General features: G+C 47.4%; 4 protein-coding genes and 1 pseudogene across 7 annotated transcripts; 4 read left to right on the top strand and 1 right to left on the bottom strand.

Moving 5' to 3' along the window:
- The first annotated feature begins 4639 nt into the window (after window positions 1-4639).
- CACNG5 (calcium voltage-gated channel auxiliary subunit gamma 5) lies at window positions 4640-10693 on the top strand. The gene is made up of 5 exons (XM_040989396.1): window positions 4640-4838; window positions 5190-5276; window positions 6237-6377; window positions 10013-10158; window positions 10406-10693. Exons 1-5 carry the CDS (start codon window positions 4643-4645, stop codon window positions 10661-10663), a joined length of 828 nt encoding a protein of 275 aa, XP_040845330.1. The 5' UTR covers window positions 4640-4642; the 3' UTR covers window positions 10664-10693.
- A 51828-nt stretch (window positions 10694-62521) lies between these two features.
- On the top strand, window positions 62522-98483 carry CACNG4 (calcium voltage-gated channel auxiliary subunit gamma 4). Its single transcript, XM_040989395.1, has 4 exons — window positions 62522-62754; window positions 93617-93700; window positions 95737-95877; window positions 97906-98483. Exons 1-4 carry the CDS (start codon window positions 62535-62537, stop codon window positions 98442-98444), a joined length of 984 nt encoding a protein of 327 aa, XP_040845329.1. The 5' UTR covers window positions 62522-62534; the 3' UTR covers window positions 98445-98483.
- Window positions 98484-109868: 11385 nt separating this feature from the next.
- CACNG1 (calcium voltage-gated channel auxiliary subunit gamma 1) lies at window positions 109869-119507 on the top strand. Its single transcript, XM_040989394.1, has 4 exons — window positions 109869-110131; window positions 118092-118166; window positions 118745-118882; window positions 119271-119507. The coding sequence occupies exons 1-4, from the start codon at window positions 109903-109905 to the stop codon at window positions 119495-119497; spliced, it is 669 nt and encodes a 222-aa protein (XP_040845328.1). The 5' UTR covers window positions 109869-109902; the 3' UTR covers window positions 119498-119507.
- Window positions 119508-126876: 7369 nt separating this feature from the next.
- On the bottom strand, window positions 126877-273893 carry HELZ (helicase with zinc finger). 4 transcript variants are annotated; one of them, XM_040989538.1, is made up of 33 exons: window positions 273838-273893; window positions 272467-272519; window positions 266589-266645; window positions 253756-253983; window positions 251726-251762; window positions 241945-242069; window positions 240004-240060; window positions 234555-234606; window positions 233248-233323; window positions 231021-231219; window positions 230465-230572; window positions 229183-229480; window positions 222649-222916; window positions 213027-213360; window positions 212073-212203; window positions 205779-205958; window positions 205201-205305; window positions 197365-197543; window positions 193782-193900; window positions 192864-193009; window positions 191577-191724; window positions 187337-187520; window positions 185060-185288; window positions 176018-176222; window positions 169134-169185; window positions 168244-168434; window positions 166314-166521; window positions 161800-161879; window positions 157573-158143; window positions 156693-156927; window positions 155449-155965; window positions 137278-137527; window positions 126877-133904 (listed from the first exon to the last, which is right to left on the bottom strand). In XM_040989538.1, exons 4-33 carry the CDS (start codon window positions 253963-253965, stop codon window positions 133549-133551), a joined length of 5850 nt encoding a protein of 1949 aa, XP_040845472.1. In that variant the 5' UTR covers window positions 253966-253983; window positions 266589-266645; window positions 272467-272519; window positions 273838-273893; the 3' UTR covers window positions 126877-133548. The 4 variants fall into 4 exon arrangements, with proteins under 4 accessions (XP_040845472.1, XP_040845474.1, XP_040845475.1 ...); XM_040989540.1 differs by having other exon boundaries at window positions 205201-205302; XM_040989541.1 differs by lacking the exon at window positions 241945-242069.
- LOC121162505 lies at window positions 221412-221783 on the top strand (annotated as a pseudogene).
- Window positions 273894-288358: the final 14465 nt, after the last annotated feature.

Below are 288358 nucleotides of genomic sequence, written 5' to 3'. Positions count from 1 at the left end.
AGATCAAAAATGTGTTCGTCCTGGCATACATAAATTCAAGAAAATGCATTCAGTGGCTACCCAAGAGTGTAGGAAAGATTGATGGGGTTAGATGAAGTGAGACCAGGCTACAGTGTGTGTGTGTGTGTGTGTGTGAACATTGCAGTCTCATTTTTGAAGCAGAGAAAATTCCATGAAGACCACACTCAGAATTGCCCTGGTAAGTGCCACCTGGTTGTGCTCTCCCACTGGGCCTGGTCGCCATGGCCAGGTCTTTGGGAATGTTCCATGGGTACCTGACAGGTGCTTGCTGGACCTTCAGGAAAGCTGTACTTACCTCCTCTCCCCCCGGACTTCTGACAACAAGGACAGGGACCCCAAGCAGATGTTGTAGTCCGTTGCTCTGAGGGACACTGCAGGCTGTGACTTCCCAGGGTCTTCCCCACTCATCGGGGCAGTTCAGTCTCAGGCAGCCAAATCTGGAAAGTTCCTTTCTGCTGCTGGAGGAAGTCACAGCATCACACGGGGCATCATGTGACAAGACAGCATCTGAGCTCAGATCCCACCAGCACTTCTCACAAAGACTCATGGGATGAGTGTCCCACCCCTACGCCCCATTCAACTGTGGCCACCTCCCAGAGGTGCTACCTACAAATGACTTTAGGTACCCACCCTCTGAAGTCCCTGTCAGGGAGGTAAACTGGCAACATGAGCCTTGGCAGGGGGAACATTTAAACCACAGGTGGCACGCAATGGGTCTTAATCACTGTGAAAGGCATAGCATCCCATCAAATTGAGAGTCAGAGGGGTCATTGTGGACACTGACATTCCTAGGAGACCTGGGGACACGGTGTGACAGGATAGGACACAGCCCTATGAACTTGGGCGTGGCAGAAAGCCTGCATGGCCATGGCGTTCCCAGGGTTGGGCTCCGGGTGGCGCCATCCTCCTGCATGCTAGCCTAGATGATGCTCAGGGGCCCACACCTGTGACAGGAGCAACTCCTCTGACAACTTGTGTGCCCAAACCCTTCACCACTGCAGGGGTTCACCTGGATCAGCAAGAATCTGGATGATATCTGGGGGTCTGCCCTGGCACTGTCCTTTGCTCCAGCTAAACCCCATCCGTCTTCCCCAGCACTTCCACACCTGGACTTGCCCTTGCACCTGTAACCTCATCCAGCTCCCAGCCATGGGGCACTTTGCCATAAGACATTTTGGTTTTGGCTTGGGCAGAGAAATGTACCATTAGTGATTTAGTCTCCACCAGACATCTCTCCCTGATTGCTAGTCATGGATGATAATTAGCAACTATTAATTCCTGATCATTAACAAGCTAATACTTAGTGGTAATGGCAACGGGCTAATGATCTTCGTAAGCCCAAAGCTAAAGCTCCTGGGTGCTGGGCCCCAGGTTGGTGTTGCTTGTTGGCATCCGTAGCCCAGGAATCAGGTGGAGCTGCCTTTTTACTTATCCAAAAGCAGTGAGGGGATAGTTGACAGCTCTCATCTTCAGATTAGTTTTCTTCTTTGGTCATGGAAATGGTGCATGGGGATAAAATATGCATAATCTTATTACCCGGAAGCATCTACCATTGCCTGTTTCGGTTCATTTCTTCCCAGGCTGTGGATTTTAGACACAGTTGTTGATGCTAAACATGTGACTTTGCATTTGGCTTTGTTCATTTCATATTAGCGCTTAATCGTCTCTCTCCTGGCAGGCGCTTAAAGAACAGACAAACAACTGGACCGTGTGACTGTGATATAAGCAGGTCGCGGGGTGCAGACGCAGCCAGGGGCAAGGGGGACTTGAACAACTTCCCCAGTGACGTGAGAACCTGGGGTCCATGGCAGACTGAGTCCTGCCTATGACGTTGGGCAGGAGGGTTGTACACCCTCGTGCACAGCGGTGCACAGGAAGACTGTAAATAGAAATGTTTGTAACAGCGCTGTCTTCAGAATTCAGACATCCAGGCAGGCACTTCTCAGTCGCCCTGTGAGGATTCGCTGTGACGTGCCCAGGAGGATCCAGGAGTGGATCCCATTAAGAATGTTTCCTGCGCACACCCTCTAAGCAACCGCCTGGGTGATCTCAGTGCTTCTTCCCTCTGAACTTGACTCTCAGTTGGTGGTGGTGGTGATGCAGGGAGGTGGTCATCAGGTCAGCTGCCCCTTCTGACCTAGGCCGAGTCATAGTGCATCTCTCCCCACACCCAACACACACCAGAAACTGGAAGATGGGCCCTCTAGGGAGCCCAGTAATACCAAGCAATGGCTGTCAGGCAGAAGTTGGGCGTGTACAGGGAACATTCTCCGAATGCTGTGTCTCCTGAATCTCTGGATGCTCTACGTGACCTTCTAGGGCCCTTGCTGCCTCACTGCAGCAATTGAGCCCATGAATGTCTTCACTAGGGAGCTACTGTAGTCCAAACAAAGGCTTCAGAACGAGATCTGAGTTTAAATCCACAGTCAGTCTGCCATCCACCCATGAGGTCCTGCGAGCTACCCAGCAGGACTGCTTGCCCATCTGAGACATGGGGCTAAAGCTGCCTGTTAACTGGCTTGCTGAGAGGCCCTAATGAGAGGCATCTGTCAAGCGCTTTGCCTACCTCCTGATAGCTAATTGTAACTCGAGTGATGATATTTGGTTATGAGCTAGTGCCTCTATAACAGAAATGTGGGCATAGTTTTGTAATGAGTGAGATGATTGTGCTTCATCCCATGCAGTGTTCCATAAAGGTCTGGCACAGTCCAGAAATGGAGAGGACTTGATAGTTTTCCTAAGCCCTCACCTAGCTTAAGGGCCCAAAGTCACTGAGTTTGGCAATCAGGGTCACTTTCAGCCTTTTGTTTTGGGTCTTGTGTTTGTAGATTCTGATCCCTCCTGTCTCCACTTTCATGTTTCCAAATCAGTATGATATGAATGTTTTTCATCTCTCTGCTTAAATGTTCACATTGTTTACTCCGCTTCTGCTGAGCTCGGGCCTGTCAGCTCAGCGGGCAACAAGGACTTAACCATCGACGCTTAATCGTTACCCCTCAGAGCCAGCTTCTGGCCAGAGGCCTCAGAGGCCAGCTAGTTCTGAGTCACCCGCACAGTTCACCAGAGTGGACAGAGCAAGTCTTTTATCCCTCCAAGAGGCAGAGGAGGCCTTGGCTGTCAAAGTGGACTTCATGCAATGTGATGCCATTTTGTGGTCCAGGGAGATTGGGAAACACTGGAATAAACAAAGCTGGAAGGGCTTTTCTGACCTTCAACTCTGTGTGCAGTGCAATTTGTTGGGAGTTAGATACACAGCTCCCTGAACTTTTTTCTCACCAAAGAGCCCCCTTCTTCTAGTATGTTCCATGGGACTGTTGCCCTGTGGAATTTAATTTGGAAAGCATTTGCATTGCTTTTGCAAGGAGGAGTTTGGGAATGAGACAGAGCAAGGCACACCCCCTCACCCCACCCGCGCTAGCTGAGAGATCTTGTGATGCCTCTTAACCTCACCAGTCCGCAGCTTGCTCACCTGCCAATGGGGATGCTAATGGAGTTGTGAGCATGACCACCGGAAGTCAAGTGCTTGCACGATGCCCAACAGTAGTGAGTATTCTCCTGGATTATCTGGGAGGAAATGGACCTTGCAGAGTTATGTTTCTGTGTGACACAGACTTTCAGGGGCAGAGCTGAGTATATAACCCAGGCCTCCTGCCTCCCAGCCCTCTGCACAGTGTAGGGCTATCACCATCCTTGGGGCTCCAACTCCCTTTCCTTGGGTAGGTATGGGGTTGGGAGCCTCAAATGTAAGTGGCAGTGCTCAGCAAATAGCTCTAAAGGTGTCAGTCATCATGCCCCAGGCAACTGCCACTTCCCACCCACCTGTGCCCAGCCTTTCTCTGGGGCTCTGCGTAGAACCTGCCTTCTCCAGGCAGACTGCCCTATCACATCTTACCCACCCCACCACTGCAGATCGTGGCCCTGCCTGACCAGAGTCATGCTGCGATGCTGTTCTTTTCAGCTTGTGAATTCTGCAAGCAACTGGACCTCTGATTCCATTGCCTCTTCTGCAACAGCAAGCACAGAATTGTGCTCATAGCAGGTGCTTTATTCAATCCTCATGCTTGATCTGCACTGCCCTCTCCTGCCTCTGGACATGTTATGTGAGGAATGACCTGGCCTGATGGATGGGGAGCATGTGGGGGTTGCCTTTTGCTCTTTCCATCTTCCCAAAGCCAATGCAAGGGGGATTGTTGAGGCTCAAAGTCCTGCGTTCTCCTGCCTCACAGCATGATCATGTGCTTCATGCACTTCCTGTTTCAACTGAGTTTTGAGGTATAGGTGGGTGGATGGGTAGTTGAGTGGATGGATGGGTTGGTGGGCATGTGGATTGGTAGGCGGCCATATAAATAAAGGAAGGAATAAAAGAAGGAAGGAAGGACCAACCCACCAAGTGGGACTCCCAGAAAGAGCAAGCAAGTGGCAGGGGAAGAGGTGGTCCCTCTACCAGTGGCTTGGGCCCAGGGAGTTGCCCAGTGGTTTTTATTGTCCATTGACTTTAATCACTGCCTCAAGGCCCTTCATCTTGGCCTTCTCTCATCCATGGCCTCTACCATCTATTCCCCAAATCTTGCTGTTCCACAGCCTGCTCTGTGCTAGAGCCACCCAACAGATATCCGGAAAGATGAGCACATGTGGAAGGAAGGCCCTGACCCTGCTGAGCAGCGTCTTCGCCGTCTGTGGCCTGGGGCTCCTGGGCATTGCTGTCAGCACGGACTACTGGCTGTATCTGGAAGAGGGCGTGGTCCTGCCCCAGAACCAGAGCACCGAGGTCAAGATGTCACTGCACTCGGGCCTCTGGCGGGTCTGCTTTCTTGCAGGTGAGGGCGTCTGGGAGCTGGGACAGCCCTGAGCCTGGGAAAATCTGCCCCAGAGGCTCCTCCTTGCTGAGAGATGACCAAGAAATGCAGGGAAATTTACCTTGGCCATGCACAGTCCTCATCCTTGCCCCTCTCAGTGCTAGGCACCATCCTCCCAGAGGAGCTTCTCCAGGTAGAAAATGATGTCAGGACATGCCCTTACCCCCTCACCCCCTCTGCCATGGAGATGTAGCCAGAGACTGGATCCAACCCAGGTGCAAAGGGTACTGGCTCTGCGGGACCATGTGAAGGCACTCACATCAGATCTGCTGGAGAAACACCTGGAAACTCAGATGACTCTTATACCTACAGGTGAGGAGCGGGGACGCTGCTTCACCATAGAATATGTGATGCCCATGAACACACAGCTGACGTCCGAGTCCACAGTCAACGTTCTAAGTAGGTGCCTGCAGCTCCCCAGCCTGGGCTATTGGTTGGTCAGAAAGAAGCAGGACAGAGGGGAGATGCAGGGCGCCTAGCTTGTTTCTAAGATGATGCCCTTAGACCCAACTACTTGTGCTAGCCTGAGCTTGCTGGAGCTTGTCCTACAGATTAATCTCCCAGTGCCAGAGGTGGGTCACTGGCCTCACCAAGTCTGGCGACTCAGGTGAATGAGAAGGCAGTGAAAGCAAACCCTCTGGACCCTAAGTGGGCCAACTTGGCGGCTTTGGCTTCTCGAGAATTGGTTCTGACTCCCAGAGTGAACTTGGAGCGCTGCAGCACAACTCTAATAGTGATTACCTAGAGTCAGGTTCACAGTCTCTAGCAAAACAACTCATTCGTGTGCCAGCCACCAGTTCACAGCTCTCCACCTATACTTCCATCCAGTTGGTTCCAATTGTGTGGCTACCCGTGGCCCTCTCGGGACCAGTGACTTGCTAGAATGATTCATGGAGCATGGGGAAGTACTTTGTTTTCCCTTGTAGAAAGACTCTAAAACCTGGCAAATAAACACAGCACTGGGCCTGGTAGTGTCCCAAATCTTGCTCCCGTGGAATCAAGACATCTCACCATCCTGACACATCAAGGCTTTCAGCAAGCAGGAAGTTTGGCTGAACTTTGGAGTCCAGGGTTTTGATTAAGATGGTGGAGTAGTCAGGCCCTACACAGCTGCCTATTGGCAGGCAGTGTAGGCTGCCAGGAGAGAAGTAGCTGATGATGCCCTGAGTAGAAAAGAGGGGCCACGAATGTGTTGGGATGTGAACTTCACAGCACTGCCCGGGGGAGGGAGCTGGAGTCCCGGGAACTCACCCAGGAGTGGGAGCTTGGAGATCCTGTTGGGAGCTGCTGCCTGAGGGAGGGTGAGCTGCAGGCAATGCCATTGGAGGCCAACAGGCTATCCTTTGTGTGACCACTCAGAAATGATCCGCTCAGCCACCCCGTTCCCTCTGGTCAGCCTCTTCTTCATGTTCATTGGGTTCATCCTGAGCAACATCGGTCACATCCGTCCCCACCGGACCATACTGGCCTTCGTCTCTGGCATCTTCTTTATCCTCTCAGGTAAGTTCTAATGCATTCTTGTCCTGCACTCTGGACTTGTGTAATCTCACTCCACAAGAGCTCTGCTTGGGGCTGTTCTGGTCACAGATGTGGAACGTCCCTCCCCATCCCCCCGTTACCCTCCCCATCCCATGCCTGCACTGAAAATGGGACAAACTGAGTCAGGAATTGAGTCACAGCTGGGAGGAGATCATCCATGAACCTGGGCCTGGCAGGGGTGACCCAACAGGCTCTCCCAGAGCAGAGCTGGGATTGGGATCCAGGGCTCTTCCTAGTGCTACACATTGGTCCCACTTCCTGTTCAGTCCCCATTGATACTGAGTGTTCCTCCCCTAGGAGCGGGCATGTCTTCATGTTTTTCCATGAAAATGAATACAATCTGCCCTTGGAATAAAGGCCTCTTTACCTCCCGATCCTCAGCTGTGCTCAGGTGCTACTATTGTCCTTTTCACTCAGTAGTCACTTCCCAAGCCCTGGGCCTTGTAAGGCTCTTGCAGGTTGTTCTTCATTCATTCACTAATTCATTTCATTTATTCATCATGTCTCCCAGGGTGGTGGCTGCATACAGGAAAAAATGTAATGGGAAATCCAGGCAAATAGGCAGGAAACGGGAACCCAGTTGTCCCAACTGGAGAGCTCACGGCAGGACTGCTGCAGGGACCATGAGCAGTGGCTGGAACTCAGACCAAGGCTGGTCAGGGAAAGCCACCAGGAGAAGGCAAGCTAAAGGATGAGTCAGAAATGAGTGAAGAGAATGTGGAGGAGAGAAAGCATGAAGTACTTAACCACTACGTACTGTGGAAGGGGAGGAGCAAAACTGGGGAAGGCATCCATGGTCGTCTCATGGGTTTAGAACTTTACAGAAAGCCTCTGAAGAATTTTGAGCCATCAGATGATGTGATCAGATTTGGATGTTAGAAGTGGAGAGAGAGAAGCAGGAGAGGATTATGAGACCAGGGAAGAGATTTCAACAGCACAGGGTGATGCTGGAGCCAACCAAGATGCTGGTATTGAGAAATGAGAGAAGTCAAGTGATGACTGAAAGGTAGACACATCAACGTTAGACATCCAAGGGACGAGTCAGGGTAGGTGCCAGTTCCTTGCTTGGGCACTGGGTAAGTGGTACAGCGTGTCACTGGTTGCGGAATTGCAGGAGAACGACAAGTTGGGACAAAGGTCGTGAGTTTAGTGTGGCATATGCTGAGTTTGAGGTGCCCAGAGGCTGCTAGAGGTCAGGGTCTGGGCTTCCTAGGAGTGATTGGGATCAATGAGAGAGATCTGGGAGCTATCACTCTGGGGGATAGGAGGAGAAGGAGCCACAGACAGGGATGAAGCTGCTCACTGGGAGTAGAGTAAGGAAGGAGGAGAACATGGTAAGGCAAGAGAGGCCCTTTCCCTGACCAAGGTGGCCTGTGCATTTTTTATGGAGGAATTTTTCTTTGGAGACAATGATTTGAAGGTAAAGAAGTGACTCTCAGACTATGTAGTCTGATTGGTTGGTTAGGGATGTGAGGGACTGGGGAAAGATGGCTTGGATGAAAGATGTGTGGATGAATGGATGGATGGGTGGATGGATGGATGAGTGGACAGTGGACAGATGGAAGGATGGGTTGATGGATGGATAAGTGCATGGATGGTTAAGTAGATGGATTAAGGAGTGCATGGATGGATGGATGAATGGTTGAGTGGATGGATGGACAGATGGAAGGAAACAGCTGTTGGACATGAGGCATTCTAATTGCCACTTGACTCCCAAGTCACTTTATGATCCTCTCCCAACATATTCTTGTCTGAATAGCTTAGGAGTCAAGTGACAATTAGAATACATGATGCCTAAGCATTCCCTCCTTCCTTTTCCTTCCATTTATCCACCCATCCATATGCACACACCCATTTTTTCCATTCATCTAATTTTCAGTCTTCCCACTCATCTTCCATTGTTCCAATCATCAGTACAACACATACATACTGAGCACCTGCTGTGTCGTCAGTTTAGCCTAACAGTGATGCTTCCATCCAGTCAAAAAGTACAAATCCAAGGTGAAGTCATTTTTACTTCCTTCCTATGAACTTCATAATAGCTAAACCTACACAGAAGCTGTAAGATGTGTAAGATTTTTAGGAATTTGGCTACAGGATCTGAAATCTAGGAATGAAGGGTGGACATCCCACATCGAGCACTTGGGTTCAAATGCCAGCTTTACTCCTCATTCCAGCTTCCTGCTAATATATACCTGGGAGGCAGCCATGATGGCTTAAGTAATTGAATCCCTACCACATAACATGTGAAGCCTTGATCGGGTTCCCAGCTCCAACCCAGAGGCAGTTGTGGGCATTAAGGGAATAACTAGTGCATGAGAGATCTCTCCCCCTCGCTCCTCTCTCTGTCTCTCTCTCTCTCTCTCTCTCTCTGTGTCAGATAAATGCATGTTTAAACATTGTTTAAAGAAATCCAGGATGGAGCTGGGCCATGTGAAGCCATTTTGATGATAACAAAGTGGCTTTTGCACCATCAGTGACCCCAGCATGAGCGAAGTACCCAGGAAGGTTTGAATGGCACCTGCTTTCCCTTCACACTCATCCTTCAAAGCAGCCCCAGTTTCATAACAGAGTGTGAATGGGATTGAACCTGAAAAGCTTGACACAGAGTAATTAATTATGTCCTGATTCAATTACAGTGATTAATTGGTGGGACTAATGCCTGTGGCAGTCATCGGTACAATGCAGTAGGAGCTTGGGGACCCACTGGCATTGTGACTTAATGCTTGTCAGATCTGGATCAACTCTTGTTACCTTTATGTCACAAGATCTTGGATGGACCCCTCACTCTGGTCTGATGGGCTGCACAGACCACCAGCCAGGGTGCATCACTTGCTACTGAAGACAGGGATTGGAGGTCCCGGTAACCCATGAAGGGGGCCCGACTGGTCCCTCAGTTTAGCAAAGGCCACTTGAGGGCTCAGTGGTTTGCAGCTCTGGATTGTATTGATGCTACCTAAATGTTTTTAAGAATATATGATGGAGCCAGTGAATGCTGTGAATGGTTAAACCACCTTCTGTGACACCAGCATGCCATTTGAGCTCCAGTTGAAGTTTCTACTGCTCCACTTCTCATCCAGCTCCCTTCTAATGTGCCTAGGAAAATAGCAGAACACTGGGACTGTCACTCACATGGGAGACCTGGGTAGAATTCCAGGCTCCTGGCTTCAGCCTGGCCCAGCCTCAGCTCTGGCGGTCATTTGAGGAGTGAACTGGCAGATGGAAGATTCTCTTCTCCCTCATCTCCCCACCCCTCCCTCTCTCTCTCTGTAATTCTGCATTGCTAATTAATTAATTAAAAAAGAAGAAGAAATGAGCATACAGTGCCAGGGCTGTCATAGGCCAGGGCTGGGGCTCAAGCAGGTAAGTCTGAGGGGAGTTGACAGCTGGGGTCAGTGCAGTTGGGCTCAGCAGGTGACTGGGCAGGGAGCTTGCCTGCCTGCACTGCTGTCTTGAAGCTGCTACTCTTGACAGGGTCCCCAGCAGGCAAGCTCCTGCCTTCCGTTGTACTTGCATAGCTAGGCATGGAGGCCACACCAGCAAATCCCCCAGCACCTGTGCTGAGCTGGTCTCCTCCCCTCCCTGCCCTGCCCCAGGCCTCTCACTCGTGGTGGGCCTGGTACTCTACATCTCCAGCATCAACGACGAGATGCTCAACAGGACCAAGGACGCCGACTCCTATTTCAACTACAAATATGGGTGGTCCTTTGCCTTTGCCGCCATCTCCTTCCTTCTGACGGAGGTAACCCCATCCTTCCCACCCTCCCCCAAGCCAGGGCTGGGTGCTGCTCTGGGCCAGGGACACCAGGACATCTGGGCTTGCCCACCCGTGTCCCTCGCTCATCCCAGGTCTCCTCCACTGAGGCAGAGTCCTCAGGGCCCTGCCCCTAGCCCCCCATCCATGTCCCACCTGCACCAGTCCTCTACCACAGTCGTAGTCTATGCTGACCCCCCCAACTTTGAGCTCTCCTCTCCTCCTCTCCTCCTAGAGTGCGGGGGTGATGTCCGTGTACTTGTTCATGAAGAGGTATACCGCTGAGGACCTGTACCGGCCTCATCATGGCTTCTACCGCCCACGCCTGAGCAACTGCTCCGATTACTCGGGCCAGTTTCTGCACCCGGATGCCTGGGTGCGTGGCCGCAGCCCTTCCGACATCTCCAGCGACGCCTCCCTGCAGATGAGCAGCAACTACCCAGCCTTGCTCAAATGCCCCGACTATGACCAGATGTCCTCATCTCCCTGCTGAGCATAGGTCACCTGCCTCGCTGCACGGTGGACAGTGGACTGCCCTTCCTGCTCCCAGTCCCCACCCCTCACCCTGAGCCCTAAGACCATGGTTCACAGACCCAAGCCGACCCCCAGCTTAGCTCTTGTTCCTTGGCCTGAGTCCTCTCCCTCCTTCTCCCAGAGTAGCTCTCACTGCCTGGTGTCAGGACTCTGGAGCCAGCCACCCCCACCTCTCAAGTAGTCCATCACAACCTAGTCCACAGGAAGCCAGCAGCTTCTTTTGCATGGTCGAAAGAGGCCACTGTTGGCAGGTATGCTTCTCCCTGAGCTCCCCATTCCATGGCCAAGGCCTAATCCAAGTCATTGTATAGACGCAGTGGGACTCCAGGGCTTGCCCGCTGACCAGGTGGTGCTCACCTGCACTGGCTGAACTGTGGAGCCACAGGATGACTGATGTGAGGTCTGGCTGGCTCAGAAGTCAGGCAGGCTTGACTCCTACTAAAACCCTTCATTTTGGTTCCCCTGGTCCCACACACAGCACACCTGATTGTTCTGTCCCTCCTCCCTCCCTTTCCTCCTTTCCCTGCACCAGAACTCAGCTGGGAGGAGGGTCGGAGACCCCTCTGATGGCCAAGGAAGTCACACAGGAGGTATTCATGGTCAAAGTTGTGTTCATACCTATGGCCCTTTGGTCTCCTATTGAACTGGGGCCATTCCATGCCTTAACCCAAAGCTGGGACTATGACTCTGATGATTGGAGAGTTTGGCTTGGCTGAGTTCATACTCCCTTGGGCACTGTGTCCAGCCCTGAGGATCCTGACCCTACTTGTAAGGAACAGGACTTGCACTGCAAAGCCCTCCACTGGGATTATGTAGACAGGTGCCTCTACCACCAAAGTAGAAAACAGCTTTCCAAGAGGCCACCTTGGGCATGGGAATGGAGCAGGTGACACCTGGTGCAATTTGATTCTAAGAGAGTCAAACCAGAGGTGCCCCTCTGCCTTGCTGAGGAATCCCACGGACACATGGGAGTCGCCAAGTTCATCCTATTTTTCTTAGAGGGGAGCCTCTAGCTTCCTGGGTAAGAAATATCTATAGGCAAAGCAGGTGCCATCCAAAGAGGAGACAGGGTGACACCATTTTCCTCCTGGGAACTCTGAACTGGGAAACTGGAAGCAAATTCCTGGGTATTGTGGGTGAGGAATTCAATGCAAGGAATCTTGGAAAGATGGAATTTAGTGAGGAATAGGCAGATGTTTGGGCAGCTGGACTTTGTCATTCATCTCTCAGCTTGTAGAGGGAAAAGACAAGAGAAGGCAATGGCGATCCCGGCTCAGCTACAAACCCACTGGGAATCCTCAGGTGACCCCTCTCCATGTCCCCCAGATGTGAATTGTTTTCAAGCCCAGCCCACTCCCCTGCACCACCACCCCAACTCCTGTGACCCCATCTCCTGCAGAAATCTCTGTGTGGCTCTTGTTTGAGACTTTTCAACCCTCACCTCTGAACAAATAGCAACCGCCAACCCCCGGCAACCCTCCACATTAGCACCTTACAATGGTTGTGGCCCTTTAGTTACCGTTTACAGAACATTCCAGAAACCAAGGAATTAGCTCGTGTGCTCCAAGGCCCCTCAGTAGCATCTCTAGCCCTCCCATGTTTGTCGATGTCATTAGCTACTCAGATGTTTCTTTCTTATAAACTCTTCTGTGTCATTGTGCCAGCGTTGTTTTTCTGCACACAGGAAAAATAGAATGCACTTCTCGGATCTAGCTAATGGTTACCTAGCATCAGTGGGCTGGGCCCCAAGAGGTCAGGATACCCAGCGGGGGCGTGCAGGAGCTCTCACCCTGGGCTTGTGTGGGTCACACTGAACCTGGGAATAGATTCTGGGACTTAGACTTTATCAATAATTAAGCTACCATGGCAGTTTTCTGTCTTGAAATTTATCTCAGAATCAGGGCTTGTTTGCCACCTCTGGAGCCCCCAAACTATGTTTGTCAAACATTACAGAGCATGCCACTCAATTCGGAAATCACAGATTGTTCTTCCATGCGTTTGTGGATATTTTGTTTCTTCACGAGCTATAGAAACAGTATTTGGGGCTGGGTAGTACCCACAGTAGTTAAGGTACCTGTGTGCCATATTGGAATGCCTGGGTGTGAGTCCTGCCCTTCAATTCCAGCTCCTTGATAATGCAGACCCTGAGGACCGTGAACTGAAGGCTGGGGAGTTGGATTCCTTTCACTCACATGAGAGACTAGGAGGAGTTCCTTCCCTTGCAGGCATTTGGGAAAAGAATGAGTGAATAGCTTGCTCTCTCACTCTTAAATTTTAAAAAAGTTTAATTCCATGGAAAAATAAAGCTTCAATATACAATTATTTGTATGCAAAAACATTTGGATGTGTTTTTATTTTTTTCCACCCTTACAAAATTAATGATATAGACAAACAGCAAAATATCATCCATAATGGAATAAAGTGACACAGGGATGCCAGCTACCAAAAGCAAAGAATCCTGAAATTAGTTCCCTCCCTTCTGGATCTCACAACCTCCTTCCTGTCCCATGAGTAACACTCCCTACCCCCAGCCTCACCAGGTGTGCTCCGGAAAAATCGCCTGTCGCCAGTACCATGCACAGAGTTGAGGAAGCCACCTACAACAACCCCTCTGTGACCCCAGCACCATGCTGCTCTGTCTTCCTCCTCCTCTCCCCAGTCTGTCACCTTGCCCATGGCCCACCCTCTCCTCCACAGCAGGAGAAGTTGGAGGGAAGCGGGCAATGACTGACACTGGCCTCCATTCCACCTTGGCACACCTACTGGCTTGCATACCAATAAGTGCGATGCTTTCAACAGCTAGTTGAGTATTTGACTCCAACTGCTTTAAACTATGGAAGTATTTTATTTTCACATCAGGATGGTTAAGAGCAGGTGTGGGCTTTAGCAGATTCATCCAGTGGCCCTAGGCATTAAGGGCCAAGCCTTGGCCATCTCTTGGTTGCTCTGTCCAGGAGATGGACTTTATCCTCGAGTTAGTAGCAAGATTATGACAGCAATTCCAAGTATGACACATCAGAAATTGGGCACTGCTTCCCAGACGTCAAGTCCACGGCCAGTTCCGAGTCTCCCTGCTCCCACACTATTTTCCTGGTGTGCCAGGAAGAGCCTGTCCCGGAGGATGAGGATGATGGCCTTCAGCATTTTGGAGCCGTGATGCTGTCAGCGTCAGGACCCAGGCCAGGCAGGACTCAGAAACAGCCTGACCATCTCAGAGCTCCAACCAGAGTCCCGGCCATTCCTCACCATGGGACATTGAATAACTTGTCTTGGACTCAGCGATCATCAAAAGGGCAGGGCTCAAGGTCATCGGAGGTTTCAGGTCAGGCACTGAAACAACTCTGTTTCACTTTATTCTCAGCAGACTGAACTTGGCTTAACTTTTAAGTCCACCCACACTCACCTACTCTGCTAGATGTAATCCAATCAGTGTGAAAACCTTCTGGGGTCTGGTTAAAAACACTATACATTATATAAACTGTAAAGTTCTCTCCGAATTAAGTTATTTTTATTACAAAATAGTGAAGAGCGCACATTAAATAAATCCCACAAGAGTTTCCAGCAGTTTTCTGTGTATGTGTCCTACAAGGTCAGCCACCAACTTGAACTCTCCATCTGGAGTCCAGACTCCATTTCTCATGAAAGTCAGTAGATGCTCCCATTTCAGTTCCATCTTCAGCAGACTCCGTCGCCACCAACACAGGTGCAAGCCCCCATCAGTGTTGTTTGGATAGAGAAGGTGACTTGCAAGCATTGGATGAATAACCTTGTTTATCTTATTCACAGACAGACCCTGCAACCTCAAGTGATCCAGAGACTGGGTCATGGCCACCCAATATTTGCAGGACTGTGCAAAACCTGGTGTAAGTGCACCCCAAATCTTGACACCTATAGTTCTAAATGCACCCACTCCCTTAATCAGAGAAACAGCCCAGATTCCCACCCAAAAGAAAAGTGGGAAGGATGCATCTCAGCAAGTGGAGAGAACAGTGATGTGTTGTTCCCCCAACAGCATTTTCACGTTCACTCTGGCCCTTCATCTCCTGTCACTGCTCATGATGTTTTCCAGCTTTGGGTGTGGCTGCAGACGCCTGAGGCTGGGCTGTGATGGAACCTCACTGCATTGTTCCTTGCCAGCCACTGGAGGAAGACTGCAGACCTGTGTACCAGCTGATTCATAAGCATGTGGCCAGGCATACCCCAAGTGCAAGCCAAGTGCTGGAGGAGTCAGCTCAGACCCTGGTGAGCCTCGGTGGCACAGTCCAGCCTCTGGACTCCAGCATCCCAGTTGGAGGTACCAAGTCCTGATCAGGGTGGCAAGACTCCGGCAAGCTGAAGCCCACCAGTTAGAGAAGAGGAAGAACTGTTTCTTAGCCATTCGTTATTCCAGTGACATCCTCGAGAGAAACCACTTATGAAGGGAAGAGATTCGGTTTAGCGTAAGTTTGGAGGTTCACCGTCTAAGACTGGGTACCCCCCAACCTGGCTCCACTATATGATAAAGGTGGCAGGAAGAGTGGCTGAGCCTAACTTGGGCTTTATATCCAGCCCTGTCCAGGCACGCTGGTGGCTGGCTCTCATGGTCCTGCTCCCATGGGCCTTGGGACCTCCCATCAGGTCCACCCTCTAAACAACGTCACTGTCAAACTCCCATCCTCAGAACCAATCACATATGACCTTAGAATATATATTTTTGGAGGAGGGAAGAGGTGATAGCTTTAATCTTTTAATGCTCATTACAAATATAGGGGGTTGCAGACCCATGTAAGTTACTGGTAGGAATGCGGAGGAGAGGGCAGGATGGCAAGAGAGAAATGTGTCCACAGCAGGGGAGGGTGCATCACATCTTGGTTGTCAGACTACATTAATACCAGAGGATGGAGATGGCCTCTTGGTGCCACCTCAGGGGCCTCAGTGGGCAAAAGATTGTCCTAGGGGGTGTTACTTGAGTAGTGCATGGGTAAGACTGACATAAAGTCGGGGAGATGCAACCTCCTAGCCTAGCCCTAAGCTTGCTGAGCAGTTGACCTGAGTCTGACCCTCAGTCAATGAATCCTTATCGCTGGCCAAAGGCTTTCTCTTCAGTGGCTATGACTGTGTCCCCTCAGTCTTCATGATTGCTCAAAGATGTTGTCTTCAATGTATGAGCAGTGACATATTCCATATGTCCTCTCAGGCACTCTTCCTTTTCTCTCTGGATACCTTCTAAGGCCTGATGGTTGTTGTCCATGTCCATCTCAGCACATCCACAGACCTAGGAGCTTTCCTCAGAACTTGGCCTGAAGCCTTGTGTCCCTTGCTCTTCTTTCCATCCTTTGCAGAGATACTGGAGGTTTTCTGATGGATCAGAGGAGCTGATGGTCTTGCCTTTCATATGCCTCCATGTAGTTTCTTCTTCCTTTCTCTAGAGTCGGCAGCAGAGGTGGCTCAGACTTGCAACATGTGCTTTACAGTCAGACCTTGGGCCACACATCTATGGGAGGTTCCCCAAGATCAGGGATCCTGCTGGCCTAAGGAATGAATGCAACTCAAGAAGCCCACTCCTGATCATCCCCAGTCCCAGTGTTTGCACTCCTCGGGGCGTGTTGTAGCCTGCCCTGTCTCCCAATCATATCTTCAGGTGTGTTGACCTGCTTGTGGGACGGCTCCAGAACTCCCACAAGACAGCCCCCTGGTTCCTGAGTGCACCAGTGGGTTCAGTGGTCTGACCTGGCCCGTGCCCAGACACTGCCCACTACACACCCTAGTCTGTGTGCGGTGAGTACTGCGGCATGCCCTGGCCTGCCACCAATATGGGATCGTTATTTATTTAAGAGGCAGAGACACAGACAGACAGAATTCCCCTCACCTGTGCCTGATTCACTTTCCAAATGTACGCCAAACAGCCAAGACTGGGCTGGTCTGAAACCAGGAGCTGGGAACTTAATCCAGTTCTCCTTTAGTGTTAACAGGGATCCAATACTTGAGTCAAATCTGCATCAACAGGATGCTGGAGTCAAGAGCTAGAGCAGTGTGTCACAGCCAAGCAGGTCAGCAGGGGACATGGACACCTTAACTGGCGTCCCAGCCACTAGGTCAGACAAACAGCTGCCCCAACGTTGGGTTGAAATGTCAGGCTGAGCTCAGAGCCAGCTCCTAATCACACTGTAGCAGAATATGTCCTTTGTTTAGCAGACTATGTCCTGAAGTTCTGTACGTGTGAGCACTCATGCTGCTGGTTTCGTGGGATGCCAAGAAAAGCAAGTAGAGTGAGAATTAATTTTCCTCCATCACACTTGGGCATGAAAGTGTCACCTTGTTTGGCAAAATCAGTTGAAATCTAACTTGGAGCCCTCGCTTACCTGGCTGGTAGAAAATGCAATGTTCCCAACAGTTGCACAGGAACCAGATGGAGACAGGATGGTGGTATGTGCTAGGTGGCTGCATGTCCACAGTCCAGCACAGTGCAGGTGCCAGGGTCCTCGCGGGAACCTGCTGCCCAGCATCCTTGGGCACATGTGCTTCACCCTCTGGGGCCTGCCACTCTAGAACCCACCTGTTAGGATCCCTCACTCTTTCCCAGGCATGGGGACCATCCTCTTCCCAGGGATAGGGCTGCCTTTCCTGTCCAGGCTCAGGATTCCTTCCAGCTCCCCTCTGGGAGGTTAATCCACAGAAGCTGTGGGAGCAGGGAATAGGGGATCCCTAGAATCGCGACGGGGACTTTGTTTCCAGGACTAGTGGAGAGAGGAAGGATGGGGAAAACAGTCTAAGTGTTTGTAGTAATTCACCCAGTCCCCTTATTCGCAACAGCTGAATTAGTTCTTCCCCGTCATTTTGGTGTTACTGCCAACGATTCAGCGCCTATTCTGTACCGGTTCTGCTCTGGGCTATCTATTCTACATGGTCCTATGGTATCTGCAGGTTCTGGATTCCCAGGCAGAATCTCTGGTGCATGGTGCGTGCCCATTCCTGGTCCACACCAGGACCTGCTCCGGTGTGTGTGGCCATTCCTGGTCCACACCAGGACCTGCTCCGGTGTGTGTGGCCATTCCTGGTCCACACCAGGACCTGCTCTGGCTTGTCATCCATTCCTTTTTCTCTTTCCTGCCTCCACCCATGCACAGCCATTTGAACATCATTAGTAGTTTTCTTGGCATGAACTCATGCGTGTTCCCTACAATGTGTGTTGTTCCATTGTGTACATATTTTTAGTTGAATACATGGGCACTGCAGTGTCTATGTGGCCCCTTGCTGGGTTCTATAAGGACACACACTGCACTGTTTGCCACTGGTCGAGACTCAGCCAGGTGTGTTCACTGCTTTGTACCTGAGTCCCAGGGAGCGACATTGGGAAAGTGGAGTGCAGAGGCCAAAATCCAGGTGAATGTATCTCCAAACCCTGAGCCTGATTTGTCCAGCACTCCACTTGGGCCAAGTTGTTCTCACCAACAGTTCCCAAAGCTGTTGGATCCCTCCAGTTGCCCTAGCAGACCTGGTGACCTTTCTTTGGGCTAGCCCAAGGTAGAACAGTAACGCCCGTCAGGCTGTGCATGCACTTGGCCTAGCAAACCTCCTGTCCACTCCTAGAACAGACAATGCAGCTTACATTCCTACAAGCACAGAGGTGAATGCCCCACATGCCAGCGTTCCTCAGCCTCCACACTACTGATATCTAGGCTGGAAAATTCATCTTTGAAAGGAAGAAGACAAAGACAATATGAGAGCAGAGAGAGGGAGATGGAGAGAGAGAAAACACACTATACATTCCCCTCTGCTGCTTCACTCCCCGAATGCCTACAACGGCCAAGAATGGGGGGACCAAAGCCAGAGCCAGCAACACAGCCAGACTCTCCCACCTGGGTGGGAGGGACCAGTCACTTGGCCATCACCACTGCTTCCCAGAACCGGCCTTAAGAGACCGCTAGCCTCAGTGGCTGGAGCCAGAGAAGGACTCCAGGCACCTGCTATGGGATGCAGGCATCTTAAGTGGGGGGAAGCTTCTTTGAGATGGGCAGCAGTATGCACGTGACAGGGTGTCCAGCAAGACCCAGGCCTCTGCCCACTACAGTCCATCTTCCCTGTGGCAACCAAGACTCCCACAGACTGAGACTCTTTCCACCTCCTTTTGGTCAGTCTTATGGGCTCCGTGTTTTACCCCAGCAGGAGAGTGTTACTGTACCTAGCTTACAGTGGAGGAAACTCAAGCGATGTAACGGGTTTGTCTCAGCTTCCAAAGAGTGATGGGGACCCCCAGGCCTCCAGGGAGCTCATGGTTTATCATGAAAGATGTGTCACCCATGCCGGCAGCTCGAACTACTGAACACAGCATCCATGGATCTGGGGTGTCAGAAGGGAGGAAAGGAGAGCAGCGCAGGAGAACAGGAGGGGTGTCCTTCAGCTGGCCCTCAGGGCATGAGGTCATCCCGGGTCTGACACCAAGATCCAGGGCCCTGGACTCCCCCCAGCACATTCATTCTAGAAAGTTCAGGGCATAAAAACAATAGGCAGAAGGGAAAACATCACGCATGGCCTCGCTTTTCAAACAAATCCGCTCTTCTGAAAACCACTAGTAATCAAACTTTGAAGTAACCAAACTTACTCCAGAGTATGATGGCGAACTGCCCTGCCCCCACCACTCAGTTTTAGCGAGGGCCAGCTCGTGCCTGACCTTGAGCTATGGACAAGTCTTGGGAAATGGGATGGCTCCCTATAGAACTGCCATAAAGAAGGATGCTTCTAAAACCACAAGGTGGTCACACCCTCAGACGACTCACGGTGGCTCCTGGCCTCAAGCAGCCCCCAGAGTTGACATGTTTTTGTTTTCCCCAGCTGAACACACCCACATGCCTGTGGGGCTGTGGTTTCTCCCAATGTCCGCCAAGCAGCCATGCACAGTGGTGGCTGTAAGGCCTTCCACATAGCCTCATCTGCACATTTCTCCCCCTCCTCCTCTTCCCAGCCCCACATCAGTAGACTCACAGAATGCCCCCCAAGTCGCTATTTCATTGGACCGTGGCCCCATGGCATGGAGAAATTGTGATGTTTGTCTTAACTGTTTCCAGTGAGTTGGTGCAGCCAGGGGCTCCAGCATGACCTGTTACCTAGGGCTCTGCTGGAGGCAGTGTGAGTGATTGGTGATGAAATGTCAGGGCCACGTGCCATCTGCGTGTCTGCCTTGGGTGAGGTTGGCAATGTTGGGTGTCAGGACCCAGAGCCACTGCTGTGCCAGAGGTTACTAAATGAGGACGCTGTGATGCTCTTCTTCCTCCATGTACCAGCTGTGCAGAGAACCACCCCTGAGCCTGCTCTCCGACTTCCATGCCTTGGTCCTCGTGCAATTCGGTAGCAGTTTATGCCCTGCCGGATGGACTGTCCTGGTCCCCTCTGGGTGGTCCCTGGGGTCGTGTCAGCAACAGCATCCACTACTCACATCCCAGAGCTGCTCGCTCAGTTCACATGCATGTTCAACCACGCCAGCCTCAGCCCAAGATGGCATTGCCGGGAGCGGATGCCCCTGGCCCCCTCCACCCCCACACAGGCAGAGGGGTCTTTCCGGGAGCCCTGAGTCACCAGCTCCCCTGTCCCAAACCCCACGGGGAAAATGCAAATGGGGTCTAGAGCAGAGGGGGCTGACGCCACCCCTGTGTGGGAGAGGATGTTATAATATCAGGCTGTCGCCAAATTAACAGTACCAAACAAATGTGCAGAAATAGCAGCTGCAATTATTCCCAAGCAGCAGCTCAATCGGGAGCCTTCAGTGCGTGCTTGCTCTCCCCGAAACACAGGGCTGCCACCACTCCAGAGCCCCCCTCCTCCTCTCGGCCCAAGACACTGCAGAGGCACGAGGCCCCACGCACACTCCTGGATTTTCTTTGTCTCCCAGGCAAAGAACAAAATCAAAGTGCCGAGATTTCCTCGATGCTTGCCTTTCTCAAAATAATCCAGCTAAGGAAGTGCTGTGAGTCCCATTGGACAGATTAGCAGACTGACTCCGAGAGTCCGAGACACCAAGTCCAGAGAGCCACGGGCTTGGCCAACCTGTGTGCCCTCTTCCCTTTCCCTGCGGCCTTGCTGCCCACTTCGTCCACCTCTATACATTCCCCTGCAGACCAAGCACCTGCCCACTGCACCCTCTTCTACAGGCTGTTCTGTTCTGGGGGATTCCAGGTCTCCCTGCCCATCATGGCCCGTCTCCAGGGCCACACACTGAGCAGGTGCAATCAAGGAGCCAAGGACTGCCTTCCTGGGAGGTTAGCCCTGGTCAGGGCTCGCAGGGACACAGGAGACCCCGGCCTGGGGTGGCCAAGTCCAGGTCCGATCAACAGTTCAGCTGGGGCACCTGGGCTGCAGCAAGTGGCTCTGTACCTGTAGGAGTGGCAGGCTGGTACCTCAGTCCACCACTCTATAGAGCCTGCTTATGTGACAACTGCTACAGAGGATGTGGCCACTGGCTGGGCACGCAGCCAGGAAGGGCTTCCCAGGATAAGGAGCAGGCAGGATCTTCCCCCTTTCAACCATCCAGAAACTCACAGCCAAACTCGGGAGCAGCGATGAGGGTGTTTGTGACTCCACGCAGGTGGAGTGGTGGAGCGGATGCTGGTCCCCCACCCCACCGCCCTGCCCAGTGACTCAACCCTCCAGCTCCCCCTGGAGGGTGAACCTGCAGAGTGGCAGGGAAAGGGCTGGCTCCCTCGCGGCTCAGTGGCTCTGCTGCCCATCTCTCCTTGGGACTCACGCACGCCTGCGCTTCTGAACACAGAAGCGTTGTAATGCGACCACAGCGGTCACCCCGGGAGCCCAGCTCCTCCACCCGGGCCCTCCAGCCACAAGGCTTGGCCCTCGTGGCTGACCTGGAAAGAGGGGCAGGGACTGGCAGGGGCAAGCCACAGAGGGGCTCCCTGTCCTACGGAACGCACAACCAAGCAGCGTCCAGAACTCAGAAGCTCTCCTGTGATCCTGACGCTCCAAGGCACCCTCGGGGCTTCAGTGAGTTCTCACAGGAGGTCAGCTCGCAGGGTTCCACTCAGCACCCAGAACCACAGCTCAGGGGAAGCTCTGACATCAGGCGCCCCTGTGCACCAGCTCTCCCCAACCTCCTCCATACAGAGGAGCAGGAGGGTAACAGCATCGCTTTCCTGGGCTGGCCAGCGACTGAATGCAGGCTCCCGTCTGAGGTTTCTGGCAGTTGCCTGGTGCCAAAGGGAGAGAGACAGGGTCCTCATACTTCTCGAAGGATCTGCAATCAAACTAAGAGGCTGCTTTCATGAGAGACCAAGCCAGGGACTCGCAATTTGTGTGATCAAAAAATTTTTAGAATAAGAGATATTGCTGGTCCAGAGAATTCTGAATGGAGGCGGGCTGGGGCGGTAGGGCAGTGGACAAGATGGACTCCCAGGCTATAGGACTTCCCAGGAGTAAAGAAGGAAAAAATGTTCCAGAAGAGAGGTGGTGCTGTTTCCTGTGCAGTGGTCAACAGAAGCTTTGTGGGGAAGCAGGGCGGAGTTGGGATGACAATGGAGATGCTATGTGTATGTTGGAGGAGGACTGGGCAGATGATGTGCACGGAGCCAGGACAGGTTCCTGAGCTGGCTGGAAGGTGCACAGGATGAAGGGAGAGGACAGGGTGGGCGTTTGTCACTGGCGATGCCCTCCCACCTTCCTGGAATGCCTACATTCAGCTCTCTGCTTCCAAAGCACAGCCTCCTGCAGACAGCAGGTGAAGGCCCAAGTCCTTGGGTCACTGCTGCCCCCTGGTGGTAGGGGGAGACTGAGCCGGGGCCAGGGGCTTTGAGTTGCTGGCTTAGAGGCAGGATTTGAGGAGGGCTCTAGCTCTCTAATTGTCTCTCTGCCTTTCACCTGATTTTTTTTTTTTTTAGTTAAAGGGTTTTGTTTGTTTGTTTGTTTGTTTGTTTTTCGGGAAAGAAGGGCACCCAGCACAATAGCCTCTTGGTTAAAGTCTTCGCCTTGCACGCACCAGGATCCCACTTGGGCACTAGTTCAGGTCCTGGTTGCTCTACTTCCTGCTTGTGAGGAAGCAGTAGAGGATGCCCCAGAGCCGTGGGACCCTGCACCCACACTGAGAGACCCAGAGGAAAGTCCTAGCTTCCGGCTTTGGATTGGCTCAACTGTAGCCATTAAAGCTCCTTGGGGAGTGAACCAGCGGAAGGAAGATCTTTCTGAATCTCCTTTTCTTTGTATGTCTGCCATTTTAATTTAAAAAAAAAATCAAATATTTTTTTTTAAAAACAGAAAAGGGACAGCCAGAGTGGAGTAGCTGGCTCCACCTGCTGGGAGCACAGAAGCCTCCCGTTCACCCACGCCACCCCTGGTGTCCTTGGGAGACAGAGAAAGTACCTCGGCCCAACCCAGCTGACCCTGGAGAGTCTCCAAGTAGACACTCCCTCCCCTAGAACAGTCAGGACACAGCTGGCAGGGGGAACGGGACGGGTGGAGGTCTGCCAGGCTCTGTGAAGGAAGGAGCTCCCTCGGGGTCGCCTGTGTCCCCTCCCCAAATCCCCGTGTCCAGACCCCCTACCCCCAGCATGAGGCCATTAGGAGAGGATTGGGTGCTGGCTGTTGCCAAACCTTCATGAATGGGATTCAGGACCTTGTTAAAGGCCACCCAGGAAGGACCCGCCTTCTCATAGCAGGGGGCACAAGGAACAGGTGGCAGTCCCCAGAGCTCAGCCACGCGGCTCCCCAGGCACAACTTCCTGCTCCAGAGCTCTGAGAAGCAACTTAGCACACGCTCAAGATGACTGAAGCTGTGAAAAGACACAGCAAATCCCCACCAGCTCAACTCATCTGCTCGAACAGACAAAACTTTTACAGCCACCAAAATTAATAATCGGATTCAGGCGCAGCCAGGCTCCTGGGACAGAGCAGGCGCAGGTCCCTGGGGAGGATGCAGCCAACCATCTGCCGGGTGGTGACACTGCAGATGGGCACACAGGCCCCTCCTCAGCCAAGGCTGCTCCAGAGAAGGAAATGCAGGGTCTACCTGCTGCGTGCAGGGACCGTCCCGAAGAATAAAACAGGAGGTGTGGGGTCTACCAGTTGCCTGCAGAAGCTGTCCCTAAGAACACAGAAGGGCAGGGGAGAGTGGAGCATTGAGAAGGGGCTTGAGCCTGGCTGTTGCAGGTGGCGGGGAGCCGAGTAAGAGCCAAGAGGGTGCTGCCAGCTCTCCTGTTCCAGGGCTCTTAGCCCCAGATCTGGGGGTGTGCCCCTTCCTGGCCTGGTTTTCTGTCTTTTTGACAATGAACTTCCAACCGGTCAAGACCCAACTCCACGACTTGACGAGCCGTGACTTTTACAGGGAACCCTCTTTTTCTGCCAAGAGCTGTCTGCATAGTTCTTAACGATATTCACAGGCCATGCAACACGATCACCTGCAACACGAGCCAGCTCTGGACCTCTGGACTTACTGAGTTCTGAAGCCCTTCTCATGCCAGGTTGCCCTGGCACCTGATGATGTCACAGGCCCTATGTGGCTGGTGGGCCAAACATTCCTCACCCCTGCTTTGGAGCAAGCACCTAAGTTAGCAGAGCTGATGCGTCTGCAAGTGTCTCGGGGACTCCTTAAGGGAGCAAGTGTCCCTCACCTGGGCCCCGCTGGTTGGCATGGAAACGCTCAGGGCATGGATGCTGTTCTGGCAGGTTCCAGAAGATTCCAGGCTCAGCCCTCTCGCTGGTGTGGATACTCTGACTGTGGTTAACTTCCAACCTGCTTCCGTCTTCATCAGTGACTGATGGGAAAGAGAGGCCCTGCATGGGGGCGCCCGCAGGGGACATTTTCCTAAGGAAGTGGCATTGAAGCCCAGAGCCATGGGTGGCAGTTCCCCCGGGGCAGGGAGTCTGTTTCTGCTTGTTCCACAGTATTCTTCCGAGGAGAAAGAGCAGCAGAGACCATCCCGCACACCTACCTTGTACATCTGTGCCCACAGAGTCCTGAGGGATCCAGATAAGCCCCCCGGAGCCTCCTGGGCCTGAGTAAAGCAGGGGTCCGGCTCAGAGATCCAACCTTTCCCACCTCACACCTGTGTTCCTTGCAGAGTCGCCTGGTGCCTTCGCTGGGATTTCCAGCCAGTGGTGACTGAACTGGTGGATACTTACTGAGTGCCCACTGCAAGTGGAGGCCCACTGCAAGTGGAGGCCCACTTGCACGAGGGCAGAGGGGAGAAAGAGGAGGGAGAGGCCGTGGATACAGAGTAATAACCATACTGAAGGCAGGTTATGGTGCAGGGACTAAAGTCAGGTTGGAACAGGTGCGAGACAGGGGAGGAAGAGGACCGAGTGGCAGGCAGCGTTTTTGGAATAGACCATCTCGGGTTGATTTCTCATTTAATTGATGAAGGTTTTGGTGATGCTCTAACTCTTGCAGCTGGAAACGGGGCCAGGCCTTGGTCAAAGCCGCGGGGCTCAGACTGAAAGGGAGACGCCCCATCTAGTGGTTAGATCTGGTAATTACATATATCCGTGTCCACACAGGCAAGGAGCCATCATGACTTCATAAGCCCAAGAAATAAATACTCCCTACGCGAGGAAATGAAAAGTTTCCCAACTTCACAGCCGGTCATCGTGGGTGTCTGTATCCACGCGTGGCACTTGCTTCGTCCGTGGACAGGCTCCCTCCTCCACGTGGGCTTTGAGCACTGGCTCCCTCCTCCACGTGGGCTTTGAGCACTGCCCCTTCCACCTCGGAGCCAGCCACGTGCTCTGGACCAGCACCTGGGGCAGGCCACTCGGGGTGGCAGAGACACCTCCTGAGAAGCCTGCGTCTTGGAGAGCCTGGGCTCGGGGTTCTGACTTGGCTCCTGCCACCCCCCTGGGAGGCCTGGGTGGACTTCCCAGGTCCCGGCTTCAGCCTAGCACAGCTCTGGCTGTTGTGAGCATTTGGGGAGCATGGAAGACCTTCCTCTCTCTGTGACTCTGCCTTTGAAATCAAATCAAAGCTCTCAGATCAGGCGGCTGCTTTGAATTCTGGGGCCTTTAGGGGCCTGGTGGGAGCAGGAGCTGCAGGTTGGGCTGTGCACTGAGCAATGGGGTGTTTGCCAGAACTCTGCCTTGCAATCCTATAAGAATTTCTGATCTGGGAATTGAAGTGGATTCTGATTCTGTGTCCTTTTATTCTTTAAAAAAAAAGTGACCCTTATTTTGCAAAATAATGTTTGATTGTCAACTGCATGTTCCAGAGGGTGTCAGGTATGCAGGTCAGACAAGTTCTGTGTTCCTGCACACACTCAACTCTTTTCAAGGGCAAATCTTAGTCAAGTGTGACTTCTCCGGAGCTGTTAACTTTTTGATCCTAACTTTTTGAGCCCTAACAAAGAGTTCCCTTCACAATTCTGGGTGCAGGCAGAGTCATGACTGGGAGAAAAACTACAGCATGTTTACCTTGCCAGTAGCACTCACACACTTCATGTGCTGTGGGCACATTTGTTATTTCTTCAAATGGGGATTTAATATTAAATCTCCCAAAATTAAATATTCAAAACTACTATAGAAGCAAAAGATGGAAATGGCAAGGTTAAATGCAAACTTAAAAAAAAAAAAGAAATTTTTTTTTTTGAAAGGCAAAGTGCAGAGAGAAAGAGATCTTCCAGTTGTTGGTTCTTTCCTCCAGTGGCCACAATGCCTCGGGCTGGGCCAGACAGACCAAAGCCAGGAGCCAGAAGCTCCATCTGGGTCTCCCTCATAGGTGCCAGGGACCCAAGCACCTGGGCCCCTTCCACTGCCTTCCCAAGGATATTAGCAGGGAGCTGAAAAACAGCCGGCACTTGAAACCAACACTCCGAGGTGGGAAGTTGGAGTCACAGGTGGCTTAACCCTCTAAGAAGGTCCAAATACCAGTCTGTTCAATGTTGTCCCAACATTGTTGACACTGCTGCACAACCGTTATGCATGGGGCCCTCTGCTGGTGCTGCAGTAGACGGGGTGCCTCCTGGATTCCCACCCCCGGGAATCTAAGAGGCTTGGTCCTACACTGGCACCAGTCGGAGGACATGGAGGGGACTCTAACTGCCATGTGCACTTCCTGCCTGTGGCCAGAGTCCTGCAGGGCTGCTGGAACCGACCCCCCCCCCCCGGGAGTGCAACCTGGGTCCAGCTGGGAGGGGAGGGTGAGTCTGCACTTCCTCAGGGTCTGAGTTGCTCACTGCTTGGGTTTCTTCTCTAGGAGCTTCCCGGCATCCTGCGCGGCCCTAGAGAGGGAGCCTCGAGCCCCATGAGCCCCACAGAGGGAGGGCATCGCCCAGGAGGACACACTTCCGCCCCTTCCTGTTCTGGGGGATGCTCTCTGGCCTCCGTGACAGAGCCCACTGCGCTCAGTCTGCAGCCACACTGGTGCACATAGGCTGGGGTGTTCACTGCAGCGCCACCCCTATGCTTCCTCTCCCACCTGCTTTTCTCTCTCTCTCTCTCTCTCTCTCTCTCTCTCTCTCTCTCTCTCTCTCTCTCTCTCTCTCTCTCTCTCTCACACACACACACACACACACACACACTATACACCACCCCTTCTCTCAGTGTACTTCAGATCTGGCACTGACATGGTAAAGGTCCCTCCCCTAGCCGACCGTGCACACTGGCAGCCCCACTCTCGAAGTTCAGTTAGGAGCCTCGCCTTGGTCCTCCCAGCCTCAGGTCCCCACACCACAGTGAGGCAGCTCCCCAGGGCATCCCAGGAGCAACGGCTCATATCTGCAGGTGTGCCAAAGTCACGGTCGCACAGGTGCAGAAGCAAGGACAAGTGGAGGGAAGACTTAAAAGAATGAGCCAGGGGAGACTCGAGAAGGACCGGGCCCTGGGGAGGTCTAACAGGAGACTGGGAGACAGAGACGTGGCCCTCTGTCCCCACTGCTATTACCATGACTGATGCTGTTGTTATACTGGGCAGGAGGGCTCAGAGAGTGAAAGTCCAGAGTCTCACTGGCCTCAAGCCCTGGGCCGCCCTTCCCCAGTCATCACTGGACTGAGATCTATACAGAGGCCTCTGTGGTGGACAGGACCGAGGCTAGAGGCCTCTTTGTCACCAGAGCAGTCAATCCCTGAAGCCGGACTGCAGCCCCTCCCTTAAAGGCCGCCTGTCCCTCCCCCTCCCCACTGCCCTGGTCTGACAGCTCTTGCCCCATCTTTTGCCTTCCTGCCCTCCCCCACACCCACTCATGTCTGATTTTATTACTGTTCTTGGCAGCTGACTTGCTTTTCATTTATCGGAAAGATTCAGAGAGAGAGAGAGCGCGCAGCAACAAAAGATGTTGTCTGTCTGCTGATTCACCCCCCGCCCCCCAGCTGCCCCCAGAGCCTGGGCTGGACAGGCTGAAGCCAGGAACCCAGAACTCCGTCTGTGTCTCCAGCATAAGTGGTGGAGACCCAAGTTCCTGGGGTGTCACCTGCTACCTCCTAGAGTGGCCGACACGCAGGAGAAGCGCTACGTGCAGGAGGGCATCGGGGTGGGGTGTAGTAGCAAGCCAGATCAGCAGCAGAGGCAGGACTCGAACCCATGCAACCTGAAATGGGACATAAACATCTTAACTGTTGCACCACAGTCCTCACCCCACTGGCTCCCTTTGAAGTGGTCCTTTATTCCTTGCTTCAAAACCTTGTTACAGCTCCAGTTCCTTGAACCCAGGGCCAGTCCAGGGCTCAGGGTCCAACATGGAAAGGGGTCAGGAGAGACCCAGTGGCCCTCAGGAGCCAATCATTGGGGAGCAGACAGGACTTGCAAGAAGGTAGTCCCTTTCCGTTTCGTTTTAAACGGTCAAGAATGACCCAAAGCCTTGGGACCCTGCACCTACATGGGAGACCCAGAAGCATCTCCTGACTCCTGGGTTCAGATCAGTTCAGCTCTGCTTTCTGTGGCCACTTGGGGAGTGAACCAGCAGACAGAAGATCTTTCTTTATCTCCTTCTCTCTGTAAATCTAACTTTCCAGTAAAAATAAATAAATAAATAAATCTTTAAGACCATATGCCTGCTCCTGTAAGCCGCCAAAGCATGGCTCAGTCGCCTGGTTGGGCGGAAGGGGTCCGAAGGGTAGGGCAGCACAGAGCTGAGAGAGCCTGAGCTTGTGGGCAGGGTTAGAAGAGACACGGTGGAGTGGCCACCAGGAGCCCAGGAGCCCAGCAGGAACCTGCCTGGTGGAAAGCCACTCCTCCAGCTCCATCCACGAGCTACAGGAAAGAGAGGCACCAGCAGAGGGCAGCAGTGTTCAGGGCTAGAGACCAAGTGGCCGTGGGTCTCCCAGCGTCCGGGGTGAACTCTCCATCTCTTCCGACAAATCAGATAAAGTCCTTTCTGGCTGAAGCCTGACTGAGTGCATCTGTCACTTACAACCAACAGAATTCTGCCTCAAATCCAGTCGCCTGCGTGACACACTCCCCATGGGTGTCCCCGGTTATCCGCCCGGCTGCCCCTTCTCTTTGCAGAAAGCACACTGGAACACGGATGAGTGCATGCAAGGCCATGCAGGGACAGGTGTCAACCCTCGCCAGCTCACCACCGTGGCAGCCTCTGCTGGCTCACCAAGGGCGAGCAGCAGGGACCCGACTCTGGGCACGGAGCAGGGCAGGGGACCTGAGAACAAAGCAGGTGGCGTGACTGACGGATGTGTCTCAGTCCTCAGCCCGAGCTGTTAACTCCACCTTGTTAGCAGCTGTAGTGTGTGCATGCCGCCTTTGTGGTTAAAAACGCCGCTCCTGGATTGTCTCCTTTGAGTCCCAACACGAGCCATTTCAAGAAATAAAGATATTTGACTGTCGATGGTCTTCGCAGAGAGAAGACGCATCTACTTCCACTTTTTGGAAGCAGGGAGAGATGAGAGTTCTGGGGGCATGCCCTGGAGCTTGCACCCCATAAGTAATCATGTGACAAGGGAGCCCCACCAACCCCACCCCCAAAGATTTCAAGACACAAGAAAAGGGTGGGAGGTGGGTTGTGGCTCCGGGGGTTAAGCTGCAGATTGTAGCACTGTCTTCCACGTTGGAGGAGGCATACCCTGTGGACACTGGTTCAAGTCTCAGCTGCTGCACTTCCAGGCCGGCCCCCCTGCTCATGGCTCTGGGGAGACAGCAGAGGGGAACCCCAAGTTTCAGGCTTCTGATTTAGCCTGCCCAGCTACAGTCACTGCTGCCATTTGGAGAGCAAACCAGTGGATGGAAGATATGTCTCTCTCTCTCATCAGTATTTGTCAAGTAAGTGGTTCCTTGGGCTTACTCTGGGGTGGATCACAGAATGCGTCTTGACACTTTGCAGCTCTGCCTATCACAGGGGACATCTGGACTGGTCTGCCTGGCCTGGGCCAGTGGAATGCAAGAAATGTGGCATGTAGCCTCCAAGCTTAAGCCTCAAGAGGCCTGGCTGCCCAGAACCCTGCACTGGCGTGTGAAAAGGTGCTGACCAGTTTGCTGCGGCATGCTGACCCTGTCACCCCAGCCAGCTGCCAGCTGGCGTCTAGCACCACCCAGCTAGTCGGTGTCCGAGTGCAGACAATGTGGATAAGTGCATTCGGCTGAGGCAGGGCCAGAGCAGAAGAACCACTCAGATGAACCCAGCCCAGAATGCCAACTCACAAAATTAGGAGCTACAGATTCAGACAAGTCTACCTCCCACCCTACAAGGTCTCCCCCGGTAACTGGAAGAGTAAGCGTCTTGTTGAAAATACAAAGTTGAAGTTAATTCGGCTCATCAAGCTGACAACTTCAATCTAGGAACGACTCGGCTGCCTGAGTTGGCTGTCCCACAAACCTGAGTTTGGTTATAAGTTTTGTATTTTTCTTACAAGGTAAATGGATACATTGAGTAAGGGTGAAATCTTTATTTGTATTTCCAATCACATTGAAAAATCAAACAGTATCATACTGAAAGATAGCTTTGATAGTGGGTAACAATTGATTATTGATTACTGATGAAGCAGGCATATTTTCCTTTCCTTAATGCCTCCCAAACAGGACATAGGGAGAAAGCTCAGTCATCCTTAAGCGACAGGGGCTGTTTCTTTTCCCATGATGGTTGAGAATCTGTTGGCCTCAGCTGAAGTTCATTGAAAAGTCCTGTTACCTAGAAACCAACCACAGGTGTCTGGAACCCCCACAGCATCACAGCCAACTCAGGCCTCTGTGGCCACTTCAGCTGAGCCCCGTGTAGAAGGTTGTCACCCCTACTTACTACTGATGGGCGATAAACTAGAGTTCCTGCACACCTTCCTTGGTGTTAATGGTTTTTCTAGAACAGTTCACAGAATCCAGGGCTCTAGTCAACATTCACTATTCTCGGGGCTCCTGCTGAGGACACAGATCAAAACAGGACAAGATGGAAGAGGTGCGTGGAACAAGTAGGAGGACTCCCTCGGTCCAGGAACACCCACATGCCCAGGCCAGTGGCCTTCGGGGGGCACCATTACACAGGCTTAGTGGGCCGCCTCTTGGCCATTCGCTATGAGTTTAACCCTCAGCCCTCTCCCTTCCCAGAAGCCAGGGCTGGGCAGGAAGTCTCCAGTCTCCTCCCTTGGTCTTTCTGGTGATCATTTTGAAGCTAGCCAGGGTCCCAGCCACAAGGGACCTCATGATTATATGCAGATCTCTGGTCTCTGAGGATCCCAAGGGTTTGGGGGGCTCTTTTCGAGAAGCTGGAGACAAAGCCCAGTATGATTCCCAAAGTCCCACAGACACTCGTGCAGGGGAGGAGTAACAACCCTCAGTAGGTTGTTAGCTGGAGGGGTCTCTGTTACAAAATAAATAGATTCATAAGAGACAAACCCAAGTTGATGAACTCCTCTGAGGGTACGCATGGAAAACGTAAGTGAGAAAACTGCATGAATTTCACAACTTGTTGGCACCAACATACATTTTAAAACTATCCAGATTTATTTTTTACTTATTTAAAAGGCAGAGAGGCAGACACAAATCTTCCATCCACTGGTGTATCTGCAAATGACCTTAACAGCCTGGGCTGGATGCCTGGCCAAAGCCAGGAGCTCAAAACACAACCCAGGTATCCCACGTGAGTGGCAGGAACCTCAATTCCCGAGCCCTCATCTGCAGCCTTCCGGGAAACTGGACTGTGGAGCAGAGCTGGGACTCGAACCCAGGCCCTCTCATCTGACACGCAGCCTTCCCAGACATCCCCTTAACTGCACTGCCAGACACCAGCCTCTCTGCGCTGTTATTTATCAAATGGGTATGATCTAGTACGATGCTGTGATTTATTGCATAGATATCTACATTGTTCTGATATTTGATTGTATCAGCTAATATTGTGGTGAACTTCCCCCAGCAGGACCCACTGCTACATCTCTATTTCCTGTTAGTTTAAAATGGAAAGGCTGGAGTCAAGCTTGGCTCCGCTCCCGCCACTGGACCGCACCGTCCGTCGGCTCCATACAGGCACTTTTCTTCCAATCCAGTATCATGCCATGTATTCCAGAGCCTGCAGAGACTGAGAAAAACACCACATCCCAGAATTAGTTTTGCATCTCCTGAACACTCTCAAAGAGCATCAGGATGCTTAGGGACCCATGGAACATCCTCTTTTTCATCGACAAGTTGTTAAGCACAAGTAGAGACTCTGGTGGTCTTTCTTAAAATACACATCTACTGAGACATAAACGATAGGGTGTAAAGTCCACCCACCTGAAGTGTACAAATCCTTGCTGTTTTAAGGTCCTGTGTCTCCTGGTGGCTTGTTACTCAGCCAAAGCTAACTGATACAAACGCCCCGGAAGCCCTGACAGCAGAGGAGGAAAAACACTTACTACTACAGGAAACAAACAGCACCTGTGCACCTGTGCGGTGAAGACAGCTTAATGAATAGCCTGCATTATGAGTGCTGTTGCTACAAATGTAGCCATCAAGTATTTATTGACTTCCTGCCCTAAGCAGTTAGTACCTGCTATCTCAAGGAAGTGTGGCTCAATAACCACACTGGGGAGAAGTTTCCTTAGCCCAGTCTGCCCCCCCGCAGAGTTCGGGAAATGATTGTCCCCCAAAGAAGTGCTGAGAGGAATCCCAACCCACACCTAGAGGTCGGCAAAAGCCCAAGGGACATTGTCCCCATGCGTCCTTCCACCACCAAGCCATCTGGTTGAGCCCTCAGTCTGCACCTAGATTCTGTGCTGGCCTCTGAGGGTGGGTCCCCGATCTGCTCCTACAGCCGGGGCTCATGGAGGGCTGGGCTCCATCCTTAGCGGTGTCTTAAGTGCTGGTTGCGTGACACGGCACAGATTCCAAGATAGCAAACAAGGAAGGAGGGAAGTCATGGCCACTTCAACGTAGGAGGTGGGAGAAGGGTAGTGTGTTGGGGAGCACAGAGGGGCAAAGGCATGCTGGGGGCTCAGGGGGCTCAGACTGCCAGGAATGGTGAGGCTGGCTGGGTAATCCAGGGACTAAGCATTTCCTGGAGTCAGGCTAACATCGGCACTAAGGTATTACACCTGCTCCAAACAGACGTCATTCATCAACTATCTCTGGACAAACCTGGGTCTTTTCAACCACAAAGCTCTAGGCAGCCTCCACAGAGCAGAGTTTGCACACGGGATGAATAAAATATTCAAGAACATTCAACTGGCTGCAGATACAGTGAACCACAACATGAGACGAACATGAGACAGAACCACCACCACCCCGTACCTTACCCCAAGGTTGGCTCCTAGGTTTTCCATGTGCCACCTACAGGACCTCATGTTTGATCTCTGCTTCTCGTTCTCCACGTCTGAAAAATAAGAATAGGCAGAATGACTTGGAGGTTTACATGTGACCGCTCACCGGCAACACAACAGGCCCCTTGCTCTGTGCCCACAACCAGCCTCTAACAGTCAAGATGAGGAAATTGATGAGCACAGGTGAATGTCACAGCTTGGCTGGCTCCCACACAGGGCCTGTGACTGAGTAAGGGAGCAGTCAGCACCAGTCGTGTGGACCCCTAGCGGCATCCCCCAGGCTGTGCCCAGCAGCCCTGGGGCTTCTTAGCTTCTGGCTCAGGGCCATGACAGTGCTGGACTCTTCCTTAAGGATGTTTAGCAACCCCCATGCTGGTTATTCCACCTACCATTAACAAACAAACAAACAAAATCACCTGCCATGAAGAGCTGGGAAGCCAGAGTCCTCCACAGGAGCTGCAGGGAATCTGGGGACAAGCTCCCTGGTGTTCATGTTGGGGAGAAGGCAGCCCACCAGGGGGATTTGCAAAAATTCATGGAAAATGGAAGTCACAGTTGGGTTTATTTTGATGCCAAGATTTTTTTTTTTCATAACATGCATTTTCCTTGAATTTAATGAAGCCGTCCCCTCCCCCCGCCCCCCGCCTTGGAAAAAACCAGCAGAATGCTCAGCAAAGGTTACGATCTGAGAACTCACAGGAAAACAAATGGCTTTTAAATCTATGGAAAGGGCCCCATGCTGTGGCACGGTGGCATGGTCATCCCATCATGGAGCAACAGTCCAGTGCCAGCTGCTCTGCCTCTCACCCAGCTCCCTGCTGCTGTACCTGGGAAGACAACAGGATGGGTGAGGGGCATGGACCCCTACAGCCACTGGAGGAATGAACCAGTGGGTAGAAGACCTCTTCTTTTCTGTATTTGTCCATCTCTCTCTCTGTTACTCTGCTTTTCAAATAGAAATAAATCTTCAATAGAGAGGCTCAAACCCTCTCATAAGATGAGAAAAACTGTCTTGAGATAGACATTCTGCCTTTGAGATAGGCAAAGAAACACACGTTTGATGATGTCCAGTGTTAGAACATGGGCAAGAAAACAGGTGTCTTCATATATCAATGACAGAGGCATCAAAGGTAGGACCTTATATCCATCAATTTGATTAGTGCTATCAAAATTACAAAAGCGTTTGATCTTTACCAGAAATACCAGAACCGTACGTGTGTGAAGTAACACAGTATGAGATTATTATTGTTGCATCATTTGTGGCAGATGAAGAACCTACAGAATGGGAAATGACAGAGCCACAAAGAGGAGGAGAGAAAGATCTTCTAAACAGAATAGAATCAGCTCCAAAAGCTAGCGATAAGTCTTTATGAAAGTGAGAGGAAGAGCAACTTTTGTGGAATGCTGATTTAAAAGGAGGAAGAGAAGAAACAGACTGTATCAGCTAGCTTCTAGAGGCTCATGGGGGAAGGACATGGAGAGGGAGGGATGCCCTCCCTGGGGCCAGGGCGTGGGGAAGAAGGATGCTTAAACCTTTGGGATCCTCTGTCATGGGAAGGTGTTCATCAGCTGAGAAATAAACAAGACTACCTGAGCAAGAGGAACAGGCTTCTCATTTTCTTTCTTGTTCTCCCTTTCTGTTCAGAGTCACAGTGTGGTAAGATGCTGGGATTTTTTCCTTCGCTGCTTTATAAAATGCGTTTGGGTTCTCCCCCCGCCACACACACAACTCTCCCCCCACCCCACACACACACACTTTGCTGAGCGCAGGGGAGAACATGGATTGTTCCATGCAGGACTAAGGGCTCCAAAAGATCCTTGAGTTTTCCTCTTTGCATGGAGTCCTGTTAAACCTCTTCCCTGAAACACTGTGATAAAGTCTACGTGTTCTCCTGCAGGATACAGGGGAGCTGAGAAAATGAGCAAGACACAAGTGTGAACATTGCCCCGAAGAAGCCTGCCTCTCCCAAGTGACACTCTGGCATGCACCCCCACCCTGACCCTGGGGTTGCCTTCGGCTTGCCCGTGGAAGGCAGTGGGTGTGACCCTCCACCCTCATGCAAGGCCTGTTTGCCCCCTCATGTCCTAAGCAGCCCCGTAGAGAGACATCCTGGGAAGAGAGAGGCCCAGAATTCAGAAGGGGAAGCGGAGAGAGAGAAGAGGGCAGAGCCAGCAAGCCAGGTCCCAGCAAGTCCTCCGGAGGCCCTCTTGGATTCACAGTCCAGCAACATCACACAAAGCCCAGCTGAGCCAGGCCCTGTCCAGTTGCTGATCTTGGAGCCAAAAAGATTCTTCCACGAAGTTCTGGAATGACTTCTATACGAGAATAGAAAATGAGCCATATAAACGTTCCTTCTTATAATCCTCGCAACAATGACAAAATCAGGTATGGCTGTCTTGAGTTCGCAAATAAGGAATCTCAAATCACGGAGCTTTGAAGCCACGGCCACAGCCACACAGCTTGTGTGTGCTCAGAACTGGAGCTTGGAGTCTGCGTGCACAGTGAGGTTTTGGGGAGGCAGGGCTTGCCAGTCTCCAGTCCTATCCAACCTGAAATCCACCTTACGGCAGTCCACCTGGCACTGGTCCTGGCACCCGGGACACTTTTCTCCAAGTCATGATTTGCCAAGGGGAGGTCTCTCCAAACCACAGCTTTCTGTGCTTTTGAAAATGACCAGGAGCTTTGTGATAGTGGGTAATGAGTTGGCGAAGAGAGCTGCAAATCAATGCACTGGAGTATTCTCTATCTCCATTTAAAAGCCTTGTCAGGTGCTATTTAGAGAGATGGAATCTGTGAGTCGGAAAGTGTATCCGTCACGGCTCTTTGGTACACCACTCTAGCTGGCTTCAGCCAAACAGAATTTTTTTTTAAAGGACTGCTCTGCCAATCATAGTTCAGGGAGCCAGGCATGGAGGGGCAAGCACGTTCCACCTGTGGTTCCCAGGACACTGCTCCTGCCACCAACACAGGCAGCCCAGCTCCCACCCTAAGCGTCCCCTGCAGGGCTGCTACCCCTGTCGTCCCAGAGTTTGATCCTATCCTCTGCTTGATAACCTAGAGGCTGGGCCTCTGTTTTGCCCAACACTGCCCTGACACTGGGAGGTGCATGCTGGTGTAACTGACAGAGGAGTTCCCCAAGTCACAGGGCAGTGACTTAGATGCAAGGGAGGCTGGGAAAGTGAGTTCTGATTTCTATCTGGGCATTGAGAGAGAGGACTGGTGAGATGGAAGCTCTCCAGACACAGCAAGAGCGGTTTTGAACATGACCAAGGGAATGATTCCTAGAGACACACTTAAGCTGAGAGTGCAATCAACATCGCTGAGGCAGGAGGGTCGCCACCGACACCTTTCCCTTACTGCACAATTACCCTGAGATATTGTCATGTATTATTTCATCCGGTATTTCAGGGAGGCCTGGGCTAGGTCTCTGAGTCTCACATGTGACTTTACTCTTACCTCCAGAGAAAGTCTAGCTGGTTAAGGCAAACAGGAGGTCAATGAGCCAGCAGGTGCAGGATGCTAAGTGACACACACCCCCTGCCTCTGCCCTGACACCCAGCCCCAAGCCCCTTCCTCCAGGGAGCCCCAGCTTTCTAGAATTCAACCAGAGTCTGCCATGGTATGGAGGCCTCAAATGTCAAATGCCAGGGGCTGACCGTGATGTCCAGAACTCCCGCTTCCTGCCACTGGCCCATCCTGGATATGGGCTCCCCGATACTACAGTGCTTCCCTGTGAGCCACGGAGGGGGCGGGGATCCTCTGAACCCTGCAGACAGAGGCATTCATTCTCTCTCTTGCTCCTTCTCCCATAAAACATGTCAGTGCATTTCCACAGCCCCAGTTGTTCTTCGGTGAAAATAAATAGATAAATTAAAAAAAAATTTTTTTCACAAAACTAATTAGCAAAGAGGAAGATGCTAATGTGTTTTGCCAACTGTATCTCCCTCCCAGCCTGCTCACAGCCAACCTGCTGCTGAGGAGGGGCTCCGGTGGTTTAGCGCCGGCACAGCCTGTCAGAGCCCACAGCGCTGAGCCCAGCACCCCTGAGTGGCTTCTCTCCCACAGTTGGTTACTGTGCACCTGCTAGACAAGTGGACCACACTTGACAAACAGCTGCTCCCGGTACTTTTACAGTGTCTGCTGACTGCAGCCCCAGGAGCCTTCTCAGCCTGGATTTTCTCATCTGCAAGCTGGGACCACTGAAATCACCAATCTCATGCAATGGTTGCCACCACAATTCAACGCGTGACAGCACAGAGGGGATCCCTGGGCCGTGGCCTGGGGCTCTGTCTTACAGAGAAGGGCCCTGGGGAATCACAAGGGTACAATAATCAGCTCAAGGTCACTTGAAAAAGACCAGAATGTCCCCTGAAACAGCCTTGCATCTTGGGTCCTAGGACAGAGAAACCAGACAAAGCCATGTTCTCTGGCTCCCTTCCAGGCCAACTTAAGTGTCCCACACTGATGGCTGGGCGGATGTGGGGGATATCGGCACAGTTGATCAGCCTGTTAGAGAGCTGCCTCTCTTGTGTCCCTGCTGATTTTGATGCTGCCTGGGTGGGAAGCCTGCAGTGTGGGGAGGTAGGCTCTTACAAGCCTCGCTGCATCCCTCCAGAAGCCTGAACCAGAAAGGCCCCCAGGGGCTGGCACTGTGGCTCAGCATGTTAAGCCACCTCCTGCAATAGCAGCATCTCAGATGGGCACCAGCTCGAGTCCCAGCTGCTCCGCTTCTAATCCAGCACCCTGCTAATGAACCTGGGAAATCAATGGAAGGTGGCCTGAGGCCTTGGGCTCCAGCACCCCCGTGGGAGACCCAGAAGTTGCAAGCTCCTGGCTTCATACCGGCACAGCTCCAACCATTGCAGCCATTTGGGGAGTGAACCAGCAGAGGGGAGATCTCTCTGCTGGCTTTCCAATGAAAATAAATGTCAAAGAAGAAGAAAAGGATGAGGAGAAGGAGGCTTCTGTGTGTGGCATTGGGAGGATTTGTAAACCGTTAGTGAACAAAGACCAGAATAGCGTATGAATGTGCTGCTTTTCTACCAAAGCCAGAGGAAAACCGACATCTCTATTTGCATCTCCCGGTACAGGCAAAGACGAGCTTTAGGGAGATAGAAAAGCAATTGCAGCCTTTTCCCACTGCACTGGCAGCAGCCGTGGAGTAGGGCTGTGCCAGGAGCAAGATGGGAGAGACCAGGAAGTCTTCCCACATACTTCCCTCACAATCTTTCCTTTTCGTTGGAAATAATGACTGACTGCCAAGAAGCTGTGCCAATGGCCGCACATTCTCAACACCAAGAAGTCGCAAGTTTTCTTCTCCCCCGATCTCTTGATTACACTTGATTTTTTTTTCCTCTAAAGTGTGTTAAAGCACACACAATGCAGCGTTTAGTGACTTAGCTGTTGTTTTGGGCACCGTGGGTGGCTCTCATTCAGAACATTCCTTCTACTGTGTGGCCTCCACCACCCTCCACCTGCAGACCGTGTCCTCTTGTATGACTGCAACCCCATGGTCGTCAGCCACTCTCACGTCCTATATGTCCACTCTCATCCCTTTGTATGGGACTTTGATGGTCTCTTACACTTGTCCCTGGAAGGATGGCCCTGAGTGTGCCTTGCCCCACCTCTGCCCAGCACAAGGCCATCGTGGCTCAGCCATGTGTAGCGAGTACCACTCTCTCACACCTTCTCTCTATGTTTTTTTAAAGTGCTAATTTCTTTGAGCAGCAGAGACACAAATAGAGAAAGGAACAGGTCAGCAGGGAGGGCTCCGGTGCACTGGTTCACTCCCTAAGGGATGCGCCAGGTTGGAGCTGAGCAGCAGAGTTGATGTTGGTGTCCTACCTTGGTGCAGGGACCCAAGTACTTAAGCATCATTGCTGCCTCCCTGGCTCTGCACCATTTGCAAGCTGGATCTGGAATCAAGTCCAGATACTGTGCTGCAGGACCTGGTGCCTCAACTGGCACCTTAGCCACTGGGCCAAAAGTCTGACCATGCCTTGCTAAGGCAGAATAACATGCTACAGTCTTGATATGCCAGAGTCTATTTATCCGTTCCTTCATGGGTAGATCTTGGTGCTTCCACCTGCTGGCTGTTGTGACTAATTCTCTTGCGATGCGGCGGCAGCTCTGTGTTTGCCCTTTGAGGCGCTGCACATTGTTTTACAGCCTGGCTGAACTGGTCTACATCCATACTGGCCATGCACGAGGGCTCCAGATCTTTCATGTCTGTTTACTGCACCTTCTGCTGCTTCCTTCATGGGCAGGAGAGGGCATCTCCTTGTGACTTCTATCATTTCCCAGTCAAGCCATCCCCATGGCAAGGACCAAGGACATCCCTGAGAGGTGTCCAGCTTAGCTGCCAGCTGTGGCCTTGTGCTCCCAGGCAAGCCAAGGCTTCCAGAAGGAGCATTGGAGGGGTGATGGAGAGCACTGCTGAGAGCTCAGGACCGTGAACAGGGCACTAGGATCCTGACTTATATCACCCAAAGCAACTAGGGGATCCCAAGAGAGGATTAGCTGCCCCCCCATCCCTAGAAAGCAGCATTTAATTAAACATGTCTCCTCTCCTTCTGCCACCTGTTGATTCTACCTCCAAAATAGCATGTGAATCCACCTGCTGCCTTTCATCTCCCCATCACCACCTCCATGCCTCCTCGGAGCTGTGATCGCAGCCTCCCTGCCTCCAGCCTGGCCCCAGCAAGTCCAGCTCCAAGCAGGACCCAGAGCCTTTCCCCTCTGCTGAGAATGGCCCCTGCTACTCCTCTGCTTCAAAGGTGTGGACAGGTATATGGTGTAGCAGTTAAATGTTGCTTGCGTCGCCCCATTCTGCATCCAGGCACCTGGGTTTGAGGCAGGACTTGGCCTTCTGATTCCAGCTTCCTGCTCAGGCACAGCCTGGTGGGCAGCAAATGATGGTCCACGTACTTGGGTCTATGCCACACCTCTAGAAGGCTGGAATGGAGCCCCTGGCTGCTGGCGTGCTCCTGGCCCAGCTCCAGCCGCTGTAAGCATTTTGAGGCATGAACCAGTGAATAGGACTTCTCGCTTGCTCTCTCTTTCAAATAAATTAGAATTTGTTAAAGATGCAAATTGTTTCTGTTGCTCTCAGCATCCAATAGGAATCCCTCCACCTGACCAGCAAGCCTTCTCTCTCAACACCTAGGACAGTCACTGCTGGCCTCCTGCACCTCTGGGCTACCCTTGGTTAATCTCAGATCAAAAATATTTGGAGGAAAAAATGGCTTCCCTATCAAGCATGTATAGAGGTTCATTTCTTGTAATTCCCTCCACTGTGTGTACTAAAACTATTTACATAGCATTTACATCGCATTCGTTATTAGAAGGAATCTGGAGATGATTTAGAGTACCTAGGAGGACAGGCCTTGAACACCTGAGGATTTTGCTATCTGTGGGGAATCCTGGCACCGATGCCCTGTGCATAGAGAGCAGTGATGGTTGATGCTCCCGGCCCCTGCTTTGCAGGTGCCAATCTTGACCATTCATCATTGACCTGTGCTCCATTAGGGTTTCTCTCTGTCCGCTCCGCCTCCCACCACCTTGACTTGCTCAACCACACAAATCCCCCCTGACCTCAGAGGCCAGGTTCAAAGTCCCCTGTCCAGGGGTGCTTGCCCTGGTGTCCAGCTCCTTGCCGTTATTTTCTGCGCAGGGAACATCTTCCCTGTTGGTCTCCCTGCATCTGTTAGACTCAGTGCCCTGGGAGTTGAGACCTGCCTTGTGTATTACACTTCCTGTTGCCATCTCCCCCAAAATATCAGGTGGTGGATGGCCATGTGGGGAAATGAATAGGAAATCCTCCCACTGCCCAGAGACAGGACCACCAGGAGAATAAGCTGCCCAGCTCTGCTACTCTGCCTGGGAAGGTGCAACTGGGCCACGTGCCCTGTAGTCCTAGGGCTTACCCCTCAGCAGTCCTGCTCCCAAGGGGGTCATGCTCTTCTGCTGTCCCTGAGAGGGACTCTGGCTCCCTGGGCTGAGGGATGGCTCCACTAGCCACAATGGGGAGGAAACCTGGCCCTGATGTGCGGACCCTCCCCTCAGCAGAACATAGGCAGAACTGTGTGGTTCCTGTACCTGCACAGCCCAGCCACCTCCATACTGGCCCACGGCACCTGTCCCCAGGGCATGGCGGCACAGATGGGGACCCTGGTGGGGCTGTCCAGGCCGTGTCATTGACCAAGGATCTGTGATCAACTTGCCAGAGCTCTGGGACACACACCGTCTGCATTCCATCCCTTTTGGGTGCCCGCCCTCTCTGCTGATAGACAAGACCCCTTGACTGTGGTGACAGAGGGGCCCTTGTGACTGGCTCTGGATGCCTGAACTGCCTGCATGCCCAGCAGGTCTTCAGGCACAGCTCTCGGGTGGCAGGTAGGGGAGCAGGCAGGTGGTTCCACTCACTATGTAGATGCTAACATCCTGTACCCCAGGGTCTGGGTTTGATTCCCAGCTCTGCTCCCCATCCCAGATCCATGCCACACTCCTGGGGATGCAGCAGCTGCCAAATGGTTGGATCCTGGCCACCTGCCCATGGGGGATCTGTGTGATCTCCTTCTCTTGGCTTTGGCCCCAAGTAGGGGCCACAGCAAGCATTTGGGGAGTAAGTCAGCTTGCTCTTTCCCTCTCAGATTAAAAACAAAAGACAACAGCAAGGGCCTGTTCAACTCACAGAAAGAAGGTAGGGGGAGTGGAGAGGGAGGAAGCATAGATATCTACTATGGCCTCAGGGGCTACACAGTCCACGGCAGCACTGGTCACAGGCTGTGCAGGATCCCAGCGCCCCAGGACCAGTCTTCTCATCTACATCAGGGATGTTTCAAAACGTTTCTTAAAAATGCAATGGAAAGATATGTTTTTATTTTAGTGCCAAAAAGAGAGAGAGAGAGAACTCATGCTCACCTTTTTCAGCCAACGCATTTCCATGAACTTTATGAAAACGCACATCTTCAGAAAAGCAAGAAGTGGAGATGGGGTCAGGAAGGCTCCAGGACCAGCTTCCTTCATGCACGTATTCAGAGCCTGTGTGAGGCCGAGGAAGTGGCTCCCCACTCACTGGTGTGCCCCAGCTTCCTGTCCCTCCCAGAGGAAGGCGAGCCGGATGCTGGGTTGTTGAGTGCTGGGGGCTGCTCAGCAAATGGCTGACTCATAGCAAGCACTCTGCCTCCTGCCACTCAGGGCCCCTCTCCAGGCTGCTGCTTTCAGCTGCAGGATGAAAGGGCTGGCACCGATGGTCTCCAAGTCACCCTCCCACTCTGAAATTAGCAGCCCTGCTTCCTCCCATTGGGTTATTAAGGCTGCACAGTGAAGGCCTGCCCACCTGCATTGCAGGAAATTCATGGGCTAGAGGCGCTCACATAACCACAGAACTCAGACACAGACGTGGTATAGGAAGCAGAAGGTAGGCAGAGCACCTGCCTCCCCACCCCACCCCCCCACCCCCAGCACATCTGCCTCAGCACACAGTGCCAGGAGGGAACTATAGCTTCTGGTCAACTTCAGAGTCCCCTGCTGCCTGGCCAGCAGAGGACAAGGCTCCTGGATCCACAGCCAGCCCCCTGGGAGTGGGGAGATGGGCAGCTGTCACATGCAGAAGTGACACAACTACTACAGGGGCCAGACCAGCAGAAACCCACATTGCCCTGGGGGATTGATGCACCGGAAGTGCAGCAGCACTGGCAACACACCAAAGAAGTCCACAACCGGCTGCCGCTGAGAACTTGAAGAGGCACTTATCCTGCCGTGACCACCCAGGCTGGCAGGTTTCCTCACATCTCCAAGGAAGATCTTCTGAAGGAGTCCTTTTGACCATGAACTCTGCAAAAGTCAAAGCGGCAACAAGCACCGTGTCCAGTACAATCACAGACTCAACAAAGCCAACTGAGCAGGGACAGTCGAGCCATCGAATGTCAGAAAAGTGACCTATCACACAAGGGCCAGTGTGACCCAGATGTTCTGATACTTGCAAGGGGACTCCAAGCATGTGCACGGGATTGAGGGGTTCAAGGCTCCCGCCATCAAGCAGCCCAAGGACAAAGAGGGCTGGGTTCTGCCAGGGGGAAAGGGCACAGCTAGGCCCAAGGTTACTACTCTGCCGCCCTTGGACTTCCACCACAGTCATGAAGAGCCACCAACAGTTCCCCAGCTCATTGCACTCTCAAAGCCCAAGCCTTTGCGTATTGCACCTACCATAACCCATCCCATGAGCTCCCTTTTGGATCTCCCCCATGCACTGCCCCGCCCCATGTCCATCTGCACCAAGCTCTTTCATTTGCTGGCTTTCTTCTTCCTCTCTTAACACCATGACTGCTGGTCCCCTCCATCTCCCTGGTGCCTGCCGTGCTGCGGGGACTTGATAAATGTGTGTAAGGTAAGAGAGTGAATGAGTGAGTGAATGAATGAGGCCGTGCATTGGGGAACCTGTGCCAGCAGCTGCGGGGAGGGGCGGCTCTTTTGTGTGTTCCCAGGAAGGCGGAACTGCGGTGACCCAAGTCTTTGAAAACCTGTCTCATGTCCCAGCTTTCTGGAACTCTGCCCAGCAGGCTCTGGGAGGACACCCAGAGCTGAGTCCCTTCTGAAAGGCGGTTCATCTCGCACCACCTGCCACCTGCAGTGCGTGGTGTCCCTGCTTGTCTGGGAATGCCAGCAGAAAGGTGCCTGGAACTAACATGGGGTTCAACTCCCAGCTCCCCCCTGCCAGATCCTCTGCCTCCCTTTGTTGGGAAAAGAAAAGAGACAGGACAAGGGCTGCTAGTCCCCCAGCCGATGCAAGCTCCATTCGTCCTGCTGTGAATGAACAATGGTTGTGTGGAATACACAGCTCTCCTGTTCCACTGAGGCTCAACTCAAAAGCCTCCCACATCGTAAAGGAAGGCGTAATAAAGAATTATGGGCCCCAGTAAAATGAATATTGGAATCAATTAGTTTCCTTTGGAGGAGAGCTGCTCACAGAACATTCATTTTCTTTGCCCGCTGTGTGTGTGTCTGTTTTCTTACAAGTGGCTATTGCCTGCCACATGACTCTTGCCTCTGGCTTTGTGTGTGCCTCCCCTTGGGGATGTGAAAGCCATCAGATCAAAGCAGAGTTATTAACTGCAGTCCCCATGTCCCCTCCATAGCAGCCGCAGAGACAATGCTCATCTAGGTCTCATCATATGTCAGCAGGCAATTCTCTGAGGCATTAAACCCCCTGAGATGCCAGCAGCTGCAGAGGCCATGCCAGGCTCTGCATGCCAGTCACAGGGACCACACACCGGGTGGTGCTTGCGTGATTCTAAGGGAGGTACCCATGAGGGTGCAAGAGCAGCCAAGAACATAAGGACCACAGTGTGTGCTGGGGGCCCAGACAGCTGGGAAGGGGCCTGGGGAACCGACTGCTGCTTTCCTTCATCTGTCACCTTGTTGGCTTCATTTTCACAGATCTCTCTGGCTGTCCCTGCTCCCCTGTCCTCTGCACCTGCCCACACACACCTACAATTCCCCAAGAGGAGCCTTTGGGATACTACTTGGTGCTGTTGTGGTTTTGGTCTTTCTGAAAAGGCCTGATTCACGTTGCTTAGTCCCTTGCTTTCAGGTTCTCCCACGGATGTGCCCTGGCTTTTCACAAAAGATGTGCTAACTCCTTTGCCACTCAACCCTTGACTCTCTCTCTGCTCCAGCCTCAACTTTCTCCCCTGCCTCCCACCTGCACCTGCCGAGCCGAAGACTCCTCTGCCTCCCACCAGCAGGTGTCTGCTCATGCTGCTCTCCTGGCCCAGCAGCGTCCTCTCCTCTGAGAGCTGCCCTCTGCCTTCCCAGCCTGCCGCAAGAACCGCTTCTCTGGGACCCTGTGAGCCCCGCACACTTGTCACCTGTTTGCTCTGGGGAGGCAGGCTAGAATCTTGCCTCTGCATCCTTCATTCAACACCCTGCCAGAGATGAGTGCTTCAGCTTCGCTGGCAGCAGGGCCCAATCATTGAACATTTGTGTTTCCTGGTCCTGATGCGAGAGGGGGCAGGTGAGAGACATAGGTGCCAGATGGAGACAGGAGTGCAGAGGGGACCTCCTGGAGCCAGGAGATGCTCCAGCCCTTTCATCTGCATTTTGTTCTATTTGGCAACCATACCGTGACATAAGAAGCAGGTCTGGCTGGGAGGCAATCCAGCTCTGAAGGCAGCTGGAGGAGGCGACTTCTCAAAGTGGTCTCCCCAAGCTACAACCTCCCCTCTCAGATGGAGCGATCTCACTCCCCGGCGAGTGGGGGCATGCCGAGGCTGGGCTGGTGGCCAGCAGCATGGAGGGTGAAGAACAGCTCAATAGGCCCAACAACCAGATGTGAATCTGACTGTGCCATGGCCTGCAAGTCAGGAGGGAAGTGGCTACTCCTCTCAGCCTCAGGTTTTCCATCTGTAAAATGGGAGCACAGCATGGTGGGGTGAGGGGGTGGTTTTTTAGAGAATTCTGTAAGATCCAGTTTACAGAGCAGGTGCTTTTTAGTACCTGGGGATGGGAAAGGTACTTTTTTTTTTTCTAAACAAAATGTTATTGCCAGTATGATCAGCATGAGAAGCCAAGCGAACTGGAAAAGGAAGGGCAAAGGCAGGATCCAGCAAGGTGAGCTGGTAGTAACATAGCAGGAAGGGCCTTGGGCTCCTCCTCCAAATCCACCTGCTCTGCTGGCCCTGCCTCCCCATGTACTGGGGAGAGGATGTCTTGAGTGGAGAACAGGCATTTCTGCTGAAAGTCTGGACTGGCCGTCACCTCCTGCCCCATCAGCTCTCCCAGATGTCACGTGGTAAACCAGAGCCATCCTGAGAACCCAGAGCAGCCCCAGCAGGCTGCATCCTGCGGGACTGATCTCTGGGGTCCCTGGCCCTCACCTCAGCTCCCTAGGTGGCCTCCTAGAGTGCAGCTCCCTGGAAGGTTGGGATGGAGGGGGCAGGGAATGTGCCCCTGCCGTGCAGACCCCAGGCAGCCGCCAAGTCCACAGGGCTTGCTTTCTCAGCAGGCTCCAGGAATTAATTAAACGCTTCTCTTCCTCCCAGCTCCCTGATCCATCGTGCACACAGCGTTCGTTCTTGCTTTTATTTCTATTAGAAAATAATGGCAATTATCTGCTCATGAATCAATTATTACGGTTTACGCTGGATTTATGAGAAGATGATGGCCCCAGCGCCCTTGGCTTCCCAGCTGCCGTTTTGTCTTGGTGTCCTTGCTGCTTGGGGGGAAAAAAATGAAGGATTGGAGTGGGGAGCAGGGAGGAAGCTCTGCCACCTGGAGAAGAGGAAGGAGAGATGGATGGAGACCCAAGGTAACCTCTGGAGGAGGGCCTCAGGGCAGGGTGGCCCATCCTAGCCACTGCTGCATGCAGGGGCCTTTATTTCCATTCATTCAGCATCATTCTTGATACGCTCCACTCTGATTGCCCTGGGCAGGTGGATCAAAACATGTCAGTCTGCAGCTGGAGACCCCCGTGGAGACCTGGCCAGTGCCCAGCCTGAGAGGTGCCAGCTGACGTGCATCTACTGTCCTTCCCCGTACTGCCCCTCCCCGCACTGCTGCCTTCCATTCCCCTGTCCCTGACCCTCTGTCACCAGCCAATCCTTCCAGCCCAACCCCAAAAATGCAAGAATAGCAAACTCAGGCTCTCTCATCCTCTCACCACCCCAAACACTGCTATCACTTCCAGCCACCAGGCAAGAATGCCATGGGCAGGGTTCCTGCACCTCCAGCGCAGACCTGCTGTTGAACACCTGGAGGCGGCACCTGGCCCATAAGATGGCCCTCTTGCAAGCTACTTCTGTGCCAGTCTAAAGCTCCACCGGCCCTAGCTTCTGCCGGCCTGGCCGTTAGGCAGGCTTCCATGCATTGGCTCAAGAAGAACTCAAGGAGAATGCTTCTGCTTGCCAACTTCTTAGCAAGCCCCTTGCAAAGACTACAGGAGGTAAGCATCCAGGAGGTGAGGTGTGAAAAGACACAGGCTTCTCTGTCCAGGAATTGCTGGGAGTTCAGCTTTCCTCAAGCCCTGAGAACCTGAACCTTTTGGGTTTTCAAGGAAGTTTCAAAATACAGACAAGACAGATTGTCTCACTGGCCATTGGCATTCAACTCAACATTCAGCTCCTCTCCACTTCCAAGGGCTGCAGAGTGACAGAGTGCCAGTCCTAACTCTGACCCTTCCCAGGGGTCTTTCTGGGCACCAGTCCAGGGGTCTGCAGCCACCTGGGAGCCCCCAGCCACCAGTCACCTCATTAACATACAGAAAAGCATTGATCACACAGGAGAGGCCAAGGATTTCAGGAGTGGCAAGCCAGGAAACGGTGGTGACAACCAAACATGTACTTTCCCCAAAACCCCCAGGTGTCTTCAACTTCTGGCTCTGGAATGTCTCCCCTTGTTACAGCCCCCAGAACCCATAACCACCTCCCACTGAGCGTATGGGCCTGCCAGACTTGGTAGGTTTCCCAAAACCTTGTACTGGGACAACGGATCACAAAGTCTTGCCATTGCTGGGTCAAACAACTACACACATGTGGCTTAATGCAGCACAACTTCACCTTCACACTTGTCTCATTCAAGACCTGAGCCTCACTAGGCTAAACCCAAGCACTGGCAGGGCTGGGTCCTTCCCAGAGGCTTGTGGGGAGCCCCTCTGCCTCTGCCCTCTCTAGCTTCTAGAATCTGCCTGAATTCCACCTCTCTCAGCCCTCAGTCACAGTGGGTCAAGTCCTGCTCACATGGCATCCCTCAAGCACCTTGCCTGCCTCCTTCCTCTTTGAAAGGCTCCTGTGATGGCACACGAGTCAGCCTAGGTAATCCAGGACAATCTAGTGTTGGTCAGCACTCTCCTAAAAGGTAGAACAAATGGAGCACCAGGAGACAGCTGCATACCAGTGGGTCCCCAGAGGGAGGGTTCACGTACCTCTGGAGGCCAAGCAGTTCCAAGACAGCTACCTATTTCCTGGAAGCCCCGGGTGCCAGTCACATGGCTCAGCCTGAGTCCAGACATTTTAGAACTAGCAAAGCTCATGGTTTGACTCTCAGACCCTGGGCATCAGTCTGAGAACTGGTGCACAGCTGAGGTAGGTCCTAAAGTTCCAAGGTGAGAGTGCCTGGAGGGCTGATGTCCAAAGGTAAGAGAGAGTGCTGGAGCTCCAGGAAGGAGGTGGAGGAATGCTCTGTCCTCTGCCTGAGCTGTGTGATGGAGTCCCTGGCTGATCAATGATGCCACTTACATGGCTGGAAGGAAGTTCTGCCCCCACCCAGGTCAGTCTCCCCTGGAGCATCCTCACAGAGACCCCGGGGACCAGGGCTTCCTTGGTTCTCTTAATCCAGTCAATGAAATAACAACTTTAGCCACCACACTTCTCGTCTTTGAGTCAGCTGATTAACAACCTCAGTTCCACATGCAGGTCCAACTCCTGCTTATCCCAGCAGTCACAGGTGCCGGAGAGCCGGATGTGGGCATCCCAGAGGGGTCCGCTACAAGGGTCGTGAATAGAAAACAGAGTTAACAGGCATGTTTATCTTGGCATCCCCTCCCCAAAATGCTTAAAACTCCATGGATAGTTGTATTTTGTTTTGTTTTGTTTTTCAGAACAGACATTTTTTTCCATGAACTCTTGGAAGATACCTCTTATACACAGATTTCAAAACTGATTTCCACCAAAATAAGCTTGGATCTTAATCCCATTTTCCATAAATTCTTCAATGTAGCCTCATCTTCTGTTTGCCACAGAGAAGATTTGGTAAATGCACGCTGGACAGGGGTTAAGATGCTGCTTGGAATGCCCACAACCCACATGCAGTGCTTGGCTCTGCCCCAATCCCCACTTCATGTTGATGTGCAACCTGGAAGGTTGCAGGCGATGGAAAGTACTTGGGTCAAGTCTTGGTTGTTGCATGCATTTGGGGAGTAAACCAGAAGATGTAAGATCTCTCTTTCTCCCTCCACCCTTTCAAACCAATAAAATAAGCAACTAATTGAAATACTTTAAAAATCCACAAGGGGAGTGAACTGAACCCACAGTCCTCCCACACCACCAAGCTTCCCTGCCGCTCCTGCGCTCTCAGACGTGGTCACTGATCACGTCAAAGGCGTTCCTGTAGAATCCCAGGTCCTTTGCTGAGGCTGGGCGCTCACTCTGAGGCCAGTGCACATCAGCAGACCCCTGAAGTGCAGCCTGCGCACCCCTCTGCTGCTCTCCACCCCCAGAAGTGGGCTGCATCCCTCATGAACCCCAACCATGCAGCTGAGAATTCCCAGAGCAGCTTCACTCCCTGCTCTGATTCCTTCTGTGAACTCCCCTGGCACAGGTGGGCGGCCTCCACTCATGAAACCATATATAGACAAAAAAAAAATTCACAAGGCGTGTCTATTCAAAGCCGATTACTCATTCCAGAAGGATCTAGCAGAGGGTCTCCCTAAAGAATGAGTTTCCAGGACCGTTTTCATCCAGGAGCTGCTGTACAATCAACAGAGTGACAGGTGGCACTGGTATTGTCTGTCAGGTTTGTCAACCACTCCACCACCCACGGCAGCCAGCCAAGAAGGCAGTGGACATGGTGAATCAAACCCAGCAAGACAGCCCGGTGCCCACACCCAGGCAAGCAGCATGCTTCGCAACCGTGTCCTGTAATTCTATTTGGACAGCTGCTTCTCCCGAGCCCAGGAGTTGGCTGACTTTTTTTCTTCCTCTTCTTTCTATGTTTTCCTTCTGAGGAGAATGAGGACCGGTTGCTACAGCAACCAATTTATTTCTGCAAGTGCATTTTAACTTTGCTCAGATGTTGTGTTTGATGGGAACTTTCCCCCTTCTGGATGTCTGGCTTCTGCAAGCCCACTCTTTACGAAAGCAGCAGACCCTTCCCCGACATGGCCACCCCAAGGGTTAACACACACATTTATCCAACAGGAAACAAACAAACTTGAAAAGCAAGGCTCTGGGAGGAGAGAGCAAAACGAAATAATTACTTTTCCAAACCTGCTGTCGGGAGATATTAAGCTTGTAGCATCTTGAAAGCCGACCTGTCCACCGCACAGGTGTGGATTATTGGTGACGCCCCCTCCTCCTTTGTAAGACTCAGGAAGCAGATTCTTCGATTTTACCACTCGACAGATATTTATCAAGCATTGATGTATGCCAGAAGACCCTATGCTTCAGGCAGCTAAAGGGTATGAACTGAGCAAAACAGATACGGACAGGCCCTCCCAGGCTCTGCCGAGGGCAAGAAAAGCAGATATCAAACACGACCACATTCAAATCCTCCATGTTCCTCGTGGGCAAAAGAACTCCACTGCGAAGTGCCCGAGAAAGCAGACGCAGCACTCCCCACCCTCTGGGGGTCCAGAAAGGCCTTCTTGAGGGCATGCCTTGAAGGGGAGATCATGAGATTCAGGTTGAAGGACTGGCATTGAGCCTGGAAGTGAAGACACCTGTGTCCCCACATCAGTGCTCCTGGGTCCGGTTCCCATCTGCAGCTCCTGACTGACTTAGAGTTTGGGCGGCAGCAGGTAGTGGTTGAAGCCTTTGGGTCCCTGCCACCCACAATTCCAGCATCCTATATGGGCTCTGGTTTGAGTTCCAGCTGCTCCACTTCTAATCCAGCTCCCTACTGATGCACCTGGGAAAGTAGCACAAGATGGCCCACGTCTTTGGGGCCCCCCGCACCCAGATGGGAAACCCAGAAGAAGCTCCTGACTCCTGGCTTCAGACTGCCCAGCCCTAGGCACTCTGCTATTTGGGAAGTGAATCGGCAGATGGAAGATCTCTTTCTCTGTCTGTCGTTTGTCTCTCCCTTTCTGTAACTCTACCTTTCAAATCCATAAAAATAGATTTTTTTAAACAAAGTTCAACAAAAATGCATATTATGAGAAAACTACACATCAATATTTTTGTATCAAAATAAAGTCTATTTTATTTTTAAAGATTTCTAGTTTAATTATTGTAGGACGCTGCTGTTGCAGGCAGCAGCTTTATTCAGCATGCTACAACACTGGCCCCCAATATAAATCCTTACATCCATTTCCAGGAGCTTTTTTTAAAGTACCCACACATACAGCAGTCTCAGGGGTCCTATGACAAATGACCACACACTTGAAACAACAGCAATGTGCTTTCTCACAGCTTTGGAGCTCAAAAGCTGGAGAGGAAGGTGAAGGCTCTGAAGAGGGTCGACTCTACATCCAGCCTGGCTGTGGGGCCGCTGACTACTGTTGACCACCCTGAGCTTGCAGGTGCAGGGTGGTCTCAAGACCCTTAACTTGCTTACACTGACAAAGACCCTTGTCTACACAAGGTCACACTGGAGGTTGAAATGGCTTGGGGCACAGGCACCTCTATGGGGGTTGGGACGGCAAAAGGAGCATAATTCAACTCACCCCATCCACCAGCCGGGGAGTGTATCGGGGAGCACACCTGTTCTCCACAGCTTTTACTCAAGGAGGATGCAGGTAAATGCAACGAGGGCCCAGTGAACCCCCTGGAAGCCCAGCGTTTGCAGTCAGTTCTGGGGGTGCCTACTTCTGCCATCTCTCTCTCTCTCTCTCTCTCTCCATTGCCCCTTTAGAAACACACCAGAGATTGCTTCTTGGCCTTTTGGCTAAGATCAAGTGAAACACACCAGAGGGCCTGACATGATGGGTCCACTGGCTACACTGTGATCCCATATGGGCACTGGTTCATGTCCTGGCTGCTCTACTTCCCTACTTTCCTTCCAGATCCATGCTTGTGGCCTGGGAAAGCAGTCGAGGATGGCCCAAAAAAACCTCAGGACCTTGCACCTGCATGGGAGACCCAGAAGAAGCTCCTGGCTCCTAACTTCAGGTCAGCTCAGCTCTGGTCATTGCAGCTACTTGGGAATTGAGTCAGTAGATGGAAGATCTTTTTCTCTCTCCTTGTCTCTGTAAAAATCTGCCTTTCTAATAAAAATAAATCTTGAAGGGAGGAAGGGGGAAAGAAAGAAAGAAAGAAAGAAAGAAAGAAAGAAAGAAAGAAAGAAAGAAAGAAAGAAAGAAAGAAAGAAAGAAAGAAAGAAAGAAAGAAAGAAAGAAAGAAAGAAAGAAAGAAAGGAAGAAAGAAAGAAAGAAAGAAAGAAAGAAAGAAAGAAAGAAAGAAAGAAAGAAAGAAAGAAAGAAAGAAAGAAAAGAAGGGAAGAAAGAAAAGAGGAAGGAAGGAGGGAGGGAGGGAGAGAAGAAGGAAGAAAGGAAGGAAGGGAGGAAGGAAGGAAGGGCATCCAGAACACAGCTTTTCCAGTGGCAATGCCTCACCACCCATGAACTGCCAAGAGCTTGCAGTTACAGCTAAAAGCAGATCTGCCATGCCCGAGGTGAATGCCCATCCAGTTTCATTGGTATGAGCTCCTCCCACTGGGACAAGAATCGGTGTTGGTGCTATGCCCTGCCCACAAGGCCTCTCACCTGGCTACCCCTGCCAGAAGCCATGAGGAGGAGACAGATCCACAAGAGTTACTGCTTGAGAATCATTGTCAAGGTCATTGTGCCTAGAGACAGATACCTCCTCACACACACCTTAGCTCACAAGCAGTCTCCTCCCCACCTCACCAAGCCCCTTCTGCTATGATGAACACACACATGCACCAACTACCAAGGAGGAGAGGTTTGTGTGTGCACCTGCTCTGCCCCATCTAGCCCAGGACAAGAGGACCCTAGAGCAGAAGGGGACCTTGTGCAGGGCACAATGGGCCCTTCGAAGATTTCCCAGCAGCTTCCTTTCCAAGTTAACCACAGCAATAAACCAAACTTCTCTCTACTCAAGATGGAGTTTCCCAGAGTTTTCTGCATTTGTTTTGTTTATTCGCTTCCATTTGATTTGTAAAGTGAAGACAAAGGACTTACACTGAGTGCTCTCCCTCTTCCTCTCCCTGCTAGCTCACTCCCTCAGCACTGCCCACAACAGCAGGGCCAGGCAGGAGCCCAGAACTCCATCCTGGTCGTCCACATGGATCATGGTGGCACAGCAAGGTAAGCAGCTGCTTGAGACACCTACATTCCATATCAGGGTACCATTTAGAGTCCCAGTCACTCTGCTCCCATCCTAACATCCTGCTGATTATGCCTCAGAAGGCAGCGGGAGATGGCCCAAGTGTTAGAGACCCTAACCACTCATGTGGGAAAAAATAGATGGAGTTCCTGTCTCCTGGCTTCAGCCTGGCCAGGACCTGGCTGTGAAGGCTATTTGGGAAGTGAACCAGCAAATGAAAGACATCCCCCTCGTTTTTCTCTTTCTCTCTCGCCAGCACCATCCCACAAGCGCCTCAGCCCCTTGAGGCCTCTTCACTCATCTCCCAGACATGCCCCTAAAAGCCACTTTAGTCTGTGCTCCACTTATAATAAAGTCCCCAGGCAGTTGAGTTTAAAGACACAATTATGCATTATGGATAAAGGGCAGGCCTCCCTCCCCTGCCTGCAGGTCAGTGCAGCATCTGCACTTGCTCCACAGCTTCCAGCCGCAGGTCCTAGAAGACCTACCCTCTCCTGGGGCCCCATGGGCTGAGTCAAGGCACCCTGGATGCCAGCAGCCTGCAGAACCCAGCACTGTGGGTGCAGCAGGTGCGCTAGTAGAAACCCACTACCAGTGGGTGAGTGCTAACAGCCTGCCTCCCTCCTCTGCTAGCAGCAGCAGCAGCAGCAGCAGCAGCAGCAGCAGCAGCAGCCTGCAATGTGATGGCTGGGACTGGGGGAAGGATTTACCTCTGTGGCTTTTGCTATTGTTGTTGTTGTTTGGGTCTTTTCCTTGTTGCCTTTATTCAAATATTTATGACATGATTTCCCATTTATCCTGACACGTCTTCTCCACCGTGGGTGTCAGCTGGGAGGGTTCAGACAACAAACTCCAGAAGGTATTTTCCCCAAAGCAGCATCTGGCTCGGTTGGCAAGAGCAGCGGGCGCGTTGTTGGGAATCGGCCGAGGCAGAGGGAGGAGGAGTCGCAGGCTGGCAGCATGAGAACCCCCCAACCCCGGCTCACTGCCTCCAGGAAGCCCCCAGAGGATGGAGCTGGGCATCCTAAGAAAGCAAGTTGTCTGCCACTGGACAGCCTGGAGGCTCCAAGACTCCATGTGAGCCAGGACCCTCAGGAACATCCCATGCCCTCATTCCACCTCCCATCCTTCATGCCCCTTAAGTCGACCACCACCGTAGCTCCCCAAGGGAAGCACCCCCAGGGGAAGCTCCCAGACAATCGTAAGCTGCCCAGCAGGCTCCAACAGTCCTGGAGCAGGCAGGTGGAAGAAGTGATCTGGCTCTCTCCCTGGTGGCAGCAGAGCCCTGTCTGGTCCTCCCTGATGGGCATGGCCTTCCTGCATGGTGGGGTGGGAAGGCAGAAATATGGCAGGATCCATACCAGCAGGCAGAGAGCATGGGCTGGATGGCACAGCTGGAAGAGGCCAAGCATGCCTGAATGAATCTCCCCTATCACAAACAGCTGCCAATGGGCACCCTCAACCACACTGGTGCCAGGAACCCCCAGCCCTCCGGAGGGCCTCTGTTAGCTCCCAGACACTGAATCAGGCTGCATCTGTGTGTGACGAATTCAGCAGAATATCAGGTACATTTCAGGAGAACCTGGACTCAGAGGTATCTCAGCCTCGTGTCCCAGGATTCCCATTTGGGAATTCTGAGACTGTTGCTGCCTAGGCCCTATAATAGCAGAGTGGCCAGAGCATCTAGAATCTCCCAAGCCCTTGTCAAGAACACACAGGGTTGAAAACCGTTTGAACTGTGGGAAGAATGTTTTCATCACAGTCCTAAATGAAAAGCCCAACTCTTGGGCTTATTAGCTACAACCTGGAATACCTGATTTGCCCTCTCATAGCCTCAATTGCAACATCTATAAAATGGAAATAATACCAACTTTCTTGTAAGGTGTTTCAACCAATTACAGCTGCTGTTCATCCAGAACCCATTTCCTGAAATAAGACAAGATGGTGTGGGGCACACAGCAGCGCAGGCAAGGGAGCTGGAAGCAGCTGTGCCTGGCTCCAGGGGATGCTGACCTGCTGCCTTCCTTCTTTGCAGAATTGCCTCAGAGCTTCCCCTCTGGGGACACAGGCGATGGCAGACTGATCCAATCTTCAAGAGGACACCATCCAGGTATATTCCAACACCTGTGTCCGTACAGATACAGCACCAAAGAATATTAATTTTTGAATCTTTTAAAAGACATTTTTATTGGAAAGTCAGATATAGAGAGAGAGGAGGAGAGACAGAGAGGAAGATCTTCCATCTGATGATTCACTCCTCAAGTGGCCACAATGGCTAGAGCTGAGCCAATCTGAAGCCAGGAGCCAGGAACATTCTCCAGGTCTCCCACACGGGTGCAGGGTCCCAACGCTTTGGACCATCCTCGACTGCTTTCCCAGGTCACAAGCAGGAAGCTGGATGGCAAGTAGGACCACCAGGATATGAACTGACACCCATGTGGGATTCCAACATATGCAAGACGAGGACTTCAGCCGCTAAGTTAGTGCACCAGAGCCCCAGTTTTTAATTTTAAAGGCTACACAGCATTCAAAACTCTGCCTCCAATAGCCAATTCTTTTACCTATCCTCTGTACATCTGGAAATGGTCTGTACCCAGATCCAACCTACAGCAGAGTCAGCAGCCGGTGTCTGAGAACTCACACTGCCTGGGGCTGCCTTGGGCCAGGCTAGGATGAAGGAGAGTCCAGCACACACACTGACAATGCCAAGGGGCTGGTGCTTAGGACAGATGTGAAAGAAGACCCAATGACTCTGCAGCCCCCCTGAGCAGGACCCCAGGGTCTTGGGTGCATCATTGATGCAGACAATAATTAAGTATCTCAGGTCCTATTATGTGCATCTGCTGATGCCACACCACCTTGCCTATATGACAAACCCTATATCAGGTTCTTGGTCCCTTGGTCCCTTCTAGGGGCACAATCACTTCACCTGGCAGGTACCACTCTACCATCAATAGCTTGCGAAGCAGTGTCTTAAGCGCTGTGTAATCAGCCTCCATCCTCATATACCATGCAGTGCTGCCGCTCTCTGAATGGGAGGAGAATGCAAAGTTTTGGTAACTGGCAGCAAGGAGTTTCATAATGTCTTCCATGCAGAAGATCCACCCTCATCAGTTCTTTAAAACCAATTCAGGGGCTTCCTTGGAGAATAAGCCAATGTTTCTGGGTTGAATATATATGAACATATATATACATAGATATATATATGTTTCTGGGTGGGTTTATATAAAAATGAGCAGCTGAATTTGGTGAAGTCAGCAGCTTGCTGGGGGTTAGGGGAGGGGACCAAGCAACAGACGTGTCATTTTCTGGCAGTACTAGCAAGGAAGCTAGTAAAAATGACCAGGTATTCAGTGCATCTCCAACTCAAAATGACAAGTATGGGTTCTAGAGTCAGGCTGCAGAAGCACCAGACCGGGCACGCCATCTCCCTGCTCTCCCCATGCCTTTAGCAGCTCTTTGATGGAATGACACCAGTCATTGACTCTGGCTCAGAGATTGTTGGACAAAATTACAGGAAGACTGTACATGTCAAGGCATTGGGAGTAGAGCCTCAGCAAACACAACCATTCACATTTCTGGGGCTTCCACCCTTGGTAACCTAATCCCTGGAGGCAGATACCTCTGTTTCCGTTGTACCAGAGCTCAGAGAACCACAGCCACTGGTCCAAAGCCACACAGCCGCACACAACAAAGCAGGACTTTCCCCTCCCACCTTCTCCACAGATACTGGATGGGAAAAGCAGCAAGCCCAGAGCTCCTCTGTGGCACCCAGGGGCAGGACCAGGCACTGGAGGAGGCAGAAGACAAAAGAATGGCTCTCCATAACCCAGGAAGACACCTACAGTGGCCAGCCTGCTCTGTCACCACTCCCCAAAGCCTGAGCAGGCAGCTGAGAGTCACAGAGGTGGGCGGCCACGACATGAAAAGGAAGGTGGGATTCCGAAGGCCAAGGTAAGGGACCTTCCCGGAAGGAAAATTCTCCTTGGGCAGCCAGGCACACAGTTGCCAAGTTGCCCGTGCCACGCTGCCTTGTCTTGCAGCTCTTGCCCAGGGCTGGGATATTTTAGGAAATGAACGCTGTGTTTTGCTAGAAGCACCAACTCAGCCGTGAGTTGAAGAATGAGCCACTGACCAGCTTCCCCCTCCCGCGGCCCCCTCTCCTTCCCTCCCCTCCAGGTTTTCAAAGGCCTCAGCCCTGAGCTGAGCTGAGCTGAGCTGAGCTGAGCTGAGCTGAGCAGAGCAGAGCAGAGCAGAGAGCATGGGGCCCTTTCCTTTTTTCCGAGTCCTGCTCCAACCTTTGAGAGCCAGCTCCATTTCAGAGGCTGGCTGAGGACAAAGGAACCTTGCGGCCTGTTTGTCCTGGAGAGTGTTTTGAAAGAATGTTCTCAGAATAACCAGGCGGGCTCTCTAGCGTGCTGGGCCGGAAGCTTGGGCCGAGCCATGCCGGTAATATCAATACGCCCATCAGCGGGGCCAGCTCGGGAACAAATTCTAACAGGGGAGCCTGCCCAGCAAGACTGGCCGCCCTCGCTCCCACCCGCCTGGCGGCGCAATCCTTGAGGCCAGGCGGTTTGCAAACAGGCAGATCTTGAACAAACCTACGCAGGCTTCATTCGCAGGTCAGTGTTGAACACTGCCAGCAGGGGCGCTGGACCCTCCTCCGACCAACAGCCAATGCCAGGTGCCCAGAGCTGCCTGGCAAGACCCACAGAACACCTCAGACTGCTCCTGTGCCCTGGGCTGTCTGAGAGCAGGAGCCAGGGGAAAAGATGAGAAGGTTGGGGGTTGGGAACTTCCAAAGCCAGTGGCTTCTAGCACCTGCCATCACAAGATTGTCTCTACTCCCACCTGCCCAAGAGATCCACTCTAGCCTGCTCAGCCCCAGCTAGCTTGCAGCCATTTCGTAACCGCTCCACCCCCCCACCCCCCAGGTGACTCTGACAGTCACTTGAACTTGCTTGCATCTGGGAAGATATGTAAAGGAGGAATGGGGGAGGAAGCAGTGGAGGCGGGAGTGGCCTCTGCCCCTTCTGTCAGCGGAGCAGCTGACAGAGCCCAGCTGTGCTCCAGACAGAGCTGGGTTCACATTCGTCACTGGCTGCCTAGCTGCACGTTCAAGGGTGTGAAGACAGCAGCCCTCTAGGGTTGTGGTCATAATGAACTGTAATGAGGCCCACCGAGCACCTGGCAGCCTCCAGGGTTCCTCCCCCTCTGCACCTCCAGGGGTTTCTGCCTGGGCTTTCTTGTGGGTGTGCCACCATTTACCATGGCAGAGCTGACAAAGAAAGGCTGTGTCTCCAGCTCACATCCTCTTGAATGGGCTCTCAGAAAAAAAAAAAAAAAAAAAAAAAGCAAACAAAACAGAACACACTTGAAACACAAAAAGCCAAGTGGCATTTTTCTGATCTGTATTCTCCCTCAATGGATTGACTGAAATAGTGACGAGAACAGAAATCCATGCCTTGCGCAGGAGCTAACCGGCGTGGCCTCTGGGTGCCCACATCCCAAGACTTACAGGTGGACTCCTGAGCATCCCAAAGGACTTGCTGCTAAGCCTCCCCTCCAAGCCAAGCCCAGGAACCTTCTGAGACTCAACCCCAGCCTTGCCTAAGAACCTCAAAATCATCCTTGGAGTTGACCCACTCAAGATGATGTCACTTCAGCTCCCCCAAGTGTCCCCATCGCCACCCTGCCCCACCAGAAATGTGCCACACAGGGGACCTAAGAGAGAAAGCTTTTACTCACAGCAACATTGGGAGCCCTGGAGGGAGACACCACTCCCCGAAGCCCTGCACCCCCAAGCCAAAGCAGGTGCAGCCTAGAGCTATAGTCCTCTCCAGCAGCCATGGGTGGTGGGGGGATTCACCCCAGATTGGGGATTATCCAGGATCCAGAGCTCATTAAGGCTGGGTCTTCATAGTCAAAGCCAAGTGAAGCATCATGGCACTTATCAGGAACCACCCCCATCACTGAGAGGCTGACTGGGAAGCCAGGTTCCACACCCCACCTTCTTAGCTGTCCACACAGACAAAAGCCCGACTCTCTTCCTCCCATAGAATTTATACCTGCAGTTGGGGAGGGTTTCTGGGGGAGGACTCCAGGTGTCCAGCTGCCCCGGAGAGGCCAGAGCTACCATCAGACTTGACAGTGTTGCAGCAGAATGGCTCCAGGGTCCTCAGGCAGCAGCGAAATCCTGCCATTTAGAGTTCTGTAGTCCGCTGAGCAGAAATTTCCAGGCTTAAATTGTGCTCGCCCAGGCGTGATGAATGGGCTCAGACAGTCTTGAGTTTGCCCCAGCTCCTGTTGCTGGCAGTCAAGTCCTTATTTGACTCTACAGCCCACACCCCTCAGCACCCCGAGACCAAGCCTGGCTGCCTGCAGAGTGTCCACAGACAGACAAATGGACCTCCAAGCTCTTTGGGGGGGTCCCACTCCCCTTTCCCAGAACAGGTAAGAATAAAGAGCACAGTGGGGCAGCACTTGACGCTGACCAACTGCAAAAACTCTGGAATCAAAATCACATGGACCTGAGCTAGGACCTGACTCTTCTTCTACCTTGCAAGGAGGAGACCTAAGCAGTTCACCTTGCCGTTTCTTGGCACTTTCTCGCATTCCCCGGATGCTGCAAAGGGGCTGATAGTGAGAGGTAGCAGAGAATGGAATAAGCACACACACACACACACACACACACGCCTTCCATCAAAAGCAGAAATTTGCTGCTCCCTCCATGAGTGGGTACTGAGTGTGCGTAATGAGTGAAGCTGTGTTTTTGACTCTGAAAACGACTTTGAAAAGCAGAACAGAAAGGTATCTTTCTCACAGGTGGTGTTGGCCACCGAGCTCACCATATTGGTTAGAGTCACGGTTGGCGATTGGCTTGGCTCCTAGACAAGGACGGTCCTTTCAGTGACTCCAAATGGTCCGCTAAGTGGAGGGGTGAGAGCAGGTGCTGTCGGTTCTGTCGGATGACCACTTCTACTCCAAATCACGTGGACACAGGTGAGGATCACTTGCTTGGTGGATTGCCCCCTCACCCGTGTGTCCTCTCACCCATGACCTAAACAAGACCAGTAGAAGCCACTCCCCACTCCCCGTGTGCAGCCCAATTGACTTCTCACACTCATTGGCTTCTCCCAGCAGTATGGGGCAAAGGGGACCTTCCTGACAGCCTAGGAGCTGCCCCAAGACTGTGGTTTTCATGGTACATTCCAGGGGACCCCAGGTCCCCTGGGGGGGGCTGTGAGGCATGCTGTGTACTGGTCTCGGTACTCCAAGTCTCCCATTCAGCCATAGCCAGCTCTTCTGAGATCCAGTGTACGGAGGGTGGGCGTCCATGCAAGATTTCATTTAAAAGAAGGATTTGTTCCTGAAAGAAAAGCAAGGCTTGCGATTCATCTTTTCCTGGCTCCTGACCACAGAAGGCCCAGAGGTAGACAGAAGAAACAAGGCACATCTCCTATTCCACTCAGACACACACTGGGCACCTGCTAGGTGCCCAACCCCAAGACAGGACACCAGAGTGGGCGGTGAGGGGGAATACAAACCAGCAGGATGACAACCTTGGTCTGCTAAGATTTTGCAAGGCAGGGCAGGCAGAGCAATGGTGGGAAAGGGGGCCAAGAAATGTTAATGTCATTTCTCACACCCAGCTGGTTCCTCAGCCTGTGTGGCCTTGTGGTGTCTGTGCCCTTTGATTTATAGATTACGCTCCAGCCCCCATCCATTTCTCCGTCGCCGGCCGGCCAGAAGCACCTGCCACGGATGCTAGGCTTGGCAAAACCACCCAATCTCATGGGTGAGACAGCAGTGGTTCCTGATTCCTGTACAGGGTGCCCATCTTCTTTGGGCAGCAGGGCCAGCAAAACTAAGTGCCACAAACAAAGTGACCCTGACTCCTCCTCTTGCCAGAAGCAGAGGAGCTCTCAGCATCCCTCTGCCAACTTCTTAAGGTGCAGCCCGGCTTCCTCCCCATCGGACCCAGGACACTGGCATGAGAAACACAGGCAGGTGCCAAGGGGAGGAGCAGCGCAAACCGGCTCCCAGAAAGAGAAGAGGTCGGGATTGGAATCCTTACAACAGCCCACGCGCTTCACTGAAGCCAGCAGAGCTTGGGGCAGGGACTGGCACTGATGGGGGCAGGAGGCGGGGCATGAAAGAGGCAGAGGAACTGGGAGAGTAGGGGAAACACCTGAGGCTTGGAATGTTTGAAAAATCACTTGGCAGGACTGCCTGCAGCAGTAACCCAGTGTCAGCACCAGAAATGTGACTGTGCGGGACATTCAACCAAGGCGCCCCACATCCATCCAGGAAGCTCTCCCCAGCTAGCCCATCCTCCCCTCCCTCTCAATCCCCAAGTCTCTCCAGCTCCTGCCGTGGCGACTGGGGTGTCTGGTGCTACCTGGATCGGGGAGCAGTTGACCTGCTTGGTCTCCCACATCTGGCCCCTGCCGCCCCCCAACACACCTCAACACTCTTCCTTCTCTCACCCACCCCTCGCCAGTATCTTATGAACAAGGTTCTGCACATCCACACACACGCGCACACACGCGCACCACTCCACGTGTGAAAGGGCCCCCAGGGTCGTGCAAATGGGAGTTATAGAGTGTGCTAGGTTGGGTGGGAGGCGGCTGCGGACGCCGCTTCCGTCCGGTTCCTCCAGGGGGAAAGCCGTTTCCCCAGGCCTCCTTAGCTCTAATAATGTGAATGAACCGGGGGAGAGGCAGAGAGCGCGCGCGAGCCCGGGGAGGGAACGGCCGCGGCAGGGGAGGGGAGAGTCCAGCCCGGCTGGCTTGCGGGGAGCGGGGAGAGGAGGGGAGCGCCGAGCCGGGCGGGGGCCGCGGCGCGAGGGGCGGCGCCGAGAGGAGCGGGGCGCGGGCCCGGAGCGCGGCGGCGGCGCGGAGGGCGCGGGAGGAGGCGCGGACCGAGAGGGAGGAGTCCCCGGCCGCCGCCGCCGCCAGCCCGCCCGGCGGCCCGCACTTGCCGCGGCGCCTCGGAGTTTGAGCCCCGGAGCGCAGGCACACGCCCGGGGCGCGGGGTCGAAGCTCGCAGCGCGGCGCCGCGCCACCCCCGGCCCGGGAGCCCCCGGAGCAGCGCGCAGACCGACGAGGAGGAGGAGGAGGAGGAAAAGCAGGAGAAGGAGGAGGGCGGGCGGGCGCGGCGGGCCGGGCCGGCGGGCGGCGGACTATGAGGCGCCCACCATGGTGCGATGCGACCGCGGGCTGCAGCTGCTGCTGACCACGGCCGGAGCCTTCGCCGCCTTCTCGCTCATGGCCATCGCCATCGGGACCGACTACTGGCTCTACTCCAGCGCGCACATCTGCAACGGCACCAACCTGACCATGGACGACGGGCCCCCGCCCCGCCGCGCGCGCGGCGACCTCACCCACTCGGGGCTGTGGCGGGTGTGCTGCATCGAAGGTACCGGCCCCCTCCCCCCAGCGCGCACCTCCCCCTACCCCTCGCCCCGCACACACACGAGCACACACGCGCGCGTGCACTGCCTGGGCGCGGGCCGGGGGAGGGGTGGGCGCGGCGCCGGTTCCGCACGAGACACAAAGGAATCGGGGCGGACGGGCGGGGACCCTCGCGGCCAAGCAGTGCACTAGCCTGGGTCCCCTCCTGATGGGGACCTGCCCGACACACCGATCCCGCAAACTCTCGGCTCGCACGCGCACACCCCCCTCGCGCACTGCCACAATGAAACACACGGAAAACTCGCGTGCGCCCGCATCCCGGGATCCAAGTGGTCCCCGGGGGCCGCGCCACCGCCCCCAGGGGAGGTGGAGGTTGGCGTGGAAGCGGGAGGAGGCCTGGGGGTTGGGGGGGTTGGGGAGCGGACGCGCGAGGAGGGGAAGGAGGAGGGGGAGGGGTTGCTTGGCAACCGGTGTCTGTGCGATTGCTATGGGAACTGGCTATCCTGGGGCGGGGCCGGTCGGGGGCGGGGAGCGCCGGGGCCGCAAAGCGCGCGCTCCAGGCCCGGACCAAGGGTGGGGGCGAGGGCGGGGGCGAGGAGCGGGTCTGGGGGAGCTGGGTGCCTTCTCCCCAGACCGACGCTTGCCTCCTCCCCCTCCTCCCCCCACCCCCGCGCGGTGGGAAGGTGAGGGGAGCCACACCGAATCTTGCCCTAAGTGGAGGCAGCGAGCTGTCAGTCGCGGCTTGGGGTCAGGGAGCCTGGGGTGCTTGGCAACAGTCGGCACGTTGGGAGGGGCGTGGTCGCCCGGACCTTGGGCGGCGACACCCAGAGGAGGTCGCCTAGTGGGTGTGCTAAGATTGGAAGGTATCGCGGTGGGGGCCGTCCAAGGTCTCCCCCAGATGCTGCAAACCTCTCTCCGTGGTGTGAGGGGCCCCCATGCCCTGCTGCAGAAGTTGTGCTAACAGGTGGCTGGGGAGTGGCCGTGTAGTCCAGGTCAGATAGGGCCTGCTAGCCTTGGGCGCGGCGTGGGGAGCTAAGGGAGCATTCCTTGCTTGTCCCAGCTGGACTTGCCCATGCTTTGCTGTGTCCTGTCCTGTGTGTGAACTCAGCTCTGGGCTGGGCCGGGTCCCCAGTCCACTGTGCCCTCACTGCAGCTCCAAGCCCTGCAATTGCTTCTGAGCCAGTGCCTTTGGAGGCCTCTGAAGGGACACTTTATGAGTCTGGGGCTGCAGAATGATGGGGGACTTGTCCCTTACCCCCTTCCTGCCCCCCCACCTCCCTGCTCCAGACCATGGCTACGCTCCCGGGGAATCCTGCCCACCTCTAACCTTGTGCCCCAACCCAAAGCATGCTACCATGCCCTTTGTGGGCATGAAGCTTAATGCCAGGGCCAAACAGGCCTCAGGTAACAAAATCATGCAGTCAGCTCTTCAGGAAGACAGCCACACAAAGGGAGCTGGTGGGCCCACGTCACCCCCTCCTCTTGGCTTTTAAGAAACATCATTTGGGGCATGCGCTTGCTCAGATCACAGACACCCACTCCTCTCCCCTGGAGAAGGCACCCACAGTGCCACCTGCCAGATCACCTGAGCTAGGTGCCAACCTAGCTGCCATGCCTTGTCCTGTGTCACAGGCTCCTCCAGGTCCTGTGTGCGTGGCACAGTGAGTGAGACATGCCACGGGTGCCCCCCACCCCACCCCCAAGGCTCACGTGAGGCTCCCCCATCTCCTTCTAGTTTCCCAGCGGAAATTGGAATGAACTTCACGCTGGCAAGGCTGGCTTTCACGGAGTGACTCGAATGCCTCCTTTATTAATTCCTCATCCTAATTAGGATTGATGCTGCACTTAGCATCTTGCCAGCCGCCTCGAGCCATTTGCACTTGCCGTTCGTCAAGTGAGCCCCAAGCCGATGTGGGCAGCTGGCTCATGGAGCTAGCTATGGGACCTCCCTGAAAGAATGAGAGCCTGCCTCTGACCCGAAACCGAGGGGTTCTCAGAGCCAGCCAGACCCCAGCCAAAAGACCAGGACTTCTGCTGGCTCCCAGGGCTGGAAGAACCGCTGTGGCTAAAACACAGTCCCTCACGCTAGACAGAAGCTCTGGGAAGGGCCAGTCCATCTTAGGGCAGATGCAACATCATGAAGGCTGACAGCCCATGGCTGGGTGATGCTTGTACCTGCCAGCTAGTGGTCAGGCCTGAAACCCAGATGGCACAGGAACCCCAAGCTGCTCCCTGGGAGCCCTGAGGAATGGGATTACCTCCGTGTTGGCTTTTGGGTATAAAACACGTTATTTATACCTGTTCTATAGTAAAGTATTGTATCCAAACTGAAATGCCAAAAAGTAGGAGGGCAAGCTCAAATCTCAGAGGCAAAACAGAATCAGTACAGCAGGCAGCTGAAAGAGTTCTGGGTGGAGGTGTGGAACTGTGAGGACTTACGGCAACTGGCAAACAGCTGAATCTCTCTCCTGGTTATTTCCCGTCAATGAGGCAGCTGGGCTGCTAGAGCACAACCTGCTCTGTGTACTTAAGGTGTCTGAGCAGTATAGCAGGCTGCATGCAGAATGTGGCTGCTCCCCGATTCACCAGGGCCACCTCACACCCGCCTGGTCCACCCCCATGTCCCAAAGCAGAGTCTCCACAGGCTGTGAGCTTTGCACTTTGTGCACACGGCCCCGTGGCAGGCTCGCGACCACCACGCGAGGGTGCTGTCTTCACCCTGATCTGCACTTGAGGGAACAAAGCTCAGAGATTTGAGGCTTGCCCAGAAGCATGCAAGGCAGGGAGCAGCCCAACCCGATTTGAGACTTTGTCTCATCACACAGCTCGTCCCACTGTCATCCTTTCCTTTTAGAAATGGCTCCTGGGTTGCCATTAAAAATAGAAGCGGGTCCTTGGCTATCCCAGACTGACATATGAACTGCACACCCCACTCTTCTTGTTTCTGTTCTGTCCGTGTGTGTGTGTGTGTGTGTGTGTGTGTGTGTGTGTGTGTTTGAAAGGAAAAGGGGTAGAAGGATCAAGAGAGCTCCTCTATGCACTGGCTGACTCGTCTAACACCTGCAACAGCTGGGAACCAGGCGCTCCATCCGGGACTCCCATGCGGCAGGCAGGAACCCAGTGGTTTGAGTCTTCACTGCCACCTTCCAGGAGGCGCAGTAGTGGGAAGCCAGAATCGGAAGTGGAGACTGGCGTGGCTCGTGGGAGTACCACGTGGTGTCTTCACTGCAGTGCCAGACGCCCACCTTCTCTGATTCTGTCTTGAGTCTCTCTCCATTGCTGTCTCTCAGCCTTGTGTCTCTGCCTTGTCTCCATCTTCTTGCAAGTGCTGGGCTAGCTTGTCCCCACTGCTGTCAGGTGCTAGGGACCGAGAGAGGGAATAAATCTTTTATGACCAAAGGGATTAGCACATCAACCTCTATCCCTCTCCAATCAATGTGTTTGGAAATCAGGCCCATGGAGGACCTATACATCTCAGAGCTTGTGCTTCTGGCCAGGGCAGAAGATCCTGTGGCCACGTGGAGGGGAGAAGAGACTGTGAATGCAAGGGCCACGGCTAGCGGCCACACCCACAGGCTCTCCCTGCACTGCCCATCAAGGCAGCCCTGGACCCAGAACGCATGGTCTCAGTGAAGTCCAGCGAGTTTTTGGTCACAGGCCTCTGCTCCCTTGTCCCCTGCACACCCACAGTGCTGTCTGCCTGCTTGGTGTTGGCTCTGTGCTGGGCACTAATGAGGGAAGGTACACAGAAGCTTCTAGAACCTTAGCTCAATGAATGTTCACCTTCCCATGAGTGTACCCAACCTTTACTCACACGGTGGCACCAAGGAGAGCTTGGGCCAGCCCTGGATGGCACTCTGAGGAGCTGGCCCTTCAACCATGCTCCAGACATGGCACTGTTATGAGAGGCTTGTTGCAAATCACAGCGTTCATGCACCACCCTGGGCCAGGCTCAAGGCTGGGGACTTTTCCTAGGTCTGTCTGGCTTTCCTCTTGCAATAAGGACATGCAGCCTTCCAGTGGGGCATAGGTGGGTGACCACGGACGAAGGGGCATACTCACTCCCACTGTGCCAAATGCCACCAGCAACTTCCCACCACCACACAGCCCTTCTGATGTCCCACAGCCGGCACCTGGGCAAGGCCTTCCTGAAGGACTCTCAAGAGGACGAGCATCTGCCCACGGTGGGAGTTGGTCATCTGTACAGTGAATGGAGCTGAGCTCCTAAGTGATGGGGCAGGGGGGTAGGAAGGAGGTGTGCCTGCTACCACCCAGCTGTGATGGAGAATCGGCTTGGTTTTTCATGCAGATTTGGAAGGGGCAGATGGGTTCTAGAGCTGTGTGACACAACAAGTAGGACAAAACGATGGCTTAAACAACACAGTTCTGGGGGAGGCCCACTTAGGTCTTGGTGAGGCCTTCCCCGTGGCCTGTGAACGGCCCCCTTTCTTGCTATGTACTCACAACAGAGAGAGAGAGAGAGAGATAAATAGCTGCATTGCCTCCTTTTAGGAGAATGTCACCCCCATCTTCGGGGCCCTGCTGCCCATCCAGCTTCATCTCCACCAAGGAGTCTCCAAATGCCACAGTTGACATGGAGGGCTCCATGTATGAACAGGGGGGCAGGGCATGGGAATGGGAGGAAATCAGCAGGGCTTTAGGTAAACCCACAGTGCCAGGCTCCTTGGACAGCCCAGAGTCAGGGTGCACAGAGCAGACTGGGGTCTCGGGCCATTGGCTCCAGGGCCTCAGGGACAACAAGGCGCAGCAGTGTGCTGAGACGAGGATCCAAGGGGCCTCTGACCACTCACCCAACCTAGAGCATTCCCACACCTGTGACTTGCAACCGGAAGTGCCTCTAGAGAGCCCTGGCTCTGAGCTTCCCTGGGTGAACTGCTGTGGCCCCAGAGGAAGGGTTTTCCAGAGGCTGCAAGGGCCTTGGGGTCGCTGAGTGGGACATTTCTCTCCCCTTCCCCTGACGCACATGAACACAGAATGCGAGTCAGTTACCTGCACTCACTTCCTGTGCACCTGTCAGTGTCAGACTTGCAAAGCTACAGGCTCAGCTGTGGACAGGACGGATGGAGGGGGTACTGCACTCCCAGGACAGGGTCCATAAAGGCTTTGGAACCACCCAGAAGAACAGAGGGCTGCCATCAGGAGAGCTCACAAGGAAGCTGACCCACAAAAGGTTCCTGGGGAAAAAGAGGCCTTCCAGGAGGGACAGAGGGCACAGCGATCCTCGGTGAGGGTGGAGGTGGCCAGGGGTGCCGCTGGCTCAGCCCGACCTTCGAGACTGCAGTCAGGAACCTGCTGGATTTTCAGTGGGATCGCGGCCCTGACTCACTATTTCCTCGTGTGCTCATTTCTTCCCAGGAAAATCTTTTCAAAGCTGGGGGGGGGGCGGAAATCATCATATCACATGCTATTACTCTGTTTTGGCCGTTCTTTTCCAATCAAGACAGAAAGGAAGGGAGGGAGAGGAGGAGCTGTGAAAGCAGTGAGAGATTGGGAGGGAAACAGGACTCTGCTGGCAGAGTCCTATTTGGCATATGATGCTGCTGCTGGGTGCCTGGGTGGCTGCTGGAGACAGGGCCACAGGCTTGTCCCTGAGCTCCCTGGGGGCTGGAACAGACAGAGCTCTGAACTTGACTGAGAGCAGTGTCACAGTCTGCATAACCACAGGAGGAAGCCCAACTCCCCCTGATAGAGAGTTCCAGAGCAGCCTCTGCTGAAAAGATAGCAGGAGCGGGCTGGGTTAGAGGAAAGGGGCCACATTGATCTTACATTCAAATCCCAGTCTTGTCAGGCAGCTGTGCAGCTCTGGACAGTGAGTTAACCCCTCTGCGGACAGGTCTCCACATCTGGAAAATGGGACCACGAGGCAGCGAATGGGCCAGGACTCAGCACAGACCTGCAGGGCAGGTACTCCCCAGGCAAAGAGCTTGTCAGGATAGGGCCGGGCTGGCTCTGGATGCCACCACAGGTGTGCAGTGAGGTGGGCCGGATGGGGGACTTGGCTGCTATCCCATGACACGCACGAGGTGCAGGGTCCCTCCTGGTGCAGCTCACAGGCCTTGCAAAGCTCACAGCCCTGCCTGCCCCTCACCATCCCTGACCTCTGCTGGCTGCGCACAGCAAAGTGCCCTCTGTGTCGCCCTGTCTGCTGTAGCCCCTAGGTCTCCTGCTCTGCCCACTTCCTCAGCTTGCAGCTGAGGGGAGGAGAGCTACCAGGAGACAAAGCTGGATGTGCTTGCATCAGAAGGGTTGTCTGATGGTTTTTGCTGCCCTAAATGGGCAGGACTACTCAGGTCCCATCTCCAACTCCTGCTCAAGTTTCTCTCTGTCTTTTGAGCCAGCCCAGATCCTCCTGTGGACTTTCCAAACGTTTATACCCACAGCATGATAATATCCTCTATAGGGATTTTGGGGTTCTTGGCGGGAGCTGCTGCCCCCTGTCCCACCCATCTGTCTCTCTAACTCTCTCTCTCCCTCTCTCTCTCTCTCTCTCTCTCTCACACACACACACACACACTCCTCCCAGGCTCGCAGACCTAAAGCAAGCTCTCTGTTGGCCCCACATGCAGCCTTTCCTGCCCACAGTGCTGTTTGGTGGTCCCTCCACTCCAAGAATGTGGACAGGCCCGGGAGAGTTTCTCGACTTGAACACAGCTCCAGACAGACTCTTACAGAAAACCCAAAGACTGCAACTGCCCATCTCTCTGGCTTACCTGCCCTGACCCTCAGCCCCCCAGGGACAAAGGCAAAGGGCTCTCCCCTCCACTAGCTAGCCCCTGTGGAAGCCGCAGCATCAGCCAACCAGCCACCACATCACTGGGGCTTGGGTTTGTACGCAGTCTGGCCGGCTGTGTGTTCCCTGACAAATGACCTAACCTCTCTCTACTCGTGTTCCTCTTCTGTGAAATCGGGGTCTCCCAACTATCAGTCCCTGGGTGGGGGTTGTAAAAGAAGCATTTGCGAAATGCACTCTTCTCTTTGTGCCTGGCCCCTCTACACGTGCCAAAGCTAGCACTGTTTTTGCCAGTGCCCAAGTTGTCTGAACCTTGGCAGTCTTCCTGGAAGAAGTCCTTCAGAGTGGGCAGGCAAGCTGAGCCAGGTCCCCAGGGGTCTTCCTGGCTCCAGGCTTGCACCCCTCCCCCGTGGAGCCCACAGTGCTGCTTCCTCACCAGGCAAGAGGCAGCACACTCTGCAGTATGCTCACCTTGTACTTGCAGCCCAGGTCCCCCCGCCAACACCATCACCAACATACACCGATTAGGGCTTGAAAGAGGTCCTGGTGCCAAGCAGTGCCCAAGGGAGTGGCATTTGCACCTTCCCTGACCCATGCCTGGCCCCTGGGAAGCCAAGAGAAGCTGAAACCCTTGCAGTAACCTAACCGGTCCCCGGTAACTGGAAGCACCCTCCATGTGGCAACCCATCAGAGCATCTGCCCATCAGAGCATCTGCCCACACAGGGCCTGCTGCAGGGCAGGACTGTGAGCTCCCTGGGCCGAGACCTGGGATGGTGGTGGGGAGAGTGGGGCAGGGAGTTGAGGCTAGAGGGGGCAGATTTTGTGGCTGACCCTGGTTCTGCAACTCACCTGAACAATCCACTTTGTCCCTCCCACTCCTAAAGCCTGAGTCGGCTCGTGGCTGTCTGTCAGATGCCCTCCAGCCCTGGCTGCCTCCTCCCTCTTTGCCTGCATGTTCCCCTCCTCTGACTCTTCTTGGATGCTGAGGGTATAGAATGCCAGGGTGCTTGGGCAAAGGCCTGGGAGAAGCACTGGGACCTCCCCACTGAGGGACAGGGACTTCAGACTCATAACCCTACAAGCGTGGTTGACTGTGGCCTCTTTCCCCTCTAACCCTTCAGCAGAGGCTGGCTGTGGGTAGGAACCTGGCAGGTGGGATGTGGGGTGTAGTTATGTGTGATTTCATCTCCCATCTGAGAGCAGCGTCCATTCAGCCAGGCAGCAAAGGCCAACACTCCACCACAAGACCAAAGCTCTTCTCTGTGGCAGCACGGGGGGCTCCCTTGCACTCTCCCCAGCCCAGTTGGCTGCACCTGCGCAGCCGAGCCCAGCCCAGCCTAGCCTTCCCAGGGCCTCTCTCGTCTCTGCCACCCCAAGCTCACTTCCGGCCAGGTCTACCTGTCCTCTCTCCACACGCAGCCAGAGAGACTGTAGGCTGCACCGGGGTCAGGCATCGGCGCTGTGACGCACATACCCACATTCCACCTTGGAGTGCCCGGGTTCAGGTCCTGTCTCTGCTTGCCATTCTTCTAGCTGCCCAAGAGTGCACAGCCTGCAAGGCAGCGGGTGATGGCTCAAAATTTAGGTTCCTGTCATTCATGCAGGAGACCCAGATGAGGTTCTGGAATCCTGGTTTCAGCCTGGCCCGGTCCTGGCCATCATGAGCATTTGAAGAATTATAGCAGGTGGAAGAGCTCTGTCTACCTTTCAAATAAATGTATAAAACTTTTAAAATATATATCCGTCAGACCCCCATCATTCCTCTAGGTCAGGGCTCGTTAAGGAGATCACATCTCAGACTGGCTCCCCGATCAAGCTCAGAGACACCTCCCAGCCGGTGGTGACATCTGAGCCAAGTGTGTGTGGTAGCCCAATAGGTTAGGGGGAATCATACACTGCATTTGAGTGCTGCTCCTCTCTGTGCTCATCTGAGACATTGGGCACATCCCACAGCTTCTGTAAGCCTCCATTTTCCCATCTGTAAAATGGAGACATAATACCCACCGCCCTGCACACGCATACCTCGGGCATTTGTCTGTCACGAAGCCTGTGTCCAACTGTGCCCAAGAAGCCCCGAGGACAGCGCCTGGCATGAGTTGTCACTATGATGAAGACAGCCCACCATGCTGAAGGGGCAGGGAAGGCCAGGGTGCCCGATGGGAGCCGAGCCAGTCCCAGAGGACCTGTGCTGCCCAGCTGGAGTGATAACTTGATCCTAACCACAGCAGGCAGCCACCGGGGCCTCCTCTGCTGGGAGTCCTCCCTCAGGGCCACAGCCAGGGCCAGGAGCTGGAAATCCTCTGGAGGCGGTCATCCCGGGGGGGACACGAGGGGCTGAGCTGAGGCGGGGAGCCTGGAGCTGTTGACTGTCCAGGAGTAGCAGAAGGAGGCCCAGCGGATCAGCTGGATGCAGGGGCCAGGGTGGGACACGTGAAGGCCAGGAGGATGCCCAGAGCTCAGCCTGGGAAAAACTGGGTCGCACACCCATTTCCCAAGACAGAACCAAGGAGTGGTGCCCTGGCAGTAGGGGCCTCGGGTGGATGCTGCTGAGGAATGGAGACACCCCTGCCCAGTGAACAGATGCCAGGCCATGGATGTGGCCTCTGATGCTTTGAGTCCCACCTCTCCACTCCCCACCCCCCCGACACACACACCCTGGGGACAGCTTTGCCAACTGTGCCAGAAAGGCAGCACCACCAACTTTTTATTGCTTGAGGTTCCCGTGGCCGATTTGGAAATGTCTCCTCTGTGGTTCTTAGGGGAGAAGTGAAAATTTACAGTCAGCCCTGATCTAGAAAAACCCAGACCCCAGCCGTAAGTCGCATGCGGAGGCTGCTGGGTGACCGTGTTCACTGACGGACGTGTGCTGGTGAGGAAAAACCCCTTGCTCCTCCTTCTTACACTGCTGTCACCTCCTGGAAGCCCTCCATCACTGCTGAACTCAAGGCCTCATTTTGTGCCTGGCCTTGTAATTTGTACCTGATCTTGAGGTCAAAAGGGAGGGTGGGATGGGGCAGAGGTGGGCAGAACCACCAGGTGCCGCTTGTCCAGGAGTCACTACCTGTGCACACCTGCAGGGCTGTTGTGGACAGCAGTTTTCGGCAAGCTGTAACCATTCAGCATGTAGGTGGCACCTGCTGAGTGCGAGTGGCCAAGCCCTGCTGGGATGCTCCCTTCTGGTCTGCAAATGCCAGGGCGCTGGCACACAGCAGCATTGGGTATGGCTGGAGCCCCCTGACTTGAGGGCAGGGGCGTGCCCTATAGAGATGCATCCCATATAGTTGTCACGCGGGGTCCGTGGGAAGCATCCACGGGGCCCTGCGTGCATCTGTCTCACAATGAAACTCAAGCTGCAATTCTTGTGATTGGCTTCTGGGCTAGGGGACAGAGAGCAGCGGTGCAGGGTTCGGCTTCTGGACAGAATCAAGGTTCAAGTCCAGGCCCCCTGCCTCCCACTGGCTGTAGGGCTTCCGTTGGTGGTTGCTGGTCCTTCAGGCCTTGCTTGATTTCTCCGTGAAATGGGGTCGTCAGCTGTCAGGAGTGAACTGAGATGAGCAAGTGTTGGGCTTGCAATTGGATAGAAAGGGTCTAAAGCTTGATCCTTATTCTTATCTGCTAATGCAAAGAGCGTGTGGCGTGCCAGGCCAGGCCAGGGGACCCCGGACCAGGCTGGGACTCAGAGGAAAGCAGCACCTGACACTCACTTCTCGGGGCAAGAATACCCCTCGTCCATGTACCTGACTGTGTGCAAGGATTCCCAGCAACCCCCGCCCCCGCCACCCCTGCCCCAAGACTCCCTGAGGACATCTCAGGACACCCAGGCTCCCTGCCAGAGGCCGAGCGTGTGGCCAAGGCCATATCACCAGCTCGTCGTTTATGTGCCGTGCAGGGGGGAGGCCTCCCCTCATGTGTGCTTCCGGCCCACGCTCTGAAAAGCCCCGATAACAAGTGCACATTGACTGCCGGGCTCCCCTGGGCGAGCTTGCTGTCCCCAGCTCGCATCGCAGTCCTGGCCTGAGACGTTTTCTCGCTTCAGCAGTTTGGCATGTCATACAAAGGGGCTCTGATTTCTCCTGATGTCCGACTCCTCTTGCATGAAAAATGGCTTTCGTTGTCTCTCTGTTCACGATTCCCAAGTATGAGTCAAGGCTAGATGCCCGGTGGGCACACAGTTCTCGTGTACAGGGGCTCCCGGCTTCTACCTGGGCAGTCACTCGGCACCCAGGAGTCAGGGCTTCAGACTTGGGCAGCTGCCCCTCCTCCTCGCATCACTCAGCTGCTTGTCTTAGGTAGTGACGGTGTTTGCCAGGGGTCTCTCTCTGGGCTCCTGTCAGGTCTGCTGTCACTGTTACGTACCTGCGTGGCCAACCTGCCCATCACCCCACAGGACTGTCCCCCAAGATCCAAACCCACCCGGTCCTTCCCTTCTCTTCCCTTTCTCACCTCCTTCCTGCCTTGCGTCTGTGATAATGTCTCCCCATGTGTCTAGTTCAGGCCATCCCATTGAAAGCACACAAGCCAGCCCTGCTTTCCACTAGGCGCCATCTTTGGAAAGTTCTTGAAGTATTCCCTAGATGAAAAGGTATTATTAGGGGACGATGACACATGGGCAGAATTTTGTTAAATTGCACATTGACTCAAAACACCCACAGATGTGGGACCTTGAATAATCACGTCATAGGAAATAGACATGACTTCTTTTTTTTTTTTTAATTTATTTTTATTATTTTTTCATTGGAAAGGCAGATATACAGAGAGGAGAGACAGAGAGGAAGATCTTCCATCCGATGTTTCACTCCCCAAGTGAGCGCAACGGTCGATGCTATGCTGATCCGAAGCCAGGAGCCTCTTCCGGGTCTCCCACGCGGGTGCAGGGTCCCAAAGCTTTGGGCCGTCCTCGACTGCTTTCCCAGGCCACAAGCAGGGAGCTGGAAGGGAAGCGGGGCTGCTGGGATTAGAACCGGCGCCCATATGGGATCCCGGGCATGCCAGGTGAGGACCTTAACCACTTGCGCCACCACGCCGGGCCCTAGACATGACTTCTGTGACCACTTCTGTCTTGTGCCAGGGTTGGGGCAGGGGGCAGGTTGAGGGGGGACAGAGCAGAAAGAAAGCCACAAAATGTTAGCAATCATGGCTGTGGGACCTAGGAGTGATTTATTGTGACTTATTCTTTTTTTTTTATTGGAAAGTCAGATTTACAGAGAAAGATCTTCCATCTGCTAGTTCAGTCCCCACGTAGCCACAACATTGGAGCTGAGCCAATCCAAAGCCAGGAGCCAGGAGCTTCCTCCGAGTCTCCCATGCAGTTGCAGGGGCCCATATAGGGGATCATGGGGCCTGGTCTCCAGACAGTTGAATGGTTGTGCATGTTCATTCCTTGCAGTGTGTGTTTCTTTTATTCTTACACACAATCAGGCACCATGCCCAAGGCTCCTTGCCCGCATTTGTCGCAGGTTGCCCTGACTTAGAATCAAATTGATTCCTGAAGGAAGACCTTCGAGAGCCAGCCGGTGTAGAATCTCCTCTAAGTGCAATTTAGATGTTGCACTTCTGTGTCTAGAAATCCACCTCCTACAATAAAAAATGCCAAAACTGACCACAGAAGGGGAAAAGCACATAGGCCCCCGGCAGAACGCATTACTGCATCACTCGGGTGGAGTGAAGAATTCGGCAGAAAACCTGTGTTGCAGGATGGTCCTGGGGGACGTGTCCTCTGCCTGCAGCACACTGGCCAGGGTCTCCTAAAACATGAACCCAGTGGAGTTTAAAGAGAAAGCTGCTGGCCTTTTAAAAAAAAAAAAAATTTTTCCTCCTAAGAAATCTCCCTGTGGCTAATTTAGCCATGCTTCATTGCACCAAAATTCTCAAACTCTTTCAAATAAAAGGGTTTAACAAAAAGGTCTCTGAAATTTTCCATTGCCAATGCCATTTGTGTAAATTCTCTAGAAAAATGTATGTGAGGTGCCCAGTGTTGTGGCCATGTGGGTTAAGCCCCTGCTGGGGGATACTAGCATTCCATTTCAGAGTGCTGCTTTGAGCTCTAGCTGCCGCACTTCCAAGCTAGCTCCTGGGAGAGCCGTGGAGGATGGCCAAGTGCTTGGGTCCCTGCACCCACATGGGAGAGCTGGATGAAGTTCCTGACTGCTGCCATTGGCCTAGCCCAGCGCCAGCTGTTGTTGAAGGCAAAGGCTGCCTCTGTCATCTTTCTGGGAAGTATGGTGATGTCCCGTCTCTGGAGAAGAGGAAAGGAAATACACTTGGATCTTTGGGAGCTTTTCAAATGATTACTATCGTTATTATTATTAACCCAGTTGCTTTCTGCAGACGAGCTCCAGCTTGAAATGAGCAAGCCTCAGTGAGCACCAGCCTGGGCAAATCTGGCATCCAGTCGCTGCACTCATCAGCAGGGTACTGAGAAGCCCCGCCAAAGCGGGAAGGTGTCAGGCCATCATGGCACCCATGCTCCCTGCCACCCTGGGCTGCAGGTGCACCCAGCGCTTCTCATTGCGGGGTCTGACAGCTAAGAGTGGGGACCCAGCCCCAAGCTGTTCATATGCAGCTCCTCCTGTACCATTACTCGTGTGATCCTCACCAGGAGAGAAAGATCTTCCATCCTCTGGTTCACTCCCCAAATGGCCACAACAGTCAGGGCTGCACCAGGCTGAAGTCGGGGGTCTGGAGCTTCATCCAGGTCTCCGACATGAGCGGCAGGGGTCCAGACACTTGGCCGGTCATCACCTACTGCCTTCCAGGCACATTAACAGGGGGCTGGGTGGGAGCAGAGCAGCCAGGACTCGAACAAGTGCTCTGATGGGGGTGGTCTGCATGGCAGATAGTGGCTTAACCTGTTGCACAGCAACGCCAGTCCAGAAAGCCAGCTGTCTGCCCCCAGGCTGTCGCTGCAGATAGCGTTCTGTGCATTTGACCATGTGGCCCTACAGTGGATAACAGCCATAGCAGGGACTCGCTGGCCATCTCTGCTGGGCGCTCTCCACAGCAAGCTTTGTCCTCTCAGTGCAGCACGGGTAACACCTCCCCATGAGAGACAACCCACCCTGTGAAGCCAGTCTGTGTCTGCACCCTGACCTGAGACGCCAAAGCCCATCCCCAGCTCCTTCTCCAGCTCCGTGCTAACGGCTGTCATCTTGCCACCCCATGTTGGGGTAGAGGGGCAGGCAATGGCAGGTGGCTCTCTCCTGTGAATACCCTAGACAACCACAGCAACCCTGGGGACCCAGGGGCTGCCATGCATTGGAGAGGAGACCACACCAGTGGGGTGTCCCAATGGCTGCCAGATGCTGGCTGTGGGCCAGGCTGGCACAGCAGGCTGTTCAGAGGAGGCAGGCAAAGCGTCGTGACCAAGACAGAGCAGGATGCTGGGGCCCGGCTGTGACTCAACTCACAGCCTGGAGAGGCAGCCTCTGCCGTCAGACCAAGGGTGGCGCTTCAGAGGGGGCGTTCTCAGCAAGGAGCGTGAAGCCACGCTGCTCCATGCAACGCTTTGCCCAAGTCATGACCATGAACTTGAGACCCATGATGCCCGCACTTGCAGGGAAAGGATCCAGCTGCCTATTCTCACTGCCAGGTCCTGGAGGTCAGGGGTCACAGGGTAACTCCAACTCGCAGAGAAGCAGCCTGACCACCCGTGTGCTTCCATGCATGCCAAGTTCAAATACAGGCCAGACTCATCTGGGCCAATACAAGTTACAATGCAGTTCTGTGGGGGTATTGACAGGGTCTGGGTGTGTGAGCCTGTTCTGTATCCTATCCGGGCGATAGTTTCGTGGATGTGGATGTGTGCTCTCTGTAGATGACCCCCAAGAAAAGTGAAAAAGAAAACAAGTACAGATCTGATCTGAACCGCCAGGTAGCTGAGCACCAGCCCTCCCTGCCCAGGCCTGTCTCCTAGGGCTGGCCTGTGTGCACCTCGGGCCAAGCAGATTCCCCCTTGGATGGTACACCTCAGGGCCTATGCTGAATTCTGGGGCCTGGAGAACTCGCTCATTCCTGGAGCCCTTCAGTGGTGGGTTTGGTGCCCAGTCTCTCAGAGGGGACCCAGAGAAGAAGAGGCATTCCTGCAAAATCAGTGAGTTCTGTGCCCCACTGTCATTCATCTCTCAGGGGTCCCCACAGCCCCCTCCCCAACACCTGGCAGAAGGTGGGGCTTTCTGCCCACAGAGGGGTCAACAGCAGACGCTGAGTTTGATGCAAGCCCGTGCTTTCTGAACCTGAAGCTACTTCCCCTCCCTCAGGGGCCTCCTTGGTCTTGAGAACAAGCATACCTGCTGGGCAAAGGGCAGTAGGGGGTCGGGAGGACGGAGGCCTCCCAGGAGAAGGAGGGTCTAGCCCAAGGACCCTTTCACTGTTTTCTTTCAGCCATGGCAATCTGAAGAGACGGTGTGGAACCCCACTCCAGGGGCTCCCACCCCAGCCCCCTGCCATGAACCGTATTGTTCTCAGTCCTTCAAGCCCAGTGTTACCCCAACCTCATGCTGAGTCCTGCTCACCACCCCCCCCCAAGATTTTTTTCATTCATTCTGCAAAGAAGAGTTACCATCCAGCTGCTTAGCAAACATCCCCCAGGGGCAGGAGTGTTCTCTTCCCACACTGAAATGGACGTGATGACGGTGGTGTCCACGGGAGAGTCAGGTGTGACGTTGGAATGGCTGGGAAGGCCACCACCCCCACAGGGCAGCTGTTGAGTGGGCCTGGAAGAGACAAGGACTCCAGCTGTGGGATTTCAGGGACAAGCATTGGGGGCCGAGGGCACAGCAGTGTGCTGGCCCGGTGTGAACCTCCTGCCTGCTGTGTCAGACAACAGGCAGGAGGCCACAGTGGCAGGAGCCAGCAGATTGGGTCAGAGCAGGGCAGCAGCCACGGGTGAGGACTCAGCCTTTTACTCTGAGGGACAAGTCGCTGGAGGACAAGGTGGAGAAGCCCCCTCTGCTCTACCCTCGACCCCTCTGGCTGGCTCCTGTATTGCCCTCCAAGTTGCTCCCAACTGCAGAATGAGGGGCAGGATGAGCTGTGCGGGTGAGGCAAGCACTCACTGCCCATGCTCCCCAGCACAACCCAAAGCTGAGTGGCTTCTGCCAATACACACCCAGGTGCTGCTGGCTCTGCCCATGCCCTAGGCATGATCTGGACGCACGGAGCTGGCTCCTTTGCCCAGCACCCCCCTGTCTGGCACATGGGGTCTGCTTGCAGGCTGCCTGACTGCTGGCAGAATTCTGCAGACCAAGGTCATGTGAGTGCGACACGTTCCCTTGTGGCATCTGCCAGGGGTCCTTGCAGCTCTGAGGGGTCCAGGTCCAGCACGAGGCTCTGCCTTCTCTTCCAGGCTGGCACGAGCATCTTTGGCTCACCCATCCTGCCTACCATAAGGGAGGCTACTGTCCCCTGACCTCGTCACCCTTCTCAGTGGAGAGGGGCTTGCCCAGGCTGCCTCTTCGGGTCTGGGGTGTCTTGAGGCCATCTCACACTCCTTAGAAAAGGGGCTCTTGAGCCAATGGTGAGTGCAGATTGGATGAATTTGAATTTGAACTCAGGTGACTCAGGCAATCTCAGGGACTTTGCTTCCTCTTCGCATCCATTTCTCTCCTCCCTTCTAAGTAAGGCGGTAGTAATGTGGGCCTCAAAGGCTGTTAGGGGGATTCGCTCAGCAAAACCTTGGCGTAGCATCGGTTGCTAGGAGCCCAGCAACAGCAGCTCCCTTCCTCCCCTTGGCGAGCACACAGCTGCCACACTCGGCAGGTCCACGTGGAGGGTGCCTGGGCTGCCTTTCAAGAGGTTCCCGCCACCCCTTCTTTGTGCGGGTGCCACGGATCAGGCAGCTTTGCCTGCAGAGAGATAAAGATGAGTGACGGCCCCCTTAGCAGATGCACCCAGGCAAGGCCTCTCCCCTCTGCAGTGGGAGGCCTGGCCTCTCTCCCTGAGCTGCCAGCCAGTGTGCCAGTGGTGGCAGGCTGCCTTCCCCTCCAGTCTGCTCACCGCCCAGGCTGTTTAGCGTGACTGCAGATCCCCCTGAAGGCTGTCAGTGCCCACATGCCCTGGGGGGGAGGAAGTTGCCTGCTCACTAGCTCCACCCATCCGTGACACCTTCCAAAGGGCCCCAGCCAGCTCCTGCTGGAGGTGGCACCCTGCACCTTCCTTCTCTGCCTGGCAGAGCCTGGGGTCTGTGCCCTGCCCTGGGACACCCAGCTGCCTCCCCCATGCTCCTGGAGGCCAGAGATAATGCAGCCTCAGTAACACAAACTCCACAGCCATTTGCCTGCTGGGACAGCCACATGTCCCTTTGGCAGACGGGGGAGACCAGGCTTGGAAAGAAGCACAAAGCCACCATGCTGCACTGGGGTCGGGTAGGAGGTGAGGGATTCCAGGTGGGCTCTTCCTAAGCATCTCAAGCCCCCCAGAGCCAAATACAGAGGCTCCCCAGAGGTGGGGGCTTCCTGACAGATAACTGAGTGAGAGGAACTGTAGGTTAGAGCCCAGGAGCCCTTGACTGCTCAGCCCACAGAGCCACTTCTGCACTTGGACTTGTGTGTACTTGATCTCCAGAGGCCCCAAGAACCCTGTGCTGTTCATGTCAGGTCAGGGATAAAAACCTCACCGAGCAGCAGCAGGGGCCTTTCTGGGGAGGATAAAGTAGGAAGCCCACCCCGGCGGCAGCCCCTGCCCCTCCAGCAGGTGAGGGCAGGGATGGGCTCCAGATGCTGCTGAGCCTGTCCCCACCAGCACCTTCCAGTTCTCTCTGTGCCAGCTCCCAGGCCCACAGAAAACCCCGTGGGTGACCAGACTGATCCTTCAGACCACAGCTGTTACTACTCCCTCAGCAAACACAGGGAGACACCTATCCCTGCGGCCAGCACTCCCATGCCAGCAGCCAGCTTGGGCCTGGCTAGAAGGCTCCTCACGGTGGCCCAAGTGGCATTCACCCCCACCTGGGGACGCCTTATCTGCTGGCTCCAGGGCTGGCAGCAGCCTTGAGGGGTTCCATCATTTATTCATGAGCATTGGTGGCAGCCTGTGAGTGAGCCCCCAGTCGGAGACGGAGGCTCTGGGGCTCAGCTTCCAGGGACAATCGTCTTGGATGTGCTGCCATGGCGGCTGCAAGGGCTTCTATTTCATCTTCCTAATGCGGAGCTCATGCGTTGCAGGAATGGGAGGACCCTTCTCATGCCCACTGAGGCCATAGACAGGTGTCACTGTCCCAGCCAGCATCCAGCCACCTTGCCTGCACACAGCATGCTAAAAAAAGGATACAGTGTGTCACTGCTGGGGCTGAAGCTCGTTCACCAGCAGACATGCACCCAGCAGCTGTGCTGTGCTGTGCTGTGCTGTGCATTTGAATGTCAAGAGCTCGCCCACCCTGGTCCTCACATGCAGAGCTGCGCCCTCTGAATATCCCACCATAGGCAAGAGAGGTAAAGGAACCCCTGGCAGGTGTGCACCGTCTATAACAAGCAGGCTAGGCCGGCCTGGCAGGCAGCCCCCTTGGCCTAATAACCGCAGGGTGTGGGAGCAGGTCTTGGTATAGAGTGTGTGCTGTGGAGCCAGTGGGATGTGAGTTCAGATTCTGCTCCTCTGTGTGTTCTGGCACTTCCTGCAGCCTGTTTTCCTCCTCACAGCCCTTCCTGTATCCTGGTTGTCCTGGGTGTCGGGGACTCACAGATCAAGCAGCAGTGTGACACACTGCACCTGTGCAGGGTCAGCGCTTGCCCTGCCTCTCTGCCTTCATGGAGGCAGGTGGGGAGGGAGTGAGAGACCTCAGACAAGAGCAGGGAACAGGCAGGCGTTAGGGCGTCATGGCCTGGACATGGGGGGTGGGCTCCAGCCACTACAACCCCCACATTACCCAGAGTCCATAACCCCAGCATACAGCCGGGGAGAGAGCTGCCAGCATTAGGCCCCATCTAACATCTTCATTTTTCGTCCACAAATTTCCCCCAGGACCAATTTCAAATCAGGTTTAATCTGGTGTCTGCAGGCATAAAGCACCATAACTTAGCACCAGCAGGTGTAAAAGATTCAATCTATGAGCATAGCCCTGGCTCCCATCATGCCGCTCCTCCACTGGGCCCTGACCCCTTGACAAGCTTCATTTCCCAGCTGTTCCTGCAAACAGCAGGAAGTGGGTGGCTCCAACTTCTGATTGCTGCTGGGGCGAGGCTGAACGGGGCAGACCCTGTGCTGTGCACCTGTCTGGATCCAGATCTCAGGCAGGAGGCGAAAAGAATGAAAGATAAAGGCTGGGATATCACGTGCCATTCCCCAGGGTCCCTTGGCAAGTCAGCATTGTGTAACCCTGACGCAGAAAGAATGCAGGGCAGGAGCCGCTTGGCACCTCACCTCTGTCTGCCCCCTTCTCGGTGTGGGCCAGCATCAGTTCAATCTTCGGGCTTTTCTTTCTGTCTCTGTAGCTGTCGGGGATTCTCCTTCTGGTTTGAGAATTGGCCCAAACAGAACTCGCCTGATGATATCCCCCTGTCGGATCCCAAGCTATGGTTCCTGGAGTGTGGCCTGAGCAGTCACTACTAGGGTGCTCTGATTTGTCATATCACAGTCAGCTCCCACCGTCAGGGGCTCGGTGGTGTCAATGAGCGGGGCCGATGACAGGCAGCTCACCCCAGGCGTCTGTGGACATCCCAGGCATGCCTCCTGCCGCCCCTGCCTTTCTTCAATCTCTGAGTTGGACGCGCCGGGCGTGTCCCTGGACTGTTTCACCCGTGGGTGGGGGTAGAAGCAGGGGAGTGCAGAGTGGTTGAGTTTCATTTTGCCCCCTCAGAGTCCCCCCCCCTCCTCTGGTCTGCAGAATCTCTTTGGAGTTTCACGTCAGTGAAATTCCACCAGCACGTTTTGAGCACAGATTTAAAGATAGACACGTTTCGTCCCTTGGCCCCGGCTGGATGGGGAGACACAACCCAAACACACCACAGCCCCATGTGGACTGTGGCCTTCGGCATCAACGGGAGTTTGGTCCTAGGACCACCTTCCCCTCCCCCGTCAAAATCTGCAGGTGCTCAAGCCCCTCCTGGAGAGCAAGGTGGCATCGAGTGTGCGTGTGACCCACGCACTTGCTCCCACGCGCTTTGCGTCACCTCAAGATCACTTGAATACCTCGCCGCGTAAATGCTGTGTGAGGAGATGTTAGTCTGTACTTCAGAAAATAATAACATGGAAACAGGGTCTGCATGCGTTCGGTTCAGACGCAATTTTATTTAAAAAAATATATATATATGTATAGATATTTTTCAAGGTGTGGTTGCTGGAGCTGTACAGATGCACAAGGACCCACGCGGAAGAGGAGGGCAACTCCAGGAGGGCCTCTCGGAAGGGGCGGCGCTGACGCTAATGACTTGAGTGTTCACAGAAGGATAGGGATGAGGAGGACAGAGGGTACAGCCTGAGCCAGAGTGTGACTCACACCAGCCTGGGGGAGGCCCCAGCTAACTCGGTGTTGTTGGAGGTCAAGGGCGCTGTGAGACCCAGGGTCCACAGGGCTGAGCTGATATCACAGCGGTGCACCCGCAGTGTGTTGGTGCTGTGTAAGCAAGCGCTGTGCAAAGCTGGAAGAGCCAACACCTGGACACATCTGGGTGTTGGGGAGACGAAGATTCGGAGGCCCAAAGTCGACCTGTTGTGGCTCAGGCTACAAGGGAAGCCATGCCTCAGACTGGTGGAGGAGGCAAACCTCCAGGCTGGGCTAGGAGCCACACGGCCATCTCCAGGCCTGCCCTTTCTGTTCTTGTCTTCCTGTGAGAAAGACTGGCAGAGACAGCTCAGCCAAGAACCCAGCACCCTGGCTGCATTCATGCTGGGAGCCTAAGGGTGCACGCCCACCTTTTCCTGCCCTTCTTGCTAGGTGAACGGTTCTCCTCATATAAAATGTAGGAAATTCCTTCTCGAGGCTTCTTCAGCACTGAGCTATGGGACCCAACACTCCTTCTTGGTGGTGGTGGTGGGGGCAAGGAGAAGCGTGGATTCCCCAGGAATGACAGGACCTGGGCTGCTGTCGCGACACCCTGCTAAGGATTCTGCATCCTTTTCTTCTTGCACCTGTGCAAGTTTTCTGTCGTCATCCTGTCTTCTCACATCCTTGGGCTACCTGCCACCAACAGCCCACTCTAGCCCACCCCTCACCATGCTGCCTTCGCCACTGAGCCCTCCCGTGAGTGCAGGGCATGGACTGGAGGTGGCGCTCCTGAGCTGCTCTGGGCAGTCCACGGAACACCTGTCGCACCTGTGCTTGCTACCCTGAGATCTGCACCCATGTGGTTCTGTCGAGTTGCACAGGGTGGTGGAGCCCAGTGATTGCAAAATACCTGTCAGGTTCTAGCCCCCAGGCCTGCACTTAACACCCAGACAGCCCTGGGTCAGCCAGGTCACGTCTCTGGACTTTCATTTCCTTGTCTGTGAAATGGACTGGGCAAGGAGGTAGCAGTCACAGGGAAGTGTTGTGGTGGAGAAGAAAGAGCTTCCCCAGCCACATCCTCTGTGTGTGTCAGCTGCGTGGTTGTCCCTGTGGACTGCGGTGGCACCAGTGGTGGCAGCAGCAGTGATGGTAGCAGTTAGCAGGAGAGCAGCCACTTGACTGGCTGCAGACTGGCAGGAGACCAGAGGGGCTGGTTGGTGCTGGGAGGGACGAGCTCTGGGGCCAGAGCTGTGAGCTGGGCAGCCCCCTGTAGAGTAGGGCTTAATTTAGACAAAGGAGACAGAGCGGATGCACCTTTCTACAGGAGCTTGCAGTGGCCTGGGAGGATGCCAGGGGGCAACCGGGAATTCAGATTGCCTTCCTAACCAGGCAATGAATGCGACCCCCGGCTGCTGTTCTAACTCACCACCGGGGCCCTCCAGGGACTCCGCCTGGAGATGCAGTCCCACTCTGGCGTGTTGTCGGCCACCAGGGTTCCTCTTGCTGGGTGGTGGCAGAGCTGCTGTGCAGCTTCCTGCAGACTCTTATCCACCACCTCATTTGTAAGGACAGTTGCTGCCGCTGTGTTCCCCGGAGGGGCGGGCCGGATCTTAGCACCTAGTTCACCCCCAGCCTCTTCTTCCGGAGCCCCCCAGCCAGCAGCGCATCTGTTTGCTCTTGTGTCTGTCTGGGAAAGGAAGTGATTGTTTTGTTTTTTTGTTTTGTTTTCATTTTTTTATGGACTGGTTTCTTTGGCAGGCAAGCCAAAGCCCCAGGTCTTAGTTCCAACTCTGCTGGAGGAAATAAAGATTAAGGGAGGTGTGTCTGGGAATTACTGAGCCCAGGAAAGGGCCAGGGTTGTGGGGCGACACCTGCAGCCTCTGGCAGGACCCCGGGTTATGGCTGTGGCCTCTCGGGAGAGGACAGATGAGAGCTCGGGCACAGCCAGGAGGAAGAGCACGAGGGGCCAGGAAATGGCCCTTTGGGAGGGTGCTAACGTCCCTAAGCCCAGCACTGCTTCCCATGGGAGATGAACGTCTACAGAGGGACACATCTCGGGGGGAGGGGCGAACCAGCCTCCCTCCTCCCCCGAGTCAGCAGGTAACCGGAAACGGGTTCTTATTCTTTCCTTGTTTTTAAATGTTTATTTGATTGGAAAGATGAAGAAAAAGGTTGAGTTCTTCCATCCATGGGTTCATTTCCACATCACACAGCAGGGCCTGGGCCAGGCAGAAGCCAGGAGCCCAGAACCTGATCTGGGTCTCCCGATCTGTGCTGAGTCCCCATCCACCTTGTGCCGGCTGGAAGACAATGATGGATGGCTCTGGTCCCTCCAGCACCACCCAGGCCTGGTGCAGGGCGGGTGCTGGATGTACAGGTGCTGGCTTGACTTCGAGCCTTCGCAGCTGCTCCTGGGAGGCCCTCCTCATGGGAGGAGCCAGCCGTTTTTCTCTCTGGACCCACGGAGAGCACTAGGCAGAAGATTGGGTGCAGGCAGGACAGCAGAAATATGCTATGGGCATGGGACAGTGGGACGTGAGAACCGGGTGTGGCTGAGCAGCTCGCGAGCTCAGAGGTCTTTGTCCAAGCCTGTGGTTTGATGTCTCCTTCCCCTGTAGCCTAGAAGCACCAGGATCCCCACAGGTGACCGAGCATCGGCCTGGACCCCTGGTATGGGAGGCGGGGAGGGTGCTTTTGAATGGGGTTGGGATGTGCTGTCTGCCTCGTGCTCCCAACCCCAGCCCACTGCCAGCATGCCCAGGGGCCTGGCAGGTGCTCCCAGCCCCCAGAGACCTCTGTCCCTGCTCACTTCCTCTCTTCCTCCAGTTCTCAGTTCTTGGGCCAAGCAGCTGCTCCTTGGACTCAGCTGGGGTTCCAGGGCAGGCAGGATCAGTTGAGAATTCTGATTTGGCTGCTTGGGGCTCTGCTGCCTTGGGCAAGTGACTCACCTCCTCCTCACCTAGGCATCCTTGCTGAACAATGCCAGTCCTGATAGCCCGGGGGTGGGGGTCTTCTTATCACCAGAGCTGCATTGATTCTACCCGTACCTACCTGTGCCGCACACAGGGACATCTGAAAACTGCTCCAACATCCTCAGTGAGGAGCCCCATTTCACAGATGGGAAAAACTGAGCAGGCTGAGTTTAGAATCTCCCACTGCTGTGCTGTACAGCCTGGGGAAGTTCAGCACATATTGGCTTGACTAGCAGCTCCTGAATGTGTTCATGGGCCAGGAGGGGAACGAATGTGCTGTGATGGATTGATTAGTCATGTCTGCACAGACTCCGCTCAGTTAAAGCCACTTACTCATCATCAGCCACACGCTGCTGGCCTGTGGCGTTGAATGGGCGCCATTGTGGGGCCAGGGTGGGGCGCTGGTCACTGCCCTTTCCCCATTGAGTCTTGCCCCACCCTAACCTGAGTTGTGACAATCAAAACTGTCCCCAGACATTGCTTGATGTCTTCCCCGCTTCCGAGAACCCTTGTCCCAGGGCCACTGGTGGGCCGGTGACCATGGAGACAGCCCTTCACCCCTCCAGTGTCAGGGTTCTTACTGTCTGAGTGCACTGAAGGTCCTGGTCCCAGGGTTTCCTCCTGGAAGCGTATGCCTCTCCGCCACGAGTCTCCCTCCCTTGGCCAGGCCTTCAATTAAAACACCCAGGGTTATTGGAGCAGAACTTGGCAGTGATGTGCAACAAAGCAGCCGAAAGCCGAGAATCTGCCGAGAGAGCCATGTTGCCCCTTGGAGCTCCGCATCTGTGGCTCCTTAGGGCGGGAGTAGAGAAGGGAAAGGCCCAGCTTCCACTCCCACCCTAGCCGGGAGCAGAAGGGACAGGGGCTGGCGTGGAGGCTGCCCTAGAGCAGGGTCCTGGGGCCTTGAAGGACTCACTGAGAGCTGGAGGAGAGCTAAGGCTGGACTCCCACCTCCTACCAAGGGTGGCAGCTGGCCCTGATGACCAGGGGCCCTGGAGCCCTTGCTGCTGACCTTTCCTGAAATGGTGGTCCTTGGGCCAGAGGACTGGGTCCTTTGTGTATCTTGTTTCTCCTTTGCATTCTTGCCGATTGCACTGCCAGGAGCCACCCTCATGCACAACACCATCCATGGAATAGGGGTTGACTTTCCTGCCCATGTGATGACCCAGAGCAGGTGTCATCTGTCCTACGACTCACAGGCCCAGGCCCCTCCCACCTGCAACTTCAGGGAGAGAGTGAAGACGATGGGGTATGCTGGATGGCGCATGCTGCTTTGGCTCATCCCACTGGACAGGGTAGCCGTGTGCCCTGTAAGAGAGGAAATTGTTTTTCATGAGGGATCCCAGCAGCAGGCAGGTAGCAGGTGCTCCAAGAGGGTGAGTTGGATGAAGGAACCGCAAGTGCTCCTGCCCCTCGGGGGTCTCATTCACAGGCCAGGCAGCGGGGGCAGCCTGCAACCCCCAGAAAGCTCCGCCCACGCCTGGATTTCTCTGCAGGATGCGTTTCCCCAAGCTTGCATGTGTACAACTGCAGGGGCCAGCCCATGGGAGACCAGAGAGAGTGTGCCAATTGGGAAATCACAGTTATTAGGAGCTCGGCAGGGAAGTGGAGGAATTGTCAGCGGGACGTCTGAAGGGGGAATTCTGGGGAGCAGGAGGCAGGAGGGCACCGACAGCCCCCAAGCAGTGGGAGGAGCCTGAAGCCATGAGTTTGTGGCCAGAACTTAGAGGCCTGAGCAGTGCACCTACTCCCCACACTGGGCTATGGTTAAATTGTGTCCCTGGACAAATAGTGTCTAGTTGAAATCTTAGCTCCAGTGACCCACAGTGAGGCCTTATTTGATAGTGGAGTTTTAAAGCTGATCAGCAGGTCCTGAGAGTACCCCAACCCAGCACAGCATGAGGACCCAGGAAGGAGTCCCCAGAGGGGAAGGCAGTGAGCCGGTGGTACCTCAGCAAGCTGGGGAACGCCTGCAGCCTCCAGAAGCCCGGGGAGCAGAGCAAAGGCCGTGTGCATACCCACCAGGCTCCAGCTTGGTTCAGACAGGCCAGGAAGCGGTCCTATATCTTCTGCCACCCATTCCCCATAGGGGTGCTCTAGGAGGGGTACCTGCTGCAGAGCCTTTGTTTGTCTCGGCTGCTATGATCATGTGGCATAAACAGGTGGCTCCGAAGTCAACACGAGCTCACTTCTGGCCATGATGCAGAATGGGAAGTCCAGGATCCAGCTGCCAGCAGGTTTGGGATCCACGCTTCTCCACTGTGCTGCCTGCATCCTAGAGTGCATGCTGTGTCCTTCCGCCTCACCAGAGCACAGGATACAGGGCATGGACTCAGCTGCACAGCCTGGGGTCCAGCCCAGCTAGGGCACTTCGCAAAGACCTGGTGGTTCCATCTACCTTCTGGGGGTAGTGTGAAGACAGAGCAAGTTCATCTGTCGGGTGTTCACAGAAAAGCTTGACAAAGCAGCCCTTGTCACTGTCGTTTACCACTGCCTCCCCCATCAGCCCGGACACTTCTCTCTGTTCTCCATCTCCTCTAGGAGGTTCTGGATTGCTTCTAGAATAATCTGGGCCTTTCTGGAGACGCAACGCGCTTCTGCGCTGCTAGGTAGGGGTAGGGTGGGAGAAGTGGGACCAGCTGGAAAAGGAGCAGCTTTAGAAATTTCTAAACACCAGGAGAGAGGCCACCGTGGCTGGGAGTGATTGGTGTGCAAGGGAGACCAGGACAAGCTCAGAGAGCCGCCCCTGTGGTCCCCTCTTTGGGTTGAGCGTTGTTCCACTGACCTGTGTCTGGGACACCTGCCTGTCCTCCCCTTGTCACTGTGTCCAGTCCCAGGAGACCTCCCCTCACGCCCGAAAATTAGGGGACAGTCACGTTAAATGACTGTAAAGCTCGAAGTGACAGCTACTTAGAAAAATAAGTGTCATGTGGTTATTTTCCCGATGGTGCTTGGGGTGTCTGGCCCAGGTGCAGCGCTTGTCTCACCCCATTCTCTGGCCGGGCCAGCTCAGCAGCGCCCCCTCCTGTTCTCTGGGCTCCATCCCACGGAGCTTTTTCTCGGCTCCAGTTGCCTGGGGCAGGCAGGGTCATGGGATCGACAGAGTGTCTGACATCAAGGGTATGAACAGCCCCTGCACCTTAGCTCAGCCTCACTTTGAGTTTGGTTATAGTTTCAAGACGAGCGTCATCCGTGCTCACAAATGGCTCAGGGCTCTGCACCTGCCTTCCAGCCCGGCCACGGCAGATATCCGGTGTCATCCCCCACGCTGTGCTAGAACGGATCCTGAATAAATGAATAAATGGATGGTGAGCCCTTGCCACGGTGCTGTTGGGGTACATTTGGCACAAATGGCAAGGGCACCCCAAGTGGTGCCCATAACCCAAATCAGAGTGACTAGCTTTGGATTCCGGCTCCAGCCCCCTGCTAATGCGCATCTGGGAATGGGCAGTCAGTGATTCAGGCACTTGTGCCCCCACCACCCACCTGGGAGACACAGGCTGAATTCCGAGCTCCTGACTTTAACCTGTTCCAGTCTCGGGTCTTGTAGAAATTTAGGGAATGAACCAGCAAATGCAAGATTTCTCTCTGTCTGTCCTTCATGTATCTCTCTGCCTTTCAAATAAAATGAAAAATATTTTTAAAGAATCACAAAGAGACAGATTTTCCATCTGCTGGTTCACCCTCCACGCCCCCAGATGGCTGCAGTAGCTGGGGCTGGGCCAAAGCCAGAAAACTCAGAAAATGCAGAGAGCACTAACTCATGGACTATCCTCTCAGTTATAAAACACTGGATACACATCTGGACAGTTTTCTTTTTTCCCTTCTGACTGTCTCCTGTGCCCCTAGAAATAGCTGTTGTTATGACTTGTTGTGGTATGTGTGGAATGGCTGTGTCCAAGATGTGTGCACACTTGCAGAATCCTGGCATGGGGGCCACAGCTTCTGGCCTGCACCCTGGGTTTCTGAGATAAATGACTCAGGAAATACCTTCACACTGGGGGTGCCCTGATCCCCCAAAGAAGACAGAGGTTACCAACGTCTGCCGCTGTACGTCCTGAAGATGCACCACAGCCAAAGGCCCATCCATGGCAGAACAGGTGTGATAGCAGTAGGGACTTCCTCTCTCACTTCACCCACCTGCCATTCATCGTCACCCTGCTGAATGCCCAAGGCAGGGCTGACGACACATGGGCTCACACGGTGTCCTGAGGTCCATGTGCTCCACACTGCAGCAAGGGGTTGGGGGAGGTGAGGCAATGCTTGTGAAACATCATGCCTGATCCTGTAAGCAGGACCCCAGGCCACACTCCACGCTGCTCAGACCCAGCCTGCGCTTCTGGGAGCAGACCCAGAGGTGGAAGGCTGGGGAGAAGAGATGCTTGGAACGTAGGAGAAATGAATGAGGAAGAGGCCAAGGTTCCGAGTGCTTGTCCCTTCTGTGCGTGAGCTTCTGATCACAGCTGACAAGTCACCTTCAGAGGTGTCAGGCTTTTGTGGGGGACTCAGTTTAGAGGCTTGGTGTGTAAGGAGGAAGGGAGGAGAGGGAGAAGATTCATGAAGGGCAAGTTTGGAGTGAGTGCACTGTATCTGTAGGCACCACGGTCAGTAGGCACAGCCCCGAGAAATAGAAACATCCATGCTGAGGGCACAGGTGGCCTCCCATGTCCCGTGCCTGGGGAGGATGATGCAGCCATTAAAAAGAACACCTTTTAAAGATGAGTTAGTCTGGCCGACCACGTGATTTCTATCCACAGTTCTACCCAGTACGGTAGAGCGCTGTGCATGCAGAGTGGAGCTTAGCAGACTATCTCAGAGGAATGTTGAGAACTAAGCCTCTGGATACGAGCTAATGTTCCGAAAGCCTGGGCTTCGTTTGCGGGTTGAATATATAAATATATGATTTCCTCCTTGCTGCCAAAGCACGTTTTTCTCTCAGCGTGGGAGCAAACTTTATACGCCTGCATCCCTGTGCTGTTTCCTTTTGGGGTTTTTTTCAGCAACTTTTTGGATGGATGCTAACTTATTTTTCAAATCGTTATTATTTAAATTGTTTTAAATTTAATTTCACTTATTTGAGAGAGAGCGCTTTCATGCACAAGTCTGCTTGCCCAATACCCACAGCTGGGTGTGGGCCAAGCTGAAGCCAGAAGACTAAGTTAATCTTTGTTTCCCACTTGGGTGGAAGGGACTCAGTCACTTGAGCCATCACTTCCTGCCACCCGAGGTGCACATGAACAGGAAGCTGAAGGACTGGCATTGTGATGCAATAGGTTCAACCACCTTCTGTGATGCTGGCATCCTAGAGGAGCATCAGTTCGAGTCCTGGCTGCTCCACTTCCAATCCAGCTCCTGCTAGTACTCCTCAGAAAGCAGTGAAAGATGGACCAAAATACTTGGACCCATGCCACCCATGAGAGAGACCCAGCTAGAATTCCAGGCTCCTGGCTTCAGCTTCACCCAACGCTGGACATTGCAACCAACTGGGGAGTGCGCCAGCAAATGAAAGATAAATTTTTCTCTCTGCCTTTTACACGAATTCCTTTACAAAAGAAGAAAACGAAATGAAGTCAGGACGTGAACTCTGACACTCTCATATGGGATACAGTGTGTTAACCACTGCAACAAATGTCCACCCTAATTTGTTTTAACTAGAAAACAAACTAAAGATTTCCTTAAAAGTTAAATATTTAGTGCCAAGAGATGTTTGTAAATAATTGTTAAATGACAAAAACAGGTTGCAAAGTATGTAGTATAATTCCGACTTTAAAATGAAACTTTAAATTCCAGCAACGCTGAGAGTCACTTTGGCCATCCCTTGTGAAAACTCAGCATATCACTGTCCCACTCCGTGGACAGTGTCTGGGAGAGGTGAGAGTCTGGGCTCACCCCAGCACCTGCCTAGGATTGTTCCCAGTGGCCGGAGACATGAGGGACCTGCGATGGGGAATGACTTTGTGGTCCAAAGGGGCCTTTGGGTGTTGCTCTGCCGAAAGGCGGAACACAAGCTGCCATGCTCAGCTGCGCAAATGAGTCCTGAGAGCTTTCTGCTGAGCACAAACAGACAGGCCCCAGTGGCCTGCTGGGCTGCTCCACACGTAGAATGTTCCTGCAATGACAAAACCTTGGGTCACAGAAGAGGTGGAGTGGGAAGGAGGGGGGCATGCTCCAACCTCAGCTCTCCCAGCTGTGCAGCTGTGCAGCTGTGCACTGCCCTGTGGTTATTTGAGATATTATCACTGGGGAAAGCCAGTTAAAGGGCACCCAGCTTTTTTTGGTAGCATTCTGACAGACAGAGAAGAAGAACGAGAAGATGTAGGAGTGGGGTAGAGTGGCAGGCAGCCCCACTTCCCCCACCACCCAGGTCAGGGAGACTTTAACTAAAGATACACCCAGCAACGGTTGGCAGGGTAACAGACCCCACGTCTCCCCATTGGGCCACCCCAAGGCCGCTTGATCCTCTTCTTCCCTTGCAAGCCCTTTGGGTTCACCAGCAATAACAGCTACTCTTGGCAAATCAAGGGCACAGCCAGATGGGGATATGTGATTTCTGGAGCCAAAGCAGCAAACATCCCCTGGACCATCACCATGAGTCCAAGAACTATAAAGGGTCTCTAGATTAAGACGATGGGGAGACTTATGTTCCTGCAGTGTCTGCCTCCCCCCCAAACACTACTTCTTAGCTCCTGGCTCCCTTCCTACCATCCCCAACCAATCCGAGCTTACTCCCTGGGGTCCCTCCAGCCACTGAAGGAGGCTGGCCACAGGGAAGGTCTGGGCAGGGGCCACAGTAACCATGGCTTTGGTAGTGACCAGGAAGGGGAGCAGGTGTATCCGCTGATTAGCAAGCAGCCTTTGCCAGTGGAAGCAGGAAAGGGTGCCTAGCTGGTGATGACATCATCCCCTTGGCTGTGTTCCTGAGGGAGTGCGAGGTCTGGCATGGCTGCTACAGGCTGGTGGGATGCCCGCTGCAGGAAGCTCCAGGGCTGCAGGAGTAGGAAGACTGCCCCAGGTGTTGGCACCCCATGCACTCCCCTCTCTACCCACATCCAGTTCTGTGAGGGGCATTCCCCAGGCTGTGGGTCAGCAGGGACTGGGAGAGTTGGATGAAAGATTCTGGAAGGAAAAACTGGTCTATCCTCGTGCTGCGACCAAAGCACCTGAGGACCCCGTCTGCCACCTTGAGAAGGCTGCTTCTCACAGCAGGGAAGAGGAAGCCGGCAGGAGACGGCCCAGCCCCTCTAGAAGCTTTGGTTGTCCCATGATGTGCAAGCTCAGCCTGTACCTTAGCAAGGACCTGCCCTAACTAAGCGTTGGCCAGGGGAAGCCACAGATTGGCAGACCAACCCTCACTCCATCCTGGCCTTTGTCCCAAATGCCTCGTTTCCTGTGAGTAAACTCTGGCTTTGGGGTCCCCTGGATGTGAAAATTCTGCCCCCAGCTTGCCCAGAGTGGCTCTGAGGGCCCCTCCTGTGCCAACATGATCATTCTCACAGACTTCAGACCTGGACCACAATGCCTGTGGTTGCTCTAGGGCCCCCTTCCTTGCTGTGTGATGTGTGTGTGCCCACCAAGCACCCACCTGACCGGGGATCCTGGAGCCAGGCTTCCTTCGGTCCCCATCTCCAGGGCATGCACAGAGCTTCCTGGACACGCCAAAGCCGGTCTGGAGCCACGGGATCTCCCAGCGCCCCTGCAGCTCCCATCTCTTCCTCCCCCCCCCCCCAGGGATCTACAAGGGGCACTGCTTCCGCATCAATCACTTCCCCGAGGACAACGACTACGACCACGACAGCTCCGAGTATCTTCTCCGTGAGTGCTGCGTCTGCTTCACTTCCTCTGGGCCCACAGCGGGTAGGGGTGCTGAGGGTGCCTGGGGTGCACAACCAGCGAGATTCTGTAAGGATCAGAAGTTGAGGGGGTGGGCACACGTGGAGGATGGATCTTGTCCAACCTCTCAAGGCACCCTGGGTGTCCCAGAGGCTGATGGGACACCCCACCCATCAGTAGGTCCTCCAACCCACCCCACCCTCCGCATTTCCCCCACCAACCAGGGATTCAGGACAGCTTCGTTTATGGAGAATCGATAGTGGTGCTCACAGAGGAAGCACGATTCACGCTGCACCTGCTTTCAGGCTGTTCTAGAGAAAAGCTTTGGCTTCTGAGTCATCAGGTGAAATTGAGCAGCGAGCGGTTCCCATGGAGCCGTGGAAGGCTGATCCGATCCAGCCAGGGCACACCTGGGAAATAACTTAGCCCCCGTCACCCTCCTTCCCCTCCTTCCCCTACCTGCCTGCTTGCCCTCTGATGTGCTTTCTTGGGGCCCACACTGAGCCGAACAAATGAGGCTCTCATAGGGATGCCCCAGAGTTGTATCGGTTGCACACCACATAGATGATGGTTGTGATTGACAGCTGTCCACGTGGCCCTTGCTGTGCAGTGCATGTGGGAATTCACAACAGAAAATCAACCTTATTCAACACCTGCCCCTCTGCCCCCAGCCCTCCTGCTCCCTGGGACCTCTGAGGAATTTACTTGCTCACTTAACAGAAGTTAAGGTGCTGAGTCAGGCAGGTGGAATACAGCAGCAAATTGGCTGTGACTGTCCAGGACTCCTCAGGGTTCCCTTGCTGGCTGCCAGAGGCCTCTGAGCACTTGTGATGCCCCCTGCTGGTTGGGGACAGGTATTGGGGCAGGTCGCCATTCACCTCTGCCAGCCACAGGGTGCCAGGGTCAGGGCTGCTACAAGTCCACAGTTGCACCTGAGGGTGAGTGGGAGGAGGGGTGTGCCTTGCAGGCAGGTGCAGGTCCTGAACATGGCCAGCAGGGCAGGGGCTGGGCTGCATTTGGGCCTCATCCGTCCCCTGGCACCTGTACCCTGTCCACAGCAGCCCTGACTGGCACGTGTATAGGCAGGACTCAGAGATGAGGCCTTGTGTTCACATGACTTAACGTGAGCAAGATGCATGCTGTAGGATGTCGGCTCGCTCCTCCCTGGTCCCTCTGACCCATCTGCAGAGCCTAGAGAGGACTCAGGGAAACGTGGAGGGGCCTGCGCAGCTCAGAGGCACGTTTGAGACATGCACAGGAAGCCTGTCCCATGGGAGCTGGGAGGCTGCACCCCGAGAGAAGCGCTCCATTGAAGGGCCAGTACAATCCCCTCTCTGTAAAGCTGGGGGCCTCTCTGCTGGCTCCCAAGACAGCAGACAAACACTGCCTTCAGAGGCTGAAGTCTGGAAAACCATTCAGCTGCCGCAGAGGCGTGCGCAGAGCGTGGGGCGTGGCCAGGCATGAGCGCGGTGCCTGGGATAGCCACTGAAGTCAGTGGCAGGACAAGGGGACAATGGGAGCTCTGCTGGGCCATCATGGTCCCCAGACACCCCATTCCACCTTATGCCACAAGCACGGAGCATCCATATCAATGTCTATCCCCTGGGGGTGGTGACAATGATGACATAGAGATAAAAGAACGCACCTGCAGAGGCATGGATAATGGCCAGGGCCTGTGCTAAGCAACTTCTGCAGGATGTTGGCACGACCGTGGTTCCTCCATACCCACAATTTTACCTTCTATGGCTTCAGTCAACCACAGTCCAAATAATTTTACTACAGCATGGTGTCAGAATTGTTTGGTTGTTATAGTTTATCACAGGCATAGGAAAGGCAGGGCTTAGAATATGCGGCGTATCACTGGGAGCCTTGAAGGGCCTTCCCTGTGGATAAGAGGGGACAGATGTGACTCTAGGCCACTTGGAATCAGGGGAGAACATGCAGGTACCCAGTGGCTGGGAGATGCCCAGGGCCAGGCCGGGAAGCCAGGGGCCTCACTCTCCTCTGCTCTGGCCCAGGCATTGTGCGAGCCTCCAGCGTCTTCCCCATCCTGAGCACCATCCTGCTGCTGCTGGGAGGGCTGTGCATCGGTGCCGGCAGGATCTACAGCCGCAAGAACAACATTGTGCTCAGCGCCGGCATCCTCTTTGTGGCCGCAGGTAAGCTGCTGCCGCACTGCCAGCACAAGACTGGGCACGCAGCCGAGAGTGTGGCCACAAGGTCCACACTGCTCCTGAAGCTCACGGCCACAAAGTCACCAGCAGAAGTTCATGTGTATGAGGTGGGGAGGTGGCGGGGGAGCAACTGCTGATCGGTTCCTTTGCAGGGATGCAAATGTTCTGGAATCTGTTCAAGGCGGTGCCAACACAACAATGTCAGTAAAAAATGCTAGAGTCGGGCATTCCGTGTGTAAGGTTAGCCTCAATCAGAAATGTGTTCTCAAATTCCCTATGTACAAAGCACCGCCAAGTGGGGTGTAGCCTGCTTTGCCAGCCCATATCAGCAAACCCGGTTGGAGGGGTTATGGACAGAGCTCGTGGTGGCTGGGAGGGGTGGCTATGCAGAGAGATGACACAGGCAGGTGAGCCAGGTAGAGGAAGCAAGGAGACTCTACAGGGGGCTGAGCACTGCCCACCTACCAGCCCTGGCTCTCCCAGCCCAGGAAGGGCAGCCACACTTCGGGGCCACACCCACTGCCTCGCCCAGAAATGTGAACAAGGAACCCCTCCAGGAACACACCACCTGCCCCCCAGAGCTGGGATGCTCATCCCTCCATGGCCTCTCCACCCTGACAGAGGGCACAAATGCTCACGCAGCCTGCAGACCTGAAACAGGACAGGGAGGTGTGGTTTCACAGCCAGGGTCACTCTCACGGCCACAATCATCTCAAAACGAATTCATCTTACTGCCATGGTCAGTGTCATAGCCACGATCATAGCCATGGTCTCAGTCATGGTCGTCTCACAGCCTCAGTGGTCAGCACACAGTCCCACTAAGGCCTAAGTCCTTGGGGAGGGCAGAGCAGATGTCACTCCCGACCCTGAGGAGCCTACAAGAGGTTGGTGCAGTCTGGGGTCCTCCCAGTTCAGAGAAAGGAGATGTCTCAAGTAGGTGGGTCCATGTGGCCCATATGGGAGCCCTGGGTTCAGTTCCCAGCTCTCTGGCTTCAGCCTGACTGTTGCAAGCATTTGGGGAGCAATACAGTGGATGGAAGATCTGTGTCTCCACCTCTGCCTGTCACTCTGGCTTTCAATTCAAAACAGAAAGCTTTTAAACAGCAAGTTTAAAAAAATCATTCCAAAATGGACATTTGAGTGTCTCAGTACACAGATCCAATGACCCAGCAATCTCATTTCAAGGAATTACTCCCACAGCTATAGCTCATGTGTGTGAGCATATGCACACACTCAATACTGTAGGATGGCCATGGCAGCTTGGTTCAAGTCGAGGGTGGAAGCCACCAGTACACCCACCTACAGAGACGTGGTGAGGTGGGCCAGTGCAGAAGGGTGCTGTGTGCAGTCAGGAAGCCAGCCTGACTCCTTTGGTCTAACTGTGGGTGAATTTCAAATTTTTGCAAAAAAAAAAAAAAAAGAGAATTCATCTTTTAATTTTTTGAGGTCCTCTTGTACTATGTAAATAGAAAAAAAATCAGGAGCATGTGTGTGTTGGAGTGGGGAGAGCAGCCTGTGGAAGATAGAGGAGTACTGGCCTTCAGGGTGAAGTGGGCAGCTCAGAGCCCAGGTCTCGCACACCTCACTGGAAGTGTGTATGCTCAAAACCACTCCAAATTCAGTGCGGGGACCCTCCGTGGCTCTGCTGCCATGGGCTCGGCCAACATCGCACTGTCCTGGTCCTGAGCCATCCAGTGTTGTGTGGACACACACGCTTCACACAGCGTGGACGTCGTATGAGCCGTTCCAAGCCAGCTAGAGTAACTTCACCCATAGTGACTCCTGCATGAACATGGGTTCAAGGCCAGTTGGTGTCATTTTCTGCAAGGGACTTGGGTATCTGCAGACTTGGGGACCCACGGGTTACCAGGGGGTCCTCCACAAAAATCTGAGGATGGGTTTTCTTAGCAACCAGACTAAAGGAGGCACATGGCCAGCTGCTCCTTCCACAGCCCCCGTTGCCCGTCTTGTGGGTCTAACCTCTGTCCCTCTCCTTCCGTGCTGTCCCTGCAGGCCTCAGTAACATCATAGGCATCATTGTCTACATTTCCAGCAACACAGGCGACCCCACTGACAAGCGAGATGAGGACAAGAAGAACCATTACAACTATGGTTGGTCTTTCTACTTTGGAGCCTTGTCTTTCATCGTGGCCGAGACTGTGGGAGTCCTGGCTGTTAACATTTACATTGAGAAAAATAAAGAGTTGAGGTTTAAGACCAAACGGGAGTTCCTTAAGGCTTCATCCTCTTCTCCTTATGCCAGGATGCCAAGCTACAGGTACCGGCGACGGCGCTCGCGGTCCAGCTCCAGGTCCGCAGAGGCCTCGCCCTCCAGGGACACATCTCCCGTGGGCCTGAAGATCGCAGGGGCCATCCCCATGGGCGAGCTGTCCATGTACACGCTGTCCCGGGAGCCCCTGAAGGTGACCACGGCCGCCAGCTACAGCCCAGACCAGGACGCTGGCTTCCTGCAGGTGCACGACTTCTTCCAGCAGGACTTGAAGGAGGGCTTCCACGTCAGCATGCTCAACCGGAGGACAACCCCTGTGTGAGCCTCTCCCCAACCCCACTCCGCCTCGCTGGCCTCTCCCCACCCAGAGCCACTGCGGGTGGGCCGGGGAAGGCTTGGCTACCAACGACAACGAACAATAAACGGAAGTCCAGCGCAGCTCTGCATGGACTCCAGAAGGCATCCTGGACCGGCAGAGGGCAGAGGAGTCCAGGCGACTGGGACCAGGGCTGTGGCAGAAGCTGAGGGCTGACTGGTCCCTGAAGAGATAATGTGGATGACTTGCCCAAACCTATCGGGGGACAGGTGTGGCTGAGACCCCCCAAGAGCTTTCCTGAGGCTGCACAGGAGGGGAGGTGGGGAATAGAATGGAGCCATTATTTCCTCTTGGAAACTGATGTAGCCAGACAAGTGGGCTCCCTGCCCGGGCCCTGGCCCCAATCACCTCCCCTTCGAAAGCCTGAAAGACGGGCCTCCAGACTCTGTCAGCTGCTGTTGAACCTGAACTTCCCGGGTCTTAGAGCAGAAGTGAGGACATAAAGCTTGCCCCTCCCCGCCTTCCTATCCAGCCTCCCCCTCACCTCTCTCTTTGGCCGTGTGGTTGACAAATGGTCCCTGTCTAGAGAAAGCCATGCGGCCGACTGGTGCTTCAGCCTCTGGGCTGTCCTGGGCTGCCTCCCCTCCACTCGAAGAGACCGGGCCCATGGCTTTGAATTTAAGGGAAAGCCCAGAGTTGTTGCTGGCTGACATTCCTGTCTGCTTCTGGAAGCTTCCACATCACTGGAGAGTGGGCAGCACAGGGCCTGGAAGATTCCACAGGTCACAGGCAGCCAGGTAGCCACTGGCTGTGTCATTCTCACCTGAAAGGAACAGCAGCCAAAAAAAAAAATCAGAACCACAGCCTGTGCCCATGTGTGTGCCACACTGTCGCAGGTCCACACCGGAAGAGCAGGTTGCAGCAGCAACACATCCAGTGGCTAATGTTGCTGTGCTTTACTCTGCTACCACCTGGAAGGACCCAGTGGAGGAAACCGGGATGGAACAGGCCAGGATGGGCCTTCTTCCTCCTTCCAAGCCCTTTGTTCGGAACTGGATTTCCAGTTCACTTCTCTCATCTGAACCAAGAACGGGGAAGAAGAACCCTCCCCTCCCCCGGGACGTAGCATTTACCCCCTTTTCTAGAATCTTCGTGCTTTCTAAAGATAACCCATTTCTTACTCTTGGAGACTTCTGAGTCCCATCTTGCACGGTTGTCTGTGACTTCCAGAACTGCCCTGGTTTAAAAGGGACGAGCAAATTCTTACCTCAGCCACCTGCTCATGGAGTCCCCAGCCAGCTCCACCCCCCCAGGAGGCCAGACCCCAGGTCCTGGTGGCCTGCCAATGACATCAGCATCCTTCCCATATCTTCTGACCCCAAGAGAAGCCCCATGCACCTGCAGCTGACTAACCCCGAATGACCTTGAGCTGAGATGCGAGCCCTCCCTCTTCCTCCCCCAGCCGGTGAGGTGGGTGTGACCACACGGTCACACCACACAGGAACAGCAGTGAACGCCACAGCCTTAGGGTGTGCGCCTGTCCCTGCTGTGGCCAGTCCCAGCCCATGTTGCCCCGGCCCTCCCCCACCACGCCACTGTCTTGCCAGGCTGAGGGAAGGGCACGTGGCCACAGACCTGTCAAGGCCCCAGGACTTTGTATACTGCCCACTTTGGAAAGCTAGGTGGCCTTGTGGCTGCTGCTGCCTGAGCCACCTCCCATAACCCTGGGAAAGCTATGTTTCCGTGCATCCTACCTCTTGCCCAGGCCCCGGCAGAGATTTGGGGGCCCATGCTAGGGATCGAGATCAACCAGAAATAAGGGGAAGCAGCAACCAAGAGGGAGCCCAGCCTCCACAGCCTTTGTTCTAGCTGCCCGCTGTTGTCCCTGTCGGGGCCCCCTTCCCCAGCCCGGTGCCCACGCTGTCACTGGCCAGTCTCAGAGCGGGCCCCACCTCCCAGGAGGACGCAGTGGCCTGTACCCACCTTCTCATCACCCGTCCCCACCCTGGCCCTGTGTGTTTCGCCAGTTAAGCACCTGTGACTCCTGTACCTGCCTCTGGTTTGAGGTTGTTAGTTCTGTCTCTCTCTCTCTCTTTTTTTTTAATTAAATAAAAACATTTGTAAAATGCTCTCTTTTTGAATTAGGGGACTGAGGGAAGAATTCACCTGGAGTCTTTGTGGTCGTTGTTTGGAGTAAGATGACACCCTTCCCCTTCTCCCCTTCTCCCTCCCCCTCCCCACCCCAAGAGAGAGGAGAGGCTGGAGGTGGACTCTGATCCTCCATCTCACAGAGCTGCAGGCTGACCTTGACCTCCTGGGCAGTAATCTCCAGCTGTCTTTTTACAGATGTACCCAAGGATGCTCAGTGAGCTTCTACTGCCTGGAGGACCCTGAGAAATCCCCTTGGTCCAGCACTGTCCTGCCTGCTGCACTGACCCCAGCAGCGCCTTACCAGTGCCAGGATCCCCTCTGGAGCAGGTGCAGCTGGATGCGATCCCCCCACTGCAAGCCAGGGGCCATTTTATCCAGGTTCCCCTCATTTCCTCCAGGACTGTGACCTTGAGTTTCCTCATCTGCCACCCCCCGCCCAGGCAGGGCCATGGGCTTCTCTGCTCCTTGAGCAGAGAAATCAAATCCTTGAGCTGCCATTGAACACAGAAGTCTCCCAGCATGCCCCCAGCCCATCCCACTACTCCCTGACCTGACAGCTGCAGGAAGCACTCAGGCTTTTCTGAGTTTTCTGCCTGGGCTTCCTAGGTACTTGGGAAGCAAATATTCCAGTGTGTTGAACCTCCAGGTCCCAGGCTCTGACCTCTGACTCTACCACCTGCCATGCTGGTGGTGCACCTGCCAGGAGCCCACCCTGCCAGGAGCTGTCACCTTGTTGCAGAACTTCTGTGTCCTTGATTTATTCTTAGCCCCGAAGAAGCCCTGGCTCAGCACAAGGCATGAGCCATCCAGTGTGACTCCTGTGCCCCTCTGCACGTGACACTTGGTGCCGCCTCCCCTGGCACCTGTGGTTACACAGAGACTTGGTGCCTCCTCCTCTGGCCCTGTGGTCATACATTGAGGTCTACCGGAAACATTCCCTTCCTCTCTTGCAGAATCAGAGTCAAGGTAGATGTTTCAGTTTCTTCCGGGAGCCCCCACTCCGTGCTTCATGACTGGGGTGGGCTAACTACACAACCCATAGCCCATAGTCCACAGCGGGGTGCAGAGACTAAGGTTGTTCTGTGGGGGCTCTGGCATGGCCACCCAGCAAGCAGGATCAGGAGAGAGAGAGAAGGTGCTTTTATGAGTAGAGAGTCTCTTAGGAGATTTTGATGGACCAAGAGGTTGTAACTTTACTTGCTCATTTGCCAGTGGTCAGAACTCAATCATGTGACCACACACAGGCACAAAGGAGGGTGGGAAATGTAGTCTGGCCAAAGAGATTGAGGGGGAGGCGAAGAAAAGCTCCTGAAAAAAAGGGCTGACCAGCCTTGGCCATGGGTTCATATCTTCTGGGTCTTCCTTCTGCTCTCCCTATCCCTAACCTTTAGGGATTGCCCACTTAACAAGGACACCTGTGTCTGACACATGTCTCTCCTTCAGCTTCCATGTGATACAGGCTCTTCTCTGTTCCAGATGCCCCTCCCCCAAATCTGGAAAATGGGTACATGCAATCTTTCACTCAGGTGGAAGGAGCAGGTTGAGCTTGGGTCTTGAGCCAAACAGGAACTACAGCATCATGGAGCCCTGAGCAGCAGGTGGAACCTTGTCACTCAGTCTGCACAGCGTGGAAGAAGAATCAAGCCCCAAGAGGAAGGGAGGGACGAGATGAAAAAAAGGAAAGAAAGAAGTTTTGGGGGATTTTGATAATAACCTTGGGCAGGAGATGGGGCCAGCCATGTGGCTCTCGATGTGAACACTTCTGCACAAAGGTCGGTAGGAATTTTGGGAGGAGGGGAGTGATGGGCATCTCCTTGGTAGCAGCTGGGGATGCTGCTAAATGTCCCACAATGCACCCCGCAGCCTTCACCCAACCCACGGAGGAAGGATCGGCTCCGGTGGGGCAGATGTTGGGTGCAGCAGCTAAGACATCGCGTAGGACCCCTGCCAACCACATCCAAGTGCTTGGGTACCTGTGGCAACTCCAGCTCCTGACTCTACTTTCCTGCTGATGGGTACCTTGGGAGGCGATGGTCCATGAACTAAGTTCTTTATATCCACCCATCAGACCCTGATGGGGTGTCCAGCTCCTGGCTTCAGCCCGGCCCACTGCAGGCATTTGAGGAATGAAACAGGCCAAGGGAGATATTCTCTCTCTCCCTCCCTCCCTTGGTGGGCTTTTTTTGTTTGTTTGTTTGCTTGGTTTGGTTTTTTTTTAACCCAGTACCATTTTCTCCCCTCCCCGAGGATCACTCTGGGGAGGTCGCAGACCTTTCTTAGCTCCCCTTTGTCAAATAAGGAAGAAACCAACCAGGGTTGTTGGGAGAATGAACTAAATTTGAAACTGAACTAGCAAGCATCCACCAAAACCCCAGCTTGGCGCCTGGCATGTGAGTGAGTCCTCAAGAATGTTTGCTGACAAATGCCACTCAGGGAGTTTCCTACCATGGGCTGTTCTAAAACAGCTCTGAGAGCCAGGCCAGGAGGTGCCAGTGTTCTGTGCTGTGGTTTGGAAGACACCTGTCATCTAACCACGTGGCAGTTGCCCCAGAGGGAAGCTCTTGGCTGCCAGTGGGGTACTCCGAGCTCTGCAAAGATGTTTCAGGCTGCGAGAGCCCAGTCCTCACCAGCTCTCAGGTGCCCTGAGAAGGGTGCTGTGAGGGGTCCCAAGCGTCGAGGAACTGGAGCTGGCACCAAGCAGGGGCCTGGGAAAGAAGGGGGAGGGAAAGAGGAAGAAGAAGCATGGACAGAGGCCTTCCTGGGGGAAGCTCAGGACCAGCTCCCAGCATTGGTGCCCAGTACCAGCTCCGCCCTAGAAAGCAGGGACAGGGAAGGGGTGATGGGCAGGGTGGGATGGGGCGGGAGGAGCTCTCAGCATTGGTGCCCAGTACCAGCTCCACCGTAGGGAGCAGGGGCAGGGAAGGGGTGATGGGCAGGGTGGGATGGGGGTGGGAGGAGTTGTTCAAGGTCCTTAGAACTCCCGGTGGGAGTAGGGCCAGATGCACCTGAGACAGATATTTTTAAACTTGCAGCCTCCAACAAAACTGATGGTGCCAACTCAGGAATACACAGCATCTCTGCTCTGGCCTCTGGCCCCTGAGATTGATTCTGGGAGTCATGGTCCCCCTCACGGGACACCTGGAGCCCACTGAGACAATGACAGCGGCCAGGTTCACATTAAAGTCATAATAACACCTACATTTTCCTGTCTTTAAGGTTAATGATTTTTACTTAGCAACGCATGAAAAATACAAAGAATTAAACAATAGCAGCCCAAATCCCATTGCCTAAGACGTGAGCATAGGCATCAGTTGCAGAGGATTTATTTTATCAATTTGAAAGACAGAGAATCTTTTATCCACTGGTTCACTCCCCAAATGGCCCCAACAGCTGGGGGCTGGGCTAGGCTGAAACCAGGAGCCTGGAACTTCATCTTGGTCTCCTACATGGGTGCAGGGGCCCAAGCACTTGAGCTGTCCTAGGTTCTTAAACAAGAGCCAGGATAAGAAATGGAACAGCTGGGACTTGAACCGGCGTTCATCTGAGATCCCAGTGCCCGTTCACTGTGTTTTCATGGTGCATGTTTCCCCGCATCTTGAAACAGTCCCCAAAATGTAATGTTTAGTGGCCTCTGTATCAACATGTTCAGTTGCTGGATGTGGCTCAAGTGTCCTCAGCTCTTGAAAAACATCTGAAAAAGTGTGGAACTGCGAACAGGTTCTCCCAGAGCTCCTGGTTGAAGACCACTTCCGCAAGGCGCATGAGTGCCTCCCCACCCACCCAAAGTGCATTTCCCTCCAGTTCCTGCTGCTGCAGCATTTGGTGGGGTGTACAAGTAAGCCCCCCAAACTTAGTGGCATTCAACAACCATTCCACACACTCAAGGAGCTCTAGCCCACAGTTCCGGTGCCAGCTAAGACGCTTCAGTCTCACATGGAGTGTTGGTGTTTCATTTTCTGCTCTAGCTTTCTGCCAGTGCCAACCCTGGGAGATAGCAGATGATGGCACGAATATTTGGGTCCCTGTCACCCACAAGGGCAACCTGCATTGAATTCCCTGTTTCTGGCCTCAGTCTGGTCCAGTCCTGATCACTGGAGAAGCATCTGAAGGAGTGAATTGGCAAACAGGAGCAAGCTCATGAGTACACTTGGTCTGCCTCTGCCTCTACCTCTTGGATTAGTTAAAATCTGTCAATTTCAGACTCAGAGATGAGGCAGTGAGCCAGGGCCTCAGCTGGAAGGCGCCGTGTACGTACGGCTCGTTTGTTCTCATGTCTGGCGGCTGGGGCTGGCTCTTGGCAGAGACCCCAGTCTTCTGCCTGGGCACCCACCTGCCCGCCTGGGGGCCTCTTCCATAGTCTGTGCTTCCTCCCAGCGTGGTGGTGGCCAGGCCTCAGACTGAGTGTCCCTAGAGTAAGCAAGCTGCCTCCACTCCACTTGAAAGTTTCCAAGAGTCAAACACTCCCCTGGGTTCTAAGAGGGAGGAGCAGCCTCAGCGCCCTGGTGGGGAATGTCACAGTCCTGGGAGAACTCACGGGGATAGAAACATGGCTGTGGTCACTCTGCAGTCAGCTCCACCCCTGGGGACCCCTCTGGGACTCTGGGGGCTACTTCTCCAACTGCCCCCACCTGCCACCATCACTCAGAGCCACCTCAGTGGTAATCGCAACCCCTCCCAGCCACCAATGCCTCACTACCAGGGACCCCCACCCTGGAGACTTGACCTTCCTGGGATGAGCCAAGCCAGATCCTCCCCAGACCTCCCTGTCCAGGGCTGCCTGTTTTTCTGCAGAGGGTCCCTGCTCAGGTCCCCAGAACTGGCACCCGGAATGCTACCTAGGTTCCATCCTGGGAGATGATCCTTGGTGGAAAGGGAGGGAGAGGACCTGAGGGACCCAAGGAAGGCCAGAGTCAAGGACACCTGAGATTGGTATTTTTAAACTTGGAGCTTCTCACAAAAGCAGCAGCAGGACCTCAGGAACAGAAGTCCGTCTTCACCCACGGTCATGAACTCGCGACTTAGGCCTTGAAATTGGAGGGCAGACGAGTTGCTGAGGAATGCTGGCACCTCCCAACCATGGCTCTTCCAGGCTCCTGGGGTGAACCATACCGAGCAGGTTCCATTGCTGCCCCCGCCCCCTCCCACACACACAGACCCTCGGGGTGACAGCCCCTGAATGTCCTCGTTCCAAGGTGGCCATGCTGCTTTCCACAGTCAAAGGGACCTCGAGGGTGTGTTTCATAAAGAACCTTGGGGTTACATGGGAGGGGTAGTGAAATCCCAGGGTCCTTATAAAGGGATGAGAGAGGCAGGGGAACAGCAGAAAGATGTGATGAGCGAACAGGGGTCAGGGTGGTAGGATGGCAGGGTGGCAGCGCGAAACTATGGCCCTCGGAGCACCGCCTTGTGGCACCTTGACCTTAGCCCAGCTAAGGCTCTTGACCTCAGATCGCCAGACCCAACTGATGACACATTGTCAGGTAAGCCCCTTGAACAACAGAGTAATAGGGTCCCCATGAACAGGCAGGGAGCCAGACTTCTCCTGCTTCTTTACTGTGGCCACCCCGTCCAGCTGTCGTCTGCAGCCTCAGCATCTCCGGACCCCACCATCTCCCTCCCACCTTGGCAGATGACTCTATTTCCTGGGACATCAAAATGGACAGCTGTAGAGGGCAGCCCCTCAGCTTCCTGTCCTCCTCCCACCGGCTAACAGGCTCGTTCTAGCCGACAGCACTCCTGTCATCCAAGGCCCAGGAGTCCCCAGAATCTGCCACCAGCGTAGACTCATGGCTTTCAGCAGCTGCTTCTTATTTCTGTCTCACCACCCCATCCTGTGCCCCCAAATTGTTTGCTTCACCCAGATAGGTGCAGACCCCCAAATAGTTTTTAAGCTTTTCATGGCTCACACTGCTCCTAGGACAAAGCACATGGTATTTTCTGACTTGTTTGTCACACCACATGGCATCTGATCCCCACCCACTGCCATAGCCTTGTGTGGTCCTTCCCTCCCCTCCCTTGCACCTGCCAGGATAGAACCAGGTTGACACATTGTGAATATTCAAGGTTCTCCTTTCTGGTAACCTCAACACCCCTCTTTCCTCCCAGCCACACCCCTCCTTCTTCCGGCCCAAGGCTTACTCATCATCCTGGGTCATTCACAGCCTCTCCTAACTCATCCCTGCCCCTCCCTTCTGTCCCCAAGATCCACAGGAGTCTCAGAACTCAGAAAAGCCGATGCTGCGTAATCTCATAGTCCCCATTGGCTATGGGGGAAGACCAAGGAAAAGGCTGCTTAGGGAAGAACTAAGGGGTGAGCCTGTGCAGGCTCCCAGGCATGCATGTCCACAGAACCCGTGCAAAGCTCAGCCCCAGCAGGGACGTGTGATGACGTGTGAAGTACTGCCAGCCAGGGAAGCTCATCTCACATTTCTTAAATGGGAGGATCAGTCATGTAGCTGTGTTACCCACAGTGAGATGGACCCCAGCTACTCAGTATCCCAGAGGACACACCACCTGGCCTGGGACCCTTCCATAAATCCTGTTCATAGGAGCTATTGGGGGTGGCCTAAGATCCAAGCTATGCAAAAACAAACAAACAACCAACAACAACAAAAAAAACCCAGCCTGCATGCCACTCCACTTCCCTCCCCTCCCCTTTATATGAGTTCAGTCCCACCAAGTCCACCCCAGGCGAGTCTCGGCTGCCTCTACCATATTTGGACACCCCAAGGACTGGGATGCATCTTCTCTCTCCTTGCCAAATTTCTATCTGGGTATGGACCTATCCCATGGCTCAACCACTGCCCAGAACCTTGGCCATCCCCGGGTGCTGGGGGAGCTTCCTGGTACCTTAGATAACCAGGGAGGGAGATGCTGCTGTGGTCAGAGCAGCCAGAGCAGGCTTGCAGGAAGAATGAATGCTGAAACGGGACAGTGGAGGAAGCAGTGAGCACTGGGGCAGCTGATAGGGTGGAGAAGGCGCCAGAGGTGCCCATGAGCATCAACAGGTCCCTGCAGCACTGAGTCACCATCCTGGGGCCCGCTGGGGCCACAAGTGCCGGGCATCTAGGGTACTGGTCTCTTACCATTTCTTGCTTTGTGGGATGCAGTCACCCACACACTTTATTGTTCTCTCACTGCTCCACAGACACATGCATGCCTCCTGGGAGATCTTGGGAACAGGAGGTGACATGTAGCTCTGGGTGACCTTGGCTCAGAGGATGGAATTGAGAGCCACGAACCTGACACGATATTGAATGACAGGATCATTCATGGGGTCTTGTTCCTGCAGCATTTAGAGACTCAACACTAAAGATCAACGCTCCACCTAATTAAAGCTAAGCTCAAAGTCAGTCCAGCACATCACTGAAGCACAGCTGCTGTCTTCCTTCCCTGGCTGGGGCTGGCACCTGCTGGGGAGGAGACAGCCTTTTAGGACAAATCAAAATTGGTTTGTCTTGAATAGGTAAAACACCTCCCAAGCGGCTGAGTGGAGCTTGTCTACTTTGAAGCGTGTCTATGGGAAGTGTCGGGTCCCAGGAGGCTGCTTCCTTGGAACTTGACCTCACAGTAAGCGCTCTCATCTTGTGGAGACGTCCCTGGGCACCTAACAGCAAATGATCCACCAATACCCACTCTGTCCTAGTGGAGATTTCTTTTTCTTTTCCTTCATTTTGTTTTGAAGAGAAATTACCTTCCCTGTTTGCTTTGTTGCTGATCGTTTTTTGTTTTGTTTTGTTTTGTTTTTGAGTGGAAGTTGGGGAGAGTGTTGCTGTCTACTGGGGCACTTCCTCAGTGCCCACGATGACTTGGGCTGGGCTGGGCTGCAGCCAGGAACTGGAAACCCCCTAAGGCCTCCCACCAGGGCTCCAGGTGGGGACCCAGCTGCTGAAGCCATCCCCTGCTGCCTGCCAGGGTGCTCATCATCAGGAACCTGGAATCAGGGGTGCAGGTGTCCTACCCACTAGTCCTAGAGTCTGGCCGTTCCGTAGGTTCCTGTGGCCTTGGTCTTAAATCACTTGACAATGTCCTTTGCGTCATCTGATGGAACCAAGTATTAAAGCTCCACCCCCTGCTTCTTTCAGTCCGTGTGTCCGCCCATCCACCCAGAGTTTTCAGTAGACATTTGTGAAGACACCAAGAGGAACCCACAGCATGTGTGCCCATCAGTGTGCTTGCCCTCTGGAAGCTGGTCACTCACCAGAGACGAGCCAGTCAGTCCATCAGTGGTCAATGAGGAACATGATGATAGCAGGCATTCTGCCACTAGGTCGGCTCAGGTTACCATAGCAACATATCACAGACTGGGTGAACTTAACCCAAAAAAGTGTTTCCTCAGAGTTCCAAGAGTGGGAGGCTATGTGGTTGGGTTCCAGTGAGGGTTCCCTTCTCAGCTTGCAGAAGGCTGCCTTCTGCTCGCACAGCAGAGGAAGCAAGGGAATGCTCTGATCCCCTGTAGGGGAGCTAACCCCAGCACGGGCTTCCTGCTCTCTTACCAGATGGCTTCCCAAAGGCCCTACCCCCAAGCACCATTCCAGCAGGGTCCTGAGCTGCCCACAGATGGATTTGAGGAGGAGGAAGGGAAGGGGACACGTCAGCCCACCTTCTGTCCCTAGCCTGCAGCATCTCTGACACCTCCAGCAGGCCCGTCACCTTCCCTTCCCCAAGGAAGGCAGCTGGGCAGGGGGGCTTCTGCCAGTAGATTCCTGTGACTTGGGGAATGGAATGGGGCTTGAGTGCACTTGCCAGAGACTGTAGGGAGCTCCAGAAGCCTTGGGCAGAGGTCCCTGGGATGTCTCTCTAGGCAGGATTCTGGGGTCCCCTAGGGTCCCCAGGATAAGGATCCAACCTGATTCCATGTGGGACCAGTAAGGTTGTATGACAGGTGCCTCCTGAGGTGCACTGTGCAGCCCAGACAGGTGCATCTCCCACAGGTGGTGGTGTCCCTGTGGCCCACCCTCTGCCCCTTCCCCCTTGTTGCCTTCTCCTTGCCCCACCCTGGCTCCTAGAGGGAAAGATAAATCTGAAACCTGAGCAGACGTGCCTTGGGACCGTGCTGTAGGCATTAATAGAAGCCTCGCTCAGGCCCCTGACGTGTCTGGGCAGCTGTTCAGACCCAGCCCCTGTCTCTCAGTGTCCAAGACCGACCCACTCTGGCTCGACTGGGTGCACTATACTTAGCTTCCACCCGCCCCTCGCCCCTCCCCAGGTCCAGCACCACGGCCCAGCCTAGCTGCCACCTGCACAAGCGGTGGCAGACACGCCACTGCCACTGTCAGACCCTACCTGGAGCACCCACTCTTCTGCAGCCACCATGTCCCCGACGGAAATGCCGAAGGTCCATGTGACCCTCTTCTGCATCCTGGTGGGCATCGGGCTGGCCTTTGCAGCCGTGGTGAGTGACCACTGGGCTGTGCTGAGCCCCCACATGGAGCACCACAACACCACCTGCGAGGCGGCCCACTTTGGCCTGTGGCGGATTTGCATCAAGCGCATCCCCCTGGGAGAGGACAAGAGCTGCGGACCCATCACTCTGCCCGGGGGTAATGTACCCACGCCCCACCCCCTGCTCATCCCAAGTGCCTGTGGGAAGGAAGGCAGGTTTCTCTACTGGGGATCTGAGCAATACTGCCAGCCCTCCCGGCCAGGGGCAGCCAGAGCCATTGGTGGTGTCATTGGGAACGGGGATGGTCAACTCCGGCTCTTATTTTACTGAAGTGGGAGGCCTTGTACCCATGGCAGACAGTTGGACAGGTAGGACAAAAGGCATAAGGATGAAGCCAGGGCCTACTGGCTCAGCGGGGATCATGGCCTCACGGCCTCATGTCCCCAAGTCTGGGTGTCTCCATGACCCTAATCCTGCAGGTTCATTGTTCAGCGTCCGGGCAAGGGTGCAGAAGGAGCCAACTACAGGGCTTGCAGGGTCTCCTGCAAAATGTAAACCTACAGCTCTCCATTCCCAGCTGCTAAGGACTTCTGGCTGGTACCCGCTAAATGTGGGGTGCTTTAGGGGTGGGTGTGACTAACAGGTTTCCTGTCCGTGCTGTTGGAGGTGGCTGGTGATGAGCCACCTGTCTTCTAATGGGACCACATGCCTTCCACAGGTCCCCCACACAGAGGATGAGACTGTCTTAGGTTCCAGAGGGTCTCCTGCCCTTGTCATTGAAAGTGTCCCATGGTGTTACCAAGCCACAGAGGTGCAGGCAATCCCTTTGTCTAGGGTACTGAGTGTGAGCATGACGGACCCCTGAAAGAAGTCTGTTCCTCAGGTGTGGGCCATGCTGGCACCACAGGGAACAGAGCTCATGTTAGGGGAAGGGGTGCTGTGTGGGAGGGGGTGCAGGAGGCCCAGGCTCCGGCATGTAGTGACTACCTGCTCCCTGAAGGACAACTATGGGTGGACAAAGCCCATCTCAGCTTCTGTTCCTTCTACTATGAACCAGGAAACTTGGGCTCAGCCACCCTAGATCCCTTCCAGTGCTCACAAATGTCCCTCGAGGAGGCACCCAATCATGGGGTACAGGGCCTCCTTTCCTGCCTGGGGTCCAGATTTATCTTCTGTGTGAGCAGATATGGTGTTCTCTGCAACCTGTCCTTCAAGGGAGGCAAGACCAAGTCCCCAAATCACGCAGTCTCCCCACGGGAAAAAGAACCCAATCCCATCCCACTCCACCTCTCCCTCCCCTTCCTCCCCTCTGCCACTTGCTCCAGGGATCCCCTTTGAAGCCTGTCCCCTCTGGGAGAGCACAAGGCTCATAAATGTTCAGCTGTCTTGGAAACACTGAGTCCCCGGGCAGGGAGCTTTGACGGGCATGGGCATGTGCTTGCAAGGCGATCGCATAACCCAGATGCCCACGCCCTCAGTCACTGCTGAGCACACACATAAACACATGTCTCATCCAGGCAACTCCCCTGGGCAGGGTAGGGCAGGGCAGGGCAGGGCAGGGCAGGGCAGGGAAAGGCAGGGAGAGGCGAGGCTGCCTCTCTAGGGATACCATAACGGTCCGTCTGCTGTCCTTGGGACCATCTGCCTTTAACGTCAGAGTAGATGAGCAGGGAAGGAGGCTGAGTCCACACAAGGAAGAAGCAGACTGGCCAGAGGGGATGGGGACAGTCCCAGGGGACTGACAGGCACTTCTCGGCCCGGAGCCTGGGCAGTCCATTTTCCTTCCTCTCCCCCACCAGCCCCATCCTGGATCACACGCTTGTGCCGCTGCATACTGCCTTCCCTCCGATAATCTTCCCAAGCAGGAAGATTTTCTTTCCTCTCAAATGAATAGCTGCTTTTTTCCCATGTACCTTTCTGAATCTCCTTGGGATCACTCGCTTTCAGAGAGAGAGCTTATAAATCTCTCATTTGTTTGTTATTAACAACGATAACGGCAGATGAACCTAGCACTGCATGTGAACGTTGCTGTCGGTGCTCTGCGCGTATTCACTTGGAGAGATGTCAGAAAAACATGACACAGGAAGGTACATCTGTCCTCCCAATTTCCATAAAAGCGATGCGAATTCTGGCAAAATGTTTAGGTTCAACTTTTCAGAACACTAGAAATCAAGAAAATCGTGCAGAAGTCTAGCAAGTGCTTATTCAAGAAAAACAAGTGACTCTCAGGCAGAACAGGGATTTCCACTCTGCAGTCCTCCTTCCCAGCTCTGCTGTGGCCTTAAAAACCAACATCGCCCCAGTTACAATGAGAAACAACACCCTGGCAATCGCTGAAGGGGACACAAGTCAGATTTGCAGAAAGGAGAGACAGAGGGAAAGATCTCCCATCAGCTGGTTTACTCCCAAGTGGCTGCAACAGCCAGAGCTGAGCAAATCTGAAGCCAGGAGCCAGGAGCTTCTTTTGCATCTCCTGGGTGCAGGAACTCAGGGCATTGGACCATCCTCCACTGCTTCCCCAGGCCACAAGCAGGCAGCTGGATGGGAAGTAGAGCAGCCAGGAAACAAACCAGTGCCTACACGGAATCCCAGTGCTTCCAGGTAGAGGATTAGCCAACTGAGTCATTGCACCAGGCCCAGGTCTGACAGCTCCATTTTCAGAGAGTAGCCATTGTGTATCCCATGCAGTGGTTTCCTGGAAGTCCTCACTTTCAAACCATCTGTGATTTGTTTCTGAGTTCATCCAAAGAAAACAGTCTCTCTCCCAGGGAGCATTTGTGGGAAACAATCAGAGAAGACTGTTTAACCGCATGGATTCCTGAGACAGTACATGGCAGCTGGAGCTGATAGCAGGATCACCAAGAAGCTCAAGGAGGACATGTCCACAGGCAGATTTCCAAAGTTGCAATGTACACCTGGAGGTCTAGAAGGCCGGGCCCTGCCCCCATGCTGTGGCCATGCTCGAGAGATCAGAGGGGTGCTGAGCTCTCACCTCAGCCTCACCTTGAGGCTCCCAAAGCGAAGATGTGCATTGCTCAGCCAAGGGTTCAAGGCAGAGCTGCAGACTGCTCAGTGCTAGCATGTGTTTGGAGCCCTAAATGAAGACGGAGGTCTCTTGGTCCCATGCCTTTTAAGAAATCTCTATTAAATGACCACTAAGCTGATTCAATAAGTACTTCAGTGGTCACACATGACAAAGAATATAGACTTTACAAAATTGGTCCAAAAAAACTCACTGAACAAGCAACAGTATTCAGCAACAAAGCCTCAACAAGGGAAACACAGGACATGCAAAGAACAGAAATAATACAACCCATGTGGGGCGGGAGGAAGTAGTTAATAGATTCCTAAGGAAATCCAGAGCTTGCTAGATAAAGATTTTAAAGCAGCTACTTTAAATATACTAAAAAAAAAAAAAAAAAAAAAAAAAAACTCTAAATAAAACAATAGCTAAAGAACTAAAGACAAGAATGCATGGTGCAACAGAGACTATTAAGAAAGAGCTTGAAATTCTTAAAGGGATAAATAGAAATTCTGAGTTGAAAGGTGTAATAATGAGTGAAAAATTCATTAGAAAGGCTTAATAAAGCTGAGAAGGGGAGCTGGAAGATATGCCAGTAGGGATTAGACTTTCTGCAGAACAGAAAGAAAGAGAAAATGAACAGAAGTTCAGAGACCTGTGGGACACCAACAAGTATATCAATCTTTGTACCATGGGAGTCCCAGAATGGAGGAGTGGGGATTGAGAGAGAAATTAGTGATCTTAAAGTCTCCCAGTTGGGTGAAAAATATTAATGTAAAAGTACCTGAAACTCAATGTATCTCAAATAAAACAAACTTGAAGATAACCATACCTAGACACACAACACTCAAACTTCGAAAGATAGAGAATTGTGAAAACAGAAAAGAACAGTCACATAAAAGCAGTGCCTAATAAGATAAACAGCTGACTTTTGTTAGAGGCCATGGGGATCAGAATGTCATGGAATGGCATACATATATAGACACATATGGCTCAACATTTGATCTGCAATGAATCACATATATTATGATGGTCCCATCAGATTATATCACCTAGTGACATTATGGCCATGTTTGAATAACAATAAACTTGCCTATCAATGAATTTCTTAAACAGTATCCCTATTGTTAAATGATGTATGGCTATATTGGCTGATAGGATCTTCACAAAAACCTCCTAACTAATGAGTTACTTCTGTCATCATCATCATCATCCAATTCCACAGATGAAGAAAACGAGGCAGGAAAGGTTGAGGAACTTGGTTATGTGGTTAATGAGCATAGTGGCCAGGATTCATACCTAGGCATTTGTCCCTAGCATTCGTCTTCCTGGACACTACCTTGTAGTATTTTACAAGATTCAAATGGATAGGTTTTCATTTTAAATGGTTCTCAATCAACAGGAAGAACTTCAACCCCCAAGCCTTGAATTCAGAACTCCTTTCTTCTCCACTTGCCTCCAATGTATTCTATTGAAAGCTGCTGACTCACACCCTGGGCATGGCATGGTTTGGGGGCAGCTGGATCAGGAGCTGGTGTGATGGAGGAGACGTCTTCAGGCCCCTGAGGGGGTCTGAGGAGAGGAGCTGTGGAATCCAGCTTCAGAAGGGGCTACCAGAGCAGAAGCCAAGGCCAAGGCAGTCACAAGTCACGAGAGATTCTGTCTGAAAGTTCGAGGGAGTCTACAGGTGCTTGTGGCCAGCCCCCTTGGGCTCGGAGCTGCCTACCCACTCCCGAGATCCTGTGTCCCTCTTGGTTCACCTTCCCTTCCAGTCCCAGTGCAGGGACTGGAGCCGTATGGAAGAGTGTGATGGCTACTGAGCCCTTGTCAGAGGTTGTTTCAACACTCGCACAAGCCTGGGCTGTACCTGGAATCTACCCCAGAGAAGAACAGGACTGTCAAGTTCTAGGACGGGGTCTTTGAGTTTTCTTCAGCCCATTTGGTAACATGCTCCCATCAGTGGGAGCATAAAAACCGCTGCTGGAAGCTGAAAGACTCCTTTAAAAAAAAAAAAAAAAAAGGTTGGGGGGAGACCAAAGATAATATTGGCCTGAATGCAAATAAAAAGTTTCCTCCCATGCCTAAAGCACAAGTTCCTTAAGGTTTTGCACAAATCAACAAATTATTTTTGATATATTAAAGCCTCCATCAGCCAGCACTTGGTATGTCAGTATCATTTCAGCATCCCCTAATCCTACAAGCAGTTCCAACTCCCCATGGAGGAGCCCTATTAGCGCGAGCTCACCTTGGAGATGCTTGTGCTTTCTGTTCCATGCGTAGTTTTAAAAAAATTGGCTCACTTGGTTTGTTTTTTGATTTTGCATTAGCTAACAACTCCTTCATCCAGACTGCCCTCCCTCCCATCAAATCTCATAGATAAGCTGTGCTTTGGAAGGCGTAACCCCCACCCAACACGCATAGACTCTGAGTCCTCTGGAATGAATCCAATCCCCAAACTTCACCACGGGTCATGTAGGAGACTGAAGGAGCCACACAGTTCCTAAGAGCCTGGCATAGGGGTCTGTGTGACTCGGCCCAAAGCCCAGGCAAAGGGCAGAGCCTAACAAGGCAAGGCTGCAAGCCGTGAACTTAGGGCAAGTCTGACGAAGACCAAGGCTGGGGATGGCAGAGAAGCCGAGGTGTGGAGACCCCAAGCATGCCTGAAGTCTCTAGACAGGACTGGCTCCTGTCCCTCTCCTCCAACCCCACCTGGGACCCAGTGGTGCACAGCGGACCCATCTGGGATATCCTGGTTCCCAAGTGGCCCTTGGTGCTCAGTGTTCCCCCCACCCACTTAGAAGGGGAAGGGGACAGGGGGCAGGGAAGGCTTTTTTTTTTTTTTTTTTTTTTTGCCCATTTGAGCAGGACTCCACACCCTCCCTCCTTGAGGGTCTAGCCTGGTCTGTCCAGCATAAGGTCTGGGTCTAATGAGCCCCCCACCGTGGGAACCACCAGGGACCACAGAGAGGGTGTGGTCTCCCTCAGACAGCCACAGGGGCCGCGAGCAATTTTTTCCTCCATCTCTAGGCAGAGGGCGCTTGGCATTGTCCAGGTGCAGGTCCAAGAAGGGATACAGAGGTCATCACTCATCAGTCCTCAGGTCCAAGGTCAGCACATTCAAGAGTGACTGGAGGAGGAAGTCTACCCCCTGGTTGCCCAGGTCTGACAGCACCGACCATAAGAGGGAGGGGCACGTTGGGACTGGATCCCTAAAGGAAGAAGCCGTTCCCTCAACACGCACAGCCCAGCTCCCAGGGACACGGAGACTTCCCCAGTGTGTCTGAGCTGAGAGAGCTCGACTCATGCTTATCTGCTGGGCCAATGATGTCCAAAAGCTCGCTGTGAGAGATGAGCCAGGAGGGTGAAATAGCTGTGCCTGGGGCCAGGCGCTTGAGATGGCTTTCAGCCCACGAAGGCTTTTAATGCTGGATTGCGAGTACTCGGCGGGGCAGCTGACCGTGCAACACAGTTGAGTTCAGTCAGTCCTTTGCAATGGGTTTTCAATAGCAACTGGAATTGGCCCTTGCAGAGAATGAAACAGACACGTTCCTTTGTCCAGAGGGGAATGCATGGAGACGCGGCCCACAGCGCAAGCCATTTGCAGACAGTGTGTCTAGACTCTACAGTCGAAGGTGGTGAGAGCTGTGCATTGTGCTCTAAGATAGCAGCAGGTGCTGAGAGGCACGAAAGAGCAGTGCTGACTCTGACATCACCGCCAACCTCAGACACCCCAGGTGACTCGGTTCCAAAAGCAAGCGATTAAATATAGAAGCTACAGCCAAGCAAGGCGGCTTGCTATAAGGAAGGCTTGCTGCTGCCCTGACTCACCTCCGTCCAGCCTTGGTTTCCTGGCTGAGCCCTGAGAAAGGAGTTGTCCTGGGAGAGAACAGGGAGACAGGATCCTAGGAGGATTCACCGGGACAGGAGGAAGCCTTCCTGCCCCCTGAGGCCTCTGGGAGTGGGGGCGAGGGAGGCAGGGGAAGCTTGGCACCCCATGTCCAGTCATCTTCCAGACAAAAACTCAGAAGTGAAACAGTAATTTATAAAGTAGACGCTGCTAGAACAAGATGTGTTCTATTGAAGGTTGTAGATCCATAGGAAAAGGCAAGCTGTGAAGGGCCTCTCAGTGTAAAAAGCAACTAGATTTAGTTTTTTTTGTTTTTTCCTCCATACTACATGGATTAACCCACTCTGGGTCAGGTAACAGGAACACTTGGTTACATTTAATAGGCGAGACAGTATGATTTTATGGTAGGCCTAGTTATGGGAAAGATAGAGGGAAGAAATGGAAGTGAAATTGTATTTCAAATCAGCATGCATTTGTGCCCAGCCTCTTGGCTGCCACCCTGAAGATCTGGGCTGTGGTCCTGCCATCCACAGATCTTCTAGGATGTCTGTGACCATGCTGAGGTGGGCCAAGAACCCCGCAGGGCGAGAAGGGCTATGGCTGCAGGCACTGAGGGTTTGATGACACGGAGAGCAGGGTGGCCACATCCTGTTCGTCCAGGGAGCTACTTTGCTTGCACCTGGAAAGCCACTCAGAAAAGTCCCTGGCAGGGTGTCCGCAGGGACCAAGTGTAGCAGTTCCCCCAAGGGGGCATCGAGAAACCTGTAGCTTCCCATGTTGCTTCCTGGAGTCAGGGTGGGCATGGCTTCTGATGGGAAACACAGCCCTGGATTTGGGGTTCACCCAGGACTTCCCAGTCTCCGCAGTGACTCTGGAGGCTGGATACTCCTATGTGGTTAGCAACACCCCCATTTCTACCTCCTGAAGGCTTGGGGCAACCCCTCTTACCCCCAAAAAGCCTCCTACCAAGCGTGATCCAGCATCCTTAATGGGCAGCACCAGCTCCAGCTGGTAACTGCTGCCAGATGCTTTGCCAACCTTGACCACCGACATTGCACCCCAACAGGTGTCTCCAGCTGTGGTTTTGGTACCCCACTGCCTAGTGAGGCTCAGCCCTAGCTCCCTGAAGACTTCCCAGCCTTCCTGAAGGTTGCTCCAAGGGTCAGGGCCCAGGAGGAAAAAGGAGGATTGGGGTGGGGGCCATGCCCCTTCCCCTCGGCTCAGCTTGCCCACCCTCCCCTTCTGCAGAGAAGAACTGCTCCTACTTCCGGCATTTTAACCCAGGCGAGAGCTCGGAGATCTTCGAATTCACAACGCAGAAAGGTGAGCCTGTGTGGAAGGAGGGCGGGCTGGTGATGACAAGTGAATTTCATCCCAGGATCCCGCTGTCACCTCCCAGTTCCATCCGGGTCCATCTGAGCTGGGAGAGCTGGGAAGTAGGAGACATGGCCCCAGGGCGAGGTGGGGCGTTCCTGGACTGCAGCAGGAGTGTGTCTTTCTGCACAGCCCAGGGGACATAAACCGCAGCAGGCACAGAGCAGGTAGTCTCAGAGGACATGGCAGTCTTTCCCCAACAAATCACTCACTAGGAACTGGGAAGGCACAGCTTGGATTCCAATGCTCACCTCCTGCAGGAGTGCAGCCCCGAGTCTGTGCTGGCTCAGATGGCCACACACTTTGTCCACCCTTGGTGTCCACATCAACATGTACAACCGCCTGCAAGCACCACAAACGGCACGAGCTGCACTCTTCATCCTCCCTACCCTGGAATCCTCTGCAGCCCATGTTTCCCCTCCCCCCTTCGGGGCCCTCCGACCCAGACAGATGCACCATGCAAGGCAGTGCAGCCGGGGCCGCTGGGGTCTGTGGTGGGAGCTGAGGTACCCTTGCTTGCTCCGCAGAATACAGCATCTCAGCGGCTGCCATCGCCATCTTCAGCCTGGGCTTCACCATCATGGGCGCCATCTGCACGCTCCTGTCCTTCAGCAAGAAGCGGGATTACCTGCTGCGGCCAGCGGCCATGTTCTACGCCTTTGCAGGTGGAGCTGGGGTGGGGTCGGAGGGTGGGGCCGGGAATGTGGGCGTGTTCAGTCCTGCTTGACTTCTGCCAGGAACAGGCAGTGGGGGAAGCGGAGGGGGCCGTCTCAGCCACGCCCGGGGTATCAGGAGGAAGTGATCTCTGTAGTTAGTCCATTTCACCCACCAAGACTTAATCCTCCACGCCTTGGAGAAGACTCCCCCAGGGGCACAACCTTGTGAAGGGGGCAGGCATGTACACCCCCCTAGAACCACCCTGAGACATCCCTGCATGGCCAAGGCAGGGTCACCACCTTCTCCACGGGAAAACAGAGGCGACCCGGAGATGCAGGCTGGGGCCAGCAGCAAGAGCCCCCCAGGGATCCCTGACTGCTCTGGCTCTGTCCCCAGGTCTCTGTATCTTCGTGTCAGTGGAGGTCATGCGGCAATCGGTGAAGCGCATGATTGACAGCGAGGAGACTGTCTGGATACAGTATTACTACTCCTGGTCCTTCGCCTGTGCCTGCGCAGCCTTTGTCCTCCTCTTCCTTGGGGGCCTAGCCCTGCTGCTCTTCTCACTTCCACGAATGCCCCAGAACCCCTGGGAGTCCTGCATGGACGCTGAGCCAGAGCACTAGCCTCCTGGGGGCACCCAGGGAGCCTCTGCCCAGAAGCTTCCAGAGAGGAGGCAGGAGTTACCAACCTGCCCTGTTCCTGTCTGTCCCAGCCCCACCACTGCTTCCCTTCTCTGGGTTCTAAGGAGCTCCAAAACAGCATTAAGGAGCTCATCTGCTCAGATGGCGAACAGACACGAACCCAGCCCTGACCTGGGTGGAGGCAAGGCCAGCAGGTGCATGGGCGACCGGAGGGGCCGGGCCTTCTACTGAGGCTCAGAGCTGCCCCAGCTATCGCTGTTGGAAGCTGATCCCCCGTGTTCTTTGTAGACCTCCCAGAACCACTTTGTGCTCACCTGCTGGTGCTGGGTCCCCTGTATCAACAGCCAGCCCTCACCCCCCTTCCCAGGAAATATAATCTTTTTTTTTTTTTTTTTTCAAACCAGGGAGCACCCAACTGTGATTTGAAATAAAAGTGCTCAGAAAACTTGCTTGTTGTTGACATTGCCTGGATGCTCAGGCACTGCCCCTATGCCATCCCGGAAGGAGGGGAAGCTGGCCTGGCCCTGGGGCATGCCAAGGATTCTGGGGAGGCAGTGTGGGCAAGAAGCAGGAGCAGGGAGCAATGTAGCTTGGAGGGTTCTGTGTTCCAATATGGATCTCTGCACTCTGGGATTATATGGGGGAGAAAGTAGAAACCCTCTGATTAGACAGGGGGTGTTAAAAAAAGGAGGGGCTATTTCTAGAGCCTGGCAGGCAGAGCCAACATGGAGTGGTCACTGGTGTCGGATTTCGGATGCTGGATTTTCCTTGCAAAAAACCTCAGGAAGTATGGCTTGGTGATCAGATACTGAGGGCCCTGTAGGGTGCCCATCTGGGGTGCTCTTTTGCCTTCTTGGTTCCCACAGAGCTCAGGTAGGCTTAGAAAGGAGCTCAGAGGGGACCCTTCCTCCAGGCAGAGCTTGGCATGGCTGGCCCACTGCTGGGTGTATGTGGCCCATGTCACAGGAGGGGCTCCTATGGGTTTAAGTGAAAACGAAAAGCAGGGTGGTCATTTAGCCCAGGGGTCCCATATCAGAGTGCCTGGTTTGAAGACCTGGCCCTGCATTCTGGCTTATGGTTACTGCCGGTCCTGGCAGGCAGAGGTGGACCCTGTTACTAGGTTCATGCCCAACTGCAGAGCAGCCTGTGGCTAACCTGGGCAGCCCACAGCTTCTGATTGCTGAATTTAACACTCACCAATTCCTGCCGTTCCTATGGTAATCAGGATACCAGCAGCCTGCTTGCAACAAATGCAGAGACAGCACAGCCAAGATCAAGCAAGTCAGCCACCAAGGCGACTCATACTCCAGTGTGACTTTTGTTTCCAAATATCTAATTTTTAGAATGTTTATTTCACTTGAAAGGCGGGGGGGGGGAGGGTGCAGGAAAAGGGGAAGGGAAAAGGAGAAAGGGATAGAGGGAGAGAGAGAGAGAGAGAGAGAGACTCCCATCTGCCCTAAGGCCCCTAGCAGGCACAAGTGGGCCAGGCTGGAGCCAGGAGCTCCTCCCAGGTCTCCCACATCTGTGGAAGGGGCCTGTGAACACTTGAGGTGTCACCACTGCCTCCTTGGTTGGTGGCAGAGCTGGCACTCAAGCAGCACCCCAAATAGCAGCTTCAAGGGCTGGGCCAAATGCCCGCCCCATTAAGTGAAATTTTTTAAAGATTGTGGTAAAATCCATGTAACATGAAACTACCATCTTGGGTTAGGGTCAGGGTTGGAATCAAAGTTAGGTCTGGGTCAGGGTTAGGGTCAGGGCTGAGGTTGGGGTCAGGATCAGGATTAGGGTTGAGGATTAGGGTCAGGATTAGGATTGGGTTAGCAGCAAAGTCATGGTAGTGTTCAGTGTTAGGATTGGATTGAGCTTAGGGTTAGATCGGGGTCAGGGTTAGGGTTGGGGTCAGGGTCAATTTTGGTTGCATCTAGTGTACTCATCCTGCAGTGCAACCCTCTTTACCATCTACCTGCAGAGCCGTTCACCTTCCCAAGCAAAACACTGTCCTCTACTCTCCCCTGTACAGCGCTGGCCACACAGCCCACCTCGTGTCTCTCCACTTCGGCTGACTCTCCCTGCCTCATAGAAATGAAGGACATGGCACCTGGCAGTGCATGTCTGGCCTATTTCCCACAGCATCAAGACCCCAAGGTGCGCCCACAAGGCAGCCTGTGGCAGAGTCATCTTCCTTGCTGAGGTCGCTGGCCCAGGGTCCCCTGGAATGTGTGCCACCTGCCGGTTACGCATCCTACCACTGATGGCCACTGGGGCTGCTTCCAACAAGGAAGCTTCAGCTCTGGCCATTGAGCCATTTGGGACACGAACAGGGAGGTGTATGATCTGTTTCTCTCTCCTTTCTGCAAATCTGCCTTTCAAATAAAAAATAAATACATTTTTACAAAATGTGTATGTGACCCAGGTGGTTACACAAAGAACTATTTTTCTTGCTCCCGGAAGCCAAGCTGTGGGCCCCTTCGCCGTGGGGCATGAGTTCAGTCTTGCTGGGCTCCAGTTTTCCAGAGAAACCAAAGGTTCCTCAGGGCTCCTCTTCAAAGATTGGACGCCAGCTGAGCCCACGTGGAATGGAAACCAATGTGCATGCTTATGGTACATAAGAGACCGCTACAACATTAAAACAAGTTCTATAGCTTTCTCCCTCTTTTTTTTTTTAAAGATTATTTTATTTATTTGAAATGCAGCGTTAGAGAAGGCACAATGAGAACCCTACAGCCAGAGCCAGGCCTGCTGGATGGCACCTCAAGTTCTCACTCACCCAAGTCAGAAACCTCTCTAGCTCTTGGCGCCAACTCCCATCTTGCTCCCTGAGCCACGCCTTCCAGATTCCGCTTCGTGGCCATTTTCCCTCTCTGTAACCTGGCTCTGAGCACTCTGAGAGCCGCGACAAGGACGTGTTGGGGAGGGGGCACACTGCGGCTGATGGCACAGGTGCTCAGCCCCAGGCGCCAGGCTGGGCACTGTGCAGGATTGGGAATCCACCGGCAGCTGCTTTAGGGAACGCTGTGAGGTTTGAGAGGGTTTCCTGGAAGCACACAGGGGCAGGGAGGCTGCTCCCTTTTCTAGGAAGACCTGCTGCCTCTGCAGGGTCCAGCTCAGACATCACAAGGCGCCATGTTCTGCAAACTTCTAAGCAAATTTTCGGCTGCCTCACCTCCTGCACCCTTGGTGCTTTGTTTGCAGTCCCAGAGCCAGCCTGCCTCACTCTGGTTCAGCACCCCGGGACTGCAAGCCTCGCAGACTAGAAGCTCTTTGAAGGTTGGGGCCCCATTCTCTTTAAGGGAGCTTGTCCTCCCAATCCTTTTTCGGAGCCTTTGTCATAGTGCCCAGTATGTGAGAGCAGGGTGGGGCCCTGAACAAGGGCATGGCCTGGAGGGCTGCAGGGGAGGGTGATGCCATAGTGATTAGGAAGTGTGGTGAGATGGCTTTAAGAAGTGAGGCAGGTGTTCCCAAGAGCTGCTTCTCGGCCCCTGGTGTCTGCAGCCAGAGTGGGTTGGCCCCGTGCCCTGCTTGGGTGGAAGGTAGGAGACTGAGCCAGGAGCGTACTCCATAGCAGACCATAGCTGCCAATTGAGAGGCTTTTCTGAGCTGGAGCGTGTCAGTGGACAGCCTTTAAGACCACTTTAAGACCAGATTTCTACAGGCACCTTGCTGGAACGCAGGCGACCACCCCTCATTACACAAGACCACAATTGTTTCCCAATTGAACTTGCACTTGTTGGCACTAAGAGCCCAGTGGGTGTGACTGTGGTCCCAGGTGGCCTACCAGGCTACCCTGAGTGGGTACGATTCATCAAGATGATGGTCAGGGTGGGCATTTGGCCTGTCAGTTAAGATGCTGGTTAAGGAGCCCAGCACAACAGCTTAGTGGCTAAATTCTAACCTTATAACCGCCAGGATCCCATATTGGCACTGGTTTGTGTCCCAGCTGCTCTACTTTCCATCCAGCTCCCTGCTTGTGGCCTGGGAAAGCAGTAGAGGACAGCCCAAAGCCTTGGGACCTTGCACCCATGTGGGAGACCCCTAAGATGCTCTTGGCTCCTGGTTTCAAATTGGCTCAACTCTGGCTATTACGCCCACTTGGGGAGTGAACCAGCAGACAGAAAAATCTTTCTCTTTCTCTCTCCTTCTCTCTGTATATCTGCCTTTCAAATAAAATAAATAAATGTTTTAAAAAAAGGTGCTGGTAAAGACGCTCACCCATATCCCACACTGAACAGGCTGGCTTCCATCCTGGCGACAGCTCCCGATCCTGCACCATGGAGGCAGCAGACTGCGCTCCTGATTCTCAGCTGTGGCTCCCAGTTGTTCGGGGCCCTGGGAGGAGGGGGCGGAGGGAACTCTGTCTCATAAACAGGTAAACATGTCATCTGAAAAAACCAAGCAGCAAAGGTCAAGGCTGTTTGCTCACCTGCTTATGCTGATCCCTGCTCCCTTTGTCCCAAATGACGCTGCCTGATCACAGGCAAGGAGCACAGACTCTGCACACCCTTCTAGAAAAGGGGCTGAAGGCTTTATGAAAATGCACCTGTGCTCAGGGTATGGGTCTTCCTCCTGTCCCCTCCCCAGGAGGACCTGGCATCATCATGTCTGTGCAATCCGGGGGGGGCCAACATCACGAAACCCAGCTCCTCCCCGGGCCCCTTTGCAGGGAGCTGCCCCCCACCCCCTCTCTGATCACTCTGCTCGGGTGAATTAGGAACACTTTTCTGAAACAAGAGTTCCAATCCATGCACATGGCAGCAGCCCTTCTAATGAGCTCTGAGTGGGATTATGCCGGAGGTTTGCAGGCTGCAGTCCTCCAGTCAATTTAATTACCTCCCTCTGCGATTTCAAAGCCGCGGGAGCTTCCAAGGCGCCCAGGGGAGATGCAGCCGCTCCCAGCTCTGCATGGGATGCGCCTACGGACGGGGCTGTGCTCCAGTAGGCGGCATCCGTCAAAACTTGACATAACCATGGTGAAGCTGTCAACTGAGAGCTCAAATCATGATGCCTGTGAAGGCCCAAAGCACACGTGAATGCTAATGCTTTGTCACACGCACAGGGCTGTGCCGGGTGAGCAGGGATGTCACTACACAGCATGGCTTACACCTCCTTCATCCCCATGGTCATCTCCACTCTCCAGGGCTGGTGTCTGGACACACTGCACGGGCACAGGATGGCCAGGAGGAGTGAAGGGGTCTGGATACTCTCCTCTGATCAAACCTCAGCAGAGGTGTGAGTGGGGACCCAGTCTTGGCCATTGAGAAGCTCATAAATACCCAATGATCAAAGTGTGACGAGGCTTCATCGCAGGCACTGAGAATCGTAAAAGGATCTCTGTGCATGAGGCGACAACATCGCAGGTTAAGTGGCCGAGCCCACTGAGGACCAGGCGGCTTTCAGCTGCTCACAACCAACCCCGGGAGGGGGCGGGGTGCAGGATGCTCCCATGTAACCAAGCAGAGGCCAAGCTCTGCTCCCTTCCTGCACCCCTCCCACCAGCCCAGCCTTCCCCTGCACCCTGGCTCTGTGTGTACTTCACAAAGAGCTTCTCAGAGACATGCTTCAAGAGGCACTGAAGAGGACCCAGGAATCCACAGCTGAGCCGAGCCACTGTACTTTCCATGGACCCTTGCGATCCTTCATGGCTTGGAACCAGCAGGTCACAGAGCCCTCCACGTGCATTTGGTTTCTAGGTGTTTTTTTTTCCCCCTAAACCCAGAGGATTATGTCACAGCAATACCAACTCACCTCAAAGAAAGCAGGAATCCTGACTCACTGCAATGCATATGAATTACAAATTGTCCTCGTCAAAGTCTGACCATCCTACCAACTTACTTTAAGGACTATATAATTCAAGCTACATTTGGTGCCACATTAGGAGGTTAAAAATAAAATATCCAGGGCACACAAAGCGTTCTATAATCTGTCAGATTTCTAAAACTCATATCACGGCAGATGCAAAGAATTATTTGCCAACAAAAATGACAATTATCTGCCCAGCCAGCAGTTGTTTTCTTTGTGGTCGTCAAATTGATCCTTGTCACACCGCACCATGATGGGTAGTAGCATACTTATATAATACACTGACATAAATGAGGCTTATGAGAACTTACATAAAGCAGGGCCCACATCAGCCCAGCAGTTAATAGTACAGTGACACGCAGGGTAGTCCTCCATCACTGTTGGTAATCCCTGATGGATTTGAAAGGGGCTCATTCTCTCCCTGCACACTGTAAGCCTTCAGCTCACCTTTCACGCCTCTGGCCCTGGCTACCACTGATGGTTAGGGACTGAAGTCACCCATTTCTGACTATTACGAAGCGCCAGTGAGTTTGGGTCTGGGGATGCTGAAGGAATCCCCAATGGGCTGGGTCTCCACAGCTGTCAGACTTCTAAGTGGAAGGAAACACAGACCTCAGAGTTCACAGGCAATAAACCAGTCTCCGAGTTATTAAAAAGGCATTTTTATTATAAATACATTTTAGTTGTAGCAGTAAAATACATTTTGTGTTACCATGAGTCTTTTAAAACAAAAGAACTTCACTGAGACAATGACCACACTGCAGAGCCCCAAAATTGAAAACTTGTTCTAAGGAACCAAAGTCGCAAAAGTAGTCCCAGAAATGAGTCAGCAAAGAGAATGAGCGAGAAAGGAGGCAACGAGAGCCCGAGAGAGTAGCTTCGGGGTTATTTTATGGTACAAAGTCATTTTCACGTTTTAACAATAAACTCTTTAGGTATTAGAGCCTCTCGGATGAGGTATCATTCTCTGCAAAGAAAAAAAAAGTTATAATTTTGCCATAAATTATGCTAATTAGACAGCTGCACAACTGGCACTCAGAAGAGATGGAAATGGACCACTCTGCTTTCTATGGTGCTCCCTGGAGGACGGACTCCCCAGGCAAGCCCCAGGATGAATGCACTAAGCCACTGACCCCATGGAGTTAGCCGAACAACCTGAAGTGTGTAAGAGTAAGAACTGCATCTCTGAAGCATTTCAGAAAACAAAAACAATAAAAACACCCTGGGTCACTAGCAACAGGACCCTTTCACAAAACGCAAAGCTCATGAGCGCCGTAGTGTAGACGAGAAGTATTTTAATTGCCATGTTTACCTAGGAGATGAGGACAACACTTAACCAGTACCTTCATGGGTTTCAAAGAATCAGGTCAGATGACTGGCACAGAAAGCGGATACAGTACATGGAGTACACAATGTCACATACACACGCTTACAGGAGCAGGTCTGGTCTGGGTATATGAAAACCCAGGATCTTTCCCTGGACTGTGGGGAGGGAAGGGCGAGTTCTGAGAAACCCTCACAGGTGTCACTCTGGGGCCCCACCCTGAACAGAGGAGCTCGCTGACTCTTAGAAAGACAAGTACAGGTCTTTGCACGCAAGGCTTCGTGTGCAGCGTGTCTGTGGAATCACAGCTCCCCTGAAGCAGGGCCTGCACACAGAGTCATGTCTGCGCCCTCCTCAATGGGAAGTGGGCTTCAGGAAGCCCGAGGCCCAGCAACACTTGATGATGGTGGCGGCATATGTGCCTTGATGGCCCAAGTCATTCCAGTTCTATCACCCCCAAAACACAGATTTTTTTTCCCTCTTTCTAGAATCTCAGAAAATTCCAAGTCAAATCAAAACCGAGGCAGAGCCCAATATGTCCCACAAGGCGCAGTCCAGGGAGCAATGGCCATGACAACATTATACACACACATTTAAAAGTAGCCAAGGTTCTATTAGGTGGTTTCTTTCTTGATGATAATTTGCTCACACATGCGCACTTCAGATTTACGGGTCATTCACGCTGCACAGATGGCAGAGTCCCTAGCCTGTTTTGCAAAATAATCAAAAAAAAATTTTTTTAAGGTAGCAGAGTTATCAGAGACAATTATTCCTTTCCTGCTCCCACACACCACTCTGGGCTCTCCCTGATACCTGCTGGCATGGCAAAATCCAAAATAGCTTTGGGAACCTGAGAAATGCATCATTTGAAAAGTCAATCCTGTGCTCTCACTCCTGCCCCCCAAATAATTCAGACTAAAACCGCACAAGACCTCACTCATGGGTCACCTGTTGATTTGGATGCCCGCAAGGGACAGGGACCCCAGGCCAGGCACCTCGTGGGCTCGAGGTGTGTGGATGGCTTCCTCCCATGCGGACAGGTCACCAACACAGACCCTGAGCACATGAGACACAGGCCTGGCTTCCAGCCTTCATCCCGATGTGGAAGCAGGGCATGGAGCCCCAGCAGGGAAGAGCTCCTGGAGCGGCTGGCAGCCAGGCCAAAGGCATTGAGCTCTTCCTCCAGGAATATTGCACTCATGGCCTCAGAACTAGACAAGTGTCCCCGAAGACCTAGTTTGTACACTAAGTAAACGGATGCATGTGGGAAAGACCCGCAGACCTGTGCCAGACCTGTGGTTCTCAGACCAGCAGCAAGGGAACAGCGGGGGAAGCTTCCTGGCCAAGCCAACGCTCAGGCCATAGCCCCGAGCCAGAAACTGGCTAGGGAGGCCAGCAATCTACTTGAACAAGACCTTGAGGTAATTCTGGTGCTGGCTACAGTTTGAGAACCATTGCTCTCACCTGTTGACAATTCTAAACTCTTAGAGGAGATTGGTAAAGGGATGCTACTCTTATCACTTCTACTCTGTTGAGATCAATGTTATTTGCCACCCTTTCCCCTTTATGTTTCAAACATTACAGGGAGAAAAGTATTAGTAAAACAATTCTTCCATTAAAAACAAAAACTTCTTTGAAGGTAATATTGCTTCCCCTTCCCACCCCCATACATAGTTCTAAGGCAGGCAATCACATGCTATTATGCAAAATCAAATATAGAAGAGACCTCATAAATGAGGTAGACATAGCTAAAAAGACTCCCCAGGAACATAATGAAAATTTCATAATATTATTTAATGAACTGATAGAAGTATATAAAACTTACTATGCTCTATGCTTAATATTTGTACCAAAATAAAATCTCTGGGTTGGACAAATTGCAAATAAAGTCGGGTCTAATACTCTGATTACTGAAACTATTAAGGACATGGAACGTGTCTGGGTTTTCACCACACTTCAGTTTTAGATTGAACCACCGTTCACATGCCTATAAATCTAGATTCTTCCATTAGGTACCTCCCTTCAAAACATTTTACAAACTCTGGTGACTTTGCCTTAAAGTTCAGTCCAAAGTAGGTATTTTCGGTTTTTTGGTGGGCTCAAAGATGTTACATTAAAGCCAGCTTTTTAAATCTGTTCAATGCTGGTCTATTTGCTAATGACAACACAACGACATTTTCTGAATGTGGTTTTCTAAGATGGTCAAACACAAGACCTGTCACAAGAGTCACAAAGCCCTAATGCGATGGGGAAGGGGCTGGCGGGAGCGAAGCCGGTGGCTTCATGGTAGGACCCCGGCCCGTGCGGGCCCGTCCTCCAGCAGCGGGAGAGGTGGAGGATTAGGCACATGCTGGAGACTAGCATGCCACTAAGTCCTTCCAGGGGAGGATTTAGTAACAGGTGACAGACACCACCAGGTGACATTTTGAACAAGAGATCATGGTTAGAACATCTTCATCCATTCTTTTGTGATTTCCAGGTAGTTTGAATGCAGATCAAGGAGGCATTAGCGTGGGACAAAGCAGGGGCAGGAATACACTGACCTGTCCATGAAGGGGGGCAGGGGTGGGAACTGGGCACTATCTGAAGGGAAAGGAGTGGCTGGTGAGAATCATGCCTGGGAAGCTTCAAAGGCAAACAACTACCTTTGAGGAGCTGGGGGACAAAGAATAGCTGGCTGAAATAACACTTCAAAGCAGCGATGTGCGTCTTCCAATGCAGCTCAAGGTTTAACCTATCACCTTAAAGAACAATCCATTATGAGACAATGCTGCAAAAGCTGGCTCTTTTGAAACAATCATTTCAGTAAATCTAATTTTCTTAATAGCAATAGCTGAAATACTAAAATTTACCCTGAAATTGTTTTTCACACCTGACTCTTACTTAGGCCAGGTGGCTCTCTCCAGCCAATGTGGCGAGAAATGCATTTTTTTAAATGTTGATAGTTTTGCCTTCAAAATGAGAAACACAATCAACTACACTAGAGAAACATAATACTATCTATTAATAATCTCAAAGTTCCTCTGATTCAGTTAGTATTTACAGCAACCCGAATGACCTCAGAGCAAAGGAAATGATTTTTCATAACAGGTCTCGGAGATTGCTGTGTATAATTAGGTAATACTTCCTCAACAGGAGTGCTACTTACTTTACTCATTTTGCAATTCTTTGAACTCACAAAGAACAGCTGATGTTTATACTAAACCTGAACTCATTTGAGAATCTCTGATTTTCAGAAAAGGAAGCCACACTAACCAGTTTGTTATACATATACAAAATGACCTCTGGGTAAGGAAAAGAAAATTAAAGTTGTATTAGTTCAAATGGCCAATAATTAATGACTAGTCAATCAAGAACAAAGCTCTGCTACAACAATTTGGCCCAGCATATGCCAAAATGGGGACCAAATTCCCCTTAAAAACACGTCAGGAGCCCAGTGGTCAGCCCAGTGCAGAAGCAGCCTATATGCCACACTGGAATGCCTGGGTTTGTTTCCCAGCTCTGGCTCCTGATTCTCAGCCTGCTGCAAGGCACACTATGCCGAGCTGCAGTGATGGCTCAAGTGACTGGGCTCCCGACACTCATGTGGAAGACAGGGACTACATTCCTGTCTCCTGGCTTCAGCCCCGGCCGCCCCGGCCCAACCCTGGCCACCTGTGAGCACTGCGGAAGTGAGCCAGGAGAGGGAACATCTCCGCCCCCTCTCTCTGTCTACCTATCAAATTAAAAAAAGAAAGAAAGAGAGAGAAACCCACAGCAGAAAATATCCATGTTAACACCGAACAAAATTTTTTAAAATCTTAACATTTTTAGATCAGGAAAAAAAAAAATTTAGCATGAATACAAATTCTACCATTCCAAAGAATTTCTTTAAGGCAACATAAAGTACTGAAATTAATAAAAGAAAGAGTTCTTGCAAAAAATAAGGAAACTTCAGAGTGATGTAAAGAACAAAGGAAGTAGAAAGACACCCAGGAAACAATTAACCTCACTTGCAAGAAATCTGTTCTGGAAGGAAAGGAAGTTGGAAATAATTGGTACTATTTGAGACTTTTCATTAAATTTTCTCTAAAAACATACAGAAGAATTCCATCTGAGTTCTAAGGTTGAATCTATTATATAAGATGTAAAGTAAGATATGTTTTCCCAGTCTGATGTATGGGTTCTTGTCAATACTAGAGAGCTAATACCCAAACAGCATCAAATGCACTCAGAAGCCAAGGCTCGTTTCAACCGAGGGTTGCTCAGCACTGCTGGAGGCCACCCTGCACTGGTCAGATTCTTAAAAGCCTGGCTAGAAGCACAGCATCAGGAAAAGCCAAGAGATCTAGAGCCTACCAATACCAAGAGTAAGAGATGGACACAACACCGGACTCCTTAACTGGCCGCAGGGGCGACAAGGAGATGAGAAACTCAAAGAGGCGCAGCCAGCAGTGGGCCCCTGAGGCGCTACCACTGCTCCTGCCGCACATGTAGGGGCTAACGGCGAGAATGTGCTGAAAACGTCACACACCTTTCTTATCCAAAGCTCCCATCTTCCAGCATCGGTGTCTGCAAATAAGGTCCTGGAGGTGTGCTCAGGACCTCCCTATAGAAATATAAATAATCTAGCACTTGATGTCTTCTCAAAGGTTCAAGTATGGAAAATAGACAATTGAGTGATCACTTAGGACAGTTCACCTGACAGCTCTGGGCTGTAGAATTCTGTCTTCAGAGTATCAAAAGTTTTGGAACATCTCTCTAGCTTGTGTTGTATTCCTGTAAATGAGGGGTCTTCGTCAAGTTCATGGAAATGCGCACTATGAAAAAACTGTCCACGGATTTCAAAATTTTTGTGGACCAAAACAAACTTTATTGTTTAGTGCCATGGTTCCACTACCCTTTTTGAACTATCTTCATATTTGGTGTGTGTGTATGGGGGGAAATCATTGCTAATGGGAAAATCATTTCTCATGGACACCTTCTCACCAGAAGATCCACGCCTTGAGCTTTGTCACAGCATCGGAAAAGCACAGCCTCTTGGGCAAACACTTCTTCTGAGTAACATTTGATATTGCTACATCTTGTCATCTGATGCCATACAGAGGAAGCCTAGCACAGTGGCTTGCCGCCCTCACTTTCCAACTGCGATTTATACTGACCATGAATACACCTGCCACCTCACACAGAGACCCATAGCCTGCAATACAAAGCCACACACAGATGAACTGCACTCGGGTCCAAAGGGCAGGAATGAATAACAGCAGTAGGCTTCGTGTGTCCTGCAGCTTACTGACCTTTAGCCAAAGGCACTCTTCTATCCCCAAACATCTGGAGGTTGCAGCTGGCCAACCTGAACTAAACTCCAGTCAAGTCAGAAACATGATTTTCTTTACCCTTGCCACTTTTCAATCTGGTTAGGAAACTGCTGTGAATGGAAGATGGCCTAACAGTAGTAGTCTCCCCAATGTCTGCTTTTGCGTAGCCCAGCCATGAGGACTGGGACCCGAAGCGTGGCCCAGCCTCACCTCACATAAAAAAACGCCAAGATGAGCGTCTAGCTTTCAGCTCTAAGACACAAAAGCATGACTACCGGACGGGGAGAATGCCGCCGACACGCAGCACTGCGTGCGGTATAGGCAGGGAAACGCTCTCCTCTCAATGTTGCCCAAGTCCATTCAAAACAACGCTGAGACTGAAATTTCATATTTTTGTACAAGTTCAATAATGGCATTTTGGAAGAATCAAAGACTTCAGAAGCAAGGGTATTTTTTTTTTGTCCCAGATTTTGATGAATTGTGATGTATTTTTGATATTGTGTTTCTTCTTTAATGATGTTCCTCACACAAAACAGCTGGCAAAATATCTGAATTGCCATATATAATGTCACATTTTAATGTAAACATCAAATAATGTACCAAAATGTTTTACTGGAGGGAGGAAAAAAAAAATAAAACAAACCTTAAGGTGGCACAATTTTTGATACCACTGGCGGAGGAGGGAAAGCTGGGTTACAAACATTTACACATGCATAGTGAGGGGGAAAAGAAAAGGATTTTTACTAAATTCACGCAATTTTAAAATAGTTATCAAGTCTACTAAGCACCAACAATCCTAAAAATTTTTCAGCTTCATGATTTGTTTAAAAAAAAAACTATCAAATTAACATTTAAAAACAAGCTTGAAGTATAGCTTGTCCAAAAAATAACCAACTATGCCACTGTTTTTTTTTTTTTTTGTCTGTGTGTGTTTCAAAAAAAAAAAAAAAACCAGTGGCATGTGAAATACACTGTGAAGAATGCCTTTACCTCTATCCTACAGTGGATGGAGATTACAACAGCAAGTCATACGTCGTCTAAAACTAGAAAGTTTTAGAATGCAGCATCCTGTCACCAAAAAAAAAAAAAAAAAAAGCTGATAAAACTTAAAAGTATTTAGAAGATGCTGCCCCTTTATTTTAAAAAACTTTAAATGAATTTAAGCAAAAATAACATACATTTTGTACATCCACTGGCCATTTCTGGTACAGAAACCCAGCATGTGGTAATATTATTGAATAAATGTAAATGCTACTTACAATTTTTTTTCTTTTTAAATAAATTTTAGACAAAGTTTTTTTTTCTTTTTTTTTTTCATAGTTGCACAGTTAACCTCTTAGCTGCTAGCTTGATGCAGACATATGTAACAATACACAAATTTAAAAATATTTTTTATTCTACATAAAAGCTGTCAAAATTCTGACTCACATCAAAAATGCAAAATAATGGAATATACTTTTAAAAAATTAGTTGCAAGTCTAGCAGCAAAGCAATTAAGTGAGGACATATTGGATATTAAAACAAAGGGCACGATGCACCTACGAGTGAAGTCCACTACCTTACCTCTACTGATAACAAACAGAAATGAAAAGCTTTCCCAGGAGGAAACTGAGCGATTATTTAAAATACGAATAGAAGCCGTTGCTGCCCGGCGAGCTGCCCAGGCTCAGTTCCTGGAACAGGGACAGCGGGTCGCTGCCCTTCTTGGCCTGCTCCGGTGGCGGCCGCGGCTTGGGCGGGGCGCGCAGGGCGCTGGCATAGGACATGGCCGGCTTGCTGGACGCGGAGCTCTGCGGACCGCTGCTGCCGCCACTGCCCGCCGCCGCAGCGGCCGCCTCGGCCACCTGCTTGTGAGGCAGCAGTGGCGGGAACTGGCCGAGGTGCTGCAGCATGCTGTAGTTGAAGGGGCTGGCCACCTCGAGGTTCTCGGGTTCGGCAGGCTCCTCAGGGGGCTTGGCAGGCTTGGGCGGAGCTGAAAGCAGGAACGGGGGACATGGGTTACAGGGCGGTCCCCTCACGTGAATCCCGGATGCCACTACACCACATGTACCAGGGAGGGTTTCGCCTGCACCCATCTGACTAGATCAACCTCCTTTCCCCACAACCATGGGATAGGGCACATCCGACCAGACCTTTCTTTCACACAAGTACTCCAGACGCCCGCAGCACTGGGCAAGTTAACACAAGGAAAGCCAGGGTCAAATGAGAAGGCTTACTGGAGAACAGCAAACTAACTTGTATGACTGTATACTCTGATAAGTATTATAGTAACTACTCATAGTTCATAAACAGCTATTTTCTTGAATAAAAATGATATATGCAGAGTCTGGATCAAAATTGCCTTTTACCATTAGTCTAAGTAATAGTGACACTGAATTCTATTATTTCAAAATGCCATCCTTTCTTGTAATACATAGTGAATAAGTGTGGAGTAAGGGGTTGGGGTGGGGGAGAGCTCTAGGCTACTTCACAGTGGGGGCCAGGATGTGTGCAGTGGGTGAAGCTATTGCCTGTGATGCTGGTATCCTAAATGGGTGTAGGCTCAAGTTCCGGCTGCTCCACTTCTGATCCAGCTCCCTGCTAATGGTCTGGGAAGAGCAGAAGAAAATGGTTCAAGTGCTTTGGTTCCCGGCCACCCATGTGGGAAACCCGGATGAAGCTCCTGGCTTCGACCTGGCCCATCCCTGGCAGCTGTAGCCATGTGGGGAGTGAGCCATCAGGTGGAAGACCCCTCTCTCTCTCTCTGACTTTTCATCTCTCTCTGTAATTGTGACTTAAATCTTAAATACAAAAACAAAAACCAAATGAAACCTATCAACACATTTCCTGTAATCTGCCCGACTTGGCATAGTTTTTAAAAATTTGGTTCCACCTTTCCTAACCCATTTTATTATCCATTAAGCCAGAGTTTTTTTTTTTTTTCAAATAAGTGCTTTGTTTTCAAATATTTTAAACATTTATATAAATTCTACCGGGATGATAAACATTTCTCCCAGAAGAGTATATATGTGTGCATGCAGGAGGCAGAAGCGGGGTGCAGAAGGGAAGGAGGGAGAAAGGAGACAACATTGAGACTTTTAGCTAGAGAATGTGGCATCAGGACACGGTGGCACTCAATGAGGCAGCAAAGGATGCAGGGGCGAGGTGAGCCAGGGGACAGCAGGTGTACACAGCAGTGCACGGCCCTGAGAGCTGCCTCTTGGGGTTTTCCTGGGGCCGGGAAGGCCGTGCTGTGGCATTCGCATGCATTCTATATGCCCACCAGGAAACCATCTGGCTTTTCCGTGAAGCCAGTCAACCGGACGGGACCTTATTTCCAAGGAAATTCTATCCACTTGAGCTAGTTTGGATTAGTTTCTATTTCCTGCAATCAGGCGTAGTTTTAAGACAATGACCAGAGTAGAGGAAAATTAGATGTTTCTCTCTGATATCCAGACATTTAATAAAGTTGCTGTATCCTAGAATTCAAAGCAAGTTAAACATGGAAACCATGAGCAACCACAATGGTTTGTATTTTCTGAGACACCTCGCTCATGCTGGATGGAAGCCCTCTACTTCCAGTAGGACAAAACATACAAAGCAGCTTCATGGCAGAGACGATTGTCTGTGGAATGCTAAAATCCAGACGTTAAGTTGGAAAGATTTCAGTTTCGGGCTTACTATTTTATTTATTCCACATACATATTTTACAGTATTATTTTTAATACATAAAATTGCTCAAAATTATTTCAAACCACTTTACACCCTTCATGTCTCACCTCCCCCTCTAAATGTTATGCATCTCTTTTAAATTTCAAACCAATGTAATATATACAAATGGCTTCCTAGAATCTCAGGAAATAAATCCCAGACTTCTGAAAGGAGAGCCTTCCGTGACGATGACTGCCTCCTCAGCACCACCTCCTACTCATCTTTCCACCAGCACACAGTCCTGGAAGTCAGGAAGTGGGCTTGGGACATCGGTGAATTCGAATTCCTTTCTTATGGTTAACTGCTACTTTGAACTAAAAAACACTTCAATTTGGCTTCTAGGAATGAAGAAATCATTTTCTATTTTCAGGAGAAATACCGTAAGCAATGTAACATTCAATCAGCTCAGGTCAGATTTTGAAGGATTTTGGAAATGGACTATTCTAAAATGTAGGGGGGCACCAAAAAAAAAAAAAAAGAGAGAGATTATATCATTTTTGAAATAAATTATAAGAAACAAAGCAAAGCAAACAAAAGTAACAAATTACCATCATGGATCTGTAATTTAGATGTTCTCTGGAAATTCAAATATCATCTCACCAGTGTATTCACGTCAGACTTTAAAACTGACAGAGCCACTCCAGGCAAACGAGAGCAGCTTATACACAGTAGGTACTAATGAATGCTCAAGATGGAAATGACAATGTGTGTCTCTTGCACTTTTGCAAGGTCCTAAAAGCAAAATCTCCTAAACAGTTTCCACCACATCAAATCCATTGTCCTAAAAAGGCACTGGTATGGAGCCTAACCAAAGATGGGCCAGTGAGAAAACCAGCGGGCTCACATTCTAAGGGTGAACAACATTAACCTCAAAGGTCATGCTACAGGGGTACAGGTTCCCCACACAGGGAAGGCAGGTTCGCCTGTCAAGGTCAGTGTCCCTGGCCTACAGTGAGAAGGAGACGTCAGAGAATTCCAACCACAGACTGAGCTGCTCCTTCACATCCACTGTGATCAGAAGGGGAACGAGGAAACAGGAGAGTGTGCTCAGGTTCCCAGCTAAGGAGGGCTTTCCATGTCCCACCACACAGCACAAGTGCCAAGTGCCCTGTCCTGTGTTCTTTGTTCCTTAGTGATCGAGTTCTCAGTTTACCAGAACACAGCAAATCAACACAGACTTTCAAAATCCCAAAATGGTACACGTTGCTGGTCTGTATCTCGGCCAAACTCTACCATATAGCAAGAATACTTAATTGACAGCAAACCTTAATAATTGCTGCTGATCTAACCAACTGCCATCCTAAGCCTGGAGAGAAACAACAAAAACAGTAAGCTTACTTCTCCCAAGCAAAAGTGATTACCTACTTGGAAATCCATCTGAAGTCCCACTACTTCTTTCATTTACTCAACAGGGTCTAAGTTATCAAAAGCATGTTTCCAAACTTGGGTGAACCTACTTTCAGACCATCAGTAGGAAATCACAATAACCCTATAGTAATAATCTAAGCTTGAGGCATATTTCTCAGCCACAAGCACTAACTGTTGTTCAGTGACAACGATGGGAGTGAAGAAGGGCGGTGTAGAAGAGTTCACAGGGAGGTAGCAGTTAAGCAGCTGAATGGCGATGTCCTGGCAGCCCACCCTCTCGGTCTTACCTATCAACTCTCTGGGCTGGGCTGTCCTGCTGGATCCATTGCACGGAATGTTCTGATAGGGGGCAGATGAGGTGTTGTCTGCCCAGGACTCTGGGGAGAAGCTGAAAGAAGCTTGGTTCCCGGGGTCCTGGAGCTCTTTGCACTGAGCCAGACTGTCTCGAGGAGTGCTTGCTTCTTCAGAACAAGGCTGGGCTGAGCTGGATGAGATTCTTCTTTGGTACAAGGGCCGACCGGGTCCTCTGGGCTCATACTACACAGGGAAAAAGGACATTGACCAATCAGTACACCTGATCCCATGGTCCTCCCTGCCCTTCTGCTTTCTGGCCCAGGAAAAATCTCACTCTGTTAAGTAGGAATTCTTAAAAATCTCCTGTGACTGTGAAACTCCCTCACCAGAGACCCACCACAAAAACTGACAAACAGCCTGAGTTCTGGCCATGCTGTCAGGAAGCCTGGATTCAACCCCAGTGCTGTCATTTACCGCGTGGTCACCGCACAGCATACGTCTGACTTCCAAGTTCTGCCTAGCTAGGAAACATGGGAGTAGAACAGCTGTATGTAGTTCTAAGATTCTGCTGCTGTTTTAGCTCACAGTAGATGAACAGTAAGCACAAAGAATATATTTGCTCAAAATTAAATGCTACAGCTGTCTGGAACAGGTTCTTAGCTTTCACACCTTGCTATGTCTTTTTTGTTTGTTTTTTTTCCCCTTAGACCCGGTGGCAAGAGGATAGCTCCCGATTGACTCGAAGAACTCTGGACTATCTACTAGTTGATCTTCAACTGACACAGAATACTCCTTACTTCTTCTAAGCACTCATTTGAGAGCACCTCATTGTGGTAGAGCAGAACAGTGGTCACCAGAGATGATGGTTAACAGGCACAGGAGTGCAGGTGGACAGTAGGAACAACTTCTACTGTAATAGCACAGCAGGATAATTATGAAGGTAATAACCAACTGCGTATTTCAGAGTTGCTAGCAGAGAGAATTCTGAATGTTCTCAAGATGAAGATTTGATAAATATTTGACATGATGATACTCATTATATACATGCATTGAAAAATCACATTGTACCCCCAAAATATGTATTTTATTAAAAAAAAAATGAGTCAGACATTTGACACAGCAATTAAGACAACAGCTGGGGATGCCCACATCCTGTACTGGAGGGCCTGGGTTCAAGTCCCTGCTCTTCTTACAATTCGAGCTTCCTGATCATGTGTATCCTGGTGAAATAGATGGCTTGAGTGGATAGGTCCCTGTTACCCACATTTGTTTTTTATTTCCCCTACATTTATTTAACTTATTTAGAAGACAGAGTTTACAGAATGGGATAGACAGATACCTTCCAACCACCGGTTCATTTCCCCAAATGACGACAATGTTTGGATGTGGGCCAGTCCAAGGCCAGGAGCCAGAAGCTTCTTTGGGGTCATCCTTTGCTGCTTTTCCCAGGTGCATTAACAGGAAGCTGGGTTGGAAGTGGCCACTCCACTTCTAAACTAGCTCTCTGCTAATGCAGCTAGGAAAACAGCAGAAGATGACCCCTGTGCCTGGACCCCAGTTCTCCAGTTCAAGTACCCTGGTTTCAGCCTGGCCATTGTGGCCATGTAGTGAGTGAATAAGCAGATGGAAGATCTCTCTCTCTCTTCCATCTCTTCCCCTTCTCCATAACTCTGCCTTTTAAATAAACAAATCACACAAACAAAAGAGGCAATCATTGGGGGAAAAAAAAGTCTTCGCAATAAATCCCTAAATTTGTAGATCCCCAAATTCATTTAACCCTCCCAACATTTGGCAGTTGTTTCAAAGTTGATTAGGTGTCTAACTGCCCTCTGATGTGCTCTTGGGCCCTGATTGGGAGCCAGTTCTAATGTGGGGTAAGCATTGGACATCAGCACCCCTCTGGACCCAGGTTAGCTAGGTTAGACTGTTGTAGTCTCTGCCTTTTGCCAGTAGTGTCACGGCGGGCAAGTCAACTCTTGGAAACTTTATCTACAGTTGCCACCTCATGAGCTATTCTTGAGAGTCAAATGAGCTCAGTATGCTTAACATTTCTAGCAGTTCTGGGCACATAAGAAGGGGTTACAGTTATACCATCGTCTGAGTAGAACATCAAAAAGTTCATGTTTAGACTTAAATCTGCCATTTAGCTGATAGACAGCAATGATTCTGTGGACTGTTCCTTTTAAAATTAATGTTAACAACTGGAAATCAACAAGCAGAGAAGTTGGATGAAAAAAAAAGTGCAACAAATTGGTTCAGTAATGGCAGGTTTCTCCTAGAAGTGTAAGAAGACATAGACAAGCATTGCCAGAAAGACTGAGAGCGGGAGGAGGTAACTGCTATGTGTAGGCATTGAGAGTTCATGGTCAAATCCAATGGAAATCCTAGGATAGTCAGAAACCAGGGAAGGGAGCAGGTCTGGACTGGCTGCCCCCATGTAGAGGGATGAGGATTGCGTTAAAGCTGTCCCTGCATCCTCACAGCCAAGCTACTGAATGGGAAGGCAACACGTGGCACTCCATCCAGACGGTTCCTTTCCCAAGTGTCTGTATTATTCTAAGACTCAACTCACCTTAAAGGCATCCCCTCTGCCTCCCACACTAATCAAATTATTCTGAATTCAATTCTGGTTTTCTGTCGTTAATTAACCATCCTGATTAACTGAGTGGCAACTAAAAATTCCATCAGCCTAATAGAACTTTGAGCTCATTTTTTGGTTGATAATTTTTATGGCCTGCAAAAGGTGTAAAATGGCCTCTGACCAAAAAAAAAAAAAAGGAAAAATCTCTACCCTAGGGGTAGAACTAGCCTTCCTGCACCGTGTGCTAAGCCCCAAATGACACACCCAGCAAGGATTGGCACAAAGTAGCTCTTTTCTTCTCTCTCTCTCCCTCTCTCTCTCACACACACACCACAGTTTATTTACTTGAGAAGCAGAGACACAGAGACTTTCTAGCTCCTACCCCATATGGCCACAAGTGCCAGAGCTGGGACAAGCCAAAGCTGTGAGCCAGCAACTCCATCCTGGTATTCCAGGCAGGTGGCAGGTGTCTGTTGTTTTCCCAGGCACATTAGCTGGAAACTGCTGGTTAAGAAACAGAGCAGCTGGGACTCAAACCTGCAGGAACATGGTATGCTGACATCCCAAGCGACAGTTTAAACCACGGCACTGCACTGCACTACCAGCACTTAAGGGAAATGAAATGTTTCTTTTCATTGCCATCCTCTGAGTGGTTAGCCCAGTCCCAATTTGCAGGGGATCACAATCTACAGTATGCTTGTGAACACTGCACTATGAAACTTATGTCAGGGGCGGCTTCAGAAAGATAATGCTAGAATGTTCTAGTCTCCCAGAGACACACAATACTAATGCATATGCACATCACACATTTACTTCAGCGGCTCATTTTCATTAAATTAACATAACATAAACCAGCAATATAAACAAACATTTTTTGATTTTGCAACAGACATATGAACCACAAGTGTCAAAAGAGGAAAACCAAAATTCAGAAAGAAAAAGGTTGATGAAGAGAAAATAAGATTCAGTTGAGCTTTATAGAAAGTGTATTGTTTCTATCTTCCAAGTAAAAATTTAAAAAAGCATTCAAGTTGACATGTATGGTAGAATCTGAGGAGGTACAGTGGGATATATCTATAATAGTTCCTTAGCAACACTGATAGAGATGAATGAGCAGGCAAAATATGAAATGCAATTTCAAAGTGCATTATGAATGGTTGGACCTTTATGGCAAAAAAAAAGAGAACTAAAACTTTAAAATTTTAAATTAGATAAATTATAAATATATATGTGTGTGCACAGACACACACATATATACACAGTCTACTGATATATCTATTGCATATAACACAGAAGGTAAATGCATAAAAATGATTTGTTACTTTGGAATCTGGTCCCAAAGGTAATTTTTGAGCACAACCAGAGAAATCTTGATGGCAAATAAATAAAATGATTTATGTGTTAAATAAATTATAGTTTAGCCATCTGGCAGTTCTTGGCATACAGATTCTACACATTCTGTGAGATTTATAGCACAGTATTCCATTTCTCTTTATCTTAAAAGGCATTAGCTTGTCTACTTTTCTGTTCAATGGCACATGGCTAATACAAAGAAATATTTTTATGTGTGCACCTTATATCTTGTGACCTGGCTAAAACAGGATCTCCTAAAAACTGCCTGTTTTATTTTTCGAGAGGCAGAGAGACAGAGAACAGAGCCAGAGAAAAGGAGAGGTTCCATCTACCCCCGTCAACGACTGTTCTCAGGAACCAGAAGCACAGATTACTGCATGGGTGGCCGAATCATCTGAGTGTCAGGTGGCCGACTGGATTGGGACAGTGAGCCCAGACACTCCGAGGTAGGAGGTGGGCATCTTACCTGCTAAGCTACGAGTCTGCTCCAAGGATGGGATTGTTGTTGCTGTTGACTTCGGGGAAGATTTCTTGGGCTTTTTTTTCCCCTCCTTAATTGACAACTCAATTTCTTCTCTTCCATCCATTGTGCCTTTTACTGCTTTGCCTCACTATACTAAGTTTTCCACTGTGAGTGCCGGGAGTGGGCAGCTTGCTCTGTTCCTAATCCTCGGCAAAGTAAGCATGATAGCAGTTGCAGGATTCTTACCAAGTTCCTGTCTGTTTCTAGCTTGCCAAAAGGTTTTTTATGAGTTTATAGAAAAGTCTGTCAAAAGTCTGTGGGTTTTCAGTTTTGTTTGTTCTTTCTAAAAATATTTATTTATTTATTTTTGTTCGAAAGGGAGATTTACAGAGAGCGAGCGAGCAAGCTTCCATCCACTGGTGTATTCCCCAAATGGTGGCAATGGTCACAGGTAGGCAGGTGCAAAGCCAGCAGCGAGGAGCTTCGTACAGGTCTCCCACATGGGTGCAGGTCCCAAGGACTTGGGCCATCCTGCATTGCCTTGTTGGACATAATTAGCAGAGAGCTGGATTGAAAGTGGAGCAGCCAGGACTTGAACCAGCCCATTTTAAGCATCACACAGACAAGACACTTAAAATCTGTAAACAGTGTTTTCCATACACCCCAACAGGAAGCAACAGGAAAGATGACAGAATGAACACAACAGCACATTGGAGAGGAAGTGTCAGGCTCACTGTTTGACCTTTTGAGCTACTGACTGGCTCCTGTGTGTTCTCCCTGAATGTAAAAACAGTCAAATGTCTGCTGACAAAACTCAAGAGTTCAGAGTGAAGTCTTATCCTTTCTTCATAACTTTGTATCGTCTCTGAAAAATCATAATCACCATAATTAAATTTTTCAGCTTCTGAATAAAAGGTAACACGAGAGGATTCTTTACTCTTCTAGAATGCTGCAAAGCTAAGCACACTGCTTAATTTAACTATTCACTTGAGTAGTTCAACACTTTGCAAATACAACTGGCTAGATTTAAAAACTCCAGAACTCTAAAATGAACCATCTCCCTTTTCTGCCTACTTACCAATCCTGCCCCAAGAGACAAATTTATAACACTGAAGGCATCTTTGTTTGCAAGAACATAGTCCTGTTTTCTCCCAATACCAAGTTCTGTTTCCCAATTTCCAGGACTACATCTTGCTCATGGCCTGAAAATGGAGAAATCTAAAACAACAAGGGACTGGAATTCAGGAATCTCAGCTCCACTTTCATTAACATCTGCTTAAGCTATGAATCCTTTTAACATCCTTGTGCTTTTTTTTCTAAAGAGGAGTTAAATGATCTTCAAGGCCCTGACTAGTCACAAAACTGTAGAATGTAAAGTACACATTATGTGTCAATGAGAATTTTTAATTTTTTATTATTAAAATGTCTAGACATAATCTACCATCAACTTTAACAATCATCAAAAACTTGACATATTTGCTAAAATTCTCCAAGTGAAGGATGATAAATCCATGCTTACTTACATAGTCTAAATTCAGAAAATTATAGACATTGCCAACTGAAAAATCTCACATTTCCAAACTCGTTCTCTAAGGGAAATTTCTATGAAAGATAAGGGCCTTCACATGGAAGTCTAAAATAAAAAAAAAAAAAGGCCAAAAATCTCTGGCTTGCAAAAATAAAACATTGCTAAGAGCGACCCTCATATTTCCATCAACACTTGGGTTTTGTAGGGCCATGGCAGAGTTTCAATGCAGACTACACGTTTCTTCCCTTCTGTTCTTTCTTCTTCACCTTTGTTTTGGTTTCCTGCACCTAGCTCTCTGCTTTCCATGAAGTGTTGTGTTTTGAATATCCCCAGCCAAACACAGGCTGAAATTTAATCCCCCGGGAAATCTTCAGAGGGTGGAAACCTCACAAACACCCAGCACTGAAGGGGGGCACCCGGGGTAGGCTCCTAGGGAGGAGGGCGGCCTAGAGGCTGTGGCCTTAGTCCAACGGGGCTGTGCTGGGATTTCAAGGAGCGGAGTGGTCTGAGCCAGCTGGCTGTGCTCCCTCCAGACCAGCAGGTGGGACCTCGCCAGATGTGGCCATTCAACCTTGGGCTTCTCAGTTTTCAGAACTGTGAGCAGAGTGAAGTGTTCTAGAGCAACGGCCCAGGCTGCAGCATCATCTCAGCCTCAGAGAACGGATGACATGATGATGTGATTACCCCCGCTACGGCCGTCTCCTACTTACCCACGTGTTCTTTCAGTCTTAGATGGAAATCCTTTCAGAAGTGACTGCCACTCAGGTCTGATTTGAGTCATCAGGCCTTACATAACGTCATTATTGCTTAAAGACTCATACCCTGTGAAGAGTCTTCTGGGTTCAATGTCAACTCCATACATGTTCCTATGTTTATAAATATTCTTCACAATGAACTGTGAAGATATTGTTATTAAATAGGCAATCACTACTTTTAAATTCTACTGCTAGTATTCCTAAATATCAACATTTAAAAGCTATTTACTATATGAAACCTAAAAAAAGAAGAAAAACTTAAATTAAAAAACTCATGTATAAATTTCCGCAGTTAAAGACAGTTGTCAGTTTGGGTAAAAGAGCCTCCTGTGCTTACCACTGTCATAACAAACAGCTCTCATTGAGCAGCTTAGCCAACTCCTTTATAAACAGAGAACTGGGGGAAAAGATCAGCAACTTAATTAGCTAGGACCCTATTTATAATTATAATATCAAAGCTGATCACTAAGGAAGAGTTAAATTAAATGCTCCAGTGGAAATTCATAGTCTCATTAATTACAGTGCCAGAAACTTTAATTAAGATGGAATTATTAATCTGTTGATCACTGCCTGCCACATTCTATAGATGGTGATTAGATACCACACAGGGACCATCTCTCCAAGAAGACACTTCTGAGAAGGCTGGTTACACAGCACAAGCTGTACGCTGCCATCACCCACCTCTAGGGGGAGAAGCACAACCTACCACCCAGGAGTCCACTTCTGTCCAAGCCTTTTGCTCCACGAAAGGGAAGACAGACAACATTACTGACACCAAATACCAACTAACATGAAAACTAGAGTTTCTGTAAGGAAACATAAAGATGAACAGGTAATTCAGGTTAGTGTCCAAAAACCAAGTCAGAAAACAAGTAACCCAGAGTAGAGGTATATAAGTAATCCCTACTGCAGGTTAAAGTGCTGACTTAACAGAAAGCTGATCAGAATGACTGACTTACAAGCATTCCATTAGAATAAAACCACAACACGAAAATGTGTACCTCATGAGCCTATTCTGAGACTTTTCCAGTGATGCTTTTAAAAAAATTTTGCTAGATTACTCCTTTGTCATTTCTGTACAACATAGTTCTCAGATCCACACATAATGGTCTCTCCAACAAGATCCTCAGGCACAGCTCTTCAAAACATTGGCAGTGCAACACATCCAAAAGGTTTGCTTTGTACCTGTAGCAGCACACAGCTGATCCTCTTTTGAATAATTTTCAACCTCTACATTCCCCTTGCTGACCATGTGAAAATCTGAAAACTCTCTAAGAGCCAACATTATACTGCAAGGTATAGGAAAATCCTATACCTGCCTCATATGACAGGTGAGAGTCAGGTGCAAGGGTGGGTGGGTGGATTTCACAGTTCAGACCCCAACAGTGCCACACTGGGCACCATTTTGCATTCTGAGGAAAAGGCTGTGGGGGCCGCAGGGCTGCATGCGCTGAGCCAGGAGCAAGCTCATTTCTAGCTCCAAACACTCCACTGGTCCCATGGTAGAAATCTAGCACAAGCCTGGGACTAAAACTCACTAGAGGGAGCGGCACAAGTGACTGCAAAGAACTGGGTACTGAATATCAGTAAAAATCGACCTGTACACCAGTGGGCAACAAAGCATATAAAACAGTCCCAATGAGAGGAATCTGCTATCCAGAATAACAATAACCAAGAGCAAATAAGAGACAGAGGTACAGTGAATATTACTGAAGATTCCCCTGCAAAGCAGCAAAAGCCTTTGTCAACCTCAAACATAAGTAAGGCATTGAGGAAATACTGATACAGAGTTCAGAAAACTTGTCATAAGTCCTCTGAACAGTGATATGAAAAGCACAAACAGGAGTCCAAGGAATTTAAGAAATATGTCATATAAGAAATAGCAGCAATGAATCAAATGAAAACTGATACATTAGAAATTAAGAACATAATGGAGCAAATAAAAAATTCAGTGGAAAGCCTCAATAATAGAAAGAGTGAGGCAGAAGAATCTTAGAATTGGAAACATTTCCTTTAACAATGGGGGAAAAATAAAAAAGCTAGAAGAGGAACTGGGCCAAACTAAAACACATATTCAAGAATTAAGGGACACTATTAAAAGGCCAAATACAAGAGTTACAGAAGTTCCAGAAAGCTAAGAAAGAGACGGTGGGTTTAAAAATGTATTCAATAAAATAATAAAGGAAAATTTCCCTAATATGAAGAAAGAATTGGGAAACAAAATACAGGAGGGGCTCAGAACTACCAATAGTGTTGACTAAATATGATCTTATCCACTACATATGATAATCAAGCTCTCTCCAGTGAAACACAGAGAAAAGATCTTTAAGTATGCATGTGAAATAAAGCAATTAACATATAAAGGAACCCCAATCAGACTCACAGCTGACCTCTCAGAGGAAACTACAGACCAGAAAACAATGGAATGACATATTCCAGACTCTAGAAGGAAAAAAATTGTCAGCCGGAATAACTAACATGGCAAAGCTTTGTTGGTCTATGAAAATGAAATTCTTCCACAGTGAAAAAGAGCTCAAGAATTCACCTCCTCACACCTGTCCGACAAATGATACTTAAGGATGTCTTATTGACAAAGAAAAGGAATAGTACATGCCAAAACCAAAGGAAAATGCTCCCAATAAAACACCAAAAGAAGACTAAATCAAACAACAAGCAACCAATTGCTAAAATGACAGGACCAAATCACTACCTATCAATATTAACCCTGAATGTAAATAGCTTAAAATCATCAATCAAGCATCATAGGTTAGTGGACTGGAACAAAAAACAAAACCCTTCTTCCATCTGTTGCCTACAAGAGACACATCTCAGCAACAAAGATATGTGGAAATTGAAAGTGAAAGATGGAAAAAGATATTCCAGGCTAATGGAAAAGAAAAATGAGCTGCTGTAGCCATTCTTGTATCAGATAATCTAGACTTGATATGAAAAATACTTAAAGAGATGAAGGATACCACATAATGATCAAAGGATACATTCAGCAAGAAGAGATCGCTAGCTGTTTGTCATGTTTTCTTTTCATTTGTATTTTCACTTGGTTTTTCCCTCTTGCCTTTCTTTGCTAGTCTGGCTAAAAGTCGGTTTCGCTCATCTTTAAAAACGTGGCTCTTTCTTGTTATAATCTGTGATTTTTTTTTTTTAGTTTCAATTCCATTTACTTTTGCTGTGATTTTTATCATTTCTTGCTTCCTGTTCATTTTTTAATAAGTCTTTGAGATGCATTATTAGATCATTTATTTGAGATATTTCAATTGTTTATAAGCACCTGGTGTTAAAATATCCCTTCCAATACTTATTTTGCTACATCTCATGGGTTTTAATATTTTTATTTTCATTTCTTCAAAAATCTTTTCCTTATTAATTTCTTCAGTGACACATAGCTTATACAGTAGCATCTTTTCTTCAAGAAGGTTTTTTGCTTTTTCATTTCTTCATTGACACATTGGTTATTCAGCAGCATGTTATTAAAACCCATGATATTAGAAATTTCCTATTTTTATTTCTGTTGATTTTGTTTTATGGCTTTTCATTTACAAGGATGTATAGTAACTGTAACAGAGACATTCATATCTAGATGTGAAGATACAATGCAGCATGCATATCTACTTCCAAATTAAAGATGGACTTGCAATTAAATTGTTAAATATATCTTTACAACAGGATGCTGGACTCTCTACCATTGTCCATGCCTACAATGTTAGGATACACTCAAACAGTAGAATAATGGAGTTACTGTTTATGAAGGACTATACTATTATAATATAGGGGAAATCAGTGGGGGAGAGAGGATTTAGGGAGGGAGAAGGGAAATTCCAGAGCTTGTTGATTTGTATCATAAAATAATACAACTAAAAAAAATTTTTTTTAAACATACAAATACACATACCAATTGCTTTTAATACGGGTTTGCAAAAAGTATATAAAGGCTACGTGTGGAAAACACTTGTAAAACATTAAGAAATTTCATGTTAAAGACTTGGGTCCTCTGAAATGATCTCACTGCACATTTGCAAATTTTTTTTTTTTATTGGAAAGGCAGATATACAGAGAGGAGGAGAGACAGAGAGGAAGATCTCCCGTCCGATGGTTCACTCCCCAAGCGGCTGCAACAGCTGGAGCTGAGCCAATCTGAAGCCAGGAACCAGGAGCTCTTCCGGGTCTCCCACATGGGTGCAGGATCCCAAGGCTTTGAGCCATCCTCGACTGCTTTCCCAGGCCACAAGCAAGGAGCTGGATGGGAAGTGGGGCCGCTGGGATTAGAACCGGTGCCCATATGGGATCCCGGGCATGTGAAAGGTAAGGACTTTAAGTACTTTGCTATCGCGCTGGGTCCACATTTGCAAATCTTTAAAAATGAAATACAAAACATTTCTGGTCCCAAGTACTTTGGCTAAGGGATATTCAACCTGTATTTCATATGTCAGAAGGAAACCAAAATTACTGTGAGAAGAAAAACCTAGTGAAACATAATATTAAAAGCCATCTCTATTCAAGCTGACAACTAAGATAACATCTAGATGTTTTCAGCCTACATGAGATTAACCTACCATGGGTTCTGGTGATAAAAGAAATCACAGTAGGAAGGAAAATCAGACATTTTTTCTGTACTGTCAAAGTTAAAGAAATTATTTTAAAAGGTCAGAAATAAATAGCAAGCACATAAACCATTCATTCTGTGAGATGATTCATGCCAAACTATTTCAAACATACAAAAAAGTTATCCTAGTATAACAGAAATGTCAACATCTGCAATGTGTTAAAAATAATATTTTCCTTGTCAAAGACTTTTCTGTGTTGTTAGTTACCATTTGTGAATCTCATACATCAAAATAAAGGTGACGAAATGTTTTTTGCAAAAGTAAAAAAAACCCACTGACGATTGAAGGCACTTCTTTATACACTCACGGGAAACAGAAGAATGTTAAGAAAAATAAGAAGAGCACCAAGGGACAGAGAGCGGCCATCACATGATACTTGGGGAGCTGTGAACCAACACAGATGGTCTGCGCATGCTCAGACAAGGCCTGAGAAGACCAACACGAGTGGCAGGGACTCCAACACTGGAGCCCTCTTCCTCCATCTCCCAGGTGTGTGTTAGCAGGAAGCCACATCTCCATCCCAAGCACTCAGATATGGAGTGCAGACATGCCAACCACTCCCTGATGCTCACCTGGGATTATGGGACAGAAGACCACAATGTGGCAGCTCTGCTAGTCACACGGCCCCTCCCCAAGGCTCACAGGTTCTACTCCTGCTATAGTTGCTATTTATAACTTTTCTGAACTAATTTTGTTAAGGCTGTGTTTGTCACCTGTGACCTCTGGAGTTTTCTATTCTCATAGTTTAATGGTCAACACATGTCTAGAACCAAAACTCTTGCTCCATTTGGGGGCAGATCTTCAACACTCAGCTCATATTTCTGCCCTATCTTTCACTTCTTTCTTTGACAGAATGTCAAGACCAGCTAGACGTGAGAACACAGGGCCTTGCCATAGACTTCAATAGTCGACTTTCAACAGTGGATATAATTCTTACACAAAAGATCAAAAGGAAACAAAACTTTTAACACTATAAGCCAAGCCGACCCAGTGACTCTTGGGAACTCTCCACCCGATGTAATTAAAATAAACAGTGTAAGTGTGCCTAAACGTGCTCCACAAGACAAGCCTCCATCAGTATCTAAAGACCGAAACATGCCAAGTGTGCTCTCCAGCCACAACGTAGCGAACAAGAACTCAGTATATTTGAGATTGTGATTCAATATACTCACCTTTCTCTAATTTTGCAAAACACAAAGGATCTTCAAAAAGTTCACAGAAAAATGAAATTAAAATTTAAGTTTATTTTAGTGTAAAAAATCTTGACAATTGAAATGTTTTTCATAATGCACACTTCCTATGAAGTTGCAGATCTCTGGTATATACCCCTGAACAATGCTGTGGCCAGTGCAGTTACAAAGGAAAAGGAAATCGAAGGCATTCAGATTAAAAAGGAAAAAGAAAACTATCTCCAGGTGCAAATGGTATTCTCTTCTATATAAAACACCCAAAGGGGGCCACAGAAAATCTCTTACAAAAAACAAAGAGAGAAGGGCATAGCGCAATAGCATAGTGGCTAAAATCTTCGCCTTGCACACACCAGGATTCTATATGGGCACTGGTTCTAATCCTGGCTGCTCCACTTCCCATCCACTTCCCATCCAGCTCCCTGCTTGTGGTCTGGGAAAGCAGTCGAAGATGGCTCAAAGCCTTGGGACCCTGCACCCATGTGGGAGACCCGGAAGAAGCTCCAGGTTCTTGGCTTTGGGTCAGCTCAGTTCTGGCCCTTGTGGCCACTCGGGGAATGAATCAATGGATGAAGATCTTTTTCTTTCTGTCTCTCCTCTTTTCTGCATATCTGCCTTTCCAATTAAAAAAAATCTTTTAAAAAAAGAAAAGGAAAGGGTTCAGCAAGATTGTAGATAAAAACACAATGTACAACTTGTTGTAATTCTAAACACTAGAAATAAGTGACTCAAAAATGAAATTAGGAAAACAATTCCACTTATGACAGTACAAAAAGAAAAAACATATTGTGGAATAAATGTAACAGAGGAAGTGCAAAATTTGACTTGGAAAAAAAAATCACACAATACTGTTGAAAGCAACTTAAGAATATCTAAGTAAATGGAAAAGATGTCCCATGTTAAAGTCTTAGAAAGTCTGAAGTCTATCAATAAGGCAGCAATACTCCACAAATAGACACATTTTTTAAAATATATTTTTTTTCATTCTCAGCTATATGGGGGTGGATATCTGGCACAGCAGCTGAATGGCCACAGGGGACATCAGAGTGTCTGGTCCACTTTCTGCCAGTGTGCTCCCTGGGAGGCACAGGTGCTTGAGTCCCTGCTGAGCTCCTGGCTTCCATTCTGCCCAGCCCCAGAGGGTGCAGGTATCTGATGAGTGAACCAAGAGATGCGAAATCTATGTGTGTACGTCAGTCTCTCTGCCTGTCAAAAAATGAAAATTAAGAAGAAAAACCTCATTGCAGTTTTGCTTTGCAAAAACTGATAATCTGGTCCTAAAACATTTATGGAAATTCAAGGGATCCAGAATAGCCAAAACAATCTTGGAAAAGAACAATATATAATGATTCACAAAATAGTCACATTTTCAATTCCAAAACTTAATACAGAGCTAAGGCCTGAATATGCAAATCTGTGTGGTACAGACATCCAGAGATATTCAGCATGGCTTACCACATTCCATGGGAAAAGAGGAGTCTTTTTCAACAAAGTAAGTGGATAATCACATGCAAATGAATGAATCTGACACCTGCCTCATTTAATAGATAAAAGTCAACTGGATCAAAGAACTAAGTGTAACTGCTAAAACTAAACTCTAAGAAAGAAATCATACAAAAGCAAATCTCTGTTGCCTCAGACTGAGCAGCAATTTCTTAGACATAAGTAGCCAAGAGGAAAAAACAGATAAGTTGTATCTGATTCAATTGTTGAGCTTTTGCTTATGGATGAACACTACCAAGAAGGTGAAAAGGCACTGCAGACCAAGAGAAATAATTTTAAAACACGTGTGAGATTAAGAGACTAGCGTCTGGAATGTACATGAAAAAGGTCATATGACTCAATAACCAAAAGAACACCACTTTTTGGAATTGTCAAAGAATTAGAATACACATTTTTTCAAGGAAGATAAACAATGGTCAATAAGCACATAGAGGCTCACTTACTCTTAGGGAAATGTCAATCAAACCACAATGATACCCATTGCACAACCACTAGAATGGCTTTATTTTAAAAAATGCAAGTATGTGGAAAAACTGGCATCTTCATACACTACCACTGGGAATATACAGAGAACTGTGGAAAACAGAATGGCAGTAACTCAGAAAGTATTCAGAGTTACCACACGTCAAGAGTCCAAATCCTAGTTACACTCTCAAGAGAAGTGAAAACACATCTTCACATAAAAGTTGATCAATGAATGATCATAGCAGAATTATACATAATATCCAAAAAACAGAAACAATTCAAATGTCCATCAAATGATGAAGAGAAAAACAAACTGTGGCATACAACAGAATATTATTCAACCATAAAAAAAGAGTGCAGTGCTGGCAGTGGGGATGCACTGCACAAGCCAGCAGCAAGAGGCCACGTATCCTATGACTCCATCGATGCAAAGTGGCTCCACGGTGACACAAAGTGTATTAATGGCTGCTAGGGACTGGGAGAGAAAGACTGGGAATAACTGCTCAATGGTTATGGGGCTTCTTTTAGGGATGATGAAGTGTTCTGCAATTAGATGGTAGTAATGAATAAACAATATTCTGCTCAGCTGTTAAGACCTTTCTTTATAACTTGAAATAATGTCAGGTGTATGTCCAATCTTTGTAAGGCACTGTTCCAAAATTCTAGATCTTCACACTGTATACATACAGATATCAATTAATCTTCATAATACTTCCTCAAAGCTTCCTTTTGGAGCCCAAGATAGCCACTGAGTCATTTTAATGACAGTTATGATACAGAAAAGGCCAATCACCGATACTGAAACAAAATGAACAAATTATCTCTGAAATCCCGCCAATAAGGCCATGGTGTTCTCCCTATGGAATTCCATTTACTTTAGAATGCTGAGTCAAGTAGTCACTTTTACGTGAGACATCTACAAATGCAGTAGGGATTTACTCTATCAACTCTATCAACCACCTCTGCCCAACAGAACCCCGGGATGAGTGACAAAAGAAAGCACAGCACTAGGAACTGGCCCCAACAGCTTTGAAAATCTAATTAACAATCCTGTAAATAACTCATTTAACTCAAAAGGAAAAAGATCAATCACTTAGACACTTGATACTTACGAAAGCTGTGGCTAGGAGGATGCCAGGCAGGGCCAGACTGCAGTACCTACTGGCACATGCAAAGGCCAGGACTGAGAATAGATCATGCCAAGCAGGGTTGCTGCACCTGCTGGCACACATGGGATCCAGAGCTAGGAGCAGGCCTGGTAGGGGAGCTTGGGGATCTCTCCTACTGGAACGCAGCTCCTGCTGGGGAACATGAGAGCCAGAGTGGGGGCATGCCAGGCCAGGCCAGGCTGGGCTGCAGCACTTATGTGTATCATCAGCATTTGTGTGGGCCAGATCTGGGAACAGGCTGAGCTGGCCCAGGCCACAGCACCCACTGGCACACACATGAGCCTCGACAGGGTTTGGAGATACCTGGCTGGGTTAGGCTGCAACACTCACCAGCATGTCCAAGACCCATGGCTGGGAATGGGCCTTGTGGGTGAACTGTGGGGACTCCTCTGCTAAGCTGCAGCAAGCACTGCTGAGTGTGAGAGCCAGGGCTGTGGGTGCACCAAGCTGGGCAAGGCTGCAGTACCCAGAGGCATGCATGTGGGCTGGTTCTGAGGGTAGGCTAGATTAGACTGGGCTCCAGCACCTGCTAGTGCTTGTGAGAGCCAGAATGGGTGTGAGACAAGCCAGGCTAGGCTGTAGCACCTGCTGGATCACATGAGAGCTGGGCGTGGAGGTAGGCTAGGCAGACTAGGCTATAGCACCCATTGATAAGACCCAGAATGGGTGTGGACCAGTTGAGCTAGGCCACAGTATCCACCAGTGATGCCAGGACAGGGGCCATTCATACCAGTTTGCATAGCAGCACCTACCAACACACATGAGATCCATTGTTGGGAGCAGGCCTGGTAGGGGAACTTGGGGAAGACCCTGCTAGGCCATAGCTCCCGCTGTTGAGTCCAAGAGCCAGGGCTGAGGACAGGTAAGACAAGGCTGGGCTACATCACCCATTGGTATACATGTGGGCCAGGTATGGGGATGGGTTGGTCTGGCCCAGTCCACAGCACACACTGGGAGGAGCAAGAACCAGGATAGGGTGCAGGTTGGCATGGCTGGACCATAACACCCACCAGTTCACATGAGAGCTGATGATGGGAGTCGGCCAGGCTGGGCTAGGCTGCTGCACTCGCTGGCAAGAGCTTGGCTGGCAATAGGCTGGGCTGAGCCAGGCCTCAGTACCTGCTGTTGAATGCTGAGTCTGTGGGCAAGCCATCTCAGACTGGTCCACAGTACCCACTAGTACAAACAAGACCTGTGGCTGGAAATAAGGCTAGTAAAGGAACCTCTAGGACTTCCCTACTGGGTTTCTGCTCTCACATGAAAGTCAGAAAGGGTGTGGGCCAGCCAGGCTAAGTTGCAGCACCAACTGGCAAATGCCAGGACTGGGCACAAGTCATGTCAGGCTGGACTACAGTATCCCCGGCAGGTGCAAAATCCAGGGCTGGGAGCATGCCTGGCAGGGGAACTGTGAACACTCCCCTACTAGGCTGTAATTACTGTTGGTGAGCACAAGAACCAGGGCTGAGGTTGGGCCAGACTTGGCATGTATGAGGGTCAGGTGCAGGAGCAGGGCAGGCAGGCTGAGCTAAGCCACAGCACCCATCGGTATGCATGAGAACCTGAAGGGATGTGGGCTGGGCTGGGTTAGGCCATAGGAGAGGCTGGCACACAGAAAAACGGGATGCAGCAGATCTGGGAGGAGTTATTTGGCACTGCCCGACTAGGCCATGGCACCCACTAGTATGCAGGATGACTGGGTCTATTATGGGTTAGCAGGCCTGGGTTCCAGCCCCCACTGGTTCACAGGAGGTATGGGGCTGGGGCAGAACTGGCCAGGCAGTTGCATCTACTGGTATGTACACTAGCTGGTACAGGGGACAGATCAAACCTGACCCTGCGCTAGCTGGCACAAGAGTCAAGTCTGAGGTCACCCCAGGTGAGGTTTCTTGGGGGATTTCTCAACTAGACAGCTGGATTCAGACCCCAGCCACAGGGAAAATCACAATATATGTGGTCCAACCTTGGAGTATATGTATCGGTACGGGGCCTCTCAGTTACTGATACCTGTGCAGTAGACAACATGCCCAGATGCACATGGGGGACATGATGGCCAGCTCATTTAGGCCAGCAGAGAACAAGGAGTTCCTCGTCAGAGGATGGAAAGCAGAACAGGTTGGATAGTTGTCCTAGCCAAGCTTTGCAGCATGTTCCTGGGTCTGTAGATGCACTAAGGTGGACTTTGTCAACTAATAGGCCTTGGAAAGATTTTTTTCAACTCTGGTGCAACAAAGCTGGTAACATCTCAGAACTATCAAAACCACTAGTTAACACCCTCAGAACACTCTTCGTCATATCAGGGTCTCTGAGGCGTCATCAAAGGACTGTCCCTCATTCCCAGGTGCTGATGCAGTTTGACAGCAAGGAGCGCCCCCCACCCCCCCTCCCCCGGGGACACAGGAAAAATAATTTGTTCTATCCACCTTCCTCCATACCTCAACCCTCCCCACCCTAATCAAAGGCCTATATGTGTGTGTATCCCTCTCAATTACGTAAACAATATTAAAAAGAAAATTAAAAAAAAATTTTTTAAAAAGACATTACCTCTTCTAAGCTAGGGAGCGAAGAAGAAGATACTGTTCGAGATGACAGTGGGTGAAAAGGCTCTTGACCAATAGCATGTTGATGATTCTGGATTTGTACAAAAGGGTTCTGTGGTGGCCGGTGAGGCAATGGAGGTAGGCCATAGGGAAAGCTCGACCCTATCAAGTGATTCTGTTGTAAGTTAGCAAAAGTCCATGCTCCCTCAGGTGCCAGGTACTTCAGGGGGGGAGGGGCCAGGTGCTCCGAAGGCAGGGAGAAAGGCGAGCTGAATATTTGGGGTGGGAGGCGTTGTGGAAATGCTGGGCTGTTGGCTACTTCAATGTCTCTGCTGCTGTCATTAAAGTTAGAAAAGTGGCTACTGTGATCTGTGCTGGACGGGGGAGAAGGGGCTGCTGGTGGGCTTCTAGTCTGAACTTGTCTGTATTGCAAAAGTCTTGACTGAGGTGGCGGCATTTCAGCTAGTTCCCGGGTTTCACTCGGATCACGATGGGACAGCTCTCTGAGCAAGTCTTGAAACCTTCATGGAGACAAGGAAAAAACAAGGACAAGGGAGAGGCCGTGTCACATTAAGGAGAGCTTAGCTGACAACATGTGTACTTGCTACAGCCTGAGTCATAACACTTCCTTAGAACCAGCACTGATCAATGTCAAATGCAGTATTAATACGAGCTGAACTGAAGACACCAAATATGCCCCATTATCTGTGTTCTTTCATTTCCTTTCACATTGAACATCCACCCTTATCTCTCCTTGTCTTTGATAACTGGGAGTTCATAAAAGGCTATTATAATGGGGGACCTTATTCAGAGAGACTGGGTAATACTTCACAGACTTCACGTGACCATGAACATTTAAAACAGCCCTGCGTGCCCACAGTGAAGGAGTGGAAGCCTCTGCTACTGAATTTGTTATTTAACTCTTAAGCCCTAACTTGGCTTTTCTCTGTGCTGGTATTACCAAAGAATATTTTTTAAAACCATCCAGAGTGATGAGGTGTTTCTCTCACAGAAGCAGAGGACTGAGCTAATGTACAATCCTCAAGGCATCCTCCATGAGCACATTCTATACAAGAACCGCTACTCAGTGAGCCCTCCACCTTCAGTAGTGATCATGGGAACTTTGTAGCATGTGCCCAGAGTGCCAGCACCTAACTTCTCTGAGCCAATACTCCAGCCGGAAGCTAAAAGGACTACCATCAAGGAAGACAGTGGCAGAGGGGCACACAGCTCAGTCAGCGGGGTTACCTGCTGTACGTCGTTTCGGCTTCATCTTCTGCGCTGCTGGCGAGCTTCCAGTCTGTCCTCACTGGTGGCTGATGTAATCCGATGGGCGGCTGAGGGAGATGCTGGAGGTGAGGATGCTGATGGTGTGGGTATGGAATACTGCCCTGACTAAGAAAGGCCTGATGCTCACTCCACTGCTGTATCCGAGCTTGCTGCTGCCTCAATGTCTCCAGAGCTACATTCCCATGTACGCGATCTGCAAAAGCATTTGTGAAAATTCTAAGACTTTATGTACTCGGAGTTTCAAGTTAATTTTTAAATTTTTAAAACTTACTTATTTGAGAAACAGAGAGAGACTTATTTCACAAGACTCCACAGCAGCCAAGGCTGGGCTAGGGCCAGAGCCTCGAAGCAGGAACTGAACCTAGGTCTCCCACATGCACTAAACTCACGGCTTTGCAAGAAGTGCACTGGCAGGAAGTGGGAGGCAAGCAGAGCCGGGAATGGGATCCAGGCACTCCAGTGAGATGACCACAAGCTAACATCTTAACCACAAGCTAACACCTGCTGCTCTAATACATTTTCTGAAAAGTTTTTATAAACAGGTTTTTTTCCCCACAACATATCAGCTATACTTTGGTTCTGGTGGACAGCATCTGTTTTCTAAATTTTCTACAGACTGGGGATGTGAAAATGACGATGATGATGCCGACGATGACGACAATTCTTTCTTACTTTGATAATGATGTATCCTACCATCAATTCTAATATCACAGTGTTTGGAACTATATTTTGGTTATTACCTTAACAGATTTTGGCTGGCATTATGAACCAGTCCTTACCCAAATGAATACTGTACAGCACATGTCATTTTCTCACATCCAGCAGTATCAGGACTCACCCAAAGCCTCCCCTAAAGGCAGTCCCGGTGCATTCTCATCAATGAAGTTATTCAGGTGCGGAGGAAGGATGGGGCCCGGCTGGGCGATGGCTCTCAGGGGACTGTGGCCTTCCTGCAGCATGGGAGGGGGCTGCTGCTCAGGAAGCACGGCCTCAGCAGGAGGAGTCTGGGGTCTGTGAGCAACTGCCCCACTAAAGTAAGCAGGGCTGGGTCCTGCCTGGTACGCAGGAGAAAGCTGAGGAGGAGGCTGCTGGCTCTGTTGATCCAACGGACTCTGTGGCTGGACCAGCTGATTTGGCTGTGGTGGCACCTGATTCGGTGGCTCAGGCAAACTACCCTGCTGCTGATTTAACAGGGTGTGCTGCTGTGGAATTGGAAATGGTGGTCTCGGGAGCTGGGGGAGCGGATGAAAGCTGCGATTAGGGATTGCATACTGCGCAGGGGGAGTCGGGAGAGGGAGATTTATATGTCTGGGGTTGAGATTATCTTTGCGAGGAAATTTGGCATTTGGATAAACAACACCAGGGCGTGATTCCGGACTTCTGTTCTGTGGATTTGATTCCAGATCAACCTAGAAAAGAGTAAGAAGAAGGTTTCTTTAAACAAAAGACCCAAGGCCAGTGGCTCTCTGCCTTCCGTCAGCCCTAACACAGCTAAAAGATGTGACACATTCTTAGTAGCAACAACAGGACGGCTGGGTGCACAATCACCTTCTGACAATCACATAAGGAAGTATCTGCTAAATGAAAAAAGATAACACAGAAGAACCAATATATTAAATCTGAGTCATAACAAACACACCATCATTGTAGTAACATATCCACTTTAATTCCTTTAAGCATATTATTTTTAATTTCACACTTTCTTCCTTGGAAAGATAGCCATTTATTTCCTTCTGCTATGAATCATTAAAATGTGTTCCTTTCTACTGACACTTTGTTTTTAAACATCTATTTCTTCAAGGTGTTCTATATTAATAGAAGAAATCTGTCTCCATTTAAACAACTTTGAAATGAGCAAACAAGTACTACGTCACCTTTGACAATCAGCTGTTATGGTTTGACATTATATAGCATTGACATTCCTCCCCTTAAATATCACTGTGGACTCAGCAAGTATACTGTGCCTGTGCCTGGAAATTAAAAAGCAGCAATCAACCTAGCCTAAATGCTCCAGAGCTTAGTGCAGGGGCCTGTGAACTATGCCTTCCTACCCCCACTCGGTTTTTATAACAAGTTTTGTTAGAACACAGACACACTCAGTGGTTTACAGATTGTCTGTGGCTGCATTTGTACTTCAGTGTCAGAGTTGAGCAGCTGCAAGAAAGACCATTTGGCCTTAGAAACAAACTTTGCTATCTTGACAACAGGATGCTGGACTCTCTGCCATTGTCCATGCCCACAATGATGGACTTATGACTGTGAGGAACTATACTACTGTGATAATATGGGGGAAGTCAGTGGGGGGAGGAGGGGATATAGGAGAGGGTAAGAGAAATCCCAGAGCTTGTGGAACTATATCATAAAATAACTATTTCTTTAAAAAAGCAAACAAAATTTGCCAATGCCTGGCTTAGACTCCAGCAAAGGATGCCAACATGCAAACACACAATTAGAGTTGCTGCAAGAGAACCTAGTACCTGAGACAGCTAAGAAGAGCTAGAATATTGCAAGGAGGACAGTGTTGTTAAAACTAACAGTTCACACAATGGTTAACAAAGCTGAAAATATGGAAATTTGGAGAGCACACCCAGTGTTGTATACACAAAGCTGTGGCTTCCCTTATTTATACGTTTGTTTCTCCTGCTTAACATCAGATGAACCTACTGGAGCCCAATGCTGCAAAACCCAGAATGATTCAATGCTGAGTATAAACATTTACCATTTACTGTTTAAAAAAAAAAAAACCACAGAATTTTTAAAGAACACTGTCATCCTTCTGAAACACAAGTTTGACCACGAGCAGTGACAATGTGCAAAATGAGGCGGAAGATGGAAAGAGGAAAGTTTTCTTTTCCAGCTTGTCAGAACTTTCTGCAAGCTGTTCTGGTCCCTCATTATCCCCAAAAGTTTCAAGCGGTGGCTATTGTCACAAAGAGAGACCCCAGGTTGACCACCCCCCAAAAACAGAAAACAAGCAGCTTGCTATTTCCATTGAAGTTGACCTTCGCCTGGTGACCAAACTAGGCCAACAAACAGTTGTGATACTAAGCATTCGCATCTCCAGTCACCATGCTTCTGATCAGCCAGGTCCTTCAGGTGCCTGGGCATGAGAAAGGTGCCAGTGTGCCCCAGTCTTCCCGGGCAGCTGCTGGACCTGCTCTCATATCTCTCATATCTCAGATCCTGATTAAAGATCTCTACATAAACATTTTCTCCCAGAAATCTCCATTTTGTGGTTGACTGAATTTACCCGCATGCCTTTTCCCCAGAAGATACTGTTCCTATGTATATTCTGAACACACGCGGGAGATCATGATTTTACATCAAAGCTATGTATGCAGAGTCTACTGTTTTAACTGTGCCCATCACCTCTGACTTTTGACACACACAAGAAGCCAGGTGTGTGTCACAGAAAGCCACCCAGACCTGCTGCTTGCCCGTGCTCTCTGACCCCTTTCAAAGACATGCCACTTATACTTTCGTAGCAGCTCCTCTGTTTTCTAGCAGGAGGCTCCCCTGGCTGCTTCATTTGTACAACAGCTCCTCCAACAGGTCCTGAGTCCTTCCAGATGCAGCAAGTATGAGTGAGAGATACTTAGAGGATGTTAAATAGTGAAATGTAGGGAATGGCTGCTTAAAGCTAGGCTGATACCACAGACACATATTTGGAAATCATTTATCACAGACTGGGCTACTTTCCAGTGATACCCCTCAGAATAGAGAGATGGCACAAGGACAGAACTCTGGAAAGTTCTAGAGGAGCATGAGCAGATGGGGAGGGCTGACAGTAACATAAAAAAGACACCAGGTTATGACAGAGAGCTGAGAAAAGCTGGTCTGTCAGAAACTAAAGAATAATATGGCCCAAGACAGAAGCAGCAAACAGTCCCAAATTATCAAAGGAACGTCACAGGCCATTTCACTGAAATGTGTCTGCAACACGTGGTCATTAGCAGCTTGATAGTCTCCGTGAAATGAAAACGTCTACTGGACAGTGTGGGATAGGAGTAAATAAGAAACTTGGCTATAAAAGAACAAGGAAAAAAAATTTTAATCAATGAATCCATGTGCTTATTTTAGGCTAAAGGAGATGCATATACACCTCACGGGCTGAAGAGGAACAATCAGTAGATGGAAGAACCTAGAGATAACCGAGAAAAGGGACAAACCCTGTGAGGAGAGCGGGAGGGCAGAGACACCGGTGCTGATGGGAGCGCTTCCTCGGAGATTGAAAATAATAATCAAGAACACGAAAAAAGATACATCCAAGGTTACAAATTACCAGACACAGCCTAACGTTCCAAGTCCAAGACAAAGTCATCTCCTGAAAACAAAGATAACACAAGATGAAGGGAACTGGGCTTGAAAAACCCATTGAGAAAACTGAGCAGAGGGAACCAAAGGCGGGGGGGGGGGGGGGGGGGGGGGGGGGGGGTGGGTGTGTGTGTGTGTGTGTGTGTGTGTGTGTGTGTGTGTGTGTGTGTGTGTGTGTGTGTGTGTGTGTGTGTGTGTGTGTGTGTGTGTGTGTGTGTGTGTGTGTTGGCAGAGCGGGGTAGCTCACAGGTTCCAGGGAGATGAGGAGGCTTGCATTTCCAGGGGTATTAATTCAAGCAAAAGCCCGCTTTCCTTCAAATGGTTCACAAGCACAGAACCAGGCAGAGGGGATGGCCACACAGAGAGGTACACAACACAGCGTTGGGATGATGAGACCAGCCAGCGACTGGAGAACCAATCTTCCTTCTTCACTGGAGGATGGGTCTCCCTGTCCTGAGATGACTCTCACTGTCTGCAGCTCCATTTTCATTTTGTGCTCTATCATAGAAAGTCTAACTTCAAGAATATTACTGAATAACAGAATTTGAAAAAAACTAGTCTAACAAATAAAAAAATAATACAGCAAAAGCAAAGGGAAAAACACGACCTATCAGAGCCTGGTAAAACAATAACTATAAAAGGCAACATACAGAAATGGAGAGTTTTTTTTCCCCCTAAAACACCAGGATCCATAAAAGACGCACCTGCTAAGCCCATGGAACCACGTGCTCACTGCCCACACACAGCCTACCTGCTTCGGGTCTGCAGGCTTTTTCTCTGGGGTTCGAATCTTAGGAATTTCAGCTCCAGGATTGCTTGTATCACTTTTACCTAAGAAAATATTTAAAAGTTTCTATGAATTTCCTATAGTAGATCTATTTCCAATGACCAAACGATATCAGAGAAGCAGAATATTTTAAACATTTTACACCCATTGTTATCAGTTTAGATCATGACTTGGGATTTGTTCTTAAACTTGCAAAGTGGCCATTTCTCTGCAAAAAAAAAAAAAAGAATATGCATGGAAGAAGCACACCTCACTGAGCAAAAGCTCAATAGAAGAATAAGCTTAAAACATCAAATAATTCCAAATGATTATGATGTCAATCTCGAGAAATTTACAGCCTCGGTTCCTTTAGTAGGAAATTGCTGAAGATTTTATTTGTTTTACTTGAAAGGCAGAGTTAAGTGAGAAAGATCATGTTGGTTCACTTCCCAAAGGCCAAAATGGCTGGAGCTGGGCCCGTCCAAAGCCAGGAGCCAGGAGCCTCTCCCAGCTCTCCCACGCGGGTGCAGGAGCCTAAGGGTTTGGACAATTTCCAACTGTTTTCCCAGGAACATTAGTAGGAAATTAAATCAGAAGTGGAACAGCTGGGACTCAAATCAGCACCCCTACGGCACCTAGATGCCAGTGGCTTTACCTGCTGTTCCACAGCTTTAGCTTAGCCTTGACTTTCTGTTTTTAACATTTACTTATTTATTTCAAAGTCACAGTTACAGAGAGATGGGGAGATGTGGCCACAATGGCCAGGGCTGAAGGAGGTTGAAGTCAGGATGCAGGAGCATCATCCGAGGTCACACACACACACACACACACACACACACACACACACCAGGGGCCCAAAAACTTGGGTCAAATTCTATTGTTTTTCTCAGGTCAGCAGCAGAGAGCTAGACTGAAACTAGAGCATTTGGGACATGAACTGGCACCAATGTCAGCACTGCAGGCAGCAGCTTTACATGCAATGCCACAGTGCTGGTCTCAGTCTTGGTTTTTTGTTTGTTTGTTGCTTTTCCCCTCCCTAGCTAATATTTGTTTATTTGAAAGAATTACAGAGAGAGAAGGAAAGACAGAGAGAATAATTTTCCATTCATTGGTTCAATCCCCAAGTGGTCACAATATGTGGGACTTAGCAAGGCTGGAGTCAGGAGGCACGAGTTTCACTCAGGTCTCCCACTTGGGTGGCAGAGGCCTAACCACTTGGGCTGTATTCCACTGCTCTGCCCCAGGCCATTAGCACACACTGGACCGAGAGCAGAGCAGCATCCACGGGAATGCATCCTCTGCAAACGTCAGCCTTACTCACCATCCCACAACACTGGCTCCCAGCCTCATCTTCCTGAACTAGATATATGAAAGTATTCTCGACTATTCATGAAGGCGTTGGTCACTTACCAATAGTATTTAGCAAAAATACAAATGATGTATCAAGTCAATTTAGTAAAGCCTCTAAACTGAATAAAGATATTCTGAAGGAAAGTTACACCATTTAAAAGTAACAGGTATCTTGGGACCGGCGTGATAGCTTAGCAGCTAAAGTCCTTGCTTGAATGTGGCAAGATCCCATATGGGCACAGATTCTAATCCTGGTGGCCTTGCTTCCCATCCAGCTCCCTGCTTATGGCCTGGGAAAGCAGTTGAGGACAGCTTAAAGCTTTGGGACCCTGCACCCACGTGGGAGACCTGGAAGAACTCCTGGCTCCCTAGCTTCAGATCAGCACAGCACCAGCTGTTGCGGCCGCTTGGAGAGTGAATCATCGGATGGAAGATCCTCTTCTCTGTCTCCCCTCCTCTCTGTATATCCGCCTTTCCAATAAAAAGAAATATTTAAAAAAAAAAAGTAACAGTTATCAAACTAGTGTATATAAATGGTAAACAATAGGGGCACAAATAACAAACAATTACAATAGACAAATAATTTCACATGTGTTTTGATTCTAAGAATTAACTGCTGGCCCTGGCGTGATGGCTCAGTGGCCAAATCCTTGCCATGCATGCACCCGGATTCCATACAGGTGCTGGTTCATTTCTCGGCTGCTCCACTTTCCATCTAGCTCCCTGATAATGGCCTGGGAAAAAAGTGGAAGATGGCCCAAAGACTTGGGAACCTGCTCCCGCATGGGAGACCCGGAAGAAGTTCCTGGCTCCTGGCTTTGGATCAGTTCAGTTCCAGCTATTGCGGCCACTTGGGGAATGAACCAAAGATAAGAAGATCTTTCCATCTCTCCTTCACTCTGTAAATCTGACTTTGCAATAAAAATAAATTTTAAAAAATAAAATGAAAAAGAATTAACTGCTGGATACTTTAAGTATTTTGTAGGAATCCTTTATTTTTTATTCAGAAACATTCTTTTGAGAATGTCACTGGAACTTCATAAGATTAATTATGCCAGAATAGCCTAGCCACTAAGCCCCAAGAAATAAAAACTACAGTACCTAAGATGAAAAATAAACTAGGTGGACTAGAATTAAAACATTCCAGAAGAAGGCTGGATAAACTTCAAGGCATGGTACAAAAAAGTCAAACATAAAGAAGAAAAAAAGCTTTCTAGAAAAAAAAAATCAACCAAAAGAGTAACTGCAAACTATGGGGGAACACTAACCATTCTTTCACTTACGGGGAATTGGAATGCCTAAAAAGGAAGGAGTGTCAGACACCCCTTCCCGGAAAATCTGAAGGTGTGAAGGTTGAAAACTTGCAAACTTGATAAAAAGCACAAACTGAAAGATCTGAGAAGTTCAACAAACCCCAACAAACAAGAAGAAAATTACAGCAAAGCATGCCATAATTCAATTGCTAAAAGCAATATAAAAATTCTTTCAAGCAGCCAAAGAGAAAAAGATATCTTACACACAGAAAAACAAGGATAATAATGCAATCAGTATTTTCAGTGGAAACAATGCAACTTAAAGACCAATAGAACATCATTACTGGGGCCTGTGCCGGGGCATAGTGGGACAGGTAACAGTCTGCCACACCAGCATTCCACAGGAGCACAGGCTGCCCCACTTACAGTCCAGCACCTGGAAAAGCAATGCAAAATGGCCTAAGTGCTGGGAGCTTTATTACCCACGTGGCCGACTCAGGTGGAGTTAGTTCTAGGTTCCTGGCTCTGGTCTGGCTTACCCCTGGGCTGGTGCTGCATTTGGGGAGTGATCCAGCAGATGGACGGTCTCTCTGCCTCTCCTTCTTCTATAATTCTGCCTTTCAAATAAAGTACATGTGATAAAACCAGCCAGTCAAAAATATTGCAAAAGCATCATTTAAAAAAACGAAAGAAGACTAAAGATACTATCAGACAGATAAAAAAAATCAAATACTTCATCACCAGTAGGTTTGACTACAAGGAATGTTAAGCCATTGAAGCAGAGGAACGCTTTAGGAGATACAAATATACAGAAATCCTACATGCATGGATAAGCATGAACTCCTACGCCAGTGTCATGGGATAGCATGTCAAGTCACTGCCTGTGACGTCATCCCTTATGGACACCAGTTCAAGCCCTGGCTGCTCTACTTCCAATCCAGCTTCCTGCCAATGCACCTAGGAAAGCAGCAGAAGATGGTGCAACTACTTAGGCCCCTGCACTCACACGCGAGATCTCAAAGAAGTTCTTGGCTCAGGCCTAACTACCATGGTTATTTGGCGCATGAGGCAGTGGTTGGAAGATCTCTGTATCTGTTTCTCCTTCCTGCTCTGTAACTTTGGTTTTCAAATAAAATTTAAAAAAAAAACCTTTTAAAAATAATCTCTTTAAAAAGATTTTGGCAACAATGTTTGGGTGAGAGGTAAGCTATACCAGCTAAAATTGAAATATAGGTTGACACCAGCATAAAGAACAGGAAAGAGGAAAATGAAATATCATAGGGCTCTTTTACTGTGTATAAGTGCGAAAATATAAATTTAAATATAGATTACAGTAAGTTAATATATACTACTAATCCCAAAGCAACTAAATACTGAAAGTTGGGACCCATGTGGTAGCCTAGTGGCTAAGGTCCTCCTCACCTTACATACACTGGGATCTCATATGGGCACCAGTTCTAACCCCAGAGGCCCCGCTTCTCATCCAGCTCCCTGCTTGTGGCCTGGGAAAGCAGCTGAGGATGGCCCAAAGCCTTGGGATCCTGCATGTAATTGGGAGACCCAAATGTTCCTGGCTCCTGGCTTCTGATTGGCTCAGCTCTGGCTGTTGTGGCCGCTTAGAGAGTAAATATCGGACGGGAGATCTTCCTCTCTGTCTCTCCTCCTCTCTCTATATATCTGACTTTCCAATAAAAAAAAATGGATCTTTAAAAAAAAATAGTAAGAGTTATGTAAGAGTTACATAAAAACACAAAGGAAACATAATACAATTTTTTCCATCAGATTCTCTCTCGAGGTGATCTCTAAGCCATGAGCAAGCTAACACCCGTGCTGCTGCAGGAACCTTCTGGATCAGGCGCGCAGGTCCTACATTCAGAAGAGCGTGAAGCAACTCACCATTCCGATTCTGCTCATGCTGCTCCTTCTCCTGATGCTGGCTCTGTGGCTGCCCTATGCTGACTGGAGGGTGATGCCCAAGGCCATACGGTATAGGAGAGCCCCGCCCATGTGTCTGCAGCAGGTTCATATTGTAGGCCATTGCTGCCTGGTGCGTAATGATTCGAGGATCAACTGCAAACCTACCCTGGTATCCTGTCCATGGTACCTAGGATATTACAAAAAATAGAGTAATTACACTAAATTTGTTTCAAAAGGCAAACCTAGTATTGCTGAGCAGGAAAAGTTTGCACATACACATAGGTGCACAGACACATGTCAATCTGATCAAAAGTAACTGCTGTAAGATAGATGTTAACAGCAGTTGGTAGAATAATTGCTGTCTTTACTGGCCAGAAAATGGTCCCTGAATCTTTAGCATAAAGAAAAAATTAATCATTTTTCAGGTTACAAAGAAATTGAGGGCTTAAAATCAGCAATTATTCTTGGAGGCAGTCAATCATTTCACATTCTTTGAATCACCTCCCTTCCACAAGAGTTTTTACATGTCAAAGATCACCATGAAAATTGCTTCTTTAAGCCATTAAGTGCACAGTTACATAGTTTAATAGACAAAATGAGAGAAGGGGGAAAAGTTAAGAAATTAGTCCAAGGAGTCACAACTCAAAATCTAGGTATTTCAATTTTGGAATAATTTTAAGAATTTTTTTTTCAATTTTAGGAATAAACCAAATTATTTAATATTCAATTACTATAAATAAAATTCAAAGTTCAATAATTTGTGCTTTTGATTAACTCAACTTCACCTTGACAACAGAGGCAGAAAACTTGATTAGGGATGTCTAAATATCATCTCTGCATGTTTACATAAAAAGAATAAACACAATGACATTTGAGCCTCTATTACTTGATTGTAATGTAACTGTTAAATATAATCTCTTAGAAAGCTTATAAAATATGATATACTTTGGCCAAGGAAAGAAAAATAAATCCTAAGGGACTTACTATATAAAGAAGATGATGTACAATGCTAGCAGGCTGTGTGGGAAGCGATAACTGAAGTGCACAGTCTACGGGAAGTGGGCAGGAGGCACAGACTGCTTCCTGACAGTTACACTCCTCCTTGGCTGCCCGTCTGTGAACCTCCACAGCCAGCAAGGATCAGCTACACTTGCAGCTAAGTACTTTCCAACTTGGAGGGTGGACAGGCGTGCCAAGCATCTTTGGCAATGAACAGTTCTATGTGAGACTACAACAGTAGCCTTAGTAAATGCAAGAAATTATTTCCCAGGTTAATGTTTCTGGATTTAGAAACATCTGCTTAATTGCAAAGTAGCAAAATTACCAAAATTTAAAAAATGTCGAAGACAATAAAAGTGGGTTTATAAACAAGATTGAAGGTTTCTAAAAATCTGCAATCTCCATAGTGGTTTTAAGTACCATTTTATAAGGTAACATTTTATAAGGCATGGAACATCCCAGATAAATTGAAACACAAGGCAACTAGAGTAATCCCATCCATCTATCTACCTCTTTCAATGAGCTGTCTTTCTCAGACAGTTTTTGACTTCCAGAGGAATAAAGAGCAAAACTAAAACCAAAACAGAATAAAACAAAAAATCACTTTACAAAACAGGGGATCATTTTTCTCCAGCGAAAATATTTTAAAAGAATGCAAAGGGATCTAAAACAAAACACAATTCATACATTTCTTCACAGTCACTGATAAGTAACAAACTTTAAGCAACAATTCATGTTCTTGGAGGATTTCAAAATGCGAAGCTTAAAGATACGAGTTGCTTTAGAAGCAGCTATGGGCAATGAAAAGTTAGATAGAAAGAGCTTGGTGGAATAGTCTTTGGGACTGTCACTAATCTAATGAAACCAGTTTTGCTTTGCCCAATAGGAAGAGTTTTAAATGTCCACTTACAGGTAAAGGCACCGACATAACTACATTCCCTCCATAGACAGCAGGTACATAAAGAATGCTCGTCCCAGTGTGAGGATCTATCCTTTGAACGGGGCTTGGAGATTTTCCCAAATTTGGGTGAGGTCCAAGAGGGGGTGGAGGAGTAAATGCTCTAATAGGATTGCCAATAAGTACGGAAGGATTGGGCTGAACTGGAAAATAAACAGAGAAGGAGGCGGCACTCAACAGCTGTACATATTCATCTAGACCAAAATAATTTAAATCATCCAACAGTAAGATAGATTTCCCAGGTTTGCCTGAAGTAATCTTACAATTAAAAAAAAAGTATTCATATCAAAGAATAAGGCACACTTCAAAAAATTAAGTACTTTAAAAGGGTCTCTATGATTATGTGGAAGTACACAATATCTTCCTGAAATCATTTCAGCCGGACTATGTCTGGGGAAGCAGAGACACTTCCTTTAGGAAAGCAAACGAGGCACACATCCCCTCCCCAGGAAGAGGCCTCCAAGATGAGCGAAACACATAGCAGTTAAATAAACTTAATCTGGAAATTTAAGTAACCTGGTATTTGTAGGACATAAATATTTCCCAAAAACTTATTTTGCATAAAAGGTTGAAACGCATTTTCTCAAAACCTTTGAGTTTGATTCCTTTGATTGATTCCTTTTTTTTTTTAAAAAAAGCACTATTTTCCAAAATTACACACCCATGCATTTTGCATTTTTATCAAGACCAGGTTTGTTTAATAAAAAATTAATTAGGTAAGGTTCCAAAGTGACTGTTGGTGCATGAAACAGACTCTCCCACCCTCTTCTTTCTCATAATGAAATCTGGCATCAATTTCTTGCATCCTAACATATTTCTAGAGAGTTAATTTTCCTACTTACCAATCCCATCATTCTGGAAATGATCATTCTGTGCATGATGGAGGCTTTTCCCCTTTAAAGAAAAAGACAAATGTAGAATGTTAATATGTTTAATATTAGAAAATAACCATTTTCCACTGATATACAAATTGGATGTGAACAGTAACACTTAAAATTCAAGATTGTGAGTAGGCAATTAATAACCATTAGCCTGCTTTAAACCAATTTTCACCCAGAAAAGAAATATTTAAGTAACAAATGTTACCTCATATCTGCTGGTTCACTCCCTGAATGCCTGGAAGAGCTGAGGTTGGGTTAGGCTCAGCCCAGAGCCAGGTACTCAACACAGTTCTCCCACATGGGTGGGAAGAACCAAAGTGCCTGGGCCGTCATCAAGAATGAGGACCTGAACTGGGCACTCTGAGATGGGATATGGACAACTCAAGGGGTGGCCACACTGCAGCACCAATGACTACAGCTGTCTGCCCCACACTTTGTTTTTAAATGTTAAGTCATGCCCAGCTCAAGCAATACTGCTGAACCTCGAGCTGCTCCAGGTTAAAACGAACAAAATTCTTTAATGGATTTTTTTTAATAAAAGAAACATGCAATCATTATGGCTGAAAACTAAATTCTCTTCCTGTGTAGCTTCTCTATAAATTTTCTAATTAAACGACAAATCATAAAAACAATTTTTCAAGGGAAATACGTCAGTTTTTAATACCTGGAGAATAAGAGTCTGAAAACATAAAGATGGTTCTGTATTTGTAATATTCTACATTCTAATATGATTCATGGCATCTTTTTTTTTCAAGATTTATTTATTCAGTTTTACAAAGTCAGATATACAGAGAGGAGGAGAGACAGAAAGGCAGATCTTCCATCTGATGATTCACTTCCCAAGTGAGCGCAACGGCCAGTGCTGTGCCGATCCGAAGCCAGGAACCAGGAACCAGGAACTTCTTCTGGGTCTCCCACGCAGGCATGATCCCAAGTCTTTGGGCCATCTTCAACTGCTTTCCCAGGCCATAAGCAGGGAGCTAGATAGGAAGTGGAGCTGCTGGGATTAGAACCGGCACCCATATGGGATCCCGGTGCATTCAAGGCGAGGACCTTAACCATTGTGCTATTGCACTAGGCCCGATTCATGGCATCTTAAAGTATAAAATTTACTGAAGGAACAGCAAATTAGGACAGTGCCTAATTTGCTTCAGAAAGAATACAGCTAATTGCTAGACAGCAATTTGGCAATATATATCAAAAACATCAAGAATGTGCATATTCCTTAATATAGTAATTGGACTTCCAGGAACTTATCCAAATGAAATAATCATGGATTTGGACACAGATGTTCATCACAGTATGGTTTATATGTGTGATGAGTGTTGGCTATCCAAATATCTATCAATGAAGGATTTATTAAATAAGTAATGCCAGATTCACATGGTGGTATATTAGTCTAGCACTAAAATTGATAATATTTGGGCAAACACAGTATTTGAAGAGACAATGATCAGGAGTTCCTAGTCCATTTAAAAAAAATCCTGGGTGTAGATACTAAGTGAAGTGGCTGGAAGGGACCTGCATTCAATTCCTGACTCTGGTTCTCACCTTTGGGCTCCAGAAGCAGGAGAGCAGGCTACAGAAATGGGGTTCCTACTACCCGCGTGGGGGACCTGGCTTGGACACCCAGTTACTGGCTGCTGCAGGAATCTGAGAAGGGAGCCAACCAGTGATTGGGCACCGCACTTGCTTACTTGCTCTCTCTGCCTTTCAAGAAGTTTATCAACACATTTCTCCTTCTGTTGGTTAAATGTAACACAACTCACCTATATACACACAAAACTATCTGTACACTGCATCTGAAAACTAAAATAGGAATAGTATTGATAGCATGGGTGGAAAAAATAAGCGATGCTTCACATTATTTACTTATTATTTATTAATAGTCGGGAACCTTAAATATTCAGATGAGTGGTTAAGGTCAATTTTGCAGGTTAAAGTCAACTGATTATGGATGGGCAAGGGTAGCTAAGATCTAACCCTTAAAAAGCCAGAAAAAAGTAGCCAAAAAGAATCATAGTTGGTCCACTAACTGGAAATAGAAAAGCACTGGCACAGTGAGTGGCACAAGTTACAAAAACAGACTTTTGAGGAACAGAGAAGTGACAAGAAAAGCAGAGAGAAGGAAAAGGCAGAGATGGCAGAAGCAGGGGGAGGTCAGGAGCAGGGCCAATAGAAGTGGCTAGATGAGCAGTCAGCTGCACACCTGAGAGGTGAGAACCAGCCTCAGAGATCATTCCACAAAGGACAGCACCCATTCAAACTCCTTAGCCTCCAATTTTATGACTGGAACTTGTTAACTACCTATCAACCAGGGCCAATACAGAGCCTGAGGACAAAGCCCAACAATTTAGATAAAGTGGTAAGCAGAAAGCCCCCACACCAAGGCACCTTGACCCTGTGAATACGTCAAGTCATGTGTCAAAATGAATTGGTGGAAATAATTGAAATGTGGACTTGAAACAGAAGACTATCATGGATGGAATCAATCTAATTATGCAAGCCAAAACACGGGAGAAGGGTTCTTCAGCTGGAGCCCCAGATCTGCAGTGCAGAGAAAGTGAAAGCTATAGGACAAGGGAAGACTGAGAATTCCAAGGGAGAGGATTCAAGCATAGCTGGCTCAGAGATTTAGGGGATACATTCGAGTGAGAAGCTTCTGGAAGCTAAGGATGACTGCTGACTGACAGCCAGCAAGGAAACAACCACGAGGAGCAAGGTACTGCCAGCAGTGGTGGGTAGGGGAAGGGGTGCACGAAGCAGACTCCCCGAGCTCCCAGATAAGAGCCCCTTCCGCTAACACCTCCATCTCAGCCTTCTGAAGCTCAGAACTGAGAAACCAACCTGGCCCACGGTGGACATGTGACCCAACAGAACTGGGAGGCAAAAGGTTTGAGTTGTTTTAGAGCTGCAGGTTTCTGTTAATTTGTTACAGCAGCAACAGAAAACTAACACGGAGTAACCACAGTTGAGGCGATCCTATACTGTAAACCGGAAGCCTGCTATACATCAGCACTTCCGGGCGCACTGTCTGACATACTCGATACAAAACCAAACTGGGGGCTCCCACAAGAAAAAGACAGTGGCATGTCTGTGAGCATAATTCAGCATTCAACACATTTCTAGAGCTTATTATCCTCTGGCACATTCTGACTTAGAAGCTAACTATATAGCAGTAAATTTACTTTGGTTTATATAAAATACACAGTATTTGATAGCTTAAAAATAAATAATAATGTAGCGGTAAATTAGAGTTAACAGTTCACTACTCATTCCATAAAAATAATTCCAAACTAATCTCATTCTGCAAATAAATCTACATGGACTTCTGTAGAATGCCTTTTAATGCAAGGACTTTTATAAGCAAATGTAGTTTATAACATCTACCATTTATTCGCTCAAATACTTGCTTTTTCATCAACTCATTCAGAGTTTTCCATTTAAGCACTCAGCAAACATCTGCCGCGGGCCTGCCACATGTCCCCCCCGGCTGGGCACTGAGGTGTCTGAGGGAAGCAGGGACGACACACTTTTTGACATGGGACAGTGACACAGAACATTAGCAGTGAGGAATAGGTAGTGAAAAACTGACAAACGGACATCTATAAAACAATGCTATGGCCTTCCCAGGACCCATGCCTTATCCCTTTTCTGAGGAGTTTTTATGGTGCAGACAAATGAAATTAGTCCATTTCAGCAAAGCGTCAAACTGCTGCTCCCAGTAGCTGCCCTTGGAGGAAAACAGCAAAGGCAGGCAGATGACTTTGCTGTGTAATTCTGCAGGCTCCCGTGAGACACACGTGCCCTCGGCTGGGACTGACCTGGATAGAGTGCGGCCATGACCCACCCTGGACTCCTGAATATCTTATATCTTGGCTAATCTGGCTGTTTCAAAGTTAAGATAAATAAAGTTAAAAAAGATAACAGTACAAACTCAAACCTCATGGAATAATTTAAGGGAAGTAAAACAGAATACGTGCAGGGGGAATATTATGATAACAAAGAAAGCCTGTGACCCACTATACTTCTATTACATAAAAAGTACTAATAACACCGTGTGTGTAAATAACAATTCTAAATACTAGAGCACATGAATAGGTGAGCTACTTGTGTCAGTGACATAGAAAATATCTGAAGAAAATTTTCTAAAATATGGTGGGGTTTTTTTATTCTTTTTTTTTTTTTTTTTAATTTTAGGAGGAATGGGCATTTGGCAGAATGACTGAATCACCACTTTGGATGCCTGTATCCTGGCTAGGAATGCCTGCTTTGAGTTCCAGCTGATTCACTCCTGACCTACCTTCCTGTTCATGAACGTCATGGGAGGCAGCAGACAATCACTCAAGTACTTGTGTCCCTCCTGGATGGAGCTTGGCGCTTCTGCACATGACCCAGCAGATGCAAGAGCTGTGTCTTTCTGCCTTCCCATTAAATGAAAATGCATACCTATACACATCCACATGTTTTTAAAACTGGGCAACAGCTGTGTTGGCCACAGGCACACAATCTTCCTTCACAAGAAAAACTCAACTTACACTCTACTGGGGGTACCGTAACCATTATTCACTTATCAGACTGAGCACCCACTATGTGCAAAAAAGTGGGACAAGGCACAAGACGTCACAGCAAGTATACAGAACAGAATTCTGTCCCCAGTGGGTTCATGGTTCAGGAAAAGCAAATACATTCTTCACCTTCAAAGCAGACACAGAAAGCAAACTGTCAGATCTGGCTCCAGGTCAGGCACATTTGGTATAATGCTTTGAATTCAGCTAAAGGACCTGAATTGATGGCTATATTGCACAATTATGTATGAAGAGTTTGTAGCAATTATAATATTATATTTTAAAATGGGAAAATGAGTGCAATAATTTTGTATCATCTACATTTTTCTAAAAGTTAGAAAAATGTCTCCCTGGGTCCCTACTCCTCACATTACCAAAGCTGCCTGCTGTGCCCGGCAGCCATGTTTCGTGTTCTCTGATACCTCCTGCTTCTTGTAAAGGCTTCCTGAAGCTTTACTCACTGTTTAAGATTTACTTCTTAGCACCTGTCTCAGATCAAATATTGTTCCAGGCACAGAGACTAACATAGTATCTAAAAAAGGCAAAAATGCTCTGCCTCAACTGACCTTATATTTTGGCATATTCCCAATCTTCCACTATTTCCACCCAGCCAATAAACTATTCAAGACAATCCCTGAGGTGCCAATTGCCTTGAATCTAAATATTTCCCTGACCATCATCCGTGCACTCTTCTACAACCCGTCCCAGGAGGACTGGGATGGGATGGGGTGGGTGTGGAAGTGCTTCTCTGTGCTTTCCCAGCACCCTACCATGATATCTGACACCTGAAAGAAACTCACTTCTCTGGAACATTGCATTCCTGAAGAATGCCAAAGCACTGAAGCATTATTGCATGTTAGATCCATTTTATTAAACTAAGAATATGAAACATTATATTAACAAAGAAAGTAATTCCCTTCTTAGCTTAATACTTATTTAGCTGAAAACTTTTCAAAACATTAAGCCATTTATCATTCCTTACACATCAGGCTTTCCTTTCTTAAACCGAGGTTCAAAACTTACATAATCTTTTAATTCAGGCCACACTGATGACTATAAATTTTTAAAAATCTAGAATAAACACTCAGCATGCCATTCTCAGAACCTTCTTTAAACACTGCAGTAAATAAACTGAGTTGCCTATGTCCAAGATAACTGTGGTTCCCAGTGGAGAAAGCCTCGACTGCCCCGCCTTCACTCCCTTCGACCCAACTCCCATTATCCGTCAACTACAGGTCACTAGCAATAAAATAAAACCTTCAAGAAGGCAGCCGAACTTTCTTCTGTGCCAAATACCACTTGTATAGTGAAACAATCATCAATAAAGGATTCAAATTAGTTTTTAAATCAATAATGTTCCCACCACATGATTCTTAGGAAATAATAAATTGTTAGGACATATTTTGAGTACATGTGATGATATTTAACATCTTTTTTCTTTAAGATTTATTCATTTTTATTGGAAAAGCAGATATACACAGAGGAGGAGAGACAGAGAAAAAGAGATTTCATCTGCTCCAAGCAACCACAACAGCTGGAGCTGAGCTGATCTAGAGCCAGGAGCTTCTTCCGGGTCTCCCATATGGATGCAGGGTCCCAAGGCCTTGGGTGCCTTCAACTGCTTTCCCAGGCCACAAGCAGGGAGCTGGATAGGAAGCAGGGCTGCCAGGATTAGAACCAATGCCCATATGGGATCCCAGCACACTCAAGGCTGGATCTACACTATTTCACTGGTACTTTTTTTTTTTTAAGAGAGAGAGAAAGCAGCAAGTAGGCAGACAAATGAACAGAGAGAGCCCTTATGAGCTGTTCACTCCCCTAACAACCACAAGGACCAGTCCCATGCCATGCCAAGCTAGGAGTGAGCTGTCCCACTACCCGAGCCCCTCTGCTGCTTCCCAGGGTATACATCAGCAGGAAACCAGCTGAGTCAGGAGTGGAGCCAGAACTCAAACTCAGGTCATCTGATAGATGTGGCTGTCTCAACCCCTAAGCCAAAAACCCAAGCTGCTGGTGATAATCTTTAAACCGGTTTTATTCACGTTATCAGGTGCCTGAAAGCATCACGAGGATGATTATGACAGTAGCATGGCTAAACACTACTCCGCATTTTCACTTACATGTCCAAATCTAGACAGTTCCTTACAGAAATCATTTGCTACTATACTAACCTGCAACTCCAGTACTTAAAGCAACTTGCAACCCAATAAGGCCCCTGACATTCTCAGGCTCATTCTCATCCCTTCCCTCCTTCAGTGTCACCTGCAGTGGCTTTACCTTGGGTGGTGACTGCTGCTGTTTGCTGACGCTCCCCGCATGCTGTAGTCGCAGAGCCCGGGGGATAAATTCAGGTGCCAGTGGATTCAACACATAAGTCTTCTTCAGTTCTAAAGCCTCCAATTGAGCTTTGATCTGCTCAAAAGTGATCCCATGCAGGCTATTATTTTCATGACACAGTGCAATAAACCGCTCCCAAAATTTCCTACAGAAAAGATTTAAAGGATCAATTTATAATTTTGATGGATGAGCTCACAGAAATGAATATAAGTTACTTAAAGATAATTTCAAATTCTCCCACTATTACCACCCCAAAGTCTTAAGACCCAGAGCTATCTAAGATTTAGCTATAATCTTTCTTCCAGATCATAAGACTTGCAGAAGCTTGGTTCTAAAACCTAGTTGTGCCTTATATACTTTTTAAAGATTTATTTATTTTTTTATTGGAAATTCAGATATACATGGAAGAGGAGACACAGAGAAGAAGATCTTTCGTTCATTGATTCACTCCCCAAATGGCCGCAACAGTCAGAGCTGAGCTGATCCAAAGCCAGGAGTCCAGAGCCTCTTCCAGATCTCCCACATGGGCACAGGTTTTCAAGGCTTTGGGCCATCCTCGACTGCCTTCCCATGACACAAGCATGGAGCTAGATGGGAAGCGGGGCTGCTGGGATTAGAACCAGTACCCATATGGGATCCTAGTGTATGCAAGGTGAGGACTTTAGCCACTAGACTAATGTGCCAGGCCCAGATGTGCCTCATATTAACAGTACATACAAAACAGGCGCTCAAGATTTTGGCTAAGTGCACATAACATAGTCAACACTCAATTATCCATGTCTCCAGAATGATGCTTTTTGCTGTCCACATAATGATCTTAAAACTTGAGACATTCACTATAGAAAACATTTCATAGTAGGTATACATATATTCATATACACATGCACAACAGATTCAAAAAGTTCACAGGTCTCCTCATATAGCTGCATACATATACCACCTATATATATACATCAATATGATTTACAGAATTAGAATTGACATACACACAGGTACACTGTACATACATACACACACACATATATACCCATGGATCTGAATTGTAAGGTGAAATCAGCTTGTGCTGCCTGACCAAGAAAACCCAACTTGGGAAACAAATTTGAGCCACAGAGTAGAAAGCCCTCATGAGGAGTCTTGGGAAATATCCAGCTACCCAAATGTTTTTTTCTTAATATCACAGGCACAACATTAAGCTATGAGCTCAAAGAATTTCCAAAAAATACAGGAACCTGGACTGCTACTGTTCGTGTTGATTGTTCATTTCTGAATCAACTTAAATGCTAAAGTAGAAAACTGGATGAAAAACTTTCTGAAGTTGTATACTGTCACTCCTAAAAGTATGAAAATTGTTCTCTAAACACTAAAATTATTTTTTTTATTTTTATTGATTTATTTTATTTTTATTGGAAAGGCAGATATACAAAGATATACAGAGAGGAGAGACAGAGAGGAAGATCTTCCGTCCGATGATTCACTCCCCAAGTGAGCGCAACGGCCAATGCTACGCCGGTCCAAAGCCAGGAGCCTCTTCCAGGTCTCCCACGTGGGTGCAGGGTCCCAAAGATTTAAGCCATCCTCAACTGCTTTTCCCGGGCCACAAGCAGGGAGCTGGATGGGAAGCGGGGCTGCCGGGATTAGAACCAGCGCCCACATGGGATCCCGGGCGTGCAAGGCGAGGACCTTAACCACTTGCGCCACCGCGCCAGGCCCTAAACACTAAAATTATTAAACACATATTACAAAGAGTAACATATAAGAAGTCTTGAAATCTTATGCTATAAGAAGTCTTGAAATCTTATGCTGCTAATAAATACATATGCATATATATTTAAATGAAGTTTAATATAAGGCCCAAATAATGCTTTAATAAGCTATAAAATAGGATACGGTTTCTTCCCACATTTGTATCTTTGCATCTAAGTATAAAACAGATTATCAAGAACACTAGAAGAAACATAAATGAAAATATCATGTCAAAGAATTAGTAAATGAATGGGACCTGTGATATCAATACACTCATGAACTTTGTAGAACTGAACTTTGAATACTGTTTGTCAGACATATTGCTTCTGCATCTTTCCTGATCCTTACAAGTACGCTCAAGAAATAGGTCCAGAAAAAAAAAGTTAAGCCTGTTATATAAACAGAAAAGGTTAAAAATGCCATAAAATATATTATAAAATATATTAAACATATATTTCTGATCATAAGGCAAAATGGTTAAATCAAATCATTCAGTTACAGGAATTATGTCCCTCTTAAAAACATATATTAAAAGCTGTTCCAGATTTTCATTCTTTTTTTTCTTTTACTTCTTTTTAGTTATTATTAAAATTTTACAATACATATCCATATGCACTGGGATTTCCCTTACCCCTCCCCAAGTTCCCTCCTTCCCACCACTGAGTTTCCTTATATTATTACTATAGTACAGTAATATGAAGAAGAACTATATTATATTATAGTTCTTCATAAACAGTGATATATGCCCATCATTGTGGGCATGGACAATGCCAGAGAGTCCAGCATCCTATCGTCAAGATATAGTAAACAGTTTCATTGGGAGTCCATCTTTGGCTAGAAGTAGAGATGTATACTGCATTGTATCCTCACAACTGGATATGACAGTCTCCATTACATAGTGACTATACATCCCCTTAAATGAAAAAGCCACAATACAAAATCAGCAACATGAAGAAAAACAGAAATTTACAACACCATGAAGCAAAATAACATGCTACTGGATATGAGTCTCCATTACACAGTTACTGTAATGAAAAACCACAAAACAAAATCAACAGGAAAAAAACAAAGAAATGAAAACGCCATGAAGTTAAATAATATGCTACTGAATGACTAGTGTGTCACTGAAGAAATGGAAATCAAGAACCTTCTTGTATAAAATGATGCTACTGCATGCTCTGAGTCAGAGAAGAATTTAATGAGGTGTTTTGAAGAGATGAAATTTAAAAAAAAAATCAAAATCCATGAGATACAGTTTCCGTTGATCTTTGTTGGTGAGATATGTCTCCATGTCTCCTGTAGGCAACAAATAGATGGGTTTCGTTTTTAATCCAGTCTACTTATTTATGACATTTGATCAATGGTTTAAGCCATTTATATTCAGGGTTAATATGAATGGGCAGTGATTTGGTTCTGTCATTTCAGCCGTGGGTTGTTCATTGATTTAGTCTTGTTATTGTACTGGGCTGTTCTTCATATTTACCTTTGGTTTTGGTGGGTGGCATTTCTTTTCTCTGTCAAAAGGACATCTTTAAGTATCATTTGTAGGGCAAGTTTGGAAGAGGCATATTCTTTTAACTTTTCTTTATTGTGGAAGAATTTTATTTCATTTTCAAAGACAAAGGAAAGCCTTGGTGAGCATTTTATCCTGGGCCAACAATTTTTCCTTCTAGAATCTGGAATGTCACTCCATTCTCTTCTGGCCTGAAGAGTTTCCTGAGAGGTCTCCTGTGAATTTAACTGGCATTCCTTTATATGTCAACTGATTTTTTTTTTTCACGTGCACATTTAAGGATCTTTTCCTTATGTTTGATTGAAGAGAGCTTGATTTTACTTACTGTGGTTGATACACCGCTCTTTGTTTGCAGTCACTTGTGCCACTCCCTCCAGAGAGTTCCAGGTCTGGGTCCTTATGTTAGATTTCCACCATGGTCTCCATAGTCACAGTTCCTAGTTCACCACTCTCCATTTCCTGTGATACTGTGCTGAGGCCGCACCGTTGTCTATACAACCTTTCTCCCACTTCCAGTTCAAGCAGTTCCCAGAATTAGGGAGACACCAGGTATCCTATATAGCTAAGTTGTTGGTGGTGCTGATCTTGCTGGAACCTGTTGACTATTAGGTCTGAGGGCCATATAGACCTATTTTGACCTGTACAATGCCATAGCTGGTATTATTTTCCCTGTGGGACTAGTGCAAGTGACTGACTTCAGTGAGTTCTCACTGAGCTCAGCGTATGAGCAGCTCACTGTTGCCCCTGCAGTCTTAAAGCCTTTCCCACTGCACAAAATGGCATCTGATGTGCCACTACTAGAGTTCTTGGTCTCCTGGCCATCATGTCTGAGGGCTACCCTGACCTATCTTGGGGGAAACCTTAGGATGCCACGTTGTTGCAGTTCACTGAGCCAGAAATGAGTCCACTCCCAGCTCAGTGCATGTGTAGTCCTGTCCCATAGCCTTTGCCTCCCTACACAAAATGGCGCCTGATATGGTTCTAAAGGCTGGACTGGGCTGTGAAACCCATCTTGTTCCCTCACTGCCCATCTGGGACCTGCCGCTCTACCTCTGCTCCTGGTCAAATCAAACAGACCAGCAGGATGGGCAATTCTTTGTCTGGACTCACCTCCTGAGCTCCTGGTAAACACCCCTTCCCACCTTGTTGCTGGTGGAGTTTCAGCTGCAGTTCAGACCACCGCCCGCTGAATGCTGCTGGAGTACCAGTCACTGCAACACCACACCGTTGTATCCACTACTTTCCCATGTCTGTCAGTCTTTAGGTACCCCTCTGCTATGGTTCTGTCCTCTTGCATTTCCTGGAATGTGCCCTATATGCTTTACACTGGCTAATGTTTCTCCATATGTTTAATAGTGTCCTTACCCTATTCTGCCATCTCGATTCTCCCTCCCCACAATTTTTTATTCTTAATAACCCTTCTGGAGTTGGTGTGGAGGCATAGCAGGCTATCCCTCCCCTTGAGACACCAGGATCCCAAATGGGCATCAGTTCTAGTTCCATCTGCTCTACTTCCAATCCAGCTCACTGTTAATAGCCTAGGACAGCAGCAGAGGACAGCCCAATGCCTTGGGCCCCTGCATCTATGTGGGAGACCCAAATGAAGCTTCTAACTTCCAGCTTCGGATCAGCTAAACTCTGGCCATTGCAACCATTTAGGGAGTGAACCAGCAGGTGTAAGATCTGACTCTCCCTTTTTGTAACTCTTTCAAATAAAATAAATAAATCTTTGGGCCTGGAGCCTGGTAGCCTAGTGGTGGGGGTCCTTGCCTTGCATGCACTGAGATCCCATATGAGTGCCAGTTTGTGTCCCAGCGGCCCTGCTTCCCTTTCAGTTCCCTGCTTGTGGTCTAGGAAGGCAGTCAAGGACAGCCCAAAGCCATGGGACTCTGCACCCGTGTGGGAGACCAGGAAGAAGCTCCTGGCTCCTGGCTTCTGATTGGTTCAGCTCTAGCCATTGGGGTCACTTGAGGAGTGAACCAGCAGATGGAAGATCTTCCTCTGTGTTTCTCTTCTCTGTAAATCTGACTTTTCACTAAAAATAAATAACTTTTAAATAAACAAATAAATCTTTAAAAAAGAACTCTTCACCTTCCAGTTCCCTGCCCTCCTACCCCAAACAAGGACATGAGAAACCCCACAAAAAGGTTTTCTTTAATACAGCATTCAGTATCCAAAATTCATACATTTAAGTGTATCATAATTTATCAACACAGCTCTACTATATGAGTATACTTACTGTTCCAAAAGAATTTTGGTTTAGTCCAGGTGACAAAATCGAAGCTTTGTAAAGTCGCATTTCGTGTTTGTTCTGGACTTTAAGACAAAACTGAACAAGAATAGATTGGCTCTTATTCTATCTAGTTCAGTTTTTAGCATCGACTCCTTATGTTAAAATTCTGTATTTTGTCCTTACATTGACCCTCAACGACACTGACCAGGATCGAAAGTAAGAATAAATCAAGCAGAACCTTCCAGACCCCTCCCATTTCACCGGAAGTTAGTGGTGGATCGGCAGCAATCACAATGTGTCATCTCAGGGGTCTCCAGGCCACAGCCCTCAAGCCCAGGGGTGGACTGGGAAACAACGTGAGGCACTTACTGTACGTCAGCTGTAAGTTAACCCCACTGTTAATGAAGTTTAAATCTGACATGTCTTTTCACTGCCTCACTGACACAGTTAAATGGTCAGGTGCACGGATCCTAGGACTTGTAGATCAGGTTGATACTGTGATTCTCCACCCAGTAGCCATGTGACCTTGGGCAAATTACTTTAACCTCCCTATCTCAATTTTCTTACGTGCACAAGAGGGAACCAGCAGGGTTATTATTATTCCTTATTGCAGAAAAGAATTTGCTTATCCCTTACAAATTATGAGAGAAATATATTTTTCCCTTAACAAGTCTTAGTTATAAAGCTAAGAATCCTTTTATCTTAGTGAAGGCTCGTTCAAAGAATATTCACATTGTCCTTACTTAATTCTCTTACACTTAGCTGAAGTCTCTTGGCCAGCATTAAGGCATTTCTGAATACTTGTTAAGTGGAAGAATCAGTTACACCACTATGCATGGTGTTTAAAGACTTAACCAACTCTCCTCGGACGCTAATACACTATCAAATCAATCTCTCTCTCTCTTTTTTTCATAATAATGTTGGTTAGAGAACCTAAGTGTGTCACAGATTTAAGTATTTCAAAGGACATAACCTTACTTTCAATCACTGCATGAATATAACATCTCATTTTGGATTTATGTTCACCTTTCATCTAAGGCACATGAATAACCTGATATCTTTAGGTCTTCTTTGGGAATTTATGTATGTAAATACACCCAGACATATACACATCACTCTACGTGCACACATTTACATATTCGCTGAGTAAATAATTGCTCCAACAAAGAAACTCAGCTAAAGCAAAGATTTTCCCCAACTACATTCACTTGGGAAAATGCAGTCATTTTCCCCACAGCTTTCATTTAGGTCAGAATCATCTATGCCTATTTGTCACTTCCTGGGAAAGTCAGAGTAACTCAGAGAGCAGAGCGTGGGTTTGGAAGTCAATCTGCCATCTAGCAGAGTGAACCACATAACAGCCATGTGACCCAGGGTAGTTATTTAAACTCTTGGATTCAGGCTGCTCACTTAAAATGCAAATAAAATACCCATACTGCAGAAGTGTTGGGACAATTGTGCACAAAGCACTTAAAATGGCACCCGGCAGAGAACTCAGTCAATACACAGCAGCCATGACATGAGTGTAGGTGGCTTCACAAATGAAGAAGGGAAGAAAATACAACAATACATAAGCAATAGAATATATAGTAACTACCCCTTGAAAACTTGATATTTTGGAATATCATATTAGGTTTCTATAACAAAATTGGGTAGCAAAATCCTTATGGATTCAAACTTCTAAGACTTCACTCTTCCATTCTTAAAGAACCCAAGAATTACACTATGTTCTCTGGGTTGTAATCTCACTTTTATTGTCAGATTAAATCAACTTCTACCAAGACGAGCAAGACTAAAGTTTAAATATATCCACATCTCCAATTACCCACTCTTGGGCTACAGCCATGATTAAATTGTCCAAATAAAACAGATAAACAACATTCCCATTTAACCACACGTGGCATTATTTTTCCCACAACACAATATATTTATCTTCCTGATAACACTTATCTTATAAATTAATTTGCAGTCCTTGGCACACCACAGCTGAGTAGTAAGAAACAAGCAAGCAGTATACTCAGCATTCAGCTAAAAATTAGCCTTGGGTAATTCTGACAGTACGGCCTCAGTGAGAATTATTCACCTATCTGCTCTGGGAAAAATAACCACTTATGTCAGAGAAGGGGTGAAAAACGCTGACCTCATGCAATTCACAGTGTATGACTCTACAGGAGAACGGCTTCTTTAAAAATATTCAGGTTAAGAAAAAAAAAAATATATATATATATATAAAGAGAGCTCAAAACTAACAGTCCAACTTAGTCTTAGACCTGAGTCCCTCTACTGTTTTCAGTTGTCCTTTAAAATTTACATATACATATCATCTCATTCCATAACTGTGTTTTAAAGCAGTTTCTGGCTAATCTAGACCTTGAGAGAGCTCAAAAGGATGGGCCCCTGCCACCCACATGGGAGACATGGATTGAGTTTCTAGCTCCTGGTTTCAGCCCCCTAACTATTTCAAGACTTTGAGGTTGTTCTTTTTGTCTCTTTTTTCTCTCCTTGCATTCGGATAAATGAAATTTTTTGAAAAGGGGAACTAAAGTAATAAAGAAGGGGAAAAGATGAGGCAGCAGGCAACACAAACTTGAATCACCATTAAAGATACACACGTACACACAGCCACCTCAGGACCCACATGCCACCTGGTCCCTCTCCCTGCAGCACTGCTGGCTCCGGCATCAGCACCCTTCTTTCACATCCAAAGTCAGCTTCTCAGGGGAGCAGAACTCGGGCACAGTGGCTAAGTGGTTCAAGCTGCTCTTTGAGAAGTTCATGTTTAATATCAGAGTGCCTGGTTTGAGTATTGTCTGCTCCACTTCCATTCCAACTTCATGCTAACATATGCATGGCCCTGAGATCTCTCAAATATGTCTGACATCTGGTCAGACAGTACCCTAGTACCCTTGTGGGGGACTCAGATTGAGTTCCAGCCCCGGGCTTCACCCTGAACCAGTCCTACCTATTGGCTGACATTTGGAAAGGGACATATCAGATGAAAGACCTTTCAAATGTTAAAAATATATTTTAAATGTTTTAAGAACTTGAAACTTTTCAAGAAAGCCTCTCTGATCACACTTTGTACTCATGATCAAGTCAGTCCCACCGTTACCACTCCCAGTTCCTCTCAATGTTCTGGGTGTTTTGGTTGTTGTTGTTTTTGCCATTTAATGTTCTTTGCTTATTGTCAGCCTGATTCTCCTCCTTCAGCCCATGCTTCTTGTCTATTTTATTGTCTTCAGTGGCTGAAAAAATGCTTACATTAAGGAAAGTAATCAGAAAATATCTGTCCAATGATAACCGAATAAAGGAGCACAGAAGAAGGCATATAATGAATAGATCAAAAGTAAGACACTTTTGTGTTCCATTGGATATTGGGTAATAAAAACACCTGATCTTACTTAGCCAGGAGGTCATACAGATACATGTACATAGAAGGACACAAATGATTTCCCAGGCCCCCTTGAATGTCTCAATCAGAACACATAATTACCTGCATCTTCCAATAGAGCACAGAGCAATGGGATCCCCCACCACCGCAACCAGGGACTGTGCTCTTGTGATGGCAGTATTGAGTAGCTTGTAGTTAGATAAAAAACCATAATCTAAGTCCTCTGTGGAATCTTCCAGAAGTTGCTCTTTCTTTTTAATTGGTGTCTGTTTATGTTTACATGTATGTCTTGTACGTACTGTGCTAAGAAACAAAACTCTGAACTGCTTTCCTATAAAAAAAAAATTTTAAACAAAGACTTCAGATTGTCATTCTGAACCACTGACACAATAAAAGCATTGCATTTTAAAAAATGGAATTGCTAAATAACAGATGTCTACAAGAACGTGGAGAAATGGAAACACAGGAATGCAGAGGCCAGGACATAGGGAAGTCATGCACTGCGGGTGGGGATGTGAAATGGTGCAGCTCTGAAAGACAACATGCCAGCCCATGATCCACCAATGCCACTGCTGGGTACAGACCCCGAAGAGCTGAAGGCAGGGTCTTAAAGAGTGCTTGTACAGTCACATTCACAGCAGCATTGTCTACAATAGCAAAAGGTGGGAGTAACTCCAGTGTCTACAGGCAGACTGGCACACAGATGCGGCATATAGGTAAAATGAACTACTGAGCTTCAAGAGGGCATGGAATTCTGACACACGTTATAACATAGAGACTACTCTTGAAGACATCGTGCGAAGTACAATAAGTTAGACACAAGAGAACAAATATATATTCTGGGCATTCTGAATCTGAACATTTAAAAATCTAAAAAACTTCCAAATCTGAAACACTTCTGGGATTAAACACTTCAAATAAGGGATATTCAACCTATAGTATGTAACTGAACTTACATAAGGCTCTTAGAGACAGTCCAGGGGGCTGGCATTGTGATACAGTAACTTAAGCTACCATATCGGTACAAGTTCGAGTCCCAGTTGCTCCATTTTTAATCCCATTCCTGCTAATGAGCCTGGGAGAGCAGCAGAAGACAGTCTAACTATTTGGGCTCCTATACCCATATGAGTATATGAATGCCTTGCCTTTGATCTGGTGCTCAGACCTGGCCATTGTGGCCATTTGGAGACTGAATCAACAGATAGAAGGTCTCTCTCTCTCACTGTAATCCTACCTTTCAAATAAATATTGTTTTTAAAAAAACTGATATGCCAAAAGTAGAATGGTCATTGTCAGGGATAGGAGGGGAGGAAGAATGGGAGCTTGTACAGGATGGTATAGAGTTTCACCTTGGGAAGATGGATGGTGGTAATGTATACAGACAACATGAATGCACCTCAGAGCAGCACAGAGCTAGACACACAAGCATGCTTAACGTGAGAAACTCTATCACAGTAGAAAAAAGTTTCATCGTATTACTGGAACCAACCTTAGAAATGACTTAATCTAGAGCCCTGCCCAATACAACGTCCCTCCCTAGAAGCAGGTTAACTTAGCTTTGCCCAACTAATTCCATAAGGAAACCTTACAAAGGGTCTAACTTGTATAACACTCTTTCTTACGCTCTTCTTACAGGAACACAGATATTCCCTCAACCTATGACAGGTCTCCAAATACATGAATACAGGTTGCATGTCAGACCCATGTCTTCCCTATTCCAGGCCAAACAATTCTACCAGTTCTTCTGACCATGTGTGGCTTTCATATGGTAGTTTCTAGGCCACTCATTATCCTTGGTCTCCTCTGTAATCTTCCTTCTGATCATCTGCCTGAATTCTGTGTGGTCTAGAAAAGACACAGTAGAGTTGAGGCTAGTTCCTCCAAAGTGTGACACTGTGTTACTCATTGTTATGTATTACCATGAAACTCAACATTATACTGAGCTTTCATTAGCATTCACATCAGACTGTTTCTTCATATACTTGAAAGCATACATTTTATAGCCATTAATTACATGAAGACAATTTAAAAGAGCTGCTGTTGACTATCCACTTAGGAACATTTTTCCATAAAATCTTTATGAAGAAATCCATCCTTAGGTATAGGTAGAATGACAACGCACTGCATCCTATTCTGACTGTAACTAAAGCATACAAATATTATGGTCATTTGTTAATATTCCTTTTATTTGAATATAAAAATTTAATGAACATATAAATCAGCTCAATGTTTAATTACTAAATTTGACATTAAAGAATTTGGTATGAAACAAATACATAACTGTTGGCCCAGGAAAAAAGATCCTGAGAATTAAAAATCAAATGTGAACAGACTTTAAGGTTTAAAAATTCTGGACAATGAATTTATTTCAATACTCACCTTGAACGTTTAGCACCCTTTCTACATTCACATCAGATAACCTCTTTTTTCGAAGTTCAGCACGGATTCTAAACACCTGATCAGCATACGGAGTTACCACACCAATGCTGCCATCATCCAACTTCCCCCATGCTACTGGCCACTTCCTTCTTAACTCTTCCACACGCTCCACCACTTCAAATACCTTGAAACAATAAACATATTAAGATCACCACTAGTAATCGAAGCATTTTAAAAACCACCTCAAAACAGTAACAATACTTCATTGATATGAACACAGTAAGAATAAAAACATTTTGTTTATATTTTTAACAACAATGGAACCATGAGAAAATAAAAGCCAGAGATAATGCAATTGGCAACTGATCCCAACCTTCACTCAACTTCTGGTCGTAAATAGCAACAGGCTCAAGGCGTAGTGTAAGGAAGAGAAGAGAAGCTAGGAGGAGCAGCATTTCCTAGTTCCCCCTCAATGGATCAGGCCATAATCACTGCACCATTAAGTCCCAGAAACTAATCCTCACACAATGAAGCTGACCAACCAACAATCATCAGCTCATACCAAACCACAGCTACCACTACACCAAATATGAATCAGAGCAAGAGATTCTCAGAATTCACTGCCTTTTAGTGGTACAAGTTTAGCCAGGCTGGTTCAAGTAACCTTTCAATAAAGTAACACCATATCTTATGCAACTGAGTTTTTCAAGACACCACTTACTGGATTAGGGTAAACAGACAAAAACAGAGAGAACTCCCACCTATCAGTTCACTCAGTATCCAAAAGAGCCCCCAGCTGAAGCCAAAGCCTGGTACCAAGAACCCAATATAGGTATTCCACGTGGGTGGCAGGCACTCAATTAACTGAGCCATCACAGCGGTCTGGAGTACTCACATTCCTAGGAAACTGGAATCAGAAGCAGATTGGGCTATCAAACTCAACCACTCCGATTTGGGAAGAAAGCACCTTCACTGTAGCCACTCACCTCTCAAACACATTTCTGATTGAACAATTTCAATGTTTGGTGTGTGGGGGAATATGAGATTATAACGTATGCTCCATGCTTACTAAGTATTGAATATACAGAACAGAGTTACTGTTCATCTGAATCTATCTCTCTACATAGGACAACCTATTGGCAGGGTCAGGAAACAGGACAGCCAGTGCAGCAGAAGAACAAATTCTCAGAAGATGTCCTTTAGGGATGAGCTTTTGGCACAGAGGCTAGAGTTGCCACTTGGGATGCCCACACCTCATATCTGTGCGCCCAGTCTGAATTCCTGGTTACTCAACTTCTGAGCCAAGACCCAATAATATGCTAACCAGAGACATGCTTTAGATCAAAATCCACAGAGAAAAGGGAATCAGAAAGCTTACTAAGGTTAACACGATAAGCTCTACAAACATGTACATTTCCTCTTTTCTTCTCTAGAAATTTTTTAAAAATATAAAAGATAGAATAAATTCCACCAATTATATAGAATAAATAAAGGATGAAAGTAAAAGGATAGGAAAAGATGCACCGTGTAAACACTAAACAAACAAGCTGGAATGGTTCTAATAGCAGACAAACTGACTTTACAGCAACAAGAAAAACAGTTCCTAGTGATGAAGAGGATATTGTATAATAACAAATGAGTCCATTCAGGGGCAGATATTGTGGCACCGAGATTCAAGTTGCTGCCTGGGCTGCCCACATCACATAGGCGAGTGCCTGGTTTGAGTCCTCTACTCTAATTCCAATCCAGCCTCCTGCTAATGTGCACCCTGAGAGAGATCATGGTTTAAGAGTTGACTTCCGGCTAATCTATGGTAAATGCAGATAGAGTTCCTGGTTCCTGGTGAGGCCTGGGCCTACCCTAGCAAGCATGGACATTTGAGGAATCAACCAGTGGATTCTCACTCTGATTTTTCAATAAATAAAAACAAATCAGTGAACTATTTTATAAGGTTAACTCATCAGGGAGATACACAATTATAAAAATATATACAATTGGGCCCGGTGTGGTATGCTAGTGGCTTAAGTCCTCATCTTACACATGCCAGAACTCCGTTCAGGCACTGGTTCTAATCTCAGCTGCTCTACTTTCCATCCAGCTCCCTGTTTGTGGCCTGGGAAAGCAGTCAAGGATGACCCAAAGCCTTGAGACCCTGCACCCATGTGGGAAAACCCAGAAGAAGCTCCTGGCTCCTAGCTTCAGATCGGCTCAGCTTTGGTCATTGTGATCACTTGGGGAGTGAGCCAGCGGATGGAGGATCTTTCCCTCTGTCTCTCCTTCTTTCTGTGTATCTGCCTTTCCAATAAAGATACACACACACACACACACACAAACTCGAGTCTCCAAATGCATCAGACATTTTCTCCTCTATGCTTTGGGTCCCAGCAAACCTGATGCATTCACTTCTCCTATCTATATAACTTTGTTTGCCTCTCATTTACACTATTTTATGATTGATTTTGCCATTGTTTCTTCCTTCAGACTGAATTTCTCAGCATCATGAGTTAGCATAGCCAAATATTTTGAGACACATTGCCCCAGGGCGCTCCAAACAGGCCACTAACGAATTCTGTTCACTGCAGCTAAGTATCACTGTGGGCATATGTGAATGCTCAAGTAGGCATATTTGGACAGTAAGATATTTTTAGAAGCCATGGACTTTCATGATGGTATGTAATTCAAAGCTTGAACTCAGCTCTAGTTTATGTTAACAAAGCAAAAGCATGGGAGGGAGGTACTAGCTAAATTGGTGAGGAAACAGTGAGATCCTTTCTTTTATAGAGAAATTAAAAATAGAGGGAGAATTAAAAGCAAAATGGAAGAACAATCTGAAGGAAGACTTATAGCTTGTTTGCTGTTTGTAATTCTTTGTTAGGGAACATGTCTTAAATTTTATATCATGTGCTTTATGCATCATCTGCACTTGCGTTCTTTCATGATGCTGGGGAGAGTGACTGAGCGGCCATGCGCCTGTGAAATTCAAGACAGCTTGTTGAAATACCTCCAAAATTACATGCTTAACATTTAAAAATCACATAAATGTTGTCTTTGTTGTTGCTGCTGCTTTTTAATGGGAAAAAAAAAATCCCAAAACCAATTGCTGAGTGAAATCCAAGAAGATGCACTTTATCGCATGGCTTGCAGCTCATGTCACTGAAGCAACAAGCCAGGCTGAGCAATGAGCTTCCAGCAAAGCTCACCCTTGCTTCAGGATCAAGCTCGGCTGATTCCCAATGTCCCTGCAGGACCATCAAGCTGCCCGGACTGTCAGCCCAGCCAGCTGTTCCCTGCCAGGCCCCAACCCACGAATGCAGCTGCTGTCCAGGACGGTGGCTTCCAAACTGGATGCCACAGTAATAAAACAGATTCTTGGAGTGACTTCAGTACTTAAAGAAGAGTTTACCTTTTCCTAAAATTTAATGGCATATACTAAAGAAAATGTCAAGTTTCTCTGCTCTTGGCTAGAATTCTATCAAGTGAGCTTTGATGATTTTTTTATACTAACTTCTAACTACAAGCCTTGGAACCATTTCTTTAAGGAAGGATAATTTACTATCAAATAATGGAAGCCATTTCCTTGTGAACAAACGAGTAAAGCATGGAATCCAAGGATGGTAGAGGTGTAGGGTCATTCCTTTAGTGATCAACTAGGTACTTCTTCCTGCTCTGGGTATCCTGAAGGCAGCTTACATCACCAGAACCTCAGCTCCAGGGCTGCTGGGCCTCTGCTTCCTAGGAACTTCACCATCTTCTCTGTGAGCTGCCTGATCTGACCCCTCACACTACACATTCCTTCTGAACTTCAAAAGCCAGAGACTCTAAGAAAACTGTGCCAGTTGGAGCACATCATTATCTGGTTCTGTGGTGACCTCTTCAGAGCACAAGATTCTGCAATTCAAGTTTTACTCATTAAAAATGATGCCACATTGAGAATGCATTGCAAAATTTAATCAGGGCCTCAGATGCCTCACAATAATGATCTGAGAACATTAATTTTCTTTAAATGAAGTCATGTATTTTGTTTCATCCTAAGACAAAATATAAATACAAGTTTTTATTTCCCATAGGAAAGTCATCTTAACAAATCAGTGTCATACATGAAAGAATATACTTCACACATCATATTCATGTTAATGAAATCAACACACAATACAATGTCAACCCAAATTTTAGAAAAATGCTCAACAAAACCAGATTATGTGCCTGAGAAATGGTTCAATTTTCAAAATAACTAAGGTACCTCTGCATTGTTGTAAAAAGCAGTGCTGTTTTTCTCTTGCACATCCTCCCCTCGCGCTGTGAAGAAAGTCAATGGATAGAAATCCTTGTGTGCTGGCTGCTTTCCACTGGCCATCAGTTTACCCTCATAAAAAAGCTCAGAAGTATAACTGCAGAGAAAGAGAAAAAAAGGGGGGCGGAGTCTGTCATTTAAGTTAATTTTACCCCCCACACACACACAAAAATCAGTCATTCTAATAATTTTTGCTTTATACCCATAAATAATTTTAGTCTAACATCTAGTACCTATGATGCCAAACACTTCTCCAAAAGTAAGCATAACTACAAAGTCGGCTCCTGGTATACCAATATTAAATGCATTGCTTTGGGTAAGTTATAAAGCCGGAATCTTGAAAATAAGGAGTAAGAGAAGATAGCAAATCTATACTAGATGAAAACTTTGCTCCATGAGGAAACTTCTAAGTGGTATATTTTCTTGATGAATGGGTATTTTTGCCTATGTGTAACATATACACTCAAGCACACATACCCAGAACACAGACTCGGAAACAATGGACAAAGCTGAAGGACACTGACACCCTTCACAGCAAAATGGACATCCTCTGCTGAGGAGGACAGTCACCTGGTGCTTGAATGACCCCTGACTGCAGCAAAGTACCAGCAACAATAAAATTATAGCTACGAAACTGTTTTCAGAGGAACATAAATATGGTTTTCACATGGCTTACACAATCAAAAGTAATAAATTATACTAAACTTTAAAAAGTGTCAGTGTTCTGTGACGATAGTAACTGGAGAGGGGCCTGCAGGGTCCCTCCGCAGCAGCGTGGCCACGTTATTTCCTGCCTTAGGTGCTGGTAACATGGTGTGTGCAGGCTGCTGGCACTTACAATATACTCTTGCACACTATATTTAATAGAAATGTTTTGCAAAACTTACTATGACAATTCATTCTCCACCCCTTGCTTCCTTTCTTTAAAAAGGCTTCCTTGTAGGACTCAGCCAGATGCATAAGCAAACCATTACGTAGTTTGTCAATATATTTACAACAGCATGCAGTTTTTCATAATGAGTCTATAGTCAGTCCCAATATATATGTTACAGCTAGCAGAACCTGAAATTTTAGTTTCCAGAATTGCCCAATTTTGTAGAAAATACAAGCCTGACTTTTGGAAGGTTCTTCCCAAGACATAACATTAAACATAATTTGCAATAATAGACACCATGCTACTCTGTTGGGAAGAGATCTGTGTCTTGTACCAGACCACAAGGGGACGTGCACACCCACTTGATGATAGCTTCATGGGAGCGGTAGTTCTCACACAGGAGGATCCTACATGGAAACTCAGCAGGATAATGCTCATAGAGTCGATCAAGTAATGAAACATGAAGGTTTCTCTCCCTGGCAAACTCGCTGTAAACAAAAGGACTGAGCTGTAACAGACAAACAGAGAATATTTAACTAAATATACAAATAGTATTTTCAACCAACTTAAAACATCTCCACTATGCTAGCTCCTGATGTTCTAAATTTCATCCTATGGAATGCTTAAGTATGAAAACTCAGTAAGATTTTCTATGAACAATGTTACTGCTGTGAAGAGTTAAACAGTATATCAATACCAAGCTCGAGTTTCTATATATAGGTTAAGAACTGCTATTCAGTAACTTCACTAAAATTATTCAACTGGTTAAAGTGATGTGATGGATGGTAGAACATAAGGCCTATGACTGAAAAAAAATATTTTTAACAATTAACAAACCAATACCCTCCTGATCTCATGACGTGTAAGGTCTCATGAAGTCATTATGGTTATGCCTTCTACCACTATCAGAAAGAACATGAAACCACCTTGGAGGCAAGTTCTACAGTGCAGACATTGCCACTAACACACACCCCATCACGTATCAAAGAGCAGAGTTCAAATGTTAGCCATTCAATTTTCGATCCAACTCCAGGTCTCTGCTGATGGATCCTGGGCTACACCAGGTGAGAGCTCGAGTACTTGTGTCCTTGTCACCCACATGGGAGACCTAGACTGAGTTTTAGGCTGCCAGCTTCAGCCTGACTCAACCCTGGCTAATGCAGGCATTCGGGAAGTGAATCAGCAGGTGGACAAGAGTTCTCTGCCTCCCTGACATCCCAAAATTTTATTTATATAAAACTAAAAGTTACTTTCAATATGCGGACTCAGAGACCATGTACCTGCATGTGATCACCAGCCAAGACAATCCGAGTGCTTTTAGTTGCTAATGCTAGAGGCATAATAGTTTCACACTCCATGGCCTGGGCAGCTTCATCTAACAGAATGTGCGTAAAAAACCCTAGAAAGTAAGGTACAAACACAATAAAGCAAATTACAGTAGCCGTACAGATAAATGTAGCTGTTTTCTGCTAAGGAAGAGTTCGGTCTGGTAATCTAAAAACAATATTTTTTAAAAACTTATCCTCAATGGGACAGTCAATTTATATAATTATTTTTTAAATACAGATTAAAAGGAATAGCTATTGTACTCAACAAATACGCAAATGTGTCAGGTGCTAACAACTCCGAGACTAAGAATTAAATCAGCAAATACAGAAATGATTTCAACTTAAAAGACAGTGGTTTTTGACCAAGAAGGGCAACTAAAAATTGACAACCCCAAAGCTCTGTCACTGTGCACTTGGTAAAACAAAAGAAATGAAACAATGGTAATTCATAAGTACCTTAACCCTAAAGTACTTCATTAAACATTAAAATAAACAAAACTGCAGCTATAACATAGAGCAGAAAGCTACTATTCAACCTGGACTGAAAACAAATGGCATTTCATTAAAATTTATTAATTTGTTTGAGCATTATATATTTATATATAATTTTTTAGCCTAAGACCTCACCCTGCTTTTTAAAAATAGTGACTAATAACAAATGTCAAAATGTACACTGTCATCAAGTGTTCCAGCTGCAAACACCCACAGCAGCAGCTGTCCCACACTGCGGTTGCCGCTGCCACGTACAGCAGGGCATGGGGCAGGAAATGGTCCTTGGGACACTAACAGGTGACAATGACACCAAGCCCACCCTGGGACCTCAATGCTGGGAAGGAAAAAGCACCCTTGCCCCAACTCCTGCCAATTCACAGGGCAGGAAGAAAAGCAGACTCTCCTTACCAGCCCAACAAAACATCACAAGACCCAGAGTTAGAAAACCCTCTCCGAGCCCAGTGCTGTACGGACTGTCAGTCATCATGAGCTGGCTCGGGATACTAACTTCTATTTCCACCAACACCAGAAAGTTCCAAACATTCTGCTTATACAATTTTCTGACACAACCTGTCTTTTTTAGGTTGGGCATTTTCGAAATCACTGGCTTGGCATCATGAGCATTCATTCAAACAGCCAAGTTGACAGTATAAATACCAGCAGCTGTCATGCAATCAATGATAGCAGCCCGAGCAGGCTACGGACAAACTCATTTTTCTCCTTGTTGAGGAAGAAATGTGCCTTTGTTCTAAAAGACTAATGAAATAAGTACAAAACCGTAAGAACAAACTGGAAAAACAGATAGTGGGGAAAAAAATCCGTCTGCAGTGGATAACATTTTAATTAAATACAGCTAGGTTCCCATCAGGAACTCAATTAATCATGAAACTGTTACGGCTGTTGCTCAAGCTGGAAAAAGCAACCTGAATGAATCAAACTGACGAAACCCTAGTCTTGGTTTCCTTCTCAGTAAAATAAGCCTCAATTGAGTTGATAAGAGAATTAACTGAAGTAAAAGCTTAACAACGTCCCAAAAAAACAAATCTAGCCAGTCCCCAGTTAGCACTTTTCCACACTTGAACTCTTTCAGTTGCTTCTTAACTCTTCCCACAAAGATCCACCACTGGGGCTGGTGTGACGGCTTTACAGGCTAATCCTCCGCTGGCCACTGTGATCATCTGGGGACTGGACCTGCACATGGAGGATCTTTGTCTTTCCTCTCCGTAATTCTGCCTTTTAGATAAAAACAGATAAATCTTAAAAAAAAAAAAAAAAACTACACCATTTTTGCATTTTAGAGGTTTGGTCCTCTAATCTATGTGGTACATATTTAGATATAAAGCAGTGAGGCTGTTACACAAACACATCAACACTGGCATTTCCAACAGGTGACGTTTCATTCAAAGAGGGCACTTGGGACAAAACAGCATTGCTTGCACGGATGCTGCCACTCTGCAGGACACATCTGAAACTTTGCTTTTGTATGTGCCCTCGCCAGCCAGCTATGAGCTGCATGCACAAGAAAATGTGCCTCATTACAGGGCAGGCATGTCTATCTCTCTCTTTAATTCCTAATAGTCGTGTGGCCGGTTAGCTCAGTTGGTTAGAGCGTGGAGCTGATAATTCCTAATAGTACTGCTCCTCAATTAAAAAGGGGGGGGCTTGGCCCTCATTCCTCCCTCTGCTATGGCAGCAAGGTGCCTAACTCTGGGCCAAGGGGAAGACATCCCTTCCAAGGACCCAGACACCCCACAAAATTTGTCGTTGGCTCTAAAAGCAATCCCTAGAGGGATTGGCCAAACACACACACTGTGTTGAGGAGCGCAGACAATGAATCATAATTTGACAGTAAAAATGAGAACTTTCCCAATACATCTACTTCACAGTGACTGCTTTTTGATGGTTAAATTCTGCTGTTATTTGTGAAAGCCTATTTCCATCTTGCATCTATACTTCACATAAAACTAATTTGATTTTTTTTACATAGTTCCTCTACCTGAATAATCTTTTTTTTTAAAGATTTATTTATTTTTATTAGAAAGGCAGATATACAGAGAGAAGGAGAGACAAAGAGGAAGATCTTCCATCCAATGATTCACTCTCCAAGCGACCGCAATTGCTGGAGCTCAGCCGATCCAAAGCCAGGAGCCAGGAGCCTCTTTCAGGTCTCCCATGCAGGTACAGGGTCCCAAGGCTTTGGGCTGTCCTCCACTACTTTCCCAGGCCACAGGCAGGGAGCTGGATGGGAAGCAGGGCTGCTGGAATTAGAACCGGTGCCCATGCGGGATCCCAGAGCATGCAAGGCGAGAAGTTCAGCTGCTGGGCTACTGTGCCAGGCCCTACTTGAATAATCTGAATGGTTACAAAATAAATCCTATCATGTGGTCAGAGTTGTGATACAGGCCGTCACCTGTGATACCAGCATTCCACTTGAGTGCAGGTTCAATTCCCAGCTGCTCTAACTCTGATGCAGCTTCCCGCGAATGTGTGTGGAAGTGTAGGAGCAGCTGACTCCTGACTTTGGCCTGGTCCAGCCCCAGCTGCTGCAGTCATTTGGGGTGTAAACCAGTGGATCAAAGATCTCTCTTTTTCTTTCACTCTGCAAATAAATCTTTTAAAAAATTTTTATTATAATTGCTGTGTCCATACAAAAGCATTTCGAAACAAACCTCAAGAAAAGCATTTTTGAAAACCTCACTAACAGTGTCCAAATTTAAATTCTTCACATGAGCAATAATAAGCACCACCAAACAAATTAGAGGACAAATGAGAATGCATTCACTCACATATCTAAACTAGGAGAGACTTGCAAACTTTCCAGTCAATATCCAAAAAATGCCCTGTTACAACCACACAACTCACAAAAGCACCCACAGACAACCAATAGCAAAATAAAGGAGCAGGGCTCTCTTCCATCCAATACAACCTCACTAGGAAAAACAGTGAGCCAGTTTTGGCCTACAGATTTGCCAACCTGTAGTCTCAGCTAACACCTACGCCTGCGACCCCTGAGACATCACGTCTGTGCCTTGGGTCAGCCTACCAGGTTCAAGGTCCAGCTGACAGAGGTACTGGGAAGTATTCAAGGTAACGACCACCACGCGGTGTTTGAGGATATCCTCCTTCTGTGGCATCTGAAAGGTGGAATGTGCGCTTGAGATCAGACAGTACTGATGCACAACTGGGTGGACAGTCTTCACCCAGCGATTTCTGAAATATACCCTAAAAGAAGATAATATTTCAAATTTAAATTTATTAATATATTCATAGTTTTTGGCTCTAAATTGTTACAAACAGGACTACTATTAACACTCTACTAGATCAGAACTTAATATAGAAAACTGCCACTGTAACCACTATAATCTTCCCCACCAAAAAAAAGCCAGCACTTAAACACAAAGCATAGGCACTATCACAAAATAATTGATTATTTTTAACTGTCTGCATGAATCTTCAAACAGAAGGACACACAAGGATGTTTTATAAGTTCAGCATACTTTTTAAAGTTAGAAATATCCTTCTTTTGGAATTATTTTTCCAGAATATTCTTATAAAAGTAAACTGAGTTCTCATTTTAATTATTTACGCTAATAAAATTAATGATTTTCTTTCTTACAATAAAAATTCAGAAGTTATCTGCATTTTACTCTAAATTTTATTTGCATTTTACTTTATTTACTTCCTGCATTTGTATTAAATATCTGAGCTTCTGAAAAAGTCTTAAGAAACCATAGCTCTTCCATTAGCTACAAAAGAAAAATGTAAATAGGCCTCACGCAACAGTTACAGACTACTAAGATGACACCAAAACTCATCCACCCGTGCATGCATCAATCCATCTCTAAGCCATCCATCCAAACAACCAAGATCTACCAGGCCCCAGCACAGAAGCAAGTTGGAGGGCTTGTGAACAATCAGTAGAGGCTTTGGCTTACACCGAGTTTAAGCAGAGAGCATCACAATCCAATAGGACAGTCACAGGACATATCACTAAAAGACAATTCTGTTCTCTTCGCTGGAATATACTGGAGGGAGACTGTGTGCCACTAAATATGTGACAGTGAAAGGAAGGGACCGATTTGTTCACCGCTTTTTGTGCTTTTATACAAAAACCACTTGGAGGCAATTTCAAGCCAGAAGCATTACTGTCACTGAACATGAACTTGGGAAACACACACATGCTCAGTTCTGCCAAACCATATAAGCTGATCCGGCACAACACTAACAGGAGGAAGAAGCAAGAGAAAAGTTAGAAGCTACTGGAAGGGGCTGGACAAGAAGAGAAGGCAGCTGGGGATGAGTGGTAATAACGAAGAGGTGGTCAGATTCATGACAGAGACTGTAGAGATTCATGACAGAGACTTCACTGATAAACAGCGACTTCAAGGGGAACGAGGCTTCCAAGCCTTTGGAGCAGGACGAGAGAGGTATTTACAAAGATGGTGAAGGACTCTGGAACAGGAATGGAGAGTTCAATTTGGACACATCCAGTATATATTCAATGGATCTACCCAGAAGGCAGGGTAATATGTAAGTTTGGAGTTCAGGAGGATGTCTGGGCCAAGAAATACTCAATTAGAATAATACTGAACCTTGAGACTGGACGAGAATTACCTGAGGAATAAGAAGAGATGAGACTAATGGGAGGAGGAATGGCTGACAAAGAACACCAACAGTTACAGGCCAGTAAAGGAGAGGGCACGTCAAAGACAACGGCAGGGCAGGGCAGTCAGCGAAACCACGACAGCCTGGCAGACTCACAGCACAGGAAGCAAAACGAAGTCAGGATTTGAAGGGACAGAGGAGAAACTATGCCAAGTGGTGCAGACACTGGGTAACATGAGGACTGCCCGCCAGACTGTACGGCAAGAAAACCACTGGTGACATCAGTGTGATGCTTTCAGATTAAAAGCAGAGTTTAAGGAAGAGCAAAGGGAGGGGAAGAGAGGGAAAAGAGGAGAAGGGAGAGGAACAGAGAAAAGGAAGAAAACGAAGGAGAGGAAAGGGCGAGGGAAGCAGGGAAGTCCAGGGGGTGCCAAGCTCAGGTAAATTTTGCTTACAGGAATGTAGACGAGGTCAGGCAAGCTGGGTGTATTTTTTACACCAGCAGACAGTACATCAGAACAAAGAGAAAAAGCATGGGTGCTCCCAAGCAAAGATGGCAGAGGCCTAAGCCTTGCATGCATTACAGATGTTACAGGCTGAATTGTTATTTTCATCATACGCATTTTTAGTAGTTACAAAAACAAAACCCTCAGGGCTTATTCTCAGGATCCAAAACTGCATTCTTATCTTCTAAACCTCATTTTTTACTTTCAAATGAACATAATCATTAAATCCCTCAACAATCTGAGGAACTCAAATAAGACAACAGACATACAATAGGTTGCACCATCCGCGCCCCAACAAACAGAAGTGCACCACTTCTCCGCACCTTGTCCAAACACAATTAATATTCAGTGCATATTAAACAAGTGCAAAAGGTGACATCATGACATGAATATAATGAATCAAAGCAACTGGGTAAAAAGATTGTCTACTCCATCTAAAAGTATATACTGTGAGAAGCATTTTATATAATAAACAATCACATCGCTTCTCAATCAAGTGTGTGATAAACCATCACATAAAACAGAAGGGTATTTTCATTATGCTTTCAAAACAGTTAAAGCTTTGGCCAGGTGATTCAGGCATCCCGTGTCTGAACGTTCAGGTTCTAATCCTGGCTCTGGCTTCCAGTGCCAGCTTCTTGCTCATGTGTCCTCCAGGGGGCAGCAGCTGATGGCTCAAGAATGGAGCTGCTGCTACCACAGAGATGGAGGGAGCTCCCAGTTCCGGGGCTGCCACCTGCAGCGCAGATGCCAGCAGACACGTGTGGCATGAACATCAGTAAGAACTATCTGTCTTTTATAAGAAGCTGGTGCTTCGTTGGCACACCTTCAGGTAGCCTAAAATTTCACTAACAATTCTCTTTTTTCATTGAGCCTCAATTTGTCACTAAGATCTTAACTCTTACTTTTAATGTTAATGGTTTTTACTTTACGTCCATTAAATATCTGACCAGAGCTACCATGAATTGATTTTGGAAGCAAAACAAAAACATTTTATAAAGATGTAACTATTTTACTGTCTGATATAATTAAACAACTTTTATTCTTAGATATTAGAATTCTATTATATTTTCTTGATATTCCTTAAATTACAAAATTAGAGGGCCCAGCACAATGGCTCAGTAACTAAATTCTTGCCTCGCATGTGCCAGGATCCCACACCAATGCCAGCCCATGTCCTGGCTATTCCACTTCCCATCCAGCTCCCTGCTTGTGGCCTGGGAAGGCAGTCGAGGACAGCCCTAAGCCTTGGGACTCTGCACCTGTTTGGGAGACCTGGAAGAAGCTCCTGGCTCCTGGCTTTGGATCGGCTCAGATTTGACCATTGCAGTCACTTGGGCAGAGAACTGAGGATGGAAGGTCTGTCCATCTCTCCTATGTAAAATAGGTCTTTCCTATAGAAATAAGATAGATCTGTTTGAAAAATACAATCAGAACCTGATTTTATATGTTTACTTAAATATTCATTTCTTAAAAATTTAAGAAAAATGTGAAGTCTGTACTTAGTGACCCTTTCTTTGCTGAAAAATATATAATAAAATAGGCCCAGCACAGTAGCCTAGCGGCTAAAATCCTTGCCTTGCACACACCAGGATCCCATACAGGTGCCTGTTCTAATCCCGGTGGCCCCACTTCCCATCCAGCTCCCTGCATGTGGCCTGGGAAAGCAGTCAAGGACGGCCCAAAGCCTTGGGACCCTGCCTCCGTGTGGGAGACCCAGAGGAGGTCCTGGCTCCTGGCTTTGGATAGGCCCAATTTCGCTCCAGCCACTGTGGCCATTTGGGGAATGAGCCAGCAGATGGAAGATCTTTGTTTCTCCCTTTCTGTAACTCTGGCTTTCCAATAAAATAAATCTTAAAAAAAAAAAAAACTGGAAAGGATATGCATATATTTGTTAGGAGCAAATAATCCATAGAATCGTAACAAAGAAAACACTAAAACTGAAGTACTATAACAGAAAGTCAACAAATATGCACAAAAAAGCGTACCTATATACACATGTATGTTAGAACAACAGAAGCAAATATCACAAGAAACTGCAAGAGAACTGAAAGTTTCTGCCTTCGGGAGTCACATTTGGTGGATAGTAGTTGCATAAACAAAGAATTCTTTTCCTATCAACTTCAAAATATGATTTGTATTTTATGGATGTGATGCCTTTATAAACATTAATATTAATCTAAACAAATGCTATTACATTATCATGATTGAGAAAGGGAATTATCAATATTTCAATTTAATTCTCAATGTTTTTTTTTTTTTTTAATTAAAGCAGTTTGGTTTCTCTCAGTTTGTAAGAATTCTCATGAAATTCCTCAAACTCTTCCAGGCACTGCCCAATCTCCCTTATCCCTTCACAGCCGGGGCAGGCACTGTGGTGCAGTGGACTAGGCCAGCACTTGGGATGCTAGCATGAGCTCTGGCCGCCCTGCTTCTGACTCAGCTCTACCCAATGTGCTGGGGAAGGCACTGGCAGAATGGTACAAGTCCTGGGGCCCAAGCTCTTGGTTCCTGGGTCACAGTTGGCCATGGTCCAATCTTAGGGCGGGGCCATTTCAAGAGAGAATCAGGAGGTGGAAGATTTCTCACCCTCTTTTACTCAACCCTTCAAAAAAAATTTTTTTTAAGTAGTAGTAGTATCCATTTTGACTCTCCATTTCTAACCTCCTAGCCACTCCTCTAACCAGTCAACATAGCCTGCTCTCCATCCAACCAAGGGATATAAACAACTCTGTGTCACAAGGGAACGTGGAAAGCACCACCCAGTTTTGCGACAGTTCCTTCCATGCACCACTCACAGTCTCCTGCATCTCTACATCCCGTCCTGGAGCACCAGTTGGAATTCCAGCCAGTCTTCCAGTCCAGCTCCCTACTGATGTGCCTGGGAAGCAGTAGGTAGTGGCTCGAGTACCTAAGTCCCTGCTCCACATGGGGGAAGACTTAGAAGGAGTGCCCGGCTCTGGCATCAGCTTGGTCCAATTCTAGCCGTTTCCATCATTCCAAGAGTGAAACAGTGAATGGAAGAACAATCTCCCCGTTTCTCTTTGTCACGCATTCAATTAAATTAAAATTCACAAATCTCTTTAAAGAAAAAAAAAAAAAACACCTCACATACTTTCCTAACATTTTTCAAAGCCAGAGACTTGATGGTGACAAATCATACTTTCAAGCTTATAATGACATCATTGTAAATTGAGTCATTTACACATTTTCTAGAAACAAACCAATTCACATATCCAGGCAAATTATGATTCTTAGGGGACACTCTGACAAAATGTGATTTTAATGCAATGAAGCTTTCTTCATATATTGAATTCTTGAAATAATCAATCCCTCCCCACATATTATTACATTGGATACTAAGACTCGGAAGACCTAATCCTAGAGAATTGGATTTCTTAATGCCCTCTACAAAAAGCAATAAACACTTGCCGTGTGTCCACGCACAGCCCAGGCACACTTTCCACACAGATGGCCTCGCTGCTCTGTCTTGGTTTTGTCAGAACCAGATACTGAGCTTCATAGAAACTGTTTCCCCTCCATTTCATCTTTAAATCTTACAATTCAGTTTTTTAGTAAAAATTGAAAATAAACCTAAAATGGTTCCTAAAACCTCTATCCCCAAATACTGTAAGCTCAGCTTACAGTAACTCCTGTATATAATATAATACTGTAACTCCTGGCAACTAAAAGAATCTTATAAATAGTAATCATAAACATGCACACTGAAGCCTATTCACTACTGTACTTAGTGCATACTGTTTAAGACCATTTCCACACCCCCCTCTCTTTTGCAGGGCCTGGTCCGCTGCATGCTGGCTGCAAGACAGCACAGCCTTCAGCAGCCTCAGGCACAGGATGCTGTGTCCACAGCCAAGTCCACAGACACCTGGCGCCCTCTGCTGCTCCTTCCCCCTGCATCCTGCCAAGATTTCAGACAAAGCTGCTTTCCACACAGTTCTCAGTCGAGCTAACTGTCTCTAGGTTATAAATTAGTGAGTTAATATAATGATAGATGGTATAATAAATCCTAGTAATTCAATACCTTAATTTTACTAAGAAATACATTTGCAATTAGTCTTTTCCAAAAAGGTAAACTACATTGCAAAATAAGGCTGGACAAACAAAATATATGGGGAAGTTCAGATTTTTCTTCTCACCCCATTTACTAATTGAAATGACACCTGTATTTGCATATATTTATTTTTTCTCCTCTTGGAATGAACTACCCTCAAGACTTATAGAAAGGTGGGATTTCCCGCTACAGCGCAAGTTTCTGGAGCTCTCAACTCTCCAACCATATACACGTACTCCTGGAATATTCTTATTCTACATATTTAAATATACTACATGTTAGACAAATAAGAGTCTAAAGGATAGTTTAACTTATACAACACTAAATATCATCAAACAATATGACAGATTCTGATGTCCAGAAACAACAAATACCAAATGACCAAAGTGAAGCTGCCCCAGAGTTGATGGATCTGTCCCTGTCTCCAAGCCAAGAACACAACAGCAACTACCTTGCTTCACACAACACACACATACACACACGACCTAAAGTAACAGCAAACAGAACACTCAGAGAAAATGTCACCATTCAACTTTACTTAGAAGCTAAAAAAAAAAAAAAAAAAAAAGGACTAGAATCTGAAACAAACTGGCTATTGAATTTATCATTCAATAAATACCACCTTTTCATTTGCAGTGATTAGATATACATTTATATTTTCTTATTAAAAATAACAAGATTCTACTTAAAATAATCATTTCTATTTTGATTTGTCTTCCAGAATGAAAAGAAAGTATGACATAAAACCTATGTCAACAGGCTAAGAGCACTGTTTCTCTTGTTTTCTAGAAATGCAATCTCAAAACCAAATGGCTTAGGCTACAGTTACTAAATAATTAAATAGCATAATGTTATTGTTTTATGCCTAACCTGAAAAGTTAATGAATCACAGTTTAAAAGTGTGCTCAGATATTCATTTGTCAGCAATAACTGTTCTGAATAATCTAGGCATGATACATTAGTTTGTATAATGGCAAAACTAAACATTAATTCATATAACAAAATGAAAGCAAATGGCATAATAAAAGACCATTTAATGATTCTTTATTGTTTTCTGAAGAAAAGGATTTTTATTCCCCCATACTCCTGTTTTTAAGCACGTTCCATACTCAGAACTTTAGCATCCCAACATTTTCTTTGATAAAATACTATGTCTCTTAAATGGTATCAAAATGTTGTGTATCCCAGTGACATTTTGTTATAGATATCATTTCAATGTTTCACAATTCTCTAACGTGAAGCGGCCATGAAGTAACACACATAGTCTTAGTGAAAGTTTTGTTTCCAGAAAGAATTCGCACTGCATGACTACTCTGCCATGCAAAATATACTGAAATCATAATGAAGAAGTTAACCACGTTTCCATTATTTTATCACGCTAGCTTTTAGAGATGCATACCAAAATTTACTCAGGTTATAACAACGTATTTATACACAAAACTTAAAAAAGGATGTCTTTTTCTTTGCTTAACGTTTAAGAAATGAATTTTATGTATTTCTTGAATTTAAATGATTTCTTTAAGAATTTTATGTATTTCATGAATTTAAATAATTTCTTCAAAAGACATTAATCTCTAAATGCCAATGTACAGTGAAAAATTTTGGAATTTCCAGTTATTAAAACCTTTATAGACACCTTTTCTTAAGAATAATAAAGTATGACCCAGAAACACAATAAACCTTGAGGAAATACCTGAGAGGTCTCGCCTGGGGATTGCCTGCTTCTACATATGGATGTAAATAATCCTTTATGTAGAGATCAGCAGCACTATTAGAATGGGTGCAAATGAGAATCCTGCTGAAATAAATGGTGCAAATAAAAAGAATGATAAAACACAAACTATTCAAGCAGTACAACATTGAAAAAAAAGCAGTGGCCATCTTAAGATAATACATTTCCCTCCAACTTCTCAGTAACCTCCAAGACCATTCAATGATACCTGTAGGAGATGACATTACTCTTTAAGCTCTAACAGAAGCTCTCCTAAGTAACTTTTAAGTTTATCACATAAAAGCCCAACTCTTTTGGTTCTAATGTGTATCACAGACCTGAAGTTTCAGTGACTCTTTAAAAACTACCATAGTCTCTCTGGCCAATTTTTACAACAGTATGTTTTAGCAGAATTTGCATCCTAGCGCTTTGAGGTTTAGACTTCTCTCTTTTTCTTCTTTTTCCCCCCTCTTCTGTTAAATTTGAGAAGCACAGTCTGTACTTATAACAGGACCCGGACAGCGCCTGTGCTGAGCCTGCAGCACACACGCCAGCCTCACCTGGTCTCTGGCTGCTGCAGTATGTGCTTGACGGCCTGAGCGAGGGTGAAGGTTTTGCCCGTTCCGTAGGGCCCGATGATTAGGACAGGCGGCAGCTGTATTGAAAGTGGAGTGGTGATGGCCAGAACAGCCTCTTTCTGTTTTGCATTAAGTCGAGGATCCAACTGCTCATCCCATTGTCTATGGAAAATAAGAAATTAAGGGTTTTTTAAACATATGTGCATCTTATTAATGAACAGACATGATACACTAGTATTCTAAACTTCACAGAACTATAAAGAACGACTAAGATGACATCACATCTGTAACATGCAGGCTTACTGAAAACCATGTTTTAGAAAATTACCCAACAGAGTCAGTGCACAGGGTTTTACCATGGAAATCAAAACCGTTCACTTATCTTATTCATAGTCCAAGTACAAAAGGATTGGATAACTAATTTAAAGACACCACAAACTTCCAGCTTTTTGATAACTAATTCAGCAGAAATAATGGCAGCATTTCCAAAAATGTAATTTCCCTTTGTTAAAAAAAAAATCAGAAAACCATTCTGGTATAATGAGCAACAGTTTCTTTGCACAGAAGATAAAAGAAGGAAAATTAACTGAATTTAAAAATCTAGTCCACTTAAGTTCTCTTAGCAAGATTTAAAACAAAGGGAAAACACAAAACCTAAAAGTCCCTGACTGATAAATATCACATTTGGGTGGCTGACACTGTGGTACTGCCTGCAGCACCGGCATCACACGTGGGCATCCTGTGCTGCCTGCTTTAATTCTGACTCAGCAACCTGTTGACAGCCTCGGAAAAGTAGAGGAAGAGGGCCCAAGTGTTTAGGCCCCTGCTACTCAATGGAATACCTAAGTAAAACTCTGGGCTCCTGGGTTTGTTCTGTTCCAACACTGGCCATTGTGACCATGTGGGGGAAAGAACTAATGGAAGGAAGCTCTCTCTGTAACTCCCAAGTAAATAAATGTTGTTTTGTTTTGTTTTGTTTTTTAAAGGAATAGGGCCTAGCACAGTAGCCTAGTGGCTAAAGTCCTCAACTTGCAAGCACCGGGTTCCCATTTGGGTGCCAGTTCTAATCCCAGCAGCCCCTTTTCCCATCCAGCTCCCTGCCTGTGACCTGGGAAAGCAGCCGAGGACGGCCCAAAGCTTTCGGAACTTAAAGGACCTTAATTTTGAAAACAGGAATTCTGGGTTTTTTTAGACTATCAAGAGGGCTGATGTTAGTGCTCAGTGAGCTAAGCTGCCACTTGTGACACCAGCATCCCCTAAACCAGCTCAGGTCCCGACTCCTTTAATTCCTATCCAGCTTCCGCTGATGCGCCAGGAACAGCAGCTGAAGATGGCTTAAGCACTTGGGTCCTTTCACAAACATGAGACCAGGAGGTGCGCCTGGCTCCTCACTTGGGCCTGCCCAGACCTTGTTGTTGCAGCTATATGACTGAACCAGCAGACAGAAGACCTTCCGTCTTACTCTGTGTTTAACATAAATAAGGAAAATCAATCTTTCAGGGGCCAGTACAGTGGTGTAGTAGATCAATCCTGCTCGCTTCCAATCCGGCCCCATACACTGCCAGGGAAAGCAGCAGTGAATGGCAGAAGTCCTTGGGCCCCTGCACCCATGTGGGACATCCAGAAGAAGCAGTCTGGGCTGGGCTGAGCTCTGGCCATTGCAGCCATTTGGGGAGTGAAGCAGTGGATGCAGGACCGATCTCTCATGCTCTCTGTCCTATTTCTCCTTCTCTCTGTAACTCCACCTTTCAAATAAAAATGCATAAATACTTTTTAAAAATCTTAAAAAGAAAAAACAAAGGACTGAAATGCCTCATAGCATGAAAAGCTTGCTAGTGTTTTTGCATCTATCACAGCTATTTTCCAAAGACAGGCACACCTGTACCAGAGACACACAGATGGCTCCTATAACTGGATCCATCTCACTAGAGGCTCTTCTATGGCTTGACGATGTTCTCGGGATTTAAATGGGCAGCAGATGCCAAGACACATCAAACTGAGTGGAGAATCAACAGCAGCCTCGTAACTGCAATTAAAATGCTAAATTCTGCAACAAGTATGGTAAAAATGAGACAGATGTGAACCAAAATAGGAAGGGTGTGTAAAGAGACCCTTAAAAAATTTGCAATCAAAGTGCCTGCAAATTAATCCTGAAATAGGACAGAATGTTGACAGGAAAATTCCATTTCTGTGATGCTTGACTTAAATCAGCAGCTAGTTATTTATGGAAAATCTGAACACTGTGTGTGTGTTTCTTTAATTAACGTTATATTATTTCAGATAATCTCAAACCAAAAAAATTCTCCCAAAGAATGTTAGGAAACAGACTTTGAATACACGAATATGCCAGGACTTATTTTCCTGAAATTACAAACATTTTAGGTTTAACAAACAAAAGCCCCTGTGAGCAGTGGTACCAGCATTCTAGGAGGCAGGTTCCCCTGCCCCCCGTGTTTGCCTTCGTCCCTCTGCATGAATGAGGTGCCTCACTCCTCCCTCTTCCTCCCCCTCGGAGTGAGGAGCCTGTTTTCAGGGATCAGTGAAGCCAGACTTCAGCATCGAGGCAGACACCGTGGGATGGTTGCCCCACACCATTCACAGCCCCCCTCTGCTGCTGAGCCGCATGAGCTGGAAAACTCCACCTCATAGCTCCCTGGGCCGGAAACCCAGTGGCCGGCAATTAGATGCAGGAAAAAGTTGCTGGGAATGGAAACAGAGCCTTGCAGGTTGTAGTGTTTCAAACACTGAACAAAAGCCCTTCTGGGTCACTCCCTTTGCCCATCAGCTCTGCCTGGAACGCACTGATGGCATATGCACTGCAGCCAGCACACGGTGGTAAGCCAAGAGAAGACCACATACATGCTCTCGATGGCCTCCAGGCCCCTGAACGAGCCGGGACCACCTGCCTCTCGGCCTGTCCCTCTACTTCCTTAAGCCACAGTCAGCTCGGTAAACTGTCACTCGTATCCGCTCCCACTGGTGCCTTGATCTGCTTGGAGATCTGCTGCTTACATCAGACGAAAAGATCAAATGAGATAAGATATGCTGTGCTGCTTAGAAAAATAACTGAGCAGTAAAATCTCAGTTCGTGTTAGCTTCTATTACAATAATATTTTCTGAGGATTTAAGAAAAATGAAATTATTTGAATAGTACGCACTTTCGAAAAATAAAAAGCTTTTTTAAAAAGCTTTGTGTTTTAAAATTTTTATTTGAAAGAAGAGTTGTAAAAGAGGAGTGACAATGAGAGATCTTCCACCCACTGCTTTACAACCCGAACAGCCACAATGGTTGGAACTGAGCAGACCCAAAGCCAGGAGCTTCTTCCGGGTCTCCCATGTGGGCTCAGGAGCCCAAGCACATGGCCATCCTCCACTGCTTTCCCAGGCCACAAGCAGGGAGGCTGGATCAGAAGTCGGGCAGCTAGGACATGAATGAGTGCCCATCTTGGATGCCAGCACAACAGACAAACGCCCCCAAAATAGAAGGCCTTTACAAATTCTGAAATCTTTCAAATCTGGAGACTTTAATGAATTTGAGAATGAAACAGAAAATCATGTGCAAATACAAATCTTAGAGATTAATGACAAACGCACAGCTCATTCTTTGTCAAATGTTTCAATGTAAATAAATGCCACAGAGTAAATCAGAAATTATCAATACCCATCATCTCAAAAGAACATTTACAGAAAGTCAATAAACTTTTTTAAAATTCTAAGTGTTTATCACACTGATCTGCTTAATAAAGGACAGAAGATTTGTAACAGACATGCTTACAGGCATTTCTGATTTTTGGGATTTAAAACAGGAAAAATCTCTTCAAGCTTATTCCAAGTAAAATAAAATGAAAATGTTTATTCCCTGAATGAAATTAATTAAAAGTCCTTGTTTCCCCTGGTCTTATGTTATAATTAATTCATAGACGTAATGCTCAAGAATAATTTCCCCAAGTTCATTTATATACCCTTACTCATATTATTCCAAAAAAGACTTTAAATGGCTAATGGTTTCTTAGAATATTCAATAGCTACATTTCCTTTAACTTAAATATATATACATTTATTTGTTGTATTGGAAAAGCAGAGTGAGAGAGATAAGAGTCAGAGGCGAGACAGTAAGAGACACAGAGATCTTCCCTCTACAGATTCACTCCACACATGCCTGCAACAGCCAAGGCTGGGCCAGGTGCAAGCCAGGAGCCCAGAACCGACCAAGCACAGGACACGGCAGGCACTCACTCGACAAGCATCTGCAGCGCCACGGGAGCGAAAGGGTCAGTATAATGTACGTGAAGCAGAACACCTGAGCTGAACTAAACCCTCAGGGACAGGAAGGTCTTCAGCCTACTAACACAGGTCAAAGACCACTTTGGGGAGGAAATCACTGCAAGATGAGAGAGTTTGGCAAAATGAAAAAATATGGGAGATTAGTTGCACATTATAACGTCGCTTCAAGCTTATTATATTTAATACTACTGAACTGCACATTTAAAACACTTAAGATAGCACTTGTTATGTTTTTTTTTTTTGGATTTTATCCCAATTCTTTGAAGTTTTTGTTGTTTTTAATAAGAAGGGGGCTGGTGCACTGGCACAGCAAGTTAAGTTGCTGCCTGCAATGGTGGCATTCCCCACAAGCACTGTTCAAGTCCCAATTGCTCCATTCCAACCCAGCTCCATGCCAATGGCTTGGGAAGGGCATCAGAAGATGGTCCGAGGGTACGTGTCCCTGCCCATCTCCAAGGGAGACTGGATGACGTTTCCTGGTTCCTGGATTCAGCCTGGCCCAGACTTGGCCATCTGGGCAATGAAGATATCTCCATCTCTCTGCCACTGTGCTCTTCAAATAAATAAATAAATATTTAAAAATTCAAAAGGGGGAGGTGAATACATTTAGAAAAATTAAACTTCAAGGTAACTAGATATGCCTAGAACATGGGGCGCAGAAGAACAAAGACAGTGCCAAGCAGGAAAAAGTAAAAATCCTTCTGAAAGGTACTGTTGAAGAGGACAATGAGGTTCAACCACAACTGGGCTGGTCGGATGCTGACTCCAGATTGAGCAAAAGAAGCTCTGAGGGATTTGTAAGCGGTGAAATAACATCACTGTTTCAGAAAACTGAACTCTGGAAGAAATATGTGGGTTGGACACAAGAGCATGGACACAAGACCGACTAGAAGGTTCCCAAGACAGTTCGGGTCTAAACGAGATGCTGTCTGGATCACAGCGCAAAGAAGAGAGGGATGCACAGAGAACAACTCAAATGAGAACCAAGACATGATGGGCTTTTCACAATTTGTGGTACACAGATCACTTTCAAGAGAATAAGTGGAAAGCAGAAATTATATAACAAAGAAAAAGACTGGAAATATGCAGACTACACCCTTTTAAGGCAGTAAAAGGACAGGGCAGTGATGGTAAGCAAAAAACAAGAGAGAAATGATTTGGCTTTTGTGTTGCAACACATATTTCGGTTTGCTCTGTTTTTCGGACCACAAAAATGGAAAGTGGTGGGAAATGATACATTTCACTTGTAGGCCTGGCCCATAAAGATTTCCCACAGGACACGTCATGTTCATTGATTCGCTGTCGGCCAGCTAGGTATCAACTCCCAGAGTGACCCTGGAAACCACATACTAAGGAAACTACAGCTTCCATCAGTCATGGGTCAGGGGCCACCCCACTCCCCACTGTGCTTGGACTGACACAAATGATAAACTTCCATTTTGATGAGTCACTAAGATTAAAAAAAAAAAAAAAAGGATGTCATGAGTTATCCAAGGGGTAAAACCCAGTGAAAACATAAAGATGCAGCCACGCCACGACCACTTTCATCTATCCTTGAAACAAAATAAAACCATCAACATAAAGATGTGCCAAAGAAGAGCCAAGCAGCACAACACACCTTGTTCCATTTTGCTCGGTTACTAAAATATCTACTACATTTAAAATTATTTGAAACAAACTATTTGCACCACTTCCGAGGGGCCTTAACTTTCCCATTCAACGTCAACTTGGAAACAGCTCGAAATTGCTTGGCAGCCTATCAAACTAGAGCTATTGAGAAAAGCAACACAACTTACACAGATTCTGAGAAAAACAGAACAGATGATGAATCTCAGAAGTTTCATTCAAAGCATCCTCTTCCTGTCCTTTTTTAATAAAATGTCCCCGAAGAATGTGGGCAAACTTTCCTAATAAAAGTATGCTTGATGACCTGATATAGTCAATTTCAACGTCAACAATAACTTCCTTTAATAACGCATCTCCTTGCTTTACCTGTTGGGACTCCACGGTATGGTAGGAGTCATACTGATGTCTGGAAACAAAACCCCATTGTCCTTGATCCTGTCTAGTGCATAATGCATCTCACAGAGGGGTAATCGATTTAACTGAAACTGAAGTTCAACCTGTAACACAAAATACATTCCAAATTTAAATAGCTTTAAAGCAAATATTAGTGCTGGCAATTCACTAAAATACTTTGTAAAAACAAACATTTGCCTTTACAATTTTGTAGGTGCTTTAAGAGATTAATCGTATTCTAACCATAATTTCTATAAATATTTATTTAGCACTGAGCACTGGAGTAAGTATTTTGCACAGATCATCTCATTTAATAATATTGATGATGTAACCACTATTATTAATTTCGTTTTATGTATTACAAAACTGAGGCATTTGCAAATGGGCCTCTAGATAAAAGCTCTCTGGTTGTACCATTTCGTTGAAGAAGACACTTGAAAACAATCAAGAGAATGTGCCAAAGTGTCACATCCTTAGTGATAATCAACCCTACGGCACTAGGTATTATGAATGAGCCATATTCACCAAAGTTTACACTTAGAAAACAACTTACCTCTCTAGTAAAAATGGCAGATTCAATTAGGATTCGCCTAAAAACTCATACAGAGAGAACAGGGGTGTACCCAAGTACAGCAGACGTACCTCCAGGAGGTAGCTTAATATAGTTCACTTTCATGTACTTTTCCATTGCTGATTTAACGCCCTAATCAAAAATCTTAACCTTACATAAATCCAGAACACTTGCATGCTACTTAAAAATATTTTCTTTTTCAAGAGTTACAAAAGCTCCAACTGTCAACTCAAAAACATAAGACTTTAAAGTCAGTAAGCCTTGGTTCTGCTGGAAGGCTGGTAGCCCCTGAGCAGGCTCCCACGCCGACCAGGAGACCTAAGTGAGCAGGATTAGGCTGCCGCCTTCAAACATACCTGTGTATCACAATCAGGCCGAAGATGAAGTTCTTCACAGCATTCCCTGGATATCCTTAAAAATATATATTCTTTTGTTTTCTCTTCAATAGTAGCTTCAAAAACTTTCTCTTTGGTTCCCTGGGTCTGTACTAACTTCTCTTTAGGGACTGGTAATAAATACACAGCATTGACTTTGGTCATCACCAGTCGTCCAGCCAAAGTATCTTCAGAAAGTGTCTCAGTAAGCTTAAAACGACCAAAAAGTTGTCCATTCTGAGCATACTTTGCCCCTCCAGAAACTCCAGTGAGCATGAAGCTTGCTAGAATCTGCAATTGCACTTTAAGGTTGAACCTACATCAGAAGTAGAAACTTAGTTTGAATATTATACATCAAAAACATAAAACCAGACAGGTAGAGCAAAATAAATCAAATACGAACATACCAAAAATGAAAACTTCTCAGTTATACACCGTTGATGTCACGTGGGATACCCACAATTCCATATCGTACCTGACATCACTGCCAACTGCAGCTTTCACATAAAACCTACAGACCCTGGAACACAGCAGTGAGGGGTCTAGTTCTTGGGTATCTTCCCCTGCCGAGGGAGACCTAGTTCCAGGCTCCTGGTTTCGGCCTGGCACAGCCTCATCTGCTGTGCATCTGAGGATGAAAGCCACAGGGGAAAGACCTCTCCCTGTGTCTGTCTGTCTACCTTCCAAATAACTAACAACTTAAAAGCTTAAACTAAAATAAAACCTTCTTCAGAGGAGACTTATTACAACTGCATTCTTGATTTACAAAGGATCTTCGTGGCTAAAGGCAATTTCATCCATTTTTCCCGAAACAACTCCTCTCTTAAAAAAAAAATGTTTTTATTGGAAAGCCAAATATACAGACAGAAGGAGCAACAGAAAGATCTTATGTTCACTGGTTCACTCCAAAAGCCTGAAGCTTCGTCTGGTTCTCCCACACGGGTGCAGGGTCCTAAAGCTTTGGGCCATCTTCCACTGCTTTCCCAGGCCACAAACAGGAAGCTAGGTGGGAAGTGGAGCAGCCAGGACAAGAATCGGTGCCTATACGGGATCCTGGCAGTTACAAGGCAAGGATTTAGCCACTAGGCTATAGCACCAGGCACCTCTTTCACCGACTTCTGTAAAGAGGTATGCTTGTTTACACCTGCCTCTGGATAAGAGTAACCACCATCTACAGCTCCAGCCACACCTTGCTGCTCTCCACAGCTGAGGCTGCCCCTCCTGCCAATCTCCTGCCTCAGGCTTTAAAAGCCAGCTGTCAAATTGATACTTGTATTGACTAGCTCTCCAAACCCACTCACTACAGCTGAACCTGAATCACCACCTCGTCTCGCCAACATGACCCTCACACCAATCCTCCCACGTACTGAGCAGGGCTAATGATGGTACTATCATCCACCTTGCTGTCCGAGACAGAAACCCGCGCGGACGTGGGCTTCTTCATCCTATAACCACCAGGCATGATTAGTTCCAAAAGCCCTGACAATTTCTCCTCCTCCTAACCCATCTGCACCCTCGCCCAGTTAACACAGATCCCTGCAACAAGCTGAACGTGCCTTCCTGCCTCAGACCCACTCCCTGCACCACCACTAGCGGATCATAAAATGCTGAGTCTGACAACCAGCGACTTTCCCACAGCTCTGAGGGGAGGGCTGAAATGGCATTCTCTCTCTCTCTCTTTCCTAATAAGCTCGACCACAAAATATACTCCAGGGCAACTATAAAGACTATTTACATCCTAAAATTTCTCTCAGAAAAAATAATTATCATTGCAAGTCAGAGTCTGCATGGTGAGGGGGAAGGTGGAGAGGAGAGAGTTATTCCTCTGCTTCCTCCGCAAATGGCTGCAGCGACCAGAGCCTGGCAGCATGAAGCTAGTCCCTGACTCTCACATGGGTGCAGAGCCCAAGCTCTGAGGTCATCCTCTGACTCTTTCCCAGGTGCATGGGCAGGCAGCTGGATCAGAAGAGCAACAGACAGAAATTGAACCTGCGCCCAGATGGGATGCTGGGGTCACAGGCAACAGCTTTATCTGCTACACCACAACACTAGCCTTTGAAATTTTTATGTTGTCATTATCTTGTTTCCTGGAACAAAACTCTAGCCTCACTTCTGAATCTGAAAAAATGTAATCCTAGAGGTGAATTCTGTTTTGGGGGGTTTTTTTCTTGGTTTTTTTTTTGTTTGTTTGTTTGTTTGTTTGTGCTTTTTTTCCCCCAAAATGGCAAATTCCAGCGTGGTAGCCTAGTGGCTAAAAGTCCTTGCAATTGCTGGAATCCTATATGGGCACCGGTTCACATCCCGACTGCTCCACTTCCTATCCAGCTCCCTGTTTGTGGCCTGGGAAAGCAGTGGAAGATGGCCCATAATCCTTGGGACCCTGCACCCACATGGGAGACCCGGAAGAACCTTCTGGCTCAGCTCCAACTGTTGCATCCAGCTGGAGAGTGAACCAGCAGATGGAAGAGCATTCTCTCTGTCTCTCCTTCTCTCTGTACATCTGCCTGTTCAATTAACACATCTTTTTTAAAAACCAACAAATAGCTGTGAAAATTAAATCAATAAATACAGTCTTTCCCATATGTGTTTCATTTCATGTTTAAGATGCAGACCTTACAGACTGCTTTTTAAAGATTTATTTATTTGAAAGGCAGAGTCACAGAAAGGGAGAGACAGAAAGAGAGACCTCCCACCCAGTAGATCACTCCTCAAATGGCCACCACGGCCAGGCTGGGCCAGACCAGACAGGAACCAGGAGCTTCCACCAGGTCTCCCACATTAGTATGGGGCATCAAGCACTTGGTTCATCATGTACTGTTTTCACAGGTGCATTAGCAAGGAGCTGAATCGGAAATAGAGCAGTTGCGAATCAAATCAGCATCCATTTGGGATGCTGGTGCTGCAGGTGGTGACTTATGACACTATGCCACAGCACGAACTCTATAACAGACTTTCTAGAAGTTATTGCTGCTAATATTTAATTTTTCTGAATGATTAACAGACCAAAAACTAAGACTTAATTAGTAGTCTCTCTGAGGTATTCAACTATGCATTTTTTGAAATTTCATAACTTTGAAATCCCTAAAATATAAAATATAGCTTACAATTAACAAAGTTATTTCTTAATCATAGCTTTCCTGCTTTCCAATATTGCAATTCACATTTCAAAATCAACTATAAAACAAATTCCTAATATTCTGAGGGATGGTAGAATGAAACTCAAATTTTCAATGAACGTAAAATCACACTTCTGGTTGATGAGAAAGATTGTTCTATCAAGCTTACTGTAAATGCCATACAGTTAAAACACAGGTGCACTCAAATATTACCTAGAGTGAGCTTCAGGCAATACCTATGGCTCTTACGTGGTATTTTGGCTTTAAAAAACTTCAGGGGAGGGAGTCAGTGTGATGGCCCAGTTGGCTAACCTTCCGCCTACAGGCACCAGCATATCATATGAGCACTGCTTGTGGCCTGGCTGCTCCACTTCCAACTCAGCTCCCTGCTAGGGGACTAGGAAAGCTGCAGAGGACGGCCTAAGCCCTTGGGGCCCTTTGCACATGTACAGACTAGAAAGAGCTCCCGGCTTCAGATCAGCTCAGCTCTGGCCATCATGGTCATGTGGGAAGTAAACCACTGGATGGAAGATCCTTCCCTCTCTCTCTCCTCCTCTCTGTAAATTGGCCTTTCCAATAAACAAATCTTTAAAAAAAAAAAAAAAAATGGGGGCAGGTGTTGTGACACAGCAAGTTAGGCACATGCCTCATCTGAGTGCCTGCTTCACTCCAGGCCACTCTGTTTCCCACTGATGTGTCCCGGAGGGCTGCCGATGGCAGCTGCAGGTGGAATGCCAGCCTCCCGGCCCAGTCTTGGCAACTGCGGGCATTTGGGGGAGTGACAGCAGCATATGGAAGATAACACCTCTCCCTCTCCTCCCTGTTGCTCTATGTTTTCAACGTATGAAAATAAACTTAGTAAAAAGAAATCACAAAGCTAAATAGTAAATTTCGTTTCATGCAATTTCTGATTACATGAACAATAAAAAATCAACAAGTAAGGCAATCCCTGGGCTTTCTGAGGCAGAATGACTGAACCATGATGCAACCCACAGGAGTTCTGCATCATCGTATGGATGAAATGTGCATCCCACACTAGCCTCCCTGCCGGCTGTGAGTATTGATAAGCCTGGCACAAACACCCGATTAGGCATGGCACTCCACAATTTAACAGACACATTCACTTCAGCTAAAGTCAATTTCTTTTGAAAATATATCTCTTTGGAATCAAACAGATTTCACTTCAAGGTAGAATACTTCTTTACCATCATGTGGTTGAGAGTAAGTGAAGTACAAACAGAAAACAAAAAATCTCTAAACATATTCAGAAGCATTTTCCAACATTTACATGAAATGAATGCGATGTACTGGTCTTACTACATACACACATCTCACACAAAAAGATAACATAAGAAGAAATCTTAATTTATGAAACACTTTTTCAAAAAATCACCTCTTAAAAAAAATTAAAATTTCTATTACTAAATCCAGGCTCAAGCCAAAAAAACATTTTTTCTTAGTTTTCACTACATCCACTTTAGAGCAAGGAGTGTTGTGATGGATGACCCACACACCAGCAATGTGAAATCCTCTACCACCAAAACTTGAAAAAACACTAGAAACTCTCTGGACATTACCTTCATGATTAGAATATTCTACTTGAACTGTCAGATGCCTGACAGATTTCCTGAACCCTGACAAAGAGCCTATCAGTTCTGACTACAACTTCCCAAGCAGACCTATTTCTGAGCACACAGAACAACACACCATCAAAAAAGGAAAAAAAAAAAAAAAAAAACAGCACCGAGTCATTTAAAAAGATGTGTCCATTTATCCACATCATTGCTTTCTACCTCTAAAGCAGGTCTCTAACTGCAACAGAATGTTCTTCACAATTCTAAGCTAAACTGGAGCCTGCTCTGATGACCAGCTGAACAGACAAGCAAAACCACCCAGTCACTCCTACAGCAGGGTGGACTAGGGCTACGTCCAACTCGCAGACAGTTTTACAGTCCATGGCCAAGAATGGGTTTCACAAAGAAACAAAAATAAAATAAAAGATTCAAAAAGTCTGAAATACTATCTAGCCCTGAACAGCAAAAGTTTGCTGAACCCTGCACTATACCAGTTTCTATGCCCACATTACTTATAACTGCATAAAACCTCCCCTAAATTCATTTTTTTTTTAATTTGTTGCCTTATTCTTTTCTTAAAGAAGTCTTTACAACCTACACCTGTTATTTGTCCCTTGCCTAGCTTCTTAAATATGTTTTCTGTCTGGCAACTAACTGGAGCTAAGCTCATCTGAAGCCAGGAACCAGGAGCTTCTTCCTGGTCTCCCATGTGGATGTAGGGTCCCAAGGCTTTGGGCCGTCCTCGACTGCTTTCCCAGGCCACAAGCAGGGAGCTGGATGGGAAGTAGAGCAGCCAGGATACGAACTGTTGCCCATATGGTTACAAGGCAAGGACTTTATCCACTAGGCTTCTGCACCGTGCCCGCTAAGGTTCTTAAATAAATACTCTTCTGTAGCTTGCATACCTAGCAGACAGAAAGTGATGCTTCTGGAACCGTGTCTGCCCTAGCAAAAAATTAAGACATCCGCCTTCCAATCAAAGTTCTGATTCCAAATTCAGCTACTGACCCCAGCCGGCTTCGCACTGACGTAGACTCGGGAAGGCAGCAGTGACGCCTCATGAAGCTCCTACTGGCCGCAAGGGAGACCTGGACTGAGCTCCAGGCTGCTGCTCTCCACCCAGCCAAGTCCCACACGTTGTAGGCACTGAGGAGTGAACCAGCCGATTCAGGAGCACTATCTCTTTCTCTCTTTGTCTCTCAAATCAATATTTCTTAAAAGATCCTGATTTATAGTCAACATATAAACATCACTATTTGAGTCAATAACTATGATCCATTTTTTAAAAAGAGAAAAAGCTCAGACATGACTATTTTAAAAGGCTATCCATTGTCTTGACACTTATATTACCACACTGCTTACATTCTATCTTGTCACAATTTCTTAGGGGTTCTTTCCTTGTGGGTTTGTCTGAGCCCTGATTGATATTTGATGGATAAAGAGAGAAAGAAAAGGAGGAAGGTAAAGAGGGGATCTTCCATCCACTGGTTCACTCACCAGACAGTCACAACAGCTGGGGCTGGGCCAGGCCAAAACAAGGATTCTTCTGGATCTGCTGCGTGTGTGGAAGCACTCCAACCACCATCTACCGCTTCCCAAGCATACTAATAAGGGAGCTGTATCAAAAGTGGAGTAGCTAGGATTTGAACCAACACTCCAATGTGGGTATTTCAAGCTGTAGCTTAGCCCACTGCATAACAATGCCTGCCCCCAAATTTCCATTTGTAAAGGTATTTTTAAGACAACAATCCAGACGTGTTAGTGCCTTTAATTATATATAAGTTCCCCTTTTTTCTTAAAAGTTATATTATTTGATAGAGTGACAGGGGAGACAAAGAGATGGGAAAAAGAAAAAAAAAATCATCCATCTACTAGTTCCCTCCTCAGATGACCACAATGGCCTAGGCCAAGAGCCTCGAGCTCCACGTGAGTGTCCCACAGGGGGGACAGGAGCCTGGTTTCTAGGGCCATCATCTGACCCCTTCCCAGGCACACTAACAGGAAGCTGGATTGGAAACTGAGCGTCTGGGACTCCAAGCAGCACTCTGATATGGCATGCTGGTACAGCCCCTGAAAGGTGTTTGATTTTATTATTTATTTTGCGGGGCCAGCACTATGGCATAGTAATTTAGGCCTTTAACTGCGGTGTAAGCAACCCAAATGGGTGCCAGTTCAAGGTGCAGCTGTTCCATTTCCAATCTGGTTCCCTGTTAATATGCCTGGGAAAGAGAAAGATGACCTAAGTTTTGGGGGTCCCTGCACTCACACAGGCAATACGAACGAAGCTCCAGGCTCTTGGCTTCAGACTGGCCCAGCTAAACCCATTGTGGCCATTCAGGGAGTTGACCAGCAGGTACAATATCTCTGTCTCTCCTCTCTCTGTAAATCTGTCTTTCAAATACAAATAGGTAATCCTTCAAAGGACATTATTACTATTATTGAATTTTTAGTTCCGCTTCACTTCTTGAAGATTTATCCATTTGTATCAAATGTGAGTGATACAAAAGAGAGATACCATCCATCTAATGGTTCAAGCCCCAAATGGCTGTCTCAGTCAGGGCTGGACCGGGCAGAAGCCAGGAGCCAGGAACTCTGTCTGGGCCTCCTATGAAGACGCCAGGAACCCATGTGACTGAGTTATCCTCTGCTGCCCTCCACGTGCACTAGTAGGAAGCTGGATCCAAAGTGCAGAGCTGCCAGGAATTGAACCAGCATCCCAAGCGGTGACTTAACCTGATGCACATCATCCACCCCCTTAGGTATAACCTGGAAGCTTTAATATTATATTAAAGAGATACCACATATCAACATATTATAGTACAATGCTCAAAAACAGTCTCAGGATTCTGCTAAGCTTTTAAATTCTTTCTTCTCAATATTTATGATTTACCATAGTATTCTTTCCTAAGGAAAGGGAATGTGATACTGTGAACATCAGACATGCATATTAACACTGAATAATGTACATGATAATAGAAGTCACTGCATCTGTAATTTTCGTGTGTGTTCATATATTTATGTGTGTGTATATATATATATATATATATATATAACACATACATATTTTCTTTTTGGTGAGAGGCAGAGAGCTCCCACCTGCTGGTTCACTCCCCAGGCATCCAAAACTTGTGACCCAGGAACTTCTCCAGGTCCCCTACCTGGCTAGCAGAACCCACAATTGCTTTTCAGTGACTATGTGACAGAAAGCTGGACTTGGGCTCAGGTGCCAGCGCCAGGAGTGGAACCCAGACATGCAGCTGTGGGACCTGGGTATCCTAACCAGCACTTGTAACAGTCAAGCCAAATGCCTGCGTTCTGGCTCCAGAACTTTTACATGTATTTTACATATATTAAGACATTTTTAAAAGTAAAACTGCATTTAATCCATGAATCAATGAAAAAAGGTATTTTAAAATGTTTACTTCTTTTCCAAATAGACTAATAAATGTTCAGAATCTATTAATATTAATCATAAAGTACCAGTAAGAGCTTGGATTTTAAAAAGTTAGAATTAGCTATACTTTTAAAAAAAAGTACTTGTAAAATTTTAGTCTTGTCTCATAATTATAGCTCAGTGTTTAAGACTAGTGTCACTGCGTCAAAAAGTAGAAATTTTCCCCTTTGTGGCCAACAGCTTGCAGGGCTTAAGTGGTCACCACCACTCTCCACACCTCTCCATGCCACCCAAGGACGATAAAGAGCAGAAAGACACCAGAAAGTCGACCAGGAAGGATAAGGACCTGGTGAACAAGTCAGGGGGCAAGGCCAGGAAGAAGCGGCCCAACGGCAAAGTCCAGGACAAGCACAACAACCTGGTTCTGTTTGACAAAGCCACATATGACAAGTTCTGCAAGGAGTCCCCAGCTAAAGCTCACCATGCTGGCTGTGGTCTCAGAGAGATTCAAGACCCGTGGGTCCCTGGCCAGGAGCCCTGCAGGAGCTCCTGAGTAAACGACTTGTCTAACTGGTTTCAAAGCACAGAGTTCAAGTAATTTAACACTAGAAACACCCAGGGTAGAGTTGTACCAGCAGCTGGTGAAGATGCATGAACGGGTCCAATCAACTGTATATTTGGAAAAATAAAGCCTTATTAAATCAAAAATAAAAAGTAGAGAGGTACCATTAAATATAATACTGTTTCAGTTAGATTTGTTTGCTCAATCTTTATAAGGCTATTTTCACTAAGCAGATAAATTTTTACTTAAGCACTTGATCTTCACCTGTGGTATATAGGTAAAATGTAAAATATGTTCAAACATTCATAGAAAGTGCTATAAAGCATTTATATTACCAAACCATTTTCCTGAAGATTTAAATGATTTCATTCTTAAAACAACTTTCAAGATGATGTTCCTTCCATTTGCGTAAGTCTGTCCGACATTCACTGCACACTTGCGGTGCCTGCTACTGACACGGCCGTCCTGGGCAGGGACCACAGGTATCCAGTGGCAGTCTATGGCACACAGGGCCAAGTGCCATCCCCAGGTGATGAGTGATAAGATCTTGTGGGAAAAAACTATATACCATACATTGGGGATACCAAGAGGAGCAGAATACGGTTCTTGACTTAAGAAGCTCATATTTAATTTAAGAATAAAAGCCACAAAATAATAATCATTTTGCTTCCTGTCATGAGTTAAGCACTCTTCAATTTTCAAAATTAAAAATGCCACTACAAGCATTACCGTGACTGGAACAGCAATTAAAAATATGTTAGCTCAGAAACTGGGAAAAAAAAGAGAGAGAGAGAGGCAGGAAAAGGGAATATCATGTCCTCAACATTGTATCTAGAACTAAACAGAATCTGTTGAAAAAATAAATAAACTAGAATAGGTAATTATCTTTCAAAGCCACCTAAAAGGGAGATTTTTAAAAAAGCAAGAAAGGGGGAAAATGTCTCTGTTGTGAACTTACTTGCTAACTTCTTTATACTGGGCTATCTCCTCAATGTAAAGAAGATCATGCAGCCGCGACTGATAGTTGCTCTTGGTCAATGACTTGTCTAAAACGGACTGGGTAAACAGCTGGTCAGCGGACAGTGGGATTTGGTATCTGACAAGAAGGCTCTTCTCCAAATCAGTAGTTTCATTAGGTTCAAAATCTATAATAGTCTTAGAAGAAGAGTCCCAACGCTTGGCTGTGGTTACTAGCTGTTGTTTTGCATGCATCAGGTATTCGAGATCTAAATGGAAACAAAGAACACATTTATAAAGGAACACAACATTAAAATTCTCAAATACATTTACACAATTTTGATAAGAAAATTTTATATGGCAGAGCTAAAATTTTTAAGAACAAAATAATACAACACACTAACAGACTTTTTCCATATCAGAAATGTTTGTGTTTCAATAAAACTGTATCCATGTTAAGTATAGTACTGATGCATTTTTAACAAAATAGCAATCCATGTAAGAAATTTTTTTTTCCATTAGGCTTGGACATCAGCAAATAGTTAGATTTGTAAAATACAAATTGGCATTTGAAATTTAATTCTGATCAAGAGAAACCTAATCTGTAAGAGGTAGCTAGGATAAATTCCTCATATGATACAACTGACAGCAGTCACTTGTCTCTTCCAACTACCAGTATCTCCACCATGATAAACAAAGAAAATAAAAAAGGTTAAATCTTTCCTTATTCGGTAAAGAACAACCATCTGAAAGTTAACTTAGTGCAGACAAAAATCTTTTAGAAAACATTCATGTTCAACACTACTAATTTCTCATTAAAATGTGCTTTGGTGCCATTCAAATGCCATGTTCCAAAATTCCATTTTAGCCTCAGTTACAGAACACAGAGACCAAATGAATGTTCAAGTTCTGACACCCCTGACACAAAGGGAGTCTAATTCCAGCAGAGCATGGGAGCCACAGTGACAAACCCCGAGCCCTGGGTGAGCACAGGCTACCAACACCCATGGGACACATCCGTATTCAGCTGGGAGGGACATTCACGCAAAGAAGCACAGGGTTGCCTGACCAATGCAGGAAGCCAAGACCCAGTTTTTAAAACAACAAGTTTGCAAAGATGGCTTCACTTCTTAGGTGAAAATTTGAACATAAAATAATATTTTCACACAAAGAACAATTAGGTTCCAAAGCACAAAGATAGAGAAGATATCCTAAAGTACCTTTGAAGTAGGCATACATGTCTGTCACGTCTTGTTTACTGAGTGATTTTGCACAAATTTATGGTATCTGGTACCAAGCAATGTTTCAGACGGAAAGTATAATAAATGCATGGTAAGGGGCCAGCATTGTGGCAGAGTCACTAAAGCTGCTGCCTGCAACGCCAGCTTCCCCAACAGTGCTGTCCCCACTACCTCCTCCCCTGCTCCACTTCCAGTCCAGCTACTTGCCAACAGCCTGGGAAAAGCAAGAGATGCTGGTTCGAGCATTTGGGTCTCCATTAGCCAATCAGGAGACCCCCTCCCTCTCTTTTTACTTCCCTTCATCCCTCCCTCTCTTTCAAGTAAGTAAATAAACCTTTTTAATTTTTTTTTTTAAAGAAAAAGCTAAAGATAATTGGAAGAGCTGTCACTCTCAAAATTCAAAGCTGGAATAAGACAGGCAAGATACCCTTCCTGACTTCCCCAGCCCTTGCATACTAAGAATATCAACAATTCCAGCCACAAAGCACCCCTGGCTCCAGGGTGATTTGCTTTGGTTCTGAGGTGTGTAGTGCAACCCACATAAAAACTATCTTTAATAGACCTGGAAAGTGGACCAGCACTAACTCTGTAACTATGTACCAAACGGAGCTTTTATCTAGGACTTTAAAAAAGAGGTGAAATGCCTCCTAGTTTCGAAATCCGTTACCTTTTTCTTCCTTGGAAATAATTTGATCTGTGGCTTTACAAATTTTGACTATACAAATTAACAATAAAATAAAACCCTAGGGTAATCCCAAACTACCACTTTAGCTGTCAATTTCAATAGCCTTCCCTTCCCCAAAACTACCGCAGAGAAGCAAGGTGATTGCCCTGTTTACCCAGGCTTTACCCAGTTCTGTTTCTCTTAAAGAGGCTAACCAATAATGATAATAATAATAAAGCAGAGTATTCACACAAGATTATTTCAAACTTTCGTAAACTCAGTTGCACTTATCTCCTAATGACAAAGTACCTTTAAAATCTATTTTTATATTGTCTGATTACATAATAGTATATAGATGTAAGCATCTCATATGTCTAATTCACCAACAACTTTGGCAGTTGGGGATAATTTTTAAATCATACAAACTTTTAATAATGTAACATACCTGATAGACTCAAAGTAGAGAAATGTATGGTATCAAGCTTTCAGATTTAAATGTGAATTAGTTTTCAACATGTTGCTTCCAGATATTCAAAACAGAATTCCAAATCAATTTTGCCAGGAACAAGTTTTCCATTACTCAAAGTTGTGGTATAAAGTATATAATGTAGTTTATTTTTTAATCAAGGGGAAAACTCACTAACTTCCTTTCTCTGTAGATGCTTTTGCCACACATTTTTGAAAGGCTTATCTTTGGTGCAAAAAAATGCTTAGTACATAGTGTCTTTTTCTGAACCTAAATCTCACCAACAAGGAAAAAACTGGAAAAAGCAAAGTTAAAGTTACACATATTTCCTGAACAATTTGCAGGATTGCCATATAATGTCCAGGGGGGAAAAATATTCATTCATGGACACAAACAGGAAAGGTCTGCATGCTTTCAATATCATGACAATAATAAAAGGGAAACAAAGATGGATTTTTCCCCCCAAGTTCAAATCTGTATTCTTTAATAATGGGATTTTTAATTCAACACTAACCAATGCACTGGAGAAACACACATGTCTGCCGAGATGCTTCTACAGGCTACACACTAACAAAACCAAGTCCCATGACCAGATCAGTTCACTGAGTACCTCAGACCACTAAGGCGTCCTGGAAGTGTCTAAGAGAAAAACAAAGCAGGCAGTATTTCCAAACTTCTTTGTTCATGGAACTTTCTGCCACAGGCGCTACTATCATCCTCAGTGGAACACAGGTGAGAAAACACTGAGTTGACAGATGGCCCAGCAAGGCCCAAATTTGTAGCTTATGGAAGAGAAATGTATTTCCAGCATTAATTTGAGGAGAAAAACTTGCTTGACAATAAACAATTAATCATGGAGTAGAGGCAATAAATATAAAGATATTTCCCATTCAAATTTCAGTTTCACACCATCACTAAATTTGTGTGTACAGAAACAAAATGGTATTATAATTTATAATGCTCTCAAAACTGTATGGACATATGTCACAGCTGAGCTCTGACTTAATTTCCAACTCTGCCTGCATTATGGCCAATATATTATATCTGGAATGACTGTTCCCCTAACTCCAAGACAAGCTAATTAAAAAAAAAAAAAAAACTGGCTAGGAATGGCAGGCAAACTGGCCACAGTGTCACTCTGCTGCCAATCTAACAAAGCAGATATCCTGTTCTCAATGCTCCTATAGGTATTCCAGGAAAAGGTGCAAAATGCGACACTGTCACTTTGCTTCCTTATGGATTCCAAATATTTCTTAATGTGATTTAACATAAAAAAATTTTTTTGCTCTCAAATTTTTTGGTGGTAAGGACATTGCTGTAATAATCAGCACATTATTACCAAGATAGAAACAGGAAACAAATGTTATACTATTTATATTCTGCTTTCATCAGAATTCTATAAGAACGCTCAACAAAATCATAATGAAGCAAATGGAATCATGCAGAAAGTAAGTAAAGACACTAACAAACAGTAAGCTGCTCAATAACATCAATTTTAAGAATAAGGAAATTAAACAAAACTGAAAACTAACACAAGTCAGATAATTTAAGTAATGACCAGAAAAAGTTGGTCAAATGCCAACTAACTTGCCCAAAGTTCATTTGTTTAACATGTTCAAGATCTTACATCAGAAAATATATTTTATATTGCTCTCTTACAACATTCAATTTACTTCCATCCTCAAAAAACAATTTTCACTATGTGAAATTACATTAGTGATTCCAAATGCATTCAAGAAAATGTTTAATTTTCTTCAATTATTTTCCCTTACATCACTACTAAGGTGAAACTTTATTTGAAAGAAAACAAAGATATCAAACTACCAAGAAATCATGTAGAAAAAAAAGGATACGGTGTCATAAACGAGAAAGACATCCTTCTCTGTGTTAATTCCCTCTCTAATCCCTGCATGAAATGTGCAATTAATTGTATTTTTGAACCGATGTATTAGAAGCATCAGAGAGGAGATTCATTTTTTCCAGTTAAGAGATTCAGAACATCACTCAGCTCCCCCTTCAATTCTTCACTGTGTTCCCCGGCCACGGTCTGCAGGCGTCGTGGGCCTTGCTGGCTCTGTCTTTATCGCTGATTTGCTCCTCTACTAGCACCCTAGCTCCCAGTTTTCACTTAAAAAGAAGAACAAAGGCTAACCCTTTTCCTGCTGTCCTCATTCTGCACATAAGTTAACAATTATCCTAATCATGGCTAATGACAAAAAGAATAGTTGCTACTTAATAAATGCCTACCATGAGCCAATGTCATGTGAGGCTTATTTCTACTTAGAATCTTCTGAGACAGATATTATTAACTCTGTCTGACAGAGGTTTAGCCATGAAGCTCAGAGATACAAAGAACTCTGCCCTGGGATGCACAGAAAACAAACAGAAACTCGGGTTTCAAGTCTAACTCTTCCGTTCCCTTCGTTTCCAACTGCAATACCACTTATACCTAAGACAAAAGTGGTTCAGCTCCCTTCACTCTTCTCAACCCAGGCAAGGGCCTGAAATCCGCTTCAGGACCATCTCCTCACCTGCTGCAATAGCATCATTTCTTTCTTCACTTTCTATGCAGATACTTAATACTGTAATATATTTCCATTAACAAAAATGAATTCTTGACAACACATACTTATTTCCACAGGGAAACAAGTCATGAGTTATAAAGCACCAATCTAAAAAGCAAACATCTTAAAATATAGCCCACGTGTCAATGAAGAATACCTGAGAGCCAGGGGATGCCTGCTGATCTCTCCAATGATTTAAGTCTATGATTTAAAAAGGGTGCTTCCGAGTAGCTCTCAAGTTTTGATCTCTAAAAACAATTTACTAGCCTCAGGGTGAACAAATGATGGCAAACAAGCCAAATCCTGTCCAGGCCAGTCCAAGCTAGTGCACAGCGGTTTTGAAGCTGTCATACTGAGGCATTAGCACCCTGTTCAGTGGCTGTTGTCCCGACGTAGCACAGTGCTGGCTAGCTGTCCAAGACCATCTGCCCAGCAGACCTACAATATACAGTGTCTGGTCCTCCACGGAGAGAACAGGTCAAATTCTGGGCTAATTGAGACCAAATACTAATTTTGCCCACTATCATAAATACTTGGCTATGGAAATTAATTTACTATAATTTCAAAGAGTACTGAGAAGATCACAAAGATATATTTAATAGACTAAAAACAGGTGAAAGTATCAAAATCAGTACCAAATAAGTTCTGGGTATTATCAACACACAAAAATACTGCACCCACTTGTTAAATTTAGGCACAAACATTGCTTTAACTTCACTAGCAGCTTTAAAAAGGAAGACTTTTCTATCTGTTCACTACATGCAAATATAACATCCTACTAGCAATTGCTCAATTAAAAAAGAAATTTACAGGTTCTCATAAATGGACCACTGCTGTATAAACAATAACCTAAAGTCAACACAACAACAAATTTCCTACTGTTCTCTTGTATGTAATGTCAGTTACAGAGTAAATACTTAGTGTATCTTAAATAAAACACGTGCAAATCCAAGCAAAAGCCAAGGAAACTTTAGCTAATGTATCCTACCCTGTCCTGTTGGACTGAAGCAAAACATTGAAAGACTGGCAGTAATATGAAAACATACAGAGTGATTCATTTATTGTTACTGCTTACATGTTGAAACCAGGGACCTCGTCCCAAGAACCTGCAGCAGATCCTACTGAAACTACTTTGGTCCTTCATCCTAGTGAACAGTGACTATCAAACTAACGTCTGAGGCTTCCATCAGAGACAATGTGCTGCACCTAACGTCAGCGAAGCTTATTGCACAGTCAACAGGACATGGAAACAGACATTACAAGTATATACAAAATTACAATTAAAAAGATCACACACTGTTCAAACTACTAAAAGATTTCACTGCACTAAAATAATTTTACTTTAAAAATCAAATTGGTAGATCAAAATAGATCTGATCAGACAATTTTGGAAAACTCTATCAAGCTTTGCCTGATAACTGAAGAGATAGGGCACAACGTGAACCATTCTCTAAGCCCCTTACACAGTAACCAAATCAGTGAACTTGGGACTACTCAATCTTATCATTCCCTCCCTATCCTTGGAATAGTTGAGGGCCAATACATCTTTTAATGTTGCCTTTTAACACATCGTATCAGGGGAAAAAAGTCTAAATATTACCTTCTGTAGAAGCTGCATCAATCATTACTCTTTGCATGAGTACTGGTTCCAATCCAAAGTCGAAAACTATGGTTTGGCGAAAAGTTCCAAATATTTCTGTGTTAAATGCTATCCCGACTTTATACACGTAATGATCTAATCCATTTTGGGCCATCTTTCCTCCTATCCATTCTTGACAGTTTTCTGGGACTTCTTGTGATACCTGGGTAGTACTATCTCCGGCAGATATTGCAATGATACTAAAATGAGGACGATGAGCATCATAAAGCAATGCTACACGAGACAGCATTCTTGCGGGCTACAAGGAAGTTAAAATAATTCATTGAGTACAAGGGGGTGAAAATCCAATTGTAATTGGGCTCTTCAATGAAAATAATTTCATAAGGGACTTCTACTTTCCCATGCTTCTAAGATACACTGTTAAAAACACAAATTGTGCTCACAAGCCACTTAGAAAAATAAGAAAATCAAAATGATTTTTAAAAATCAGTTTTTTAAAAAGATAAATTTATGTCACATCACTAGCCTTCCCTGCTCCTTCTGTTATATGTCCATCTCTCACTGTGACAAAAGCTATCATCTTATATTGCACTTGACCTCCAACTTCCCATGCCTTAACCTAAAAAAAGTTTAATATAGCCTCTAGCAGGGAGCCTTCATAAGAAGGCTGTTACCTCTGAAAGCACTGGATTGGGTTCAAGGCTGAAGCTAAATGTTGACTGATTTTTCATCCCAAAATACAGAGGGGACAGTGGAAGCATTATCACAAAGCACAAAGCTTCTCCACTGAAGACACTCTTAGGAATCTTTTACTTCATTTCTACACTAAACTGTAACAATTACAATTCAAGATGGAAAACACTACAGAAATATCTCACATTAAAAATCCATTATAGAATTTGTGATTTCATCAAACCAAATAAAAAAAAAGTTGTTTAAAAATCCTAGAACCACCAGATTAAACAATTCAAGTGTTTTAAAGTTAATTGCAAGCCATGAACCCCATCCTATGTTCCAAGTTTAGAAGCCAACATGACAAAGACTTCTTTATCAAATAAGAAAGCATTCTGAAAATCTACAAAGATCTTATCTCCAACTCAAAAAATATACTTCTAATTATCAAAATATAGTAATACACCTTAGCACAATACAGCATCTACAGAAACGTATTTAGACAAAAACAACTTCAGTACTCTCTTGTCACAGAGATTTAAGGATTTAAAAATACCTTGAAAAAAAACTAAACAAAACTGATGTGCTTTAATTAATACAAAATTCATACCTTACAGGTGAGAGCAAAGGTCCATGTCTGGTGGGATTTTTTGGTGCTGACCGTAACGGACAGGTCAGGGTCATGTTCAACCTTCACCCCTTCTATACACTCACTAAGCTGAAAACAGAGACCAATTAACGTTATCCTTTTAGTGCTAAAGCAAAATCAAAGATGTTTAGCGTGGCAAATAAACGTCAACAGTAAAAGTGTGTGCTGGAACTGTTTTACCAAGGAATGCATTTTTATACATTCATTTTTAGCTTTTTACAAAAACAAAATGCTTAAAAATAAAAGAAGCAACAATCCCAAACTGGCAGCACAAAGTTGCCTGAAGGACAGCGATTAACATAGTACCTGCAGGTCTCCAATCAAACGGTCTAGTTCTGCGCTTTATCAAGTGGGTCTACTTTTGTCACTAAAAACATCACTTTATCAAGAATCAAGTTGTCCATATAGAAGATAAAGAAATAAGCAAAAACATTATACATAGTAAGTCAAGATTTAACTAAGTTATTGTATAACACAAACAAAATTTTTAAAAACAAAAAGCAGTTTATTTCCTCACCACTTTCTCAGGAGATAATGAATTCATCCACTTTTCTATCAAGGCTTCCATGTAAGTGCCTGAGAGCTGTTTGTTCTCATTTTGCTGTTTCAGTTTGATCAACCGTGAGGCGTATCTTTTCTGCCACTCTGCTAGCTCCTCCTGGGAATGTGCTGAAGTACACTGGGCACCATACCTACAGATTCCTTGCTCTAAAAATCTAAGTAGGACAGGAAAGACTGCTTTATCATACACTCTGAAGCATTTTTACCATAGCCTCTTCAATAACAAAAACAAGACACTTCGGGAAGGCCACATTGAACCCGCAGGAGAGGAGCTGCAGGGTTCAACTGCCTACCTCCACTGCCCACCTCTATGCAGATTACAGTCGGAAGCTTTGAGGACAGAAAATACACACAAGGGCACTGAGGAATAGCCTCCACTGTACTGCAAAGTTCCCCTCAAACTAGAACTGTTCTTAAAGCACCACTGACCACAAGTGGATTATGAATTTCATTCTGAAAAAAATAGCATATCACTAAATTGCCATTTTAGGGCTTCTGCTTTTCACCTTTAATGCAAAACTCTTTCTTATATGAACTACTATTTATATTTCATTAAAGATATTGGAGTATATTAATTTGCATATAAGTGCTAAGTAAATTTAGAATGCATTTTATATTATAGCCATAAATTTGCCCAACTCATACTCAATTCTTCAAAGTAAATTTCACAAATATCAATTATAAAGGTTAATGACTTTTTAATTTTTGTGAGAGAACAACAGAGTGCTTATAGCAAACAATTATGCAGTACACACTTACAATCAGCAAGAAGAAAGCATTTGGAATGTTCCCACCATAAAGAAATTTAAAAATTTTCAAATTTTCAATACAAATTATACTGCTTTGACCATTATACAATATACAGACACAAGTGTATCAAAACATCATAGTGCACCCCATATATAAATATAATCATTTATCAGTCAGAAATAATTTCTTAAAAACAAAAACTAATTGTTAAATCAGGGAGGAGAGTGATAAAAACAATAAAAATAAAAGATTCTGATCACTGACTTTTTTTAAGTTTCAAATGTTTTACAAAATTATGGGTACAATTAGTGCTTAAACCAATAAGAACACTTTTAAAAATCTGTATGCTCCTATGATAGAAAAAATGAAAATCAAATTATAAATAGCAAAATGGTCACAGACATATAAATTTCAACTAGAAAAAAAATAGCAAATAAGAAATACATAATAAAACTTAGCACAATGCAAATTACTAAATGCTTCACTATATTTGAAAAGATGAGTATATCTAACATTTCTTCTGATGATACAACAAAGTACTGAAATTTATATTATTTATTAGACTATTTTATGATGCAGAAAACAAATTTAAAATAATGTATTTATGTTTGCTTATGTCTATACTGGTTTGTTCTAAATTCTTAACAAAGTTTATATTATTATCTAAGCTATTAGTCCCATATTTCCTTTTCATATGCTTATGTCCCATTTCTCTTAAAATACGATGCTACTAGAAATTTTGACCATTTCTATATAGATTTCCAATTTCTATTATAAAATCAAATCTGATGTCTTAATTACCAAAGTCACACAAATTTTCTTTATTATCAAAAACAATGTAGAGTGAGAATTTATGTCTACATTCCCCCCAGGCGCTAGTTCTTATAGAGGATTTAACAATTCACCTGGTTATATGTGACTTTAATAACTCTTTCTGCATTAATACATCATTACTGAACTTTAAAAGGTTAGCCGTTAAATGCAAATTACTCATGAATTCTGCACAGTTATTACATGAAAGCATTTTTAGACAACATTAAAATAATTGAACATCTCTCCTTCACACTCTACTTCAGTTTACATGAAGTAATTTCAATCACCACAACCTAGATAAATTACACATTAACAAAAGGCCAGCAACTAAGTTCAACCACAATATTACATGTGGTCTATAAAGAGCCTCTGAATAAAATTTCAATGAACTACATTTAGATCACTTGTTTCTAATTAAAAGGTGGCTTCTGGATAGTGTTTTGACTTTTATTATTTAATGAAAATGATATTTTTTACTTTGTTGCAAAAGGAAATAAATTACTGTACTTATTATACCTTTTCTTCTTTAATATATAATCTTTAAATCTGAATTATTAGCAAAATTATCTACCCTTTCAACAAAAACATGTAATTTGATTTAAAAAAAGAATTCACATTACCTTTTACACAAAGTATACTCCTCGCTGCTTGTGATTCCCCTAGGTGGGGGGCGGAAATGCCACCCATTACAAGACCCTATGGAGTAATCAGGATATATCCTTGTCATTTGAGGCTGCCTAGTAACTTTGACACTTAGTTGAAAAAATACAGACACATCCACAGAGACACACCACTCCAAATTATGCAAAAAGCATGTAATCCCTATGCTTCTATCAAAACAGCAGGACCAACACCAAGCAACTGAGAAATCAATCAACCATCGACTGGTGACCCCGACTGCTGAGAAGGGGAGTGTGGCATGCCTGCCACTGCTGCAGCCTGGAATGAGTCTCCACTGGGAATTCCTCAGGAATTTCTGGAAGGAAATCTGACATAACAGATTCCACTACTGCATGCTAAATAAGAGATTCCACATCATAATTCATGTACGTCAGGATTTTTCATGAGTCACTGTACAGAATAATCCTTTTTTATATTGGAAGTTAAATTCTAACACAGGAGCTAAAAAATAACACATGTTTACCTTTGAAAATAATGAATTTTGACTTATTTAGATGAGGTGCAAAAACAAGATAAAGGAAACAAGGCTTAAGACAGAAAAGGCAAAAACCATTTAGGCTAATTGTTAAGCAAGAAAGTTTTTAAGAACCTCACAGACATTTCCCATTTCTTCTCAACTCACCGTGGTCTCTGCATCCTCCCAACCCCCCAAAAAAAGAAAGAAAAAAAAGATATTCAAGCAGGTTAAGTTTGAGCTGTGCTTCAACCCTCACTAGCTGCGTGATACACACCTTAGAACTTCACCACCTACCAGAGACAGAGGACTCTAAGTTTGTGAAAGCCAATATCACAGGACACAGCAAAGACCAAGGGTTTACTGCTTCTGGTCTCGCATCCCGTCCCCAGACAAGAGGAGAGGTGAGGAGATTGTAGACAGTAGTTGGGACAAGGTCAGCTCAGCTTACAGATTCCTGATCTCCCAGAAAGTTAACACCTGGACTAGCCTAAGACAAGGCAGGAAAGAAAAACCCTCCCTCTAGAGATTGCTAAGATTTAGTTATGTACAGACACAAGAAAATGAACTGGACAATCCCCCAAGTTAACTCCTATCTCCATTACTGCATTATTCTACAAAAAAAAGTCCCAGGGAGAAAACTGCTTTCATTCATACCTACTTCTTAAAATTCAGTCCTTATATTCTCTCCCATGTCTCTATTTACATGTATTATAACTCAATATATTTCTCCTCAATGATCAGTCAAGCAGCAAAGCCTGCAATCACAAAGTTACATAAGCAGGTACTCACCCTCATCTAAGTCTTCCACATGATATCCAGAGAGGACGTTACTAGTTGCTGTCTGCAATTTTTCAAATGAAAGACATTTTAAAAATAAATAACCAGCTGATGTTGAATGAAATTTGCAATATTAAAGATGGAGTTGAAATCATTAGAAATTGTTAAGAACTAATAAACTGCAAAGGATATTTTTTGTTCTTTGTTCTATAGTAAATGTTAATGTTAATACATGTGGAAAAGGAACCCTTGTGGGCCCTTATTGCAGAATTACCTAGTAAGACAGGAAGGAAAAGCCAAGATTCCAATCCTGGACTTCACAGGAGTAGCATTGCCCAGGCACTTCATTAATTTTACTCTCCACTTCCCAATGTCTACAGAATGCCCAACCAGAGCCTACCAGAGAGGTGCCTTTCCTGCTGCAGGTAATGGGGCACTAGGGTTGCGGGACCTGGGCGCACTTTCTGCCAAGTCCCCCGCAGCATGGAACATGCCCTTCTCCCACAGTGAAGTTCCAGGCTGCAGAACTACTCACTGTATCTTGGATCCATCTGCAACCTCCACCTTTGGGTCTAACCGGACCCTACTTTACAGACCACCGCCCAACTTGAACCAAGTGCCAACCACAGCACATATCCCTAATGAAAATGCAGCCCAGAGCATACTGGATATGGGTTTACTGTCCACAATCTGCAACTGCCTGTGCATTCCTATACCTCACAGGGTGCTTGGCACATAACAGGTGCTTAGCAATGAATGGTGAATAGCTGGATGGGCAGATGAATGGACAGATGGTCTAAGCACGTCAAAGGTTAAATTCATCAGCTTTACCTCAAACCTGATCCGCCACCAGTTCCCTTACTAGGGTAATGGATTCTTCTCCCCACAAAGAGATCCAGATTGACATCTTTAAGGTCAACTCTTTTCTTTCCTGCTATGAGTATTCAAATCTTGCCCAAGCAGGTTCAGAATATCTCTCTCACACTATTTCCAGTGCCACTGTCCTATTAAAGGCCCTCACCCTCACTGCCATGTATTTCACTGATCCCGCAATCAACCAAAAGTTTGCCAATCTAAGCCTGTACCAAAGCATCTGGGTTTTTGCTTAGCTAGTCTCATTCTTTACACTTGGTTCCCACAGTTGTGCTGCCATGATTCCTGTAAAGTGTGAATCTCTTCTTGCTCTGCAAGTATTGCAACTACATTACCTTCTGCATATACATTAGCTACACGCATGTTGGACAGGCCTATCAGATCACTTCTTATTATATTATGTATGTTACATATTTGAAAGGCAGAGGGACAAAGATAAGAGAGACAGGGAAAGAGATTTTCCATCCACTGGTTCATTTCCTAAATAGCCTCTCCCCACAAACAGGCCGAAGCCAGTAGCTAGGAATTCAATCTGGGACTTCCAGGTAGGTAACAGGAACCCAAGAACCTGGGCTATTTCTGCTGCCTTTCAGGCACATTAGCAGCAGCATGAAGTAGCAGGGACTCAAACCAGGCAATATGATATGGGATGCATGTGTTCCAAGCGGCAGCTGAGCCTGTGGTGCCATGACACCTGTCCTCATCAGATGGCTTTTCATAGGACTGTCAGTTTTCTAGGGTCTGGAACAGCACAGGAGCCCAATTAATGTTCAATGAATTGAGGAGGAAACATTAGCCCAACATGCAATGTGGAATGTCCTGGGACATGGATGACTATCCCCAAAGCTGACTGGTTATAACTGAAATAATTATATCACAACAATGTATATATGTTGATTAAATTAACTTTTTGATTTGGGCTGTGACTAAATCATTATAATATAATTTGGATAGGAAAATGCCTTCTGACTTTAAATTAATCTACTTATTTTTCAAAGATAATCCACTTTTTTAAATAAAACGAAGGATTGAACATAAGAATAAACAAACTAACAAAATGGGAGAAACCATTTATATTATAAATATCCTATATTTCAAAAAAATTATTCTAAAGGCATTAATTCTACAAGCAAGGTCAAGATGCTGTACTATCAAATCAGCCCTTAAACTATAATTCTACTTACACAAATAATATGAAAGCTAAAGTTTCCCTTCAAGTATAACAATTTTCAAGTACCTCTTCTTAAAAACTTATCAAAATAAATTTACCATATATGCAAGATAAAGAATGCAAACACCACTCTTTCAGTTATCATGTTAAGCCTGTAAAATAAAGCCTAAAACATTTGCTCAATTGTTGGAAGGGGAAAAAATCTGGGATGTTTCACACATCAGCGCCGGGAATGATCCACAGAGGGGCAGAGCAAGCTAAGCCATCACTGGAGTTCTCAGACTAGTGCCAATCTGGCACATCCTCACCAGAGATGGCAGAGTAAGCTGAGTGTGCCTGTGTATTCGACCATCCTGGCATGCAGGTTCTAAGCTGTTATGTTTGTCTATTGAAAGGCAGTTATAGACAGAAAGAGATGAAGCCAGGAGATTCACCCTAGTCTCCCATGTGACTACAGGGATCCAAGCACTTGGGCCATGTCATTTGCTTTCACAGGTGCATTAGTAGAGAGCTGGATTGGGAAGTGAAGCAGCTGGGATTGAAGTGGTGCACATATGAGATTCTGGCAGTGCAGGTTGTGGCTTAATTTGCTACTCTGCAGTGCCACGTGCTATGTTTGCTTTTTTTTTTTTTTTTTAAAGAGCTATTTATCTTTATTGGAAAGACATATTTACAGAGAGAAGAAGAGGCAGGTTTTCCACCTGCTGGTTCACTCCCCAAGTGGCCACAATGGCTAGAGCTGAGCCGATCTGAAGCCAGGACCCAGAAGCTTCTTCCAGGTCTCCCACATAGGTGCAGGGGCCCAAGGCTCCAGCTGTCTTCCACTGCTTTCTCAGGATATAAGCAGGGAGTTGGATGGAAAATGGAGTGGAACAGCTGGGACATGAACCTGCAACCATACAGGATCCCAGAGCATGCAAGGTGAGGATTTAGCCACTGAGCCATCGTGCCAGGCCCTATGTATGCTTTTTAAGCACTCTTTTTACATGCTGAGACCCCAAGAGAGAAGGGCAATAGCAAATGGTTTATGACCTTCAGTCTTTACTGACATCATCAGGGAAAGCAGTCAAAGATTACAGTGTGAAAATTCAAAGCTCCACAATTGTATCTACTGCTGTATTTTCTGTTCTATTCAAGAACATTTGCTTTTGCTTTTTCAATCAGTCTTTAGTTTCAAATCTTCACTCTCATTCACTAGAATTGACAAGTTAAATATAAGCACAGACCAATGTTTAGCAAATTGCTATTATCTTTTAATATGTTATATGCAATAATAAACAGAGAAAGCATTGTTTGCTAGCTTTTTCTACATGGGCTTTGTTATGTCAATTCACTAACCAAAATGAATATTACTTTGGTCACATAGAACAATAATTACAAATAAAACTTAAGTCATTTATTCCAAAAGCACAGTGCTCAAAACACAAAAAATCAAATGAGTTGTGTCCTTACATGCAACAAGTTTATAAACATTAAAAAAAAAAAACTTTAAGGCAATAAAAACTAAGAATGAGCTGAAAATCATAATAAAATACAGCCATGTTATCACTTTTTTTAAAGTCTAAAATATTTATAATTTTCTTCTGTTATTTCTTGCAAGTTTAAAAGATGTTCACACATATGGGGAAAGGAACGGCTTTCAAATTAACCAGAATTTCCTTGGTTAATTCACTGAAGGGTAACATCAATCAGAAAAACTGATAACTTAAAAAGAGGGCTTAACACTAGCAAATGCAGTTGGTGCACCAAGTTTGGGCAGCCCCTGTCTTGCTTGCCAACCACCACTAGCATGAGCCAGGAGGCACACTAGATTTGGAATAGGAAAGGCATCACACCCACCGAGGGTCAAGGCAGAAGGCCCAGGCTCTGCTCTCTCTCTCTCCCTGCAAGCTGCCCCTCCAAATCAGAGCTACTGCCTTCACTGTCGCTGTCACTGACCACCGGATCCAGTGACCTCTGCAGCAGCAAAACGTATTCTTCTCCCTCCCATCACCCACCTGAAAATGAATCGCACCTGCAATTGCTTAATTAGTTAATTAACTTGCCATGTATCTCCTGAGATAGACTGTAACCTTCCAGAGCTCCAGGACCATAGGAGTCTTGCTCAGCATCAAGCACACATAGTAGGTGCTCAAGTACTGAACAAAATCAATTAATCAATCGCTCTGCATGAGCTCCCTATTTCTTTTACGATTCATTTTATATGATAAACAAAAACAGAGAGAACAGAGACAGGCCTCATTTGATAATTCATTTCCCAAACGCCAGCAACATCTGGGATCAGGTCCAGCCAGGTAAGACAATCCAGGTATTCCACAAGAAAGGACCCAACCACTTAGCCATTACTACATCCTTCAAGGGTTATCAATGCAGGAAAGTACAGCTGGGGATGGTGCTGGGTATGAAACACAGCTGCTCCTAAGGGAATACAGGTATCTTGGCCTGTATCTTAACCGTCAGGCTAAACCAGAGCCCCCAAGGCTTCCATTTATGATCACAGCTGACACAACGGCTATCTTTTAAACAGATCATAAAAGAACTATTTTTATATGCTGAAATATGGAATAGGAATTTAAGACCTACAAAGTTATGCATCTCTTACATGCCCTGGCCAGGCCTTCCAGTGCCTTCCCTGTCCTTCTATGGAGCACAGTGTTGTTACCTTGTCACATACTTCCATTTCCTGAACAAATTCCCTCAAAGTACATCCTCACACACTGAACAACCGCAAGTTCAGTCCCACCAGCCACTCCAGCATCCCATATGAACGCTGGTTAAAGTCCCAGTTGCTCCTCTTCCAATCCAGCTCCCTGCTAATGGCCTGGGAAAAGAAGTGGAAGACAGCCCAAGTACTTCAGCACCTACCACCCACACAGAGACCCAGATGGAATTCCAGGACCCTAGCTTCCGCCTGGTTCAGCCCCAGACATTGTGACTACTGTGAAAATGAACCAGCAGATGGGAGATCTGTGTGTGTGTGTGTGTGTGTGTGTGTGTGAGAGAGAGAGAGAGAGAGAGAGAGAGAGATGCCTTTCAAATAAATGAATCATTAAAAAGAATACAGACACTTAAGGAGTATCTCATTTTTTAGTCTCTTTTCCAATAAGACCGTTTTCTAGCAACCAGATTAGTTGAAAACTAAAATTTTCCAGTCATGCTACCATTTTCTAGCTATAAACAGTTCCCAGGAATTAGGGACAGAAGGAAGACAGGGGGTGCAGAGGAGACGCGAGAATCAGCCAGGTTCTGACGATGGCCAGGACTGGCTCCAGAGGCACGGCAAAAGGTCTCACTGGCCCCCTAGACAGTCTCACCTTCCTGTTTGACACTACAGGAGTTCCTGCATTGTAATGCAGAAGATTCACTAAGCCAGACTGGGTCAAGGGCTTCCCAAGAGATCCGCTGAAGTAATCTTACCTCGGTTTCGGCGAGAAGTGATTTCAGCCTCGTCAAATCTTTTGTTACCATCCCATTCTAAAAGGGTTAAGAAAATGAGGAAAACCAATTAGTATAGTAGTTTCTGGCTATGGCAACTTAGCTTACAACCTCAGTGGTTTCTGAAATGTATCTGTAAAAAACAGTGCAATCCTCACTCCTCATCCCCACTATTATTAACGGCTATTATAGAGTTATACACCCACAAGGAAAAGGAAAAGCTACACTGTGTGTCTGGTAAACACTGTAATTACTTTACACAAGAGTTAAAAATAAACGCTAACGAACTGTTCAAAACAGATATTACTGCAGAGCAAGATAAGCTGTGACAAAATAAACTTAAACTTCTACCTTCTTCCCTAAGATTTTTTTATTTAAAGTGCAAACTTAGAGTCACTCATACTCAAGCAGTGATCATGCTGTTTTAAATATGGCTCATTAATAAAGTTATTGAAGGAAAATATTCACTGTGCTGAAATTCAGATTTCAATTGAGATTCAAAGGCAAACCACTTTGGATTACTTTTAAATCTAAAAATCTACTAGGTAAAAACTATACTATGGTGGACCTACAGTCGAAAAACCTATTTAAAGTTTAAGGGTCAACCTTGTGGCACAGTGGGTAAGGCCACAGCCTGACACACTGGGATCCCAAAAGGTGCCAGTTTATATCGCAGGTGCTCCATTTCAGGTTCCACCCCACTCCATTCCAGTCCCCTGCTAATGGCTTGGAAAAAGCAGCAGAAAATGGCCCAAGTGTATGAGCCACTGCTACCCACATGGGAAACCTGGAAAGCCAGGTTGGATCCAAGAGCTATATGGAAAATGAAGTAAAAATGAAACAATGAATGGAAGACTTCTTTATTTGGAATTCTGATTTTGAAGTAAGTAAATAAACCTCTTTGAAAAATAAGCATCTTCATAACAAAAATACATTTTTATCATCTAATTTAGAACAGTTCTGCAATTTTGCTATATTAATCATTGTAGCTTTCAAATCCATTTATGAATTTGGAGGAAAAAGACATTGCTAAGCTGATTAAACAATAATTCACCAGGCATTGACTCGATCACTCTGAGGTGGATCAATACATGATACTCAACAATAAGCCAGTCCATGCTCAATCCTATTTTCTGCCCAAATCTATTTCCTTTCAGCAAAAGCACAACCATGCTGCAGACTGTCAGCATCTAGAACAATGCAGAATGAGTAAGGGGAACACTGTGTGATTTGTGGGCTTAACTCAGCATAGCAAAAATATATTTTTTTTGCTTTTTCTGTTTGTTGATGCAGCTCCAAAAACAATACCAGCACATCTGATGGCAAATGCTTACTAGTGGGAAAAAAAAAAGTCTTTTTTCTTTCCGTCTCTATAGATCATCAACTTTAATGTCCCAAAAAGTAGTCTTAACTGTCTCACCAAAATGGGGAGAGAAAGGGGAGGAAGAATCTAGAAAACTAAATGCTATGTTTTGAAAACTGGATTCCAAAGTCTGAATAGAACTGGACAGCCCCATGAGAATGGTTATGGCTCCTGACTTCCAAACCATCTTCAGAAACCAACATAATCGTTAGTTTAAGCAGATTTAAACATTTAATAAATGGTTTTAAAACTCTGTAAGAAAGCTGCATGTCCACAAGAGCACCTTAGAACCCAAAAACATTACCAGGTTCGGATATCTTTTTAAAAATCAGAGAATTTTAGTTTCAAATTTATAAGAGTATTTGAAATTTAGTGTATGTTACTGCAAGCTATAGAAAGCAAATGACTAAACATCAATTTGTTCAACAGAAATGAGTATCTAAAGACATTCATGGCATCTGTTTGCAAGGGGTGGGGAAGAACAGATGCGAAATACAGTAACCTCTAGATACAAACACAAATCCAGTTTTGGGAATTCGGAGCAGAGCTCAGCAACGTACCAGGGACTCTCCAGTCAGAGACTTGGCGAGGATGGCGGAGACCAGCTGCAACTTTCCCTTCAGCTGCATGCAGCAAAGCATGGCCCGGAAGGCCCCTTCGCCCTTGGCCAGTCCTTCTCCCAGCACTGCCATGAGACAACAGTGACCATTCACCACAGAGCATTCAACATGGTCTTGTTGATTATAACCGTCCATGTGTTTTCACAAGTATGACTTCTTATATGCTAAGAGAGTAACTTCAACCACTAAAGCAAAGTAATGATGATTCAGTTCTGTCCAAGACATGTATGAAAGAATACAAATGTAGCAATGAATATATCAAACCTAATGCAGTCTACAGTCAGTTAGCATCACATCACATGGAAACTTAATCTGAAAGCTCTCTAGTGGCGATGAGTGTGTCGTGGCACAGCAGGCTAAGCCATCCCACGGGATGACACCCTCCCATCTCTGAGTGCCTGGGATCCAGGTCCAGTCCCACCTGAAACTTCTGCTCCAATGAATGCACCTGGCAGCATCAGATGATGGCTCCAGCATCTGAGTCCCTCCTGCCCACGTGGGAGACCCAGGTGGAGTTCCTGAGTCCAAGCTTCAGCCTCACCCAGACTGGCTCTGACAGACTTTGGGAGTGAACCAGCAGATGAAAGATCTCAATCTCTCGATCTCTCTCTCCCTTCACTCTGCCTTTCAAATAATTAAATCTTTACCCCAAAAAAAGAAAGTTCTCCAGTGAACAATACTATAAAGTTTCTTTCTAAACGAGGCCTTTGTAAATTACAGATTAGCTGAATAAAATTCGTGCTTTTTCTTTACAGAAGCACAAGACCCTTTTCCATTAAGAAACTACAAATCTCAACATGAGATATCCCTGAACAATTAAATTAGCCATTATCAACACTAGAATTAACTAAAAAATCCAACTGTCCAATAACCACAGGAAATGCTATCCAAAATGTTTACAAGTGTTTGCATATTAAATTTAATATAACCACAAGAATTATTTCTAACAACACAAAACACATTTATTTTTGTCATGTCATTTTAAGATTTCTCACAGAAACTGCTTTTCTTCACTGCCAACTCCAAAAATCTATTCTTAGTTTGTTTAAACTTCAGCTTTCTTTGCAAGAAAATGATTTGCTGAAAGAAAACGTTTTGGAAACTGCAGTTTTCCAAATGATTTTCAAGGCAATGTTGAAGTATAACATACAAGTCTATTTAAGGCCCACTGATTCCTTTCATAATATATTTATTTTGGTTTTATTGAATGTATGCTCCTATTCAATTTTTATCATACAAACATTACAACAGAACTAATAAAAATCTACATAAAGGGGCCTGCATAATGGCTTGGCAGGCTAATGTTCCACCTGTAAGCATGGGCATCCCATATGGACACAAGTTCATGTTGTCCCAGCTGTTCCACTTCCCATCCAGCTCTCTGCTTGTGGCCTGGGAAAGCAGTGGAGGATGGCCCAAAGTATTGGGCCCATGGACTGACATGGGAGACCTGGTAGAGGCTCCTGGCCCCTGGCTTCAGATGAGCTCAGCTCCATTTGTGGCCATCCAGGGACCAGGACAAATCTGTACTCATAAGGGTCACAAGTGTCTCCAATAGAACTTTAACTCACTGTACTCCTAGGATTCCAACTTCAACTATTGCAAATACTACTGCAACAAGCATCTTTTTTAAAAACATCCTTTGCTGAATGAGATCATTCCAAGTTGAAAGTTGAAGTCTATTTGTATTTAAAATGACTTCATCAATTGCTTTGAGTTTGGGCCAGTTGACTTTCTCACTTCAACAACATTATAATCTACTCATCTATTCAACTGCCAATAGATCATTCCAAGTAATGAGGAACTTCAATAAAATACCATGTAAAAATGTTTAAAATGTCTTGAATGACTGGCATTGTAATACAGTTGTTTAAACTGCTACCTGCAATGCTGGCATCACATATGGGTGCCAGTTCCAGTTCCAGATGCTCCACTTCCAATCTAGCTCCCTCCTAATGTGCCTTGGGAATGCAGCAGAAAATGGCCAGAGTCCAAGGGACCCGCAGCCACACAGGCGACCCAACTGGAATTTTGGCTTGACGCTTTGACCCTGCCTAGCCTGGGGTCTTTTGTGATTAACTGGGGAGCCAATCAGCAAATGCAAGATCTCTCTCTCCCCCACACCCTTTCCTCTTTTCCTCCCTTCCTCTGTCAACCTTTCAAACAAATATTTAAACAAAAAGTTTTGAGCATCTTATAAAAGTCCAAGGTAAGCTCACAACTGCCTCCAACTTACTATTCCTAACACTATTCAGATATGGCCTTGGGCATGTCACTGCAGCTCTCTGGCTCTCACAGTGGCCATCTTAAAATAGAGATGTGTATAAATCTGTCACGAGGATCCAAGGAGATAATGCAAGGACAGTTCTCTGAGGAAAAACAACTGAGGTCCAGCTAAGTGACATTTTGCACAGCATGTTTTGTCCGTTCATAAGCAGGTGGCCAAAATTAACCCTGCTTTTTATCTATAATTATTGACTATTTCTATATATTTCTGCAGGCTACAATCACATGAAGTGACTAGCAAAACCTTTTGTATAAGGGTTCCATCAATATCAATCTCTCCTTCAAAATATAAGAGCAGTGTTGGGAATTATCCCTTGTTCCTTTTCAGTTACTGGGATATTGAGGAACCACTTGTCAACACTTGAAAGCCACAAGAGAATGAAACGTGAGACTACTTCAACGCCAGATGATAATGTCATGTTTAGAGTATTGAGGCACACAGTATTTCACAAACACCTCTCAGAGCTCTCTGGCTTTGTGCAAGGCAGCTGCTAAGCTTTATGCTGCAAAGGTTCCCCCACTGGTGTTTGAATAACTCAGTTTATGTGTTTCCCTTTTCTATTTTAGACAAGAAGCAGTACCGAGAAACTCTGTTCAAACTGGTTCCTTTAAATGCAATTCTGTTTATATTCTAAGCGACATAAATCCTGTTTATGTCCTAAAGGAGTCCAGATGGAGAACTATGATAAATAGTAAATAATTACAGATAAAAAAACATTTTTTCACAGTATCATGTGAAAGAATTAAATTGCAATGCTATAAACTGATCCTTTATTAACTTTATGTCACAGATACTAAACTTGTCTCAACTATAATAATTGAACTTACCAAAAGAGATGACATTAACATACAATCTAACCTTCATAACTGTCAAGAAGTCCAATTTCCTGGGGACAATGTCCCTTCCTACCCATGATCTCAGACTGAACTGGTGTTTTCTGTCGCCTGAGAGTCACAAAAAAGGAATTCTGCACACCTTAGGCGTCTGCCTTATAACAGCACTGAAATCTCGGTACTCCTTTTCTTTTTTAATTATTACTTTATTGTGATAATCTTTACATAGTTGATTAGGGCACAAAGGGTCAAGGGCTACAGGAAAGTGGGTAAAACCATTGTTTCCACATTCTCTCTCTTTTTTTTTTCTGTATCTGGGGAAGGGGGGAGATAAAGGGAGAAGCCCCAGCCAGCCTCCCACCCATCCCAGGGTCCTTGACGGGGATTGGGGGGGGCGGTGAAAGACCTTCTCAGCACTCTTTGATTTGTAGATCTATACGCTTGAAGTGTTTCTTGCCTTTTAATGTTTTGGACTAGAAACTGAGTAATACAAATGGGGTAATCATTTACCTGTTTCAATAAAAATATTCTTAGGGTTCAATAGTCTCTGACCAATACAAGGAGAGAATTAACGATTAAAAATGCAATTCTTCTTACTTGTAAAGAATTATCTACAATGAGCAAAGTAATCTTTTTCTAAAACTTTTATTTAATTCATTTTTTTTTGAAAGACACAGAGAGAGAGAGAGCTTCCATCACTGGGTTCCTACTCAAGTTCCCATGCCAGGAATAGGCCAGGATGAATCCAGGAACCCAGACTCAATCTAGGCCTCCTACCGGAAAGGCAGGGGTTCAAGATCTTGAATTATTACCTGCTGCTTCCCAGCACACTTAAACACTCACCCAAGAAAAGTAATCTAAAACAAACTTCGGGGCCAGCACAATGGCTTAGCTAGTTAATCCTCTGCCTGTAGCACGAGCATCCTATACGGGCACTGGTTCAAGACCTGGCTACTTCTCTTCTAATCCAGCTCCCTGCTTAGGACCCGAGAAGCACTGGAATATGGCTCAAGTCCCTGGGATGCAGCACCCACGTGGGAGACCAGGAGGAAGATCCTGGCTCCTGGCTTTAGATTGGCTTCTAGCCATTGAAGCCTTTGGGGAGTGAACCAGCAGATAAAGCACACTTACTCTTTCTCTCTCCCTCCTTTTCTCTGTAGACCTGCCTTTCCAATAGAAATAAATAAATCTTTTTACAAAAAACTTAAAATACTATAAATTTTGACTACGTATTTTTTCAGGAGTGTGATTATATGAATTTGTTTTATCAAAGTCTTAGTTTTTTCCAAATTGTTTTATTGAAGAGCTTCATTTAATTAAGGTACTTTATTAAAAATCCTCAAAAAAAAAAAAGAACTAAGCCTTCAAGCTATTAATGAAGTAAAACCACTCACTGCTTAGATAAAATCACTCAGAACCAACACTTCTAGAACTGAATCAAGAATGAAAATAAATTCCCTTGTCAAATGTCAGTCTTCACTTTCAGCAATAAACGTCTCGTCCACATACAGACATAAGGCAGAAGGTCCATAACAGTACATGAACAGGCTCTCAAACAAAAGGGCATGACCGGCCCTCCCTATCTTTGTAGAAAACATGTCCCCTTTATACAGTGCACATGGAAACTGAAACCACCTAACACTGCTCACAAGTAGCTATTCTAGACCTCCGCTAAACATCTCTCCATGGGCTGGTGTTTCCACGTAGTGAGTTAAGCCACCACCTGCGATGCACGCATCCCGTATCAGAGCAGTTCAAGCCTCAGCCATTCCACTTCCCATCCAGTTTCCTGATGATGCATCTGGGAAGGCAGATGATGGCCCAAATACATGGGCATCTGTTCCCTCATGGGTGACAAAGATGGAGTTTCCAGCTCTTGTCGCTGTAACCAATGGAAGATTGTACTAGCAGAGAGAAAGTACCATTCTATCATTTTGGAAAATATACTTCTCTCTCATCCTTACTCCCTTTGTTTCAAATAAATAAAACAAATCTTCAACAGACATTCATCAACAGTTTCAAATACAAGTACTATTTATTCTCTTTCTTAAATCCCTGCTATCTCCCCCTTTCAATTCTGGCCTTTAATCTGTCATTTTCTCTCTTAACCTACTAAGGTAGGCACTAAGCTTTAAAGTTAAAATTGTACTGTCGGGGCTCGGCACAGCAGCCTAGGGGCTAAATCCTCGCCTTGACTGCACCAGGATCCCATATGGGCACCAGTTCGTATTCCAGCTACTCCACTTCCCATCCAGCTCCCTGTTTCTGACCTGGGAAAGCAGACAAGGACGGCTCAAAGCCCTGGGATGCTGCACCCATGTGGGAGACCTGGAGGAGGTTCCTGGCTCCTGGCTTCGGATTGGCACAGCATCGGCTGTTGAGGTCACTGGGGAGTGAATCATTGGATGGAAGGTCTTCCTCTCTGTCTCTCCTCTTCTCTGTATATCTGACTTTGCAATAAACACAAAATAAATCTTAAAAAAAAATGTTGGGCCCGGCGCGGTGGCGCAAGTGGTTAAAAGTCCTCGCCCGGGATCCCATATGGGCGCCGGTTCTAATCCCGGCAGCCCCGCTTCCCTTCCAGCTCCCTGCCTGTGGCCTGGGAAAGCAGTCAAGGACGGCCCAAAGCTTTGGGAACCTGCACCCACGTGGGAGACCCGGAAGAGGCTCCTGGCTTCGGATCGGCATAGTATCGGCCCGTTGCGCTCACTTGGGGAGTGAATCATCGGACGGAAGATCTTCCTCTCCGTCTCTCCTCTCTGTATATCCGCCTTTCCAATGAAAAAAATAATAAAAATAAATCTTTAAAAAAAAATGTTGGCCCCAGTTCAAAATAGATTTTTAAAAATTTATACTGTTGGTATTGGTGCCATGGTGTATAAGGTTAAACTACCTGCAGTACCAGCATCCCACACGGGTAGCAGTTCCAGTTCCAGCTGCTCCATTTCTGATCCAACTCCCTGTTTGTGGCCTGGAAAAGCAGTTGGGAATGGCCCAAAAGCCTTGAGACCCTGCTCATGGGACACCCTGAGGCAGCTCCTGGCTCCAGGCTACTGATTGGTTCAGCTCCAGCCACAGCAGCCATTTGGAGAGTGCATGCCATTTCTCCACTTACCTCATTCATCTTGCTGGTATAAAAAATTTACATTTCCCATATAATGAGTATTTCAAAGGCAGCAAAAGAATATTTCATGCAAGTTTTTCTACAATGCCAAACACAGTTTATATTCTGACAGTAAAAGTGCCTAACCTCCTCGCCCACCCTGTGGCTTAACAACCTTCTCAATTCAGAAAACACCACTGAACCTAGAACTACAATGCACATACTGAAACCTCAGGCATCGTGTTTTCAAAATGTCCTGGAATACTCATCCAGAGCCTATTTATTTAAGGTGGAATTCCAAATTTAAAATTCTATGACCCTCTGATTAGATCTTGGTTTAAACAAATCAGGTATACAAAACATTCTGGAGACAACCAGGTAGATCTAATTACGGACTAGGTTTTATATAAAAGTAGAGAATTACTGTCAATTTTATGAGGTTAATAATACTATGATTATGCAGTAATAGCCTTACTTTTAGAAATGCACACTGAATTATTTAGAGGGAAATATCAGATCTATAATTATTTTTTAACATAGCAAAACTTCACGGTTCGATTTTGGTTTTGGGAATATGAATGCCTAATATACTAGGTATTTCCTTTTTTTTTTTCCTATCTTTTTAAGTCTGTCATAGTAAAACTATTTAATGTTTTTGAATTCTGTGACAAAGAAAGACCTATAGTTTGCATTCCTGCCTGCAGCGGGTCAGAGGTGGCAAACATGAGGAGGGGAGGGGAGTCACAATGAGACATGTTGAGACTCCCAGGCGATGTAAACCAACAACCCGAAAGAAGGAGAACAAACATCAGGACAACACCACATACAAGACATGAACACAGAAAGGTGGGGCTGGGGGAGCCCGGGACAGGAGCGATCCCTGGGAGCCTCTTCGCACAGGGAAGCGCATCAAAAAGGACCGAAGACACGGACGTCAGCTCACACTCTATCACTGACCAGGCGCACCCACAGGATCTTCTCTCACATAAAGATAGCATTACCAAAGTTAAAAACGAAAATCTATGTGTAAAAGCAGAACTAGCAACCATAATCTTGACCAAGATTTCGAAATGTTTACTTCAAATGAACAAGTCTGTATTTACTGTTTTTGTACATTTAAAAAAATAAACATTTTCCATGTTCTTCCTAATTACATAAGGAGAACAAGGAATGCACACAATTTAACTAATTTTAACTCTTTTCCAAAAGTGTAAAGCTGGCCAATTTTTCACTTTTACACACTTTACTGCAATGGATATCACTTTTTTGTTCAACTTTTTGCTTCTTTTACATTATTTACTTGGGATAGCACCCCAGAAATGAAATTAGTGAGTCAAAGGGTATAAACATATTACATTCCAGCTCAAACTTGTCCAACACAACAAGAGGATGCTCATCTCATTACCAATTTATCTTAGATAAGGATTAAACTTTTACTTTGGTAATTCAGTAGTTGTAAAATAGAACCTAATTCTAAAGTGCTAAGTAGGCAATTAATAGAAAATGTAACACTTCCCTCCAACTATAGTGTTTGCGTTCCTGAACCTTCTGCAAGCCATCTAAGCTTCGGGGATCTTTGTTGGTACATCTCCAAAATGAGAAGACCGCATCAACTTCACTAGTACTCAGAGAAGTGAGAATTAAAGAAAGAAGGACTGTTTCTCACACAGGAGACACACAAAATTTTAAGACTGTCAGTTTCAGTAGAGGGAAATTCCAGAACACCAGCATCCTCACACACTCTTGGAGGCGTGTGCATTTCAAACTGACTAACCATACCCTAAACCTGGAAATCCAGCACTGAAGACGACTCCACAGAAGCAAAGACAAACAACGAAGAAGGCAGGTTTGTGACAGGACCATTAATGATGATAACTAGACGTTATCATCAACAGCCCACCCTCACTGCGGACGGAAGAACAACTGGAGTCAGTGTGGTTAAGTTAGATACCTAGGTAAGCTAGTGTGCTCAGTAAGAAAGCGGACTACGTTGTGACACTCACACTCTAACATAGTCTAAGCATTTGCATACCACTACAGCGAATGAGAGGCGGAAGACAGAGCAAACTAATAACAGTGATCTCTTCAGAAAGAGAAGAAGTTCCACCTTGCCTCCTTTATCTACTGTTTTGTGCTTCTTGGTAATTTTCTTTCAAGAAAGACTGTGCTAGTTTACCCCATCCATTCTAGTCCATCCCCAAACCACACATTCTACGAAGCAAGGATCTCAGAGAGGCCACTGAGTCTGCAATGAACACTCAAATTACGTTGAATACACCACAGGATGATGAAATATGGTCCTGTAAGATTTAAAAGGAAAAAAAAAGGCCTTTGGGGCCCGGCATGGTAGCCTAATAGCTACAGTTCTTGTCTTGCACGTACCAGGATCCCATATGGGCGCCGGTTCTAATCCTGGCCAACCTGCTTCCCATCCAGCTCCCTACTTGTGGCCTGGGAAAGCAGTCGAGGACGACCCAAAGCCTTGGGACCCTGCACCCCCATGGGAGACCCAGAAGAAGTTCCCGGCTCCTGGCTTCAAATAAATAGGCTCAGCTCCACCATTGTGGCCACTTTGGGAGTGAATCAGCAGAGGGTAGATCTTTCTCTGTCTCCTTTCCTATCTGTGTATCTGCCTTTCTAATAAAAATAAGTAAATCTTAAAAAAAAAAAAAAAAAAAGAAAAAAATGCCTTTCAAACTGTTGACTTGAGGCATACTAGAAAACTTATTTTCAACACCCCCAACGACTCCATACTCTGGGTCAATGATACATTCTACATACAAGTCACAAAAGTCAATACTTGCACCAAGAATATGCGACTCAACATGGCGTTCTCCTCCCACGTGTCCCTAGTTCAACCTGAGGGAAATGGCCACATTCACTGAGGAAAGGATGAACGTGGTGAAAGGATTCCTGGAAAGGATCCTTGCCCTGACTACTCAAGGGCAAGAATCTCAACTTCCCTCCAAAAGAAAACAAGACAACCACAGCACGGCATTCTGACCAGTCTTAGCCCTAAGGAGACTCTGACAAAGAGGGAAAGCATCTTAGCAGGGCTGAGGAGGCCCACCTGTTCAAGCATAACATTTTTAAAAAACATTTTATTAAAACACAGGGTATCTATCAAGAAGTGCACTTAAGTACACAACATCCATAAAAGCAAAGCATTTCTAGTACCCCAAGGTCCTCGCTGTTCCCAGCCCCCATGTCCAAAATTTTCATCAATATGAGCTATTTCTCTTAAGCTTTGCTCCTATTGGCTGGAACTACCCACACAAACTTTGCGAGGACACACTATGAATGTTCCCAGGGAAGTAACAGGAGAACCCCACCCCTGTGCACCTGTCACAGCAGGAAAACCATCACTCCCATCAGTCACGGGCCACCACATTGTAACCACTTGAGATTAACTGATAGAAAAGAATCAAACCTTAAACATTGCTCAATTAAATAATTCAAAGTCTTCAGATCAGAAAAGAGGCCCTTTTTCAAACATACCATGCCTACAGTCTTCATCAGCTTGCCCGTAGTTTTTCTGTAAAATAAAAGCCACAAGGTAAAGCTAAGTCATTCAAGGCCTGCTTTAACAGAGATGGAATTAAAGAAAAGCTTGTGTTTGTTTCAAATTTTAAATTATTAATGCAAATTTAATGTTCATTGATGTAAATTAAATACTCAAGGAGCAAAGCTAACCCTGGAGCTCTGGGAGTTATACAACACAACAGGTAAATGCCAGAATGGGTCCCCTACTCCACTGGCTCATGCCCTCACTTCTCACCTCCCTCTAACTTCCACCTCACCAGACCTCCTTCCAGGCAGTAAAAGCTTTTACTTAGAAGACCCAAGACAGCAGTAGAGAACTGCTGTGCACTGTCACTACCATGCCCACTCACTCCCACACACACACCGTCTTCCTTCCAGCTGTGGGCAGGTGGGCTACCTATCTTTCTGTTTACAATCAGTCCTGCCACGTACCCAGATGTGCTCTGCCCCTACCCAAGCACACCACTCCAGCAAGCCTCCGGTTCCTCCTACATCACCAGTTTTTGCCTTTGGTCATTTTATGCCTATAAACAAATATGCTGCTATTTCTCCCATTTAAGACTGTCCTATTCACGACTTCACTCTCTCACTAGCTACTTTTCTTTTTTGGCTCTCTGTATGAATGTGTATGTGCTTCTGTGTGGCAAAACTCACCAACAACTGTCTCTAGTTTAACTCCCAGACTGCTGTGGACACTGAGCTCCTGGTTCCTTCTCTTCTCTCCAATCTCTTTGCACTGTTGTAACAGAAGACTAGGTCCTTGGGCCTCTTCTCTTTTGATATGGATAAACGAGAAAACTCCCCAGCCCCACTGGGTGGACTTACTCAGGCCTTAGACTTTATACACCCCACACTCACATTCCTTTCTCCTCCAAACTCCATATTGCAAATACAACTACTTGTACAATGTCTTAGCAGGATTATCTAAACAACATCTAGAACTCAATAGGTCCAAAACTAAACTCCCACCTTCCTCCATAAAACCACAGCTACAGCTTTCTGACTTCAAAGAAACTGCTCAGACAAAAACAAATACTAAGGCAGGTGACCACGACTGTTCTCTCATTCCCTGCATCCACACTTCTAGGAAATCCTGTTGTTTCTACCTTTAACTTAGAGACCACAACTTGTCACTATGCCTACTTCTCTCACTTTGGTCTCAGCCACCGTCCGCTCAGGACTGGATTCTTCCAACAGTCTCCAAACATGTTTCCTTGCATCCACCCTTGCCCTTCTCAAGGCTGTTCTCAACACAAAAACCAAAGCACTCCTGTGAAATGAGATGACATCACCTCTGTGCCCAGTGCCCCCAGAGAACAGAAACCCAGATCTTCAGAGGGACACAAGTCCCCCACACTCCAGCCCTCTCCCCCCATCCTCTTCTGCCCTGTGGGAGCCACCCCGGCCTCCCAACTGTTCAACACAAACACAGCAAGTGTGCTTCCATCTCGGGGCCTCTGCGCTGACTGCTCCCATTGCCTACAAATCTGTTTCTCCAGATTTCCACGTCTCACCTACTAACCTCCTTTGACCCACCTTGACCACTCTGCCAAAGAGTACGCCAAGCCCATCTCTGACCCGTTACTTCCAATCTTCCTAGCCCTGTTCTTTTCTCAGGTGGCTACCATATCTGAACCATGGAAACTGTTTTTAATGTCTACTGTTGGTGTCACTCCTACTAAGGGGGATTTTCCTCCTTTTTTTCATCAATGTGTACACCAACTTCCTAGGCCAGTGTCTGGCAAATATTATGTGCCCAATAAATATCTAGTAAAAGAATGACTCATTCACAAATGCTTCACAAGTAGTTCCATTTCCACTGTTTCAATAAAAACAGACGCTGTCAACAAAGATTCCACTTATATCCCTTTAGTCCACAATGACCTGACTTATACAAGATAGGGAGTGCCCAGCTCTGGTCCCCAGCTGGTAAAAAGAGCCATTTTCCATGATTCAACAGCAGGTTATCAACCATGTCTACCCACCAGCTGCAAAAATGAGGCGATTCTGTAGAGAAGACTCTCGATCTTGATGCGTTCTATCTCCAGAGGACACGGCCCGGGGAAGTCGGCCATGGGAGACTGGTTGAGAGAAAGCAGGGCCTCTGTGCAGTGCCTGAGGGCCATCTCATAGTCCTGCCTCTGCAGGGACTCACAGGCTCGTTCACATGACTTCTCAGCTCTGCTGTCTTCCATGACTCAGGAACAAAAACCCTACAGACAGGCAGAAGGAACAAGGAGAGAGGAATAACACTGTGTTAATTACGAGTCTTGTCCTATTCCAATCTCAGCGGGCTTAATTATCCATCTGAATAGTTACTCTCAACTAGCCCTTTGATCAAAGTCAACGCTATTGAGGCCACAACATCTATACCTCCCTGACCATATTCCAAAGTATTCACTAAGAGCCAAGCAAACTGTCAACCAAAAGCCAGGAATGCAACAATGGTATACAAAATTTGTAACCGGGGCAATGTGTAACTGGGGAAAACATATAAATGAAATGTTTTTCAATACCAGGAAGTGTAATAATCCAGAAAGGATTTCCTTGTTTTTAACCCAAAGTATAAAAATATCTCATGCCCAAACCTCCAAATCTCAGTCTCATAATTCTGTGACTATTACTGCCAAAAATCAAATCTATACCAAGTAGGACTTTTCTGCCACCAATTTAAAAACTATGTGGGCCCGGCAGCATGGCCTAGTAGCTAAAGTCCTCGCCTTGAACTCACCAGGATCCCATATGGGCGCCGGTTCTAATCCCGGCAGCTCCACTTCCCATCCAACTCCCTGCTTGTGGCCTTGGAAAGCAGTCGAGGACGGCCCAAGGCTTTGGGACCCTGCACCCGTGTGGGAGACCTGGAAGAAGTTCCTGGCTCCTGCCTGCAGATCGGCATAGCATCGGCCATTGCGCTCACTTGGGGAGTGAATCGTCAGACAAAAGATCTTCCTCTCTGTCTCTCCTCCTCTCTGTGTATCTGACTTTGTAATAAAAATAAATAAATCTTAAAAAAAAATTTTTTTTAAAAACTAAGAAAGAAGCCTGACATGTCACAATTCCTAAGGGCCAGGCCTGGAGCGAGCGGCAATGGAGGCAAATACGGAACCCATTGTCACTGCTTTCAAGAAACTCAGACTCCAGCAAGAGAACCTAAGCACAAATGAGTAATTCCCAGAAAGACTTACACCACGCACCTGAGGACATGAGCTGCCCCCAAGGGTGAATGGTAGTTCACTACCCAGAGAATAGAGAGAGAGCTCGGACAAAAAGAACAAGCAAATCACCAAGCGGAAAAAATATACAGCCGAGATTCATAGTGTGTCAGAGGGGTAGGAGAAGCTACGAATATCACACCAAGAACCAAGCTACGTTCGCATGAGCGGTAGGGCTGGGTGGAACAAACCAGGCAACTGGATCCACCAGTGTGTGCATTGCTGGTACAGGTAACATACAAAACTTGACCCTGAACTGGCTGGCATACCCAGGAGTCAAGTCTGAGGTTGCCCCAGACATTTCCTGGAGGACAAGAACACTGGACTCAAACCCTGGCCACAGGGAAAATCACAATATATGTGGTCTGACCTTGCAGTGCTGGGAATGGGCCTGATCAGTGCTGATACCCGTGCAGTGGACAGCATGCCCAGATGCACATGGGGACATGATGGCCAGCTCATTGAGGCCAGCAGAGGACAAGGAGCTCCTCATCAGAGGATGAAAGGCAGAACGGGTTGGACAGTTCTCCTGATCAAGCTTTGTAGCAAGTGTCTGGGTCTGTGGACTGGGAACGCACTAAGGTGAACTTGGTCAACCCACAGACCTTAGTTAGAAAGGTTTCTCAACCTTGGTGCAACAAAGCTGGTAATGTCTCAGAACTACCAAAACCATTAAGTAATACCCTCAGAACACTGCTTCCCATACCAGGGTCTCTAAGAAACCATCCGATGACCACCCCTCATCCCGAGTGCCAATGCAGTTTGACATCAAGGAGTGGCCCTCCCCTCCCCCTTTTGTGGGCACAAGAGAGAAAGAAAACACTGAAACGTTTGTACCACCTACCTTCCTCCATGCCTCGACCCTCCCCATGTTAATCGAAGGCCCACATGGACATGTATTCCTTTCAACTATATAAACAATACTTTAAAAATAAAAGATCCAAGGCCCTTATTATTCCAATGCCAAAGGAGCAAAGCATATCAATACAGAAAACTACCAAAAATCAGTGCTATGAAGAACTTGTTAGAAAGCAAAGAAACAAACTGCAGGGCTAAGAAGTAGCCAGCTCTGCCACTATTCATGATCAGTGAGACACTGCACTCAGAGAGACAGTGAGCACACAAGCATGGCTCTCCCCAGCCACCGGCAAAGCAGATCAGAAGCCCTGCACACCAAGCACATAACCCCTTCTCCCCGACAATCACAACACAGCTGCAGGGGTCGTCTTGCTGACTCCTGGTGACCCTGTGGAACATGCGACTGCTGGTCCTGCTGCCTCCACGTCCTCTCCTCCCAGCACTCCCACCTTACCCACAACGCCTCGAGGGCCTTTTCTGTCCCTTCTGCCCATCTGCAGCCACTCTGGTACTCTCCACTGGCCTCCTTGTCTAGATAAGGACAACCTGGTGCTGCCCGTTGCCAACCTGCTCTCCAGCCACTTGCTGCCTATTAAATGCAGTCCAAGTCTATGGGAGAGAAGTTTGGGACCTTTAGCCCAAAGTCAGCAACAGTGAGTGAGCAAGAGATTCCAGCCCCGCCCCTCCAGCTTTTGAGTTTCTCGGTATACCAAAAAAACACAGACAAAGTTAAGGAATTAAGATGAAGTTCAAAACAGATCAAAATAGACTTCAATGGTATTCCTTAGCATTTGTAAAATAGGGGTGGCATACTCATGGAGGACATTTTAATGGTCTCTACTTTCCCCAGATTGGAATTTTATATTTTATAAAACTTAAAACCTGAGATGAGCCTTAAACTGAGTGGTTACTGTCCCAGCATCCCACATCAGAGTTCAAGGGTTCAATACCCAGTGTAGGTCCTCACTTCAGCCTGCTTTTGCGTTTGCTTTCTCTTTCTCTCCCCTCCTCCTTTCCTCCATCCCGATGTTGTTTTTATTTATTTATTTAAATACCACACCAGTAAAAATGTCTGTTAGCTGAGGCAAGTGAATAACATTTGTCAGTCTGAGGCAAGCGACTACATCTAGTATCTCAACTTGCACATCCACTTCCTGTGGTCACTGAGGAATACTATGAAACAGTAGGTACAAAGCAAGCAAAAGGGGCTGGCGCTGTAACACAGCACATGAAGCCACCACCTGTAACATCAGCGTTCCATGTGGGCACCGGTCCACCTCCCAGCTGCTCCACTTCTGATACAGCTCCCTGTTACTGTGTCTGGAAAAGCAGATGGCTCCAAGTGTTTGGGCCCCTGCACCCACATGGGAAACCTGGAAGAAACCCCCTGCTCCTGGCTTTGGCCTGGGCCAGCTCCAGCCATTGCAGCCAATATTTGGGGGTGAACCAGCAGATGGAAGACCTCCCTTTCTCTTTTTCTTCCTCTCGCCCTGTAACTCCACCTCTCAAATAAATAAATCTTAAAAACAAAACAAAAACTTGTAAAATAATGCCCGTTCACGATTCTGTGACTATGTTATTTACCTGAAATTCCAAACTTTCAATTTATAATAAAAGGAAAGTGCTTTATTGATGTCAACATACAATACTTGGAGAAAATACCATCCGATATAATGTCTTCACCTACTTGAAAGACAAATTACTTCTCTTCCTTTCCCCATCTCAATGGACTCGTACCTGTTATGCAAAAATCACCAGCTATTGGAGAAATGCGTGCATTTGTATGTGGCTGATGAAGAAGTGGTTATGCACCAAAACCAAAGGTATAAGTCAACTCTACTGTCTTTAATCAATAAACATATTCATCAGGGAGATCCAACGACACTATTATGTCAATAGAGACTCCAGGCAGGATTAGTGACTTCAGGAGCTTTGGTGAGAAACGACTTCAGGATCCAATCCACCAGGCTCAGGTGCCGAACTCAGAAATCTTGCTTCCATGACAAATGCCTTGGCTGACCAGGTCCTGAACGTTTGTTCCTAAGCAAGGTCCACCTGGGCCTCACCAACCAGGGGCACTTCACTGCTGTGTGGATCTCAACATGACACAGGTCTCTGTTCCACTGTCTTCTCTGGTTTTCCAAAAACAGCAGCAATCTGCTATGCACCTTCCTTCTGAAGAAGCTAAAGCAATTCCCCAAGTTAAATAAAAACTGAAAAAGTAAAAAAAAAAAAAAAAAAATTTCTACACACCTAAGTCAAATTAAACTGGACTATACATAGGCAACAACATACATGAGACTTCTAGAACCACTCATACAGCAGGCCAGCTCCCTGCGGCACTTCACTGTGCAGTTGCCACTCTGGTCACACAGGTACACCCATCCAGAGTAGCAAAAGAAAGACAAGCCAGACTGATACCTTTTAAAAATAAGCCCACAGGCCCGGTGCAATAGCATAGTGGTTAAAGTCCTTGCCTTGAACACACCGGGATCCCATATGGGCACTGGTTCTAATACCAGCAACCCCACTTCCCATCCAACTCCATGCTTGTGGACTGGGAAAGCAATTGAGGATAGCCCAAAGCTTTGGGAACCTACATCCACATGGGAGACCCAGAAAGAAGTTCCTGGCTCCTGGCTCCAGATTGGCACAGCACCGGCCGTTGCGCTCACTTGGGGAGTAAATCATCTGACGGAAGATCTTCCTCTCTGTCTCTTCTCCTCTCTGTACATCTGCCTTTCCAATTAAAATATATAAAACTTAAAAAAAAAAAAAAAAAAGCCCACACCCTGGCCCAGAGGAATGTGGAGAGGTGGTGTGCCAGAACAGGCCCCAGGCCCGGGCAACAGGGCCTTGGAGCACAGTGTGGCTGCCATCACACTTCCGTTGGAAGAAAGGACTTGGTTAAAAACCTTCACTCTAGAGATGGCACAGTAACATCAGAATGCCTATAAAATGATGTCCTGGCTCATATCGGGGACACCCACAACCCGCCTTCAGCCTCCCCTTCCCACTCCGCACAACGCCCATACCTTCCCACCCCTGCCCGCCCCCAAACGTCGGGCCACTGCCCCCTCCTCGCTGTACAGCCTTTTCCTCTCCTGCTTGGCCCGGAATCTTACTCAGCTTTAACCGACACGCCAAGGCCTACTTCTCTAAGAACAAAACAAGCATTACTTATGGAATTATCTGAGCCCTTAGTCATCATTATCTTGGATAAACAGATCACATTATCTTGGATTAAATATGTCCTATAAGATTCCTTATGTGTCCAATACAATCATTTTATAAACCAGAAGCTATGGTTTATCCCATTCTTAACCTCTTGACAGCCATCCAATTCACTCAAACCATTAAGTATTTTAACTGGATTTCCCAAAGACATGATCAAAAATAAACCTAAACACCATATATTCCAAGAACTGTCTGTCCTGTACCAAATCCAGTTGGCATTACAATGTTAAGTCGTAAACCCAGATGCTGTTTTACCTTTAAACTGATCTGCTTTTACACAAAATTAAAATCTGGGATGTCTTATAGGATACACAGGCAAAAGTAATTCTTCAAAATTCTATTTATTTCACTGTATTTTATACTCAGCCAGATTTTATTTTTTTCTCTAACACATAAAATCCCTGCATGTACAAGATGCATTAAAGATAGATTAAAACCATTAAGAAAGCTAAAATCTAAAGTCATCAATCATATTTATTGTGAAACTTTTTCCAAGAGGTAAATTCCCCCTAAATTCTTGAATAAATAAAATCCAGCAAAATGTTTTAAATATATAAGAAATATTTAGATGAATCCTCTACTATTAGCTTGAATGATCAGAATGAGAAAAACAGGAAAAATTAATTTTGTTTTAGTTTTCTATTTATTTTCATATTCTTTAGGTTTATTTGTTTTTTGGGGGTTTTGGGGTTTTGTTTTGTTGTTTTCTTGGGCTTATTTTTTTTTTTAAGATTTATTTATTCTTATTGGAAAGGCAACTCTGCTGAGAGAAGGAGAGAGAGACAAAGATCTTCCATCTGTTGGTTCACTCCCCAAATGGCTGCAATGGCCAAAGCTGAGTCAATTCAAAGCCAGGAGCCAGGAGCCTCTTCCGGGTCTCCCATGTGGGTGCAGGGTCCCAAGGCTTTTTTAGACCATGTTCAACTGCTTTCCCAGGTCACAAACAGGGAGCTGAATGGGAAATGGAACAGCTAGGACACAAACTGGCACCCATAAGGAATCCCAGCACTTCAAGGGAGAAGATTAACCAATCAAGCCATTGAGCTGGGCCCTGTTTTCACACTATTTGAAAGACAGACAGACAAAACCTTCCATTCACTGGTTCATTCTGCAAATACCTGAAATAGCCAGAGCTGATTGAGCCAGGCCAAAGCCAGAAGCGCACCTCAATCCAGGTTTCCCAAGAGGGCGAGAGGGTGTGCACTAGCAGGACACTGGACTCGGCAGCACAGCCAGGACTCAAATCCAAGGACCCTTGAGATGGAAAGCAGGACATCTCCAGGGTGTCTTAACAGGTCAGGAACGTACAGCAGGTGTATTTTAGATTCTGCTTGTTTTTACTTACAAACCGGGATTACCACCACATATCTTGTGTTGTAACTTGCTGTTCTAATTACTTCATATCTTCCCAATATCCCCTATTCTAAAGACTTTTTCTGTAGGAAACGGTTCTGAACTTCATGGTTTGAAAGTACTTCTAGAATATCGCCTGCTGGTCAGCTGCAGATGGCCGTCAAGGTGATGGTGGCACACTGATACTCTAATTGTGCAATTGTGAGACTTTTTTAACATTGATTTATGTCTTATTTTAAAAGTGTCACTATTTTGGATTATGATAATTTCGTCCACACAGACAATCTGGAAGGAAAAATGAAGAGATACAAGAATGGAAAATGTTTCATTATAATAAAATTTTCTGGGCAAGCAACAACCTTTCCTAGAAGCCAGCCTTTCAGTATACTCCACGTGTTTCTTGTGTATTCATATCTTTATTGATTAATGAACATGTTGAATGATTCAAGAGGCTTAAACTCTTAGGAAATCATTGGGAATTACTGAAACTAAGACGGCTATCTCCAGTAAAGGCGGGCTCCCTCCCTTCTGAAAAAAAAAATGTGTTAGGAAAATCAGTAGTGGATTTCTCTCAGTCTCGATTTTAGCTAGTAAGGCAATTTTTGAGAAATTTAGATTTTCAGGGTAGGCATGAGACAGCAGTTAAAACTGTGGTAAGAAGCAAAGAGAGGGCCTGGTGTGGTGGCCTAGCAGCTAAAGTCCTTGTGTTGAATGCACCAGGATCCCATACGGGCGCCAGTTCTAATCCCGACAGCTCTATTTCCCATCCAGCTCCCTGCTTGTGGCCTGGAAAAGCAGTCGAGGACAGCCCAAAGCCTTGGGACTCTGCACCTGCGTGGCAGACCTGGAGGAGGTTCCTGCCTCCTGCCTTCAGATCAGTGCAACACTGGCCATTGTGGTCACTTGGGGAGTGAATCATTGGATGGAAGATCTTCCTCTCTGTCTCTCCTCCTCTCTCTATATATATACATATATCTAACTTTGCAATAAAAATAAATAAATTTTTAGAAAAAAAAAAGAAAGAATGCTTTTATTTAAAAAAAAAAAAAAAGCAAGGAAAATGTCCCAGCCCACAGATTAAGAAGGCTTAACCACAACACTCAGCATAGGATCCTGGATCGACTCTGGACCAGAAACACACTGGTGGGAAAACTGGCAAAATTAAATAGAAGCCTGAAATTTAATTAATATTAATATGCCAAGTATGGCCTCTTAAAGTTGACAAATATATCATGGAAATGGAAGATGTCGGGAACAGGTAAAGAGTACATGGGAATGCTAACCTCTACCTGAAACTTCTTATAAATGTGAAGTTATTTCAAAAATCAAAAGGTCATTAAATTATGGAAGTGACAGGCAGGCATTTGGCATGGCAGCCAACACAGCCATCTGGAACATTCAGCCCATTCTGGAGTTCCACCCAACTCCACTTCCGGGTCAGTTTACTGCTAATCTAGACCAAGCAGGGCAGCGAACGATGGCTGGGGTACCTAGGTTCCCAAAACCTACTCGGTAGATGCAGATTCAGATCTGAGCTCCAGGCTTCAGCCTGAAACAGCTTGGCTGCTGTGGACAACTGCAGGGTAACAGATGTCTGGCTCTGTCTCTGTGTCTGCCTTTTAGGCAAAAATGAAAATCAGTTAAGCTAAAAAAAAGAAAAAAGTGGTGGGGTTAACTTTTTGTTTTGAGTGCTTGTTTAATTCTTCTGTGTTTAACGAGCATTAAGTTTCCTTATCCTGAGGAGGCCTAAGTAGCTTTCCTAAAGCTATACAGTTGAGACGGTCTAGGAATCCTGGTCCTCCCCTCTGGATCCCACTCCGAAAGCCCAGGAGCATGCCTCCTATAGACATTCTACCCTCCTAATTTGCAAATAGAAATTTAGTGTCACCGAATCATTTTATCCTCAAGGTAACTGATACGGATGAAACAATATTGATGAAACCATAAAGATGAAACAATATTGACAACTGTTAAGTTGGAAGATGGGAATTACTTCTATCAGGTACTGTGTGTGTGTGTGTGTGTGTGTGTGTGTGTGTGTGTGTGTGTTTGAACCTCAGATTTTAAATGCTTTAGTGAAAAAAAATTTTTGAAATTCATGCAAAATTTTTTTCAAAAAATATGTATTTTCTTTTCACATGCATGGGATTCAATTTGGGGAGGGAACACCAAAATAATCTTATCTTTTAATTCTATTTTTCCACAAATTTTCTGAAGCACTTGCATACTCTTCATCTCTGTATATCTGCAAGTTTCCATAAGAAAAATACTTTCATTAAAAAGTAAAGCTTTCAGTCGAGGACGGCCCAAAGCTTTGGGAACCTGCACCTGCGTGGCAGACCCGGAAGAGGCTCCTGGCTTCGGATCAGCATAGTATCGGCCGTTGCGCTCACTTGGGGAGTGAATCATTGGACGGAAGATCTTCCTCTCTGTCTCTCCTCTCTGTATATCCGCCTTTCCAATAAAAAAAATAAAAATAAATCTTTAAAAAAAAAAAAAGATTCAATATGTCTCAGCGGGAGGAGAAGAAAATCCCCTACTGGGAACCAGGACCTTCAGGCTTTCCTTTGCTCGCTTCATGAATTGTAACAGCTCATTAATTCTTCCTCAAAACACCCAATTTCCTTAACCATTGCCCCCAGTCAATCCACAAAATTCTTGCGAGTTTAAAAATCTTGTTTCAACTTTCTACTAGTTCTTAACATAATCAAAACCACATTCATCTTTTCCCAAAGTTCTTAGGATCTCTTAATTCCCTCTTCCTGATAACCTGTTCTTCCAGCCACTCAGCCACGGTGACTGCGACCACCCCTTCCACTTGAACACACAGCTGTCCCCACATCATCACCCTATCTCATCTAACCTGCCACCACCCCCTCTCCACTCAACCTCACCAAGCTCTCTGGAAGCCGTCGCCTCCAAGGCCACCAGCTCAGCTCAGCCCCACATGGACTGCTACCAGGTTCGTCTCTACCGCCTTTCTCTTTACCACCATCTCTGATATTCATCCGTAAGCTCACCACAATCCAACCCTGACCTTTTGGAAGCCTTGCTCTCCATCCTGTACCCTGACATATCCCATCCCAGGAATCAGGTAACCCGGAGTTGCAGTTTCCTGGCATCACCAGAGATTTCCATCTAAAATGTTCTCTCCTTTCCTTTTTTCTCTTTTTCAAGGTGGTGCAACTTTAGTGCAATCTCTCCAGCTGAAGTGTCTGGGATGTCCCCAAGGGGGCAGTATCACTCCATCCATTCAAAACTTGCACAAGTCTCTTACAGCACCTCAAAAATTTCTCGGTTTTTTTTTTTTTTTTTTTTTTTGGATGCCCCTGTCCTCTCTGGATGCTTAGTTCTTGGCAATAGGGATAATGCTTCATTATTCTTCCAATCCCTCAGAACAGAGCTTCTCAAAGAGTGTACCACAGCACCCTGGCACATGTGAACAAGTCAAAGACATCCAGAAATGATGTACTCAGCCCTCCAAGCAGCCACAAAGGAACAACTCGAGCCAGAACTCCCAAGCGGGAATGCTTCAAGCAGTCCATTCCTTCACCCCAGCACAAAGTACAGTAACCCAAGGCACAGAGTGGATGCCCAGCAAACACTCACTGAATCAAAATCTTCAAACAAAACATCTGTTTCAATCCAACCATTATCCTCAGGACCACTAACCATTTGTACTCTTTTAATGAGCTCTTCTACTGATCATGCCCTGTTAATCTTCCTAATTACCAACTAGGCATCAGCTGGTGAGACTTGCCTGACCATTCAAAGCCTTATCAAGTTCGTCATATAATATAGCGAAGGATCCAAACAATTCACAATGAAGAGACACAAGGAGTAAAATTCAACATTACATACCAATGTAAATATCATTTTTCCTTTTCATTTATTAATTTGAATGATTGATCTCCCACCCACTGGTTCATTTCCCAAATGTCTACAATAGTCAGGACTAGGCCAGGCTGCAGCTAGGAGCCCAAAATTCAACCTGGTGTCCCCTTGTAGGCGGCAGGGACCCGTTCCTTGAGCCATCAACTCCTGTCTCTGCATTAGCAGGAAGCGGGGATGGAGAACAGTGCCAGGACTCAAAAAACTGGCACCCCAAAAGGAAATTAAGGCACCCCAAGTGACAGCCTAACTGCCAGGCCAAACGCCCACCCCTGCAAGTGCCATTTTACACTATTTCAATTAGCAAGAAACTGAGGGGAAAAAATGGATTTCTACCTAGTTTATGCTGGAACAGATTATATCCATGACTATGTTAGCCATGTAAACTGGCACAGCACCCCCAAAAATACTATGACAAAACTGTAAAAGCTACAACACGGAAATGCTTCACTTACACTGTTACTACTTCTTTAAAAAATCATATTACAATGTACTATAACTTAAAATGAGTTTTATTTTGAAATAGCATATCAAAGAGAATCAACTGTTTTAAGGTAATAACGCAAACACTGAATGGTTTACTTCAAATCAACTTAGTCAATATTAATAAAGTTTTACCGCACTCAGAAACACAGGGTTTCTAGGATGCAATCGTGATCAAGTCTCAAGCAGAAAACCACCTCTCCTTTCTCACTGTTCACTTTGGCCATGACTGGGAGCTTTCTGGTTCTCCTTGGTCAGGATGGCACGTGACTAGGCCAGACCCTAGTTCTCCAAAAGCCAGCACGCTGCTTCCAGCGCTTTTCTGGTCATCTCCCACCACTCTGTGCTGCACAACCAGGCAAAAAACAACAAACCTCTTCAGAAACAAACCACTGTTAACAATCAGCAGGCTGCCAAACCCTAAGCCTCATCCTCAAAGCCCTGGAGGTCTACAGAACTGGGATTCTCAAGGCCAATTTGCCAAAGGCACACAAAAAGGCAAGAGTTAAAGGTAAAAACTAAGAGAAAGAGACCTGAGTACAGTTAGGGGAAAAAAAAAGTTTTGAATGTGTCTGAGTGTTTTAACTACAAAAACGTAATGTTTAAAACTCCAGCTTATGCTATTTGGGGGTAAAAAGCAGCTAGTGATGCTCTTAGAAATCTTACCCAGCCAAAGGACAGACGGCAGAATATCAAGTCACCTTATCAAGAGCTGAAGCTTGGAGCCCCCACCATTGGTGTAACAGGTTAAGCTTCTGCCTGTGGCACCAGCATTCCCCATGGGCGCTGGTTTAAGTCCCAGCTGCTCCACTTCCACTTCATGTCTCTGATAATAGCCTGGGATAGCAGCGGATGATGGCAAAGTCCTTGGGCCCCTGCATGCAAGTGGGAGACCCAGAAGGATCCCCTGGCTCCTGGCTTCAATTCGGCCCAGCTCCAGCCATTGCGGCCATTTGGGGAGTGGGCCAGAAGATGGAGAACCTCTATCTCTGGCTTTCAAATAAACATAAATAAATCTCAACAAAATCAGAAATGAAGCTTTCTGGAGACAGATATATCTAACAAAGCACTAATATTAAAAACACATCAAGGAACAATTTTACCACTGGCATCCCACAAAGACAATGTTAAACATCACTGCGAGTTTTTCCTGCAGCATTACATTTTTCCAACTTCAATACAAAAAAGCAAGATATTATAACGGACCAAGAAAATTAATTATTGTGATATAATAAATACTTGTGACTTAAGACTGTCCCCAACTAGCAAGCATTTTAGCAAAAGATAAATAATTTGAAGGTCTAATAGAGTAGCTATAGCCAGGCACACACACATACTGTCATTCGTGACACCGAACACAGCAGACAATGAGAAAAACCAATTCAATATTTAACCAGGTTCATCAGAGCACAGGGTGACTGCCACCCAAGAATGTTGACACAAAAATTGAACATTCTCTTAAGTTGCAATCACACGCAGACAAGCTGGGCCTCTGGGCAGTTAGCATTCTGAACCGAGGTAGAAGATTAACCTACCTTACTTTCCAGGCTAACTAGTTTGACCAAGTAGCAGGCAGGGTCTCTGTTCGCCGGGAGTCTGCTCCAGAAGCAGCTGATCGGTGAGGACTCGCCTCTTCAGGCCAGGTTCTCCTATCACCCAATCTCACTGCACCCTACCCCACGTCAGCCCTTCTAGACAGACAGGCTTTCTGGCATTCAGTCGCTCCTCTTTCTCAGGCGCTGCTGGGTACCTGTTCTACAGAGTCGCTCCTAAACCTTACTCACCTGCAGTTCACTGCACTGGGTATCACCCAAATAGCCCATCAGAGCTCTTTATAATTTCTGAAAGAGAGAGAAGGCAGCTTTTAAACACTGAACATCATCTACCCATGTATCAGTTCCCATGCATTTGTATCCAATAGTCACAGCATCTCGTCCTTTGGTCCATCCCAGTTCAGTAAAATGTTGCATACCCAGCACTGGACCCAGAGTCCTGAGATAAGAGACCAGAGATAAAAGCCTGCCTTAATGTTGCTACTGGGTGGTGTGGCCTTGGGTAAATCACCTCATTTCTCCAAGACGAAATGTCCTTATTTGGAAATGAAGACAGACTAGCTACAGAGCACAGGCTTGTCAGAAAAGCCACCAGCTTCACCCCTTGACTCATCTGGTATCTGAACACTAGTTGGTTCCCGCTGAAGCCGACATTTCCCCCTTCGCAAAATTTGCACCAACAGCTATCTTGTGAGCTACAAGGAGACGTAAAGGTGATAATGAATTACAGAATGCCTATTGCAAATAAAAGGTGCAGATTAATCATAAAATTCCACTACTGGTGTCTCAATATCCCTACTTCCCATTCCAACCCTAAAACTACATCCACTCAATTCACAAATATTTCCTTAAAAGATTAAATCAAGGGCCAGTGTCATGGCATGCTGGTTGTAGCTGCTGCCTGGAATGCCAGCATCCCACTTGGCACCTCTTTGGGTCCTAGCTGCTCCACTTCCATTCCAACTCCCTGTTGATAGCCTTGGGAGAGCAGTGAAAGATGGCCCAAAAATCTGGGCCCCTGCCACCCATGTGGGGTGTTGCAGCCATATGGGAAGTGAACCAGAGGATGGAAGATCTGTCTCTCCCTCTTTGTAATTCTGACTTGCACATAAATGAATCTGACTTCCACATTAATAAAAATAAATTTTTCTTTTAAAATGGTAAGTCAAAACTTTGCCAACAGGACAACAGAATTCTGTGTACTACACAATTCAATTATGGTTAACTTCGACTGATGGTGGTTTGCAATTATCACTACGACTTAACATTGCAGGAAGTAAGATCAGAATGGTCCCTGCACAACATCCAGCCTCAGGCTCCACAAGCACCCATGCCTTTTCTGACTTCTGACTCCTCTTGCCACCTGCCCGCCTGCCTGCCTGCCCGCCTGCCCACCAGGAGCCTTCCTTAGAACAGAGGCCTTCCAAGAGCTAAGCGGCACCCAACTACTTCTCCTTGGCAGCTCAGGGGACAGGACAGGAGATGGAAGAAAGAGGGCAAAAGCCTTTATTCACTTCATCTTTTTTACTTTATGTGTTTCAGTACTGCTCAAATTTGTTCACCAATGTCATGTGTTAAATTTTGTTCAAAAATAAAGTTTTACAAACTATGTTAGCTATACTGCCTGCGGACAGAAAGCTCATGCGACAAGCGTATTCTCGCCACAATTAGAATCTGTAAAGAAAGAGGTAAATTCAGCTTGCCAAAAACACCTGGGATGTCACACAGAAATAACAAAAATTGCAAACATTCACCCTTCGGGACAGTTTGGTCCAAAACACGCCACGCATTCTTTAAAGAACGCAATGCTGAATCAGGCGCTTTCTTGTTCACAAGCAAGATAAATGTATAAACTCTGCTTTTATCAAGCAACTTCCTGATGCTATTCACAGAAAATGACCCACTACAATCTACAAAAGTAAGCAAGCTGGTATGCACATTGACAAGCTCTCAACTTCTTGCAGAAAACTGAAAGTTTAATGAATTGCTATGCATATAAGCAAAAACTCATATCTGAATAGTCTGAATTGTCTTTCATAAAAGAGAAAACTATTACTTCTAATAGATTGAAGATAACTCAAAAGTTGTATCGCAGGCACCCTCAAAATAAAAACCCCACAGTATGTTTTATCCTTCCTTTTATCAGTGCTATTCACACAAACAGTCCTGACTACAGCAACGAACTGAAATGAATTTGTAAGCTAGTATGTCCACACTCTCCACTTGGAATACACTGCTCTAGGAAACATTTCAAAATACTACTTAAGGGGCCAGTAAAACGGTTCAACTGGCTAATCATCCCTCTTCAGGCATCCAGATCCCATGTGGATGCTGGATCCTGTCCAGGCTGCTTTACTTCCCATCCAGCTGATTGCAGCTTGGCAAAGTAGCAGAGATAGCCCAAGGCCTTGGGACCCTGCACTCATACGGGAAACCTGGAAGAAGCTCCTGGCTTCATATGGGCTCAGCTCCAGCCGCTATTGCCATTTGGGGAACAAACCAATGGTTAGAAGGTCTCTGACTGAAAGGCACGCACCAGTATGTGTGCGGGCTGGATAGCAGGGTTGGTTGGGTTGAACTAGGCTTCAATGCCCATTGACATGTATGAGAGCTAAATGGGATGTGGGACAGACTGAACAAGTCTGCAGTACATACTGGCATGCATGGGAACCAGGTTAGGGGGCAGGCCTGTGGGGTTATTGGAAATCGCCCCAACTAGGCTGCAGCTCCCACTGGTTTTCATGACGGCCGAGTATGAAGTAGGCAGGATCGGGCTGGACTACAACACCCATTGGTTCATGTGGAAGACAGGGCTGGAAACAGAACTGACCCAGCAATTGCAATGACCAGCATGTGCATAAGCTGATTGGGGCAAAAGACACTGCCGGACCCTATACTGGCAAGCACACACAAGAATCAGGTCTGGGATCACCTCAGTTTCTTTGGAGATCCCTCCAACTGAACTGCTAATCTCAGAACCCCAACCATGAAGAGACTATGTCAGCCAATGGATTCTGAACAAATTCCATCGTGATTGGAATGGCGAGACTGGCAGCAATTCAGAACTGTTGAACTACCAAAACTGCTTGAGCAGGACCCTTGGAGCATGCCTCACATTGGGGACCTGGGATGGGTGGGAGGCTGGGTGGGGCTTCTCCCTTTGTTTCTCCCCTGACCCCAGATAAAAGAAAAAAAAAGATATTAGTGTGGAAACAATGGTCTTACCCACTTTCCTGTAAAAAATAAAAATAATAAGATAAAATATGAAAAAAGGTCTCTGCCCTCTAATAAATCTGCCTTCCAACAACAATAAATAAATTTCTTTAATTACTTTAAAATTTCAACTACATTTGCAAAGACACCCAATTTTATGAAAACAAACAACTGGCCTACAATTTTTTACCTAGTTCCTCACCCTTTCTTGGGTAGAAATTCTTTTTTTTTTTTTTAATAAAGTTATCTATAGAACTAATCAAACTTTTTAAAAAAGATTTATTTATTTTATTTTTTATTGGAAAGGCAGATATAAAGAGAGAAGGAAAGACAGACAGAAGATCTTCATCTGCTGGTTCACTCCCCAAGGAGCTGCAATGGCCAGAGCTGAGCCAATCCGTAGTCAGGAGCCAGGAGATTCTTCCAGGTCTCCCACACAGGTGCAGGGTCCCAAGGCTTTGGGCCATCCTCAACTGCTTTCCCAGGCCATAAGCAGGGAGCTGGATGGGAAGTGGAGCAGCCTGGACAGGAACCAGTGCCTATATGGGATCCCAGAGGATTAAAGGCAAGGATTTAGCCACTAAGCTAGCACACTAGGCCCAGGTAGCAATTTTTGATCAGTGTGGCCCAAGGTTTTTTGCATATTAGCAACAACAGGCAAAGGACCTTATTTCTTGGCCTGGGTCTATCTGAGAGACAACTGCAGGCTGATCTACATTCAGTATTTATGCCCAGCCTACTTCTCAAACAAAGAATGCAAGGGGTTGGCATGGTGGCCTACTAGGCTAGTCCTCTACCTGCCAACAAGAGCATCCCTTCAGATGCCAGTTCATTCTGGGTTGCTCCATTTCCCAATCCGACTCTCTGCTTTGGGTATGGGAAAACAGCAGAGGGTGGCCAAGTCCTTGGACCCATGCATTCCATGCGCAAGACTTGGAAAAAGCTCCTGACCCCCATCTGCCAACCCAGCCAACCCAGCCAGCTCTGGCTATAGTAGCCATTTGGGGAGGGACAGATCTCTCTGTCCCTAACTCTGACTTTCTAATTCTGACTTTCCAAATAAAATAAATAAATAAATAAATAAATAAATCTTAATAAAACACACACACACAGAGAGAGATGCAGTTCTTACATGTGGTCCAATCATTCTCAGGTCCCTCTGCACAATTCTGATCCTTTCATGAATGTGCTTATACATTTTGTAATTACACAAGGCCCTTCCCAAGTAGAAATGATTTACCCTGCTGCTCTGGCATCACTTGCCTCTCCTGAGAACAGTGTACAGCTCCTGAAAGTGCACAGACTACAATGTCAACTGAACATTTATGGCACTGAGAAGCAAAATGTGGTACTAACAGTGCACAAAACCATTTCCTGGCTGATAGTGAGGTACAGGACTGTACTTATTGACTCCCCAAAACTATGGCCTCCACCTAAAAATAGTGCCCTATCTGTGCCAATAGACTATAAACACTCCAAGACCCTGACTTCTCCTTCCTCGCAACCTTCAGAACTACGATATTTCCCACGTTAGAACACTACGAAACAAACTGGCAACTGACCACTAACTTCACTCGGAAGTGTATACTCACCTTTTACACATACGAACACTGCAGAAAATGTGCTCACCCGTTCAGGCTACACACCACGAGCCACACCGGAGCCCCTAATTCTCACACTGAATTCCAGGGGACAAAGCACAATCTCACCAGGCTAAAAGTGGACCACTTGTTCCTGCCCACAAAATAACTCCAACATCTCCACAAGAAACTATTCATCCTGGGAAGCTTACAGATATGCCTCCAGGTGCAAATAAAAGACAAATTTAACAGTTCAGATCTACCCTGCCATGAATCAAAGCAAAAATTATATGTAATACATATAAACACTGCTGATTTTCAAACGTAAGCAACTATGGTATATGCATTTAGAAAGAATCCTGGTTTATGTTCACCTTGCTTTCCCAAAGCGGTGTGTGTGTGTAGTGTGTAAAAAAATGTCAATTACACTGCTTAACAAGAAAATAAAATATATGGTGTGCAATATACTTTTCTGAAGCAGATGTACCAGATAGGAAAGGCTTGAATGAGGACTTCAAAATCTAGAGGCCGAGATGTGTTAAAAAGAAAAAAGAAAAAAAAAAACTACAGGAACCAATCAACTGATCAGTTTCTTTACGGTTTTCTAAAGCAATCAGAGCAAAATATTTTCTAAAGTTGAAAAAGCTGTGGAAATACAAAATTAGCCACTTCTCTTCCTATCCTTAGCTGAGTATCAACTATTCACTACCAATGCTCTTCAAATCCAAAGAAAGCATTTTAACTTTACAAAAATAAAGCAACCTGCTGAAGGCACACGCCACAGACGATCCTAAAACAATGCCACACTACTCTCGCCCCTGATACGCTGAGCAGAACGCCACACCATCATTTTTACTGCCAAGGAACTATTAGAGACACGAGGAATATTCCATTTTGCAGCAGGGGCGATGGGCTTGCCAGCAATAAATCTTTCCCACCCACATGGTGTACTTTGCAAGTGTCCCACCTCAAGCCCTACAGACACAACTCACTATACCCAACACAGAAGAAGCAATGGACAGTAAAAGACAGATAAAATTAAGACACCCAATTAAAGTTCCACAAGGAAATCTGAAGAGGCAAACTATAAGGGGAACTGCAAATAACACTGGGCCCTCGGAGCCACGGAAAAGCCCAGCACACTGGACAGACTTTCCCTTTCCAAAACGTGGCCCAACCCACGTACATCCATTTGACTGAACGAAATATTTGGAAGAGCGAGATGGGCCATCAAATTCCTTCACTTCAGCCTTACCCTCAGGAACGGATTCAAATGAAAAAAAGGAAAACAGAGAAATGGCTTGTTTTAGTCTCACCTTGCACATCGCACCAGCACTGTAGTTCCTGGGTGATCCACTTCATCCAAATCCTAAGGCAAACAGAGAAGTGAAATATGCCTATACAGCAGCACAAATGGACATTATCAGTAGCCAACATCTTCCCAGCCTGGGGTGTTGAGGGCATGTCAACTTCCAACGTGAGAAGTTACAAAAGGGGTGCAGCAACTTTCAAGAGTTTTTGTTTTTTTTTTTTTTCTTCCAATGAAGAAAACACCTCCTTTCATGGAGATGAAATAGAGGCTAAAAGTTTCTTGAGATCGAAAACCTAACAAAATCATCAATTTGCAACACTGGTTTTCCTTTTAAAAAAAAAAAGATGGAAGAGAGAAAAATCACCTGAATATGAGTTTACTAACACAGGGAACAAAATTGAGAACAAGCAAGCAGTGGCCACCCCTCCTTCCTTCCACTGCTCCAAGAACCCCCCTTCTCTGCAATTATACTTTTATTATAATGATGGCTTGCTTGAAAAGCATGAGTTGTGTGGGAAACGGGACGGCTCAGTGCTTGAGCTGCACACAAAACCTTCAGCGCGGGGCATCAAGGAAGACCCCCGCCTCCTCGGTTTCCAAGCGGGTCTAAGGAATCCCCAGCAGGGGAGGGGAGGAGAAGGGCAGGGGGGTTAAAACCAGAGTTCCCCGAGGTAAGACCTTGCACCCTTGCAAAGGAGACGTTTTTATTTGTGCAGATGGCTTTGTGGGCCAGTGTGCATTTCCGACGAGGGGGGCGGGGAGCGGCCAGCGGTTGGGGCTGGGTGGGGTGGCGGGGTGGGATGGGGAAAAGTGAGTCTCAGGCCGGGAGACCTGTGCGGGCAAGGGTGGGGACGCAGCCCTGACCCACTTTCCGCGGCGCCCACCTTGGGCACGAGCCCCCGAGGGGGGAGGAAATCGAGCGGGGCGTGGGAAGCCCTCACGTTCCCCATCCCCAGGAGCGACCCGGAGGAACGGGGGGTGAGCGTGCACCCAGGCTCGGCTCCCACCCCCCCACAGCCCACAGCCCGGCGAGCCGAGGTGCCCCGGGGCCGGAGAAGCCTTCCCTCAGGCTCTCGGCCCGGGCTTGCAAGGCGCACCCCCCTCCTAGGCCTGAGCCCCGGGCGCCGCGGCCCCCGGCGGAGGCGAAGGGGACAAGAGGAGGGGAAGAAGCTGTAAACAGCCCCAGCGTCCGGGCCTCGCCTCGAAGAGCCCCGCTTCCCAGGCCCCGCCATGGGCCGCCCGGGCCCCCGGCCGACCCCGGGGCCGCCTCGCCTGAAGCCCGGGGCGCCGGAGAGGAGTCGGGTCCCCTCCCCAGAGGGCTCCGGCAGCCCGCGGAGCGGCCCCAGCAGCAGAGAAGGGGGAAGTCAGGACTTACCTGTCATTACTTTCTACGCCATCTTGGATCCACTTGTCAACGTCCCCACAAAGCATTATGGGTAGGAAAGAGCCTTTAAAGTGACTCCCCCCTCGGCCCCCGACTCCCGCCTCCCGCCGTCGGCGCCGCCCCCTCGGGCCGCACCTCCCGCCCCAAAGTTGCCCCGGGTGGCCCTCCGGCCCCGGCGCCCGCCGCCCGGCCCCCTTCCTCTCCCCGCGGTGCTGGCTTTGGAAATTCATCCTCATTCTGTCGCCGTGGCTCTGGGGTGTGGGGTGTGGGGGGGGCGGGGAGAGGAGGGAATGGGGGGACAGTGTCTGCTCTTTCTCCTGGCCCCCCGCCGCCCTCCTGCCCTGGCAGCCGCCTAGAATCAGCCCGAGGTGTGCGTGCCGCGGGCGGCGGCGGGCCGCGCGTGGACTGAGGGCTCCTGCCGCTCGGCGGCCGCGCTCCTCGCCCCCCAGCCCGGGGTAGCAGGGGGTCGCCCTTGGAGACCCCCCCCCAGCACCCTGAGGGCCGTGAAGCCGGCTCTGTCCCCAGCAAGCCAGACCCGCGGCCCGTCGGGCTCCGAGGAATGGGCGGGCGGACCCCAAGTCTCAGGGCGACCTACGTCGAAGCACACCAACGAGTGGGGCGGAGGGGGGATGAGGAATAAGCTAAATAACAACTTTTACCCCCTTCTTAGGTTTGACTTCTACGTCTCCTCCTTTCAGCCGTGACCTTCTAGGTGGGAACTCCCGCCCCCCAGGAACGGGGGTGGCTTGGAGCTCCGCCAGATGTGCCCGGCTAGGAACTGTGGCTCCCGGGGCAGGTAACTCGGGGGGAGGATCCCGCCTAGATGTGTTGAGGACAGGTCCCCGCAGGAGGGGGCGCGGCTCCGGAACCCCAGAGCCCCGGGATAGGGGCGCGAGGCCGGAGGTCCCAAAGGCAGTCGGAGCTGCAAGCCGGAGGCGTGAGGAGGGACCCTCCCACCACCCCTCCGCCCCCAGTCCTCCCTGGCCCCTTCTGGATCCCAGGCATCTGGCCTCCCAAGAGTAGGGGGCTGCCTGGCCAACTGCTTACCCTCTTGTCTCGCGGCATTGGGGATGCAACTTCGAGGACCTGCTGTTGGGTCCTTTTCTGTTTCTTTACAAGCAAGTTTTGTTGTTTTGTTTTTTTACGACTCCCAAGGAAGTGTGCAAAAGACAATCCAACTCGTGCAAGCAAGTATATTCGGGACAAAATGCTGCTGGCTGGCCGTGCAGGGCCAGGGGCTTTCCACCCAGGGAAGGGACACTAGGGACACTGCCCAGGATCCTACCCGAAGCCTCTCCAGGAACCTGAATGGTTGCACACGCAAGCCCTGCCCCCAGGGAGTCTAAAACCTGCACCAGGCAATTGTCCCAGCCAGATGAGAGGCATGAGGTGTGGACTCATTAAGGGATTGGCCCGAGGTCACTGGCTAGGGCGGGGGCACCCAGAGTGAGTCAGGGAGCACAGCCCGTGGGGTGATCACTTATCCTGAGCTGGGAACCGGCTTCCCGCACGCCCGGCTCCCGCCGCCCCCAGCAGCCTGTCTGCCTCCCGCAGGGAAATGGAATGCTTCTCCCTTCCAAAGGTTCTGGGGGTAAACCTGCTGTTCTGGGGGTAAACCTGCTGCTCGCCTTGTAGTTCTCCACTTGTTTGTCCACTGGGGCCACTGATTGAATGTCTGCACCTTCGGGCGAGTCTTCTGAGCTTCCGATAAGTAAACATGGAAGAAGCCAGCAGTGTTTCATTGATGAGTAGCCTTGCGTTTGTTTGTTTGTTTTCATTTTGAAAGACTGGAAAACAGAGAATAGAACCCGTTAAATCGGCTGGTTCACTCCCCAAATGTGGCTGCCATGGCCAGAACTGAGCCAGTCCGAAGGCAGGAACCAGGAGTTTCTTCAAGGTCCCCACAATGAGTGCAGGGTCCCAAGGCTTTGGGCTGTCCTCCTAGGACACAGCCAAGGAGCTGGAAGGGAAGTGAATCAGGCAGGGTACGGACCGGTGCCCATTTAGGATCCCGGCACATGCAAGGTGAGGACTTCAGGCCACTAGGCTATCATGCTGGGCCCCATCTCAACCATTTTAAGTGCAAGTAGGTCAGCCGTGTTGGGTACATTCAGTGTTTTACAACTGATCTCCAGGACTCTTTTCATTGTGGAAAAAGAAGCCTCAGCTTGCATCAGTCCGCTCCCATCTCCCTCTCCCTGAAGGCCCGGAAACCCGACTTCTACTTTTTGTCTCTATGAATTTGGCTACTCTAGGGGTGCCATGCCAAGTGGAATCATACGGCTTTTGTTCTTCTGTGTTTGGTCTATTTCACTAAGACTCATTTGTGTTGCGCATGTGTCAAGAATTTCCTTCCTGTTTAGGACTGAAGAGTCCCTCCTATGGACAGACCTACGATGGTTTGTTTGCCCGTTCATTGTCAGTGGACGCTTGAGCTGCTTCCAGCTTTTGGCTGTTGTGGGGTTGCTGCCATGAACATGGGCACAGACACATGTTTGCACTTCTGCTTTCACTTCTGGATTGCTAAATCAGAAGGTAATTCTGTGGGCCCAGCGCAATAGCCTAATGGCTAAAGTCCTCACCTTGCATGCACTCGGATCCTATATGGGTGCTGGTTTGTGTCCTGGTGGCCCCACTTCCCATCCAGCTCCCTGCTTGTGTCCTGGGAGGGCAGTCAAGGATGGCCCAAAGCCTTGGGACCCTGCACCTGCATGGAAAGAACCTCTCGGCTCCTGGCTTCAGATTGGCTCAGCTCCGGCTATGGCAGCTACTTGGGGAGTGAATCAGCAGATGGAAGATCTTCCTCTCTGTCTCCTATCTATATATGACTTTCCAATAAAAATAAAATAAATCTTAAAAAAAAAAAAGAGGAAGTAATTCTGTTCACTTTTCTGTGGAACTACCATATTGTTTTCTGTTTAAGTTCCTACCATGCAGCACACCAGCATCTCAATTTCCCTACCTCCTTGCCAACACCTGCTGCTTCCTCCCCTCCCATTAGGGGCAGGGACTCCTCCACCTGGCGCACCACCTATTATCTGGGTCTGCATTGGGAGAGTGGTGAATCAGGAGTGCAGCCAGGACGTGAACTCAGACACTCCGATACGAGAGGTGGGCACCCCAACCAAGTGTCCTAAATGCTAGGGCAAACCCCCATCTCTGCCAGTCATGAACTGTTCCTCCTGCCCAGGCAAGGCCATGCCCACAGCCCCACTTTCTACAGCACTGAACTCCAATTTTTGGGAGAGCACAGGTTGGCAAACAACAGATAACTTGTTGGATTGGGCCCTCAGTCTATTTCTGTGGTAATAGAGTGTTAGAGTCGCTTTTTGTATCTTTGGAAAATCCTCTTTCATTGTGGCAAAATATGATACATAAATATAAAATTTGCCACTTTAGTCATTTCAAGTATGGAATTCAGTTGCATTCACTATAGTCTCAATGTTGTGAAACTGCCATTATCTTTTCCCTGAAGTTTCTGCATGTTTAAAGGGTTGTAAAAAAGCAAAGCAGATTACACAACACAGACTACACCAAGCAGATGTTTTTGTAAAAATACTCAAAAAGGGGCCCGGCGCGATAGTGCAGTGGTTAAAGTCCTCACCTTGAATGCACCAGGATCCTGTATGGGTGCCGGGTCTAATCCCAGCAGCTCCACTTCCCATCCAGCTCCCTGCGGGTGGCCTGGGAAAGCAGTGGAGGATGGCCCAAAGCCTTGGGACCATGTACTCCCGATCGGCTCAACTCTGACCTTGTAGCCACTCGGGGAGTGAACCAGAAAATCTTTGTCTCTCCTTCTCTCTGTATATCTGCCTTTCCAGTGAAAACAATACATCTTTGAAAAAAATAATAACAAACAAGAGATAAATCTTTAAAAAGAAGATTTTGAGGATAAATTCCATGTTATATGGGGGCTGGTGTTGTGGAGCAACAGGTTAAGCCACCACTTGCAGCACTGGCATCCCATTTGGGAGTGCCAGTTAGAGAGCCAGGGGCTCCACTCCTAATCCCACTATCTGCTAAATGTGCCAAAGACAAAAAATGATGGTCAAGTGCTTGGGCCCTGCCGCCCACAAGGAAACTGAGAGAAGCTCCTGGTCTTGGCTCTGGCCTAATCTAGGCCTGAATGTTGTACCCCTTTAGGGAGTAAACTAGCATATGAAAGAGCTGCCACTCTCTTTCAAATAAATATCTTTTTAATTATTTTTTTTAAGATTTATTTTTATTGGAAAGGCGGATATACAGAGAGGAGAGAGGAGAGAGAGAGAGGAAGATCTTCCATCCAATGATTCACTCCCCAAGTCAGCGCAACGGCCGATGCTACTATGCCAGTCAGAAGCCAGGAGCCTCCTCCAGGTCTGCCACGCAGGTGCAGGGTCCCAAAGCTTTGGGCCGTCCTCGACTGCTTTCCCAGGCCACAGTCAGAGAGCTGCATGGGAAGCGGGGCTGCCGGGATTAGAACTGGGCGACCATATGGGATCCCAGGCGTGCAAGGCGAGAACCTTAACCACTGTGCCATCGCGCCGGGCCCTAATTATGTATTTTTTTTTACCATAGTTTTTAAAATAAATTTCTCTTAAAAAAGACACACCATGCAAAACTTCTTAAAAGAAAGTAGACCTAAGGGAAAAGCGATTACTATTAATAAAAGGGAACATAGCATAATGATAATACTCGAGTTCATCAAGAAAATCCACCAGCTCTAAATGTGTGTGTGTGCCTAAAACACATAGCTTCAAAATATATATAGTAAGAAAAATGGGTGGAGTTGCAAGGAGGTACAGAGAAATCTGCAATGACATTGAACTTGTATTTATATATCACTCACTGTTTAGAAAAGCAGGTGCAAAATTAGGAAGAAACACTTGAACAACTGGACAATCAAACTTAACATGAACGGACATATATAGACTGGCGCATCCACAACTGCAGGCCACAGATGCCTTTCAAGTACATATGGAATGTTTATGAAATGCTGAGCCGTATAGCAAGTCCCAACATCTTCCAGATGATCTAAATCTTGCTAGAACACATGCTCAGACAGTGATGCAGTTAAGGATAAAAAAGTAAGTCAAAAAAGTCTTCAAAAACTACGTGTACACTCATGACACAGATTTTTTTTTTAAGTCACAGTGAGAACTAGGAAAATATTTTAAACTGACGGTGAGAATAGTATATCCCAAAATTGAGATGCAGCTAAAACCATGCTTGAGTACAAAGTCTGTTTTTTTTTTTAAATCCCTATTTTAGAAAGAAAGAGAGACCAAAATAAAATATTCTTGTTGAGAAATTGGATAGTTAACTAAGCACAGAAAAAGCACCAAGAAGTAGAAACAGTTCAAATTTAAGTCTCTGAACAGTCCAGGAGCAGTCACGTGCTCCAGTGAGTAAGACACTGCCTAGAATGCCTGGATGCTCTAGCAGAGTGCCCAAGGTTCAAGTCCCAGCTCTGCTTCCAGGCAGTCTTCTGGTCGTGTGCTCCCGGAGAGGCGGCAAGTGGTGCCACCCCTGTGGGAATACCGGGTTGTGATTCTGGCAATCCTGGCCCAGCCTCAGCCCCTGTGGGCATGTGGGAAGTGAGCCAGCACATAGGGACTCTATCTGCCTCTGAAATAAGTCAAAATGAATGAACTGTTTAAATAAATAAGTTTCTATTTGTCAGTCTATGTTAAACAGCAATGAGAATTTAAAAAAAAAAAAGTTATAGATTTCCAAGACTAAGTAGCAAATAAATAGGAATAAATCAGAGGAAGCCAATGCTAGACCTCTATGCTGGAGAGAAATAAAAGAAAAGCTAAGTGAATGATGAGTACACCATGTAGGGTAGACATGGAAATGTGTCACCTCAACTGCCCCTGGAGGAAAAACAAAAAGCCACCCAGCTATGATGCAGGCGGAAGATCCTCCCAGCTTCCTGTTCCTTGGAGACCTGCCTCTGCCACAGACAGCTGCCTTGTCTGGGATTACACAAGTCACAGAATAGCTAACACACATCCAGTGGCAACGGCAAAGGGACAGCACACACTGGCCACTTCTACCTGCTGCTGGACACTGCTCTGCATCAGATAAGGCAAGACCCAGGCCAAAGTTTCACTGGACTGACATTGCAGTGTGACTCGCCCCTCTGCCTGAATTTGCCTCTGTCCTCCCCTTACTTTCACAGTGCTGGTTGTTCTGTTTCGTGTTGGTTTTAATAAGGATGCTCCTTTTAAAAGGTTATTGACATGAGAAAGAGACCTTCCATCTGCCAGCTTACTCCCTTAATACCTGTGACAGCCAGGACTAGGAGCCCAGCACTCCACCCACGTCTGCCACATGGACAACTGAAACCCGGTATTTGAGCCAACTCTACTGCCTCCCAAGCACATTAACAAGAAGCTGGATTGGAAGCCGAGGTGGGACTCAATCTCAGGCAGGATATAGGAGAATCCCAACAGTCAAGACTAAGAAAACAGAAAATAAGGTGGGCTGTGGAAGTAACAGGGGGCCTGAGGTCCCCATCATTAGTGGTGAGTGGTGGATCTCAGGCAGTCCTAGGCCTAAGGTAGTGGTTGAATGGTTCAAGTTTTTACTGTTAGCAAATGGGGAGGGTGTCCATGTTGAAGCGACTCCAGTAGCAGATGTAATAAATCAGGCAGCCGAGACTTGTGGAGGAATCAATGTAGCTGAGTGATGTGAAGGGCCTTGATAAGCATCATGAATGCTCTAGAAGATGACAACAAATTGCTAAGGGTTATAGGCCATTTGAAGCCAAGTGCGAAAACCACATATGGTGGCATACAGGAAAGCTGTCGTTTCCTACCCTGGCAGGGCAGAGAAAGCTAAGGCCAAGCTCAGTACTGAATGACTTACGTAGCTGGATTTCAAAGATGGTTAGACATCCAACAAAGGCAGCCCTGTTAGGCCAAGGTCAGGGCTTTATCTGGGACCCCAGCACCCCAACATGTGGAATCAGGACATAGGGTGATGGTGCTCCACATGTCTATGAACCCTGTGAGTCAGTCTACACCCCAGTGCCCCCCAGAAAGAGTTGGCCTTCCCACTTGCTATGACATGATGCAGATACATCTCCCTGGGGAGATTATGGGTTCCTCAGCCAGCATGCCTGTAACTAGCACAAGACACAGTATAGCCCAATGGGGACACAGTGAGCCTGAGAAGGGAGGAGAGGGACTCTACTCCACCAAAGAGCTGCACGACCTTACCAGGGTGATTTGGCAAGAACCCAATTCCTCTCACTATGTTTTATAAATCAGTAAATGGGGACAGTGCTGTGGCATAGTAAGCTAAGCTGCCATCTTCACTGCCAGCATCCTGCAAGGCACCAGTTTGTGTCCCAGATGCTCATCTTTCTTGATCCAACTCCCTGCTTATAGCCTAGGAAAGCAGAAGAGGGTGGCTCAAGTGCTTGGGCACTCATGTTGGAGACCAGAAGGACGTTTCTGTTCCCAGCTTTGGATCAGCTCAGCTCTGGCCAATGTGGTCATTTGGAAAGTGAACCAGTAGGTAGAAGATCTTTCTTTCTCTCTGTCTCTGCCTCTCTTTCTCTCTGTGTAACTCTGCCCAGCCTAACTGTTGAAGGCCTTTTGGGAGTATAACAATGGGTAGATGACCTCTCTCTTTGCTCTTCCTCTCTCCTCTGCTTTTCAAATAAACATATAGATCTTAAAAAAAATTTTTTTTCAAAGAGATGCCAAGACTCTCCTCTAAAGGAAACCAGAAAGTATTGCATCTGGTAACTGCATTATTCATATAGAATGCAAAGCAATATTTCCACTGAATTCCAACTCTATTTGCTAGCTGGACGTTTTGAGGTCCTCAAGTGCAAGGTGAACAGGAAGGAATAGTCACCGCTCCTGCTTGGCAGGAGGTGGGGATGCTGTTACAGAATGGGGCAAGGAGGACACTGTAGCTCTTAATATTTTTTGCCTTTATTTTTTTAAATTTATTTTATTTATTTGAAGGGCAGAATTACAGAGAAACAGAGAGATCTTTCCACCTACCGATTCACTGCCGGAATGGTTGTTAGCGGCTGGGGCTGGGCCAGGCCAAAGCCAGGAACTGGGAGAAAGCACTTACCTCCTACTTGATTTATACATTAAAAATGACCAAATACAATTTTCCAGATATTAATGATTGTAAAACATGAAAACCCAATTCTAGAAGGTTATCAGGACACACAAAGGGGCAAGAATCGTCCATCTCACAAAGAAAACCCCAAGGAGGAGGGCTTCTCTGCCAAAACCCGTAACAAAGCAGCGGAGATTAAGACAATGCGGTTCGGGTGCAGATATGTAAAAAAACAATAGAACAGTACAGAAACAAACACATCCTGTTTGGGCACTGGGTTGACATCCAAGGCGGCCGTGCAGGGTGGGCAGGGAAAACAGTCTTTTTCATTAAATGCCTTGGGACAAGTGAGCACCCTGTTAAAAAAAATTTTTTTTAAATAAATGAAAAGAATCCTTCACTTGACACCATAAACCTTGGGCTTTCAAGTCCAGGTGGACTCTAAGCACACATTGTTCAGAAAAGCCATTGAACCTGCCAGAGCAGTCCAGATCCAGGAGAGTCTCCCACACGGGTGCAGAGTCCCAAAGCTTGAGTTCAATGGAAATATTCTATGAACTGTGCTAATGTTTAGTATGGGCAAGCAAGGAACCTGAAGTTTTCTTTCTATCTACTGAAGGAGCTACGATACTAGGTGGACTCTGGGGTTGGCACCATTGACTCTTCTGGCCCTTCTGACAAACCTCTGCAGGTGGGCAAACCGCCATTGCCGGTGGGCAAACCGCCATTGCCAGTAGACTCTGTTGTACACATCTGCCTCCATCCCTTGGGACAGTGCTTAGCTTCTTCACAAAGAACCTTCCTCTGGCCTTGTTCAAGCATCCTTTGGACAAACTTCTTTGTCCAGAAGGCACTTGATCCTCAGCCCTGCAAAATTCCTCTGCCTTTCGTGCAGGATTTCTGGAACAGCAGAGACCTTCTTCTCTCCAGCACCCTCCTTTGGTGCCAGCCGGAAAGAAGTGACGTGTGCCTCTTCATCAGGGCCCTCCGTGTAGGCTCAATCCTGCCCTTCTGCGAACTTGCTGGAGTTCCCTCCCGCGAGAGCGTTCACAGCATCACCATTCATAACGGCCACACACCGAGGGAAACTCAGATATTCACCAACAGAATCAACTCCTATGTTCATACAACAGAATACCACATGGTGAGAAGCACCAGTGAGCTACTATTCCAACCCACAGTGTGAATGAGGCTCACACGCTAGGCTGAGCCAAGCACACCAACCGCACAAGAGTCCATACTGTGTAAATCTTTCTACAAAAAAAAAAAAAAAAAAAAAAAAAGCCAGAGAGCCAGCAGAAATTAACTTGCCAAGGAGATGATAGCTTACCAGTTCAAGTTTCAAGCTGCCTCCCCAGGGAGGAAGGCGACATAGGTGAACATTCAATGGAGAATTTCTTCTCTTTTCTTTTTTAAAGATTTATTTTTTATTTATTTTGAAAGAGTTACCGAGCAACCTTCCATCCACTGGTTCACTCTCTAGATAGCCACAACAGCCAGCACTGAAACAGGCCAAAGCCAGGAGCCAAGAGTTTTATCCGGGTCTCCCACATGGGTGCAGGGGCCCAAACATTGGGACACTCTTCTGTTGCTTCTCCTAAGCCATGAACAGGGAGCTGGATTGGAAGTGGAGCAGCCGGAACAGGACTGAGAGCCCAGAGGGGACGCCCACGGCGGCAGCGTCTTTACCTGCTCAGCCACAGCACCGGCTCCTTCGGGGCATTTTTGGAGCTGCTGTTCTGCTGTTCTTTGCTTTGTGATAAGACCATGACGTGCATATCTCTACTGCATACACTTTTCTCTGTGTTACACCTCAGTAAACAGGGTTAAAGAACCACAGGAAAGGGAGTTTTAAAATAGGCGGCTGAAACTGCTACAAATCCACGTTTGATTTTTTTGTTGTTGTTGTTTTCAAATGTGTCCTTTTCTTTTCTTTCTTTTTTTTTAAGCCTGAACACTCCAAGGAGGATTCTGAACCTTATCTCCTGGGTCCTGGCTACAGTTTGCTGCTGGGGGAAGTGACCTGCGGGGAAAGAAGTGAAGGTCACAGCAGGAGCCTGTGTGAACAGGCCCGGCCTCTCCGCCTGGCATGCCTGGCACGGAGAAAGGCAGGCTTTCTGTGACATAACGACCCCTGGCCACGGCGTCTGCTGTGTCACCTGCCAGCCCCAGCAGAAGCTGGATCAGAGAGGTAGTTGTTATTTGTTTGTGCAGGTGTTTATCTATTTCACAGAGAAAGAAGGAATGAGAACTCCCCATCGTGGGTTTACTTCCCAAACACCTGTCACAGCTGGGGCGAGGCAAGACCAAAGCCAGGAGCCAGGATTACTTTCTGGATATCCCACACTGGTGGCAGGGACCCAACCATTTACACTCTCCCTACTGCCTCCCAGGGTAGTATTTAAAGTCTCAAGCATTGCCAGAGACTGGGAGGAGTCTTGTTGAATAAGTACAGGTTTTCTGTGGGTGTTGAAGATGTTTTCAAACTGCACAGAAGTGGCAGGCGCTCAACATGATGGATGTGGATGAAATGCCACTGAGTTGTGAGTTTGCACATGGCTCACGTGGGGTCTGTCGTTGTGGCGCAGTAGGTTAACCCCAACATCCTGAGCTGCTCCACTTAGGATCCAGCTTTCCACTAATGCGTCTGGGAAGGCAACATAAGATGGCCCATGGACTGGAGCCCTGACACCCATATTGGAGACCCAGGTATTCCACGTCTGGATTCAGCCTGACCCAGCCCTGGCTGTTGCAGGCATGTTGGGAATGAAGCAGTGGATGGAAATGCTCTCTGTCTCGCCTTTGTGCATAATTCTGCCTTTGAAATAAATAAATATTTTTTAAATTATAAAACGGCCAGTTTTACATTCTCTGAAAATCTCTTCAACTTAGAAACAAATAAATAAAATTATAAAACATGGTGCATAGGTTTTCCTAAAATATCTTTTTGGGTTTTTTTTTTTATGATTTCTTTATGCCTTCATGATGGCTCAGTGGCTAAATCCTCTCCTTGCAAGTGCTGGGATCCCATATGAGTGCTAGTTCAAATCTCAGTTGCTCCACTTCCCATGCAGCTCTCTGCCTGTGGCCTGGGAAAACAGTGGAGGACAGCCAAAAGCCTTGGCACCCTGCATCCATGTGGGAGACCTGGAAGAAGCACCTGGTTCATGGCTTCGGATTGGCTCAGCTCTGACCATTGTAGCCACTTGGGGCATGAAGCAGCAGAAAGAAAATCTTTCTCCCTGTAACTTCTTCTGTCTATAAATCTGTCTTTCCAATAAAAACCAATCTAGTAAATGCTAGTAAAGGGAGAAATCTTTTTAAAAGGAAGTAAAATTGTAAAGACTAAAACTTAACTAGCTGCTGTTACTTCCCATTCCTCCCTCATATCGACCCCCTTGCCTGACCTCTCCTGCTCAGATATGCTCCGTGTGAATGTGAGAGTGTGTGTTCCCGAGACTGTATGCATCAGAGCAATAGTGTGTGTGTGTTCAGTGAGCATGCACACATGTGAACGTATATGCATGTCCATGGTTATATGCATATGTGAGGCATGCGTGTGTGTATTCTGCCCATGTGTGCACCCACGTGAGTGTGAGCAGGTGTGCTCAGCTAGTGTGTTTGTGTACATGAGTGAACCTACCTGTGTTCTGTCGGTGGATTGTGTACGGGGCGCCTGTGTGGGCTGCATTTGCTTGTGGTCCCTGCAGGCTTCCTTCGGCCTTGAGCACCAGCTTGCTGAGCTTGCACTTCTGTAGGCTGTCCTCAAACAGCTGTGACGGGAAGCCAAGCTTCCTGGGGTCTTGAATCAACATAGCAGGAAGGAAGCAAAGGTCGCAGAAAGGGACAGGAGCCAACTTGCAGGCCGATCCCACACCTAAGTGGACAAGGGCTGGAGGAGAACGCCGCATAATGACCCTGGAGGCCTCGCGCGTGTGAACACAAAGTGAGTTGCACACTTTTCTCTGACCCACGTGTCCCTACACGAGTGCCTCTCTGTCTCCTCTGCTGTAACAGGGAGATCATCAAAGAGCCTTGCCATTGACTACTGTTGCATTCTCAATCAAGGCTGGCAGAGAGTCAGTCTGCAGGTTAGCTCAATGTTGTTGTTGTTGGACAAATCCAAGTTTATTCATGTTTCTGATTAAAAACAGAATGCAACGTCCTGGGAAGTATGAAATTTATTAGGAACGATCATTTTTATGAGTTTTCCGTGCATCTATACACAAGGAAAAAAAAATCCCTGAAACTAAGTATTTCGGAATAGTTAAGACCAAATTAACTGTATGTAACAGACCTTCAAAAATAAACGAAAACTGGGCCCAGCACCGTGGCCTAACAGCTAAAGTCCTCGCCTTGAATGCACCAGGATCCCATATGGGCACCGGTTCTAGTCTTGGCAGCTCCACTTCCCTCCCAGCTCCCTGCTTGTGGCCTGAGAAAGCAGTGGAGGACAGCTCAAAGCCTTGGAGACCTGGAAGAAGTTCCTGGCTCCTGGCTTTAGATCAGCTCAGCTCTGGCCATGGCAGCCATTTGGGGAGTGAACCAGCAGAATGAAACACTTTTCTCTATCTCTCTTTCTCTCTGTAAATCTGCCTTTCTCATAAGAATAAATAAATTTTTAAAAAAGGAAGGAAGGAAGGGAAAGGAAGTAAGAGATCAGGAATATGCCTGGCACCAGTCTAGGGGGCACACCCACATCTCCTATGCGGGTGAGGAGTTTGGATCCCTGCTTTTCTTGATTCCAACCTCGTAGTGACACACCCTGAGACACAGCAGGTGTCAAGGAACTGAGTCCCTGAAACCCACATGAAAGACACAGGTGGAATCTCAGGCTTCTGGCACACAGATATGTCAGGCATTTGGGGCATGAACCAGCAGAAGAAAGATCCCTCCCTGACTCGCTTCATTTCAAACAAGTATAGTTTTTAAAAAAAGGCAGGGGAGGGTGTTTTGCCTAGGGGTGACGATGCCAGTTAAGAAACGCCTACATTCTGCATCAGAGCACCTGGCTCTGATACCCAGCTCTGGCACCTGGTTCAGGCTTGCTGCTAAGCAGTGCTGGGTGGCCATGATGACAAGTCAAGAAATTGGAAATTTAATCTAATTCTAATCTATTTCTGAGAAGTGATTAGATCTGGATGCAGGACCTGGCACAATGACTCAATTGGCTAATCATCCCCTTTCAAGTGCCAAGATTCCATATGAGCACCGGTTTGTGTCCCGGTTGCTCCACTTCCCATCCAGCTCCCTGCTTGTGACCTGGGAAAGCAGTCGAGGACAGCTCAAAGCCTTGGGACCCTGCACCCGCATGGGAGACCTGGAAGAGCTCCTGGCTCCTGGCTTCAGATCAGCACAACTCTGACCTTGTAGCCACTCAGGGAGTGAACCAACCAGCAGACAGAAAATCTTTATTTCTCTCTCTCTCTGTAAATCCTCCTTTCCAGGAAAAATAAATAATCTTAAAAAAAAAAAAAAAAGGAGCAGATACGGTCACCATGTTGTGTCTCTGCGATGGGATTCAAGACCAGAACGCACATGCGTGCCCTCAGTCCCTGCCCTGGCCTAATAGCAAGACGCGGTTGCAAACTTCCAACCTGCGCACCGCACCAGCCTCTTCTGTTTATAAACCTCCTACCCAAACACAGCTATCTTACTTAACATGAAGTGCTAAACATGCAGGGCTGGAACGAGGTTCTAGGTAGCTGAAGGGTCACAGTGGAAGTGTTCACTTACAAGGATGACCAGAGCCACACGGTTGGGCCATGAGTCCCTGTGGCAAGCCTGGCACCTAGAAATGCTAACTAGGGAAAAATACCAAGCCTGAGACAAGGGATTTGGAATGTGGGCTACCATGAGACCCTATGCTAATTACCTAAGTTCCTTGGTCCTTTTTTATCCACCCAGCACTAGTCCAAATGGTCTTCAAAAGCCTTTCAACTCAGTGCGGAAGGATACCAGGCGTGTGTTATCACTACGAGAAAAAGATAGAGAGATAAAATATATTTTGGCTAAGAATCAGCCCAGCAGGGGGAAGGGGAAGGCCCATAAGGCCCTTTTCTTCAAATCAAAAATGTGCTTTAATTATAAGTCAAATTTCACTTTGTGGGAAGAAAATAACCCTTAGGCATGTTCTGTTCTACTCACTTCAATTTTCATCCCCAGCAGGTAACTCTTTGGTACAAAAGTTCAATAAGCATTTCTCACACTTTCTTACCTACAGGGTGGGTACTTACAGAAGTGGACATCTTGGGAACAAATTTGTCATTTTTACCTAAAATTGCTGCAACAAAAGAGCGTGTCCGGTTCAAATTACTTGGGTGATTCTTTTGGGCTGCTTCTGATGCTTAAGGGTTAATCCTTCCTGCAGAAAGTGACACAGTACAGAATTTTTTTTTTTTTATGGATTCCACATTTATAACCAGGCACTTGGCAACTTGCC

Source organism: Ochotona curzoniae, unplaced genomic scaffold (assembly GCF_017591425.1).
Source record: "Ochotona curzoniae isolate NIBS_2020 unplaced genomic scaffold, NIBS_Ocur_1.0 contig_523, whole genome shotgun sequence".
NCBI classification, from domain to species: Eukaryota; Metazoa; Chordata; class Mammalia; order Lagomorpha; family Ochotonidae; genus Ochotona; species Ochotona curzoniae.
Note: the sequence above shows the minus strand (reverse complement) of the source record. Positions and strands in the feature narration are given on the sequence as shown.

Bases quoted from the DNA above. Each gene is read 5' to 3' on its own strand.
- CACNG1 (XM_040989394.1), top strand. From the start codon at position 109,903: ATGTCCCCGACGGAAATGCCGAAGGTCCATGTGACCCTCTTCTGCATC. The intron at 118,167-118,744 runs GTGAGCCTGTGT...CTTGCTCCGCAG, and splicing joins CGAATTCACAACGCAGAAAG to AATACAGCATCTCAGCGGCT. The intron at 118,883-119,270 runs GTGGAGCTGGGG...CTCTGTCCCCAG, and splicing joins CATGTTCTACGCCTTTGCAG to GTCTCTGTATCTTCGTGTCA.
- HELZ (XM_040989538.1), bottom strand. From the start codon at position 253,965: ATGGAAGACAGCAGAGCTGAGAAGTCATGTGAACGAGCCTGTGAGTCC. The intron at 222,917-229,182 runs GTAATATTTAGA...GTTTCCATTTAG, and splicing joins TGATGCAGCTTCTACAGAAG to ATCTCGAATACCTGATGCAT. The intron at 205,306-205,778 runs GTGAGGCTGGCG...CATTTATTTCAG, and splicing joins CTGCAGCAGCCAGAGACCAG to CAGGATTCTCATTTGCACCC.
- CACNG5 (XM_040989396.1), top strand. From the start codon at position 4,643: ATGAGCACATGTGGAAGGAAGGCCCTGACCCTGCTGAGCAGCGTCTTC. The intron at 6,378-10,012 runs GTAAGTTCTAAT...GCCCTGCCCCAG, and splicing joins CATCTTCTTTATCCTCTCAG to GCCTCTCACTCGTGGTGGGC. The intron at 10,159-10,405 runs GTAACCCCATCC...CTCTCCTCCTAG, and splicing joins TCTCCTTCCTTCTGACGGAG to AGTGCGGGGGTGATGTCCGT.
- CACNG4 (XM_040989395.1), top strand. From the start codon at position 62,535: ATGGTGCGATGCGACCGCGGGCTGCAGCTGCTGCTGACCACGGCCGGA. The intron at 62,755-93,616 runs GTACCGGCCCCC...CCCCCCCCCCAG, and splicing joins GCGGGTGTGCTGCATCGAAG to GGATCTACAAGGGGCACTGC. The intron at 95,878-97,905 runs GTAAGCTGCTGC...CTGTCCCTGCAG, and splicing joins CATCCTCTTTGTGGCCGCAG to GCCTCAGTAACATCATAGGC.